General features: G+C 42.7%; 14 protein-coding genes and 3 pseudogenes across 32 annotated transcripts; 5 read left to right on the top strand and 12 right to left on the bottom strand.

Moving 5' to 3' along the window:
- The first annotated feature begins 9,772 nt into the window (after positions 1-9,772).
- On the top strand, positions 9,773-12,539 carry LOC117712032 (olfactory receptor 5AR1-like). The gene has a single exon (XM_076935245.1). It carries the CDS (start codon positions 9,919-9,921, stop codon positions 10,843-10,845), a length of 927 nt encoding a protein of 308 aa, XP_076791360.1. The 5' UTR covers positions 9,773-9,918; the 3' UTR covers positions 10,846-12,539.
- Positions 12,540-14,380: 1,841 nt separating this feature from the next.
- On the top strand, positions 14,381-23,462 carry Cfap144 (cilia and flagella associated protein 144). Its single transcript, XM_034507482.2, has 4 exons — positions 14,381-14,544; positions 16,859-16,918; positions 19,556-19,659; positions 23,266-23,462. The coding sequence occupies exons 1-4, from the start codon at positions 14,406-14,408 to the stop codon at positions 23,374-23,376; spliced, it is 414 nt and encodes a 137-aa protein (XP_034363373.1). The 5' UTR covers positions 14,381-14,405; the 3' UTR covers positions 23,377-23,462.
- A 3,883-nt stretch (positions 23,463-27,345) lies between these two features.
- Positions 27,346-34,455, bottom strand: LOC117711334 (olfactory receptor 2T8-like). Of its 4 annotated transcripts, none has more exons than XM_034506918.2 (3): positions 33,977-34,455; positions 30,011-30,821; positions 27,346-27,671 (listed from the first exon to the last, which is right to left on the bottom strand). In XM_034506918.2, exons 2-3 carry the CDS (start codon positions 30,799-30,801, stop codon positions 27,614-27,616), a joined length of 849 nt encoding a protein of 282 aa, XP_034362809.2. In that variant the 5' UTR covers positions 30,802-30,821; positions 33,977-34,455; the 3' UTR covers positions 27,346-27,613. The 4 variants fall into 4 exon arrangements, with proteins under 4 accessions (XP_034362809.2, XP_076792862.1, XP_076792864.1 ...); XM_076936747.1 differs by lacking the exon at positions 27,346-27,671 and adding an exon at positions 32,673-32,745 and having other exon boundaries at positions 28,204-30,821; positions 33,977-34,451; XM_076936749.1 differs by lacking the exon at positions 27,346-27,671 and having other exon boundaries at positions 28,204-30,821; positions 33,981-34,451.
- Positions 34,456-35,862: 1,407 nt separating this feature from the next.
- Positions 35,863-43,962, bottom strand: LOC117711655 (olfactory receptor 2T33-like). Of its 4 annotated transcripts, none has more exons than XM_076936752.1 (3): positions 43,779-43,960; positions 43,615-43,685; positions 35,863-38,957 (listed from the first exon to the last, which is right to left on the bottom strand). In XM_076936752.1, the coding sequence occupies exon 3, from the start codon at positions 38,941-38,943 to the stop codon at positions 38,014-38,016; it is 930 nt and encodes a 309-aa protein (XP_076792867.1). In that variant the 5' UTR covers positions 38,944-38,957; positions 43,615-43,685; positions 43,779-43,960; the 3' UTR covers positions 35,863-38,013. The 4 variants fall into 4 exon arrangements, with proteins under 4 accessions (XP_076792867.1, XP_076792868.1, XP_076792865.1 ...); XM_076936753.1 differs by having other exon boundaries at positions 43,888-43,920; XM_076936750.1 differs by lacking the exon at positions 43,615-43,685 and having other exon boundaries at positions 43,888-43,962.
- A 15,304-nt stretch (positions 43,963-59,266) lies between these two features.
- LOC117711528 (olfactory receptor 2AK2-like) lies at positions 59,267-66,497 on the bottom strand. Of its 2 annotated transcripts, XM_076936754.1 has the most exons (3): positions 65,908-66,497; positions 64,355-64,493; positions 59,267-61,134 (listed from the first exon to the last, which is right to left on the bottom strand). In XM_076936754.1, the coding sequence occupies exon 3, from the start codon at positions 61,069-61,071 to the stop codon at positions 60,151-60,153; it is 921 nt and encodes a 306-aa protein (XP_076792869.1). In that variant the 5' UTR covers positions 61,072-61,134; positions 64,355-64,493; positions 65,908-66,497; the 3' UTR covers positions 59,267-60,150. The 2 variants fall into 2 exon arrangements, with proteins under 2 accessions (XP_076792869.1, XP_034363141.1); XM_034507250.2 differs by lacking the exon at positions 64,355-64,493.
- Positions 66,498-80,960: 14,463 nt separating this feature from the next.
- LOC117710303 (olfactory receptor 2AK2-like) lies at positions 80,961-86,533 on the bottom strand. The gene is made up of 3 exons (XM_034505044.2): positions 86,467-86,533; positions 85,565-86,023; positions 80,961-81,922 (listed from the first exon to the last, which is right to left on the bottom strand). Exons 1-3 carry the CDS (start codon positions 86,531-86,533, stop codon positions 80,961-80,963), a joined length of 1,488 nt encoding a protein of 495 aa, XP_034360935.2.
- Positions 86,534-86,821: 288 nt separating this feature from the next.
- Positions 86,822-87,472, bottom strand: LOC117711175 (large ribosomal subunit protein eL14 pseudogene; annotated as a pseudogene).
- A 4,010-nt stretch (positions 87,473-91,482) lies between these two features.
- LOC117710304 (olfactory receptor 2AK2-like) lies at positions 91,483-95,608 on the top strand. 2 transcript variants are annotated; one of them, XM_076936755.1, is made up of 3 exons: positions 91,483-92,082; positions 92,877-92,962; positions 93,400-95,608. In XM_076936755.1, exon 3 carries the CDS (start codon positions 93,865-93,867, stop codon positions 94,717-94,719), a length of 855 nt encoding a protein of 284 aa, XP_076792870.1. In that variant the 5' UTR covers positions 91,483-92,082; positions 92,877-92,962; positions 93,400-93,864; the 3' UTR covers positions 94,720-95,608. The 2 variants fall into 2 exon arrangements, with proteins under 2 accessions (XP_076792870.1, XP_076792871.1); XM_076936756.1 differs by lacking the exon at positions 92,877-92,962.
- A 13,298-nt stretch (positions 95,609-108,906) lies between these two features.
- Positions 108,907-114,123, bottom strand: LOC117711357 (olfactory receptor 2AK2-like). Of its 3 annotated transcripts, none has more exons than XM_076936758.1 (4): positions 113,487-114,123; positions 111,832-111,933; positions 111,674-111,735; positions 108,907-111,472 (listed from the first exon to the last, which is right to left on the bottom strand). In XM_076936758.1, the coding sequence occupies exon 4, from the start codon at positions 111,438-111,440 to the stop codon at positions 110,520-110,522; it is 921 nt and encodes a 306-aa protein (XP_076792873.1). In that variant the 5' UTR covers positions 111,441-111,472; positions 111,674-111,735; positions 111,832-111,933; positions 113,487-114,123; the 3' UTR covers positions 108,907-110,519. The 3 variants fall into 3 exon arrangements, with proteins under 3 accessions (XP_076792873.1, XP_034362843.1, XP_076792872.1); XM_034506952.2 differs by having other exon boundaries at positions 108,907-111,498; XM_076936757.1 differs by having other exon boundaries at positions 108,907-111,503.
- A 15,068-nt stretch (positions 114,124-129,191) lies between these two features.
- LOC117711405 (olfactory receptor 2W3-like) lies at positions 129,192-135,612 on the bottom strand. 5 transcript variants are annotated; one of them, XM_076936759.1, is made up of 4 exons: positions 135,288-135,612; positions 134,454-134,691; positions 131,963-132,130; positions 129,192-130,884 (listed from the first exon to the last, which is right to left on the bottom strand). In XM_076936759.1, the coding sequence occupies exons 3-4, from the start codon at positions 131,970-131,972 to the stop codon at positions 129,890-129,892; spliced, it is 1,005 nt and encodes a 334-aa protein (XP_076792874.1). In that variant the 5' UTR covers positions 131,973-132,130; positions 134,454-134,691; positions 135,288-135,612; the 3' UTR covers positions 129,192-129,889. The 5 variants fall into 5 exon arrangements, with proteins under 5 accessions (XP_076792874.1, XP_076792875.1, XP_076792876.1 ...); XM_076936760.1 differs by lacking the exon at positions 134,454-134,691; XM_076936761.1 differs by lacking the exon at positions 134,454-134,691 and having other exon boundaries at positions 131,963-132,133.
- Positions 135,613-141,393: 5,781 nt separating this feature from the next.
- Positions 141,394-144,069, bottom strand: LOC117710305 (olfactory receptor 2W3-like; annotated as a pseudogene).
- A 13,832-nt stretch (positions 144,070-157,901) lies between these two features.
- On the bottom strand, positions 157,902-164,135 carry LOC117711508 (olfactory receptor 2W3-like). 3 transcript variants are annotated; one of them, XM_076936763.1, is made up of 4 exons: positions 163,822-164,135; positions 162,991-163,228; positions 160,666-160,830; positions 157,902-159,592 (listed from the first exon to the last, which is right to left on the bottom strand). In XM_076936763.1, the coding sequence occupies exons 3-4, from the start codon at positions 160,673-160,675 to the stop codon at positions 158,640-158,642; spliced, it is 963 nt and encodes a 320-aa protein (XP_076792878.1). In that variant the 5' UTR covers positions 160,676-160,830; positions 162,991-163,228; positions 163,822-164,135; the 3' UTR covers positions 157,902-158,639. The 3 variants fall into 3 exon arrangements, with proteins under 3 accessions (XP_076792878.1, XP_076792879.1, XP_034363113.1); XM_076936764.1 differs by lacking the exon at positions 162,991-163,228; XM_034507222.2 differs by lacking the exons at positions 160,666-160,830; positions 162,991-163,228.
- A 2,978-nt stretch (positions 164,136-167,113) lies between these two features.
- On the bottom strand, positions 167,114-188,206 carry Trim58 (tripartite motif containing 58). Its single transcript, XM_034507479.2, has 6 exons — positions 187,740-188,206; positions 185,716-185,811; positions 182,667-182,897; positions 181,860-181,882; positions 181,663-181,763; positions 167,114-171,727 (listed from the first exon to the last, which is right to left on the bottom strand). The coding sequence occupies exons 1-6, from the start codon at positions 188,154-188,156 to the stop codon at positions 171,138-171,140; spliced, it is 1,458 nt and encodes a 485-aa protein (XP_034363370.1). The 5' UTR covers positions 188,157-188,206; the 3' UTR covers positions 167,114-171,137.
- Positions 188,207-198,042: 9,836 nt separating this feature from the next.
- On the top strand, positions 198,043-206,677 carry Or11l1 (olfactory receptor family 11 subfamily L member 1). 2 transcript variants are annotated; one of them, XM_076936767.1, is made up of 3 exons: positions 198,043-198,281; positions 200,268-200,388; positions 202,266-206,677. In XM_076936767.1, exon 3 carries the CDS (start codon positions 202,269-202,271, stop codon positions 203,238-203,240), a length of 972 nt encoding a protein of 323 aa, XP_076792882.1. In that variant the 5' UTR covers positions 198,043-198,281; positions 200,268-200,388; positions 202,266-202,268; the 3' UTR covers positions 203,241-206,677. The 2 variants fall into 2 exon arrangements, with proteins under 2 accessions (XP_076792882.1, XP_076792881.1); XM_076936766.1 differs by lacking the exon at positions 200,268-200,388.
- Positions 206,678-217,530: 10,853 nt separating this feature from the next.
- LOC117709973 (protein RoBo-1-like) lies at positions 217,531-222,533 on the top strand. Of its 2 annotated transcripts, XM_034504433.2 has the most exons (6): positions 217,531-217,671; positions 218,189-218,278; positions 218,476-218,589; positions 218,967-219,122; positions 219,950-220,084; positions 222,238-222,533. In XM_034504433.2, the coding sequence occupies exons 2-6, from the start codon at positions 218,206-218,208 to the stop codon at positions 222,429-222,431; spliced, it is 672 nt and encodes a 223-aa protein (XP_034360324.1). In that variant the 5' UTR covers positions 217,531-217,671; positions 218,189-218,205; the 3' UTR covers positions 222,432-222,533. The 2 variants fall into 2 exon arrangements, with proteins under 2 accessions (XP_034360324.1, XP_076792883.1); XM_076936768.1 differs by lacking the exon at positions 217,531-217,671 and having other exon boundaries at positions 218,244-218,325.
- Positions 222,534-237,298: 14,765 nt separating this feature from the next.
- On the bottom strand, positions 237,299-240,814 carry LOC117712082 (olfactory receptor 10A7-like). The gene is made up of 2 exons (XM_034508102.2): positions 240,640-240,814; positions 237,299-239,429 (listed from the first exon to the last, which is right to left on the bottom strand). The coding sequence occupies exon 2, from the start codon at positions 239,408-239,410 to the stop codon at positions 238,463-238,465; it is 948 nt and encodes a 315-aa protein (XP_034363993.2). The 5' UTR covers positions 239,411-239,429; positions 240,640-240,814; the 3' UTR covers positions 237,299-238,462.
- A 10,218-nt stretch (positions 240,815-251,032) lies between these two features.
- Positions 251,033-253,283, bottom strand: LOC117711316 (olfactory receptor 2T29-like; annotated as a pseudogene).
- Positions 253,284-265,901: the final 12,618 nt, after the last annotated feature.

A 265,901-nucleotide genomic window follows, 5' to 3' on the forward strand; every position in this document is an offset into this window, starting at 1 on the left:
AGGATGACCTTGACTTCTTGAGTCTCCTGCTTCCCTTGTAAGTGCTGGAGAATTGGGAGCTCAAGGTCAAGGTCATTCTCAGCTACCTCTCTTAAACCTTTGGGCTTTGTCTCTCACTGAAAGTCCTGACACCCCCACACCCCCACCACTTTCTTCTTCTTCTTCTTCTTCTTCTTCTTCTTCTTCTTCTTCTTCTTCTTCTTCTTCTTCTTCCTCTTCCTCTTCCTCTTCCTCTTCCTCTTCCTCCTCCTCCTCCTCCTCCTCCTCCTCCTCCTCCTCCTCCTCCTCCTCCTCTTCTTCTTTCCTTTTTCTTTCTTCTTCTTTTCCTCCTCTTCCTCTTTCTCCACCTTCTCCTTCTGCTCTTATTCCTCCTCCTCCTTTGACACAAGGATATTATTTCCTTAGTGACAAATATTCCTTAGATTCAATTATTCATTAATTTAAAACTTGAGAAAATGAATGTCTTGAGAAAAAGAATACATGATATTTGACTACAAATTAGAACAGACCTTAAGAAAACAGCCCAGGGGCTGCTTACAAGGTTAAAAGGAAAGTTAGCATGTGATTTCTTATTGCACAGGACTGAAAACCATGACAAGTTATCTATCTGTGTACGTCAGTACACCAAAGAGAAATACCTGTACCTTGTATCCATTGCAGAATTATTCACAGTAGTGAAAACATAGGGCCAACCTCAGTTCCACTAACACATGAATGGGTAAAAAGTGCCACAAACAATAACTTCTATGGGATGCTTTACATCCTGACAAGGGAAAAGAAAACCAGTTGGAATGTCATGAATTATCATTAAGAATAGCACAAATGAAACTAAAGAACATTATTATTACAAGCAACACAAAAATGCCACATTTTCTTACTAACTGGGCATTTTAAAAAGTTGGATGTTGAATGCATAGAATAAGAAAAAAAAATATCTACCAAGGGCTAGAGAAGAAAGGGGCATGGGGAAATGTCTGCCGAAAGTATGATGTTTTAGTTAGTGGTTGGAGAAATGGCTCATCCTCAGTTACGAAGATGTACTGATACTACAGGAGACCAGATTTTGGGTCCCAAATTGATGCAGGAATTCACAACTGCCTGTAACTCAGTTCCAGGGCATCAGACACCTTCTTCTGGCCCCAGGGAAGTGTACTTGTGTGCACATACCTCACACAAACACACACAGACATATAACATAATGACTATAGTTATAGTCTATATTCTAAAGTGGTTGAGCAGGTCTTATTAGTTTTTTCCCAGAGAAATGAAAATTGAAGTAAAAATGCCCAAAGTTTGGGTCTAGCTATCCTAAAATGTGTGTGTTTTGAAGCCACAGATTATATGCCATATACACACATATGTATGTATCCAGAATATTTGATTTTTAAAAAGTCACATTTATCTTAAGCTTATGTGTATTTGTGTTTTGCCTGTGCACCATGTGCATGTAGTGCCCTAAAAGGCCAGAAGAGGGCGGAAGATCCCCCGGAACTGGAGTGAGCCACCATGTGTGAAGGCAAGAATTCCTGAGCTATCCAGCCTAATATAGTTTTTCTTTAAATCACTGAAAAACTATCAAATACTTAAGGTATAGAATAAAATAATGCCCTGATATTTTATAGACTATTAGAGTCTATTCATCTGACAAAAGATTATATATATATGAAAGTGTCATGAGAAGAATATATATGTATCTATATGTATGTATCTATGTATGTATCTCTATCTATCTATCTATCTATCTATCTATCTATCTATCTATCTATCTAATTTATTTATCTATCTTTTTATGCTTAGTCAGACCAAGTCTCACTACATAGTCCTGGCCAGCCTTGAAAGCAAGGTTCATGAACATGACATCATGAATGAATTTGACTCCACCAATGTGACAGCTGAGATTTCCATTTTTAGTCCTTCTTCTTAGAGCTGTCTTGTATCTCTGTAGTAGTGATTTTCCTGTGGGTGGTTTGGGGTGTGACCTCTGCTGTCTTAGATGTGATATCCGTGCCTGATATCCTCAGCTAGTGCATGAAAGATGTCACCTTTTGAACTGCCTTCATTATAGCCACACTTCTCTGTGTGTTTTAGTGAACACTGATTTTGAGCAGGCAAAAGTCAATGTGAAAATTCTAAGTAAAATCCATGAGGTCACTATGCCACTAACATTCTATTTTTTTGGGAAGATTTAGGAATACGTTTGGTAATGCTGTGTTATTCCAGCACTGGAATTGTGCAGAGGGCTTTCCTATAGACAGCCAGCTTGTGCTCCCCATTCTCCCTGCAGAGTCAAAGTACCACATAAGAATGTGACACAAAGAGAGAAAAGCCAGAGGCTTTAATGGCTGGAATAATGAGGTGAGGCTTTGGGATGTAGGAAAACTTTTTGTAAATGAAGTATTTGGACAATAGTCATGGGACTTATTAAGCTAACAAGAAGACAACCTCCTGGGACAAGTTTCCAGAGTTTCTTGGTGAGTCTTGTGAGTTACAGCTATAGGCAGACTTCTGATGAAAGTTGGGATCTCTGGGGAAATTAAGAGACTAAAGAGTGAGTGTCACCCTGGGGTTGAAAACTGTCATTGTCCCAGAGCGTCTTTGGGAGGGATACATCAAGAAAGGGAAGCCCCAGCAGATTTGATGTCTTTTGTAAAGCTAGAGTTAGAATACGCTGGCAGAACCCTGTTTCCTCAACTCTGCTTTCTTAGAATGAATTTGAGTGGAAAACTCTCTCCTTTAAAAGATAGAGGGAGGGAGGATTTGAGAGGGAGAGGGAGGAGGAGGGAGAAAGGGGACTGTGCAGGATCAGGTGTGGGATGAGACAGAAAAGGAGTACAGAGGGTCAGGAAATTGAACTGAGGTGTGCAGCAGTGGGTGATGGGGAACTGGGGTAGCCACTAGAAAGTCCTAGATGCCAGAAAAGCAAGAGGCTCCCAGAACCCAACAGAGATGGCATTAGCTGAAATACCCAACAAAGGGGAGAGAGAACCTGTAGTGAACATATCCAGAGGTTATTAACAAATAATTAATCAAAAATATTAACACAGAATTGTTCCTGTCTAAAGGAAATGCAGGGACAAAAAGTGGAGCAGAGATTGAAGGAAAGGCCATCCAGAGACTGCCCCACCTAGGAATCCATCCCATCTGCAGACACCAAACCCAGACTCTATTGCTGATGCCAAGAAGCACTTGCTGACAGAAGCCTGAGAGGCTCTGCCAGAGCCTGACCAACACAGATGTGGATGCTCACAGCCAACCACTGGACTGAGCATGGGGACCCCAATGGAGGAGTTAGGGGAAGGACTGAAGGAGCTGAAGGGGTAACCCCATAGGATGAACAACAATATCAACCAACCAGACACCCCTCCCCAGAGCTCCCAGGGACTAAACCACCAACCAAAGAATACATATGGAGGGACCCATGGCTTCAACTGCTTGTGTAGCAGAGGATGGCCTTATTGGGCATCAATGGGAGGGGAGGCCCTTGGTCCTGTGGAGACTGGATACTCCAATGTAGGGAAATGCTAGGGTGGTGAGGTGGGAGTGGGTGGGTGAGAACCCTCATAGAAGCAGGAGGAGGAGGGATGAGACAAGGGGTTTGTGGAGGGGAAACCAGGAAGGGGGATAACATTTAAAATGTAAATAAATAAAATAACCAATAAAAAAGGAAAAAATAATAAAAAAATATAAAAGATTTGAATAGGAACCATTTCCTCAGCACGGTTTTCATGCATAGACTTTCTGGACATCGGTTTTTAATCAGATTTCAAAATAGTGTGCTTTGGGGGCCACAACTATGCTTTTTCCTGCCTACTTTCAACAAACCCTCTGCCCTCATCCTTAACTCACTGCCAGGGCTGTTCAGGGCTGAAAGTGCACAATGGGCAGGAAGCTTTCCGTATACAGTTAGCTTTCCGTATACAGTTAGCTTTCCGTATACAGTTAGCTTTCCGTATACAGTTAGCTTTGACAGTTGCACACACACCAGATTCTAAAAACATAATTTCCCATCTACCTCCCACAAAAACAAATAAAGAAAAATAAATAAGCCTCCATGTCTACCTTAAGGCTTTTGTACCAAGCATATCTACAGATATAACAAAGAATAAAAAAAAGTAAGACAAAGGTATTAGAAATAAGGAATTACAGGGTAAGACACACCCTTGCAAGATACGAAAGAAACAGAATAGTTTATATAGAAGGAAACTGATCATTTAAGGAAGAGGTAAAAATATTTTTAAAAGAGAGAGAGAGAGAGAGAAAGAGAGAGAGAGAGAGAGAGAGAGAGAAGATACCAGAAATTATACTAAAATCAAGAGATAAACTGGCTTCTCAGGTGTTGGTTTGGCATGTCTACATGTCTTTTAGAAAGATTGTGTCTGGGTGAAACCAGGTCCTTTGAGCACCAACTTGTCAGTGGTTCTTGGTGGACATATTTCTCTAAAGAAACTTACTGTGTTCCGTTCATTCCAAGCTTTTCAAAACTTTGTCATTGACCAGCTTTGCACACTTTTGAATTTACAACAGCTGGTCACTCCCTGTAAACCTGATCACTTCTAAGGAAGCTGTCTCAGTTAAGGTTTCCATTGCTGTGAAGAGACACCATGACCATGACAACTCTTATAAGGGGACATTTAATTGCAGCTAGCTTACAGTTCAGAAGTTTAGTCCATTATTGCCATGGTGGGTAGCGTGGCAGCACTGGGGCAGGCATGGTGCTGAGAGCTCTACAGGTAGGTCAGCAGGCAGCAGGAAGACAGTGAGACACTGGGCCTGGCTCGAGCATCTGAGGCCTCAAAGCCCACTTCCTGTGACACACTTCCTCCAACAAGGTCACACCTTCTTATACTGCCATGAGTCTATGGGGGTATTTATTTATTTATTTACATTTTAGATATTATCCCCTTTCCCCACCTCCCCCCAGAAGCCCCCTTATCCCATCCCCCCTCCTGTTACTTCTATGAGGGTTCCCCCACCCATCAACCCACTCCCCCATCCCTGTCCTCAAATTCCTCCACACTGGGGCATCCAGCCTTCACTGGACCAAAAACCTCCTCTCCCACCAATGCCTGACAAGGCCATCCTCTACTACACATACAGCTGGAGCCATGGATCCCTCCAAGTGTGTTCCAAGACTGGTGGTTTAGACTCTGGGAGCCCTGGTTGGTTGATATTGTCACTCTTCCAACGGGGCTGCAAACCCCTTCAGCTCCTCCAGTCTTCTCTCTACCTCCTCCATTGGGGACCCCGTGCTCAGTTGGTTAGCTGCGAGTATCTGCCTCTGGCAGAGTCTTTCAGGAGACAGGTATTTCAGGATCTGGTCAACATGCACATCCTGGAATCCACAACAGTGTCTGCATTTGGTGACTGCACATGAGATAGATCCCCAGGTGGGGCAGTCTCTGGATGGCCTTTCCTTCAGTCTCTGCTTCACACTCCGTCTCTGTATTTGCTCCTGTGAGTATTTTGTTACTCCTTCTAAGAAGGACTGAAGCACCCCTATTTTGGTCTTCTTTCTTCATGAGCTTCATGTGGTCTGTGAGTTGCATCTTAGGTATTGTGAGCTTTTGGGCTAATATCCAATTATCAGTGAGTGCACACCATGTGTGTTCTTTTGTGATTGGGTTACCTCACTCATGATGATACTTTCTAGTTCCATCCATTTGCCTAAGAACTTTATGAATTCATTGTTTTTAATAGCTGAGTAGTACTCCACTGTGTAAATGTACCACATTTTCTATATTATGGGGCCATTTTTATTCAAACCACCAGAGCAGCTGTTTTGAGTCAGATGATCTGACCTGTTCTTTCAGTTGTTCTCATAATTATTTTCAATGATTTTAAAATGAGTTTGTGTGTATATGGGGAAGAAAACCCACGCAATATGAGTTTTTTGAATTAATCTTTAGTATATTGTTATATAAATTAATGGTGTTTACTGATATTTTCATCTGTGTATCATGAGTTGGTCAAGTCTATACACTCCTTGACACCTCTGCCATTGCCTCTTAGCGTCCTTCCTAGACCACAGAAGTGCTCTGGATTCATTTCTCTTCTCCTTCACTCCACATTCCCTTTCTAGCGACTTGTACTCCGTTGTGTACTTTTGTAAGACTGTCTTATCCTTTTCCATACGTATGTGAGAATGTGTGATATTTGTCTTGTGGTGTCTGGTTTGTTTCACTCAAGTGTATTCTGGAATCTTTTGAGGCATTTCGTTTGACCTGCAAAATAGTAAAATTAACATGTTTCATCTTTTACAAAAATTATCGTCTTAGGGTTTCATTGCTTTGAAGAGACACCATGACCAAGGCAACTCTTATAAGGACAATAGTAGTAGTCGTAGATGTAGAGGTTCGATAGGAGCCATTTGTCCCTTCCTTTCCTTTTCCCCTGCATAGAATGTCTTTACTTAGAAATTTTCCTTTGTTAGAATTTTTTTTCCTTTTCCCCACTTAGGACCTTTCCACTTTTCCCCTTAGATAGCTTTCATAGGAAACATTTTGCACTTAGTAATAAACTCTATAACAACTTCTCTAAGTGTCTTTTCTTCCTGGGACCTCAGGCTAGCAGGCATAAGTCAGGGCCCAGCAGTTCCTGCTGAGATAGTACAAAGGCTATTTGCCTAATCCTCTGCTGTTAGACTCCAGGTGTTAATCACCTAAGCCTGCAGACTTTTACCCTCAGAAGTTTTTAGTACTTTTTAGAAGTTATCATCAGCATTCCAGTACAGGTCAGAGAGCCAGAAAGTGTTGGGAGCCGACTTTAGCAGAAAGCGGCTAGATCAACTTTGCAGCCATCTGGAACCATATACCCTGATGAAAGATTTGGTTTTCAATAGCCTACAACAGCTGAAGCACACTCTGATATCCCACATATTGTGTGTTGCTGTTTACTGCCCCCAGCTGCAAGGCGAACGTGGTAGTCACGCCTGCAAGGTATTGCAGTTCACGTGCTATCTACGCCATACATGCTTATAAGGCGCACGTGGTATCCACGCCTGCAAGGCATTGCGGTGCACGTGCTGTCCACGCTATAGACGCCTGTAAGGCTTACGTCATATCAACACCTGCAAGGCACGTGGCAAAAGCCTATAAATAGCTCAGAATTCCCTTCAATAAATGAGACTTGATCAGAATTTCTGTCTTGTCTCCATTCTTCGCGTCTCTTCCCCTTTATTCCTCTCTCTCTCTCTCTCTCTCTCTCTCTCTCTCTCTCTCTCTCTCTCTCTCGACCCTGACCCTCGGACTGGAGCGGCAGCTTGGGCCAAGACACAGTTGCCGCCAAGCGTGGAGCAGAGCAGGCCGAAACATTTTGGCCCACAAAGCTGGGCAGTACGGGCCTCGACAGTTTGGCGTCTAACGTCGGGCTCTAGTAAGCGGGACAAGAAAGCACTGAGACCCTCAGACTTTAAAGCCATCACCAGAGTCCTACTCTAGTAGGACCCTGCCACTATCCTCTCCTGGCCGGAAGGCTCATGGCACCCAGACAAAGAGTGAGTGGAATGGACAGAGAGTAAAGTAGAAGAGGTTCTGGGAAAGGAATACTTTGCACGTTTTAATTGCACATAGAAAGTAATTTTCTTGTTAACTAGTTTTGAATCATGTACATAATTATGGTGAAGTTTTATATATTCAAGTTATTTTTTTTTCTGTCTCTTACAATGGTCTTATAGCCATCTTCACAACCTGTCCTGAGTTAAATCTCCCCATATTTTCTTTAGTGTTTGTGATGGTTGGTTTTAATGTCAAGTTGGCATGGGCTAACACCTGTGATTCCTCCACAATGGTGAACTATATCCTGGAACGTTGATCTTAAAAGAAAACTCTTTCTCCTGTGTTTTATCCCAGTAACAGGAACAAAATGAGGGCAAAGTTGGTTTGGAGAAGCAGGGCCATTGTTGTGATAACTCCGACTAGCTAGTTTCCTAAGCCTCTGGAAGGAATGTTTTGTGAAATGTAGAATTTAGAAGTTTGGGCTGAAAAAGCCCCTGAGTGTTATAGCCAGAATTTGCAACAGAAGAATCCTGGGAAATGACAGTAGAGACTCAGGTCATGGGATTTCCTAGGGGACAATGACTCTATCAGAAACTGGGATAGGGCCATTCCAGTGATTATTTGGCTTCTGTCTCAAGAACCCAAAGGAGGCTGAACTAAGAGACAATGGACTTGGGCTGTAATAGAGAGATTAGCATCACCACATAGAAGCCTTCAGCCCTGGGAGAACGGGAGAAGGGTCCTGGGGGGAAATCCTGATTAATCAGAGGCATCTTGTGAAAATCCAAATAATTTAAAGAGAGAAAGCTTAAGCCAACGAGATCCCTGCTCCTCCAAGCAACTTCATAGGTGCAAGTGTTTCCCCAGGGTCAGTGCACAGAGGCTGTTATACTGTGGACCAAGGGTCAAACTGCATCTTGAGCTGGCAGCAAAACATCGCAGTGCTGTAAGTCATAACCTAATGCACTGGCTCTGAAGGCAAAGGTGCAAGACTGAGGGCTCACGAGAGCAGTAGAGGCCGGGCACTGTGTCCATGCCCACCAGACATACAGAAGCTTTCTCAGTTCTGTGCTAGGTGAAGATAGCTGTGTTTTATTTTTGCGACATTTTCAAAACTGCAGGAAACTTGAAGTTTTCACCAGGACATCCATGCCTATTCCCTCTCATCCAGCTCCTTCAAGCATTTTCCTCACATTTGACAGGACATATCTGCTAAGCTGTATCAGGAATTCCAGATAAGACCTTCTCTCCCACCCAGAGTAGACCAGCAGTTGTACTTTCTGCAAACTTTGCCTTTTGTCAAGCACTGTGCACATACGCCTTTTCTAAGGGAAATCTCCACACTGCCCCCCCCCCCCCACCAGCTGCCCAGACATGGGTACAGCACCAGGCTGCAGCCAGTGCCTTCATCAGCCCCCATGACTGACATTGCCTGCTCCCAGCTGACATGGGAGTGATCAGGATGACTTCAGCCAAATAGGAGTGCAATCAAGGGTTGGCAATGCATGACAACAGTGGGAGCCTTGGTTCTCCTGTTAAGCCACCTGTGACTGATGTCTTCTCCGGAGCTGCTGATGAACCAGGAAAAGGGCAGGTCCCTCTCTCTTAGTTGATTCTGTAGAGAACTCTGGTTTAAAGCTAGGCTTCCAGGCTGATGTCTGACCACAGATAATTGCTTTGGTTTGTCTAATCTCTAATCGTCCAGTGAGGTCTCATCACCAGACACTGACCATCTCTGCATGCTGAGAAAGAGGACCTGCTTCGATTCATGCATTTGCAGAGGGGAAAAGAGCAGGAGAATAAAGAAATGAAGTCAAGGTCTCTAGGAACAGGGATTTGTACAAACCTGAAACTCAAGTGTTTTACATTAAATGTGCTTCCCAGTAGAGGACAATTGTCCAGTGGTGTTGGTAGAATTATTTTTCAACTTAAAAAAGGCTCTCAAAAAAAAAAAAAATAGAATCTATACTGAGAAAGTGTATCAGGTGAATTAGCAATAAAAAAGAGGAGACTCAGAATATCAGAACATGTGTTAATGATTAAAATTAAAAGAATAAAACCTATACCTTCTAAACACTGAAATGGCCATAAGAGTTGATTTGCTTCAATATATGGAAAGTGAGTACAGGGAACTGCTTCTCACTTGACTCCATGGAGAATTTACAAGCAAGAGAGCTTTGGCAGGTGTGTCTTTTTTCCCCCTTCTCTATTGCTTCTCTTCTCATTCTTCTTCCTCTCTCTTTCCTGTTCCTCGATTCTTTGAGTTGCCATTTAGATAGGCTGCTTCAATATCTTAGTTTTCTGACAAAAGCCATGCCTCCATAATCAACATGGAACTGCACACACAGGTTCTGAGCCTGCCTGTTATTTCTGTTCCCTCCCTCAGCTGCGTGTGGCACTGCATCTGAACACAATTTGAACAGACATGTCCAATCACACCAGAGTGACTCACTTCATCCTCAGGGGCTTCTCAGATGTCCCCCAGCTGAGATTGGTGGCCATCCTATTGTTCTTGCTCGTTTACACATTTGGCCTCCTGGGGAACCTCTCCATCATCATGGCTGTGGTGAGAGACAGTCGGCTCCACTCCCCCATGTACTTCTTCCTGAAGAATTTGTCTTTCCTGGACATGTGCTACACCTCAGCCACCATCCCCAAGGCAGTGGCTATATCCTGCACAGGCTCAGGGGTCATCTCCTACCTCGAGTGTGCAACACAGCTTTACATTTTTATTACACTCGCTGGTACTGAATGCTTTCTGCTCACAGCCATGGCTTATGACCGGTGCCTGGCCATCCTCAGACCACTGCTCTATGGAAGCATCATGAGCCAGAAATATTGTTCTGCACTGGTGGTCACTGCCTGGGTGAGTGGGGCCATCTACTCAGCCTTCCATACATTCAACACCTTCTCCCTCCTCTACTGTGGACCCAATGTCATTGAACACTTCTTCTGTGACATCCCTCCAGTCATGAGACTGTCCTGCACTGATTACCATGTCAATGAGGAGGTGGGCTTTGTTGTGAGCATCTGCACTGTCATGAGCTCCTTGGTCCTCACAGTGGTCTCCTATATTGGCATTGTGGTTACAGTTCTTCGCATCCCCTCGGTGGATGGCAGGTGGAAAGCCTTTTCTACCTGCTCCTCTCACCTGACCACGGTCATCCTGTTTTATGGAACTGGAAGCTTTGTGTACCTGAGACCTGCCTCTCAGTACTCGCCGATCCTGGGTCGCCTGGCATCTATTTTCTACTCTATAGTCACACCGTCTTTGAATCCAGTTGTCTATTGTCTAAGGAACAAAGATATGAAGTTTGCTCTACAGAAACTTTATTGTGGGAAGAAGTACTGAGTCCTAGAAGACTCAGTGTGTGGCTCTTAGGGTCTGGCAACTATTGATGGAGGTAGGTAATTTATCCCCTCAAACTTTCTTTCCCTTCCTGTGTCACTTAACATTGTTGATAAAACCAGAGGACCTGTAGGTGCCTCCCCAGTCCCTGCACTCAACACACGTAGGCAAAACACTCATACATACAAAAAATAAAAAACAAAGCAAACAAATTCTCCACCTAATATCACTGTGGAATTCTTTTTCCTGAGCAGTACTCATTACAGGAGACAGGACTCTCAGGATTTTCCCATCAGCCTTGTGTAAAGGCCACTAATATGAATTTCCATTGTTTTTAAAAACCTCATTTTCCTGGACTGGCACAGGTGTATCATCTGGAAAAGCCAAGAGTCCCAAGGCCAGCATAGTGGCCTGACACAGCTCCAGCAAAGCTGAGTGCATTGCTACACTCACTGTCCTATCTCCAACTTTTGGGTTTTGGTCCCTGTGTGTTGCATTCTTGGGGACCTTCTGCATTATGACTCGACTTATGTCTTTTCCTGAGAAAGATTGTGTCTGAGACTTTTTAGGAAAATCCTAAAATTAACTCTATCTGGCCAGGATTTGGAAGTCCTCCTTATGCCCTGGAGATCATTAAGCACAGATAAGCACACCAATGGATGAAGCCAGGACTCTCCTTAGGGTAGCAGCCCCCCCGAGCAAACTCAAACGCACAATTGGTACAGGGTAAACAAACACAACTGACAAACTCTGACTGGCCAGGAAAATAGGCTACAGACTCAAGGTCTCTTTTTATTATAGCTTAGAGCTCTCTGAAAATGTAGTTTAAAGAAAGCGGGTCACACAGGGTGTACCTCTGGAGGAATAAAACTCAGTAAGTAGGTTAGAGTGACTAAAATAACCTTCTTCTTCCTTATATCATAAATGGTGAAATACATAGTAAATGGAGTCAGTGTTAGTGTTTGCTGTTTGTAATGAAGACCAGTTCAGGTATTTTCTGTTTGTCTGGAGTTCTTTAAAACTACAAACACTCCCAGCCTAAAAGCAGGCTGTCCCATGATGTATGTGTTTGCTTTGGTGGAGGCATTCTTTAGATTCTTTAAACTGGAGTTATAGGACTCATAATAAAAACAAAATCTGTTCTGTTTGTGTTTTCTAATTGTAACTTAACTTGTGACCCTGGACATGTAATGGAAAAAAAATCAATGACATAATCTGTAGCACCTGGATAATCATTAGTCTTTGATCTGTGAAACCTGTAGAAATAAAGCACCTGTTGCTAGTCAGAGCTGGAGAGTCCCCTGAACACCATGGCCTGACTCACTCCCCTCTCCCCCCACTGACTCCTTCACACCTCTGCAGGCTGACTGCCCTGTAAGCTAGGACCCTTGGTGGGGAAGGCCCCTGGCACTGGATATCCCATAAGTAACACATTTTATCACTCAAATTGTTCCTCAGATGTCAAATTGTTCTGCTCGTCCCTACACTTGAACCATCCTCTGATTTTTCCCCAAGCTGACAAATTTTAAACATTCACTTCCTTTACTTTTATCTAAATAGCAATCTTCATTCCAATGCTCCAAACATCCCTTTAATTGCCATCTCTTCTTAGTCTAGGATTCCTTCCTCCAGCCCTGTATGGAGGGTCCCAGATGTTAGGCTAATAGTTCAGGCTGAAGGACACTACATGGACAGAGTGCAAGTGACATCTTATAAATTATCCTCCAACAAACCATGTGGCTCTGAAGGCGTGGCTTATTTCCTCTTACTTTCAGGAAGTCAGTGAAGACTCTAAGAGGCTGATTTTAGCCTTGCTTGGGACACAGGGGCCAGGTGTGGGTCACGCTGACAAGTCAAAAAGTATTGATCTACTTAAACCAGTGTGGCACGCTCATCTGAATGTTTTAAGGGACTATATAATGATGAAAGCAAACAAACTACAGACACCCAGTCAGGCACAAAACACCAGACACATACCTGCCTCTACTGTGCTAGAGAGAGAGAGAGAGAGAGAGAGAGAGAGAGAGAGAGAGAGAGAGAGAGAATATGACGTGTCTCACCTTAGGTAGCTTAGGCATAAAGTACATTTAGTGTAGTAACTGAGTTTGCTATAAAACATGAACAGAGAGGGACTCTACAGCTTGGTAAGGCTTTTGAAAGGCGATTGCATGTGAGCTCACACAAATGTGGGGTAGAAAGGTTCTGCAGACAAGAGACAAAGAACCCTGCAGGCTGAGGAGAAAAGCAGAGAGAGAAAAATATGAAGTCCTCAGTAGATGTGGGGGTCGGGGCAGCAATGGCCACACACCTAACAAGTGCAATGCTGTCTATCACACATGGAACATTCTGGGTCATGGATGTATGAATGAGTGAATGGACAAGAGATCACAGGCTTCAGCATCTGTGTGTAGCTGCCCACTAGAGCAGGGTGGTTGCTTTGCCTACTGTAGGTTACTTACGTCCATTTTAAAACAAACCATGTTACAGAAGGTGCTTAACCGTCGAATACAGGAATAAAAAGAAAGACAGTGGTTGCTGGGGGAAGGGGGGTGTCAGAGGACAGTTGCCTAAGGGGTGAGTTCAGGAGCTGGGCTTCACACTATGGCTTCACACTATGGCTTCACACTATGGCTTCACACTATGGCTTCACACTATGGCTTCACACTATGCCCCTACTTCATGCAGCTGGACTGGATACTTGAGAATGGTGAGGTCAGGAGCTCTTAGAAGATGCACATTTTATCACAACCAAAAACTGAAAGCAGTTAGGTCTGGTGGGGCAGGTCTATCATCCTGGCAACTCAGCAGGCTGAGGCAGGAGGATTGCAAGTTCAACCTCTGCCTGGGCAACTTATCGAGGTCCTGTCTTAACATAAAAAGGGAAGGGCTGGAGATAGAGCTCTGTGTTGGAGCAGCTCTCCAGCATGCAGAAGCTCTTGAGTTCAACCCCTAGCGTTGTAAAAATAACAAAATAAATTATTAAGATGTCAAATTACTTAGATTAGAAAGGGTAGTGGTCCTGTTTGTTTCCTTGCAGTAGTCAGATTATTTTACTCTGTTTCCCCACCCATCAGTGCACATGTGTATGTAACTATGTGTGTGTTAGAGGTAGGTGGTTTTTGTTTATTTTAATTCTGGGCACCTACTTTCAAACCCATCGGCTCTGGCTCCTCCCCAAATCATCTTTAGGAAGTGACCATCCCCGCTGAGGTGCACTTTTCAGTCTCTTCTTCCTGGGTGGTCCAAAAAACAGCAGCCCTTTCCTAGCAGTTGCCAGGGGCGGCTCTAGATCCAGAGGCTGAATCTGGGTCCAACGACACTCGTGGAGGCCTAATGAGACACTAGGAGCCTGCGAGCTGGGAGGGGTGGAGTAGACAGATTCGGGGGGGGGGGGAAAGGCTGCTAGGGAGGGGGGTGCTGCAGAGCCTGGGCGCTGTTGCCTAGAGACAGAAAGGACGCTGTGACCTGAACACAAGAGGAACACCGGTTGCCTGGAAACTGTAGAAGGCGACCTTTCTCCTGGCAAGGGCAGGTCAGATAACTTGACTTCTCAGAGCAAGAATATGGCCATGGCAGGACGTGTGGGGCAGATGAAGAATCAGGATGAGGTTCACCAGAATCAGATCTTGCGGGAACTATTTCTCAAAGAGCTACGGGCACAGAAGCTGTACACGCAGTATCACGTGAACCCCCTGCGCAAGGGTGAGCAGGCCCAAGAGGGTTGGGAGGAGTGGGAGAGCAAGCATCCTCTGCCTCTAGTCATCTCTAGAGTTCAGACAGTTGAGCTTTGAGGGGATCTCTCCCCATGTTACCCCAGGCACAATAGATTGCATTAAAATGCATCCAGAATGAAACATTTTAGATGTAGAATAAAGATAAATGCCTTATGGGGTATTGGGGTATTTTTGCTTCTCAAATAATTGTACAGGGTTTTTATGTCTGCTTTTTGTTAGCAGTTTGGTCTCTTTTTAATACACCCAGGGGTTTTTTCCTTGTATGATTTGCTATTATTGCTTTGACTTTTTGCAACAGACCTCCTTAAGACTTAGAAATGGTGGGCTACCAGGTGCAGAGCCAGATAGTCTCCCTCAACCCAACCCCAGTAAAGCCACTCCTCTTCCTGGCCTTCCACAGTCTCCCTCCCCTGTGACTTCACAGGGCTCTGTCGCTTCTGGGCCTGAAACAGACTCATGTGTCCCACCTCGCCCCCCAGAAGCCCTCCCTGGAGCAGTTCACGGGTGCTTGCTGAGTGAATGTTTCCCATCCTCTGCTGCTCTGCTGGCCGGGTTTAACCACCCTGCTCCACTAGCTAAGCAGTTATCCTCACATCACTCCACCTCATTGCACACACTGCATAGTTCTCCCAATTAACATCTGCGCAGCCCAGTGAAAGATCAGAATGCACACACAGCCCCTCCATCCATTTGGGCGGTTCACTTTCGAATAGTGTCCGAGTAGGTTGCTATGGTGTCTGAATCCCAGTGAGGGTTTGAGGTAGTCTGAGGGACTCCAAGTTACTCTCCAAGTAACAACCTCCCCTGCCCCACTTTTTTTTTTTTTTTTTGCTACATATGTTAAAAGACCAGAGCCCACTAATCCTTTTGTAAATGTTGCCTCCTGCAGTTTCTGAGCTGAAATTTCAACCCACCAGCCTCCAAGGTTCCACTGGATCTGGCTCTGATTCCTATCCAGCTCCATCCATTCTGAACCCCCACATGTGGCCCCGTCCACCCTATCCTACCCAAGATCTTCCCCAGTGCCGGATCTGCTCTGAAGATTAACACACACACACACACACACACACACACACACACACACACCTCTTCCTCCCTTCATTTCTGTTGAAATAGATTTCCTAAATGTGTCAGACCATCTCCTATACTTAAGTGTTCCTTGTCCCCAATGTCTGTCCTCCTTACCCATAGTGCACAGCAGCCTGGCTGTCTACAAAAAGTGTGGAGACTTCCATTTTGCCTGTTAGTAACCTAGTTTTCGCCAGCATCCCAGATCACTAAAGTCAGGAGGAAATGATTTTCCAGTTCTGTTTAAACATTGTCTATTCTAAGACTTAAAATGACTCCTGAAGGTCGCACACAGGCTTTCTCAGACACTGTTGTCTCCTGGCCCAGACTCCCTGTGTCCACTGGAATAAAATGGGAATTTACTACAATGTGTTGGTCCGTGCTTTCCTCCATAAAGACTTTGCTAATATACTGGTAACAGCAAAGAGAGTGACCCAAATGCATATCTTAGGTGTCTAGGTGTGTGACTGGGATGAAAATGGCCAATAAGGTCCGAGAAAAACTGGTTCCCATCCCCTGGCTCATTCCTGATGCTCTTCACCAGCTGCCTCTGCTTGAGCACCCCCTTTTGACGCTTCTGACTTCTGGCTGTCACTCATCATCTTCCCACAGGTTCTCACACAATGGACCCCAACTCCTTCATTCAGGACTCACAAGCATCTCCATGGGACACTCACCACACACCCATGCCATCACCTCTAGGCATGTGGCTTGCTCTCAGGCTCTCCCTCACGTGTTATCCCATGTTGGTGTGCTGTCAGTCAACACACACAGAAGGAAGGCTTTGAGAGCAGGCCTGTCTGCAGTGTTTGCATCAGTACCAAGAATTGGAGGATATGGACTCAGTTCCTTTTATCAATGGCCTTTTGTGTGTTCATCCCTATCTGGTTCTTGGGAATTGGTCTTCAGGCATATTTACTTCTCTGCTAACCAGCACTGGTCCAGAGAATGGTTTTCCAAGGTGGAAACCTGAAGCCAGTATCTACGCACTGACTTCCAGCTGTGCTTCATTTTGGTCATCTCATGTCCAACAGACACTCCTGTCTGTGGAGCCAGGATGCTTGCTGTAAGGCCTTGCTCCTTAGTGTCCAGCACAGTTACTGGCATATGTCAGACTCCTCAGTGAATGTTAAGCAGAGGGACCTGGTTGTGGGTGAGTTTAGGATAGGTGTCATCTGCTAATGTAAATTGTGCTGCTTTTTTTTTTCCCCTAGTTCACACAATCACCAGGAAGCCCATGTCTTGGCATGATAATTTGGAGGAGCCAGAAGATGGTAGGTGCTGGGCTTGAGAATACCGAGGTTCAGAGCACAGAGGGACAGACAGGCTAGTGACACCTCTCAGGGTTCTGCCACCTTGGGGGCAAGTATGGGGTCCTCTGAAACTGGATTTAACCAAGATTACAAGAGACTGACTTATTAAGCCACAATGCCATGTTATTAAGCTTGAAGCCAACAATGTTTCCAATCCCCTAACCATCCCTCCATCTATCCATCCCTCTATCTATCCATCCATCCATCCACCATCCATCTATCCACTCATCTATCTCTCTTCCTGTCTGTCCATCCATCCATCCATCCACCTACTCATCCAACACCCTGAAGTCACATTAACTGGTTTCAAATTTCAATCCCACCACCCACTAAGCAATTGACTTTGAGCAGTGCTCTAGTTTCACTCTGTTGCTGTGTAAAACACTCCGACCAAAAGCAATTTGGGGAGGAAAGGGCTTATTTCATCTTACATTTCCAGGTCTTGTTCCCCTGAGACAAATCAGGGAAGGGACTCGAAAGGAAGCTTGAAGCAGAAGTCATGGAAAAGGTTGCTTGCTAGTTCAGTTTCTGGCTCACTTGTTGACAAGCTTATGTTCATCTAGCTTTCTTATACAGCCCAGGACCGCCTGTGTAGTGTTGGTGCTGCCCACAGTGGGTCAAACCCACCTACATCAATTATTAGTCAAGACAGCCCCCATGGACATGCCCACAGGCCTACCTGATCCAGGCAATTCTTCAATCTAGGTTTTCCTCTCAAATGTTTCTAGGCTGTGTCAAATTGACAACCTATGACAATTAATTCTAGGGTTTTTTTTTTTTTTTTTTTTTTTTTTTTTGTAAACCTTTCTGAAACAATTTTTAGGGTTATGAAGTCTAGGCAAAAAAAAAAAGGAAGTACTTGGGATGAGGTGTGGTAGGTGGTGGTCAGTGAATGTTGGCTGTTCTTTTCATAATTATCATGTAAAAGACCATGGAATGGGACTAAGAGGAGGCCCTTGTTATGAAGGAGAAGGAAGTAGGTTTGTACATACCTGGAGAAGCCTTAGGGAGTGGGATGTGGGAGCCAATGTCAGAGACTGGTGCTTCTGTCAGGCAGAGGCATTCTGGGAAGAGTTCTCAGAGACTCCAGGTAGAAATAGCGCCCCCCAGGGTGTAAGGATTGTGTAAGGACCTGTCAGAAGTTTGTGAAAAGTACAGAAAGTAGAGGCACCAGCACGGTTTGCAAACTGCACAGTGTGGCTCTTGTCCTTGCTGCCTACAGTGGGCTTTCCATCTGCCATGTCCCAGGGCTGCTCTCTGCTCAACATCCAATGTCCCTCTCCTCTCACTAGGTGTGTGGCATCTTAGGTTACTAAGATGCTTTGTAACTTCGTTTCTTTGTATGAGATGGAGGCACTGCAGTGCACTTCTTCTTTTAAAGTGTGGCTCACGCCTCGGAAGGTTTGTGTGTATGCCTAAATATCGTATCCTTCACTCTTCATCTAGATCCCAAGCCAGAGGAGAACAGGGCTCATGTCTGCCTTGCCCAAGGCTCTGCTCCCAAGACCTAGAAACCAGCTTGACAGAGTAATTGAAAGATGGGCAGAAAGACAGATTCCCACATCTCGGGGCCCTGGCCAGCCTTGGGGGCCATTGTATTTTCTTTAGGGGAGCCCATGGCTAGATCAGTGACAGGGGGAACATATTTTGGTCTAAGGTGCTAACTTCTTTAAAATAATTTTAAAAGTTTGTTATCATATAACTTTGTTTCCTCCCTTGTTCCATCCACTGTCTCCTGAGTATCCCCTCCTTGTTTTCCTCAAATCCTTAAGCTTTTTCTTTAATTGTTGCTGCACACACACACACACACACACACACACACAGCTCAGTTGGAATCATGTTACTTGTATCATATGACTTCAGGGCTGCCCACTTGATACTGGGCTTGACCATTTCTCCTGATCTCACTATTCATTCCTTCATTACCTGTAGGGTTTTTTTTTTTTTTTTTTTTTTTTTTTGTCCAGCTTGGTTTAGGTCTCATGAGCTTCGCTTCCACTCTTCCATGTCAGCACGGGTATCGGAGCTGCTGTTTTTCAGGTCTCGCAACCATGTTGGTGGGACTTCAGTTCCGGGATACACAGTCTCCCAGCAAACTGCTTGGTTCTCTGGCTCTTACAAGCTTTCCTCCGCCCCTCTTTGATGATTTCTGAGCCTTAGGTGCAGGAATTCTGAGCCTTAGGTGCAGATGAATCAACTAGGAGTGAGTACAACACGCTCTTATTCTCAGCAGCTTGAGCAGTTATGTTTTTCCGTAATGGTCTCCCTCTGTTTCAAAGAAGAGTTTCCTTGATGAGGGCTGAGAACTCCACCTCTCTGTGGGCATACAGCTAAATAGTTACAATGTAGCTAGGGTTGGTGCTGCTTTAGTAAACTTGTGGTTGAAGGCGCTCCTCCACAATTCCAGACTGCACTAGCCCAGGGCGGTTGGCTTGTTTTCTAGTAGCAGGTCTGATTTCCTTCCTGCAGAGCAGGCCTTAGGACCAATGGTAGGGCTGTTGGTTATCACCAAAGGTATGCATGCCGCTCCTGCATCCTTAGGTTTATCATGGGTGGTTGGAGTTTCTGATTCCTTTTTAACTGTGCCTCATTTCCCAGCTAAGTTCCTGAACCTCATCCACCATGCTGCACAGGGGCCAAAAAAGAAATATTCAGAGACACAGACGGAAGCCCAAGAAATCGGATGGGACTCAGATCCCTTGGTGAGCATGGCTCCTTCACATAATGGTCATTGGGAGCATAATAGCAATGACAGTGGTGGCCAAGAGGACAGGTTGTGGAGGCAATTTCACCTGGATTTGAATTCTGGGTTACATTCCCTAGCTGTGTGACCTTAGGCAAGTCACTAAGATGCTTTGTGACTGCGTTTCATAGTTATGAGATGGAAAGCCTATAGAGTCTATCTCATAGGGCTTTTGTGCACAGGAAAGAAGGCAGTATTTGTAAAGTACCTGGGACCGTGCATGGCACATAGACACATTTCAATAAACCCAGGGTGGGCTACTGTAATGTGGATGGGGACAATCAGAAGAAGGGGCCCAGAGCACCACTGAGTCCCAAGTCAGGTGGTGACCCTGGTTTCTTGGCTTAGTATCCATTTTCTTCACCTACCACGAGACTTGCAAGCATCTCTCACTCCTATGAGTCCTCTGTTTTATGTGTATTCCTCCTATACAAGGGGCAAGGCTTCTCACCCACTAAACAGCTCTAGTTCTAGCAGCTGTGGCGCTGCTGAGAAGAGGATGGTTAGAGAGCTGGAGAAGCAAAGGCCACTCAGAGCAAAAAGGCAAGGGGTGGGAGAGCAAACTTACTGAATAAGGGAAGGATACAAAAGAAGATATTATTAATGACGTCACTGAAAACGGATCAAAGAATCAGCTTTTGAGGGGATGTTTTTAAAAATGCAAGGGAGGCATTATTTGGACGGGAAATGTTGCTGTGGATTCTACCCCAAGACTGGGATTTGCAGTGGACAGAAATGAGCTGGATCGTGAAGACAGTGTGGACAAGTGAGAGCCTGAGACTAAGGCGAGACACAGGGTCAACAGATGGAAATTGCTGACGGGAAGCTGGGGATGAGGGGAACTCAGGCTAATCTATGCTGAAGTCGGAAAAGGTGATCATATTTCACACGTGGGAGGATGGAGACAGTGGGTCCTGGTGGAACATGCCACTGAAGGTGGTGCCTCTTGTTAGTGGACTTAGCAAGACTTTTTGCCAGAACTGGACAAGACAGGGTTGGATATGGGAGTTCAAAGAGGCCTGCCTAATTAGAAAGAGCACGGGCCAGCGTAAGCAGTGTGATCACCGAGAGAGTTGTGGTCTCCAAATCAGAAGAAAAGTTTGAAGGAAAGAAAATTGTGGCAAAGGTATAGATTGGTTTAATTAGATAACATATTAATAAAGAGAATTATTACAAAGCACAAATTATTTAACCTAGCATTCATCCTCCCCCACTTTGAGTTTTAGAGAGAAGTTTATTATAGATTTTTTGATGGTTACTTGAGAGAGACAAAGATAGTCAGCCTATTTGCATAGTACAAGTAGCCTTGTGGTGCGGAGGGGAGCTTTTTGTTTTTTGTGGGGTGGAATTTTTTTATTTCATTTTGAGTCAACTGTGGCAGTTTAAATTATTCTTTTTTATTGGATATTATATTTACATTTCAGATTTTATCCCCTTACCTCATTCCCCTGACCACCCAGGAACCTCCTACCCTATCCCCTCTCCTCCTGCTTCTATGAGGATGTGTCCCCACCTACTCCCCTACTCCCAACTCCCCACCCTCGAATTCCCCCCAACTAGGTGTTCAGCCTTCATGGGACCAAGGATCTCCTCTCCCACCTATGCCCCACAAGGCCATCCTCCCCTACATATACAGCTGGGGTCATGGGTCCCTCCCTCTGTGCTCCCAGGCTGGTGGTTTAGACCCTGGGGAGCTCTGGTTGGTAAAGAAAGAGAAAAGGCCCAAAGTACCAGAGAAAGCAGGCTGAGGCTCTGGCCAGCATCTGAAAGATATAGGTGAAGAAAATGGGAAATTCATGCCTCTTCAGTCAGAAGGCAGATCCCACAGAGGTCCCTGGCAGCTCTAAAGCATTTTACCCTATTTTGTTATTTTTAAAGACTAAAGATACAGAGCCTTTGGATTCAACGTTTCTAGTTGAAATGTGTCTTTGACCTCTTGGTAGGCTGGCCAGCCAGTCATGCCCTGCTCAGACCTGTCTAGGCCTAGCAGATAAAACACCATTGCAAGACATCTGCAAATAGTCCTTTCTGTTCACCACCATGGCCTTGGGACAATGCTGTCAGATGGCATTGATGTATAAAGGAAGTGCACACTGTAAGATGGACTTCATCACCATGACAACACATGAGAAAACTTCACAGATTAAGGACATATTCTGGTCCAAGGTCTCAGAGGTTCAATCCATGGTGGCTTGTTTTCATTGATCCTGAGCCTGGGGTGAGGGAGGACACCATGGCAGAATGAGGCCTGATTCAGACTCAGTTCCACATCATGCAAACCTTGGCCTGCTCCCTCCCTAACAGACTTTTCTGATCCTCATGGCAGCCAGGAAGTACAAGCAGTATTACAGGAAGGCACCACAGCAAGCTCTAGGCCCCAAGGACACACTCCAGTGACCGATTCCCTCAGTCAGGCCTCAGTTTACCACTTCTCAGTGGTTTACTCAAGGTTTTGTATCCATCAGTTGATTAATGCAGATGGAGCCCCATGCTTTCTCCCATAGGCTCACCTCTGACAAATGTTTAGATGGGTGTCTTAGTTAGGGTTTTACTGCTGTGAACAGACACTGTGACCAAGGCAACTTTTATAAGAACAACATTTAATTGGGGCTGGCTTAGCAGTTTAGAGGTTCAGTCCATTATCATCAAGGTTAGAGCATGGCAGCATCCAGGCAGGCATGGTGTAGGAAAAGCTGAGAGTTCTACATCTACATCTGAAGGCCACTAAGAGAAGACTGGCTCTCATATACTTAGGAGAAGGGTCTCATTGCCCATATCCACAGTGACATACTTCCTCTAACAAGGCCACGCTTCCTAATAATGGCAATCCCTGGGCCAACCATATTCAAATCACAACAACGGGGTACCAACCATTAAATACATGAGCATTTCAGGGGGGACACTTCATATCAAACTGCAACCCCCACCCCAAACTTATTCAGTCCATGCCTGCAGCATCACAAAAGGCATTAGGCTGGTGTTCAGAGTGATGCATTTTGGGGCAGAAGAAGCTTGACTGGCCACTATTTAGAGCACTGAATGCCCTCTCAGGACCTCTTCCTGTTCAGACAGTGACCTCAACTTCATATGGAATCGTTTGGGAACTCATGCTTTCAGGTAAATGCTGAAAGTGTGTTCTTTAGTTGCACAGTGTAGTTCCTAGAAGATGTACATGTCAGAGTGCTCCCTTTAGCTCCAGACTCCTTCAACAAGCTCAGACTTTCGTTGAGTAGCCCGTGCTAGGTGCTGTCCTAGAAGGTTGGCTTCAGTGATCTATATGAGGCCTCTCCTCTCTGAGCTGCTGTTCAGTGATGGTGAATCCTTAGGCAGAGTCTCCTTCAGGTAGCAGTGAGGGGATTACCTCACTTTGATAGGTTACTGCTCTTCAGTGTTAGGGTCTTTGATGTGAGTGTTCAAATCTCCAGCCCACAATGCAGGGTTTAGCAAGGAAAAGCTTTATTTCACAGGAGGGTGGGCCTGATTCAGAACCAGCTCTCTATCATTTAAACCCTGGTCTGCTCCCTCTCTGATAGACTTCTTTCTGATCCTGCCTCCTCTCATGTAGATCGACCCAGATCGTCAGGACCACAGGTTGAACCACTTCAGAGTCTACCATGACATCACTCTGTACAAGGCTAAACTGTGGAGCTTGGGGGAAGATGATCACCAGAAGTAATGTTCTCTTGGTGGAGTGAACCTGCACACTAAATTCCCCATGTATGTGTTGCCTGGAGAAATAAATGCTGCTTCTGTTAAAAAAAATCACAGAAGAATATCTCACAGATCATAACATTATGATTAAGGGCCAGGCAGTGTCTGAGTAAAAATGATTCAGGAGGCCTTGCAACATCACATAGACAGAAGGAAGAGGAGGCTCCAGAGAGAAGTGAAGTGAAGTAAAGAGATAACCCGATTGGTTATAACCTGTGTCCATGTTATTTGTAATGGTTTGAATAGCTGACCACTGGTGATGGGCTGAAGCTCAGATACTTGTTGTGAGAGAAAGCCTCAAGCAAAATAAAACAAATTGAACAAGCAAACAAAATATTGGGTGGCGGTGGCAAACACCTTTAATCCCAGAACTCAGGATACAGAGGTAGACAAATCTCTGTGAGTTCCAGACCAGCCTGGTCTACAGAGTGAGTTCTAGGACAGCCAGGACTACATAGAGAAACTCTGTCTCAAAAAATGAAAGAGAGAGAGAGAGAGAGAGAGAGAGAGAGAGAGGATAGGATAGAGGAGAGAGAGAGAGAGAGAGAGAGAGAGAGAGAGAGAGAGAGAGAGAGAGAGAGAGATGATGGGGAGACAGAAACAGAGAGATATATAGAAGACATAGGTAGAGAGAGAGAGACAGAGAGACAGAGTGTTGCATACCAAGTTAGGTTGAAATTCATTACTGTGTTCCGATTTTGTTTCTGTTGTCATAATAACTACCTGACAGAAACTGGCATAGTAGAGGGTGGGTTTACTTGGACTACAGTCCCATAAGTTCAGGGAAGTCAAGGCAGGATCTCAAGCAGCACATCTGATCCCCAGTCAAGAGCAAAGAGAAACCTGCTAGAATCATTACAGCTCTGCCCAGGCAGGGAAGCTTTCCTCAATGCAAGTGTAACAGCTCTGCTCGGAGAGGTTTCCTGGCATTCAGGATCCAAGGTACACCATAAAGTCACACTGCAAACAAGCCTCACACAATAGATTTATTGGGAGGAAAAAACCCAAAAGGGTGACTGCTTCTGCTCCAGCAAGAGACAGCAGCTAACTCAGCAGAAGGCAAGGTTTATATAGGGTTTCTTGGGGATGTGGTGGAGGTCCACAGTGGCCTGGGATTGGAGGGATTCTGTGGCCTGATCTTGAAGCTCAAGGACATCAGGGTCAGGGTTTCTTTCTTGGCCCTGGTATCAGGGTCAAGTCAGGGCCAGGGTGTTTTTCCTTAGCCTTTTTACCTTACACATGCACCTCTGCTCCTGCTTGCTGCTCAGTATGGCCATGAAATGGTGCTGCCCCCCAAATTCAGGATGGGTCATCCCGCATTAACAATCAATGCAACAGACATGCCAACAGATCAACCTGATCCAAATAATCCATCATTGAGGCTCTCAGGAGACTCTAGATTGTGTCAGGTTGACAGGTAAACTCGCCAGCACACTACATATAGTGAACTGTCAGCAACTGGCAAATGGAAATTTCCAAAGCAAATGAATCAATTAACCGAAGAGCTTGTCCACATAATGATAGAGAATCGGTGTCATCTGTATATCTGGCAGATGATCAATATCTAGAATATACCAGTATTCCAGAAAACTAAGCAAAATATCAAATAATCTAGTTGACAAATAGTCCAAGAGAAATAGGTAGTTCTCAAAAAGACGGAACAAAATGGAACCAGCTATACCAATCCTGGGCATAGACTCAAAAGAGAGTCCAATATATAACAGGGACACATGATCCACCATGTTCATAGCAGTCTTATTTATAATAGTCAGAAGCTGGAAAGAACCCAGATGTCCTCCAACAGAGGAATGGATTCAGAAAATGTGGTACATTTACACAATGGAGTACTACTCAACTATCACAATGACTTCATGCAATTTTTAGGAAAATGGATGGAACTAAGAAATATCAACCCAAGTGAGGTAACCCAGTAACCAAAGAACACACATGGTATGCACTCACTGATAAGTGAATATTAACCCAAAAGCTCAGAATACCCAAGATACAATTCACAGACCACATGAAGCTCAAGAAGAAGGAAAACAAAAGTGTGGATCCTTTGGTCCCTCTTAGAAGGGGGAACAAAATACTCATGGGAGGAAATACATAGACAAAGTGTGGAGCAGAGACTGAAGGAAAGGCCATCCAGAGACTGCCCCACCTGGGGATCTATCCCATACACAGTCACCAAACCCAGTCACTATTGTGGATGCCAAGAAGTGCTTGCTGACAGGAGCCTGACATAGTTGTCTCCTGAGAGGCTCTGCCAGAGCCTGACAAGTACAGAGGAGGATGATGCTCGCAGTCAATCATTGAGTTGAACACGGGGTCCCCACTGTAGGAACTAGAGAAAAGACTGAAGGAGCTGAAGGGGTTTGCAACCCATAGGAAGAATAATATTGACCAACCAGACACCCCAGAGCTCCCAGGGACTAAACCACCAACCAAAGAGTACACATGGGGGGACCTGTGGCTCCAGCAGCATATGGAGCAGAGGATAGCCATGTTGGGGATCAATGGGAGAAGAGGCCCTTGGTCCTGTGCATTCTTGATACCCCAGTGTAGGGGAATGCCAGGGCAGGGAGGTGGGAGTGGGTGGGTGAGGGAGCACCCTTATAGAAGCAGGGCAAGACTGAATGGGTTAGGGGGTTCTGGGGTGAGAGGGGGAGAACTGGGAAAGGGGATAACATCTGAAATGTAAATAAAGAAAATATCCAATAAAAAAATAAAAAAAAAATGAAAAATTGCCAGTAATACATGAAGAATGTTCAGTGTCACTAGCCACTGGAGAAGAGCAAATCTGAACAACACAGGGATTCCATCTTACCCCAGCTGGAATGGTCACATTCAAGAAACAGGGAAATTCTGGTAAGGGTGTGTACTAGTCTTGGATGCTGTGGAAATCAAGATGGCAATGACTAAAGAAACTGAGAACAGAGCTGGTGCACAAAGGATTCCAAGTCAGCATCTCAATGCTTGCTGCAACACTTTTCATGATCAACAAACATTGGAACCAACCTCAGTGTCCACCATCAGAGCAATGGACAGGAGAAATGTGGTTCACATACACCAGAGTCTTTTACAGTCATAAAGAAAAATGAACGTATGTAGTTTCCAAGGAAATGAATAAAATTGGGAGTAATCACATTAGTGAGTTAAACCAGACTCAGAAAGACAAATATTATGTTTTTGTCATATAAAGTTTCCAGATTTTAAAGAGAGACATAAACTTGTATGTACAAGTGAATTTGTTCAGGGAAACAAGAGTGACTCACTGATGGGAGGAGAGGTGAGAAAGGGCAGGGTGGGGAATACGGAGGAGGAGTTGCTCAAAAGACAGCATATACTTGAATAAAAATGTCCTTGTGTAATACAATACCACATATAATGAGTATATACAGTGAAACTTCCTTCTTCTTCTTACTTTGAGATTGAGTCCTCTTGTGTATCTATGGCCAGCTTGAAACTTGATATATATAGACCAGGCAATGAGAAAGCGTGGTGAGGAAGAAAAGAAGTTGGCAAGATAGCTCACCTTCTGTGTATCACTACACAGGAGAGATGTTTATCCATGTGTGCTTCCTGCTTTGGTTTAGGGCTGGGTCTGCAGGGCATCCCAGAACACTTGGTATCTCTCTATGGGACTTGGCCTTTAACATTCAGCAGTCAGAGGCAGGCATATTAGGAGCTCAAGTTCAAAACAACAAACCAAAACAAGAAACAGACACAAGCAAAAAGAAAAAAAAAGGAAAAAGAAGAAAAAACAAATAAACAAAAAACAATGTACTTTGACTTAATATGCTGTCTTTGTTTTCACAGTGAGGATTGACGTCAAACCTGGCTAAGGATGTTACTCATCAGTAAAAGGGCAAATACGAACCCATGGCAAACATGCAGAGCAGAAGCCAGAAGCGAATGAAAGATTGTAATTATAAGTTTATTATTTATTTTATGACAGGTTAAAAAGTTCCTGTTCCATCCAGGTTAAGGGTACACTGACCTACTGAATGTATCTTAACGATAATGTAGAAACTAAGTATCGTGGTTACTATCTCAGCAAGTGTATCTCTGTCTCAGGAAGCACCAAGTTTACATCACAAATGGGTTGAGCTGCATCAGAGTCCTAGATTCATGTCCATGTCTGAGGCCTTTCCAAAACCACTGCAGGACCTGCAGAGCTGGATCACATCACGCCTTCTGCTTCATCCTGCGTTAGACGTGCTTGGGATGCTCTGTGGGATGTGCAGGACTTCATTAATGCTGTGGGAGAAAAGGGAGTGTGGGAGAGGGCTCCAGATGAAAACAGAATTTACAAAAGCAAAGGGATAAAAGGATTAATTGTTGTGTTATTATAAAGCATTACCTTAGACCTGCTTTTGTGTTTGTCTTGTCTTTGGGAAACAAAATGCGTTTATAAATATTTAGAATGTATTAGTATATTAATAATTGCTTGTTAAATTGATATTTTGAAAATGTACCAAATTTATGATCTGAAATTGCTGTAGGCTTATAACTAATCACGAAATGGAGTGATGTGTGCTCTGCCATCTAAAGCTTTATTTTTTTAAACACACTTTCATCCTTCACCTGAAATGCTGTACCTTCAGACACTATTCTTTATAGGAATGGTGTTAGGTTTTTCAGGGTCTGAATACCTCAATGGAATTAAAACGGGTGTTATAATACAGCTCAACTAACTGCAAAGGTTCATTGCTTCAAGTAAAGTGGAAGAGTTTAAAAGGAACCCCCAAGTACAAACTAAGTAAAAAACAAGTCTGTAACAGACATTGAATACCAACATTGTAACATACAGTTTTATTTTCAAATTGCAAATACTCTTTTGAATATGTGAGTGAACCACACGTTGTTGCCTGTGGTAACAGCAATAACTTTAATTTTTATGTTTTATTTTCCAAGGCTAAAATACAAAGTTAACAAAAGAAGATATCTCACCTAGCAGTAAATCAATATAAAAACACTGAGTACCACAGCCACCAGGAAACTACCCACAGGAAACAGAATGAGGGTCTGCCACACTCGGTAGACTTCCTGAGCAGAAAGGGTTGGAGAAGCTCAGGGCATCAGCACTCTGTGTGAATGGTGTGTAGGAATTGGAAATCAATCTGATAAAAGGTTCATCATCATCCATCAATCGAAAAGAAAGCATGTAATTCAAGAAAGGTTAAAGGTCATCCACATGTCCATCACAAAGGAGGGAACAAATGGTGGTTTTTGAAATACTAGCATATTATTGAATAAAAGGAAGAGCTACCGGAGTGTGTAAAAATACAGAGAATCTTCACAAAGGTATCAAACACACACACAAACCCCTAAAAAATGAGTGCCATTGGTGTCCAGCAATGGGTCAGGGTAGGGTGGAAATGGAATTACTCTGGTGTTTGAATTCATGGGTAGATTTTTATTAGAAATGGGCTCAAAGGAGCTCTGGGCAGTTTTGAAATTTGCATCTTTTGGTAATAGATACAAGGGGAGAGAGGTCTGTAGAATTGGCTGGAAGATAAGGCTTGCTGTGAGGACCCTCCAGCTTGAAAGCTGGGATTCAGTCACTCCAACTTGAAACAAAGTGTTGGTCAGTCCTCCAGGTTGCCCCTCCAGGTTGCCCCAGGTTGGTATAAACATTCTTGTGTGGTGAGGTGATGAGAACTTTTCACTGAGCATTTGTGATTTTTTTCAATTTTTTTTTTTTTTTTTGAGACTTCAGTTTGAAATGAGAGGTGGCTTCACTATCAGCTGCCAGTATGTAGTTTAAGCAAAACCTCAGCGTAAAGCATAAAATAACTGAGACACTGGCACAGGTGCACACACATCCCTTATTAGTGGCTTTGCTTTCCATGCTCACCTGCAGACAATTGACAACTGAAAAAAAATTCCAAAAATAGTCAACTAGGTCTTACAGTGCTGCCTACAGCAGGTTGAGATTTCTTATAGTCCTGGTACCTGCCTCTGGTCAGCGTAGCCTCCCAGTATATGCTACCCATCCACCTGTCACGCAGAAACTACCTCAGCTCCAATGATCTTAATTTCAGTCAGTAATGCCCCAAAGTGCAAAACTCATGATGCTGGAACTTCTATGTTAAAGACAAGTTGTAAAGCACTTACTAAGTTAAACTACAGGAGCTTTCCACTATTAATAAGGGGAAAATATTCTGCCGGGTTTTGCTAATTCCCACAGTAAGAATAAACACACCCATGAAACGGAGAGGAAGGACAAAGAAACATAATGCTACTTTTGCTGAGGCTCCCCCTGCTCCCCAAGTTCTAGCCACAGGATGAGGTGTTGTGTTGAGGTGGAAGAGAAAGTTAATAAGACTTTGGAATTCTCAGTGGCTTCAGGTATCCACTGGGCATTCTGAGACATAACCTCTGTTTTGAAGGCCTACTGTATACCTTTCCCCTTTGTACCACCATCAAGGTTCAAGTCAACGAAGGCATCCTTACTAGTTAGGGCAGTACAGCGGGCCACACACTTCCTCAGGCTGCCCTTGACTTCACTGTTCCGAAGACTGTAGATGAGGGGGTTCAGCATGGGGGTGACGATAGTATAGAATACTGACACCACCTTATCATGGTTTGCTGACCTGGAGGATGCGGGCCTCATGTAACTGAAAGTAGCAGCTCCGTAAAAGAGGCCCACTACCGCCAAGTGCGAGGAGCAGGTGGCAAAGGCCTTCTTGCGGGCTTCTGTGGACCGCATTCGGAGAACAGCGGCCAAGATGAGACCGTAGGACGTCAGGATGAGGGAGAAGGGGATCAGAAGCATCAGCACACAGCAAATGTACATGACAAACTCAAATGCTGATGTGTTTCCACAAGCCAAGCGCAACAACACAGGGGCCTCACAGAAGAAGTGATCTATTTCATTCCCCTTGCAAAACTGGAAGCTCAGCGTGGCAGCAGCCTGCATGGCTCCATCAGCTGCTCCCAGGAACCAAGACCCCAAGGTTAGTCTCAGACATAACTGCCAGCTCATGAGAACCGGATAGCGCAGTGGGTGGCATATAGCCACGTAGCGATCATAGGACATGGCTGCTAAGAGAAAGCACTCGCCCCCTTCCAGTGTGAGGAAGAAGAAGATCTGGAAGCCACAGCCAGTGGTAGAGATGAACTTCTTGCCCATTAAATAACCAGCTGCCATCTGAGGCACAATGGTGGAGACCAGCATCATGTCCATGAGGGAGAGTTGGCTCAGGAGAAAGTACATGGGTGTGTGGAGCCGGGGGTCCTGGTGAATCAGGAGAAGCAGCAGGGCGTTGCCTACCACAGAGTTGAAGGCCACAGTCAGAACCCCAATGAAGAGGAACAGGTGGGCTCTGGTATGATTAAAGAGTCCTAGGAGAATGAAGCCCGTTGTGGTGTTCCCTTTGTCCATGGCTTACAGCCTTAGCGACACTGAAAGAAGAAGCAAAGGGAGTCCTGTGACACTGTGTGAAGGACACATGCCCAGAAGGTTGCCTGTGAGAAATGGTGAAACCCACTTCAAATCCTTCATCCATGTTTGCAAAATGTTTGTTGGTCACAAAGCTAACCGATTATTTGCCCCATTTCCAAGGATTCCCTGACAAACATCTCACCAGAACAGTGAGTGAATTGATATAACAAATCCAAGTTCTCTTTAAGTTGCAAGTGACTCCTGGCTTTGCATTGCCTGATATCTACATAAATGGTTGAGAACAATTTGTCATGTATATTTTCTTTTACATTATATTTTGCATGACCAAATCTTAGGTGCTTAATTAAATTAATTAGATATTTGTTAATGCAACTTAGGGATTTTTAATGTAGGAGACACATTTATAGTATATCAATTTTTTTGTTTGTTTGTTTATTGAGACAATGTCTCCTGAATCCTAGGCAGGCCTCAATTTTCCTATGTAGTAGAGAATGACCTAGGGACTTCTGGCTCTTCCTCCTGAGTGCTGAGGTCTCAGGCATGCGTTACCATGTCTGGTTTATGTTATGCTGGGGACTGGACACAGGACTTTGTGCATGGCCTACTAAAGCTCTATCTAAACCACATTCTTGGTCCTGTCAAAGGTTCTTGAAAACAGCAAGTTCACATAATTCCCTCTAACACTGAATAACAAAGGTCTTGACGAACAAAAGGAGGTTTGCTCTTAGATCTAGAAACAGAAAAGACAGAATCTGTGGACAAGAGGCTAAACTCACACTGGGTGGGAGCTCCCTAGGTTCTGTTTACAGAAGCTGTCACTACAAAAAACAATACCCCTCTTGGATGTTTCTACATTGTGAAGCTGTAATGCTAAACACACACTTTAATGAACTATTCCAAAGTATTTTTTCCATATCAGACAGCCCCTCTCTCTTCACAATCACGAAATCTCACTATTTAGTGGATAACTCAGGGACCCTAGTTTTTGCCTAACTGCAGAGAAAAAAAAAATGATTCCTGCTTCTGAGACTTTAAATCTTTACTTTCACTTTAGTCTCTGACTTGCTATCACCCTGGCTGTTTGAGTTTATTGAATCAAAATGTCCACAGCTACAAAGATGTGGATACTAACTCATCCTCAAGGATGTTGTCTAGTTCAAAGGTCCTGAGGCAGTCTGTGGCCTCTGGGGTACTCCCTGTGTCTCTCCTTAGGTCAAATCTCTCCTATGATTGAAACAATGTCATCATGACACACTCAGTCCCAGGCTGAGTCCCTGAGCATTTCAGTTATGTGTTTGAAAGTTAAATATTTGGAAAATGATTTTGCATATTGAAAGTTACTTTGAAAGCATCTTCCCTGTGCTCACTGCATGGGTTGCCCACTTTCCAAGCTTTATCATATACTCTTCACTCCAGAAAGGATATGGAACCATGACCACGGGCTCAGTACATGACATGCTGAAGACCTAGATTTCCCCCTCTCCTGCTCTTCTTTTTTCCCATGGTTCCAACCTCTTGTTATTGACGATAGGATTGGAGAAATGTTAAGGTTGTGTTGTTTAGACACTGGAGAGCATGTAGCAATTTTGTTTAACTACTTTCTGCATCCACATAACTATTTTGTGAACATAGTCACTATGGTGTCCACAGACACCTTCTTTACAAGAATCTGTCTTCTAAACTCTCTTAATGCCTCCAAATGAGAAGTCAGCCTCACTCAGCAAATTTCCCATTGCACCCCAACCCCCACAGCTGCTGACAGGCACCATTCTCTCTTTCTCAGTCATATGTGACACTGGCAAGCTTGGAAGGACTCTGGAATCACTCCAGACCAGTGTCTTTGACTTTACCTGTCAATGGCCAGGGCAGCAGGCTTCTCCCTCCCTTTCTTGAGATGCTTGACAACAAATGTTGGAGTTTGTGCTTTGACAAAGAAATAAGATACCACACAAAACAACAATGATGAATATTTGTCTAGAACATGCAAGAAAGGTGCATGTGTTTTCAGAGAGCTGCTTTTACTGCTGCTCCACTGCTCTATTAAAAAAAAACCCAACACACTTTTCTGTTTTGTTCTGTTTATACAATGCTGGGGACTGAATACAGGCTCGCATACGCGCTTGGCACGCCATCTACCAGTGATTTACATACCCAGTCTTAGAAAATATATATTGTGAAATTCCTATTTACATCTAATTTTAAAATGTGTTCAGCTTTTTAGTGCAGACAGGAGACTGTGTATACATTTTAAACATGAAATAAATGATTAAAAGTGATCAGTCATTATGACTCTAATTGTATGGTCAACTTGTTATCATTAAAATTACTACCTATTTTTTTTATATACAAATGAGACAGGTTATGACTAGTTTAAGTTTATAAACCTCCACAGAGTAGGCTATTGGGATAAGTTCCTAAAAAAAATCTGATCATGGAAATGAATCATGGTTGAAATTAGTCCTGAAGCACTAGCTTGTTTGGGAAAGGTGCTAAACGCATTACTGAGACCTCCAGTCTGACTAGTGTGGGGAATGGGGAAATGTTTCACCCAGGAACCAATGGCTTCCTTCTACTCTCTGTGCTCTGTGTCCACAGAGTCAGAGCTCTCCTTCCTGCGTTCCCACGTTCTCTCTCAGAATGCTGTGAGTATTGAAGCATCTTCACTTACAACTGCACTCCCCTCTTTTGCATTTGGAGTCATGGGCAGACATCGCTGCCTGCCTTTTCTTCTGACAAAGGCCTCTTGAGAAACTACACACAAGTCAAGATACAGAATTTCCTTTCCACATCTCCCCAAATTAATTGTTAATATGTAAATTGTAAAGTCCAAACTTCTGGATACTGAAATGAAAATCGACCAGCATGAGAAAAATTAGGTAATAACAGAGAAAACTTTATGTACTGACAAATTTATAAGGTCTTTTAAAAAAGAATTCACCAAATGCCAGCACCCACTTGCACATATTTTAGTTCATCAGGTACCAAGATGTATAATAGGGGAATAGTCCTTTGTAAAGGGTATGGAGTGGTGGCACTAGATTCTATGTAGCCAAGGGCTCCTTGTTTCCCTGGCCACCTCCTCCTCCCAAGTTCTGGAATTTGGAATTGTATTTTCAAAGGAGTAATCAACTATGAAGAGGTTGGCCCGACCTACCTACAAGAGTCAAAACTGTTGCCCTGCAGCCCGGATCTGTGCCCTCAGTGATGCATCTGACATCCCCACCTAGAGAAAGCCGGTTCTATCCTGTTCCTCCACCTGCCTTATATCAGTGCCTGGGCTGAAGTGTCACAAAGATGGCCCACTGCCAGACTGGGCTGCAGACACTATCCTATCAATACCCAAGAGCTGCCAGGGTGACAGTTCAGTTGCCAGAAGTGCTTACTGTGCTGAGAAAAATTTTAATTTCCCAGGAGACTGTGAAGTTTCTACACATCTCATAATGCTGTGAATCATGGGAATGACAAGAAATCACTCATGAGAAAAAACTGTAAATAAAGGTCCTTGGAAGGGGATTGGGCTTTCAAGTGTTTGAACCATGAAGTTACAGGATTCCGGTGTCATGTGATTCTGGCATTTCCTGCACAAACATCAGCAGACAGGAAGGTTGAAATATCTGCCATTGAGACCAGCATAATTGTCAAACAGCCACTGAAATAAAATGAAGACTGTAAAAGGAGTTAGCTGTAGAGTTCATTTTGTTTTATTTTTGTGGGTTTTTTTTTTTTTTTTTTTGTTCATGGGCTCAATTTGAGACAATTAAGGTTGGATGGTCATATGCATGTGTTTGTGTGCATCTGCAAGAAGTTGTTTTGCTTTGTTTTTGTATTTGCATGTTTGTGTCTTCAGAGGATGATGATGATGAAGAAGAAGAAGAAGAAGAAGAAGAAGAAGAAGAAGAAGAAGAAGAAGAAGAAGAAGAAGAAGAAGATAGCAGTGACAGCATCTCCAGGCTGTATTCACATCGATGACACTTTGCAAGTCGAATGTATTATGAATGCATTTCACGATGTTTGGCCATCTGCTTTGAATGCTTCTATTACTGGGAATCCTGGGCACTTGGGTCCATGTCTTGCAATTTCTTAACTATCTTCTGCCATACAGATACCCCAAATCCTACAACTGGAAACAGATAACTGGAAAAAAAAAAACACAAAAATTTTGATAATGGATCATGTGTGAGAGAATCGGACCTGACTAAAAAATGTAAGATAATTTGGTAAACTGCAATCTACATTTAATTTTATTAAAAGGAAAGAACACATTTTAACACTATTTATTTATTTATTTATTTATTTATTTATTTATTTTTAACTGAGTGTTATGTAGCTCAGAGTTCCCTCAAACTAGCTTAGTAGCACAGGTTAGACTTGAACTCCTGGTCCTTCTACCTCCAGCTCCCAATTGTTGGGACTGTAGGTACATACATACAGTGGATTTATATCCTTATAGACCACTAAGAGAGAGTAGCAAGACCACCCATCCTGAAGATGGACTGTATCTTTCAAAAGGCACAGCCAAGAGGCCAGGCCACCCATATGGAACACAGGAGAGGTTCACACTCTGCTGCTGTGATCCTCACTCACAGGGCTCTCCTGGAATCCCTGGAGCATACCCAGGCAGGGATGGCCATCTAGGAAGTTGACTGAAGACCTTTGAGGATCACCACCTAATGCAGAGTTACCCAGAACTGAGCAAAGGGTGAAGAATGAAGAGTAATGCCCCAGGCTAAAGCCTCCAAGCTCCTGAGAGTTGTGGCATATGCTCTGAGAGCCATGCAGTGGCCATGCTCTTCTTCCTTAGGGTCACTGTGTGGATGCTGCCTGTGGTTTGCTTCCAGGGATGGACTGTAACCTTGATTTTATCAGGTTTTCCCAAGAAGAAAAAAATACCTTGAGAGAGAGATTCAGCTAAGCACTGCCAGATTCCAACATGCTGGGCAGCTCTGGAGCAGGACTTAAGTACTAAAGTTGGGGTGTGGGGGCAGGGGTGATATGCAGTACCCACTACAGAAACCCAGAGACTGCACACAAAGCCCTGCATAGGACAAGGAGATAGGTGCTTTATTAGTGCACCCAGAAGACAGATAACAAAAGTCAGCAGTCCACCAAAATAGAGGGGTTCCCGGGAGCATCAGCATCAGACAAAGATTGGAATCTTTTGGTATTCACACACTAAGTGCATGGCCTTATACATGGCAAGCCCTGAATTCAGTATTCACATGTTAAAGGTGCAGGAGAGAAAGGTTTTCCACTTTGGGGACAGGAAGGAAATATAAAAATGGTTAGTTAGGTCTATCTTTAGACAGAGTAGCCCCAGGTCAGCTCACACTCTGCTGCCAGTAGTTCTCCTGAGATCCAAGGATGTGGCTTGCCCAGTGTGCCTTTGTTTTGTTGAATGAAGTCCTTTGGTAGAAAAACTGGTACAAGCAAACACATATAAGAACTGCTGAGCCTCCCTTGTGGACTCACCCTCAAGGACACTTGTCTGTCTGTCCTATGTCAGGCTCTGAGGCTGAAAATTGACTTAGAGCAATCAACAAGTTGATGGACTGTGATGTTTGCCTCTGGGTGGGCCTGGGTTTCCTGTTTTCCTTCCTATCCTTACACTCTGTTGTGTCCATGAATCCACCTGCTCTTGGTGTCTCCCTCCATTCTGTAAGGTCATAGCAGAATACCATGCCCAGTGTACCAAATAAGGAAAGGTATTGTTCAGTGTTCTGTAATGGGGAAGTCAAACTCAAGGGTCCTAGGCCTGTCAGGGGCCTGCTTCTCTATCATATGACAGAAGGAGGAGGGCAAGGATCAGCAAGAGGGGGCTGGCAACAAAAATTCTTGGAATAGGCCGAGCTTTTGAGACTGTTGACTGGTGCTTCAGTGATTTTGGCAGGATTAGAATGTTGCAAGTCCAGGACCAAATTACGGTCAGCAATCGTTAGTCTTCATCTGAATGTGACCCAACATGTTAGTGACTGCTAAGCACATCCTTTGGGATATTCAGAGCACTAGCTTCCAACAGCCAAAGGCCAGAATCCTGTGAGAAAGCTCGGGAGCCTGTACCTGAGACGGGCGGCCTAACTCTAGCCTGCCTACTTGCCACTTCCCCCAAATGTGTTTGAAGAGTGTCTTCATCTCTGTATTTTTTTTTTATTGTATTATACAAAACCTCCTGAGGCTGGCACCATGTTGGAACATGGAATTTGGGGTAACCTAAATCTGAAAAGGCCATGGTCACTCATATTCTAGAATAAATTATCTGTTATTCCTTGTGAGGTGAGTTGGTTTTGGATGGTTGTTTTTTTTTTTTTTTTTTTTTTTTTTTTTTTTTTTTTTAATTTGGGTGTTTTGTTTGTTTTATTGGAAAAAGGGTCAGTCTCACTATTATTTTATTTTATTATTTGAGGCAAGGTCTTATGTAATCCAGGATGCAATTCTCCTGCATCAGCTTCCCAAGTGCTGAGTTCACAGGTGTTTGTTACCATGTTGAGCTAACTCACGTTTTATATTGGCATGAGTGCCACCGCCCCCATGATAGTGGAGAGCTTAGGCCTAACCACATCTTAAAGATACCATCTCTAAACACTTTTAAATGGAAATGTTATTAAGCTTGAATTACTTTTTAGGCAGTGGTATTTGTTTTGTTATTTAAAATGTTAAAATATAGCTATTTTAAGCGATAATTTTATGCTTGTCTCTGAGAGATTTTTTAAATTCTAAATAGTCTCATATAATTCCTCTTGAAACATTTTTTGACATATGGTTTGTACAATATTTTATGTTTAACAAGTCTTATTGATAACCCTCTTCATTTATAAGGTATTTCATAATAGCAATAAATTCAGCCCTATGTTTATAAAATTATTATCCATTCATTCCTCTTTCTCTTGATGTTGTTCATCCTATAACAAAAACTGAGTTACATGATTAAAATCTAGATAACCAGGCCCATGTCACTGGCTCAAGTCTCTAAGACCCTATTTAAAAACTAGCATAGTGGTTAACACAGGAGACACCAGCGGGACAAATTGATTTTGCAAAGGCTTTGTAAAAATTAGAATAGAAAACGGCAAAGGAGCGTCAAAGAAGTTAATACAATACAAAAGAATGTTCCATGGAAGAGAGAAGCTGAGTCTGTGAGTGAGGCAGGCCTAACCTGAGTGGAGCTGGTTTGTAGAACTTCTCTCTGCTCGTTTATCACACTGTCTTCTGCAGCCACCTCCTCAAGGCCCCCTTGACCTCCTTGTTTCTCACACTGTATATGAGAGGGTTCAGCACTGGCGTGAAGATGGTGTAGAAGGCAGACACCACTTTGTCGCTCTTTCCTGGCTGGTGGGACTTGGGTCTTATGTAGATGAAGATGATGGCCCCGTAGAACAACCCCACCACAGCCAGGTGTGAAGAACAGGTGGTGAAGGCTTTCTTTCGAGCAGCAGAGGATCTCATGCGGAGCACCGCGGCCAGGATGAGCGAGTAGGAAGCCAGGACAAGTGACAGAGGGATCAGGAGCATCAGGATGCAGCAGATGTACATGAAGAACTCAAAGGCTTTGGTGTCTGTGCAGGCGAGGCGCACGAGAGAAGGCGCCTCACAGAAGAAGTGGTTGATTGTCCGAGAGTGGCAGAAGGGGAAACTGAGGATGGTGCCTGCCTGCATCAGCCCATCGGAAGCTCCCAGGAGCCATGACCCCACTGTCAGGTATGCACACAGCTTGGGGCTCATGAGGACATGGTAGCGCAGGGGATAACATATGGCTATGTAGCGGTCATAGGACATGGCTGCCAGGAGGAAGCACTCGCCCCCTGCCAAGGTGAGGAAGAGGAAGATCTGGGAGCCACAGCCCACAGGGGAGATGGATCTCGTCCTCATCAAATAGTTGGCTGCCATCTTGGGGACGATGCTGGAGGCTAGCATCATGTCCATGAGGGAGAGCTGGCTGAGAAGGAAGTACATGGGCGTGTGAAGCCTGGAGTCCCTGTAGATGAGAAGGATCATGAGGGTGTTGCCCATGAGGGAGGTGGTGAAGATTACTAACACAGCAGAAAGCAGGAACAAGTGGGTCTGTGTGTAGCTGAAGAGCCCGAGAAGAATGAAGTCCACCTCTGTGCTGTTACTGGGAGTTTTCATAGCTCTGACCAAACCTGAAAGACAGAAGGATGCTTGTCTTTTTCTTTTCTGTTTTCTTTTCTCTCTCTCTCTCTCTCTCTCTCTCTCTCTCTCTCTCTCTCTCTCTCTCTCTCTCTCTCTCTCTCTCTCTCTCTCTCTGAGATACGCTATCCTGGAACTACTTCTGTAGATCAGCCTGGCCTTGAACTCACAGTGATCCACCTGCCTCTACCTCCCCAGTGGGATTAAAGGCATGTGACACCATACCTTGTCTGTGAATAATTTTTTTAAAAAGTAACTTGCAACCAAATGATGGAATATTTCGATTTAGTGGGATAATTAAAAATTTTCTACCACCTAACATTGAAGTTATTGATCAGTGAGTAAGAGCTCAAGTGTGAGTTTGGCTCTCAGATTCCACATAGTTCTCAGGTGTCTGTAGCCTTAGCTCTGTGAAGGGCAGAGACAGGAGGATTACTAGGGCTCCCTGGCTGCCAGCCTAGCCCCCAAATGCAAAAGCCTGGTTCAGGGAGAGACTCTGGCTAGAAGAAATAAGGTAGACACTGATAGAAGAGGACATCAACACCTGGCCTGTCAGTGAACCCATATCATGTGTGTGTGTGCGCGCGCACACACACACACACACACACACACACACACACACACCCTTCCACTGCCTAGCCTGCTTATCTTAACTGTTCACTGTCTACCTTTGTTGCAACATAGTATAATTTGCAACTGAATTAAATAAACTATGTAGAATAAACAGTCTAGTGCCTCAGAATGTGTTTACCCCATGCTTATCTTAATCATGGCATAAAGAAGCATTATTGTGTGATCTCAATTTCTGACAGTTCAGTATTTCTCAGTTGAAAGAACCTTACATTCTTGCAAAGTTGTGAATACTGCTATGGTCTGACTCATGGCCTTTGTACTCTCTTATATATCCATTTAAAGCAGTTCCATGTGAAAGTAAAGAACAACTCTTGTCATAATGGAACACATGTGGCTGAATTTCTCTATTCCATGTGTGAGGTGCTGCCATCCTATATAAAATGAAATGACCACAGATGTTCCACACTCAGTACAATGTCTCACACTGTCATGATTTCTTTCTGGATGAAAAGGGCCATTGGTCTGTGTAGATTCCTTTTTACACTGATTATTTACCTTTATCAAGTGCAGTCTGAAAAACCATACTAAATTTCATCAAAGAGTCCTGTAGAAAACTGAAAATTTCATGCAGACACAGAGGTCGGAAACATTAGTTGTTTTATAGACTTTCACACTTACAGCAGTCTGGGAGCCAGAGGCAGGTGGATCTGTATGAGTTTGAGGCCAGCCTGGTCTATAAAGAGAGTTCCAGGACAGCCAGAGCTACACAGTGAGATGATATTATGAAAAGAAAGAAAGAACAAAGAAAATCTTCTTTCTTCTGTTTTCTATTTAAATATTTCTTATATATTTTGTGACTATGTGTAGTAGTTTATCATAGTTATCCATTTGTGTATATCTTCAACCTATTTCATACATTTCAAGTTATTGTATTACATCATTTAAACCTGTTATATGTATTTAGAATTCTTGAATGTTACTGTTTTTTGGATGTTGGATTGTGTTTCACTGGTGCAGTCCTGGGAAGGCTAGTAGTAGTTAATACATGAACGGAATCTATGATCACTGTAAAATTGATATTACGGTGTTCTAGCATTGCAAACATATTGTGGCACACATGAAACCCCCTTTTAGACAGACAGACAGACAGACAGACACACACACACACGCACAGATAGAGAGGCACAGACACATACACAAATACATATATAGACACATATACACATATGCACTTACACACATAGACACAGACATACACACATAGACACAGATATACAGACACACAGAGACACACAGAGAGACATACACACACATGGATACACACATCCATAGACACAGTCACAGGTATATAGACAGAGACACAAACACAGACATACACACACACACATACGAGAGAGAGAACTATTTTATTTTATTTTATTTTATTTACATTTAAGATGCCATCCCCTTTCCCCATTTCCCCTCCCTAGAAAACCCCTGTCCCATGCCCCCCTTTCCTTTTTGCTTTTATACAATTTTTTTAAAATGTTAATCAAAGGATTTATAAGTTTGGTACTGCTCAATCAGAAGGGTAATCCAATACCCAACCTAGATATAAAGACTATCTTTGACTGGTGGAGACCTGTGAACATCTGCCTCCATGCCCCATCTCTCTTTCTCTCTCTCATCACCTAGCTTCTCCTCTCCTTCATCTTCTCTCCTTACTCTATCTCTTCCTCTCAGTACTCCTTCCCACTTAGCTCCTCCTACATATCACTCTTCCTGTTAAAGTAAAACTTTTCGAGAGAGAGAACTATTACAAGATAAGTTCAAATAAAAGTAACTTTTCAGGGCTGGCGGTGCAGCTCTGTGGTGGGGTGTCTGCCTTGCATGTGTTAAACCATGAGTTTGGTTCTCACGACCACAGAAAGCCATTACAATGATCTGAGAACATCTGGTTCCTACTCGGATATTTTAAGTAAGAGATGTATCTACTTCAGAACTAACTTACAATTGAACTTCCCATTGTTCTAATAAAATAAAAATATTTTCATTGTCTCTTTGGTCTCTGATGTCATTCTGTTTCATGAGTTATTTCTGAGTCTAGTACAATCCTACATGGCTGTAGCTAACATGGTCACACTGACCTTTGAGAGTCTGTAGTTAGTATTTATGAAAGTTTCTCCTATCCCTTCCCCAAAGTACTACCTTCTAAAAGTCAACAAGAGGTTTATACATCACAGAATGATAATTCCTGCTTCAAATGGAAAATTATTTCAAGTTCAGAAGCAATCAGGTAACAAAATCTTGTGACAGAGGTATTTACTCGGGCAAACATAATAATGTGAATTGGAAGAATAAAATGCAAGCTAAATTTGGAGGTCAGAAGAACTGCCATTTCTGTACCTCACCTGCCCTATATGCTGAAAACAGAATAAATTTCCTTTTTTATTTATTATCTTAATCAAAAAGAAAAATATAATAAACAATAGACTCTTGAATGCCTGGACTAGATGAAAGGATCAACTTTCACACAATTGATAAATTGAATTCAGATAGGTTATATCATCTGTCAGGTAGTAACACTGAGTAAGGGCAATATCAGACTGTTTTGTTACTAATAATATGGTTTTATAAAAATGGAAGCAAGGAATAATTGAATTTACGTATCTGATTTTTTAAGACAAGGTTTTGCTATGTAGCCCAGGGTATCCTGGACCTTGAAGTTCTCTTGCCTTGGCTTCCTGGGTGTTGAGATGGCAAATGCATGTCATTAGGTCAGTGTTGTTTTTAATTCATAAATAAATGAAATATATGATTGTTACAGTAGTGCTGTGTTGACCAAGGAAAACCAGTATACTTTTGTTTAAATGATATGAAAACCCAGTCGGTACATTCCAAGGACTCTACTATCCAGTCAGGAGTCAGTGAGGATCAACTGTCCTGTTCATGCACCTGCAGACTACACATCTGGAGTGTATTCATATGATCTCTGGAGTCAACCCCACTCTTAGATCAGCGGGTCTCAACCTTTGGGTTGCAGCCCCTCTGGGGGTCACATATCAGATATTCTGTATATCAGATGTATACAGTACAATTCCTAACAGTAGCAAAATTACAGCTATGAAGTAGCAAACACACACACACACACACACACACACACACACACACACAAGTTTCAAGTCAGTATTTTAAAATAGGGACTTATTATCTTACAGACTTGCTTTAAGGGAAAAAAAAGGTAGTTTTAATGGAACATTTAACCAGGTATTTTTCTCAAGGAAGCTATTTAAAAACATTGCTGGGTCCAGCAATTGAATAAGATTGAATGACATCACTAGTCCTGGAGGGAAGTGCAGGAAGTATTTAAATGAAAATAAAATGCACCTGTCTATGTCAGGTTAAAATATGCCTCACTCTCAATTCTCCTAAAAACTTCTTTGGTTTTGGTACTATTTGAATATTTCAAACTGCTCACACACACACACACATACACACACACACACACACACGATCTTATAAGTTTTTGCTTAAATATCTGGTACTGTTTGAATATTTCAAACTGCTCACACACACACACACACACACACACACACACACACACACACACACACACAATCTTATAAGTTTTTGATTAAGTACTGAAAATATATAATCTCAGTAGACACTAAGAACACAAGATAATTGCCATGCTTAGTCACTAAATTCAGTCCTGAGTTTTACTCTGTGTTTCACATTATAAATCAGACTGTGTTGAAGTCAACCTTAGGGCAGAGTGAAATAAAACAAAACCACTGAAACCTGTAGCCAACTGGTAGTGGAAAACATCGAGCTGACTCCATACCTGGGAAATATTGATATTTAACCTGCATTTCCTAAGAAATAAAAGAAAGGGGAAAACAACTTATATTCACAAAAGGTTTCAAAGTTTCTTCAAAATGTGTAATGAGAATAGCCGGGTAGACCCACTGGGCTGCTACAGTGGAACATAATATAACAACCCAATGACCTTTCATATATTTTGTCAGTAGAGAAGATCGTTATGCTTTGTGGATTTTTACCAATGGTGATGGCAGAGAATTAAGAGAGAATACTTACGAGGTTATGGGATGAGGCGTAGCTACACTGGTTTCTCTCTTTCAAAAGTGCTATGAATTATGGCATAGGTCCTAAAATTGTGGAAATGGAATATTCTGTGACAAAACATAGGGAGCCCACCACCTGCCATTCTAAGCACTCAGTCTCAGGAGCTAAGCATCCACCTGCATCAGGAGCAGCTGTGAGGGGCAGTCTGTGTCTGTAGCTCTGATCCCATGGATCTCCACAGAGAGCTCAGCACCACTCCTGCCAGCTGTGTCAGATGAAACCCACCTGCCCCAGTCCAGCTCATCCCTAAGCCAGGCTGCGGAATCTTCACTGAGGACCTCTTTTACTGACATTCAGCTAAAAATATGTTTTCAGCTTATTAGCTCCCTAAAGTTAATTTTCAGATTAATTAATTCCCAGGACATTTGATCCCTGAAGTAACTGACCCATGTTGGTAACATCAGGATACGACCATTTGAAAGTTGATCCACTTTTGAATATAGTTACATGTGACAGTAAACTTATGATCTCACTCCTGGAAATATGTCAGTCGTGCTAGCCTGTGCTTTTGTGACAATCAATGTGTTGAGAATGATCTGGTTGTTACACGGAGAAGGACACACAATGTGAGAATTATTTTGCTGTAAGGCTACTCTTTGAAAATGGGCGTGGCTCAACTGAAGCATTAAAGTTCGTAGCTGACTTGGCACAGTCACTTGAATGCCTTGAGACTTGGGCTTATTGTCTGAAATGAGGGCTAAAGTATCTGTCTGGCTCATTTACAGAGGTTACTGAACAGTTAGTGATAGACACAAGGCTTAGCCAAGAATTATCTGCTCCCACCTTGCCTTCTGCATTTACACACACACACACACACACACACACACACACACACACAATCCTGGTTCTGATGTACGTATAGATAAGGGGAGGTATTTATGTAATGCCTTAACTGGTTAAAAAAAAAACAATTAAATCTATACTATTCTACTTAAGTAAGTTGTAACTGAATGAACACACACCTCTGGGTGTCAACTGTCAGAGAAGTGAGAAATCTGCTTGAGTTGTGTTCTACTCAACTATGCAGGAATCTGTGAGCCAGCATCTAGAATTGAATTTTATGTTTAAATAGACTGGTAGCTATAGGCATGGGAAGATTCTGTTATAGAATAAGGTGACTAGTGTGAATAAAAACACACTATTTAGTTGAAAAAAACCTGAGAGAGAGAATTCCAAATGTTTTTACCACAAAGAGATGATGAATGTTCACCATAGGGCTGGAGAGATGGCTCAGCAGGTAAGAGCACTGGCTGCTCTGCAGAGGTCCTGATTTCAAGTCTTAGTAACCACATGGTGGCTCACAGCCATCTAGGAAAGGAACTGATGCTCTTCTCCGAAATGCAGGTGTACATGTAGACAGAGCACTCATACATAAGCTAATTACCCTCAAATGATCATCGTGCACTATATACATGTATCATGTTGCATTCCATAAAGAAGAACAGTTATTTTGTGCTCATTGTATAAAAAGCTTAACATGCAATTAATGAAGACATTCATAGACCAATAAATATATTTTATTTTCAACTCCAAATCAAGAAAACATTTTTTATTTTAATATTTATTTTCAATTGCGAGTGTGCATGTGTGTGCGTGTGTGCATGTGTGTGTGTGTGTGTGTGTGTTGTGGGGGCATGTGCACATGAGTGAAGTGTCTGTAGAGATCAGAAGATGGCCTTGTATACTTTCCAGCTGGAGTTACAGGCAGTTGTGAGTTCCCTGATGTGGGTGCTGCCAAGTAAACTCAGGTCCCCTGCAAGACCAACCCCTCCGCTCAAGTGCTGAGCCATCTCTCAAGCTCCAGGCAAAGTCTTATTATAGACAATAGATGTTGAAATACTGTTTCTGGATCTCTAAAGTGATTCCAGAAAATATACTCTTTCTTTGCTATCACTTGAGCTCCTCCAGTATTTTTATAATACATATAATGTAATCAATATAATATTATATTATACTCAACATTCAGTCTTAGCAGTACCAGAAAACTTCTTATTTACTTATGATTGACACTTAGACATGAGGAAATTGTCATATATTGGAATAAAAGATATTAATTTTTAATTTTATTACTTTTTAAGATAATATTTGAAAAAAATACCTGGTTGTCTCTATTAAAGGGATTTTTCCTTCTCTGTAGTCAAGCAGTTTTAATCCTGGGAAACTTTTACTGTATCTATATACCTAATAGAAAGGTTGCTCTAAGAACATAGCTGGCTATAAAGTATTCTTTATTTGCTTAATCTAATTGCTGTCTTGGCAGCTTACTGCTGAATAAGCTCATCCTTTTTACTTTCAGAAGGCTAGCTGGCTGGCTCAAACTACTCTCCTGACTGATTCAATCTGGCTTCTCTCAGATTCTCCCTGAATTGCTCTGTTTGGCCTCAAACTAACTTTGGCAATCAGTTCTAATCTTCTGGTTTCTTCTTATTCTCTGGCTTCAACTGCCTCCTATGACCTGAACTGACAGAAATGCATGAACTTATGAATAAACTCAGTTCTACTGCCCTGCACCCACTGCCCAGGCTCCTCACTGACTGACTCCACTGACTGACAAGAACTGACTGACACTCTCTCCCTGAACTGCTCTTAAATAGCTTTTCTTTCCTGTGCTGTTCTTGTGAGTGTTGGACATTGTTGTGATCTGGGAATTGCTACTCAAACCATATGTACACCATCTCAGTTGAGCAAGAATAGTTTATTGAATGCACAACTTAATGCCAGACATCCAGCCACAAGAAGGACTTGGGAGCCAAATTGCAGTACAGTCTGCTCTCAGAGTAGACTTTTTACAGGAAAAATCAAGTACAAAAGTTTAAAGGGCAAGGAGGAGAGTAGGTGGCTTACTAGGTAAAGTATTATCTGCTAACCTTTAAGGTGATTGGTCCTGAGTAAGGTGAGGGTGGTGGTGGATGGGAGGTGAACAGGGGAATTTCAGAACTTTGAGATAACAGAGCATGAGCATAACGTTTGGCTTATTAGTAGCATTCTTCAGTGTCAGGCACTAAAACCACAGTGAGCTCATACACAGGTGAAGGAAGGGCTGCCTGGTGGTCAGCTCTGACTCAAGATATTTTAGACATAACAGCTCATATTGACCTTTGATATGTAGACTTTCTTAAGGTTAGCAAACTTCATACAGAACATTCAGAACATAGAGAACAAAACAGGGTATGTGGTTAGTATGTCCCTGAGTCAAGGCACCTCTCTGTGTCAATGACTGGCAGGCATGTTACAGCAATACTATGAAATAGCTGGCAGGCATAGAACAAAATGGCTACAGCTAGCTATTATGGAGTTGGGATGGGTGGGTGTGATGTCAGATCATAACAGACATATCCTTGACTCATTCTGTCAAATCTTTCTCTGATTTGTCACTTTGTCTGCTCCTCAATTAGACTTTCAAGCATGGCTGCTTCCCTCTACAAACTAACCTTACCCACATTGGGCAGGATTAAAGATATGTACTAAGGTATATCTGAATTCCAGCCAGAGTAGCCATGGTGCTGGATTAAAATTCTTCTACAGGTGGCAGCATAAAGGTCATTTTTACCAACCTGGCTGTTCTGAGAGATGCTGAGATGAATGAGGCAAACCTCTGGTGTATCTCATTCAAAGGCTCTGACTGAATCAAAGGTTCAGTCCAGGGAAGGATTCATTGTTTGAGAATACTTTTAAGAACTGGTGGATATGTGGAAGATGGAACCTTCTTGGAACTGGTAGAAACTGTGGTGGATAGAACCTGGTTAGAAGAATTACATCACTGGGGGGGGGGGGGGGGGAGATGACTTTGAAGGTTGTACCTGATCCCTAGTCCCTTACTCTGGTTCCTGTCCTTTACTGTGAGTTGTCTCTGCTGCATATTCCTGTTACAGTGAGGTCTGCCTTATCATGGGCCTAGAACTAACATAACCAAGGACAGAATGTGCATGCCTAGACATGCATGTAGAAGTCAGAGGACAATGTGGGGGAGTAAGTTCTCTTCTACCATGGGGTTCCTGGCTATTGAACTCAGGCCACTGTGATTAACATCAGGTGTCTCTACATGCTGATTCATCTTGCTGACCCCTGCTCATCTATTTTTAACTAACCAGCCACAGCAATTTGAGAAGCTTGTCAAGCTGAATGTTTAAAACTTTGAAGTTGCCTGGTTGGGAATCTGCTTCCCTCTCAGTTCCCAGACTCTTTGATTACCCTAGCAATAAGATGTATTTAATATAATTCTAGCAGTTCTCTGTGTGTTTAAAAACCAAAGGCTAAATTGTTCTATACTAACTGCCTTTTAAATGAGCACAGTGATAATAGATAATTCTCCCATGGAACACATAGCTGTCTCTCTTATCTGCAATCAAAATGTTACATGAATTTAAAACCCGAATTTGGTGTCAAATGTAAGAACCAGGCAGCAGCAGTTGGTTTGGGAAAGGAAATGACATACAATGGCTTTTCAGGAACAAAGACATTAGGAGAAAGGTCCTGGTGACTTTGGTGAGGCCTTGAGTTGAGGGAGTGTTGTCATAATTATTTAATATCAACTGGGTGTTTCTACCCTGCCTTTGATCATTCAGGTCCCAGATAAAATACACAAAACATTTATATTTATAATGAGGCTTATGCACTAGAGTTGGGCAGACATCTACCCTCTAAGCTATTAGAATCTACACCCCCATCAATAACCCCAAGTTATAACTTGCCATGTTTCTTCTGGGCAGCTTGTAACTCCAATTGGCTAGCCCTCCAGGCCAAGTTTTTATGACTTACCTACTCCAAGGCTTCTTCTCCTGTTTCAATCTTCTCTCGTTGTTGTCCTGCCTCAGACAAAAGCTCCCTTCTGCCCAGCTATAGGTTGTCAGTATCTTTATTCAACCAATAGTTTTAAATTAAGGAGAAAGGTCACATAACATTACTTGATGTAAGTATGGATTCTCTAGTCTCTGGGGCAACCAGGCCTTATATTACAGTATATAGTAAAAGACCAAACCTCAACAGCAGAGAATTGAAAAAGGAACAGTGTATTTTTTTCAGAAGCAGTGTAGTAGGGTTCCAAAAAGGAAAGTGAGGTTTCTTTTCCAGTGAGGAGCTTTATTAAGAGAAACAGCTTGAAACACTAGTGAGACAGAGAGATAAAGCTGCCATGAGAATTGAGGACAGAGAAAGAGGAGAGCCTGCAGACAAATCACCTGAAAAAAGGAAAATCTGACTTCTATAGCTTTTCAGGGGCTGACGAGTGTTTTAAATCACATGAGTTAGTCTGGGAGATTGTATGTGGCTGAGAAGGGAGGAGCCAAGTTCTGGGAAGACCATAACTTAGAGTCGTAAAACCACATCACAGAGCAACTTTTAAATTCTAGGCTCCAGGAGCTCTGCAGGAGGGTGTGGCCTAATCTCTTTAGGCTATGGGCTATGACCATCAAAGTGACCAATATCATAAAGGGGCAGGCCTATGACAAAATTCACTGGTCATCAGACTTGGCACTAGGCTTAACTGCTCACTGGCAAAAAGAGACCATGATATAAAATATAGAAAAAAGTTTATTTATAGTTTTGCATAAAGCTAGAGAGAAGAGAAATTTTAATCTATTTCTGCCTTGCTTCCAGAATAGAACCTTTCATAGAAAACAAAAGGAACAATAGCCAGGAGAAGGCTACAGATATGGCTCAGCAGGGGAAAGACCTTGCTGTCTAAACCTGAGGACCTGAGTTCAATTCCCTAGAACCTAGAACTGACTCCCAAAGTTGTCCTTTGATCTCAGTGCACTGTGGCATGTGCACACACATATTTAAACACACAAACACACACACACACACACACACACACACACACAAACACACACCATACACACAACAATAATAATAGATTAAAAAGTTAAGCCAAGACTATATCCTAGAAGATGAGTCTTTCTCTCTCCTGAAGGCCCCTGTAGCAGCCCATCTCCATTTCCAGCTAGAATTTCCTAAATCCTGTGGCCCATCCTAACTATTCTGTGCATTGAAGATTTAATATAAGGGAATCTGAAGTCCCCAAAGTAACCTAATGTGTCTATTGATTCATATTTTTAGAAGATGAGAGTTAGTAGTCTAAGTTTTCCAGTCTTTAATACAGTAGAACTTTTTCTTCATTTGTAGGAATATGAAGTGAAGATTCCGAGGTTGGCTTCTTCAGTTTGGATAGATACACTTCTGATTAATCCCAGATAAAAACTGACCCTCTAAATCTTTTTAAATATCAGATTCACTGTGGTCTGAATTAAATAAAATAGTAGTGTGTTCCTCTTTTAAGGGTTCTTCTTTTAAAAACGACGTTATTTGATGCATGTAAGTGCATGCATGTGTATATGTGTGTATGGCTCTCTGTCTCCCCCCCTCCTCTCTCTCTGTGTATGTGTGTGTGTGTGTGTGTGTGTGTGTGTGTGTGTGTGCGCGCAAGCGCGCGTGTGTACACACAGGGTGCATGCAATGCCCTAGGAAGGCAGAAGAGGATATAAGACCACTTGGAGCTGAAGTTCCAGGTAGTTGTGAGCCACCCATCACGTGGGCTGGGAGCTAAGCTAAACACAGGATTTACTAGAAACCCAGTAGGGCCTGAGGCCCAGGAGCCTCCAGAGATTCCTGCAACTGAGCATTTTCACTGATTCACATCTATTCTGGCTGGAAAGGAGAGAGCAGCCACAGGGTTCTGTGAGCTGGCCACCACTGGCTTTATCCTGCACTGTTTAAGCATCTTACCTAGAGATCCTTATGTCCTGAGTTTTGTCTGATTCTGTCTCTTCGGTGGACTCTTGTATATCACGTCCCTTCTTTCCAGGTCACACAAGACTGAGCATATGAACAACATCTCATTCTTTGAGTGGTAGTTGTGGGGAGTAAAGGAAGCCCCCAACTTCCATCACAGAAGCTTGCACACAAGTGTTGGTGAGACTCTGTTATATAACCATTCTAGGGAGGGTCACATCCCCCATGGCTTATTGCTTTTGAACTAATTACAGGGAAGGCCATTGGTGGAGGCATAGCCTCAGTTGCAATTGACAGCCCAGGGATGAAGTGGGTTACGCAAAGAAATTGAGGCTTGGCATCATAAAGAGAGCCTTTGAGAGTCTCTTGGTGAAACCCAGTTTCTGTGGAAGACTCCAGTGAATTAGAGATACGAGTACTGTGGGATGATCACCGAGAACAACAGCAGCAGTGGAGAGTGGTCAACCAGAGCCTAGAGTGCTACGGAGGGCAGAGCTGGAGAAGTCACAAAAGCCCTTTTGGAAGAGCCAGATCCTGTGTGGATCCCAGACATTGGAACAAGAAGCTGTGAAATTGAAGTTGCCTTGGAGACCCCAAGATGTTAGAGATGTCACAGCCGTGGGATACCTGCCGAGGAAAGCTGCTGACAGGGAGTGGAAACAGCCAAAGAGGATGAGGTTTGCCAAATGCCAGACCTGGATAAGGATAGAACAAGGATACAAGGAGTTGGAGATCTGAAGAGCACTTGGACATCAGACATGGAGATGTGGAATTTGAAATCTGCCCAGCTGGTTTTCTGTCTTGCTTTGGTTCAGTATTCTGGCTTGATATGTCAAGAGAATGCATGAATCTCAGAAGAGACTTTGAACTTTGGACATTGATATTTTTGAGCCTGCTAGAGACAATGAAGACTTTTAAAGTTGGATTCAATGTGTTTTCATTATGCTATGTTTAGATTTGTCTCCCATAGACGCATGTGTCTGAACAAACCTGTCGGGGGCAGGGAGTGGAATGTGGTGCTGTGAACATGCTTGGCCCAGCCAGTAGCACTATTAGGAGGTGTGGCCTTGTTGGAGGAAGTGTGTCTTATGGGCTTGGGCTTTAAGACACTGCCTGGAAGCCAGTCTTCTCCTAGTGACCTTCTGATGAAAATGCAGAACTCTCAGCTCCTCCAGCCTCATGTTTGCCTGGATGATAATGTTCCTGCCTTGATGATAATGGACTGAACCTCTGAATTTGTAAGCCAGCACCAATGAAATGTTGTCCTTATAAGAGTTGCCTTGGTTATGGTGTCTGTTCATAGCAGTAAATCTTTGACTAAGACAGTTCCCTATTAAAATAAAATAAAATAAAATAAAATAAAATAAAATGTCAAAGTAATATCTTCAATATATCAAGGACTGCCCTGTCCCATCTGTGTTTCATTTTCCAGTCCACACTTCTACTTGCAATCCTGGATTTGCATTCCATTCCCTGGGCCACAGCTCTGTCTTTACCACAGGAGGCCTGCTACTACCTGGGACAACAAGGTGAGATCCCCCTATCCCAATCTTCTGACCCTTGTGTCCCCCAGCCATCTCAGAAGCCTTGAGGTATGCTCTATCCCCTCTGCACTCCAATGTCTGGTCCACAACTCTGCCTGCCATCCCAGAGCCCAATGGCCATCAGGGAATACCAGCTCTGTCTGCATCCCTGGAAGCCTAGTGCCACCCAGGACAACAATCTCTATGTGCAATCACAAAGGCCAGCTGCCAACAGGGACTACCAGCTCTATTTGCAGTTCCGGAGGCCTGCTGCCATCAGGGACTACCAGGCCTGCCAACACCGGGGGCAATCAGATGGCTAAAGGCCAATGTAAGACACAACCAACAAAAGCCATGGCAATAAGGCACCACCAGAACCCAGCTATCCTACTACAGCAAGCCTTAGATACCCTAACACACATACACCATGAGAAAATGACCTTAAATCTAATCTTATGAAGATGATAGAGGCCTTTAAAGAGGAAACAATAAAACTCCTAAAGAAATACAGGAAAATATAATCAAATAGAGGCTCTTAAAGGAAATGAATAAATATAAAGAAATACAGAAAAAAAGCTATCAAACAAGTGAAGGAAATGAACAAAATTGATAAGTCCTGAAAATAGAATAGTAAAGAAAACACAAATTGAGGCAATCCTAAAGATGGAAAACCTAAGAAAGAGAACACAAACTAGAGATGCAAGCCTCACTAAAGAATACAGAAAATGAAAGAGAGAATCTCAGACAGAGAAGCTATGATAGAAGAAATCAATACATCTGTCAAAGAAAATGCAAATCTAAACAGTTTCTAACATACAGCACCTAGGAATTTGTGACACTATGAAAATATCAAATGTAAGAATAACAGGAATAGAAGAAGGAGAAGATTCCCAGCTCAAAAGCCCAGACAATATCTTCAACAACATTATAAAAGAAAATTTCTCTAACTTACTGAAAGAGATGGCTATAAACATACAAGAGGCTTACCAAGCACCAGATAGACTGGACCACAAAGAAAATCCTCTCACCATATAATAATCAAAATGCTAAATGTACAGAACAAAGAAAGAATAGTAAAAGCTGCAAGGAAGAAAAGGCCAAGTAACATATAAAGGCAAACCTATCAGAATTACACCTGACTTCTCAACAGAGACTCTAAAAGCCAGAAGGTCCTGAGAAGATGTCTTGTAGACCCTTCTCACAGATGATCTCTCACAGAGATCACAGATGTCAGCTCAGACTACTATGCCCAACAAACTATAAATTACCATTGATGGAAAAAATAAGATATGCCATGACAGATTGAAATTGAAACAATATTTTTTTCATAAATTCAACTCTACAGAGGATAGTAGAGAAAATTCCAACACACAGAGGGTAACTACACCAAAGAAAACACAAGAAATGAATAATGTCACACCAACAGAAACAAATGAGTATCTCTCTCTCTCTCTCTCTCTCTCTCTCTCTCTCTCTCTCTATCTGTCTCTTTCTGTCACACACACACACACACACAAACACACACACACACAAACACAAACACACTACCACCTCCATTACCATCAAAATAACAGGAACTAACAATCATTGGTCATCAGTATCTCTCAACATCAATGGATTCAATTCCCCAGTAAAAAGACACAATAACAGAGTGTATGGGAGACAGGATCTATCACTCAAATGCCCCAAATGCAAGGACAGATCCACATTCATAAAAGAAACATTATTAAAGCTTAAATCACACATCAAACCCCATACATTAATAGTGGGAGACTTCAATACCCCACTCTCACCAATGGATAGATCATCGAGACAGTAGCTAAGCAGAGAAATAGTGAAACTACCTGATATTAGGAATCAAATGGACCTAACAGATATCTACAGAGTATTTCACTCAAACACAATAGGGTGTAAGTTTTTCTCAGACCCTTATGGAACCTTTTCCAAAATTGACCATATACTCAGTCACAAAGCAAGCTTCAATAGATACAGGAAGATTGAAATAGCCCCTTGTATGTTATCAGATCATTGTGAATTAAAACTGGCTCTCAACAAATACAGAAACAAGAGAAAGCCTAAAACTCATGCAGACTGAACAACTCTTTCCTCAATGGCCACTGTGTCGAAGGAGAAATAAAAAAGATATTAAAGACTTTCTAGAATTCAATGGAAATAAGGGAACAACATACCCAAACTTATGGGACACAGTAAAAGCAGTGCTAAGAGGAAAGTTTATAGGACTAAATGCCTTCATAAAGAAAGTGAGTAGACTCATACTAGCATCACCCCTAAAAGCTCTAGAACAAAAAGGAGAAATCACATATAAAAGGAGTAGATGACAGGAAATAATCACACTCAGGGCTGAAGTCAATCCATTAGAAGCAAAGAGAACCATACAAAGAATCAATAAAACCAACATCTGGTTCTCTGAGAAAATCAAGGAGATAGAAAAACCCTTAGCCAAACTAACTAAAAAGGATAAATGCAAATTAACAAACCAGAAGCAAAATGGGGACATAACAACAGACACTATGGAAATCCATTCATTAGCTGGTTTAAGCCACCCCCTACACTCCTTCACATATGTAGCAGATATGCAGATTCCCCAATAACTGGAATGGGTCTGTCCATGACTCTGTTGCTTGCCTGTGGATCAAACTCCCTTAACTGGGCTGCCTTACTGACCTCAGTGGGAGAGGATGCACCCAGTTCTGCAGTGACTTGATGTGTCAGGGAGGGTTGTTACTCAGGGAGGCTTACTCCTTCTCAGAGGAGAGTGAATTGGGGGAAGAGACTGTGTGAGGCGGGGTATGGTAGAAGAGGGTGGTTTTTGATTGGGACATAAAGTGAATAAGTAAATAAAATTTTAAGATCTCCAACATATAAAGGTATATAAAGCATTCCCCATCTAAAGAAGAAATAATAAGGAAGGCATAATAAGGAAAGATCAGACCACAGCAAGATCAAAACCCAGCAGAGGAAACAGCAAAATCTACAGTTCCATGTTTGGCATCTAGTTCTTGAAATCCTCTCTGTTCTAAAGGTTGAGGTGGCCCCACTGCTCCAGTGTGGCTGCCTGTAGCACACATAGCCTCTGCCTTGGCCTGCTCCTCACCATGTGCACAGTTATCCTTGATGTCCCACAGTTCTTCATCCCCAACATCCTCAGGTCTCCAAGTGTTGGGAGCCGACTTTAGTAGAAAGCGGCTAGATCAACTTTGCAGCCATCTTGAGCCATATACCATGACGTGAGACTTGTTTTTCAACAGCCTACAACAGCTGAAGCACACTCTGATATCCCACATATTTTGTGTTGCTGTTTACTGCCCCCAGCTGCAAGGCGCACGTGGTAGCCACGCCTGCAAGGCATGCAGGTCACGTGCTGTCCACGTGCTATCCAGGCCATACATGCCTATAAGGTGCACGTGGTATCCACACCTGTAAGGCTTACGTCATATCAACACCTGCAAGGCACGTGGTATCCACATGCCTACAAGGCACATGGCAAAAGCGTATAAATACCCCAGATTTCCCTTCAATGAGGAGACTAGAGACTTGATCAGAACCTCTGTCTTGTCTCCATTCTTCACGTCTCTTCCCCTTTATTCCCACTCTCTCTCTCTCTCTCTCTCTCTCTCTCTCTCTCTCTCTCTCTCTCTCTCTCTCGATAGACCCTGACCTGAAGATCCGGAGTGGCAGCTTGGGCCTGGAAACAGTGGCCGCCAAGTGTGGAGTGGAGAGGGCCTCAGCATTTTTGGCCGCCCAAAGCGGGGCAGCTCAGGCCTCAACATTTTTGGGGCAACATCCAAGGATACAATCTTGGCTTCACCTTCAGTGCTGCATGCAGGGACTTGGACCTTGCCACACATTGCCTGACCTCAGCTGCTCTCCAAGCCCCACCCTGAGTCCTTCATCTTTTTGCCTTCACACACAGCTCCATGTGTATAACTCTGCCAAGGTGTGCTGCCAGCTTGGCATGGAGCCTGCCCACACTGTCTCCCACCTGACCAGAGCTGCATCAGTTCTGACCCCAGGAAGCATCTCCCAGGAAGTGTCTTTCAAGAAGCAAGGACTCAGTTCAGGCTTTCTTGTTTCATGTAAACTTGCGTCTTTACACGTTGGAGCCTTTGATGGGTAGGGATTTGCTATCAAGATACTTTTTCCAATGCTGCTGTGCCAAACACCAAGTTTAATGGCACCAACCTCTTCCACAACTACAGCTTCTTCCCTGCGTGTACTCTGTCTAAACTCTAAGTTTGTTCCACACCTATCCTCTGTCAAGCCAATTAGTTAATTATCCTTTCATCTGACATCACCCAAGTTCTCCAGATACAGGCATAATGAAGCCAGATTCTCGCCCAAAATATGTGAATGACTGGGGTCTATCCACTTTCTGGTAGCATTTTCTTCTCCTCCGAAATGTCATAAACTAGGAATACACTGCCCACATTTCTCTCAACATTCGTGCCTCTGAGCTTCCACTAACTGTTACACTAAGTTCTGCTTCAGCACGCTGGGGCTTTTCTATCCTGAGGACCTAAATTCTTCACCCAAGCCAGAAGATGTTTCCAGAGTCCCAAGAACCACGTGGTCATGTTTTCCCCAGCAATGGCTCTGCCACTTGGTACCAATTTCTGTATTTGGTTCTTCTCCTGGTGTTGTGATAAACTACACCCAATGAGAGCAACTTGAGAAAGTTTAATTGGCTTGGAGTCCCAGAGGAATACAGCCATAAGGGTGGCAAGGACATGAGAGCAGGCAGGAATGGCATGGTGGTTTGGACAGGAGGCTGGTTTGTTACATTCTAGCTGCCCTCAGGAAGTAGACCACAGCACAGGAAGTAAGGGTAAGGTACACAACCTCAAGGCTCACCCTAGTGACCCACTTCACTGTGGCTCCATGTCATAAAGGTTCCAAATCTCCCAAACCATTGGCACTGGGGACTGAGGATTCAAATGCAGGATCTGTAGGGACAGATCACCCTCAAATCACAGCAATGGGGGACACATGAGGTCATGGTATTGAAAATACATAGCAACCTCTGTCCTTCAGTGAAGAGAGACTTCATGGATTACATTAACTACAAGAAAATAAAACAGCAATGTTGGGGGCCGACTTTTAGCAGAAAGCGGCTATCAGCTTTGCAGCCATCTTGAGCCATATACCCTGACATGAGATTTAAATTACAATAGCCTACAACAGCTGAGAACACTCGGATAATCTTGGTTTAGATATCTTGAGATTAAAGGTGTGTGAGATTAAAGGTGTGTGACTTAATAGTATACTTAGAAGTATAGAGATCAGAGTTAGAGACAAGACCTAAGGGCATGATTAAAGGTGTAACTTAGAGGCGTGGCTTAGAAGTGAGACATATAAAAGGCAGAGACAGAACAGATCAGAATTGAGACGATAGAAGAGAGAACCAGAGATCAGAGAATATAGACAGAGATCAGAGACTATAGAGGGATCATCAGAGACGAATCTCAGACATTAGGTAGAATCTGCCGTCACCCTCACTCTTGCTGAACCCCCGACCTAAAGACCGGAGCGGCAGCTTGGGCTGGGATACAGTGGCCGCCCAAACGTGGGTCGGCCCGGGCCTCAACATTTTGCTCAAGCTGAGACATTTTTTGGCCACCCCAACGTGGGACTAGTGCGGTCCCCAACATTATTTTGGCGCCCAACGTGGGGCTAGTGTGGACCCCAACACAGCAAAAGCGGGCTATTCATAGATGATGCAGTTCTTAGTTTTTAACTTTTATTTGTATTGGTGGGAGGGTGTCAGATACCCTCAAAATAAAGTTACAGGCAGTTGTGAGCTGTAATTTGGTGCCTGAAATTAAACTCTGATTCTTTGGAAGAACAGGAAATGCTTTTATCCACTGAGCAATCTCTCCAGTGACAGCCATGGTGTGTTGTCACAGAAATAGAAAACTAAGACAGTTTGAGGGAGGCATCCTGTGCCTGACACTTAGATTTCAATTAAATAACCCATGTCTTTTAGGAGCACTGTTTTCATCCTCTGTAGGGTATCTTTGTTTAAATTCCCTTTCACTTTAAAATTTTACTGTATTTTAAAGTGAGATGGAGTAATATTACTTTCCCTCTTCTCTTTCCTCCCTCAAACCTTATCCACATTCCCTATTTTCAATTCAATAGCCTCCTTTATTGATTATTATTGCTATAGATATGCTTGTATCCATATGTAATATATAAAATATTTATATAATAAATTACGTACACATGTAGATACATATACAACATGTGAAACACATTTCCTTTTCCCTATTTACTTATTAATTTTATATCCAAATCGCTCCTCCCTCCTGTTTTCTCTCCCAAGTCTCTCACTCATCCCTTTCCTCTTCTCTTCTGACAGGGTGGGAGCACCCTGGCTATCTGCCCACCATGGTGTGCCAACTCTCTGCAGGGCTAGGCATATCCTGTCCCACTGAGGCCAGAAAAGGCAGCTTAGTAAGGGGAATGGGATCCCACAGACAGTCACTATATGCAATCAAATTTTTATTAATGCTAGAACAGGTGTTTCTATGTGTCATTAAAATTATCAGTCTAATTATTGGCACCAATTACAAAGAAGCAACGATGAATCTCTAAGATATTTCACAACATTTATTATTATTATTATTATCATTATTTATAAGGGTAGGTGTGAACATGGATATGTGCACATAAGTGCTAGTTCCCCTGGAGGCCTCAGACACCCTAGAGTTGGAACTACAGACTATTGTGAGCTGCCTCACATGGGTGCTAGCAATTGAACTCAGGTCCTCTGGAAGATCAGTCAGTGAGTGTTATTAACAGCCGTATCACCTTTCTAGCCCCACGACATTTGTATTTTAATACTGAGAATTGCTCGTCATGTTACTTACACCAGTACTTAGGTGCATAGAACTTTTCATTCATTGGTTCTTGGACTAAATGACAATGACCTGTTTATTTTGAGAATGCAGGGGCCCTAGAAAGTGGCTCAACATTTAAGATACTGACTGCTCCTCCAGAGGACCTGTGTTTGATTCCCAGCATCCACATAGTAGCTCACAATCATCTGTGACTTCAAACTAAAACAAACAAAAAAAAGCCAGTGATTGTTTTTGAAAATCTGTGCATGCTGGCACACAACTGGGGAGGCAGAGGTAAGAGAGTCTTATTGACTTTGAGGCCATATGGAGTTCCAGTATAGCCGGGACTACACAGAAATACTGTATACATACATACAGACAGACAGACACACACACACACACACACACACACACATACACACACACACACACACACACACACACACACACACACGCACACACACATATAATCTTAAAAAGATATTCAGAAAGTTTCTTGAAATAACATTATTTCTCTCAACTTTTATTGTATACTAGCCATGGAAAAATACAGACATTGTCTATGGATTTCTAAAGCAGAAGCATTCTGGGTCTATTCTCTAAATGTCTTTATCCTAAGTTAGCGTAGGTGATCAACATTAATATAAACATGGGAGATTGACATAAAGGTGTTCATGGAGAGAGACAGAGTGCATACTGACAGACAGATCCATTGATGATGTTTATTGCAAAGTAATTAGTGAATTTTGGGAAATGGTGTTAATAAAGGGAGTAGGCAAGACATCATTAGACAGCTTAGGAGGGCTTGGAAATCTTATTCACGTGGTGATAGTCACACAAGCATCAAAGCAAACATTACATTGGCCCCATCCCTATTTCTTTCAGAATTGTCCTTAAAATATGTCACATTATTAAAACAGACACAACTTATTATTTAATAGGTGTATCTGCGAAGGAAAACCAAGAAAATATTCTAGATTTCTGCAAAATTTATGTCCACGTACAGCTGTACTCTGCAGAAGGAGCTTCTAGAGCAAGACAAGTGCACAGCAGGCAACTGTGCTGACTCCTACAGTCTGAGAGCTCTGTATCAGGGGAGAAGGTAAGAAAGTTCTCTGGAAAGCCAATCCAGGCTGACAGGCAACCAGCCATGCCCAGGGGCAAAGCCCTGCCATCTTCTTCAGAGCCAACATTCAAATTCAAATCATCAACTCAATGTGACACTATGCAGGCTTAGTTCTGTGCTCTTTTTCAGTCAGTGAGACAAGCTGGTGAGCTTCCACCAGGGTATCAATCCTGAAGTCATCCCAGGCAGTGTCTAAGACCAGCCTTTGGATCAGTCCACAGGGTGACCCCAAGTCCTGTGTCAAAATACATCATCCCATTTGTCTCATCAGGGCCCCCATGACCTCCTTGTTCCTCAGGCTGTAGATGAATGGGTTCAGAACAGGGGTGACAATTGAGTAGAGAACAGCCACCACTTTGTCCCTTCCAGGAGAATGCAAGGAGTGTGGCTGGGTGTAGGTAGAGAGGCCGGTGACATAGAATAGGCTGGCCACGGTCAGGTGGGAAGAGCAGGTGGACACAGCTCTGCTCTGTCCCTGCCCTGAACTCATCTGGAAAACAACAACCAACACCCGAGCATAGGAAGCTAGGATGGTGAGGAAGGGTAGCAATAGAAAAACAATGCCACTCATGAGGACTGTATGCTCATACTGGGACATGTCTTTACACACCAGTGGGAGGAGAGATGGAACCTCACAGAAAAAGTGGTTAACCATCCTAGATCCACAGAATGGGAGTTGAAATACATACAGTATGTGTATAAATGCAGTGACGGAGCTGCTGCTCCAGGCACCAGCGACCATGGAGCAGCAGATCTTCCTGCTCATGAGCACAGGGTAGTGCAAGGGCCGGCAGATGGCTACATACCTGTCATAGGACATGAAGCCCAGCAGGAGGGCTTCAGACGCACCCAGGGTCAGAAATACAAAGGCTTGTATTGCACAACCCAGAAAGGAAATGGCCTTGGTGTCTGACAGGAAGTTAGCTGCCATCTTGGGCACAGTGGTGGAGATGTACATCATGTCGATGATGGAGAGCTGGCTGAGGAGGAAGTACATGGGGGTGTGGAGTCTTCGGTCCAGCCTGATGAGATGGACCAGTGTGATGTTGCCTATGAGAGCCACTGCAAAGAGGATGATGATGACTGTGAAGAGGAAGGTATCTATGTGTCCATACTGGAAAAGACCAACCAAGGTGAAGTCTGTCCCACAGCTATAGTTTCCTGTCTCCATGGCTTAGACTGAACCATCAAAACAGATCCAATCTGGGAAGGGCATGGCCTGGTGAGGACTGTCCTTGAGGAGGAAATGACAATTTTTACTTGGGTTAGATTTCGAGACTAGCACTAGGACACTCTCTTATATCCTGTGTTTTATGGTTTCATCTATTGTAAAACAGCCTTTTTATTTATTTATATTTATTCTATTTTTACATAACAAGTAATAGTTAAACATTCTAATATTAAGACTTTTAAATTTCAATGGGACCATGTACATGCATTAAAGCAAGGTATCCCTTTCCTTCTCCTGGTTACTTTTCATGTTTGAAGTCTGCAAGCCCCTCCTTTTCAAGGTCTTTGTAAATTACAATATGGAAATGAAAACAAGATTTTTCAGGACAGCAAAATTAAATTGTAAATGAAAAATTACTTTGTTTATCAGCTCTCCTTTCAAAAATTGTATTTCCCCCAGTAGATTCTCTTCGTTGAAGAATTGGAGCTTAAGTCTTTGGCAGAGAAAATATTCTCTGGGTTCTCTCACATTTGTGATTAAGCAGAGTAGAGCTGATCCAATATAGTATAATTTTAATGATACTTTATTTTGCCTCTCAATTTTAATAATAAATAGGAATTGAGGGTCGTGTAGTATCATAATAGAAGTTTGCAGTCCTTATGAGTGTAACTTATCTTTATACAACTACCATTGAAGAAAAAGGTGCAGTCACATAAGAAATCAATTGGTTGGAGTTGGAAAGATGGCTCAGGGGTTAAGATCATCAGTTGTTCTTATAAAGGGCTCAGGTTCAAGTCTCTGCACAGACAGCTCACAACTGTCTGTAATTCCTGATCCAGAGCAATCTAACACTTTATTTTGACTTCCATAGGTACTAGATACACAAGTGTTGCACAGACATACATACCACGAAATGTCCACATACACAAAATAAAATAAAGCAAAATAAAATCAATTGGTTCAATTTGATTTAGTGCTTTTCATTTTTGAGTTACTGTGCAGAGATTTTTAAATGCAATCTATAGAACTGAAATGTTTGTTGTGTACTGACACCAAGCTGGGGTTCCACATGTTTGCAGGGGAATGTGTTACCAGATACCTGGTGAAATGGCCTGAAATTGTTTTATTTCTTGGCATGTATTTGACCTTGACTATCTGCCCATGGGCAGTAATCATTCCTGAAACACAAAGATAATGAAAGTATTACCATGCGATGGATATGTTCTACTGTTTTGAGAATTGAAAAGCGAGGAAAAAGACCTTGCAAGGACAAAACAGGCCAACTGAATGAATTAGAATTATTAAAACAGAAGAATTTTATCACACATTTTTTTTCTATTTTGTAGTAGCCTGAAACACTTCACATTGTTAATACATACCCAATTATATGTAGGCTATATTTTAAGATGATTGTTGTATGAACAACTTATGTATTACATTAACTAGACAATACAGCCTGGATCTCACATGGACAGACTCTGTGGCAGCAGGTGGTCCGGTTTGTAATGGACATCAACTTCAAGATTCCAAATCTCAAGCTGTGACTTATAAACTCATAAAAGTTCAGTAAGAAAAGGCAGAGCAAAGGATATTGGAAGTGTTGTCAAGAGGATATCTTAGTAAATTCTAGTATAGTATTTTATGGAAGAGATAAAATAGAATCAAATATCTGTGAGACAATTTCACCTTGAAATACACACACTATGTAGAATAGACCACATGAGTTATGAGGCCATTAGTATTGTTCCACACCGTTATATAAAGCAAAGACAACAGCCACTGCTTACAACTAACCAGGCAACACAAGCTGGACTCTGCTATTTCTGCAATTCTTTTGTTCTTTTGTTTGAATGGTTTTAGTTTGTTCTTTTTAATAGAAAGTACATTGTGTTGGGTAGGTTGGTCAATGCGGGTGGGTAGGGAGGTTGAAGAAGAAATGACAGGATTTGGGGGAGGTGAAAAAATTATAAAATTATATTGCATGAAATTCCAAACAGCAAATGAAAACATACAGAAAACTGCTCAACAACAAGAAAATAGGAAACATTTTCCTAATATTTGAAATGATCATGCCATCCATGTCTACTGTAATGTATTAGCATTTGTCCTTGAAGGATATACATACTGAAAAAAATTCTAGGGTGAATGAAGTAAAAATTAAAAAGAGTTATATGTGACTGTATGTGTGTGTGTGCACATATGTATGAGTACGTGCATACATGTGTGCAAGTGTATCTGTGTGTATGTGTGTGAGTGTGTGTATGTGCATGAGTGTGACAGCATTTGTGTGTGTATGTCCTGGTGTGTGTGCCTGTATACCTGCATGTCCACATGTGTGAGTCTCTCTCTCTCTCTCTCTCTCTCTCTCTCTCTCTCTCTCTCTCTCTCTCTCTCTGTGTGTGTGTGTGTGTGTGTGTGTGTGTGTGTGCACATGTGCACGCACACTTCTGCTGATGCAAACTGTTTTATCTTCAGAGGTGGAAAAACCTGATGAGGTAATATTCACAATACTCAGCAAACTTCTTTTTTTATTTGTGGTGAATGGAAGAGGATGGCAATTTTGATAATCTCATGAAATTACCAAGGACTAATTATGTGATAATATACTCCGTTGTATCCTGGGATATTTTTTTCTTCATGCACTTAGATTATTCATCTTAGCTTTTATCATTTAATGCCTTGGAGACTGACAGTTTCATGTTTCTAATAAGCACTTGGCAACATTTCCCAAGTCCATGATTTTAAGAAAAAAACAGCTCTGTGATATAGTGTGTGTGTGTGTGTGTGTGTGTGTGTGTGTGTGTGTGTGTGTGTGCATGTTTCTGGGGGTCTATGAACACTGGACATGCTAGCCAAGTGCTGTGCCACTTTCTACATAGGACCTGTTATTCTGATACAAGATTTTGTTCTGGAACCAGACTGGATAGGATCTTGAAACCTACACATGTCTTGAACCTGCGATCCTCCTGCCTCTGCTTTCTGAGTGCTGGGATGATTGTCCTGTACCATGATGCCATGTATTTTCTGACCTTGGATGATCAGAAATGTTAGTCACACTGAGACCTTCAGCTCTTGTGTGCTCTAAATCTCTGGAGCTAGACAGCCCACATTTGTAATTCTCTTTCCTTCACAAATGAGGGCAGAGGTTTGATGGGTGTGTTGAAAATTACCTAGTCAGGTGTCTCCACCTCTTAAAAAAACACAGACCACATAAGCAGCAGCAGCAGCAGCAGCAGCAGCAGCAGCAGCAGCAGCAGCAGCAGCAGCAGCAGCAGAAACAAACCCTGAAATGTCTTTTCCAGGTGCTGATGGCTTGAGCTTCCGGTCATCTCATGTACAATTTGTTTCAGAAGTGGGTCTTTCCCTTGTATAGGTGTGGTGTCTCGAGAAGCCCAGAGCAGCAGGGACACCTCAGGACCCACCTAAGGGATTCATGCCACAATCACTTTCTTTTTTTTTTTTTTTGTAACCAGATGAAGGTCTAAAGAAAGACTTATTTAAGTTTTGTTGGCCCCATTTTGAGTAGCTCATGCTGACTTTGAATACCATGTAACCAAGCAGAGGATCAGAATCTTGTTATCCTCCTGTCTTTGTCTCCCATGTGTTAGGATTACAAGTGTGTACTATCACACTCACATTATGAAATACTGGATCAAACAGGCTTGCTGCAGGGTAGGCGAACACTGTTCCAACTGAACTAAATTCCTGGTTTTACATGGATTACTTGAATTCAGCATAGAATAAATTAGCTACCTGAAGAATACCATGTAACAAGTCAACACACTCTACCTCAATGAGGAGTAAATTACAATCGAAGGGATTTAAAAAAAAACAACACTGAGCAACGGTGTCTAACAGCACAGTTACAATGGTGCTAAGCACATTGCAGGGTCTTGCCCACAGCTCTTGGGTGCTGATGCAGAACTACCTGCCTGTGAGGTCACAGCCAAGGCCAGCAGCATGAGTTCAGCCACACACAGGCCTGCATTGAACTGCATTGCCAGTCAATCCCAGAATTTATAGAGAAAGATGAGGTGATTTGGCATTTTTCCTAACGGTCACAGACTCAGCAAGGAGTCTCCTATCAACCAAATGAGCAGCTTGGAGATGTCTCCACTGGAGCGCTGCCTTTTCTCACAGCCTCACCAGGTGCACAGGTCTGCATCATTGGCCTGCATGTTTAGTATGAATTTGAACACAGATGTGTCAGGCTTCTACTATGGAATGGTTTTACCATGGACAATAATTTATCAAGTCCCCCAGGACCTGGACAAATGGTGGAACTAGAGACATGGAGATAGTAATTTTCTCACAGAGAAAGTTAAAAAAGTTTTCAGTCAACAGTAGAATTAAATGTACCATGTATTATACAAACATTTATTGTATGCAATGAATTGAATTCTTGCTATTTAAAAAATAGTTTTGAAATGTAATAGAACCTCTTGCATATCAGGAATATGGTGGGATATAATTTTATGATAAATTATAATTTTAGTTTTAAAAACTGGGGTCTCAACAAAACACAGATGTGTTTCCTTGTCACAAGAAGGAACCCTGTGACTCTCCCAGGTCCTGCTCCTTCAGGGGGAGAATTTGCTAGACTACCATACCTGTGCTCCTGTGCAGGAACACGGAGCCCCAGCTATCATCCTTAAAACTGTGAGATGGTTACACTCTTCAGAGCCTGGGTAACCTGGCTACACATGCTTTCACAATGCACATGTTTTTACAGCAAGACCTAGCAATGCTTCTAGCCTGGAACGAATCTAAATCAGAACATGAACCAACAAGAAAAGCATGCAGTGTGCTGTACAGGGTGATGACTGTCAGACATACCTGAACCACAGCGGAGGATGAGCTGTGTCTTCTCAACAATTCTTACTCAGTTCTGCTTCACTTTAGTACTTCACTGGCTGCAGGGCTTCTTGACAGCTGAAGGAATGAGCTGGGAACCAACTTTCTGGTCCCCACCCACCTGAGATTTGAACATGGCCCTCTCTTCCAGATTTCTAGGGATATGGGTTTTGTGCTGTATCCTAGGACAAGCCATTCAATAATAAGTGAACTGCGGTCTATACAGCCTCTTTGTTGCAGATAAATCTTCTCTCTAGAAAGTTTACAGGGAACAGACCTGCAAAGGCTAACTTCCTAACAGTTCACCCCCACTGAGACCCGGTTACCTGAAAATATAGCTATGTTTTCCATGATGACCTTTTAATTGAAATTATGATATTTGTGATACTTTTAAACCAAACAAACAGGAAAGGAAAGTGATGTGCTCGGAGGGATTTATCCACATGAGCCAAGTCTTCTGAAGTAGAAGTACGCCCATGGCCTCCAATCTCAACTGTATCTTAGGAACTATGCCTACTCTGAATTTGGAAGTGTTGCTTTTGCCTTATATAAATAGACCTTCAGTCAGCACTAAAAACTTGAGTGGACAGTCGAACTGAAATAAAATCATTGTCATTTCTCTCATCCTGGCAAATGCTTTGAATGTCTCCAAGGATCTGTCTACCTGATGAAGGTTGGGACTCACAGGGGTTCTGTCTCAGTCCTTCTGGGAAAACTCATCTCTCATACACAATTAAACACTCCATGTACAGAGCATGTGTTTCATTAAAGGTGATGTCTGCATTCCATATTAGAAAAGCATTTAAAATAGAGCTCACAATTAATGCTCAAACTTTTTGTTCAAATTTGTAACAGTAACAATTGGAATTTTGAAAACTCAAGTTTTAATGATCATGTGAGATACACACAATAGCTCATAAGCACTGAACTGAAAGGTGTAGATAATCCAAAGCAACCATATGATATTTTAGTTTTAGGCTGAGACAGGAGGATGACTGGTGCATGCAACTTCCAGTTTAGCTGAGAAAGTATGATCCCCAGGTGTAGGGAGAGTCTCTGCCTCAAAGGTGGTAGTAGAGAGTGAAAGAAGAGGAGACATGAATACATGTTCTGTCTTCCATGTGAATCTGTGTGTGTGTGTGTGTGTGTGTGTGTGTGTATCTCTGTGTGTGTGTGTCTGTTTGTGTCTTTATGTCTCTCTGTGTGTTTATGGTTCACACTCCTCCTCCCCAATATGTCTACATTCATGCATACAGAAACATACACAAATGCACACACACACACACACACACACACACACACACAATAATAGTAAAGTATTCCTCTTACAAACAATAGCCTATTGCGACAAAATGAAACTACTCGGAAAAATACAGTTCCCAAAGGAATGATGGATAGCATAAGTAGCTTGCAAATATTCAAAAGTAAAATTTCTAATTATTTATCACAATGTATTTGCTGATAATATAAATATACTAAGACTCCAAATTGAGAATCATATGTATGTTATTTCTTCTCCTGATGCTATGATAAAATATCCTGACAAAGCATCCTAAGGGAGGAAGGGTATATGTTGGCTCACAGCTCCAGAAGGATATAGACCATAAAGATGGAAAAGATAAGGCAGCAGAAAGAGAAAGCACAGTGGAATGGGCAAAAGATCGTACTCAGGAAGCAAATCAGAGAAAGGGAACTGTGGCCAAGCTACACAACACCAAAGGTCATTCCTATAGTACTGATTCTTTGAGGTTTTCTATACTCTTTTGCTCCCAAGTAATTGTTGGTGTTTCTACACTCTGCTCCAGTCAGTTATAGCTTCTTGTATTTTTAATAAAAGGCTGCAACCTTAAGCTGGGCATGTTCTGAGCTTTTCTAACCTACTAAGCTGCTAACACCCAGACAAATGCCCTTTAAATGCATCTGGTCCTGCCCTGGCTCCCTCTGGTCCATGTGTGTCCTCATAGCTGCTCTCACATCATTACTTCATGGCAAATCCTCTTGTTCTCTCCAGATGGTCTCTCCACAATTCTCCTCCTGATCCTTTTCTAGTCTGCCTCTGTCCTTGGTACCCTCCAACCTGGCATGGTTAGTCCTGCCATATTCTCTGCTGCACAGCTAACTGGTTGATCAGAAATTTATTAACCAATCAATGATGGTCAAAACAATTTTTACATTACATAGAGACTGGAGATGGTTGGCCGTATCATCAGCAGCACTGCAACCTGATGTCTGGGCATAGAAATCAGGGTCCAAATACACATTGCATGAAACCATCCCCCAACATATTCCCAATGAGCCACTTGTTCCAGTGAGAATCTTCTTCATGAAGATTCCACTATCTCTTGAAATAGCATCTCCATCTGGAGACCAGGTACTTAAACATGTTGGCCTTTGGGGGAACATTCCTCAATCAAAGCTTCACACTCCATTCCTGGTTCTCATAGGCCATCTCTTGATGCAAAGTGTATTTTTTTCTTCAGTATCAAAGTCCCCATAGTCTTTAACAGTCCCCAAACTGTTGAAAAGCCCAAAGTCCATCTTATGAAACCCAAGGCAATTTCTTAGTCATGGTTCCCTATTAAAAAACTAAAAACCCAATTTAATATCTCTAATGTATTGAGGACTGCCCTACCCCTCTGTGCCTCATCTTGTGGTCCACACCTATACCTGCAATCACATATCTGTTCTCCATTTCCTGGGCTACAGCTCTGTCTGCATCCCAGGATTACCGCTGTTAACCAAGACAACCAAGTAAAATCCACATACCCCAATCCCCTGATCACTGGGTTCCTCAGAAATCCCAGAATCCATGAGGTCTGCCTTGTCCTCTCTACAATCCAACTTCCAGTCCACACCCAAAGGCCTTCAGCCATCAGGGACCCATAGCTATGCCTACATCCCTAGAAGGCTGCAGCTACACAGAACAACCACCACTACCTGCAATCCCAGAGGCCTCCTGCTATCATCAACCTCCAGATTTCACTGCAATCCCTGAGGCCTGCTGTCAACAGGGACTCCGAGGCCTACAAACACCTGGGACAACAAAATGGTTAAAGGCCAATTTAAGAACACAATCAACAAAAGCCAGAGAAATATGGCACTACCAGCATCTAGCCAACCTACTACAGCAATCCCTGGATTTCCTAACACACATGAATCACAAGAAAATGACTTTACATCTATGGTTATGAAGAATAAAGATGATAGAGGCCTTTAAAGAGAAAACAAATAAATTCTGTAAAGAACTACAGAAAATCCTCCTGTCTGGGCCCAAGCACTGAACAGATCCCAGGTGGCAGCTCTGCCTCCAATCTCACAGAACCCAGAGGAAGCCGGCCTCCAAGAAGCTCTAACCCAGGCAGTATGTTAGGGAAGGAGACAGAAACACCTGCCCCAAACAGGGAATAACTGGGACAAACTAGGACCCAGGAAGTCACTCCTGGCCTAGAGCACTGATTCCTTCCTGTCTGCGCCTGAGCACCGAGCAGATCTTGGGCCCGAGCTCTAACCCCAGTGGTAACACCAACCCTACACAGTTCTGATACAACCAAGATAATAGGAAAGACAGGCTCCAGTCAGAGACAGGGTAGGTAGCACTAAGGTGATCCAGATGGTGAAAGGCAAGCGCAAGAACATAAGCATCAGCAACCCAGAGTACTTGGCATCATTAGAACCTAGTTCTCCCACACAAGAAAGTCCTGAATTCCCCATATCACTAAGAAAGCGAGATCCAGATTTAAAATCACTTCTAATGATGATGATAGAGGACTTTAAGTGACATAAATAACACTCTCAAAGAATTTGAGGAGAACACAGGTAAACGAGTAGAAGCCCTTAAAGAGGAAGCACAAAAATCCCTTAAAGAATTACAAGAGAACACAACTAAACAGGAGAAGGAATTGAACAAGACCATCCAGGACATAAAAATGGAAGTAGAAACAATAAAGAAATTACAAAGGAAGACTACCCTGGAGATAGAAAACCTAGGAAAGAAATCAGGAGTTGTAGATGCAAGCATCACCAACAGAATACAAGAGCTAGAAGAGAGAATCTCAGGTGCAAAAGATACCATAGAAAATATTGACAAAACTGTCAAAGAATATGCAAAATGCAAAAAGTCCTTGCAAAAAAATATCCAGGAAGTCCAGGATACAATGAGAAAACCAAGCCTAAGGATAATACATATAGATGAAAGTGAAGATTCCCAACTTAAAGGGCCAATAAATATCTTCAACAAAATTATAGAAGAAAACTTCCCTAATCTAAAGAATGAGATGCCCATAAACATACAAGAAGCCTATAGAATGCCAAATAGACTAGACCAGAAAAGAAATACCTACCGTCACATAATAATCAAAACACCAAACTCACAAAACAAAGAAAGAATATTAAATGCAGTAAGGGAAAAAGGCCAAGTAACCTATAAAGGCAGACCTATCAGAATTACAGCAGACTTGTCACCAGATACTATAAAAGCTAGAAGATGCTGGAAAGATGTCATACAGACCCTAAGAGAACACAAATGCCAGCCCAGGCTACTATACTCAGCAAAACTCTCAATTACCATAGATGGAGAAACCAAGATATTCCACGACAAAACCAAATTTGCACAGTATCTTTACACAAACCCAGCATTACCAAGGATAATAGCAGGAAAGCTCCAATACAAGGAGGGACATTATACTCTAGAAAGAGCAAGAAAGTAATCCTCTTCCAACAAATCCAAAAGAAGATAGCCACACAAAGATAATTCCACCTCTAATAACAAAAATAACAGGAAGCAACAATCACTGTTCCTTAATATCTCTTAACATCAATGGACTCAGTTCCCCAATTAAAAGACATAGGCTATTTGACAGGATACGTAAACAGGACCCAGCATTTTGCTGCATATAGGAAACCCACCTCAGTGACAAAGACAGACTTTACCTTAGAGTAAAAGGCTGTAAAACAATTTTTCAAGCAAATGGTCCTAAGAAACAAGCTGGAGTAGCCATTCTAAAACCTCCAGCCTGAGAACACAAAGGGAGGGACTCATGGTTCCACCTATATAGGTAGTTGAGGGTGGTCTTGTCAGGCATCAGTGGAAGTGGACGGCCTTGGTGCCTTAAAGTTTTGATTCCCTAGTGTTTGGGAATTTCGTGAACAAGGAGGCAGAAATGGGAGGATGGTGGGAGCACACCCTCATAGTAATTAGAGGAGGAGGGATGGGGTAAGGGGTTAGGCATCAATGGAAGTGGACAGCCTTGGTGCCTGAAAGTTTGGATTCCCTAGTGTTTGGGAATTTGAGAGCAGGAAGTTGGGAATAGGAGGCTGGTGGGAGCACACCCTCACAGAAACTCCCAGAATTATATGGATTACACATGACAGAGGCAGGCCAGGCTGCCAGAAGACTAGATTCCAGAATTCAAACAAAAAATTATCTTGATACTAAAATTTGTTTTGAGAATTGCATATTACAGAATACACAGCCTCGGTGTATCTACTCATCAAGCAAGCTGAGCAGACCTGCTCAAACCTCTGATGTCCTGGAATTCCAGCTGGATGCAGTGAAGACATATCATCAGAGGCTTATCAATTTACTCTTCCCCCTGCCCCTCTTCTAATATCTCAACACCCATAATCAGCTTGAAGAAGTTAATGAAGAGTTGGCACCCCTATTCCCTGGGCTTGGGGACTGAGGTGGTTAATATTGGGCTGTCTTTCTAGGGAAAAGTAATGGTTTTGTTGGAACAGGAAGGAGTAGCTAGGATTTATTGCATAGCCATAACCTATTGGTAGAAATAAGTATAATTGTTATTAAGATGAAATTATAATTTCTTAAATGGTACAAAATTTACTTTAATTTCAAATTTAAGGTTTTCATTGGTATGAGCTTCTTATTGATATAAAAGTGAGATAAATATTTTTACTCTCATAGGCATTGTGCCTATATAACACATTTAGAAATACAAGTCTTAGACCCAGTCCTTCTTTAACTTTTCTAACTGATTTGAGATGGTTAGCCTGTGAGTTAAGGGCCTATAGCAAATTCATGGGTGTGAGTTTATTGTTAGGGTGTTTTCTATATTTTAATTAGAAATATCTGAGAGGAGTTAACAAACAACAGTCCAGATTACCTTACATAGACAGTTGGTTTTCAAAATGTCAGAAGTTCACTGAATTGATGTTAAAAATATTTCTGTATTAATGTTCATTTTTTGTTGGAGACCTCTCTGCTCCTGACAGTTTCCTGTCTTGCATTCTAAGAAGAAATTGAGCATCTTTGTAGTTACTCCAGTTGTGGTGAGACAGCCACTAGGCAAGAATTGCCTCTTTTCATCTACAGACAAATTACTGTCCAGAAAAGGACACACTTGTGGAATAATCGTCTGATTAAGTACGCCAAGACAGAGTAATCAGCCCTTAATAATTCTGCATCACTAGGTCTGTCAGATGATCCTGGGCTAGAAGCCTGAAGATCGGATGCTCCAACGTTTTGTAGTATAGAGACTGTCCAGGTGCTCAGCAGTCTCTATAAATTGGCTAAGTTTTAGTGCTTCCCATAATTTCAGTTAACTCAGTCATTCTGGATTTCTGACAGGGTTGAAGACTTATAGTCTCATAGCCAATCCTACCTATTTACTTTGAGAGAAAAGATTTGAGAGGATGGTTTTCAGCTGACATTCATTCTAAAGCCAAGAAAAAGGTCAGGTTTAGAACTAAGTCTTTTAGTTAGGAGGGATGACAGAGGTTCTGGTTAGTCAATAAAATTATGGACTGGTTATTAAGTCTATCTTGTACCTTACTGACACAAATTGGCATAGTTATGCTCTCTTTGTAATTTAAGAGAAAAGTTTTATTTTAACAGGAATGGTGATATGTAGGAGGAGCTAAGGTTGAAGGAGTAAGGAGAGAAAGAAGAGGAGTAAGGAGAGGAGGAGGAGAAGGAGAGGAGAAGCTAGGTGATAAGAGAGAGAGGAGGGGGGAACATAGAGGCGGATGTTCAAGTGTCTTTACTAGTAAAAGATAGTTGATATATCTAGGTTGGGTATAGGGTTACACTTCTGATTGTATGGGCATCTTGTTATTGAGCATTACCAAACTTATAAAGCCTTTGATTAACATTTAAAAAATTGTATAAAAGCAAAGAGGAGAAGGGGGATGAGATAGGGGTTTTCTAGGGAGGGGAAATGGGGAAAGGGGATGGCATCTGAAATGTAAATAAAATATCCAATAAAAAAAAAGAAATACAGAAAATACAATCAAACAGATAGATACCCTAAAAATAGAAAAGAATATATTAAGAAAATCAGAAAATACAAGCAAACTGGTGAAGGAAAGGACCAAAACTGCTTCGTAATAAAAAATGGAAATAGAAGTAATAAAGAAAACAAAAACTGAGGGAACCCTGTAGATGGAAAACCTTGAAAAGTGAACAGGAAAAACAGCTGAAAGCATCATCAAGAGAATACAAGTGAGGAAAGAAAGAATTTTAGTTGTAAATGATATGATAGAAGAAGTTGAGAAATCTGTCAAAGAAAATGCCAAATCTGAACTTTTCTAATACAAAGTACCCAGGAAATTTGGGACACTATTAAAAGACCAAGCCTAAAAACAATAGGAATAGAAGAAGAAGAAAATATACAGCTCAAAGGCCCACAAAATATTGTCAACAAAATCATAGAAGAAAATTTTCCTAACATAAAGAAAGATGGGTTTAAATGTATAAGAAGGATACAGAACATTAAATGAATTGTGCTAGGAAAGAAAACCTTTCACCCTATAATAATAAAAACTCTAAATGTAGAATAAAAAGTGTTGCGGATGCTGTATCAATGTTGGAACCCTCACTGCCAAAAGCCTTTGGGGTTAAATTGTTAGAGCCCGCACTGCCCCAGGTTGCTCAAGTCCGCAGGTCGGGGTTCAGCAAGAGAGAGAGTGAGGACAGACGTGAAGAATGGAGACCAGACAGAGTGTGATTCAATCCCGTTTATTCTTCAGTCTCTCTTCTTCTCTCCAAGTTCCAAGTCCCTAGTTCCTAGTACTAAGTCTCTGGTCCTAATTCCTAATTCCAGCTGTAATAAGTCTCAAGTTCTTCTCCTGAGTTCCATGTTGCTAGTCTCTTTCCCAGTCACTAGTCTTTTTCCAAGTGCCAAGTGCCTAATAATTTCTTCTGTCTGCCTCTTGCCTTTTATATGTCTCACTTCTAAGCAACACCTTTTAGTCATGCCTTTAAGTCTTGTCTCTAAGTCACACCTCTAAGTCTCACACACCCAAGGGAAGATCCTGGGTATCTAAAACAAGATGTTATCAGAGTGTGCTCAGCTGTTGTAGGCTGTTGTAAACAAGTCTCTTGTCAGAGTATGTGGCTCAAGATGGCTGCAAGGATGATAGCCGCCTTCTGTCAGCTCCCCACAGGTCCTCCTTTTTAATTTTTTTCAAAAGGGAAGTCTGGGAAAACTTACAGAAACTGTGCCTGCCTTAGGTTGGAACAAAGGACCCCAGCCTCCCTTTCCCATCTTTGGATACTCAATAGCCATTGGTTGAGCTCCTGTCTTAGGATGGTGAGGCCTCCCTTTTTAGGGGCAAGGGTCTTGAAGTGTTCTCTTACCCATCATTGACTATCAGGCTTAGTGCGTTAGTTAGGGGTTAATCCTCATTAGTCTTGATGACAGAGGTTTAGAATCCTCCTACTTCCAGCCTGTAATAATGGACCTGTATGTATTCATTTGAATAGCATCTATCTGTTGTCGTACAAAAGCCATCAGTTTGTTGAATGGCATGGACCTGAGAGACAAGAGACTTAACCATGCCTGAATAGTCAGTATAACAGCAACACTCTTTTTAAGGGCAATACATAACTCCCTCTATCAGAGGAGTAAAAAGTATAAGCCTCTTCTATTCTGTTACAAATGTGTTATAGCAGAATCTACATCTATAGAAATACAGAATTGATAATAGTTTTGATCTTAACAAAACAAGTAGGGAAATTCTTGTTCCTGCTCCAGTCAATCCCAAACCCCAAAAACAACTATAGTAACTGTGGTAGTGGGTTTTCTCCTGGATCTAAACCATGTTCCCATTAAATCATACATTGGGGAACCAAGAGTCCAATAGAGCCACCCTGGAGGTACTGGTGGTGATGTCTCCTTCCACATTGAGAACTTCCCAAGTCAGGTTTGCTGCTTGATCTATTCAACTGAGAAGCATCTTCATGTTTCCTGTAAGGAAAAAATATGCTTCTCAGGGGATTTCTACTCTCTGGATTTTTTATAGTTGTCTATTTGTTTAATCAGTCTCTCTGGCAGCCAGCATGCGGCATCTGCAGTTTAGGAATATGCAGACAGAACCTCTTCCCCAGATAAGTACTGGATCTGGCCCAATCCAGATTCCAGTCAATGGGTCTTTCTAGAGGACTGTTGCAAAATTCTTTTTGGTATCAGGATGCCAGAATCTATTTGCAGCGGATTTTCCTTCAGAATCCAAAGTTAAAATATTTAAAACAAAGAGCGTGTAATGAAGGATATTTCTGGGGGATCCCTTGTTAGGGTACAATTCCCCCTTTTTAATTTTTTCAAATTGACATTTAATGGTTCGATGTGCCCTTTCTACCATACCTTGGCCCTGTAGATTATATGGAATACTCATTTTATGTAGTATTCCCAATTTTTCACAGAATTGGCAGAAACCGGAGCTTGTATAACCTCGGCCATTGTCAGTCTTTATCAGGCAGGACTCCCAAAGGAGGGATGTTGAGAACACCATCCCACCCACAAAACTTTTAATCCAGAATTTATATATGTGTGGGAGGCCTAGGTCCAGCCAATGAATGAGCTGGCCCACAGGAGATGCAGGGACAAAGATGAAGTGTAGTCTAAGAAAATGGTCTATCAATAACTGGCCCAACTTGAGACCCATCCCATGAATAAGAACCAATCCCTGACATACTCTGTTAATCATACTCTGTTATGCTGAAGACAGGAGCCTAGCATAATTTCCCTCTGAGAGGTTCCAACAAATATTAAAAGAAGCTTAGGAAGTCTTGTGGAAGAGTTGGGAGAAAATGGAGGGAACCAGAGGGCACAGGAACTCCACAGTAAGACCAACAGAGTCAACTAACCACGGCACTTAGGGATTCCCAGAGACTGAACCACCAACCAAAGCTCATTCATTGGCTGGACCTAGGCCTCCCACACATATATAGCAGTTGTACATCTTGATCTTTATGTGTCCCCTAAGAACTGGAGAGGGGGCTGTGCCTGACTCTGTTGCATGCTTGTGGATCCTATTCCCTTAAGTGGGCTGTCTTGTCTGAACTCAGTGGGAGAGGTTGTGCCCAGTCTGTCAGTGACTTGGTGTGTCAGGGTGGGTTTTTACCCAACGGGTGCTCCCCTTTAGAGAAATCAAGAGGGAATAGGAAAAAGGATTGTCTGAGGAGGGGAATGGGGGGGTTACTGTGGCTTTCATTGGGATATGAAGTGAATAAATAAATGTTTTTAAATCTCCAATATATAAAGGTTATAAAACATATTCTCCATCTAAAGGAGAGGAATGAGGGCATAGTAAGAAAAGATCAGACCTCAGCAAGATCAAAACCCAGCACAAAAACCAAAAACCCCTGGAATTCTATGTCTGGCATCTGGGACTTAAAATTCTTTCTGTTTCAAAGGCTGAGGTGGCTCCGCTGCTCCAGTGTGGCTGCCTGCAGCACACATAGCCTCTGCCTTGGCCTGCTCCTCACCATGTGCAGGTTATCCTTGGCAGATGTCCTACAGTCTGCATCTCTAACATCCTGGGGTCTCCATTGCAGTCTAGGTTTCACCTTCACAGCTGCATGAAGGGACTTGGACCCCACTACACACTCAGTTGCTCTCCATGCCCTGTAGCTTGTTGTTATTAAAAAATCAATCCATGCTATGTCCAGCTATGAGCTGACAATGACAGTCTCTCCACCCCTATGGGGAGCCACAAACTGTGGTCTTCCCAGATTTCCATAATTAGCTACTGCCAAACTGCTCATATCTTACTAGGTCACCTACCCTGCTTGCTGTAATCCCCTAGTCCCCTAAAATGAAACCTCCAGAGGCTTGTAATTTATCATCTAGATTTATAACAGTAAATCTTCAACCCCCAAAATGTCCAAAGAACAGTTGACAAAGAACAAAGAACTCAAAACTCAATTGATATTAATAAAAGCTGCACACCTAAATTGGCTAGATGTGCCCTATATTATTCAACCATCTATCTGTGAAATCCTCAATTACTTATGGCTCCTAGGACCATGTGGTTCTGGCTCATCATCCTCTCCTATAGGTTCCATCTTGTCTCCTCAGCTCTGGCTCTCTTTCTGTCCCCTCTCTAAAACGTTCAGCTCTGCCTTCCCTTCTACTGCCCAATCACAGGCTCTAGTCTTACATGAGTAATTAGGATTTCACCTGACTTCACCTGAGTATACCCTGTTTGAGAGGGCAGAATAAACAGACAGTAATTCACAACAATGCCCCACCCCCAGTCTTTCATCTTTTATGGCTTCAAATACAGCTCTATGTGTATAATTCTGCCAAGGTGTGCTGTCAGCTTGGCATGGAGTCTGCCCACATTATCTCCCACCTGACCACAGCTGCATCAGTTCTGATCCCAGGGAAGCATCTCCTAGGTAGTTGCTGTCAAGGAGCAAGGACTCAGTTCAGCCTTGCTTGTTCCATGTAAACTTTACACGTTGGAGCCTTTGATGGGTAGGGATTTGTTATCAGGATACTTTTTCCAATGCCACTGTGCCAAGCACCAAGTTTAATGGCACCAACCTCTTCAACTATAGCTGCTTCCCTACGTGTACTCGGTTTAAATTTTAAGCTTGCTCTCATGCCTATCCTCTGCCAAGCCAATTAGTCCATTTTCTGTATATCTGACATCAATCTTGTTCCCAGGACACAGGCATAATGAAGAGAGACTCTTGGCCAAAATATCATGTGAATGGCTGGGGTCTATCTATTTCTGGTAGAGATTTTTCTCCTCTGAAATGTCATAAGCTAGGTATCCACTGCCCACATTTCTCCAACTGTTCTTATCTTAGAGGTTCTAACAAATGGCGCACTAAGTTCTGCTTCCAACACACTGGGGGTTTTCTATCCTTAAGAACTAAAGTCTTCATTTGAGCCAGAAGTCACTTCCAGAGTTGCAAGAACAGCATTCATTTCACAACCACATGGTTAGGTTTTTCCCAGCAACGGCTCTGCCACTTGGTACCAATTTCTGTGCTAGGTTCTTTCCTTGGTGCTATAATAAACTACTTCGAAGAAAGCACTTTAAGAAAGTTTCTTGGTTTGCAGTTCCAGAGGAATATGGCCAGGAAGATGATGAAGAGGTAGCAGTAGGCATGGACTGCTTGGTGGTTTGGACAGGAGGCTGGTTGATCATATTGTGGCTGCACTCAGGAAGCAGAGCATAGGACAGGAAGTGGGGCCAGGGTCCACAACCTCAAGACCCACCTAGTGACACACTTCACTGTGGCTCCATATCATAAATGTTCTAAAACTCCCCCAAAATCATTGCCACTGGGGACTGAGGATTCAAATGCAGGATCTGTGGGGAGAGATCACCCTTGAATCACAGCAATGGGGGACACATGAGGTCAGGGTATTGAAGATACTTAGAAACCTCAGACTTTCAATTTAGAGTGAGTTCGTGGATTACATTAACTATAGGAAAATAAAATAGCAAAAGAAGCCATTCGTGGAGGATGCAATTCCTAGGTTTTTAACTTTTATTTTATTCTGCATTGGTGGAAAGGTGTAAATATCTTCCAAATAAAGTTACAGACAGTTGTGAACTTGAAATTGAACCCAGATCCTTTGGGAGGACAGGAAGTGCTCTTAATCACTGAGCCATCTCTCCAGTGACAGTCATGGTGTATTGTCACAGAAACAGAAAACTACCAAAGACAGGCTTAGGGAGGTATCCTGTGCTTGATACTTAGCCAGAGATACCCTACAGAGGAGAAAAATCATGCTTGCAAAAGACATGGGTTATTTAATAGAAATCTAAGTTCCCTTTCACTGTATTTTTAAGTGAAATAGAGTAATATAACTTTCCCTCTTCCCTCTACTCCCTGAAATTCCATCCCCATTTCCCATGTTCAATTTGCTAGATTCCTTTAATTATTATTGTTACAGTTATATATGTATTCATATATAGCATATAAAATATGTATATAATAAATTATGTACACATGTATATGCACACACACCTTGTGAAATACATTCCTTTTTTCATTCATTCATTTTATATCTACACCACTCCTGCCTCATGGTTCCCCCTCACAAATCCCTCCCTCATCCTTTCTTTTTCTCCTATGAGAAGGTGGGGCACCCAGCATATAATGAATCTCTAAATATTTCACAACATTATTTATTATTATTATTATTATTATTATTATTATTATTATTATTATTATTAATGTATAACTATAGGTATGGATGTGGATGTATGCACATAAGTGTCCCAGGAGGCCAGAGGCCTCAGCTACCCTAAAGTTGGAGCTACAGCCAGTTGTGAGCTACCTTACAACAGTGCTGGGATTTGAACTTAAGTCTTCTGGAAGAGAGCAGCAATGCTACTAATGGCTAAGCAACTGTTCTAGCCCCATAACGTTTATATTTTAATATTAAGAATTGTTCATCATGTTACTTATACCAGTACTTAGCCGTATAGAACATTTCATTTATTATTTCTTGGACTACATGACAGTGACTTGACTATTTTGAGAATGCAGGGTCCCTAGAAAGCTTGCACAACAGTTAAGAGCTCTGACTGTTCCTCCAGAGGACCAGTGTTTGTTTCCCAGCATCCACATGGTGGCTTAAAAGCATCTGTGACTTCAACTTACCACAAAAACAAAAGCCAGTGAGTGTTTTTAAAAATCTGTGCATGCTGACACACAACTTTAATCCCAACACTTGGGGGGCAGAGGGAAGAGAATACAGTGAGTTTGAGGCCATTCTGGTCCACATAGGGAGCTCCAGGATAGCCAGAACTATATAGAAATAACATATACATACATACATACATACATACATACATACATACATACTACATACACATACACACAGATATAACCTTGTTCTTTAAAAGATATCCAGAAATTTTCTTGAAATAACATTATTGTTCTCAGAATTTATTGTATATTAGCCATGGACAAAATACAGACATTGTCTATGGATTTCTAAAGCAGAAGCATTCTGGGTCTATTCTCTAAATGTCTTTATCCTAAGTTAGCGTAGGTGATCAACATAAATATAAACATGGGAGATTGACATAAAGGTGTTCATGGAGAGAGACAGAGTGCATACTGACAGACAGATCCATTGATGATGTTTATTGCAAAGTAATTAGTGAATTTTGGGGAATCGTATTAATAAAGGGAGTCAGCAAGACATCGTTAAACAGCTTATGGGAGCTTGGAAATCTTATTCAGGTGCTAACTGTCACACAAGCATCAAAGCAAGCATTAAGTTGGCTCCGTTCCTGTCTCTTTTAGAATGGTCCTTAAAATATATCACATTATAAAAGCAGACACACATTCTCATATAATTGTTGTGCCTACAAAGGAAAACCAGTGAAATATTCCAGTTTTATGTAAAATATCTGCAGAGGTAGAGTTGTACTCATGAACTGCAGAAAGAGCTTCCAGAGCAAGAGGTGGGCGAGTGTAGACCAGGCAACTGTACTGACTCCTAAAGTCTGAGAAGCCATGGTGCCTTGCATCAGGGGATAAGGTAAGAAAGTTCTGTGTAAAGCCAACCCAGGATGACAGGCAGCCAGAGATGCCACAGCCAGGGACAAAACTCTTCCATCTTGTTCAGAGCCAACATCCAGATTCAAACCATCAAGTTAGTGTGACACTGTGTGTATGAAGTTCTGTGTTCTTGTTCAGTCAGTGAGACAAGCTGGTGAGCTTCCACCAGAATATCAGTCCTAAAATCATCCCAGGCAGTGTCCAAGACCAGCCTTCAGATCAGTCCACAGGGTGACCCAAAGTCCTGAGTCACTATGCATCATCCCATTTGTCTCATCAGGGCCCCCATGACCTCCTTGTTCCTCAGGCTGTAGATGAATGGGTTCAGAACAGGGATGATGATTGAGTACAGAACAGCCAACACTTTGTCCCTTCCAGGAGAATGCAAGGAGTGTGGCTGGGTGTAGGTGCAGAGAGTGGGGACATAGAACAGGCTGGCCACAGTCAGGTGGGAGGAGCAGGTGGACACAGCTCTACTCTGTCCCTGCCCTGAACTCATCTGGAATACAACAACCAACACCCGAGCATAGGAAGCTAGGATGGTGAGGAAGGGTAGCAGCAGAATGACAAGCCCACTCATGAGGACTGTATGCTCATATTGGGGTGTGTCTTCACACACCAGTGGCAGGAGAGATAGAACCTCACAGAAAATGTGGTTGACAATCCTAGATCCACAGAACGGGAGTTGAAATATATACAGTATGTGTATAAATGCAGTGACGGAGCTGCTGATCCAGGCACCAGCGACCATGGAGCAGCAGATCTTCCTGCTCATGAGCACAGGGTAGTGCAAGGGCTGGCAGATGGCTACATACCTGTCATAGGACATGAAGCCCAGCAGGAGGGCTTCAGATGCACCCAGGGTCAGAAACATAAAGGCTTGGATCTCACAGCCCAGAAAGGAAATGGCCTTGGTATCTGACAAGAAATTATCTGCCATCTTGGGCACAGTGGTGGAGATGTACATCATGTCGATGATGGAGAGCTGGCTGAGGAGGAAGTACATGGGGGTGTGGAGTCTTCGGTCCAGCCTGATGAGATGGACCAGTGTGATGTTGCCTATGAGAGCCACTGCAAAGAGGATGGTGATGACTGTGAAGAGGAAGGTATCCATGTGTCCATACTGGAAAAGACCAACCAAGGTGAAGTCTGTCCCACAGCTGTGGGACAGCTGAACTATCAAAGCAGATCCAATCTGGCAAGGGAATGGCCTGGTGAGGACTGTCATAGAGGAGAAAACGACATTAATACATTGAATAGATTTCCCGAATAGCTTTAGTTCACTCTTCTACCCTGTACAATAAGCTTTCATATATACATTATTAAAAATAGTCCTTTTTAGTTATTTTCAATGTTTTTCATTTTGCTTAAGCTGCTGTGTCATATGCATTATTTCAAGACTTTGCTATTTCCATCCATGGCTGACACACTCAGCTTTGAAACAGGATTTTGGATTCTCTGTCCCTACCATTTCTACATAGATGGAGTCTTCCACCTCTCCTTTGATTCAAAGGTGTTTGCAAGTTGTAACTGAGGAAATAAGAATAAACATTGTTGAGATCAAGAATGAAATTTGAATAATCACAAAATTAGCAGAAATGTAATTCTTAGCAAATTTCCTATACCTGCTGCAGATCTTCTCCGGCTCTTTCTGTGACAGACAGCATTCCCACACTTATCCTTGTGAACAAAGTATTGACAGGAGAGTCTTTTTTTTTTTTATTAGATCTTTCATTTACACTTCAGATGCCATCCCCTTTCCCCATTCCCCCCCGACAGGAGAGTCTTAAGAAGTCATAACACAGAATGTGTACAGGAAATGAACAAAGTACTGACATCATCATGCAATCATGTAAAAATTAGAAAGATGTAGTCTGTCTACAAGGTGATTACATAACACAAGAAAGCATCATGTGAAATTATACCAAGCACTTGATTATATTATACATAATTCATTCATCTCTTGGATAGAGCAACAAGACTGTTTTCAAGGAGCAGAGGAGTAGGCAACATTTTCAAACTCTCAAAATTTGATTTATGAAAGAGAATTAAGCAGAAATTAATAGTGCAATGTAGGACAAGGTTATTACTTTTTACATAAAGACTTCAGTTATCCCTCACCTCCTCACTCTTACTTAAGTTAAGAAAATGCTAGACTGTCTACTGTTTGATTTTGCTCTTCAGTTATCCTGAGTGTCAGATGTTATCAGGACCCTGTCATTAGTCATTGCTGAAAGTGTGGTGTTACATGCCGATTGCCATGGTGCATGTGCTTGTGCCTGTGTGTCTTTGTGGGGTGTGTGTGTGCATGTGTGTGTGTGACCCTGAGTTACACCCTTAGTAATTGGCTTGTGAGGTTAGGTCTCACTCATCTTGCTCAGTAGCTCAGATTCAGCCTCAACTTCAATCCTTTGCAGACCTTCCTAAGTGCTGGGATAGAGGCTGTGCTGCCAAGACCAGCCCTTTCCTGGCTTCTCATCATTAGAAGCTTACGCACTGTCTGCTGAATGCTTACACATGTTAAAATGATTTTTAAATGCTGTGAAATTGGAAAAGATAAGTTTTTCTTTCCCTTCATTACAGTAAGAAGTTTTGCTTTTGTTCAATATATTGGAAATCACTTACCTGGTTTCTCATCTTTTAAAGACAAAACTTAAGTCTGTGACAGCAGCAGCAGCAGCAGCACAGAACTGAGGAGGTAAGAAAAAGCACAGAACTACTTTCTGAAATATGACAGCTTCCTTGATGGGATTGATTTTTAAAGCTAAATATAACTATAACTTGCTGTTTTGCAACACAGACTTGGTGCACTTCTGATCTATTTATCCATTATGGTGTCAGAAGCTACACACTTAAACCTTTCAATATTTTTTAAATGTATATGTATGTCTGTTTTGACTGCATATGGTCTGTGTTATCACTTTTATGTCTTATACCTACAGAGACCAGAAGAGGGCATCAAATGCCTTGGACTGGAGTTACACACCATTGTGAACCACTATATGGGTGCTGGGAATTGAACCCAAGACTTCTGCAAGAGCAGTAAGTGCTCTCAGCTGTTGAGATATCTCTCTATTCTCCCTCACCCTCTTTTTTGAGGGAGGGTCTCATGTCTGCTGTGCTTGATTTGAACTCATTAAGGAGCCAATTTTGACCTCCTGCCTCCACTTCTCCAGTGATAGGATGGCAGGCATTCATTACCACATTAGGTCTGTACATACTAACTGAGCTATGTATCTGGTCTCTGCATGTGCCTTTGTCACAAACATCAGTTCACCCTAGGATTTTTGAGTCCCCTGCTATGACTATGCCATTTGCAAACCACACCAACACAATCTCCTTTTTCCATGTCATAAATAAAGATATATATTTGTGTTCACACACATGCATTTGTAAATCTCATGCCTCCAAAGACTGCACTGTTCATACCTGCAGAGAGAAATTGGCAAAGCAAATAGAAAGATTTCATTTGAGTTCATTTCCCCAAATGCTGAAAGGACAGAGAAAAGTGGCAAAAAAAAAAAAAAAAAAAAAAAATCAGAACAAAACAAGGCCAAAAAAGTTTTGTTCTCAGTGAAGAATATGTTGGGTTTTCTTTTCACTGTCCACACCCCCAGTCTACCCCATGTCATGATCTGCATCTCCCACACTTCAGCTAGTAACCAGTTCCTACAATGTGGAAAGGAAAAAGAAGCTGCCGAGAAAACAAGACACAATCTCCACAAATGCAACGCTCTCTCACATCTCCTCCATCATTTTCCTTATGCCTTAAGTGTTTGTACGTGTAAATTCTGCATACCAAGCACATTCCCATAGGCCTCTCCTCTCCCCTTTCTCTCCCCTTCCTGAGTAACCTCTGTGTTTGTACCTTTGACCTGTAGCATCCATTGTATCCACTCACCAGAAGCAGAGATAGCTTTGGAAAACTGACACACATTATGAAAATTATTTTTCTCTTTAATGTCCTGTGTTTTGTACTCCCCACTCTCCAGCCTTCTGCACAAGACCCTCCTGTCTGGTAGTCGCTCCCTTCCCTCAGATTATTCCTATTTTCTCTGCCTTTTAAAGTGTCCAAGATCACTCTGGCATGAAGAAACATGAACTTCTCTGCCACAAGAGAGATGTCTGGAGGCTTTTTATCACACAGATGAAATGTCATCTCAAACCTGTCCCATGGATATTGCTGTCAAGCCTTCCCTATCCCACAGTGACCCCCTGATAAGTCTCTTTGTCATGTATTGTTGAGTGGCAGCTTTTTCCTTGACACTCATAGTTCCCAGCACACACAGCAACAAATACATTTCACAGATTCAGTAATCTGTAGTATGATTGGATATTTGATTCTACATGGAAAACACTTCCTGGAACAGAAAAGTCTCTCCATGGCTGGTGAGATGGCTCCATAAATACGTTGTTTTATGGCCATTTCTGATGATCTGAGTTCAATCCCGAGAACCGACAAGGTTGAAGGAAAGCACAAACTCCCACTCAAGCTGTCTTCTGATCTCCACACATGAGCCATAGCATGTGTACCCCAATAAATGAACAACTGTAATTAAAAGGAATTAAAGTTTAATTGCATGAGGAAGTGGGTGGGAAGGTCTAGCAGGCCCATCATGCTAAATTAAGATCTTGGTGTAGAGTATAGCTTCGGCTGAGTGACAGAAAGCTCTTGCTCATGTTGACTGCTTCTTGCCCGGATTGTACATCCCAGACCTACACACCGTGCTGTAGGTGAAGGCTAAATTCTCAGAGAGTCTGTGTCAAGGAAATCCCATTCCTCTCAGTCAGTGACTCAATCTCCTTCCCAGACTGACTTAAGAACACAGCACAGACCTCATTCCCAGCCTCCCTCAACACTACATGTTGGCTTTTGAGCATCAGGAATGGTCAGCAGACTGGACATCAATACCATGTAGTTCAGGGGCTTGCAGACCACTACAAAGTGGTCATAGGCCATGACAGCCAGCAGCAGGCACTCCACACCCCCCAGGCCAAGGAACAGGACCAGCTGCAGAGCACAGCCCACATAGCTGACGGTCTTGTCCGGCCCGCTGAGGTTATAGAGCAGCTGTGGGATGGAGCTGCTGGTGAAGCTGGGGTCCAGGAAGGACAGGTGTGTGAGAAAGTAGTATATGGGGGTGTGCAGGTGAGGGTCCAGCCTGGACACCATGATGCTGCTGCTGGTGCCCAGCAGGGTCAGGAGGTAGGCAGACAGGATGATGGCAAATTGAACCCTCTCCAGCTGGGGCCGGTCAGAGAAGCCTATAAGGATGAAATGGCTGAATGTGCTGTTGTTGGTTGTGTCAATCTCTACTCCACCTGAGGAAGATGGGAAAAATGAATTAAAAGAATAATAAATTCAGTATTACTAATGATACTTAAATTTCTGGTAAAAATGACCCATTTGTGGACAGTTTAGGGGTGATTTAAGAAGTGGATACAACACTTCTCACTAGACCGTCAGATATTCTGTCAAAACACAACACAAAACCTGAAAATAAGTTTTCAATGAATAAAAATGTTGGCCAAAGTTAAAAATAAAAGCATTTTATGGAGAAAAAGAGCAGACTAAGCCTGCAAACAATATACCTGGACCGTCTTCTGAAATAAAGGTTCTGCATATGGTTTTTGGACAAAGTCTCACGTTGTTCAGAAATATACTATCTATTCAAGTTTGGCTTCAACTTCATGGAAAACTATCTGCTCCTGCCATATCTTTTGAGTATGAAAACACATTTCCAAATTGGAGGAAATAACTGTACTTTTAACTCTTTGGGACAAGTTCTTGCTATTGTGATTGCTAAAGGTACTCCATTTCATGCCAGGCATCCGTCTTGGTGCCCACTAGCTATTTGTTTCTGACCCCAGTCCCTGGGAGATAAGGTCCCAGTAACCCTGACTCAGACCCCCACCCAAAAATGGAGAGCTGTTTCTTCTTAATTTGTTATCATATGTCTAACTGCTTCTTTGGTTTCTGTAACTTGCTTATTAGGATACCCAAAGATTGTCTGAGGGTCATTTCACTTGCTAGAACAAGGCAGTTTTGCTTGCACAGATGGTGAAGATCCTGCGGTTTCCTTTTTATTTTTTATTTATTTTTTTGTCAGTCAGAAAGAACCTTTATTCTTTCTTTGTGTAGCCTCATGCTTTCTTGCCAGCTGCCTTTGGAGCAGGTGCTTTCCGGGCTGGGGTCTTCTGACCCTTCGGACCTTTAGCAGGAGGTGCTGCAGTCTGACCTGCAGCCTTTTGTGCTGGAGCCTTCTTGCCTGGTCCTGTTGCCTTCTTGGCTGGGACTTTAGCTTTAGCAGCTGCCGCAGCAATGGCAGCTTTAGCAACAGCTGCCTTTTTGGGAGAAGCTTTCAGGATAGCAGCTCTTTGAAGTTTCTTTACTTCAGTCTTGATTATTCTGTTCCTCATTTTCTTTGCCTTCATAACTTTGAAACGATCAAAGTCTGTCATCTCGGCTTTCCTTTCTCGGGCATCAATTTTCTTGGCCCATCTCGTGGCTGCCCATTTCGTATTGATATCTGCATTCTCCCATGTCTTCCGTACATACTTCTGGCGGGCACTGTGCGGGAACTTGAGGATGAAGTCAGTGAGCTGCATGCATTTGAAAGGCATGGTCTGCCTCCTCACCTGAGTGCAGGGTCCATCCACTAAGGCCCTGTTCTGATCAATGACATCTACAATTGTGATCAGCTTTCCAGCATGGGGCCCAAAGGAAACGTAGGGCACCCGGCCTACCTCCATGTAACACCTGAATACCATGTGGCGGAGCTCAGAGAGAAGAGAGCGGGTTTTTCCTTTTTTTTTTTTTTTTTAATTTATTTATTATATGTAAGTACACAGTAGCTGTTTTCACACACACACACATGAGGGCATCAGATCTTATTAAGGATGGTATGAGCCAACATGTGGTTGCTGGGATTTGAAATCATGATCTCCAGAAGAGCAGTCAGTGCTCTTAACCGCTGAGCCATCTCACCAGCCCTGGTTTTTCCTTTTTAAAAATTCTTCCCTCACCTCATTTCTCTGGGCAAACTCAAATCTGGCTCAAAGATTATTCATCATGCTGGCAACTAATCAATAGATCCTTTTAGTAATTAATTAATTAACTAACTAATTAATTAATTAACTAGCATCCAAAGCACTGCCCCCTCCTCTTTCCTCCCTCACAGAGTTCCTCCCTCCTCCCCTTATCCTCTGAAAGGGTGGGGCAACTGTGGGAAAACCCCCACTCTGTCACATCAAGTCTCTGCTAGATTAGGCACATCCTCTCCCACTGAGGCCAGACAAGGCAGCCATGAAGATTGAGCTGCATATCTTCTACACATGTGCCAGGGGCCTAATTCTAGGCCATTTCTGTTCCTTGGCTGGTGGCTTTGACTCTGAAAGCTCCCAGGGGACCAGGTTTGTTGACTCTGTTGTTGTCCTGTGGGGTTCCCATCTACTTCAGGGCCTTCAGTCCTTCCAACTCTTCCATAAGTGTCCCTGACCTCCATCTAAATTTTGGTTATGGGTACCTGAATCTGTTTCAGTCTGCTGCCAGGTAGAGCCTCTCAGAGGACAGTTGTGCTAGGCTCCTCCATTCTGCAAGCATAACAGAATATCATTAATAATGTCAGGGATTGTGTTTGCCCATGGGATATGTTTCAAGTTGGCCAGTTACTTAATATCAGTATAATATTTCATTATGCAAATGAACCACATCTTCTGTAACCAATCATTGGTTGGGGGACATTTGGATCGTTTCCAGTTTCTGGCTATTATGAATAAAGCTGCTATGAACATGGTGAAGCGTGTGTCCTTGTGGTATGGTGGAGCATCTTTTGGGTGTATGCCTTGGAGCAGTATAGCTCAGTCTCCAAAAAAAAATTATTTCCAATTTTCTGAGAAAATGTCAGTTTGATTTTCAAAGTGGTTGTACAAGTTTGTAATCCCTCTAGTGACAGAGGAGTATTCCCCTTTCTCCACATCCTCACCAGCATGTGCTGCCCCTCGAGTTTTTGATCTTAGGCATTCTGGTTGGTGTAAGGTGGAATCTCAGGGCCATTTTGATTTGTATTTCTCTAATGACTGAGGTCTTTGAACATTTCTTTAAGTGCCTCTTGGCCATTTGAGATTCTTCTGTTGAGAATTCTCTGTTTAGCTCTGTACCCCATTTTTAAGTTGCATTATTTGAGTTTTTGGAATCTAACTTCTTGAGTTCTTTATATATTTTTCACATTAGTTCTCACCCAGATGTAGGGTTAGTGATGATCTTTTCCCAATCTCTGGGCTGCCGTTTGTCCTATTGACAGTGACCTTTGCCTTACAGAGCTTGTCAGTTTTAAGAGCTTCCATTTATCAACTCTTGATCTTAGAACAGGAGCCATTGGTGTTCTGTTCAGGAATATTTTCTCCTGTGCCAATTCATTCAAGGCTATTTCCCACTTTCTCTTCTATTATATTCCATGTGTCTGATTTTAAGCTGCGGTTCTTGATCCATTTGGACTTGAGCAGGGTGATACACATGGATCAAGTTGCATCTTGTACTTTCTGGCTGCCAGTCAGACCAGCATAGTTTATTGATGATGCTTTCTTTTTTCCACTGGATGGTTCAACTTCTTTGTCAAAGATCAAGTATCCATAGTGGAATATTCATAGTGTGGGTTTATTTCTGGGTCTTTGATTCTATCCCATTGATCAACCTCTTTGTCTCTTTGTCTCTGATGCAGTATTTATCACGATTATTTGTAGTACAGCTTGAGGTCAGGGATGGTGATTCTCCCCCCCCCCCAGAAGATCTTTTATTGTTGAGAATTGTTTTGGCTGTTTTAGGTTTTTGTTTTTTTCATATGAAATTGAGAATTGCTCTTTCAAGATCTGTAATAATTATGTATTGGAATTTTGATGAGGATTGGATTAATCTGTAGATTGGTTTTGGCAAGATGGCCATTTTCACTATGTTAATTCTACCAATGCATGAGCCTGGGAGATCTTTCCATCTTCTGATATCTTCTTCAATTTCTTTCTCTAGAAACTTAAAAGTTCTTGTCATACAGATCACTTACTTCCTTGGTTAGAGTCACACCAAGATAATGTATTTTATTTGTGGCTATTGTGAAGTATGTTGTTTCCCTAATTTCTTCCTCTGCTCATTTCTCATTTGAATAAAGGGGAGCTACTGATAACTTTGAATTAATCTTATATCCAGCCACTTTGCTGGATATAAGATTAGCAGTAGGATTTTTCTGGCAGAATTTTGGAGATCACTCATGTATAAAATTATAGCATCTATGAATAGTGATACCTTGACCACTTCTTTTCCAATTTGTATTCCCTTGATATCTTTTTGTTGTCTTATTGCTCTGGATAAAACTTCAAGAACTATATTAAAGAGAGAGAGAGAGAAAGAGAGAGAGTGGACAGACAGAGACACAGAGAGATGCAGAGACACACAGAGAGATACAGAGACACAGAGACACACAGAGAGATACAGAGATACAGAGACAGAGAGAGAGAATGGACACTTCCTCCTTTGAGGCAGAGACACTCCCTACTCCTGGGGATCATATTTTCTCAGGTATACTGAAACCTTGCAAGCACCAGTCATCCTTGTGTCTCTGCCCAGCTAGGAGCTGGGGCACAGGTACCAGCAAGATACTCGGTTTGGTACATGGGTGCTGAGATGCCACTGCTGGACCTCATGAGTGCTGTGATTCTGCTGAGCCACCTCACCAGTCCATGATTATGTTACTGACTGTTTTCTTCTGTAGCATTACCAAACCCTTCTGCAATCCCTAGGACTTTAACATGGTGCATTGGGGGACTCCTCCAAATACACTTGACTTTGTTTTCTGCTTCTTAAGGTAAGATCCCAAACTATGTATCTGTCTTTTCACATTTAAGAGATATCTTCAGCATAGATTTCCTACCCAAACCCTTGGTTAGCACTCACTGAATCCGAAGAATCCTGCCATGGCCACTGTTCTAAAGTGTGTAGTGCATGAGCTAGGGACCTAGGAGCCAGCTGCCTATGAGGCAGGTTGAACTCACATCAGCTTCCTCTGGATTCCAACTCCAGTTGTCACTCTGCTCAGGCCCTGCTTCTCTCTCATTTTACACCTGAGCAAGGGTCACAGATGTCACCTCAGTGTGCAAGGACATTCATTCCATTCCATCTTACTGAAATTCTCCTCAATTAAGTAACTTTGTTGCAGCAGGGAGAGATAAAGTGGACACTTAGAAACAGACCAATTCATTCTCCATGGGATGTAATGTAGTATCAGCACATTTGAGAGTACCCGAGACTCTGAAAAGTTGGAGTATACCATAGCTATCAAGATAGTTTTCATGAATAGATGCTACTGGAACATACCAAAGCCTGGGTTAATCAACTCCTAAAATAGCATATGGTTGCTTTGGATTATCCACACCTTTCAGTTCAGTGCTTATGAGCTATTGTGTGTGTTTCACATGAACATTAAAACTTTAGTTTTCAGAATTCCAACTGTGACTCTTACTAATTTGAACAAAAAGTTTGAGCATTAATTGTGAACTCTATTTTAAATGCTTTTCTGAAATGGAATGCAGACATCACCTTTAATGAAACACATGCTCTGTACATGGAGTGTTTAATTGTGGATGAGAGACGAGTTTTCCCAGAAGCATTGAGCCAAAACCCCTGTGAGTCCCAACCTTCATCAGGTAGCCAGATCCTCAGAGACATTCAAACCATTTGCCAGGATGAGAAAAATGACAGTGATTTTATTTCAACTCGACTTTCCACTCAAGATTTTAGTGCTGACTGAAGGTCTATATAAGGCAAACACAACAAATTCCAAGTTTATAGAGTAGTCATAGTTCCTAAAATACAGTTGAGATTGGAGGCCATGGTCATGTAGCCTTTCTACCTCAGAAGACTTTGCTTGGGTGAATTTATCCCTCATAGAACATCACTGTTCTTTCCTATGTCTGTTTGGTAAAAAGTGATCATAAATATCATAATTTCATATAAAAGGTCATTGAGGGAGGCATAAGTGTACTACCTAGTAACCATGTCTCAGTGGGAGTGAACTGTCTGGAAGTTAGCCTTTGCAGGTCTGTTCCCTGTAAACTTTCTAGAGAGAAGATTTATCTGCAACAAAGAGGCTGTATAGACCACAATTCACTTATTATTGAATGGGTTATCCTAGGATACAAGCACAAAACCCATATCCCTAGAAATCTGGAAGAGAGGGCCATGTTCAAATCTCAGGTGGGTGGGGACCAGAAGGTTGGTTCCCAGCTCATTCCTTCAGCTGTCAAGGAGCCCTGCAGCCAGTGAAGTACTGAAGTGAAGCAGAACTGAGTGAGAATTGTTGAGAAGACACAGCTCATCCTCCGCTGTGGTTCAGGTATGTCTGACAGTCATCACCCTGTACAGCACACTGCATGCTTTTCTTGTTAGTTCATGTTCTGATTTAGATTCGTTTCAGGCTAGAAGCATTGCTAGGTGTTGCTGTAAAAACATGTGCATTGTGAAAGCATGTGTATCCAGGTTACCCAGGCTCTGAAGAGTGTAACCATCTCACAGTTTTAAGGATGATGCCTGGGGCTCCATGTTCCTACACAGGAGCGCAGGTATGGTAGTCTAGCAAATTCTCCCCCTGAAGGAGCAGGACCTGGCAGAGTCATAGGGTTCCTTCTTGGGGTATGGAAACACATCTCTTTTTGTTTTGACCTCAATTTTTAAAACTAAAGTAATCCCATAGTTATATTCCACCATATTCCTGATATGCAGCAGATTCTATTGCATTTCTGAAACAGTTTTAAAATAGAAAGATTTAATTCACTGCATACAATAAATATTTGTCCAATACATGGTACATTTAATTCTACTGTTGACTGGGATTTTTTTTTTAACATTTTCTATGAGAGAATTGCTATTTCCATGTTCCTAGTTGCACCATTTGTCCATGTCCTTGGTGCTTTGATGAATTATGGTCCATGGTTAAATCATTCCACAGTAGAATCTGTGTTCAAATTCATACTAAACAAGCAAGACCTGTGCACCTGGCGAGGCTGTGAGACAAGGCAGCACTGTAGTGGAGACATCTTCAAGCTGCTGGCTCATTTTGTTGATAGTGGACTCCTTGCTGAATCTGTGATAGTCAGGAAAATGCAGAATCACCTTCTCTCTCTTTGTAAGGTTTGAGGCTGACTGACAACTCAGATAAATGGAGTTACGTATGCCTGAACTCATGCCACTGGCTGTAGCTGTGACCTCACAGGCAGGTAGGTCTGGGTCACCACCCGAGAGCTGTGGTGCAGGACATGGCATTGCACTTAGCATGACATTTATTGTGGTGTGAGAAGCTGCTTGTCGGTTCTTTAAAATTCATTTTGATTGTATTTTACTACACATTGAGGTAGATTGTGTTGACTTCTTGCATGGTAAACTTCACGTTGTTTTTTTCTATGTTGAGTTCAAGCAATACATACAGGACTAGAGATTACTTCATTGAAACAGTGTTCGCCTACCCTGCAGCAAGCCTTTGTTTGATCCAGTATTTCATAATGTGAGTGTGATGGTGCACACTTGTAATCCTAACACAAGGGAGACGGATGCAGGAGGATAACAAGTTTGTGATTTTATGCTTGACTACATGGTGTCCCAAACCAACATGAGCCACACAAAATTGTGTCAAAAATTTAATTGAGTCTTTTTTCAGACCTTCATCTGCTAAACGAGGTGATTGTGACATGAATCCCTTAGAAGGAGCTCGGGGTGTTTGTATTTAGGAAGACCTTGATCGGGAAGAGTTTGCAGACCTCAAACATGAGAAATGACCAGGAGGAATGAAGGAGACAGAGAAGAAGATCCTACAATTTTATGCATGCATTCTACATGCACCACCTGAAAAGGAAAACTCTTACATTAGAATACTTAAATATTACCTATTTTGCAAAAAAAATAGAATAAACAAAAATAACTAAAATAACTGTTTTTCAATAGATGAAAGTCTAAAACAAGAAAAGAAGAGAGTGCCCTACAGCAGAATGTGCAGAAATGTATAGTCAAGAACATGCCCTTTCCAGATTGTATCTGCTTTGATGGTTCAGTCTAAGCCATTGAGACAGGAAACCATAGCTATGGGATAGACTTCACCTTGGTTGGTATTTTCCAGTATGGACGCATGGATACCTTCCTCTTCACAGTCATCGCCATCTTCTTTGCAGTGGCTCTCATAGGCAACATCACACTGGTCCATCTCATCAGGCTGGACCGAAGACTCCACACCCCCATGTACTTCCTCCTCAGCCAGCTCTCCATCATTGACATGATGTACATCTCCACCACTGTGCCCAAGATGGCAGATAACTTCCTCTCAGACACCAAGGCCATTTCCTTTCTAGGATGTGAGATTCAAGTTTTTATGTTTTTGACCCTTGCTGGATGTGAAGCCCTCCTGCTGGGCTTCATGTCCTATGACAGGTATGTAGCCATCTGCCGGCCCTTACACTACCCTGTGCTCATGAGCAGGAAGATCTGCTGCTCCATGGTCGCCGGTGCCTGGAGCAGCAGCTCCGTCAATGCTTTAGTGCACACAGTGTATGTATTTCAACTCCCGTTCTGTGGATCTAGGATTGTCAACCACTTTTTCTGTGAGGTTCCATCTCTCCTGCCACTGGTGTGTGAAGACACATCCCAATATGAACATATGATTGTCATGAGTGTCCTTGTCCTTGTGCTGCTACCCTTCCTGGCCATCCTAGCTTCCTATGCTCGGGTGTTGGTTGTTGTATTCCAGATGGGTTCAGGGCAGGGACAGAGCAGAGCTGTATCCACCTGTTCTTCCCACCTAACCGTGGCCAGCCTCTTCTATGTCACCGGTCTCTGCACCTACACCCAGCCACACTCCTTGCATTCTCCTGGAAGGGACAAAATGGTGGCTGTTCTGTACTCAATTGTCACCCCTGTTCTGAACCCTTTCATCTATAGCCTGAGGAACAAGGAGGTCATGGGGGCCCTCAGGAGACAAATGGGATGATGCATAGTGACTCAGGACTTTGGGTCACTCTGTGGACTGATCTAAAGGCTGTTCTTAAATACTCTTTGTGACTATTTCAGGATAGATATTCTGGTAGAAGCTCACCAGCTTGTCTAACTGACTGAACAAGAGCACAGAACTTCATACACACAGTGTCACACTAACTTGATGGTTTGATCTGAATGTTGGCTCCTGGGGAGATGGAAGGGTTTTGTCTCTCCCTGTCATCTCTGGTTGCCCATCAGCATGGGTTGGCTTTCCATGGAACTTTCTTACCTTCTGCCTTGATGCAAGACACCATGGCTTCTCAGACTTTAGGAGTCCGTACAGTTGCCTGGTCTACACTCTCTTACCTGTCTCTGGAAGCTCTCGCTGCAGTTTATGAGTACAGCTGTACCTCTGCATATATTTTACATAAGTCTGGAATAGTTCATTGGTTTTCTTTTGTAGGCACAACCATTATACAAGAATATGTGTCTGTTTTTATACCATGCATAATTAAAGGACAATTCTGAAAGAAATATGGAGGGAGCCAATATAACACTTGCTTTGATGCTTGTGTGACTATCACCACGTGAATAAGATTTCCAAGCCCTCCTAAGCTGTCTAATGATGTCTTGCTGACTCCCTTTATTAACACCATTTCCTAAAATTCACTAATGACCTTGTAATAAACATCATTAATCAATCTGTCTGACATTAAGCACTCTGTATCTTTCCATGAACACCTATGTTCTCCCATGTTTATATTTATTTTGATCACACATATTAACTTAAGATAAGGACATTAGAGAAACAGACCCAGAATATTTCTGCTTTAGAAATCCATAGAAAATGTCTGTATTTGTCCATGGTTTATATACAATAAATTTTGAGAGCAATAATGTTATTTCAAGAAATTTTCTGAGTATCTTTTTATGAACAAGATTAGATATGTGTGTGCATGTGTATGTATGTATGTATTTGCTTATGTATGTATATAGTATTTCTATGTAGTCTCAGCTATCCTGAACTTCTCTGTGTGGACCAGAATGGTCTCAAACTCACTGCAACTCTCTTGCCTCTGCCTCCCCAGTGTTGGAGTTAAAGTTGTGTGCCAGCATGCACAGATTTTATAATACAGTCCCTGGCTTTTGTTTTTGTGGTAAGTTGAAGTCACAGATGCTTTTAAGCCACCATGTGAATGCTGGGAAACAAACACTGGTCCTCTGGAGAAACAGTCAGTGTTCTTAACTGTTGAGCCAGTTTTCTAGGACCCCTGCATTCTCAAAATATTGAACTCACTCTCATGTAGTCCAAGAAATAATAAATGAAAAGTTCTATGCACCTAAGTACTGGAATAAGTAACACAATGAGTAATTCCCAGTGTTAGTAGCCCTGCTGCTCTTTCAGAGGACTTGAGTTCAAATCCTAGCACGCTTGTAAGGTAGCTCACAGCTGTTTATAGCTCCAACTCCAGAGTATCTGAGGCCTCTGGCCTCCAGGAGCACTTACACGCATATATCCACATACACGCTCACACTTATATATAATAATAGTAATAATAATAATAATGATAACGATAATAATAATAATAATAATAATAATAATAATAATAATAATAATAAATGATGTGAAGTATTTTAGAGATTCCATGTTGCTTCTTTGTAATGGGTACCAATAATTAAAGTGATAATTTTAAAGGCAATAGAAACACCTGTTCTGGCACCAATAAAAATAAATTGCATCTGTTGCCCATCTGTGGGATTCCATTCTCCTAATTAGGTTGCCTTGTTTTGCCTCAGTGGGAGAGTTTACCACTAGCCCTGCACAGAGTTTATGCACCAGGGTGGGCAGATATCCTGGGTGCCCCACCCTCCCATAGGAGAAAAGGAAGGGATGAGGGAAGCATTTGTGGGGGAGAACCATGAGGCAAGAGTTGTCTGGATGTAGAATGAATGAATAAATGGGAAAAAAGAATGTATTTCACAAGTTGTATTTGCACATGTGTGTACATAATTTATTATATACCTATTTTATATATATCATATATGAATACATACATGTTTGTAACAGTTATAATGAAAGAAGGGTATCAAATTGAACATGGGAAATGCAGATGCAGGTTTTGGCAGTAGAGGGAAGAGGTAAAGGCATATTACTGTATTTGATTTAAAAATACAGTATACTTTTACAGTGAAAGGGAATGTAGCCAGAGATACCTACAGGGAAGAAAAATCATGCACTCAAAAGGTATGGGTTATTTAATAGTAATCTAAGTGTCAGGCACTGGATACCTTCCCCAAACAACCTTGGTTAAAAAGTATCTTTATGGCAAATCCCTACCCATCAAAGGCTCCAATGTGTAAAGTTTACATGAAACAAGAAAGGCTGAACTGAGTCCTTGCTCCTTGACAGCAACTACTTAGGAGATGCTTCCCTGGGGTCAGAACTGATGCAGCTCTGGTCAGGTGGGAGACATGGGGGCAGGCTCCATGCCAAGCTGGTAGAACAACTTGGCAGAATTGTTCACATGGAACTCTATGTGAAGGCATAAAAGATGAAGGACTGGGGGTGGGGCATGGAGAGCAGCTGAGGTCAGGCAATGTGTGGCAAGGTCCAAGTCCCTGAATGCAGCACTGAAGGTGAAGCTGAGATTGCAATGGAGACCCAAGGATGTTGGGGATGCAGACTGTGGGACATCTGCCTAGGATAACCTGCACATATGAGGAGCAGGCCAAGGCAGAGGCTATGTGTGCTACAGGCAGCCATGCTGGAGCAGTGGAGCTACCAAAGTCTTTGGAACAGAGAGGATTTCAAATCCTGGATGACAGACACTGAATTCCAGGGTTTGTTGTTTTCTCTGCTGGGTTTTGATCTTGCTGTGGTCTGACCTTTCCTTACTATGCCCTCATTCCTCTCCTTTAGTTGGGGAATTTGTTTTATAAACACACACACACACACACACACACACACACACACACTATATATATATATATATATATATATATATATATATATATCATCATCAGATCTTCACTATATATATATCAGATATATATCACATCAGATCTTCACTATATATATATATATATATATATATATATATATATATATATAGTGTGTGTGTGTGTGTGTGATTTAAAAACATTTATTTATTCACTTTACATCCCAATGGAAGCCCCCTACCCATTCCTTCTTCCCTTGTCCTCTGAGAAAAGGGAGTATCTCCTGGGTACCATTCCATTCTGACACATGAAGTCACTGACAGACTGGTCAAATCCTCTCCCACTGAGTTCAGACAAGACAGCCCAGTTAAGGGAATATGATTCACAGGCAGGCAACAGAATCAGGGACAGCCCTCTCTCCACTTGTTAGGGGACACACATGAAGACACAGCTATACATGTTCTACATATGTGTGGGAGGCCTAGTTCTAGCCCATGAATGCTCTATGGTTGGTTTTCAGCCTCTGGGAGTCCTCAAGTGCACAGGTTAATTGATATTGTTGTTATTACTGTGGAGTTCCTATGCCTTCTGGGTTCTTCCATCTTTCCCCCAACTCTTCACAAGGCTCCCCAATTTGTTTTATGGCGGCTATGGTTCTCAGGAAGTTGTTTCAGTAAGCTGCTGGATGGAGCCTTTCAGAGGGTTGTTATGCTAGTCTCCTGTCTTCAACATAAGAGTATGATTAATAGTGACAGGGATTTGATCTTGTTCATGGGATGGGTCTCAAGTTTGGCCAATTATTGGGGGACCATTTCCTCAGACTCCACTCCATCCTTGTCTCTGTACTTCCTGTAAGCCAGGCAAACTTTAGATTGAAGGTTTTGTGGGTAGAATGGTGTCCTCAATATCCCCCCACTGGGGGTCCTGCCTGGCTACAGGAGGTGGCATCTTCAGATTCCATGTCTGTACTGGATAATGCAGACGTGTTGGGGAGGAGTGTGGAACCATGAACACACAAGCGACGCAAAGATACACACAGACACTCAAAGACACACACACACACACACACAAACATACAAGTAAAGTATACCTCTCCCAAACAATAAGCTATTATAACAGTAAGCAACATTACTACAGTAACATAAAACCACTTGGGAAAAAAAACTGTTCCTGAATGAGAGACAGACATCATAAATAGCTTGTCTCTTAGTTGCAAATACTCCAAAATAAATTTTCTGTAACTTTCCATCACAGTGTATTTTCTGATAATATAAATATAGCAAGATAAACCCCACATAGCAAGATAGGCCCCACATTGAGAATACCATGTATGTTATTTCTTCTCTTGCTGCTGTGACAAAATATCCTGATGAAGCAGCCTAAGGGAGGAATTTTGGCTCACAGATCCAGAAGGACATAGACCATCAATGTGGAAAAGACATGGCAGCAGAAAGGAGAACATGACAGTATGTCCGAAAGGCTGTACTCAGGAAGCAAAGGAGAGAACAGGAACTGTGGCTAAGCTATACAACCCCAAAGATCACTTCTGTAGTTATAATTCTTTAGGGGTTTTCTATACTCTTTTAGCTCACAAATAATTGCTGGTTTTTCTGTGCTCTGATCCAGCTTGCTTTAGCTCCTGGTATTTTCAATAAAAACCTGCAAGTCTAAGATTGTCATATTCTGAGCTATTTTAACCTGAGTAGGCTGCTACTACCCAGACAAATGCCCCTTACTTGCATTGTTCCTGCCCTGGCTTCCTCTGGCCCACGTGTGTCCTCATGGCTGCTCTCTCATCATTTTCTCATAGCAAATCCTCTTGTTCTCTCCAGGTGGTCTGTCCACACCTCATGGTACTCATCTGCTCGGCCTCTGTCTTTGGTGTCCTCAAACCTGGATTTGAAGTCCTGCCATATTCTCTTCTCCACAGCTAATTGGCTGATCAGATTTTTATTAACCAATCAGTAGTGGTCAAAAGTATTTTAGATAACATAGATCCTGGAGAAGGCTAAGCATGTCAGTTTCTGGACTGCAATTAGATATCTGGGCACAGAAATCAGTATCTGAATACACAGTGCACAAAACCATCCCCCAACATATTCCCAGTGGACCTCTTGTTCCGGTGAGGGTCTTCTTCATGAAGATTCCACAATCTTTTGCAACACTCCCACCAGCTGGGGACCAGGTACTTAAACATATGAGTCTTTGGGGAACATTCTTCATTCAGACCTCCACATTTCAACCTGGTTCTCATACGTCATATCTTGATGTAAAGTATATTTTGTTCAGCTTCAAAAATCCCCATAGTCTTTAACAATCCCCAAACTGTTGAAAAGACTAAAGTCTAGACTCTCATAAAACCCAAGGCAACTTATTAGTTATGGTTCCCTATTAAAAAACCTAAAAAGCCATATTATCATCTATATTATTACAGATTGCCATAACCCTTCTGTGCTGCATCTTGTGGTCCACACTTCTACCTGCAAACCCAGATCTACACTCCATTCTCTGGACCACAACTCTGTCTGCATCCAAGGAGGCCTGCTGCTACTCAAGACAACCACATGAGATCCCCACAACTCAATCTCCTGCACATCGGATTCCCCAGCAATTCCAGAAGCCATGAGGTCTGTCCTTATGCTCCGTACTCCTACCAGTCCACACTTCTACCTGCAAGACTGGAGGCCTGCAGTCATCAGGGACCACCAGTTGTGCCTGCATCCCTCAAAGCCTGCTGCCATCTAGGACAACCAGAGCCCTGAAGCCATCAGGGAATACCAGCTCTGACTGCAGCCATGGAAGCCTGAGGCCACAAGGGACAACCAGCTCTACCTGTAATTACAGGGCCTGCTGGCATCAGGAAGACCAGCTCTACCTGTAGTCCCAGAGCACTGCTATCAGTAGGGACTACCAGGTAACACCTGCTAACACCAGGGACAACCAGACAACAATCAACAAAAGCCAGGGCATTATGGCCCCACCAGCATCTAGCTATCCTACTACAGTAAGCCGTGGATTTCCTAACACACACGAATCACAAAAAAATGACTTTAAGTCTATTATTATGAAGAATGAAGATGATAGAGGCCTTTAAAGAGGAAACAAATAAATCCCATATAGAAATACAGTAAAGTACAATCAAATAGGAAGATGTGGGGATGAAATCTCGCGGGCGGGGAGAGGGAGTCCGACGGCAGGGTCCCAGGGCGGTCCAGCATCAGGGTCCCGGGCGAGGGTCCCACATTCACGCAGCTATCAGTGGGCGGGCCGGCGGCTGCATTGGCAAGGTTCTAGGGTTCCAAAAGCTGGGAATCAGGTGGAGAGACCATGCGACACGTGGAGTCTGGTTTTCCAAACTTTATTGTTCATGACATGGTTAATGGACGTCAGTGGTACGGGCTTCCCCCGCCAAAAGCCAGGGGAGACCAATCTTATAGGGAAGGGAGAAAGGGGAGGGACTAACTTAATTAGGTACGCCCCTGGCCTTTTGATAATTCATTAATATTTAAATCTCTGGAGGTGGAGACTTGTTAATCAAGCCCTCTACCTGTGTCCTACGTGACTAAAGGTGGCAGGTTAAATGAAGTTACCTCATCCAAGGCCCAACAGGAAGAGGCCCTTAATGAGGAAAAAAATAAATTTAAAGAAATACAGAAAAATGCAATTAAACTGGTGAAGGAAATGACCAAAACTGTTCAAGACTTGAAAATTGAATTAGAAGTAATAATGGAAACAAAAACTGAAGTAATCTGGGAGATGAAAAACCTGGAAAGGGGAACAAGAAATACAGATGCATGCATCACCAATAGACTAAAAGAGATAGAAGAGAGAATCTCATGTGTAGATGATATGATACAAGAAATCAATATTTCTGTCAAAAATGCAAAATATAAAATTTTCTAACAGAAAATATCAATGAACTTTGGAACACTGTGAAAAAAACAAAACCTAAGAATAATAAGCATAGAAGAAGGAGAAGATTCCCAGCTTCAAAGCCCAGACAATATCTTCAACAAAATCATAGAAGGTAATTTCTATAACCTAAAGAAAGAGATCAGGTGTAAACATACAAGAATTTTACAGAATACAAAATAGATTGAACCACACAAGAAAATCTTCTCACTACATACTAATCAAAACACTAAATGTTCACAACTAAGAAAGACTATTAAAAGTCGCAGGGGAACAAGGCAAAGTAACATATAAAGACAGGCCTATCAGAATTACACCTAATTTCTCAGCAGAGACTCTAAAGCCCAGAAGGTCCTGGGAAGATGTCTTACAGACCCTAAGAGACCACAGATGTCAGCCCAGACTATTATATTCAACAAAACTTTCAATCACCATAGGTGGAGAAAATAAGATATCCCATGACAAAACCAAATTTAAACACTATCCTTCCACTAATCCAGCTCTATAGAAGATACTAGAGAAAAACTCCAACACAAAGAGGGTAACCACATCCAAGAGACACAAGAAATGAATAATTTCACAACAGCAAATCAAAACAAGAGAATCTCTCTCACACTCTCAAACACACACACACACACACACACACACGCACACGCACACGCACGCGCGCACACACACACACACACACACACACACGCACACGCACACGCACGCGCGCACACACACACACACACACACACACTATCACTACCAACTCAAAATAACAGGAACTAACAATCATAGGTTATTAATATTTCTCAGCATCAATGGACTCAATTCTTCAATAAAAAGACACAGGCTAACAGAGTAAATGTGCAAAGAAGTTCAGTCATTCTGCTGCATACAAGAAACACACCTCAGCAACAAAGATAAACATTAGCTCAAACTAAAGGTCTGGAAAATGGGTTTCCAAGCCAAAGGACCCAAGAAATCAGCTGGAGTAATCATTGTAATATCTAATAAAATAGACTTTCAACCAAAAGTAATCAAAGAGATAGGGAAAGACACTACATACTCATTATAAGAAAACCACCTATGCCCCAAATGCAAGGACATCCACATTCATAAATGAGACATTACTAAATATTAAATGACACATCAAACCCCACACATTAGTAGTGAGAAACTTCAACATCCTGCTTTCACCAATGCACATGTCATTGAGACAGAAACTAAACAGAGAAATAGTGAAAATACCTGATGTTATGAATCAAGTAGAACTAATAGATATCTACAGAACATTTCAACCAATCACAAAAGAATATACTTTCTTCTCAGCATCTCATAGAACCTTCTCCAACACTGACCATATAGTCATTCACAAGGCAAGCCTCCACGAATACAACAAGATAGTGATAATCTCTTCCATCTTATCAGATCACCATGGAGTAAAGCTGGACTTCAACAACAACAGAAACAAGAGAAAGCAGGCATACTCATGGAAACTGAACACTTTTGTATTCAGTGGCTACTAGGTCAAAGTAGAAATAAAGAAAGAAATTAAAATTTTTCTAAAATTTAATGAAAATGAAGGAACAGCACGCCCAAACTTATAAAACACAGTAAAAGCAGTGCTAAGAGGAAAGTTCATAGGGCTAAGTGCCTTTATAAGGAAATTAGATAGCTCTCAGGCTAGCTACTTAAAAAAAAAGCACCCCTAAAATTCTGAAGAAAGAAATCGAAGAAGATACAAAAGGTGGAAAGGTCTCCCATGCTCATGGATTAGTATGATTGACAGTAAAAATGGCCATCTTACCAAAAGCAATCTACCAAGTCAATGCAATTTCCATAAATATTCCAACACAATTCTTTACAGACTTTGAAAGAACAATTCTCAAATTTATATGAAAAAAAAACCCCACATGATAGCTAAAACAAGCCAAACAATAAAAGACCATCTGAAGATATCACTATCCCCAATTTCAAGCCTGTACTACCCAGCAATAGTAATAAAAACATGGATTGTACTGGTAAAGAAACAATGGATTCAAATTGAAGATTCAGAAACATACCCACACACCTAAGAACAAAAGAAGCCAAAACCCATACACTGGAAAAAGGAAGCATCTTCAACAAATAGTGCTGATCTAACTGGATTTCTGTTTGTAGAAGAATACAAATAGATATTTATTTATCACCCTGGGCAAAACTCACATCCCAAGTGAATCAAAGACCTCAAAGTAAAAACAGATACACTAAATATAAAAGAACATAGAGTATGGAATATCCTTGAACTCACTGTTACAAGAGACAAATTCCTGAACAGAATATTGATAGCTCAAGCTCTGAGATAAACAAAGAACAAATGGGATCTCCTGAAACTGGAAATTTCTGTAAGGCAAAGGACACCATCAATAGGACAAAATGGCAACCTACAGAATGGGGAAAGATCTTCACCATCCCTACATTCAACAGAGGACTAATATCCAAAATATATAAATAACTCAAGGATTTAGACACTAACAAACCAAATAACCTAATTTAAAAATGGGATACAGAAAATTCTCAACAGAGGAGTCTCTAGAGGATAAGAAACAATTAATGGCTCAGATCATGCAGATGAGGATGTGGAGCGAGGGAAACACTACTTCATTGCTGGAGATCAAACTTCTGCAACCAAAAAGGAAATTAAGCTGGCGGTTTCTCAAAAAATTAGACATAGTTCTACCTCATGACCCAGGTATAATACTCCTGTATATATACCCAAAAGATGCTCTGAAATACCTCAAGGACACCTTCTCCACTATTTTTATAGCAGTTTTATTGGTAACAGCCAGAAACTGGAAACAACCTCAATGTCCCTCAATTGAGGAATGGATAAAGAAAATGTGGTTCAATTACAGAATGAAATACTACTTAGCTATTAAGAGTGAGGACATCATAAAATTTTCAGGCAAATGGATGGAACTAGAAAACATCAAGCTGAGTGATGTAACTCAGACCCAAAAGAACATGCATGGTGTGTGCTCACTTACAAGTGGATATTAGCCATAAAGTGCAGGATCACCCTTCTACAATCCACAGACCAAAAGAAGCTAAATAGCATGGAGAGCCCAAGGGAGGATGCTAGAATCTTACACAAAAGGGGAAATAAAATAGTCATTGGAGGTGGATCCAAGGAGGGAACTTGTTGAGAAAGGAGAAGGGGATAGGAATGGGAAAGGGTCAGGTGTGGAGAGAGAGGGCCAGGAGAGTGAATAAAATTGTCAGCTGGGAGAGGCAGGACCATGTCTAGAACTTGTCAGAGATCTGGGATGGAAGAGGTTCCAGGGAATCTATGAGGGTGACTTTAGCTGACCTAGCATTGTGGTATATGGAGCCTGAAGTGATACCTCCTGTAGCCAGGCAGAACTCCCAGTGGAGGGATGTTCAGGATACAATCCCACCCAAAAAACCTTCTATTCAAAATTTGCCCTGCTTACAGGAGGTGCAGGGACAAAGGTGGAGTAGAGACTGAGGGAATGGTCTACTAATAATTGGGCCAGTTTGAGACCCATCCCATGAATAAGAACCAATCTGTGAGAATATTAATCATACTCTGTATGCTTGCAGACAGGAGCCTAGCATAACAAACCCCTGAAAGGCTCCACTCAGCAGTTTACTGAAACAGATGAAGAGGCCCACAGTCAAATATTAAAAGAAGCTCAGGACGTCTTATGGAAGAGTTGGGGGAAAGATGGAGGGACCAGGAGAGCATAGCAACTACACAGTAAGACCAACAGACTCAGCTAACCAGGACACTTAGGGACTCCCAGAGCCCGAATCACCAACCAAATAGCATTAACCTCTGCTCCTAGGCCCCCACGACATATGTAGCACATGTGCAGCTTGGTCTTCATGTGTGTTCCCTAACAAGTGGAGAGGGGGCTGTGTCTAACTGTTGCCTGTTTGTGGATTATGTTCGTCTAACTGGGCTGACTTCTCTGACCTCGGTAGGAGAGGATGTGCCCAGTCTATCAGTGACCTGATGTGTCATAAAAGGTTGATACCCAGGGGGTACTCTCCTTTCTCAGAGAAGACAGGGAGAGAGAAGGGGGGAAACTGTGTGAGAAAAGGAATGGGGGAGGGGAACTTTGATTGGGATGTAAAGTGAATATATAAATAATTTTTTTTAAATCTTCACTATATAAAAGTATGTTGTGGACTGCTCTGCCCCATGCTTGGGGGCCAAAATGTTGGTGATCACTCTGACATGTTGAAACCCACACTGCAAAAAGCCTTGGGGCTAAATTGTTAGAGCCCACACTGCCCCAAGCTGCTCCAGTCCATGGGTCAGGGTTCAGCAAGAGAGAGAGAGTGAGGACGGACTCGAAGAATGGAGACAAGACAGAGTGTGATTCAATCCCGTTTATTCTTCAGTCTCTCGTCTTCTCTCCAAATCCTTAGTTCCCAGTACCAAGTTCTTCCCAAGTTCCAAGTCTTAAGTCTCAAGTACTAATCCCAATTCTAAGTTGCTAGTCTCTCTCCCAGTTCCAAGTTTTTCTCTCCAAGTGCTCTTGTCCAAGTTCTAATCTCAAGTACTTTTTTCTGTCTGCCTCTTGGCTTTTATGTCTCACTTCTAAGTCACGCCTTTAAGTCACTCCTTAAGTCTTACACCTTTAAGTCTCACACACCCAAGGGAAGATCCTGGGTATCTAAAACAAGATGTTATCAGAGTGTGCTCAGCTGTTGTAGGCTGTTGTAAACAAGTCTCTTGTCAGGGTATATGGCTCAAGATGGCTGCAAGGATGATAGCCACCTTTTGTCGGTTCCCCACAAAGGTATGTAATACACACACAAATATGAGTGTGTGTGTATGTATATATATATATATATATATATATATATATATATATATATATATGTGTGTGTGTGTGTGTGTGTGTGTGTGTGTGTGTGTGTATACATATATATACACATACTCCATCTAAAGGACAGAACTGAAGGCATAGTAAGGAAAGACCAGGCCACAGCAAGATCAAAACCCTGCAGAGAAAAACAACAAACCCTATATTTTCATGTCTGCCATTGAGGACTTGAAATCCTCTCTGTTCCAAAGGCTGAGGTGGCCCCACTGCTCCAGCATGACTGCCTGTAGCACACATAGCCTCTGCCTTGGCCTGCTCCTCACCATGTGCAGGTTATCCTAGGCAGATGTCCCACAGTCTGCATCCCCAACATCCTTGGGTCTCCATTGCAATCTCAGCTTCACCTTCAGTGCTGCATTCAGGGACATGGACCTTGCCACACATTGCCTGACCTCAGCTGCTCTCCATGCCCCACCCCCAGTCCTTCATCTTTTATGCCTTCACACACAGCTCCATGTGGACAATTCTGCCAAGTTGTACTGCCAGCTTGGCATAGAGCCTGCCCCCATGTCTCCCACCTGACCAGAGCTGCATCAGTTCTGACCCCAGGGAAGCATCTCCTAGGTAGTTGCTGTCAAGGAGCAAGGACTCAGTTCAGCCTTTCTTGTTTCATGTAAACTTGCATCTTTGCACGTTGGAGCCTTTGATGGGTAGGGATTTGCCATCAAGATACTTTTTCCAATGCCACTGTGCCAAACACCAAGTTTAATGACACTAAACTCTTCCACAACTACAGCTGCTTCCCTGTGTGTACTCTGTCTAAACTTTTTTGTTCTCATACCTATCCTCTGTCAAGCCAATTAGTTAATTATTCTTTCATCTGACATCACTCAAGTTTGCAGGACATGGCCATAATGAAGTCAAACTCTTGTCCAAAATATCATGTGACTGGCTGGGTTCTATCTAATCCTTGGTGGATTTTTTTTATCTCCTCAGAAATATCATAAGCTACGTGTCCACTGCCCACATTTCTCTCAACTTTCTTGCCTCTAAGCTTAGAATACATGGTGTACTAAGTTCTGATTGCAACACACTGGGGCATTTCTATCCTAAAGATCTAAATTCTCTGTTCTAGACAGAAGTCACTTCCAGAGTCTCAAGAACCACATTTATTTCACAACTGCATGGTCAGATTTTTCTCAACAATGGCTCAGCCACTTGGTACCAATTTCTGTACTAATTTTTTTTCCTGGTGCTGGAATAAACTTCTCCAATGAAAGCAACTTGAGAAAATTTCTTTGGTTTTTAATCCCAGAGGAATTCCACCACCAGCATGGCAAGGACATGAAAGCAGGCAGGGATGCCATGGTGGTTTGGACAGGAGCCTAGCTGATCACATTGCAGCTGCACTGAGGAAGCAGAGCACAGGACAGGAAGTAGGGATAAGGTACACAATGTCAAGACCCACCCCAGTGACCGATTTCACTGAGGCTCCATACCATAAAGGTTCCAAATCTCCTCAAACACCACTGCCACTGGGGACTGAGGATTAAAATCCAGGACCTGTAGGGACAGATCACCCTCGAATCACAGCAATGGGGGACACATGAGGTGAGAGAATTGAAGATACTTAGCAACCTCCGTCCTTCAGTTTAGAGTGAGTTTATGGATTACATTAACGACAGGAAAATAAAACAGCAAATGTGAGCCATCCATGGAGGATGCAATTTCTAGGTTTTTTTTTTTTAACTTTTATTTTATCTGCATTAATGTGAAGGTGTCAAGTACCCTGAAAATAAAGTTTCAGGCAGTTGTGAGCTGTGATTTGGTGCTATAAATTGAACCCAGATCCATTGGAAGAAGAGAAAGTGCTCTTAACCTCTGAGCCATCTCTCCAGTGATGGTCATAGTGTTTTGTCACAGAAATAGAAAACTAAGACAGTTGGAGGGAGGCGTCCTGTGCCTGACACTTAGATTTCGATTAAATAACCCATGTCTTTTGGGAGCACTGTTTTCATTCTCTGTAGAATATCTCTGTTTAAATTCCCTTTCACTTTAAAATTTTACTTTATTTTTAAGTGAAATATAGTAATATTACTTTTTCTCTTCACTTTCTTCCCTCAAACTCTGTCCACCTTCACCATTTTCAATGTAATAGCTTCCTTTTATTGATAATTATTGTCACATACATGTATGTATCCATATATGGTATGTAATATACATATACACACATATATAAATTATGTACACACATGTATGCATATACAACTTATGGAATACATTCTTTATTTCCATTAATTAATTAATTTATTCAATTTACATTTGATTGCTGTCCTCTCCCATTTTCCGTTCACACAATTCCTTCACTATCCCTCATCCTGTTCTCCCCTGAGCAGGTGGGGGATCCCCTGGTTATCCCCCAACTTTGGCACATCAAGTCTCAGCAGAGCAGTTTGCATTGTCTTCCCTCCGAGACAGGACAAGTCAGCCCAGTTAGGAGAATGGAATCACACACACAGGCAACAGATGCAATTCATTTTTATTAGAGCCAAGAAGAGGTGTTCCGTGTGTCATTAAAATTATCACTTTTATTATTGGCACCAATTACAAAGAAGCAACAATGAATCTCTAGAATATTTGACATCATGTATTAGTAGTTGTATGCATGTATGTATGTACGTACGTACGTACGTATGTACGTATGTATGTATATATGTATGTATGTGTGGGTGTGGACATGGATCTATGCACATAAGTGCTCCTGGAGGCCTGAGGCATCAGATACTTTGGAGATGGAGCTACAGACAGTTGTGAGATACCTTACAATCATGCTGGGATTTGAACTCAAGTCCTCGAGAAGAGCAGCCAGTGCTATTAACGGCTACGCCACCACTCTAGCCCCACAACATATATATTTTAATACTGGAAATTACTTGCCATGTTACTTACACCAGTACTTAGGTGCATAGAACTTTTAATTCATTGGTTTTTGAACTACATGACAGTGACGCAGAGGTCCTAGAAAGCTGGCTCAAATATAAGAGCACCGACTGTTCCTCCAGAGGACCCAGGTTTGATTCCCACATGGTGGCTCATAAGCATCTGTTACTTCAAATTACAACAAAAACAAAAGCCAGTGATTGTTCTTTTAAAAGTCTGTGCATGCTGACATACAACTTTATTTCAAAAACTAGTTTGGGAATATTCTACTCTACATAGGGAGCTTCAGGATAGTATATGTACAGTATATGTACAGGACATTTTCTTGAAATAATATTATTGCTGTCAGCACTTATTGTATATTAGCCATAGACAAAATACAAAAATTGTATATGGATTTTTAAAGCAGAACCATTTTGGTTCTTTTTGTCTAAATGTCCTGATTATAAACTACCATGGCTGCTGAGAGAGCAACATAAAAGCGTTCATGGAGAGAGACAGAGTGCATACTGTCAGAAAGATCCATTGATGATGCTTATTACAAAGCCATTAGTGAAATTTGGGGAAGAGTATTAATAAAGGGAGTCAGCAAGACATCATTATACTGCTTAGGAGAGCTTAAAAATCTTACTCAGGTGGTAATAGTCACACAAGCATCAAAGCAAGCATTAACTTATCTCCTTCTGTATTTCTTTCAGAAGTTCCATTAAAACAAGTCACAGTATAAAACACACACTTTTATATAATACTTGTACCTGTAAAGAAAATCAGTAAAACATTCTAGATTTATGTAAAATGTCTAGAAATGTACAGCTGTACTCATAAACTGCAGAAAGAGCATCCAGAGAAAGAGATAGCAGGCAACTTTCTGACTCCCAAAGTCTGAGAAGCCACGGTTCCTTGCATCAGAGCATAAGGTTCTGTGGAAAGCCAACCCAGGCTGAAAGGAAGCCAGAGATGCCAGGGCCAAGGACAAAGGCCTTCCATCTCCTTCAGAGCTAACATTCAGATTCAAATGATCAACTCAGTGTGACACTGTGTGGGCAAAGGTTCCTGCTCTTGTTCAGTGAGTGAGACAAGCTGGTAAGCTTCCACCAGAATATCAATCCTGAAATCATCCCAGAGAGTGTCCAAGACCAGCCTTTATATCAGTCCACTGGATGACCCAAAGTTCTACTTTCTACATTAATATCTATCATCCCATTTGTCTCCTGAGGGCCCCCATGACCTCTTTATTCCTCAGGCTGTAGATAAATGGGTTCAAAACAGGGGTGACAATTGAGTAAAGAACAGCCAACACTTTGTCCCTTCCAGGAGAATGCAAGGAGTGTGGCTGGGTGTAGGTGCAGAGAGTAGTGACATAGAACAGGCTGGCCACGGTCAGGTGGGAAGAGCAGGTGGACACAGCTCTACTCTGTCCCTGCCCTGAACCCATGTGGAATACAACAACCAACACCTGAGCATAGGAAGCTAGGATGGCCAGGAAGGGTAGCAGCAGAATGACAAGCCCACTCATGAGGACTGTATGCTCATATTGGGATGTGTCTTCACACACCAGTGGCAGGAGAGATGGAACCTCACAGAAAAAGTGGTTGACAATCTTAGATCCACAGAATGGGAGTTGAAATACATACACTGTGTGCACTAAAGCATTGATGGAGCTGCTGCTCCAGGCACCGGCGACCATGGAGCAGCAGATCTTCCTGCTCATGAGCACAGGGTAGTGCAAGGGCCGGCAGATGGCTACATACCTGTCATAGGACATGAAGCCCAGCAGGAGAGCTTCAGACCCACCCAGGGTCAGAAACATAAAGGCTTGGATCTCACAGCCCAGAAAGGAAATGGCCTTGGTGTCTGACAGGAAGTTAGCTGCCATCTTGGGCACAGTGGTGGAGATGTACATCATGTCGATGATGGAGAGCTGGCTGAGGAGGAAGTACATGGGGGTATGGAGTTTTCGGTCCACCCTGATGAGATGGACCAGTGTGATGTTGCCTATGAGAGCCACTGCAAAGAGGATGGTGATGACTGTAAAGAGGAAGGTGTCCATGTGTCCATACTGGAAAAGACCAACCAAGGTGAAGTCTGTCCCATAGCTGTGGTTTCCTGTCTCCATGACTTAGACTGAACCATCAAAGCAGATCAAATCTGGAAAGGGCATGGCCTGGTGAGGACTGTCCTTGAGGAGGAAATGACTATTATTACACTGGATAGGTTTCCTGAATAACTTATGGTACTCTTAGTTTTGTTTAACCTGTTGTGTCATGCATTAATGCAAGACTGTGCTGTTTCCATTCATGCCTGACACAACTGAACTTTGAAAAGAGATTTTGGATTCTCTGTTCTTACCATTTCTACATGGATGGAGTCTTCCAACTCTCCTTTGATTCAGAGTTATTTATAAGCTATAACTGAGGAAATAAGAACAAACATTTTTGAGATAACAGAACAAAATTTAAATAATCACAAAACTACCAGTTATGTAATTCTCAGAAAATTTTCTTTACCTGCTGCGGATCCTCTCTGGTGAGAGACTATAGTCAGGTTTCCTTCTCTTACAGACAGCATTCCCGCACTTATCCTTATGAACAAAGTACTGACTGGAAAATCTTAGGAAATCACAACATAGAATGTGTACAGGAAATGAACAAAGTACTGACATCCTCATGCAATAATGTAAAAATTAGGAAGAGGTAGTCTGTCTACAAGGCGATTACATAACACAGGAAAGCATCATGTGCAGTTACACTAAGCATTTGATTGCATTATACATATTTCATTCATCTCTTGCATAGAGCAATGAGACTGCTTTCAAGGAGCAGAGGAGTAGACAACATTTTCAAACTCTCAAAATGTGATGTATGAAAGAGAATTAAGCAGAAATTAATAGTGCAATGTAGGTCAAGGTTATTATTTTTTATATAAAGCTTTCGGTTATTCCTTACCTCCCCACTCTTCCTTAAGACAATAAAATGCTAGACTGTGCACAGTTTAGGTTTGTTCCTCAATTACTGCGAGTGTCAGGTGTTATCCAGACCCTGACATTAGTCACTGCTGAAAGTGTGGCATAACTTGCTGATTTTTATGGTGTGCGTGCACATGCATGCATAGGTTGTGTGTACATGTGTGTTACTGGGATCAAATGCCTGGCCTTGGCAAACACTCTTATCCTAAGTTATACCCTTAGTAATTGATTTTCTAGGCTAAGTCTCATTCAGCTTGCTCAGTAGCTCAGATCCGGCCTCAACTTCAGTCCTTTCCTGATGTCATTTCCTGAGTGCTGAGATACATGTTGGGCCACCAAGACCAGCAATGTCTTGGCTTCTCATCATTAGAAGCTTAGTCACTGTCTGCTGAATGCTTACATATGTTAAAGTGATTTTTAAATACTGTGAGACTGGAAAGGGTAAATTTTCCTTTCACTTCATTACAGAAAGAGCTGTAATTTTTGGTTTTGTTCAATATGTTGGAAATCACTTAGTCTGGTTTCTCACTCTCTAAAAACAAAACTTAGTCTATAACAGCAGCAGCAGCAGCAGCAGCAGCAGCAGCAGCAGCAGCAGCAGCAGCAGCAGCAGCAGCAGCAGCAGCCCTAGTTCTGACAACCTCCCCAGGCCACCCCAAACACACTGTGATTTAGATGAGGCTGCTTCCCTTTGGAGGACAGTGTGCTGGGATAACCCAGAGCAGTGCACACATGTGAGCTATTTACCCCATGTGAACCCCTGTCACAACCATGTCTTTTACCCAGTGAGAGTCTGGATAAGGGTATTTGGAATCAGTGTAAAAGATGTCCACTAACCTGATGTTTATCCGTGCACACTGTATGCACTGTACATGTGTCAAATTAACACATTGCACCTCTGTAATGAATAAATTAAACTATAATTAATTCTGAACTCAGAAAATATTCTAAATATGCTCAGAAATGGCATATGTTATGGCAATCTTGTCCCCTGAAACTGGGAGAAGTCCCAGTCCCTTTCTCCTTGTGAGAGGGTTACAAGCTTGAAAATAACAATGGACAGTGCTCATACATGTTGATCTTGAGATGTTTGTCAAAGAGATAGCTGGAACGTGCATTCAGCCAGGAGTTGATTCAATTCAAGAGTATGTGTTACAGGTAAAACAATGCACTTTACCCAACAATCCCAATACATACCTTCACCAGCAAAGGCACCACTGCTATTGGATCACCAACAAGATCAATAGCAAATTCATCAGAGAACTCGCTTTACTTCAGTAATTCCTTGACTGGAAGGCTCCTTTGTCAGCTAAGAGGCTGTGCCGTGACCAAGCCCGAATTCTGTCTTTCATCACGCTGAGCTTCTTAATAAGAGGTTCATGGGAGATTTTCCTCCAGATGACGAGAAAGGTGGACTGCCTGTCTTTCTATAAATTTAACTCTAAATAATTTTAACTGTGTCATTAGCAGCTGAATATTGGAGATACATATCTCACTTTCCTAGGATTTCTCCTCAAAAATGGAATACTAAGTAAGAACTGAATATAGACCTGCCCAAAAATACATAAAAAGATAAGACAGCTAGAGATAACAGGTAGAAAGTCACAACTGTGCCTCCATGAATAACTTTAAATACAGTGTTAATATCCAGTGAATCAAGCTACTTAATCTCTGTATCAAAAAATAAACCCTGGCTTCTAAAACCTCTGATTCCCAGCACATTTTGGAGACTGTTAGCTCACTGTGAATTTATAAGGTGTTGGGTTTTGGCCTCAAAAAATTAAATCTCACCTAACACTGAAGACTTAAGTGAAAAAGAAATATCATTTTGGCGTCTATGGAAGACTTTTAAGGTCTTAAGAGCTCTGGCTGCCGGTGAAGGTTGGACCTCACAGGCATTCTTTCAGAATCCTTCTGGGAAAACCTGGTCTCTTGTCCACAATTAAATAAACACATCACATACAAGAGAGATATCATTTTATTAGAACTCAAGTTTGCACTGCACAGGAGAAGTTCAAAGAGGTCAGAATAAATTTTCAAAACACATTTTCATCATAACTGAAGCTGATAAGTTTTTAACAACTCCGTCCCTTACACACTCTCAACATGCACATCTGCACAGAAGCATAAGGAGTGAGCTGCAAAATGTAGATATGAGAAACATCATAAATACGGCGTTTCAAAGACTTACACAATCTAGGTTTTGGCTTGGGTCACATACTCCTGGAGACAATCTCCAAGTGGGCAGCATGATCACTGATGTAAGAGGGTCATGTTTGTGAAAGCCACAGCTCTGATTGAGGCTGGAGTAAAAACAGCTCACTGTGTCCCAGCTTGGACAAGAAATTGGATCAACGGCAAAGTGCAATCTCCTCCTGCTGCAAAAGTGTTTCAGTTAATCTAAAGCAGCTATAGTTTTTAATTAAAAGAGAAAATAAATGACTCTGTTTAATATTGACTGCATACTGAAGCCTTCCTATTTCTCAACAAGTAGCAACATCATATAAACACTGTAAAAACTAGATCTTTGAAATCATTTATCTCAAACAAATTCCAAGTTTGCTAGGTAGCATATTTAATTTGTAATCTATTGATACAAATGTCTGTTTTCTTTATTTTGCCCTTTTATCTGAAGACAATATAAATCTCCTAAGAAGAGGCTTCACTACAAATTTATCCTTGGATAATATTTACAGTGTTAATTGTAAAAATCTAACCCAATCAATTGTAGGTAAGACTTTACATGTTACACTGAGCCATCTTTAGTACTGATACCTTTTTCTATGAAATGTTTTTCTTGATAACATAGTAGATTCAAGAAAAATAATTATTATAATTTATTCTTCCTGTAGATTCCTTATTCCTATTTACCTTTATAGTAAGAGGTGAAAGTGACTTCATTAACTTTGAAATGAGTATTTTCTACAATTTAACAACACAACCTTTTCTTGTATCTTTCTGTTGTTTAACATTCTTATTAGACATGTTATTAGTGCTATCTCTTCCCATTAGTCCTGCATTTTGTGGTCTCTTCCACATTCAATGGGTTTTAAACCTTATTAACTAATGACCCATTGACGTACTAATGCCCATGAGCAAGCAGACTGCTACCACCAGCACACATTTGATGTTTGAATTTATGCAAATTTCACTCTGTAAACATAGCCTTATAAAACCTTTCACTTCCCTTTTCTTTATATTTTCTTTTAATTTTACTACTAGTTCCTTTACTTCGGTTTTTATATTAAATTTCCAAGTTTAGCCAATAACTAAGGTGTAATATTTATGTGTATAGATAGTCCTCATTTCTATGCTAACCAATGAACAGTCTTATCCCAGAAAACTGTTACACATGAAGTTCCCAAGTGTAGCTGGCTTACAGGGGCAATAAAAATAATTGCAGCACACAGTTTGTCACGAATACCAACTTTATCATTGTAGTCAGTGACTCAATCTTTTTCCCAGACTGACTTAAGACCACAGCACGGACCTCATTCCCAGCCTCCCTCAGCACTACATGTTGGCTTTTGAGCATCAGGAATGGTCAGCTGACTAGACATCAATATCATGTAGTTCAGGGGCTTGCAGACCACTACAAAGTGGTCATAGGCCATGACAGCCAGCAGCAGGCACTCCACACCCCCCAGGCCCAGGAACAGGACCAGCTGCAGAGCACAGCCCACATAGCTGATGGTCTTGTCCGGCCCGCTGAGGTTATAGAGCAGCTGTGGGATGGAGCTGCTGGTGAAGCTGAGGTCCAGGAAGGACAAGTGTGTGAGAAAGTAATATATGGGGGTGTCCAGCCTAGACACCAGGATGCTGGTGCTGTTGCCCATCAGGGTCAGGATGGTGGGCAGGATGACAGTGACGAGAACCCTCTCCAGCTGGGGCCAGTCAGAGAAGCCTATAAGGATGAAATGGCTGAATGTGCTGTTGTTAGCTGTGTCCATTTCTACTCCACCTGAGGAAGACGGTGAAAAATAAATAAAAGGAGAAAGAAAGAAAGAAAGAAAGAAAGAAAGAAAGAAAGAAAGAAAGAAAAATTATTAGTAATAATACTTAAATTTCTGGTAAAAATGACCAATTTGTGCACAGTTTAGGGGTGACTTAAGAAGTGGATACAACACTTCTCACTAGACCATCAGATATTCTGTCAAAACACAACACAAAACCTGAAAATAAGTTTTCAATGAATAAAAATGTTGGCCAAAATTAAGAGTAAAAACATTTTATGGAGAAAAAGAACAGACTAAGTCCACAAACAATATACTCAGACCATCTTCTGAAATAAGGGTTTTGCATACGTCTTTTGTACAAAGTCTAAGAGTGTTCAGTAATACACTGTATATTCAAGCAAAGTTGGCTTCATCTTCATGGAAAACTATCTGCTCCTGCCATATCTTTTGAATATGAAAACACATTTTCAAATTTGAGGAAATAACTGTACTTTTAACTCTTTGGGACAAGTTCTTGCCATTGTGATTGTTAAAGGTACTCCATTTCATGCCAGGCATCCGTCTTGGTGCCCACTAGCTATTTGTTTCTGACCCCAGTCCCTGGGAGATAAGGTCCCAGTAACCCTGACTCAGACCCCCACCCAAAAATGGAGAGCTGTGACTATTTAACTTGTTATCATATGACTAACTGCTTCTTTGGCTTTTGTAACTTGCTTATTAGGATGCCCAAAGATTGTCTGAGGGTCACTACACTGGGGGGAAAAGGGCAGTTGTGCTTGCACAGATGGTGAAGATCTTGTGGTTTCCCCTGTAAAAATTCTTCTCTTACCTCATTTCTCTTGCAATCTCAAATATGGGTCAAAGATTGTTCATCAGGCTGGCAGTTAATAGATCCTTTTTTATTAATTAATTAATTATTTAATATCTTAAACACTAACACCCTCCTGGTCCCTCCCTCACATAGTCTCCCTCCCCTTATCCTCTAAAAGGGTGGGGCAACTGTGGGTAAACCCCCACTCTGACACATCAAGTCTCTGCTAGATTAGGCAGATCCTCTCCCACTGAGGCCAGACAAGGCAGCCATGAAGATTGAGCTGCATGTCTGCTACACATGTGCCAGGGGCCTAATTCCAGACCATTTCTGTTTCTTGGCTGGTAGCTTAGACTCTGAGAGCTCCCAGGGGACCATGTTTGTTGACTCTGTTGGTTGTCCTGTGGGGTTCCCATCTACTTCAGGACCTTCAGTCCTCCCAACTCTTCCACAAGTGTCCCCGACCTCCATTAAAGTTTGCTTGTGGGTATCTGAATCTGTTTCAGTCTGCTGCTGGGTAGAGCCTCTCAGAGGACAGTTTTGCTAGGATCCATTCTGCAAGCATAACAGAATGTTATTAATAATGTCAGGGATTGGTGCTTGCCTATGGGATTGGTTTTGAGTTGTGCCAGTTATTAGTTGGTCATTTCCTTCAGTCTCTGCTCCAACTCTGCATTTTTAACAATTTGTTATTGGATATTTTACTTATTTACAATACAGATGTCATGCCCTTTCCCCATTTTCTTTCCCTAAAACTCCCTATCTCATCTCCCTCCTCCTTTTTGCTTTTATACCATTTTAATTACATGCATCTGGTAAGGTCAGTTCTAAGTTGAGGAACTAGCAATACAATAGATGCAAATAGTCAAGGAACAAACAAGACAATAAACACAAATTGTCAAAGAACAAGCAAGGCATTAAACCCAATTATGTGAACACTCCCATGATCACTGTTTCTAAGGGCTTATCAGGATGACCAAAGTATCTGAGCCTATTTCCCTGTCCTAGCCCAAAGTCTTTTCATGTCTGAAGCCTACTTGCTTGTTCTAGTTTAAAATTTAGTTTCTGGTCTGAAATTACTTCTTTATTCTAGCCTAATATTCAGATTCCTACCTGATATTACTTCTTTGTTCTAGCCTAATGTCCAATTCCTGCCTGAAGCCTACTTCCTTGTCCTTGGCCAATGTCATATTCCTGCCAAGCAGCCCATTTTCTTGTCCTTGGCCCATGTCAGCTTCTTGCCAAGCAGCCCCAAAGGCTCTCCACTTTTCCACCTTTTTTATTTCATTAACAAGACTGAGACTGTCTTAGGTCTTTCTGACAAGAATTCCTTCCTTACCCATCATGAAATATGCATTTTCCAAAGCAATGCACTTCTGTGTTAGGTTGGTAAGGCTCTGTGCAGAATCTTAACCACCCTTGAATTGCCAGACTGTTTACTTAATAACTTTGTCTGGGGTTTCATTTTCAGGTTCAATTCATGTACTTTGGCTGCCAACATGTTGATGTTGTTAAAGACAAGCTTTAACACAATGGACAGGAAGAAAAGTATTCCCAGAACAAAAAGGACTAGCATGATCAAGCTATCTATGCCATTGTTGAAGCTTGACCAAAATAGAAATACTGAACTCAGGCCATGGGTAATTTTATCAGCAGTATCTACCACATCATGCTCAGCAGAGCAGCATTCTTGAAATTCATAAGCTTCCCTATGTATCATTAAAACATCAAGAGAGGTGTTAGAATTATGCCAAATACACTGAAAGTGTCTTTAAACTTCTTTCTAATTATAATGACTACCACTGCAAATTTTAGGAGTAACATGACTCCAATGGTATTTGGCATGACACTTGAGATGGCTCCTTAGCCTTAAATTCTGCACCTCTTTCCAATAATTTGAATAGGATAAATAACATCAATCAGTTCTTTTAAATGACTATATAAATCCTCTTCTATATTCAACACATTATTAACATTTTTTTTTTGCTAAATGATTAACAAAATTAGCGGTCTTAACTTCTTGTGTCACAGCAATTGCAGAAGCAGTGGCACTAGCAATTAATGTAATTAAAGCTGTTATACCAGTAATAATCAAGCCAGCTACCCTATTGCTTCTGCTTAAAGCTTGACTCATTTCTTCCAGAACTTGCAAGCTATTTTTAGAATACCGAGGTTCTGTGATAAACAGGGCACTAAAACAAAACCTGGTTGATAGACCTCCATAAATGACATACCAGATTCCAAAACACAAACACAGCTAGAAGGTGTACAATCAATGAAACTTACATTAAATACTGTAGAGAAAACAAAAATATTTTTAACTTCACAATTAAAAGAGCCTTAACATATTTGCTAATAACTGTTCGAAATTCAGATCCTGTCCCAACTTTATCTCTTGCTAACATAACATCATAGGGAACTGCAGCTTATTTCCATATATGTCTCTGAAAATGTCCGGAACCAAACTTCCAAATTAAGACTGTTATTTCATGATTGAGTCTGAGTAACTGGTCACATTTAATAACAATACAAGAGTCATTATAACTTCTCTTTTTGATTCTTTGTTCCACAAGGTGTGAAATCTTAAGGCAAGGCAGCTTGTCTCATCAGGGGTATAGGTAAGCAATGGTGGGTCAGGAACATATGTCCAATACAACTTCCCAGTCACCATTGTCAGGGCACTCAGCAAGCTCACAGGTCAGCATCATTCTTTGTCCTGGCATTAGCATGACCTGTCTCACATGTTGCTCTGGTGGCCACCATGTTCCTTCAGCATCCTGCAGAAAAAACACAAACATGCCCTCGTCCCCATATTTAATACCTGATCGGGATCATGCCTTATGACAGTGAGTGGATCATTTCCTTTCACCTGTGCATAAGTGTGCCTAGTTGTAGAGTGTCATAGACACTCAGCAGAAAGTTCCTTGGCATCCAAATTTTCTTTAAAAAAATTAAAATAAAAAATAAAAAGAACATGATTTAAATAAATTTGTGGTGTATAGGGACATATTTCCCCCTTTTTTTTATATTATGAAGATATTGTTTTAAAGTTCCATGGGTCCATCCACAGTCTCTTGTCCTTGACAATTATAAGGAATCACTGCAATGTGGGTAATGTTAAATTGATGCTAAAAAGTCTCAAATGTTTGACTGACATAGACAGTTCCATTCTCTGGTTGTTGTTGTTGTTGTTATTTATTGGGAACTTTATTTATCTATATTTCAGATGTTATCACCTTTACCCATTTTCCACCACCAGAAACCCCTTAACACATCCTCCCTCCTCCTATTTCTATGAGGGTGCGCCCCCACCCATCCAGACACTCTGACCTCCCCACCCTCAAATTCCCCCTTTCTGGGGCATCCAGCCTTCAAGGGACCAAGGCCCTCCTCTCCCTTTGATACCCAACAAGTCCATCCTCTCTACAAATACAGCTGGAGACATGGGTCTCTCCATGTGTGTTTCCAGGCTACCTGTTTAGACACTGGAAGCTCTGGTTGGTTGGTATTGTCACTCTCCACACGGGGCCACAAGCCCCTTCAAATTTTTCAGACTTCTCTCAAACTCCTCCACTGGGGACCCTGTGATCCATCCCTGCATTTTTTTAGACAGGATAAATTTTGGGTTGAGAGTTTTGTGTGTGGGTTGGTGTCCTTATCCCTTCATTGGGGATCCTGCCTGGCTACAGCAGGTGGCCTCATCAGATTCTAATGTCCCACAGTTAGGCTAAGGTTACCAGCACTGATTCCTGGTAGCCTCCTGTATCCCAGGTCTCTAAGACTTCTTCTTAGGGATTCACACACACACACACACACACACACACACACACACACACACACACACACACACACAGAGCAAGCTGCAGATTTCCATTCACTCTCCAGGCCTTCTGGGTCTATCCCTTGTCTCTCCCTCCACCCAATTGATCCTGCCTTCCCATTCCTCTCCCACCACATCTCCCACCCAGTTCTCTTCCTCCCTCTGCCTCCTATGACTATTTTGTTTCTCCTTCAAAGAGTGATTAAAGCATCCTTGCGTATGCTTTTCTTCTTGCCTAACTTCTTTGGGTCAGTGGAGTGTATCATGAGTATTCTTTAATTCATGGTCAATATCTGCTTATCAGTGAGTACACAGCACGCATGTCCTTTTGGGTATGGGTTAACTCACTCAGGATAATATTTTCTAGTTCTATCCATTTGCCTGTGAATTTCATGATGTCCTGGTTTTTAATATATGAATAATACTTTATTATGTAAATGAACCATAATTTTTGTAACCAATCATTGGTTGAGGGACATCTGGGTTGTTTCCAGTTTCTGGCTGTTATGAATAAAGCTGCTATGAACATACTGAAGCACATGTCCTTAATGTGTGTTGGAGCATCTTTTGGGTATATGCCCAGGAGCGGTATAGCTCAGTTTTCAGATAGAACTATTTCCAATTTTCTGAGACACTGGCAGCTTGAATTCCAGAGTGGTTGTACAAGTTTTCAATCTCATTAGCAATGAAGAAATATTTCCTATTCTCCACATCCTTACCAGCATGTGCTATCCCTTGAATTTTTGATCTTAGGCATTCTAGTTGGTATAAGGTGGAACCTCAGGGCTGTTTTAATTTGCATGTCCCTGATGACAGTCCCTTGTTGAGAATTCTCTGTTTAGCTCTGTACCCCATTTTTAAGTTGCATTATTTGAGTTTTTGGAATCTAACTTCTTGAGTTCTTTATATATTTTGAATATTAGCTCTCAACCAGATGTAGGGTTAGTGATGATCCTTTCCCAATCTCTGGGCTGCCTTTTGTCCTATTGACAGTGACCTTTGCCTTACAGAGCTTGTCAGTTTCAAGAGCTTCCATTTATCAACTCTTGATCTTAGAATAGGAGCCATTAGTGTTCTGTTCAGGAATATTTTCTCCTGTGCCAATTCATTCAAGGCTATTTCCCACTTTCTCTTCTATTAGATTCCGTGTGTCTGATTTATGTTGAGGTTCTTGATCCGTTTGGACTTGAGCAGGGTGATACACATGGATCAAGTTGAGTCTTCTACATTTTTACTGCCAGTCAGACCAGCATTGTTTATTGATGATGCTTTCCTTTTCCACTGGATGGTTCGACTTCTTTGTCAATGATCAAGTATCCACAGTAGAATATCGCTAGTGTGGGTTTATTTCTGGGTCTTTGATTCTATCCCATTGATCAACCTCTCTGTCTCAGTACCACTTCCATGCTGTATTCCATGCAGATTGCTTTGTAGTACAGCTTGAGGTCAGGGATGGTGATTCCTCCAGAAGATCTTTTTTGTTGAGAATTGGTTTTGGCTATCCTGGATTTTTGTTTTTCCATATGAAGTTGATGATTGCTCTTTCAAGATCTGTAAAAAAAAATATGTATTGGAATTTTGATGAGCATTTCATTAATTCTGTAGGTTGCTTTTTGCAAGATAGCCATTTTCACTATGATTTAAGCTTTAGTATCATTACTGTTCCAAATGTAGATGCCCTTCCATTTGGGGCATAGATGTTTAGAACTGAGAAACTTTGTAGATTATTCCTATGATGTGTATGAAGTGTTCTTCCCTGTCTCTTTTGATTACTTTTGGTTGAAAGTCTATTTTATTAGATAATAGAATGGCTACTCCAGCTTGTTTCTTGGGTCCATTTGCTTGAAAAATCTTTTTCTAGAACTTTATACTGAGATAATGACTACTGCTGAGATTTGTTTCCTGTATACAGCAGAATTACCAATTTTGTTTATATATCCATTCTGTTAGCCTGTGCTTTTTTTATTAGGGAAGTGAGTCCATTAATGTTGAGAGATAGTAATGGCCAATTATTGTTATTTTGATGTTTGTGGTGGTTGAGAGAGGGAGAGAGGAAGAGAGAGAGAGAGAGAGAGAGAGAGAGAGAGAGAGAGAGAGAGAGAGAATTTTTCTTCTATTGGCTTTAATGGTATGAAATTATTTCTTGTGTTTGCTTGAGTGTAGTTAATCTCATTGTGTTGCAGTTTTCCTTCTAGTAGTCATTTTCTCTGACTGATGTATTGATTTGGTCTTCCTCTGTAGGACTGGGTTAGTGGAAAGGTATTGTTTGAATCTGGTTTTGTCATGGAATATCTTGGTTTCTCCATCTATGTTGATTGAAAGTTTTGCTGGGTATAGTAGCCTGGGTTGGCATTTGTGTTCTCTTAGGGTATCTAAGACCTCTGTCCAGGCTCTTCTAGCTTTTAGAGTCTCAGATGAGAAATTGGGTGTAATTCTGATAGGTCTGCCTTTATATGTTACTTGGCCTTTTTACATTGCAGCTTTTAAAATTCATTCTTTGTTCTATATATTTAGTGTTTTGATTATTATGTAGCAGGAAGATTTTCTTTTCTGGTCCAATCTGTTTGGTGTTCTGTAAGCTTCTTGTTCCATTGTATCTCTCTCTTTATGTTAGGGAAATTTTCTTCTTTTATTCAGTTGAAGATTTGGGGGGGGGGGTCTTTGTGCTGCTTCCTCCTGTTCCTCCTGCTGCTGCTTCTCCTCTTCCTCCTCTCCCTCCTCCTCTTTTTCATCTCCTTCTATTCCTATCATCCTTCAGTTTGGTCCTTTCATAGTGTCCCAGATTTCCTGGATGCTTTGTGTCATGAACTTTTTAGATTTTGCATTTTCTTTGACTGATGTATTGATTTCATCTATCATATCTTCTAACCCTGAGATTCTCACTTCCATCTGCTGTATATTTTATTAGTGATGTTTGTGTCTGTACTTCTTCTCTTCTGTAGGTTTTCTATCTTCAGGATTGCCTCCATTTGTGCTTTGTTTATTTTTTGGACAGTTTTATTCATATCGTTCACCTGTTTGATTGTGTTTTCCTGTATTTCTTTATATTGATTTGTTTCCTCTTTTAATACCTCTACCTGTTTGAATGTATTTTCCTATATTTCCTTAAGGTATTCATTTATGCCCTGTGTAGACCCTGTTTTGCAAGCTGTGTCCCAAAGAGACCCTGCTGGGGTGATGGGAAAATCTGACTAGGATGGGTCATCAGGCAGGGTTCTAAGCTGGTTAGTTTTGGGGCCCCCAAAGGTTTCCACAGGAAGGCAGGATACTCTTGGAGTCCGGCAAGTCTCCTCCAAACCTAGTAGCAAGGCCAGATCAAGACAATGTGATTTTTATTAAAAGACCCAAGATCACCAGTGATTCCTGCAAAACACAATCCTTTTTTCTAAATAGTATTTTTGTCATCTTAAGTCACAGAAATGTCACCATCTCATAACAGGAGTTTCATTGCACTTCATCAGTCTTCCCTACTCCCGAGACTCATCCACTCAGCATCTTATGGAAGAGCATGAGTCACAGAGCACATTAAGCAATGGGACTTGTGATGAGTGGTTTCTTTTGTACCTGGAAGTGTTGGCACATACACTAGCATTTTAATACATTGGTATTTTACCTTTGACATTATTCTGGGTAAATTTGAATGAGCAAACTAACTTTTGTTTAGTAAGTTGTTTATGCAAACATAGCTTAACTTTTAACAGTTAGTGATACCTAGAAATAATTAAATATCTTGACTACATTGACTAGCCTAATAACTTTATAAAAATGGATTCTTAAGCTAGATGGAAAAGTAGTTAAACCATCAGCTTACTGATCCTGTGCTTGAAAACTAAGAAATTTGTTCTTTTCTCCTAGTATGACAGACAGAAGTGGGGTACGCAGGAAGCGAAACACACTAGTTACCTGATAGAGACGAGGACGAAACATGCAGTGTAATGAGTCCTGCTGTGATCTCTCTCTCTCTCTCTCTCTCTCTCTCTCTCTCTCTCTCTCCTACTCTCTTTCTCTCTCTTTCTCTCTGCCTCTCTGAATGATGATGTCACCTTCCTGCATACCCACAGCATTTTCTTCTATCACCACCATCACACCACCATCCCCGCACAACCACCATCATCCCCTCCCCATGACCATCACCACCATTACCACCACCACCACCATCACCACCCTTATCATTATCTTCAGTATCACCGGCATCCCCTCCTCTACCACCACCATCCCCCCACCACTGCCATCACCATTACCATGGTCATCACCATCATCACCACTATTAACACTACTACTATCATCACAGCTACCACCTCTACCCTGGCACACCCACTCAGGTCTCTGCAGACTGGGCTTTGTGCACTGAACAACAGTTAATGAGTCAGTTATTTGAAACAATAAACAAAGAACTTTCATTTTATTTGCTGGTGTGTGTGTGCGTGTGTGTGTGAAAGAGAGAGACAGAGAGAGAGACAGAGAGAGAGACAGAGAGAGAGAGAGGTGTGATATAAGAGTGCACACAACTCTCTGTATTGCAGCTCTCAGAAAGGCTTTCTCTATTCAGCTCTGTTGAAGCCAGCTCTCTTGCTGCTTTCCTCACATTGCACACTTGCCTGTGATGGCCCATGAGTTTCTGGATGGCTCTTCTGTCTCTGCCTCCCATCTTGCTGTAGGAGTGCTGGGATTACAGATGTGTGCCACCATTCCGGATTCTTTTCTTTATGGGTTCTGGAAATTAAACTCGGGTCCTCAGGCTTGGACAGCAAGTGCTCTTACCCTCTGAGCCATCTTGTGAGCCCAAAAGCGAACTTATTTCTGCACTTTCCATTTGCATAATCCGTGTTCTCCTCTTCTCTTTGATCTATTTGGTAGCAGAGTTTAGGGACACCATGGTTTGTCCTCATTTCTCCTGATGTTACTGACAGCATTCTGGTAGGAGTGAAACTGTTCCAAAGAGAGACAGTGTGGCCCTCACTTTGGCTGTCATACTACTGGGACAATAAATGTAAAGAAATTGGAATTTCCACAGAAACCCTACACTTGGAGAAGGAAAAGGCTGAAGCTTGGTGCTGGCCAGAAGCTACACTTGTGTCCCAGAAAGGTATTTCATACATTTGCAACAATCATCAGACCACCTTGCAGGAGGGCTAGCATTGTGTCAATGATGGGCAAGCCATGGCAGGACCATAACCTGACCAGGACAGGTTGCCTATGCAGCCTCTTGTCTTCTCAAAGTCTAAACTTCCTGTCAGGACACTGAAGATGAGCCTTACTGGGCATCTTTGTGTCTGTTCACAATATGACCAGAATAAGTTTTCTGTCTATTTTTGCACTGATACTTGCCTCTTTCTCTACTTAACTAAGGACAGATGGCACTGATCCTGGCATGGCAGAGCTCTGGATTTGACCCCACAGCCAGAACTACACAGAAAGACTCTGTCTCTAAAAACAATACAAAAAAAACCAACCAAAACAAGCAAACTAAGAAACAAAAACCCAAGCAAAACAGAACAATAACAAAAAAAAAAATAGAAACAACAAACAAAAAACCACACACAAAACAAACAAACAAAGAGGCACTTGTTTGACAGCAACTCTCTCCTCATCTAGGTGACATGATGACAGTAATCACCATGTAAGGTTTCCACCCTGAACTGGTCTTGGTAGTCATTAGACACCTCCATCATGGAGGGGATGGTGCCTGTCTTCCAGCCTCCAGACCACTTTGGGGGGGGTGTGGAAAGACGCTGATGCTCCTGGGCAGCTGTAGTTATTGTCCATTTTGTGAAATAATAGCTTGAATGGGTTGAGTTTTTTCACATAAGGCTTCCCTGTCTGGGTCTGGGTCTATTGCAGACTCAAGGCACCTGCCTCCTTAAGACAGTGGAAATGAGACTGACCCAGAGAAAGCCTGACCTTCTTTTGTGGAGGTAACTTTGAACTTGCTACATAGTCAGGAGATGACCTTAAACACTGATCTTCCCATGAATTCTCCTCCCAAGTGCTAGAGTTACACATTCACAGACACACACACACACACATACACAGACACACAGACACACACACACACACACACACACACACACACACACACACTAATACACACTGCCTAAGGACTTTGTGCACATTAGGCAAACACTCCAGTAACTGAGCTACATCCTTGCCCAACTCATAATCTCTGAGGAATGAAAGTCAACTTCACACAGATGGGAGGCTGAGATTTAGAAAATATTGGTCAATTTAAAAAATATATTTATTTAATGTATGAGTGCTCTATCTGCATGCACACCTGCATGCCAGAAGAGGGCATTGGATCCCATTACAGATGGTTGTGAGCCACCATGTGGTTGCTGGGAAATGAACTCAGATCCTCTGGAAGAACAGGCAATGCTCTTAATCACCAAGCCATGTCTGCAGCCCCACAATGGACCATTTTGAAGTTATAAAAACAATCCATTAGCAGAATCAGAACAGGAGGCCTCTGTCATTCAGTCCAGACATGCTCTAGTTTTATTCTGTTCCTGTGCTAAAACACTCTGACCAAAAGCAACTCGGGGAGGAAAGGGTTCATTGACTTTTTTTTTTTGCAAGTCACAGCCAATCTTTGTGGGAAGTCAGGGCAGGAAATCAAGTAGGAACTGAATGTAGAATCCAGGAAGGAAAGCCAATCCCTGGATCACTCACAGGCTCACACTGAGCTTCTTCCTTATACAGCCCAGACCCACTTGTTCAAGGAATGGTGCTGGCAGCTGTAGGCTGGGTCCTCCTAAATCAATTAAAATCAAGGCAATGTCTCATAGACAAGCCCACAGGCCAAGCTATGTTAGTCCATGCTCTCTTCTCAGATGACTTTAGGCTGTGTCACAGTGACAATTAAAGCTGAGTAGGACACTTCTCACTTTGTGGCTTTCAAGAGTAAAGGACCCGTTCCCAAGCTGGTGCTGTCTCCTCTGTCAACTAAGCAGGAGTCAGCAGCTGCTGGCTTTCCTTCTTCTCATTATACCTGATTGGCCATTTCAAATTATCATAGCCAAACCTATTATTTAGAAGACATGGGGGGGGGTTGTGTGTCTTTTGTACACTTCCTTTGCTTATGTGTAGCCCATGAAGTTTCTGATAAAAGTAGAGTGTCTGCTGAGATGAGCCTGTGTTTCCTGTTCCCTGGAGTCACAGCCATGACTAGAGGATCTGTGTAGACAGAGTGTGTCCACACACTGCAAGGGCTCATGGTGAGGAGCTTGGCAGCAGAGACATCACAATGGATACTTTTCGAACCCTTCTCAGCTTTGTCCTGGAAAAAAAAAAGATACGCATGGTTTTCCTGTAAGGAAAGAAAGGATTCTCCTTTGCTTTTATTCCTGAGTTTTAGCAATAGAATCTTAGCTGTCTACAACAAGGGAAGACCTTACATATCTTGGATTGTGAGCAGATTCTAACTGGTTTTGTCTTCAGCTCTGAGTCTAGTGTAGGAATCACCATAGTTAGGACAGCCACAAACAAAAGCTGAGACTCAACAATAGGAGAGCCTGGCATAAACTTAGTGCACATGGAGGCTTTCTCAGAAAATGAAAGCAAGCCTAAGAAATAGTGAAGCTCAATGCCCCTCCCCCATGTTGTTCTCATAGGTCAGCTTTTCATTTATCCAGAATCTTACAGCAGATATGGCGTGGGGTGGGTCAAGTCAAAGTTTGGGTCTTAAGGACAAAGAACCAATATGATTCCTCAAAAGTCTTGGTGGGAGTATTGGAAACATAAAAACCATGCTATGCAGGAGTCAATGCTGAATGGTGGTCATGAAGAGACACTTTGTTCATCTGAATCAAACACCTAGCATGTGACTGAGAGAGAGAGAGAGAGAGAGAGAGAGAGAGAGAGAGAGAGAGAGAAAGAGAGAGGATAAATAAAAGTATTCAAAAAGAAATTTAAAAGAAGCAAATGACTGTCCTACTTTGGCACCAGGTTACAAGTTGGTAGGAACTTAGGTTTGCTGTTACGTTAGTTACCAACTCATGGTCCTGACTAAGTTACTTAGCTTTGATGAAGAAGTAACACCCAGAGGCTGAGTGGTTCAGATGATGGTTCTGTCCCTCTTGTCAAGAAGGCAAGGCCAGTTGAGCTGCTCCTCACCTCACAGCAGCCTGGAACCAGCAGGGAGATGTGGCTTCCTGCTTGTTCCCTCTTTCTTAGTCTTGTTAACCGTCTGGGGTGCAGAGCCACATTCAGGGTGGGTCTTCACCCTCAGTTAATGCTCTACAAGCACCCTCACTGCCCCACCCTGAGGAGCCCCTCCGTCTCCTGGATTCTAAACCTAGTCACACTGACAAGGGAGATGAGTGAGAATACTCTTTATTGATTTGTGGCTCATCATGGGGTAGAACAGTTGGGAAACATTCAGTGTTCAGTTCATTCACAAAGCACATGATTTGGGACCTTACACAGAATTATAGAAAGCCCAGAGGATGCAAATCAGTGGAGAGCTGTCCACTAGTGTTGGTAAGATCCAGTACTGCCAATGCTACCCAAGGCCTTACATAAAGTGGCATCCAGGCTATGGATGCCTGCTCTCCCAAACCCCTGATATCAACATAGGGACATGCGTGGGGAAAAGAGAGCATAGATGCTTATGCCTTAACTGTAAGGCCAGCTACCCACGGTCACTCTTCCCTAATGCCCCTAATGTAAAAAGTGCACAGAAGGTACCTGTTGTCCCCTTCCTTAGCTTACCAGGAAAACACATTTCACCAGGTACAGCATAACACTAGACAAGTCTAGGGACAAACTGTCAAATCTGCATTTTTCAGGGGAAAGTCTGATTTAACCACAGTGAAGAAATTTAAAACACACATTGTCCTCATGACTACTAAATCCCAGAACACTTTGGGAATCCAGTGACAAGCCTGTGTTTTCCTCTGTCTCAGGACAGCCTGAATTTCCCCCAAATCATTGTGGAACATTTTCTCTGCCTTCTTTCTTTCTCATTAAATTGTTTGCCTGAGAACTTGAATTCTCTCAGTATTCATTGCCATCCTCACCAGGGTAGCTTTTCTCTGGTCTGTCTGAAACCAGCCCTTACTTCCCCTGTCTCTCGGCTACCCAGCAGCAGTCTCCTGAGTGCCCCCTTCACTTCCTTGTTTCTCAGTGTGTAGATCAGAGGGTTGAGGAGAGGGGTGACAATGTTGTAGAAGAGGGTGAGGAACTTGCCCTGGTCCTGGGAGGAGCTGTTTCCCGGCTGCATGTACATGTAGATGATATTTCCATAGAAAAGTGAGACTACGGTGAGGTGCGAGCCACAAGTGTTGAAAGCCTTCTGCCGCCCTGAAGCCGAGCGGATTCGCAACACTGCTCTCACGATGTAGCCATAGGAGACCAAGATGAACACCAGGGGTGACAGCACGATGCCTATAGCCAGGATGAAGACAGTGCCTTCCACTGCAGCAGTGTTGACACAGGCCATCCTGATGAGAGCTGGCATCTCACAGAGGAAGTGGTCCACCCTGCGTTGCCCACAGCGGGGTAGGCTGAGGGTCACCGGAGACATAGCCAAGGAGTTGGCCACGCCGCAGCTCCAGGCCACTGAGACCAGGCCTATGCAGAGCCTGGGGCTCATGAGGACCATGTAGTGCAAGGGCTTGCAGACCGCCACAAAGCGGTCATAGGCCATGACAGCCAGCAGCAGGCACTCCACACCCCCCAGGCCCAGGAACAGGACCAGCTGCAGAGCACAGCCCACATAGCTGATGGTCTTGTCCGGCCCGCTGAGGTTATAGAGCAGCTGTGGGATGGAGCTGCTGGTGAAGCTGAGGTCCAGGAAGGACAGGTGTGTGAGGAAGAAGTACATGGGAGTGTGCAGGTGCGGGTCCAGCCTGGACACCAGGATGATGGTGCTGTTGCCCAGCAGGGTCAGGAGGTAGGCGGGCAGTATGATGGCAAAGAGGACCCTCTCTACCTGGGGTCGCTCAGAGAAGCCTATAAGGATGAAGTGGCTGAAGGCGCTGTCGTTGGCGATGCCCATCTCTACTGCACCTGAGGAAGACATCAATACTGACAGTAATCAGAGGACAGATCGTCAGTTATTTATTACTTGTTTAGTTCCAACAATGATGCAGTAACAGTGACAGACACGCAAACTGAGTTATGTATCTGTCAAGCCAGTTGTCATGTGTAGAAATGGGACATGCTTGGTTTGAACACAGCAATTGCTGTTTAGTGTGTCTGCCTAGTCTTGCCTCGAATTCCATGAAGCCAGAGATGAATTATGCTGTGGCCCAGATTTTGATTCTCTCCAGACTCACGATTCCAAGCTCCTGTCCAAAGACAAAGAGCATGAAATACATAGCCCCACATAATCAACCAAGAGGCTTTGAAGATGCCCAGCACAGCTGATGAGAAATGTGGACTTCACCCATGTGAACCCATGTGGGTTGACTCACACACAGATGTATTGAAAATAAATTTGCTGCCTTTTTTTTTTTTTTTTTAGAGATTTTTGAAAATTTGGTAATTCAAGGACAGGCTGTTGTTACCTAGAACTATCTTTAAATTTTTTTACAAATGTATAAACTGTGTATATATATTATGCATTTTATAATCTACTGAAAAATATAAAGAAATCTACTATAAACCATTTAAGTTTATCAAAATTGATACAAACAAAAACCATCTAGAGTATTGTTCCCAGCAGAGAGGAACGTAAATGCGCAGGTGAAGGACTGCACAGCCTCTGGACCAAAAAAAACTGTGGTTTGCTTGAGATGCATGAGACACACTCTGTTCTTTTGATTGTTATTTTCAGTGAATTCTGAATTTCTGGATAGGAGAATGTCACAAGAGTTAGTAAATTTTAGACTTCTGGATAGACCAATGGCTTAGGAGACAATGGGTTATCAGTGAAACCATGTGCTCGAAGACCTCTTCTGGGCCTGCTGCCTAAGCTGCATGGTGCTTGTTTTTCTCCCAAAGTACATAGGAAACATTTCTTACACAAACATTGAATCCCAGTTAAGGTTTTGTTTTAATTACATGTATGTGTGCATACATGTGTGTGTACATGTGTACATTTCTGTGTGTGTGTGTGTGTGTGTGTGTGTGTGTGTGAGCTCACCTTTGCACATATGAGGAAAACTTTCAGGAATCAGTTTTCCTCTTCCATCATGTGAGCTTAGGGGATCAGATTCAGGTCATCAGGCTTGGCAGCAAGGCCCTTTACCCACTGAGTCTTCTTGACAGTTAAAAGAAGAAATGGAGAAAGCCTGGAGTCCATGGTCAAATCCTGCTGGGAGAAGATTGGTTGACCCATCTCACAGCTAAGTAGCAAATGCACATTCCCTTGCCTCTGTAGAGAAAGGTTCTTTCTCTCCCAGGCTTGGTCAAAGTGTAAATAAATCCAATTTCTCTACCAGTTTCCATCCCCTAATCTCTTTGGCATAAAGGAAAGCTGAGGTGGTCTGCATACACTGCACCAATGCATCATGGATCCAAGAAAGGCATGAGACATTAACCCATTCATGCATGCTTGATGACAATGTAAGTTGACATCATAGTGCTTAAGAGTTCCCTACTTCTCTGTACACACACCTCAAGGCTGTACATGTTGTTTTAATAAAAGAAACATGTTTCTTTTACATAATTGAAAATTGAGTGTTTTCTCTTTGCTCCCACTAATCTCATGTGTAGGAGGAACCTGTCCTGCCTTCCTAATGTTCATTCTTCTGACTGACACAGAACGACCTTTCCTGGGGAAAATTCGGTGACTTTTTATGTTCATGTCTAAGAGGAGAGCTTACACTTCATGGCATCAGATCTTAAGAGGGTGCTTTGCTGATGCTCTTTTAAAAAAAAATCAGCTAGCTCTCATGTCCCATTGGGGTTTGTGTCTCTGTGAGGCCTGAAGAAGAGTGCCTAGATTTTTGCATAATGCACTATGTCAGATTTTATTCTACTGATCTGTTGATTTCTCTGAGAGATTTTTTTCTCTCTCCCTAAGACAAAAACAATATTAAAGCACAAACGAAGGTAAGACCTGAACTGAAGACAGAGTGCCATCTCTACCAGCAATTCCACAGGGCCTACCCACTAGCACTGGCCTTTCTCTGAGAAACCAGTATTTGACAGGTACAGGACATCTTTACTGTCTGAAAGGCTCCAGGAAGGGCACACCCCTTGCTCTTTCTGAACCAGACTCTGGAGGGACATCCTTTCCCCTGCTGTGCTTAGCCTTAGGTCCAGGATTTCAGCTCTCTGGGCAAGTACTTGTCCAGAGCAGGGGGACTGTTGTCCTACTGATAGATCTTGATAGAGAGAAAAAAGAAAATTAAAAAAGCCAGTCGAGTCCAGCTCCTCCCAGACCAATTAGAAGCATACTCCTGTCTGTGCCAGCTTTGTGATCAAAATGTTCTGAGCCATGGCTGACAAGATCCTTTCTTTTTTGTTTGTTTTTGTTGTTGTTGTTGTTGTTTGTTTGTTTGTTTTTCGAGACAGGGTTTCTCTGTATAGCCCTGGCTGTCCTGGAACTCACTCTGTAGACCAGGCTGGCCTCAAACTCAGAAATCCACCTGCCTCTGCCTCCCAAGTGCTGTGATTAAAGGCGAGTGCCACCACTGCCTGGCTGACGAGATCCTTTCTGATGAAGATTTGGGCGCCTCAGACATCTGGACACCTCCATGAGGTATATGAACACTGACACAGTGACCTCCTCTGACACAAATAGCATGCTCAGTCCGTAAGATCCTTTGCAAATGTCTTAGTTGATAACACCCTTTCCTGTAGACACCAGGGGCTTCACTTGTCTAGACAAAGCTGAGACCTCTGAAGACAAGGAGAAAACTCTTACTTCACCCCTAGGGAGACAAGCCTGAAGGTGGAAGGAAACAACAATCTCCAGAGGACAAGATAAGAGGATGCAGCAGTTGTCCCCTCAGTGAGAAATGCACTTCCAGATCCTAGAGCCCTCTCCCAGGACAGCTGCTTACCCATAGGCCCTCCCTGCTAGGCCTGCCTGCTCAGAAAGACTAGGGGTTTTTTTCTCTATTTTCTGTTTCCTGGTACTTGCCAAATTTCATTCTTGCTCATCACTGCTGAGCCTGCTGTTTTGATAAACTCTAATGCAAAAATCCTGTCTGCCTTTCCTTTTCTCTCTCCCTCTCTCTCCCTCCTTTACTCCTCCCTCCATTTCTCCCTTTCTCCTTCTTGTCTCTTCCAAGCAGCTTTCTGATATCTCTAGCTTTGCTGCCCTTTGGTTTCTTAAACTCCAATAAAACAAAATTGTCCTTGAGTTTTCTTCTGGTTCCATTTTTGAATTCCTTTATCTACAAGGCTAAGGATCTATAAAAGGGACCCTATGTGTCTCAGTGACATTAACCAAAACAGATACCTTTCCATGCATATCACAGTTTTCCTGGGCTGGGGTAGCCTGAGCCTGCACACAGAACAGGCAGTGGGTTAACTCGGCCTCACCACAGGATGGGTTTACTTATTTCTCTTCCTTGCTCCAAGGGAAACAGGATAGGACCAGATACTAAATTGGAAATGTGAGTTCTCCCTACATGGGTTGAGGTGTCAGAAAGGCCAAGCGGAGACTGAAGATGGTCACTCACAGACTGTGTTGAAAGCAGCAAAGCTGCTCGCCTGACAGAGGAGTCCTTTCCCTGTGATGCATCTCTGCAGCTTGTGTGTTTGGGAGCATGAGCAGACAGTGTGTCACACTGATGTCACCTGTGGGTGCTGATGGGTCAGACAGTGGAGGTCACCTGTCCCCATGTGTACTGCTTCATCTCAGAAATGTCTGCATTTGATTGGAGTTGAAGCTGTGGGATTTTGCCAGATCCTAGGGGGCTGCCAATATTCAGAAGGAAATATTTCAGTTTACTTGAACATTAAATTTTCTTAACAAAATTATTTTATCATTTAAAAGACTAAAGATCTTGCCCCCCCCACCCCCAAGATTGAGTATAATAACAGTGTGCAGGACACTGAATTACCCCTCAGAGCAGGGAAACCAGGTCATCCAACAAGGAGCCAATATATATTTTATTTCTGTTGTGGGGTTGAGAAACACAAATAAAATTCACACCTCAGATCTCATTTTCTTTCTTTTCCTGTTTTTAATCTGACAAAAGTCAGCTTTACTTTTCCTCACAAACTCTAGTTTCAATATTAAGACACGAGGAAACTTGTGTTTTCTGTGTCCATTCAGCACTTTTACACCTAATCCTATAAAAATGACAGATCACTTACAGCAACACAATGTGTGTCCCCTGCTGCTGCTGTCCTGTCTCAGCATCCCAGAGTTACCTCCCTACTCACCAGGAGCTGGGACAAGGAAGGTGAGCCCTCTACTGCTGAGCTAAGCCCCAGCTTGTCTTTGTTTAACAAGCCAGCTGAGAGATGCAGATCCCTGAGATCAGCTCCTGAGATCAGGACCTACTCACCATCACACCTGAGTGTGGCCAGTGCACTGTACTCCTCAGTGCAGAAGGAGTGGCCCCACAGAGGTCTGGATGTGCAGTGGCTTCCCCATTAGATACACATAGATGCTGCAGTTGGAGTCGCTATGGAGAAAATCAAGGTGCCTATTCCTGCCTTGGCATCACCCTCTGTCTGAAGGTCCCAGTGTTTGCACAGCAGAAAGCTACAGGTGCAAAGATGGTGCTCTCCAGTGAAGCCTGGAGAGAGTTCAGTGGGGGACTGAGTTCATCAGCGTCCACAAGGGAGGCAGATCCAGCATCCCTTCGGTATTCCTACACTCTGGGCAATCTTCTGAACCCACCAGGGTCATTAGCACATTCATTTTGTTGTTGTCCTGTGTCACCTTAATGTTCCAGTCCCCACAGATCCTACCAGGAAATGAGGGCCATGAGAATTTGTCCCTTGATAGAAAAATAATTTAATATGGCATGCAAGCAAAAAGTGGGCACTAAATCTGCTGCTCAAAAGACAGGAATACATAGAGACTGTTTTGCTTCTTTCTCTTGTTCACAAAAATTACTATGTGGCTTTAAAATAAAAAAAATCATTTGAAGAACAACTAGACCGATGTGACCCAGAAGAGGATCACACAGCTTTTAAAACCCAAGATCCACTGAAAATCAGTCTTGTAAAAAAAAATCTTTAATCAATCATTTTATGTCAAGAAAGAGCCTGGTTTTCTAGACATTAGAAGGATGTCACGAGTAAATAAATGGCTTAACAGGAAGATTCAGTTAATGAATTGATAGGTGATCTTCTATTTATCTATTTTTACTATTGAATTTGGGGGAAATGTTGACATATATGGACTTATATTTTGGCTTCAGAAACTGAACATTATCTTGAGCTCCCTGATTTTTTTTTTTTTTTTTTTTTTGTCAATCCTCATATATTTATTGTTTCTCTCTGGTATTGTGAATAGATATAGCCAGGCAAGTGTTAGCCACTGAATAACTCCACAGACCTGTGTCCTTGTTTTAATAGTACTGTGAAGGGAAATTAAATAGAAAAATTAATAGTCCTTCAAATCAGCAAGGCAATTCAGGAGACTAACAGATGGCATAGGGCCATTGGCTAAGGAATGCATCAAAATGGCAGTATAGGCCCTTTAGATAACATGTGGTTACTGCAACAGAGAATCTCTGCTAGCAACTGTGTGTCTAGGGGAGTCCCCAGGTGAGTATTTGCACACATGTGGGTTGTCTACACCCTTTCCTCCTTCATGTGCAGTAGAACAGAGTGAAAAAAAACCCAGTCACAAGCTGAGGGGCTGATGGGGGATAGAGGACTCTTACAGCCGAGTTGCCCCACACTTGGGGGCCAAAAATGTTGTGGACTGCTCTATCAATGTTAGATCCCGCACTGCCAAAAGCCTTGGGGGCTAAGTTGTTAGAGCCCGCTCTGCCCCAAGCTGCTCCGGTCTGCAGGTCGGGGTTCAGCAAGAGAGAGAGTGAGGATGGACTCGAAGAATAGAGACAAGACAGAGTGTGATTCAATCCCGTTTATTCTTCAGTCTCTCTTCCTAGTCCAAGTCCCAATTCTTGAGTTCCTAGTTCCTAGTTCCTCGTCCCTAGTGCCTCCAAGTTCCAGGTTACTTCTTCCAAGTGCCAAGTGCCTAATGTCTAGTGCTTAATTCTCTGTTCTTCCTCCAAGTGCCAAGTGCCTAATAACTAATAATTCTTCTTCCAAATTCTCTAGTCCAAGTGTCTTCTTCCTCAATGCCTAATTCCTACTTCAAATTGTACTGAACTCTTCTGTCTGCCTCTCGCCTTTTATATGTCTCACATCTAAGCCACGCCCTTAAGTCATGCCCTTAAGTCACACCCTTAGGTCTTATCTCTAAATCTGATCTCTAAGTCATGCCCTTAAGTCTGGCTCTAAATCACAGCTTTAAGTCTCACACACCCAAGGGAAGATGCTGGCACACTCTGATAACATCCTAAAACAAGATGTTATCAGAGTGTGCTCAGCTGTTATATGCTATTGTAATCAAATCTCTTGTCAGGGTATATGGCTCAAGATGGCTGCAAGGATGTCCACAGAGGACAAATTTATCAAATTCTACTGCCTCAAGTTTCTCTACCTGTGGGATGCTGTAAGTAGGAGCTGTCACTCCAAGTGACTCTAGTGGGTAGGCCAGTGCCACAAGCCATCTTCCCTAAAGTTATTGATTCTGGGCCTTTCCAATGTGCTAAGAAAACTGGTCTATTTAGGTAATTCAGGTATTAAAGTTGTGACTTGATTCAGGAGAGTGAGGCTGGAGGAGAGGAAAATATTTGTGAAATTATTTCTGTAAAGAACTCATCTAGTCTACTAGAAATACAGGCATTGATATTTATAGACACAACTTGAGATTTATAGCTCAGGACAAAGAAATCTAATGTTGGGGGTTTAAAGAGAATTTTGGTTTCTTTGAAAAACACAGAAATATTATGGGGATATGTTTTTTTTTTCAATCAGGTTTGGTGATATGGGGCTGTTTCCCAGCAGGTGACTATGATTTGCCTCATGCTCTAGCAGGGGCGTAGTTTTGCCACTGTAGAGTTTCTACATCTGTGCGACATTTAGAATTCTGGGAAATTTTCAGAGGATATATGTATGCTAGGGTCCCGATAGAAGGGGCCGGTTGGCCAGTTGGTGGTTGGTTGAAGTCTGTTGCAGTTTTTCAAGTAGTAGTCATGTACAAAGAGATGAAAAGAAGAAATTAGATATCCTGACAGTGAAGCTCAAACTTACCCCAAAGAACTCAACCTCCCTAATCATCAGGAAATCCTCTAATGATATTGTCACCCCTTCCCCTCTATCCTTTTCCCCTCCTATCTAGTGTTACAGGGTTGAAAGGGAGGAAGGAAGGGGTGGAGAAGAGTGAAAGAAAAAAAGAACTCACAAAGTAGCCAAAGTCTGGCTACATAGTGTAACTTTACAATTATTCTTTATAGATAAGAGAGTACCTAATTCTCAAAATAGTGTGAAGGCGATGTGACAGGAAGCAATAAAAATAGTTTCAACAGTCAAGTTTTTTATATGTTCTACTAGGTTTTATCACTTCCTGGTTATGTTTTGTTTATTTATTCTTTTATTTTACAAGTATGGTTGATGTGTTTCCATGTACTATGTACTTGCTTGGATTCTGAAGAGACCAGAAGAGGGTGTCAGATTCCCTAAATTCAACAGATTATTGTGAGCTTCCATGTGGGTGCTTGGAATTGAACCTGGGTCCTCTGGAAGAGTGATTAGTGACCTTAACTGCTGAATCCCTCTATTCATTCTTTAAATACTCTTGATGGCTTTATAATTTTATGAGAATTAGTATATGGAAAATAGATGTTATTCACATGAATAAAATTTTCCTGAGGAGATAAGAAACAGCACAGAATAACTTTCTGAAATATAATCACTTCCCTAAGAGCTGAGGCTCTTCATTCTTCTTTAAAAGTCCACAATTGTTATTTGCAATATTCAGAGTCTTCATTTTTAGCCAGGCATGATGACATACACCAGTAATCTCAGGACTTGGGAGGTAAAAGTGGAAAGATCAAAAGTTCAGGACCATTCTCCACTACAAATTGGGGTTGAATCCATCCTAAGTGACATGAGATCCTGCCTCAAAACAAATGAACTTGTAGGTAAACAAACACCAAACCAAACAAAAAACATATTTTTGGATTTTTATTTAAAGCTAAACATAACTATAACTTGCTGTCTTGCAGCACAGTCTGGCATCAGCTGGTGCACTTTGGCTCCATTTCTCCATTATGGTGTCAAAAACTACAAACATGTATACCTTTCAACATATTTTTAAATGTATATGTATGTCTGTTTTGTCTGCATGTGTGTCTGTGTATCATTTTTGTGTCTTATTCCTACAGAGGCCTTTGGACTGAAATTACACACCACTGTGAACCACTATATGGGTGCTGGGAATTGAACCCAAGTATTCTGCAAGAGCAATAAGTATTCTCAGCTGTTGAGATATCTCTCTATTGTTCCTCACTCTTTTTTTGAGGGAGAGTCTCATTGTTCTGTGCTGGGTTTGAACTCACTATGGAGCCAATTGTGACCTTCTGTCTCCACTCTTCAGAGATAGGATAACAGGCATTTATTACATTAGGTCTGCACATTCTAGGCAAGCAGTCTACTAACTAAACTATGTATCTGGCCTCTGCAAGTATCTTTGGCACAAACATCAGTCTGCCCTAGAATTTCTGAGTCCCTTGGTATGTCATTTGCAAACCACACTTACACAATCTCCTATTTCCAAGCCATAAATAGGGATATATATTTGTGTTCTCAAACATGCATTTGTAAATCTCTTGACTCCAAAGACTGCACTGTTTACACCTGCAGAGAGAAATTGGCAGAGCAAATAGAAAGGTTCCATTTGAGTTCATTTCCCCAAATGCTGAAAGGACAGAGAAAAGTAGCAAAAACAAAGAATAAAAATCAGAACAAAACAAGTCCAAAGAAAGTTTCGTTCTTAGTGAAGAATATGTTGGCCTTTCTTCAAACCCCCAATCTGCCCCATGTCATGATTGGCATCTCCCACACTTCAGCTAGTAACCAGTTCCTACAATGTAGAAAAGAAAAAGAGGCTGCTGAGCAAACAGGACACAATCTCCACAAATGCAACGCTCTCTCACATCTCCTCCATCATTTTCCTTATGCCTTAAGTGTTTGTACGTGTAAATACTGCATACCGAGCACATTCCCATAGGCCTCTCCTCTCCCCTTTCTCTCCCCTTCTTGAGTAACCTCTGTGTTTGTATCTTTGACCTGTAGCATCCATTGTATCCTCTTGCAAGCAGCAGGGAGAGCTCTGGAAAACAGACACACATTATGGAAATTATTTTTTGCTATAATATCCTGCACTTGTACTTGAAGAACCCACTCTCCAGCATTTTGCACATGACCCTCCTGTCCAGTAGCGGCTACTCTCTCTTAGAGTATTCCTATTTTCTCAGTCTTTAAAGTGTCCAAGATCACTCTGGCATTAAGAAATATGAACTTCCCTGCTACAAGAGAGATGTCCGGGGTCTTTGTTTTTATCACACAGATGAAATGTCACCTCAAAGATATTCTCTGGACATACCTGTCAAGTCTTCCCTGTCTCATGGCTATCCCCTGACATGTCTCTATTTGCCATGTATTGTTGAGTGGCAACTTTATCTTTGACATTCGTAGTCCCCAGAACACACTGAAGCAGATACCTTTCACAGATTCAGTAATCTGTAGTCTGATTGGATGTTTGATTCTACATTGAAAACACTTCCTGGAACAGAAAAGTCTCTCCATGGCTGGTGAGATGGCTCCATAAATACATTGTTTTATGGCCATTTCTGATGATCTGAGTTCAATCCCGAGAACCGACAAGGTTGAAGGAAAGCACAAACTCCCACTCAAGCTGTCTTCTGATCTCCACACATGAGCCATAGCATGTGTACCCCAATAAATGAACAACTGTAATTAAAAGGAATTAAAGTTTAATTGCATGAGGAAGTGGGTGGGAAGGTCTAGTAGGCCCATCATGCTAAATTAAGATCTTGGTGTAGAGTTTAGCTTAGGCTGAGTGACAGAAAGCTCTTGCTCATGTTGACTGTTTCTTGCCCGGATTGTACATCCCAGACCTACACACCGTGCTGTAGGTGAAAGCTAAATGCTCAGAGAGTCTGTGTCAAGGAAATCCCATTCCTCTCAGTCAGTGACTCAATCTCCTTCCCAGACTGACTTAAGAACACAGCACAGACCTCATTCCCAGCCTTCCTCAACACTAGCTGTTGGCTTTTGAGCATCAGGAATGGTCAGCTGACCTGAAATCTATACATGCGGCTTTGGCATCCTAGAACTCACACACTCCATTGCAATTCATTCTCACATAAGAAAACAAAATGGTCTAAAAGTCTGTAGTGAATTCTGCTCCCATTGTGACAGGAGCTAGTGGTATGGGACACAGCTAACCATCCTGAATTTCTGTAAGGTTTTAACCTTTTGAGAGGTTCCAACTTTGCCTTTGATTATAATTTCTTTATTAAACTTACATTTCCCCCAAATCAGCCACCTGAGCTCCCCCCTTCACCTCCTGTTCCTGAGTGTGTAGATCAGAGGGTTGAGGAGAGGGTGACAATGTTGTAGAAGAGGGTGAGGAACTTGTCCTGGTCCTGGGAGGAGCTGTTTCCCGGCTGCATGTACACGTAGATGATATTTCCATAGAAAAGAGAGACCACAGCGAAGTGCGAGACACTGGTATTAAAGATGTTGTGCCTTCCTGAGGATGACTGCATATGTAACATGATATAGAATTAAGAACCAGCTTGAACAGCAGAGTGGACAGCACAATACCTATTGCAAGATGAAGGCAATGTCTTCAATGACATCTGCGTTGGTACAGACCATCCTGATGAGTGCTGGCATTTCACAGAGAAAGTGGTCTACCATGCAATACCCACTGCAAGGTAACAACAAGGGTGTCCACATCCCCCAAGACCAGTTACAGGACCAGCTGCAGAGCACAGCCCACATAGCTGATGGTCTTGTCTGGCTCCCTAAGGTTATAGAGCAGCTGTGGGATGGAGCTGCTGGTGAAGCTGAGGTCCAGGAAACACAGGTGTATGAGAGAGTAGTATATGGGGTGTGCAGATGCAGGTCCAGCCTGGACACCAAAATGCTGCTGCTGGTGCCCAGCAGGGTCAGGAGGAGGGCGGGTAGGATGACAGTGAAGAGAACCCTCTCCATCTGGGGCCAGTCAGAGAAGCCTATAAGGATGAAATTGCTGAAGGTGCTGTCATTGGCTGTGTCCATTTCTACTGTACCTTAAGAAGATGGGAAACAATATATATATACATATATGAAAAAAACTTCGGCGGGGGTGGGGGTGGGGGTGGGGGAGTCCAGCGGCGGGGTTTCACGGCGGTCCAGCAGGGTCCCGGGCGGAGGGTCCCACATTCATGCAGCCACTGTGCGGGGGCGGGGGGGGGGGAGGGGAGAAGGGACGGCTGCCTCAAGAAGGTTCAGGGTTCCAAGGCTGGGAATCTGGCGGCAGGTGCAGGAAGGCCCAGGCGACACATGGAGTCTGGTTTTCCAAAGCTTTTATTGTTCATGGAGTGGTGAGTGGGTGTAGATGGTACACGCTTCCCCCAAAAGCCAGGGAAGCCTGACTTTCATAGAAGGGGGAAAAGGGGAGGGAATAACTTAATTAGCTACGCCCCCAGACCTTTAGATAACTCATTAATATTTTAATCTCTGGAGGTGGAGACCTGCTAATCACGCCCTCTACCTGTGTGTTACGTGACTGATGGTGCAGGTTAAATGGACTTACCTCGTCCAAGGCCATATATATGTATATATATATATATATATATATATATATATATATATATATATATATATATATATATGTGTGTGTGTGTGTGTGTGTGTGTGTGTGTGTGTGTGTGTGTGAGAGAGAGAGAGAGAGGTTAAATCAGTATTGGCTTTTTTTTTTTTTTTTTTTTTTGAGACAGGGTTTCTCTGTATAGCCCTGGCTGTCTTGGAACTCACTCTGTAGACCAGGCTGGCCTTGAACTCAGAAATCTGCCTGCCTCTGCCTCCCAAGTGCTAGGATTAAAGGGGTGTGCCACCACCGCCCAGCAGGTTAAATCAGTATTGCTAATGATACTTTGATACTTTCTGGTAAAAATGATCCATTTGTGCATAGTTTACAGGGTTAAAGAAGTGGATAAAATACTTCTCACTAGATTATCAGAAATTCTGTCAAAATACAGCAGAAAACCTGAAAATAAGTTTTCAATGAATAAAAATATTGGCCAAAAATAAAAATAAAAATATTTTATAAAGAAAAAGAACAGATGAAGTCCACAAACAATATGCTTGCACCATCTTCTGAAATAAGGGTTCTGCATATGGTTTTTGTACAAAGTCCAAAGGTGTTCAGTAATACACTGTATATTCAAGCAAGGTTGGCTTCAACTTCAAACAAAACTATCTGCTCCTGCCATATCTTTTGAATATGAAAACACATTTCCAAATTTGAGGAAATAAGTATACTTTTAACTCTTTGGGACAAGTTCTTGCCATTGTGATTGTTAAAGTTACTCCATTTCATGCCAGGCATCCGTCTTGGTGCCCACTAGCTATTTGTTTCTGACCCCAGTCCCTGGGAGATAAGGTCCCAATATCCCTGACTCAGACCCCCACCCAAAAATGGAGAGTTGTGACTACTTAACTTGTTATCATATGGCTAACTGCTTCTTTGGCTTCTGTAACTTGCTTATTAAGATACCCAAAGATTGTCTGGGGGTCACTTCACTTGTGAGAAAAGGGCAGTTTTGCTTGCACAGATAGTGGAGGTCTTTTGGTTTCCCTTGTAAAAATCCTTCTCTCTCCTCATTTCTCAGGGCAATCTCAAATCTGTCTCAAAGATTGTTCATCAGGCTGGCAGCTAATCAATAGATCTTTTTATTAATTAAGTAATTAATTAATTAACTTCTTAAACACTATTCCCCTCCTAGTCCAACCCTCACAGAGTCTCCCTCCCCTTATCCTCTGAAAGGGTGGGGCAACTGTGGGTAAACTCCCACTCTGACACATCAAGTCTCTGCTAGATTAGGCACATCCTCTCCCACTGAGGCCAGACAAGGCAGCCATAAAGATTGAGCTGCATGTCTGCTACACATGTGCCAAGGACCTACTTCCAGACCATTTCTGTTTCTTGGCTGGTAGCTTAGACTCTGAGAGCTCCCAGGGGACCATGTTTGTTGACTCTGTTGGTTGTCCTGTGGGTTCCCATCTACTTCAGGGCCTTCAGTCCTCCCAACTCTTCCATAAGTGTCCCTGACCTCCATTAAAGTTTGCTTGTGGGTATCTGAATCTGTTTCAGTCTGCTGCTGGGTAGAGCCTCTCGGAGGACAGTTTTGTTAAGTTCCATTTTGCAAGTATAACAGCATATTATTAATAATGTCAGGGATTGGTGCTTGCCTATGGGATTGGTTTTGAGTTGTGCCAGTTGGTAATTTCCTTCAGTCTCTGCTCCAACTCTGCCTTTTTAAAAATTTGTTATTGGATATTTTTTATTTACAATACAGATGTCATCCCCTTTCCCCATTTCCCAACCCTAAAACCCCCTACCCATCCCCCTCCTTCTTTTTTGCCTTTATACCATTTTAATTACATGCATGTAGTAAGGTCAGTTCTAGGTTGAGGGTCTAGCAATACAATAGATGCAAATAGTCAAGGAACAAACAAGACAATAAACACAAATTGTCAAAGAGCAAGCAAGGCATTAAACCCAATTATGTGAACACTCCCATGATCACTGTTTCTAAGGGCTTATCAGGATGATCAAAGTATCTGAGCCTACTTCCCTGGCTTAGCCCAAAGTAATTTTCATGTCTGAAGCCTACATCCTTGTTCTAGCCTAAAATTTAGTTTCTGGTCTGAAATTACTTCTTTGTTCCAGCCTAATATTCAGATTCCTACCTGACATTACTTCTTTGTTCTAGCCTAATGTCCAATTCTTGCCTGAAGCCTACTTCCTTGTCCTTGGCCAATGTCATATTCCTGCCAAGCAGCCCATTTTCTTGTCCTTGTCCCATGTCAGATTCTTACCAAGCAGCCCCAGAGGCTCTCCACCTTTTCTACTTTTTTTCATTAACAAGACTGAGACTGTCTTAGGTCTTTCTGACAAGAATGCCTTCCTTACCCATCATGGAATATGCATTATCCAAAGCAATATACTTGTGCCTAAGGTTGGTAAGGCTCTATGCAGACTCTTACTCATCCTTGGCTTGCCAGCCTGTTTATTTAATAACTCTGTCTGGGGTTCCATTTTCATGTTCAAGCCATATACTTTGGCTGCCAACATGTTGATGTTGTTAAAGACAAGCTTTAACATGATTGACAGGAAGAAAAGTATTCCCAGGACAAAAAGAGCTAGAAGGATCATGCCATCTATGCCATTCTTGAAGCTTGACCAAAATAGAAATACTGACCTCAGGCCATTGGTAATTTTATCAGCAGTATCTACCACATCAACACTCAGCAGAGCAGCATTCTTGAAATTCATAAGCTCACTATGTATCATTAAAACATCCAGAGAGTTGCTAGAATTATGCCAAATGCACTGAAAGTATCTTTAATCTTCTTTCTAATTATAATGACTACCACAGTAAATTTTAAAACTAACACGAATCCAATGGTATTTGGCATGACACTGGAGATGTCTCCTTAGCCTTAAAATCTGCACCTCCTTCCAATAATTTGAATAGGATAAAGAGCATCAATCAGTTCTTTTAAATGCCTATATAAATCCTCTTGCATATTCAACATTATTAACATTTTTGATAAATGATTAACAAAAGAGCTGTCTTAATTTCTTTTGTCACAGCAATTGCCGAAGCAGTGGTGCTAGCAATTAATGTAATCAAAGCTGTTATACCAGCAATAATCAAGCCCACTCCCCTCGTGCTTCTATTTGAAGCCTGACTCATTTCTTCTAGTACTTGCAAGCTATTTTTAGAATACCAAGGTTCTGTGATGCTCACAAAAGCTGGTTGATAGACTTCCATAAATGACTTGCCAGATTTCAAAACACAAACACAACTAGAAGGTGTACAATCAATGAAACTTACATTAAATACTGTGGGACCATGAAAGGATAGCTTGGTTTCTGGTAGAACACTGGCTAGAAATGGCCAGAGACCCTACAAGGGACAGCATACATTTCGCCCAGGCTCTCAGACTACAAGTTCCTGACAGGTGGTCAAGACCTCCATTGATCTGAGCCTTTCAGTCACATAGGGCAATGCCCCTACAGCTCCTCCACAGGTAGAGGGAGTGACTACAGGCCTCAGGCCCTAGAGAGATTTCCATATTATTGAGATACCTAAAGGCCAGAGCTCATAGCCAATTAAGCATTCCTTTCTTAATTCCTTTCTTAAGCGGAACCTCTTCCCTCCTCCCTCCCTATTTAGCTCAGGTCTGCTCTGAGGTCCAGTGGGATGCAGCCAGATTCATCCACTTTCTGCCATGACAATAAACTTTTTAAACCATGGACTTCCTCATGTTTTGGGGGCCTGCCATGGAGAACTGTGGAGGAGGCCTTCCATTACCAAGCTGTCGTTTAATCTCCCACTAGAAGACTTCTCTAGGTTCCCGCCACGAGGACCTGCCAACTCAACCAAGCTAGCCGAGCCAGCCAAGCCAGTACAGTAACCAAGAGTAACCCATGAGATGCTGTCAGGGTCTCTCTCTCTCTCTCTCTCTCTCTCTCTCTCTCTCTCTCTCTCTCTCATTTCTCTCTGCTGCAGGCAGGTCCAGCCCATATGCCCTCGTGTCTCAGTTCTTCCACAGCACCCCAATGGCAGCTAGGAGCCCAAGGACTAAGACCACCAGCTTCTGGGTCAACTGCCTTGGCTTGAAGACCCCCATTCAGGAGCCCTACCCCCACGGACTTCAGGCTGAGACCTCTCCATGCCTGGGCAGAGCCCCACAGTGTCTGCCCAGTGCAGCATGGAGTAAACTCAAATTACCACAACTCCACCTAAGAGGACACACGCCCGAGCGCAAGCTATCAGCTCTGCATCTATAGAAGAAACAAACATATTTTAACTTGACAATTAAAAGTGCCTTAACATATGTGCTAACACCTGTTTGAAATTCAGATCCTTTCCCAACTTTATCTCTTGCTAACATAACATCATAGAGAACTGCAGCTTATTTCCATATATGTCTCTGAAAATGTCCAGAACCAGGCTTCCAAATTAAGACTGTTATTTCCAATATTGAATTGATTTCTAGACCAGTTCATGATTGAGTCTGAGTAACTGGTCACATTTAATAACAGTACAAGAGGCATTATAACTTCTCCTTTTGATTCTCTGTTCCACAAGGTATAAAATCTTGAGGCAAGGCAGCTTGTCTCATCAGGGGTATAGGTAAGCAATGGTGGGTCAGGAACATATGTCCAATACAGCTTCCCAGTCACCATTGTCAGGGCACTCAGCAAGCTCACAGGTCAGCATCATTTTTTGTCCTGGCATTAGCATGTCTCACCTGTCCCTCTGGCAGTCACCAAGGGACATGCTCCTTCAGCATCCTGCAGAAACAAAACACAAACATGCCCTCTTCCCCATATTTAATACCTGATTGGGATCATTGCCTTATGCCACTAAGTGGATCCTTCCCTTTCACCTGTGCATAAGTGTGCCTAGTTGTAGAGTGCCATAGACACTCAGCAGAAAGTTCCTTGGCATCCAAATTTTCATTAAGATAATTTAAAATAAAAAATAAAAAGAACATAATTGAAATAAATTTATGCTGTACAGGGATATATCTCCCCCTTTTTTATATTATGAAGATACTGTTTTAAAGTTCCATGGGCCCGTTCCACAGTCTCTTGTCCTTGACAATTACAAAAAATCCCCAAAATATGGGCAATATTAAATTGCTGCTAAGAAGTCTCAAATGTTTGACTGCCATAGACAGTTCCATTCTCTGGTTGTTGTTGTTGTTGTTGTTGTTGTTGTTGTATTATTGGGCATTTTATTTATCTGCATTTCAGATGTTATCTCCTTTCCCCATTCCCCATGCCCAGAAACCCTGTAACACATCTCCCTCCTCCTATTTCTATGAGGGTATGCCCCCACCCATCCAGACACTCCGACCTCCCCACCCTCAAATTCCCCCTTTCTGGGGCATCCAGCCTTCAAGGGACCAAGGCCCTCCTCTCCCTTTGATGCCCAACAAGTCCATCCTCTCTACAAATACAGCTGGAGACATGGGTCTCTCCATGTGTGTTCCCAGGCTAGCTGTTTAGACACTGGAAGCTCTGGTTGGTTGGTATTGTCACTCTCCCCACGGGACCAGAAACCCCTTCAAACTCCTTCAGTCTTCTCTCAAACACCTCCACTGAAGACCCTGTGATCCATCCCTGAATTTTTTTAGACAGGTATATATTTTGGGTTTAGAGTTTTGTGTGTGGGTTGGTGTCCTTATCCCTCCACTGGGGATCCTGCCTGGCTACAGCAGGTGGCCTCTTCAGATTCCATGTCCCCACAGTTAGGCTAAGGTTATCAGCACTGATTCCTGGTAGCCTCCTCTATCCCAGGTCTCTAAGACTTCTTCTTAGGGATTCACACACACACACACACACACACACACACACACACACACACACACTTCAGATTTCCATTCATTCTCTAGACCCTCTGGGTCTATCTCCTGTCTCTCCCTGCACCCAATTGATCCTGCCTTCCCATTCCCCTCCCACCACATCTCCCACCTAGTTCTCTCCCTCCCTCTGCCTCCTATGACTATTTTGTTTCTCCTTCTAAGAGTGATTAAAGCATCCTTGCTTGCTTTTCTTCTTGCCTAACTTCTTTGGGTCAGTGGAGTGTATCATGGGTATTCTTTAATTCATGGTCAATATCTGCTTATCAGTGAGTACACAGCACGCATGTCCTTTTGGGTATGGGTTAACTCACTCAGGATAATATTTTCTAGTTCTATCCATTTGCCTGTGAATTTCATGATGTCCTGGTTTTTAATATATGAATAATACTTTATTATGTAAATGAACCATAATTTTTGTAACCAATCATTGGTTGAGGGACATCTGGGTTGTTTCCAGTTTCTGGCTGTTATGAATAAAGCTGCTATGAACATACTGAAGCACATGTCCTTATTGTGTGTTGGAGCATCTTTTGGGTATATGCCCAGGAGCGGTATAGCTCGGTTTTCAGATAGAACTATTTCCAATTTTCTGAGACACTGGCAGCTTGAATTCCAGAGTGGTTGTACAAGTTTTCAATCTCATTAGCAATGAAGAAATATTTCCTATTCTCCACATCCTTGCCAGCATGTGCTACCCCTTGAGTTTTTGATCTTAGGCATTCTAGTTGGTATAAGGTGGAACCTCAGGGCTGTTTTAATTTGCATGTCCCTGATGACAGTCCCTTGTTGAGAATTCTCTGTTCAGCTCTGTACCCCATTTTTAAGTTGCATTATTTGAGTTTTTGGAATCTAACTTCTTGAGTTCTTTATATATTTTGAATATTAGCTCTCAACCAGATGTAGGGTTAGTGGAGATCCTTTCCCAATCTCTGGGCTGCCGTTTTGTCCTATTGACAGTGACCTTTGCCTTACAGAGCTTGTCAGTTTTAAGAGCTTCCATTTATCAACTGTTGATCTTAGAACAGGAGCCATTAGTGTTCTGTTCAGGAATATTTTCTCCTGTGCCAATTCGTTCAAGGCTATTTCCCACTTTCTCTTCTATTAGATTCCGTGTGTCTGATTTATGTTGAGGTTCTTGATCCGTTTGGACTTGAGCAGGGTGATACACATGGATCAAGTTGCGTCTTCTACATTTTTACTGCCAGTCAGACCAGCATTGTTTATTGATGATGCTTTCTTTTTTCCACTGGATGGTTTGTCAATGGTCAAGTATCCATAATGGAATATCCATAGTGTGGGTTTAATTCTGGGTCTTTGATTCTATCCCATTGATCAACCTCTCTGTCTCAGTACCAATTCCATGCTGTATTCCATGCAGATTGCTTTGTAGAACAGCTTGAGGTCAGAGATGGTGATTCCTCCAGAAGATCTTTTATTGTTGAGAATTGTTTAGGCTATTCTGGATTTTTGTTTTCTTCATATGAAGTTGATGATTGCTCTTTCAAGATCTGTAAAAAAAATATGGAATGGAATTTTGATGAGTATTTTATTAAATCTGTAGTTTGCTTTTGGCAACATAGCTATTTTCATTATTATTTAAGCTTTAGTATCATTTCTTTTACAGATATGGGTGCCCATACATTTGGGGCATCCATGTTCAGAATTGAGAAACTTGGTAGATTATTCCTATGATGTGTATGAAGTGTCCTTCCCTGTCTTTTTTGATTACTTTTGGTTGAACGTCTTTTATTAGATAATAGAATGGCTACTCCAGCTTGTATCTTGGATCCATTTGCTTGAAAAATCTTTTTCTAGAACTTTACACTGAGATAATGACTACTACTGAGATGTGTTTCCTGTATACAGCAGAATTACCAATTTTGTTTATGTATCCATTCTGTTAGCCTGTGTCTTTTTATTGGGGAATTGAGTCCATTAATGTTGAGAGATAGTAATGACCTTATTGTTAGTTCCTGTTATTTTGATGTTGGTGGTGGTTGAGAGAGAGAGACAAAGAGAGTGAGGGAGGAAGAAGGAGAGAGAGAGAGAGAGAGAGAGAGAGAGAGAGAGAGAGAGAGAGAGAGAGAATTTTTCTTCTATTGGCTTTAATGGTATGAAATTTTTTCTTGTATTTTCTTGAGTGTAGTTAGTCTCATTGTGTTGCAGTTTTCCTTCTAGTAGTCATTTTCTCTGACTGATGTATTGATTTGGTCTTCCTCTGTAGGACTGGGTTAATGAAAAGGTATTGTTTGAATTTGGTTTTGTCATGGAATATCTTGGTTTCTCCATCTATGATAATTGAAAGTTTTGCTGGGTATAGTAGCCTGGGTTGGCATTTGTGTTCTCTTAGGGTATCTAAGACCTCTGTCCAGGCTCTTCTAGATTTTAGAGTCTCAGATGAGAAATTGGGTGTAATTCTGATAGGTCTGCCTTTATTTGTTACTTGGCCTTTTTACCTGGCTGCTTTTAAAATTCATTCTTTTTTCTGTATATTTAGTGTTTTGATTATTATGTGGCAGGAGAATTTTCTTTTCTGGTCTAATCTGTTTTGTGTTCTGTAAGCTTCTTGTTCCATTATATCTCTCTCTTTATATTGGGAAAATTTTCTTCTATAATTTTGTTGAAGATTTTTTGGGGTCTTGATGCTCCTTCCTCTCCTCTTTGTCCTCTTCCTCCTCTTCCTCCTCTTCCTCCTCTTCCTCCTCTTCCTCCTCTTCCTCCTCCTCTTCCTCCTCCTCTTCCTCCTCCTCCTCCTCCTCCTCCTCCTCCTCCTCCTCCTCCTCCTCTTCCTCCTCCTCCTCCTCCTCCTCCTCCTCCTCCTCCTCCTCCTCCTCCTCCTCCTCCTCCTCCTCCTCCTCCTCTTCTTCTTCTTCTTCTTCTTCTTCTTCTTCTTCTTCTTCTTCTTCTTCTTCTTCTTCTTCTCTTTCTATTACTATCATCATTAGGTTTTGTCTTTTCATAGCATCCCAGATTTCCTGGATGTTTTGTGTCGTGAACTTTTTAGATTTTGCATTTTCTTTGGCTGATGTATTGATTTCATCTATCATATCTTCTAACCCTGAGATTCTCACTTCCAACTCCTGATGCTGAAGATCTTGTGGTTTCCCCTGTAAAAATTCTTTTCTTACCTCATTTCTCTGGGAAATCTCAAATCTGGCTCAATGATTGTTCATCATGTTGGCAGCTAATCAATAGATCCTTTTTATTAATTAATTAATTAGTTAATTAACATCTCAAACACTATCTCCTCTTGGCCCCTCCCTCACAGATTCTCCCTCCCCTTATCCTCTGAAAGGGTGGGGCAACTTTGGGTAAACCCCCACTCTGACACATCAAGTCTCTGCTAGATTAGGTACATCCTCTCCCACTGAGGCCAGACAAGGCAGCCATGAAAATTGAGCTGTATGTCTGCTACACATGTGCCAGGGGCCTAATTCCAGGCCATTCTGTTCCTTGGCTGGTGGCTTAGACTCTGAGAGCTCCCAGGGAACCATGTTTGCTGACTCTGTTGGTTGTCCTGTGGGGTTCCCATCTACTTCAGGGCCTTCAGTCCTTCCAACTCTTCCATAAGTGTCCCCGACCTCCATTAAAGTTTGCTTGTGGGTATCTGAATCTGTTTCAGTCTGCTGCTGGGTAGAGCCTCTCAGAGGACAGTTGTGCTAGGCTCCATTCTGCAAGCATAACAGAATATTATTAATAATGTCAGGGAGCAGGGCCAGATCTAGACAATGTGATTTTTATTAAAAGACCCAAGATCACCAGTGATTCCTGAAAAACAGAATCCGTTTTCTAAGTAGTATTTTTTTCATGTTAAGTCACAGAAAGGTCACCATCTCATAACAGGGGTTTCATTGCACTTCATCACTCTTCCCTACTCCCGAGACTCATCCACTAAGCACCTTATAGAAGAGCATGAGTCACAGAGAACATTCAGCAATGGGACTTGTGATGAGTGGTTTCTTTTGTACCTGGAAGTGTTGGTACATACACTAGCATTTTAATACACTGATATTTTGCCTTTGAAATTTCTCTGGGTAAATTTGAATGAGCAAACTTACTTTTGTTTAGCAAGTTATTTATGCAAACATAGCTTAATTTTAACAGTTAGTGATATCTAGAAATAATTAAATATCTTGACTATTGACTAGCATAATAAGTTTATGAAAATGGAGTCTTAAGCTAGATTGAAAAATTAGTTAAAACCATCAGTTTACTGATCCTGTGCTTGCAAACTAAGAAATTTGTACTTTCCTCCTAGTATGACAGACAGAAGTGGGGTACACAGGAAGCAAAACACACTAATTACCTGATAGAGACAAGGAAGAAACATGCAGTGTAATGAGTCCCCATGGATATCACACTTTGATGTGCACACTTTGATGTGATCTCTCTCTCTCTCTTTCTCTCTGTCTCTCTGTCTCTGTCTCTCTCTCTCTCTCTGTCTCTCTCTCTCTCTCTCTCTCTGTCTCTCTCTGTCTCTCTCTCTCTCTTTGCCTCTCTGAAGGATGATGTCACCTTCCTACATACCCACAGCATTCTCTACCACCACCACCATCCATATCACCACCACCACCATCACCACCACCACCACCACTATCCCCTACAACCACCACCATGGCCACCACCACCACCATCACCACCCTTACCATTATCTCCAGTATCACCAACATCCCCACCACCATTACCACCATCATCACCATTATCACCACTATCATCACCACTGTAAGAAAGAATTTTTTAATGAGCCAGTATCTCAGAATAACATGGGACTATGAACTTGTGAACTCCCAGGGGAGGGCCCCAAGGCTGGGACATCCTGTCTCCTCAATTTCCCAGCTCTTGTGTATGTCCAATTGAGAGGCACTCAGGCCTGGCACATCCTGACTCCTTAGTTTCCCAGCTCTGTGTGTGTGTGTGTGTGTGTGTAGATATAGATATAGATATAGATATAGATATAGATATAGATATAGATATAGATATAGATATAGATATAGATATAGATAAGAGAGCACACTCCCACCTGGAACATCCTGACTCGCAGTTTCCCAGCTGTGTGCTGATAAGAAAAACAATCAAGAGCTTCCAGTCTAAGAAGCCCCCATTCCTCCTCCCAGCCTGTGGCTCTTGTCTTTATAAACCTGTGTATTTTGATATTTGGGGCTCTTCCTCTCTCCTTCCCTCTTGTGGAGGAGTGAGACGGAGTTCCAGCGCTGGATCTTAGTAAAAGCCTCTTGCTTTGATTGCATCAAGTACTGACTTCTGTGGTCGGTTTGGGGGAGTGCCAGTTCCTGAGTGTGGGTCTCAGCCACTTCGGGGTCCTTACATCACTACCACCTCTACCCTGGCACACCCAGTCATGTCTCTAAAGACTGGGCTTTGTACACTGAGAGACAGTAAATGAGTTAGTTATTTGAAACAATAAACAAAGAACTTTCATTTTATTTGCTGTTGCCTGTTTGTGTGTGTGTGTGTGTGAGAGAGAGAGAGAGAGAGAGAGAGAGAGAGAGAGGAAGAGAGAAAAAGAGGGAGAGAGAAAGATAGAGAGAGAGAGAGAGAGAGAGAGAGAGGATGATGTAAGAGTGCACACCACTCTTACATCATCTGTGTGGAGATGAGAAGGCAGCTCTCAGGAAGGCTTTCTCTCTTCAGCTCTGTTGAAGCCAGCTCTCTTGCTGATTTCCTCACATTGCACATTTGCCTGTGATGGCCCATGAGTTTCTGGATGGCTCTTCTGTCTCTGCCTCCCATCTTGCTGTAGGAGTGCTGGGATTACAGATGTGTGCCACCATTCCGGATTCTTTTCTTTATGGGTTCTGGAAATTAAACTCAAGTTCTCAGGCTTGGACAGCAAGTGCTCTTACCCTCTGAGCCATCTTGTGAAGCCCAAAAGTGGACTTATTTCTGCACTTTCCATTTGCATAATCCATGTTCTTCTATTCTCTTTGATTGATTTGGTAGCAGAGTTTAGGGACACCATGGTTTGTCCTCATTTCTCCTGATGTTACTGACAGCATTCTGGTAGGAGTGAAACAGTTCCAAAAAGAGACACTGTGGCCCTCACTTTGGCTGTCATACTACTGGGACAATAAATGTAAAGAAATTGGAATTTGCACAGGAACCCTACACTTGGAGAAGGGAAAGTCTGAAGCTTGGTGCTGGCCAGAAGCCACACTTGTGTCCCAGAAAGGTATTTCATACATTTGCAACAATCATCAGACCACCTTGCAGGAGGGCTAGCATTGTGTCAATGATGGGCAAGCCATGGCAGGACCATACCCTGACCAGGACAGGTTGCCTATGCAGCCTCTTGTCTTCTCAGAGTCTAAACTTCCTGTCAGGACACTGAAGATGAGCCTTACTGGGCATCTTTGTGTCTGTTCACAATATGACCATAATAAGTTTTCTATTTTTGCACTGGTACTCTCCTCTTTCTCTACTTAACTAAGGACAGATGGCACTGATCCTGGCATGGCAGAGCTCTGGATTTGACCCTACAGCCAGAACTACACAGAAAGACTCTGTCTCTAAAAACAATAAAAAAAAACCAACCAAAACAAGCAAACTAAGAAACAAAAACCCAAACAAAACAGAACAATAACAAACAAAAACAGAAACAACAAACAAAAAACCACACACAAAACAAACAAACAAAGAGGCACTTGTTTGACAGCAGCTCTCTCCTCATCTGGGTGACATGATGACAGTAATCACCATGTAAGGTTTCCACCCTGAACTGGTCTTGGTAGTCATTAGACACCTCCATCATAGAGGGGATGGTGCCTGTCTTCCATCCTCCAGACCACTTTGGGGGGTGGGTATGGAAAGACGCTGATGCTCCTGGGCAGCTGTAGTTATTGTCCATTTTTGTGAAATAACAGCTTGAATGGGTTGTGTTCTTTCACATAAGGCTTCCCTGTCTGGGTCTGGGTCTATTGCAGACTCAAGGCACCTGCCTCCTTAAGACAGTGGAAATGAGACTGACCCAGAGAAAGCCTGACCTTCTTTTGTGGAGGTAACTTTGAACTTGCTACATAGTCAGGAGATGACCTTAAACACTGATCTTCCCATGAATTCTCCTCCCAAGTGCTAGAGTTACACATTCACACACACACACACACACACACACACACACACACACACACACACACACACACTAATACACACTGCCTAAGGACTTTGTGCACATTAGGCAAACACTCCAGTAACTGAGCTACATCCTTGCCCAACTCATAATCTCTGAGGAATGAAAGTCACCTTCACACAGATGGGAGGCTAAGGTTTAAAAAATATTGGTCAATATTTTTTAAAAAAATAAATATTTATTTAATGTATGAGTGCTCTATCTGCATGCACACCTGCATGCCAGAAGAGGGCATTGGATCCCATAGCAGATGGTTGTGAGCCACCATGTGGTTGCTGGGAAATGAACTCAGGTCCTCTGGAAGAACAGGCAATGCTCTTAATCACCAAGCCATGTCTGCAGCCCCACAATGGACCATTTTGAAGTTATAAAAACAATCCATTAGCAGAATCAGAACAGGAGGCCTCTGTCATTCAGTCCAGACATGCTCTAGTTTTATTCTGTTCCTGTGCTAAAACACTCTGACCAAAAGCAACTCGGGGAGGAAAGGGTTCATTGACTTTTTTTTGCAAGTCACAGCCAATCTTTGTGGGAAGTCAGGGCAGGAAATCAAGTAGGAACTGAATGTAGAATCCAGGAAGGAAAGCCAATCCCTGGATCACTCACAGGCTCACACTGAGCTTCTTCCTTATACAGCCCAGACCCACTTGTTCAAGGGATGGTGCTGGCAGCTGTAGGCTGGGTCCTCCTAAATCAATTAAAATCAAGGCAATGTCTCGTAGACAGGCCCACAGGCCAAGCTATGTTAGTCCATGCTCTCTTCTCAGATGACTTTAGGCTGTGTCACACTGACAATTAAAACTGAGTAGGACACTTCTCACTTTGTGGCTTTCAAGAGTAAAGGACCCGTTCCCAAGCTGGTGCTGTCTCCTCTGTCAACTAAGCAGGAGTCAGCAGCTGCTGGCTTTCCTTCTTCTCATTATACCTGATTGGCCATTTCAAATTATCATAGCCAAACCTATTATTTAGAAGACATGGTGGTGGTGGTGGGGGGGGGGTCTTGTGTGTCTTTTGTACACTTCCTTTGCTTATGTGTAGCCTAAGAAGTTTCTGATAAAAGTAGAGTGTCTGCTGAGATGAGCCTGTGTTTCCTGTTCCCTGGAGTCACAGCCATGACTAGAGGATCTGTGTAGACAGAGTGTGTCCACACACTGCAAGGGCTCATGGTGAGGAGCTTGGCAGCAGAGACATCACAATGGATACTTTTCGAACCCTTCTCAGCTTTGTCCTGGAAAAAAAGATCTGCATGGTTTTCCTGTAAGGAAAGAAAGGATTCTCCTTTGCTTTTATTCCTGAGTTTTAGCAATAGAATCTTAGCTGTCTACAACAAGGGAAGACCTTACATATCTTGGATTGTGAGCAGATTCTGTCTGGTTTTGTCTTCAGCTCTGAGTCTAGTGTAGGAATCACCATAGTTAGGACAGCCACAAACAAAAGCTGAGACTCAACAATAGGAGAGCCTGGCATAAACTTAGCACACATGGAGGCTTTCTCAGAAAATGAAAGCAAGCCTAAGAAATAGTGAAGCTCAATGCCCCTCCCCCATGTTGTTCTCATAGGTCAGCTTTTCATTTATCCAGAATCTTACAGCAGATATGGCGTGGGGTGGATCAAGTCAAAGTTTGGGTCTTAAGGACAAAGAACCAATATGATTCCTCAAAAGTCTTGGTGGGAGTACTGGAAACATAAAAACCATGCTATGCAGGAGTCAACCTTGAATGGTCATGAAGAGACACTTTGTTCATCTGAATCAAACACCTAGCATGTGACTAAGAGAGAGAGAGAGACAGAGAGAGAGAGAGAGAGAGAGAGAGAGAGAGAGAGAGAGAGAGAGAGAGAATAAATAAAAGTAAATCAAAAAGAAATTTAAAAGAAGCAAATGACTGTCCTACTTTGGCACCAGGTTACAAGTTGGTAGGAACTTAGGTTTGCTGTTACGTTAGTTACCAACTCATGGTCCTGACTAAGTTACTTAGCTTTGATGAAGAAGTAACACCCAGAGGCTGAGTGGTTCAGATGATGGTTCTGTCCCTCTTGTCAAGAAGGCAAGGCCAGCTGAGCTGCTCCTCACTTCACAGCAGCCTGGAACCAGCAGGGAGATGTGGCTTCCTGCTTGTTTCCTCTTTCTCAGTCTTGTTAACCGTCTGGGGTGCAGAGCCACATTCAGGGTGGGTCTTCACCCTCAGTTAATGCTCTACAAACCCTCACTGCCCCACTCTGAGGAGCCCCTCCGTCTCCTGGATTCTAAACCTAGTCACACTGACAAGGGAGATGAGTGAGAATACTCTTTATTGATTTGTGGCTCATCATGGGGTAGAACAGTTGGGAAACATGCAGTGTTCAGTTCATTCACAAAGCACATGATTTGGGACCTTACACAGAATTATAGAAAGCCCAGAGGATGCAAATCAGTGGAGAGCTGTCCACTAGTGTTGGTAAGATCCAGTACTGCCAATGCTACCCAAGGCCTTACATGGAGTGACATCCAAGCCAGGGATGCCTGCTCTCCCAAACCCCTGATATCAACATAGGGACATGCGTGGGGAAAAGAGAGCATAGATGCTTATGCCTTAACTGTAAGGCCAGCTACCCACGGTCACTCTTCCCTAATGCCCCTAATGTAAAAAGTGCACAGAAGGTACCTGTTGTCCCCTTCCTTAGCTTACCAGGAAAACACATTTCACCAGGTACAGCATAACACTAGACAAGTCTAGGGACAAACTGTAAAATCTGCATTTTTCAGGGGAAAGTCTGCTTTAACCACAGTGAAGAAATTTAAAACACACATTGTCCTCATGACTACTAAATCCCAGAACACTTTGGGAATCCAGTGACAAGCCTGTGTTTTCCTCTGTCTCAGGACAGCCTGAATTTCCCCCAAATCATTGTGGAACATTTTCTCTGCCTTCTTTCTTTCTCATTAAATTGTTTGCCTGAGAACTTGAATTCTCTCAGTATTCATTGTCATCCTCACCAGGGTAGCTTCCCTCTGCTTTTTCTGCTTTTTCCCTTACTTCCCTATCGCTCGGCTACCCAGCAAAAGCCTCCTGAGTGCCCCCTTCACCTCCTTGTTTCTCAGTGTGTAGATCAGAGGGTTGAGGAGAGGGGTGACAATGTTGTAGAAGAGGGTGAGGAACTTGCCCTGGTCCTTGGAGGAACTGTTTCCCGGCTGCATGTATATGTAGATGATATTTCCATAGAAAAGTGAGACCACAGTGAGGTGGGAGCCACAAGTGTTGAAAGCCTTCTGCCGCCCTGCAGCCGAGCGGATTCGCAACACTGCTCTCACGATGTAGCCATAGGAGACCAAGATGAACACCAGGGGTGACAGCACGATGCCTATCGCCAGGATGAAGGCAATGCCTTCCACTGCAGCAGTGTTGACACAGGCCATCCTGATGAGAGCTGGCATCTCGCAGAGGAAGTGGTCCACCCTGCGTTGCCCACAGCGGGGTAGGCTGAGGGTCACCGGAGACATAGCCAAGGAGTTGGCCACGCCGCAGCTCCAGGCCACTGAGACCAGGCCTATGCAGAGCCTGGGGCTCATGAGGACCATGTAGTGCAAGGGCTTGCAGACCGCCACAAAGCGGTCATAGGCCATGACAGCCAGCAGCAGGCACTCCACACCCCCCAGGCCCAAGAACAGGACCAGCTGCAGAGCACAGCCCACATAGCTGATGGTCTTGTCCGGCCCGCTGAGGTTATAGAGCAGCTGTGGGATGGAGCTGCTGGTGAAGCTGAGGTCCAGGAAGGACAGGTGTGTGAGGAAGAAGTACATGGGGGTGTGCAGGTGCGGGTCCAGCCTGGACACCAGGATGATGGTGCTGTTGCCCAGCAGGGTCAGGAGGTAGGCGGGCAGGATGATGGCAAAGAGGACCCTCTCTACCTGGGGTCGCTCAGAGAAGCCTATAAGGATGAAGTGGCTGAAGGCGCTGTCGTTGGCGATGCCCATCTCTACTGCACCTGAGGAAGACATCAATACTGACAGTAATCAGAGGACAGATCGTCAGTTATTTATTACTTGTTTAGTTCCAACAATGATGCAGTAACACTGATAGACAGAGTTGTGTATCTGTCAAGCCAGTTGTCATGTGTAGAAATGGGCCACGGTTGGTTTGAATCCAGCAAACGCTGTTAAGTTTGTCCACTTTACTCTCTCTAGTCTTGCTTCGAATTCCATGAAGCCAGAGATGAATTATGCTGTGGCCCAGATTTTGATTCTCTCCAGACCCATGATTCCAAGCTCCTTTCCAAAAGCAAAGAGCATGAAATACATAGCCCCACATAATCAACCAAGAGGCTTTAAAGATGCCCAGCACAGCTGATGAGAAATGTGGACTTCACCCATGTGAACCCATGTGGGTTGACTCACACACAGATGTATTGAAAATAAATTTGCTGGCTTTTTTTTTCTAGAGATTTTTTGAAAATTTGGTAATTCAAGGACAGGCTGGTGTTACCTAGAACTATCTTTAAATTTTTTTACATATGTATAAACTGTATGTATATATATTATGCATTTTATAATCTACTGAAAAATATAAACAAATCTACTATAAAACATTTAAGTTTATCAAAATTGATAGGAACAAAAACCATCTAGGTTATTGTTCCCAGCAGAGAGGAACGTAAATGTGCAGGTGAAGGACTGCACAGCCTCTGGACCAAAAAAAACTGTGGTTTGCTTGAGATGCACGAGACACACTCTGTTCTTTTGATTGTTATTTTCAGTGAATTCTGAATTTCTGGATAGGAGAATGTCACAAGAGTTAGTAAATTTTAGACTTCTGGATAGACCAATGGTTTAGGAGACAATGGGTTATCAGTGAAACCATGTGCTCGAAGACCTCTTCTGGGCCTGCTATCTAAGCTGCATGGTGCTTGTTTTTCTCCCAAAGTACATAGGAAACATTTCTTACACAAACATTGAATCCCAGTTAAGGTTTTGTTTTAATTACATTTATTTGTGTGCATATATGTGCGTACATGTGTGCATTTGTGTGTGTGTGTGTGTGTGTGTGTGTGTGTGAGCTCACCTTTGCACATATGAGGAAAACTTTCAGGAATCAGTTTTCCTCTTCCATCATGTGAGCTTAGGGGATCAGATTCAGGTCATCAGGCTTGGCAGCAAGGCCCTTTACCCACTGAGTCTTCTTGACAGTTAAAAGAAGAAATGAAGGCCTGGAGTCCATGGTCAAATCCTGCTGGGAGAAGATTGGTTGACCCATCTCACAGCTAAATAGCACATGCACATTCCCTTGCTTCTGTAGAGAAAGGTTCTTTCTCTCCCAGGCTTGGTCAAAGTGTAAATAAACCCAATTTCTCTACCAATTTCCATCCCCTAATCTCTTTGGCATAAAGGAAAGCTGAGGTGGTCTGCATACACTGCACCAATGCATCATGGATCCGAGAAAGGCATGAGACATTAACCCATTCATGCATGCTTGATGACAATGTAAGTTGACATCATAGTGCTTAAGAGTTCCCTACTTCTCTGCACACACACCTCAAAGCTGTACGTGTTGTTTTAATAAAAGAAACATGTTTCTTTTACATAATTGAAAATTGAGTGTTTTCTCTTTGCTCCCACTAATCTCATGTATAGGAGGAACCTGTCCTGCCTTCCCAATGTTCATTCTTCTGATTGACACAGTCAAGAACAACCTTTCCTGGGGCAGATATGGTGACCTTTTTTATGTTCATGACTAAGGGGAATGCTTACACTAGTGGCCTTCATGGTATCAGATCTTAAGAGGGTGCTTTACTGATGCTCTTTTAAAAAGAAATCAGCTAGCTCTCATGTCCCATTGGGGTTTGTGTCTCTGTGAGGCCTGAAGAAGAGTGCCTAGATTTTTGCATAATGCACTATGTCAGATTTTATTCTACTGATCTGTTGATTTCTCTAAGAGATTTTTCTCTTTCCCCACCCCAAAAAAACAAAAACAAAACAAAACAAAAACAATATTAAAGCACAACGGAGGTAAGACCTGAACTGAAGACAGAGCGCCATCCCTGCCAGCAATTCCACAGGGCCTACCCACTAGCACTGGCCTTTCTCTGAGAAACCAGTATTTAACAGGTACAGGACACCTTTAATGTCTGAAAGGCTCCAGGAAGGGCACACCCCTTGCTCTTTCTGAACCAGACTCTGGAGGGACATCCTTTCCCCTGCTTAGCCTTAGGTCCAGGATTTCAGCTCTCTGGGCAAGTACTTGTCCAGAGCAGCGGGACTGTTGTCCTATTGATAGATCTTGATAGAGAGAAAAAAGAAAATTAAAAAAGCCAGTCGAATCCAGCTCCTCCCAGACCAATTAGAAGCATACTCCTGTCTGTGCCAGCTTTGTGGTCAAAATGTTCTGAGCCATGGCTGACAAGATCCTTTCTGGCGTAGACATGGGTGCCTCAGACATCTGGACACCTCCCTGAGGTGTATGAACACTGACACAGTGACCTCCTCTGACACAGATAGCATGCTCAGTCCGTAAGATCCTTTACAAATGTCTTAGTTGATAACACACTTTCGTGTAGACACCAGGGGCTTCACTTGTCTAGACAAAGCTGAGACCTCTGAAGACAAAGAGAAAACTCTACCCCTAGGGAGACAAGCCTGAAGGTGGAAGGAAACAACAATCTCCGGAGGACAAGATAAGAGGATGCAGCAGTTGTCCCCTCAGTGAGAAATGCACTTCCAGATCCTAGAGCCCTCTCCCAGGACAGCTGCTTACCCATAGGCCCTCCCTGCTAGGCCTGCCTGCTCAGAAAGACTAGGATTTTTTTTTTTTTTTTCTCTATTTTCTGTTTCCTGGTACTTGCCAAATTTCATTCTTGCTCATCACTGCTGTGCCTGCTGCTTTGATAAACAAATAATAATGCAAAAATCATGTCTGCCTTTCCTTTTCTCTCTCCCTCCCTCTCCCTCCTTTACTCCTCCCTCCCTCTCTCCCTTTCTCCTTCTTGTCTCTTCCAAGCAGCTTTCTGATATCTCCAGCTTTGCTGCCCTTTGGTTTCTTAAACTCCAATGAAACAAAATTGTCCTTGAGTTTTCTTCTGGTTCCATTTTTAAATTCCTTTATCTACAAGGCTAAGGATCTATAAAAGTGACCCTATGTGTCTCAGTGACATTAACCAAAACAGATACCTTTCCATGAATCTCACAGTTTTCCTGGGCTGGGGTAGCCTGAGCCTGCACACAGAACAGGCAGTGGGTTAACTCGGCCTCACCACAGGGTGGGTTTACTTATTTCTCTACCTTGCTCCAAGGGAAACAGGATAGGACCAGATACTAAATTGGAAATGTGAGTTCTCCCTACATGGGTTGAGGTGACAGAAAGGCCAAGCGGAGACTGAAGATGGTCACTCACAGACTGTGTTGGGAGCAGCAAAGCTGCTCATCTGACAGAGGTGTCCTTTCCCTGTGATGCATCTCTGCAGCTTGTGTGTTTGGGAGCATGAGCAGACAGTGTGTCACACTGATGTCACCTGTGGGTGCTGATGGGTCAGACAGTGGAGGTCACCTGTCCCCATGTGTACTGCTTCATCTCAGAAATGTCTGCATTTGATTGGAGTTGAAGCTGTGGGATTTTGCCAGATCCTAGGGGGCTGCCAATATTCAGAAGGAAATATTTCAGTTTACTTGAACATTAAATTTTCTTAACAAAATTATTTTATCATTTAAAAGACTAAAGATCTTACCCCCCACCCCCAAGTTTGAGTATAATAACAGTGTGCAGGACACTGAATTACCCCTCAGAGCAGGGAACCCAGGTCATCCAACAGGGAGCCAATATACATTTATTTCTGTTGTGGGGTTGAGAAACACAAATAAAATTCACACCTCAGATCTCATTTTCTTTCTTTTCCTGTTTTTAATCTGACAAAAGTCAGCTTTACTTTTCCTCACAAACTCTAGTTTCAATATTAAGACACGAGGAAACTTGTGTTTTCTGTGTCCATTCAGCACTTTTACACCTAATCCTATAAAAATGACAGATCACTTACAGCAACACAATGTGTGTCCCCTGCTGCTGCTGTCCTGTCTCAGCATCCCAGAGTTACCTCCCTACTCACCAGGAGCTGGGACAAGGAAGGTGAGCCCTCTACTGCTGAGCTAAGCCCCAGCTTGTCTTTGTTTAACAAGCCAGCTGAGAGATGCAGATCCCTGAGATCAGCTCCTGAGATCAGGACCTACTCACCATCACACCTGGGTGTGGCCAGTGCACTGTACTCCTCATTGCAGAAGGAGTGGCCCCACAGAGGTCTGGATGTGCAGTGGCTTCCCCATTAGATACACATAGATGCTGCAGTTGGAGTCGCTTTGGAGAAAATCAAGGTGCCCACTCCTGCCTTGGCATCACCCTCTGTCTGAAGGTCCCAATGTTTACACAACAGAAAGCTACAGGTTCAAAGATGGCGCTCTCCAGAGGAGCCTGTAGAGAGTTCTGTGTGGGTCTGAGTTCATCAGCGTCCACAGGGAAGACACATCCAGCATCCCTTCGGTATTCCTACACTCTGGGCAATCTTCTGAACCCACCAGGGTCATTAGCACATTCATTTTGTTGTTGTCTTGTGCCACCTCAGTGTTCCAGTCCCCACAGATCCTACCAGGAAATGAGGGCCATGAGAATTTGTCCCTTGATAGAAAAATAATTTAATATGGCATGCAAGCAAACTGTGGGCACTGCATCAAATCTGCTGCTCAAAAGACAGGAATACATAGAGACTGTTTTGCTTCTTTCTCTTGTTCACAAAAATTCTTATGTGGCTCTAAAATTTTAAAAAAATCACACGAAGAACAACTAGACCAATTCGACCCAGAACAGGATCACACACCTTTTAAAACCCAAGATCCACTGAAAATCAGTCTTGTAAAAAAATCTTTAATTAATCATTTTATGTCAAGAAAGAGCCTGGTTTTCTAGACATTAGAAGGGTGTCATGATAAATAAATGGCTTAACATGAAGGTTCAGTTAATGATTGACAGGTGATCTTCTATTTATCTATTTTTACTATTGAATTTGGGGGAAATGTTGACATATATGGACTTATATTTTAGCTTCAGAAACTGAACATTATCTTGAGCTCCCTGATTTTTTTTTTTGTCAATCTGCATATATTTATTGTTTCTCTCTGGTATTGTGAATAGATATAGCCAGGCAAGTGTTAGCCACTGAATAACTCCACAGACCTGTGTCCTTGTTTTAATAGTACTGTGAAGGGAAAAATAAATAGAAAAATTAATAGTCCTTCAAATCAGCAAGGCGATGCAGAAGACTAACAGATGGCATAGAGCCATTGGCTAAGGAATGCATCAAAATGGCAGTATAAGCTGTTTAGATTACATGTGGTTACTGTGACAGAGAATCTCTTCTAGCAACTGTGTGCCTGGGGGAGTCCCAGGTGAGTATTTGCACACATGTGGGTTGTCTACACCTTTTCCTCTCACGTGCAGTAGAACAGAGTGACAGAGACCCAGTCACAAACTGAGGGGCTGATGGGGGATAGAGGACAAATTTATCAAATTCTACTGCCTCAAGTTTTTCTACCTGTGGGATGCTGTAAGTAGGAGCTGTCACTCCAAGTGACTCTAGTAGGTAGTGCCAGTGCCACAAGCCATCTTTCCTAAAGTTCTTGATTCTGGGCCTTTCCAATGTGCTAAGAAAACTAGTCTATTTAGGTAATTCATGTATCAAACTTGTGATTTGATTCAGGAAAGTGGGGCTGAAGGAGAGGAAAATATTTGTGAAATTAGTTTTGTGAAGAACTCATCTAGTCTACTGGAAATACAGGTGTTGATATTTATAGATACAACTTAAGATTTATAGCTCAAGACAAAGAAATCTAATGTTGGGGGTTTAGAGAGAATTTTGGTTTCTTTGAAAAACACAGAAATATTATGGGGATATGGTTTTGTTTCAATCAGGTTTGGTGATATGGGGCTGTTTCCCAGAAGGTGACTATGATTTGCTTCATGCTCTAGCAGGGGCGTAGTTTTGCTTCTGCAGAGCGTTTCTACAACTGTGCGACATTTGGAATTCTGGGAATTTTTCAGAGGTTATATGTATGCTAGGGTCCCGATAGAAGGGGCCGGTTGGCCAGTTGGTGGTTGGTTGAAGTCTGTTGCAGTTTGTCAAGTAGTAGTCATGTACAAAGAGATGAAAAGAAGAAATTAGATATCATGACAGTGAAGCTCAAACTTACCCCAAAGAACTCAACCTCCCTAATCATCAGGAAATCCTCTAATGATATTGTCACCCCTTCCCCTCTATCCTTTCCCCCTCCTATCTAGTGTTACAGGGTTGAAAGGGAGGAAGGAAGGTGTGGAGAAGAGTGAAAGAAAAGAAGAACTCACAAAGTAGCCAAAGTCTGGCTACATAGGGTAACTTTATAATTATTCTTTATAGAGAAGAGAGTACCCTAATTCTCAAAATAGTGTGAAGGAGATGTGACAGGAAGCATTCATGAGCCCCAAAAGACCACCAAGGAGCCGATTCCTATGCAATCTCATTAGGGCCTCTTTATTTAAGATCGAGATTGGGCTCCCTGCCAGCCCTGGCACAGCAGGATGGGAAGGTGGAGCCCCCAGCTCAGTTTCAGGCAAGAATTTATAGAACCAAGAAATCGGTATCTTGCTTGGCACACAACTGATTTGGGGGCCATTATGACCTTTAACATAATTGGCTGCTGCTGGGAGTCAATCCATAAACTTATCTTCTAGGCTTGTAACCTAGAGGTGCAGATTTGTTAGAGAACAACCTAGAAATGTGTTAGACATAGGTCTTGGGAGGGGAGCATAACCTAGAAACTGGTGCTAGGTGACAATTCGTTAGTTAATTCAAGTTCAACCTTAGGTCTGTTTCTCTTAGGTCTAATACTGTGGACTAGAAAAAGTCCAGTCTGTCGTCAGAGGGATTGGCAATGGGATAGAAGTGATGGGGAGAGGAACAGATACCAGACATCCCATGAGGGAGCAATCCTGTCATATGACTCAGAAGAGAGGCCCATACACCATGATGAAATCCATTTCTTCCATTTATATGTGTGTGTGTGTGTGTGTGTTTGCATGTGCACACAAGAGAGGGGGGAGGAAGGGGAAGAGGGAGTGAGTGAGAGGGGTATGAATGGGTGTTCACATGAGTGTGGCCCCACATATGTGGAGGCTGGAAGGTGATGTAGGAAATCATCCTCAACTACTCTTCCACTTTATGAAGACAGGGTCTCTATATCAAACCCAGAGCTAACTGATATGAACAGTCTTGCTAGTCAGCTTACTCTGAGAATCCTGTCTGGAGTTACAAGAGGGCTCCATACCCACTTGTGTCCTAGGGACCCAAATTCTGGCCCTCCCACTTTCAAGACAAGCAATTAAGCACAGAGTCATCCCACTACTCCAGGTATCAATTTCTTTATAGAAACATCTTAATCTAAGTTCCTAGGCAATTCCCCACATTCCAAGCCAGTGAAACATTAGAAACATGGCCTACGTATCCCAAGGGAATGCACAATTTAATAGTGTCATTGTGACATTTTAAAGACCCCAAACCCCAGTATTGTTAGTGAAACCATGTCTGAGAATGCAGCACTATCCCATCTCTGGAATCCTGTATGTCTCCAAAGTTGGCTTTCTAGCTAAAATTTTCCTGTGTCTAAAATAGACTTGACACATTTAGCGCTTGGCATTAACCTTTATTGGATGGTGGCTGTCTAGTTACAAATAATATCCCTATATTGCATTTCGAAGACATTTCTAGTTACATCATTTAATTCTCATTCCAGGTACTTAATCACTTGCTCATTCAACAAATAAGCATTCAGCTGTAACCACAGCCAGACAGTGTTTGAGATCCTGGAATGTGCTTAGGGATATCCTGCTAATAAATATCTTGTTCCTCTTCGTGATGCTAACACCGCACCACGAAAGGACAGATAAGTTAGTAATTAAATAAGAGTTCAGTACCATGTTCTGGGAGCCGATACATACTGACGTATACCATGTGGGTAAGTGAGCCTCCATAAACCTGGTGAAGGAGACTGAGAAGGTGTGCTCTGGGGGTATGGAATGAAGATGTTCCAGTGAGAAGCCTTTGAGTGGGTTTATCAGAGAGAAGGAAACAGATGAAGAAGCACTGGGATCAAAAAGAATTGCAAGTAGAAATCATGGCTGGGGAGAATCCCTACAGTGGAAAGAACTTGGTTTGATATAGTTCTACCATGCAGGCAAGGTAGCTGGAGCAGAAAATGGGAGGTGAGGGAGGAAAACTGAATAGGAGGAGAGACTGGACTCAGGTCTTTGAGGGCCCGAGAGATCAGCATGAAGGGTGAAGTTTACATGAGACCCTAAGCCTAACGAGGGTCAGTACAGCAGCTCCATTGTCTGGGGCCTGAGTGGGTGTGTTGGAGATGAATGTGGGAAGGGCAGGGCCAGCTGAGATACTGTAGAGAAATGAGTGCAGTGATGCAGAAGAGCTGGGGGCAGTTGGGGAGGGTTGAAAGTGCAGGCTGGTACTGCAGCAGCTAGAGGTCAAGATGGTGGGACACTGCAGCCCTTTGAAAGCCGAGCCACACTGTCATTGCTGAGGGACTAGAGGTGGACAGTGGAATCAGAGACACAGCAAAGGAATTGCTTGGGCTGAGCAACAGAAGGGAAGACTCTGAAATGCACTGGATACAGAGACTCTTTTCCCCCTGTTTTTAAGGGAAATTAGAGGGAGATTACTGTGGTAGCTTCTGGGGCTAAGTTTTAGGCTGGGTTTTAAGTGTCTGTAGAGTTGAAGTTAACAGTTACATCTAAAAAGGTATTGTTTGGGAGAAAGGGTAGGGGAGGTAGGGAAACAGTTATTTAGAGGGCTTTATTCCAGAGGAACGGTGAGAACATATTGTGGATTGGAAAAGCAAGGATTCAAACAAGAGACGTGAGATATGAAACCTTAGAATACAGAGGATGAAGTCTTTAATAACTCATGTAGGGTTGGTGACTGACCTCTTGCTAGGAGGTGTGGTGAGATAGCAAGACTTGGGGATGTTCCTGAGATGGAAATGAGGGTTTCCATGACAGAAAGGATGGTCTTGGGACTCAGGTGTATCTGTTGTCTCCCTCTCAGAAAATGGCTTCCCTGTCCCTGTGGTTGGAGATTCCATGAGAGAGGTCACCTCAGGTCAGTCATGGTCCATTGGGGAGGAAGCTCTAGGATGGATGAAAAATCCTTTGCTCCACCAAGATCAAGAACAAAGATGGTTTGTGTGTTCTGTGAACTACCCATGGGGTCACATAAAGACCTGTCATTCCCTCTCTGCAAATAACAGAGCAGAGAAGTTCTTTGTATAACCAATTTAGAAAATCTAGAAAGAAAGCTGTGTCAATAACATGTTAGAAGTCACAATGTCAGCCATAACAATATCCATAGAAAAGAAAAAAAATCTTGAACTTTAAAGTAGAGTTAGAGAGGAAGATAAATTTTTGGTAAAATATCAAGATATAGATAACCAGATCTGTCAATAATTGCTATAGGGTTGGCATTTCAGAACTTGGTGTTTTAACATTTGTTTAACACTTATTTAGCAGACATAGATACAGAGAGGTGTGACAGGAAGTGGCTTTCAGTGACCTTTAAGGGTTTCACTAGAAAAACACAGAACACTTTACTGTAAAAATAAATCAAATATCATTATCATTTCAACACTATCTTTACATAGTATGTAAATAAGAGCTAAGTTCTGGCCACTCTTCAGTGATGACCTTGAATGTCTCCATTACACTACAAGGGGTCATCCTGCATGACCCCTTAGAATGCACATCCAGCCTGGGTGATTTGATTGAGGTCTTAACAACCAGTGTCATGTGCAGAGGCAGAAAGCAAACGTTATTCCCATACTAAGGAGGTTTATCACTGTGAGGGAATGGAGTGTAAATGGAAAGTCTGCTTTCAAGCTAGTTACTTAGTCATTAAATCCTTAAAAAAAAAAAAAAAAAACCAAGTTTAAAATAATGAGAAAATGTTTCCTGTTTAGATGTTGAGGATTCAATTCAGGATGTTGAATGAGATAACCAAATGCTTTTACAAATGAGCTACGTTCTTTGACTTCTTTGTTTCTTTCATTGTTTCTTTGTTTCTTTCTTTGTTTCTTTCTTTTTGTCTTTTGTTATTTTTTTTGTCTTGTTTTTCTTTTTGAGGTAGGATTTTTGCTATGGAGCCTACACCAGCCTCAAAGTCCTGTCTCTGTCTCCCTGATGCTAGGATGACTGGCATACACCACCACTGATGCCAGAGCACAGGCTTCCTTTAAAAAATTAACCCAGGGCTACAGAAATTGCTCAGTAGTGAAGAGCACTTGCTGCTCCTATAGAGGACCAGGGTTTGATTCCCAGCACCCACAGGTGACTTGCCACTCACTGCTCATAACTCCAGTTCAAGGGGAGCTGATACTCTCCTCTGACCTCCTCAGACACTGCACACACATGGTGCACCAACATACATGGGAGCAAAACACGTATACACATAAATCTTTTTTTAAAAATTATTTTAAAATAAACAATGATTCCAAAGACAAAAGAGGAGATCTAAGAATCGGTGATACTGGATTTAGAGAAATGGATTTCAAAAATCATTGAGAACTGGTCCAGAATAAAGGGGATTGGGGCTGCAGAGACGGCTCAGTGATTAAAACTGCTTTCTGTTCCGTTCTCAGCACATGTTGGGCAGTTCACAGATACCTGTAATTCCAGCTCCAGGGGAGCTCTCTTCTGGCCTCTGCTGGCACTTACATTGATTTAGCATGCACACAGAGACATGTACACTTAGATACATAAAAGGAATAAAATCTTTTTTAAAAAGCAAGAACAGAAAAGAGAAGTCATTGAACATAGTGCTAGAAAATACAAGCATATATTCGAAATGATTCCAAATATATTAATCTAGGACTGTAAGACTATGTAGGAAGAAACAATACAAAGTAGGAAGAAACAACACAAGTCAATGAGAGAGGCAGAGAGAGAGAGAGAGAGAGAGAGAGAGAGAGAGAGAGAGAGAATATGAATATGAGATGGACCTCACTAGAATAACCTCATTCCTAAGTCAAGCTTTGTGGCACACACCTGTGCCACTGAGTTATTGGGGGTTATTAGAGATAGCCTTGACAACAAGGGAAGCCCATGTCTCAAACAGAAATGAGTAGAATTAATACTCCCAAATCCAAATCACCCTGTATGGAGTGTTGAGAAGGAAAGAAGAGTAGCATTTATTTCTAGCTTTTCACCAAAGAAATTGCACCAAGGAAATTGAAACCTCTGGCAACAGTGTTGGATGAGCCTGCGGTCTTTCCTGAATCATCCACTCCACAGAGTTCCTCAGTATATGAACCACCCTGGATCCACTCATTAGTCCCAATGGGACAGTCTTCACTGCGCAGACCTGCAGAGAGGGTGATGATGTGGTTTTTGGAAGCAGGGCACAGCCATGCCCCCTGCCCCCAGTCTATCCAGAGCCTCTCTGAAAAGCAGCACTTCCGATGGGTTTAGTACTCCTCACTTCTGGCAGCAGCAGCAAGATCAAAGAGACCCCTGGGCGTCCAGTTTCCAGACCCTGCTTCTGTCATGGGCGGCAAGATAAGAGGAGTCGAGTCACAGACGAAGAAGTAGGGTCTGAGAACACCAGAGAAGAGATGATTGAATGTGTAGATATAAGACCCATTTGTGACATTGTAGAAGGAGATTTCGCCAGCTTCGTAGTTCAGAAAGATCCCAATGCGGCGAGGTCGCTCATATTGGAGCACAGGCACTGAGGGAGAGGACAGGACCATGTACTCGCTCCCCCTGAGCAGCCACATGGCCCAGACGCCGTTCTCTGGGGACGGTGTGGTCTCCCCTTTTCTCAGCACTGAGTCTTGGCAGACCCCTAGTCCCCACTCTGCTCTTTCCCCCACGATGACTTCCCAGTAATGCCTCCCAGAGGAGAAGCCCTGCAGGCCCAGGATGCAGGGCCAGGTGTCAAAGCGCTCAGGGTTGCTGGGGACATCCCTCCAGACCTCCGCATCTTGCACACTGCGCAAGTCTGCCGTTAAGAGCAAGCTTGGGTGGGCAGTGGCCGGATCCAGCTTCACATCCACTGTGGAAAGAGTTTTGCAGAGCATGAAAATAAGCAGAATGCATAGTAAAACCTTCCCTTTCCTCCCTCCTTCCCTCCCTCTCATCCTTCCTTTTTTCCTTCTTTCCTTCCTTCCTTCTTTCCTTCTTTCCTTCCTTCCTTCCTTCCTTCCTTCCTTCCTTCTTTCCTTTCTTCTTTCCTTCTACTACTGTATTGAAGATGGCCCTAGGGCCTTGTGTATCCCTGAGCTTCAGTTCTAGCCTTTGAAACCTGAGGAACCACTAAGAACCCTCATGGTTTCTCATTTTTCTCATCTAGAAAAGCTGAGCCTGGCAAACGCCTTGATTTTGGCCTCACAGAACTCTGCAGTACACAATGGGACTTCAATAGCCCCACCCCCACCCCCAAATGCCATAGTTAAACCTGTTACTTTGTGTGTGAACAAAAACCTAAATAAATAAAAAGGAAAACATCAGAATGTGTGTGGCCTCCAGACAGCTAACCTCACAGAAGTTCCGGGAAGGAGTAGACAGGGTTGGGTGTGAGTAGGAATGGGGGTGGGGCAGAAGCTGAACCTCCTCTCCTTGCTCCCTGATCACCTCTTCTGTCTGTCTGTCCCTCTGCATCCTCTGTGACGCCTTCATAATAAATGGACAAGTGGTGTCCTCCTGTGCTCTGTAAGCTGGCCTAGCAAATTAATTGTATACTTGACCCTGAGGAGAGGAGTCTTAAGAAACTCTATTGACAGCTGGTTGGTCAATCAGAAGAAGAGGACGGGGCCAGTCAACTGCACTGCTTTTTGCCAGCTATTTAGAGATGACTCAACATCTATACTCCTCAAACAGTTCTATAAAACGAAAGGGACAGGATGCTACCAAACTCACGCTGTGGAGCCAGGATCAGCCTGATGCCAAACCGAGAGAAAGGCACAACAGAAAATGACAAACTTCCCTGATGAAAATGGATGCAGAAAAATTTTAGTAAAATACCTCTAAACCAAATTCAAGAACTCATTAAGAATATTCCATTATAAAGTTGGTTTCATTCTAGCTATGAAAAGGTAGTTCAATAAACACAAATCAACATATGCAACCCAGCCATGCTAGCTGTTTTTATGTCAACTTGACACAAGCTGGAGTTATCTGAAAGGAGGAAATTTCAACTGAGACAATGCCTCTATAAGATCCAGCTGTAAGGAATTTTCATATATATTTGGTTGTGAGCCTAGCCTTTAGTGACTGAGCCATCTTTCCAGCCCAGGCATTTTCTTAATTAGTGGTTGATGGTGAGAGCCCAGTCCATTGTGGTTGGGGCTCCCCCTAAGCTGGGGGTCCTGGGTTTTATAAGAAAGCAGGTTGAGCAAGCCATATGAAGCAAGCCAATAACCAACACTCCTCCATGGCCTCTGCATCAACTCCTGCCTCCAGGTTCCTGCCCTGCTTGAGTTCCTGTCCTGTATTCCTTTGTTGGTGAACTGTGGTATGGAAGCATAAGCTGAATAACTGCCCTACCCTCAGCTTACTTTGGCCATGATGCTTCATCACAGCAACAGTAACCCTAACTAAGATACCAGCACATAAACAGACCTAAGGACAGAAATTACATCATCATCTCCATGGATACAGGAAAGACCTTTAAGGATGCTAAAAGTCCCCTCCTGAAAAAAAAAAAGCCATGAAGAAACTAGGAACAGAAGAGATATACCTCAATATAATAAAGGTTATAAGATAAGCATAGCATTTTTTCACCCAATCTCACAAAACCCAGAGGAAGCGGGCCTCCCAAGAGCTCTAACCTGGGCAGTATCTTCGGTAAGGAGACAGCAACACCTACCCCAAACAGAGAGTAACTGGGACACACTGGGACCCAGGAATTCACTCCTGGCACAAAGCACTGGTTCCTTCCTCTCTACGCCTGAGCACTGAGAAGATCTTGGTCCCCAACTCTAACCTCAGTAGTAACACCCACCCCACACAGTTCTGATACAACCAAGATAATAGGAAAGACAGGCTCCAGTCAGAGACAGTGAGTGCAGGTAGCACTAAGGAGATCCAGATGACAAAAGGCAAGCACAAGAATATAAGCATCAGTAACCCAGGGTACTTGGTATCATTAGAACCTAGTTCTCCCACACTAGAAAATCCTGAATTCCCCATATCACCAGGAAAGCAAGATTCAGATTTAAAATCACTTCTAATGATGATGACAGAGGACTTTAAGAAGGACATAAATAACACTCTCAAAGAATTTGAGGAGAACACAGGTAAACAGGTAGAAACCCTTAAAGAGGAAATACAAAAATCCCTTAAAGACTTGCAAGAGAACAGAACCAAACAGATGAAGGAATTGAACAAAACCATCCAGGACATAAAAATGGAAGTAGAAACCAATAAATCAGAAAGGGAGACTACCCTGGAGATAGAAAACTTAGGAAAAAGATCAGGAGTCGTAGATGCAAGCATCACCAACAGAATACAAGAGATAGAAGAGAGAATCTCAGGTGCAGAAGATACCATTGAAAATATTGACACAACTGTCAAAGAAAATGCAAAAAGTTCATGATACAAAACATCCAGAAAATCCAGGACACAATGAGAAAACCAAACCTAAGGATAATAGGCATAGATGAGAGTGAAGATTCCCAACTTAACGGGCCAATAAATATCCTCAACAAAATTATAGAAGAAAACTTCCCTAACCTAAAGAACAAGATGCCCATAAACATACAAGAAGCCTACAGAACGCCAAATAGACTAGACCAGAAAAGAAATACCTCCCATTACATAATAATCAAAACACCAAACTCACAAAACAAAGAAAGAATATTAAATGCAGTAAGGAAAAAAGGGGCAAGTAATATATAAAGGCAGACCTATCAGAATTACATCAGACTTCGCACCAGATACTATAAAAGCTAGAAGATGCTGGACAGATGTCATTCAGACCCTAAGAGAACACAAATGCCAGCCCAGGTTACTATACCCAGCAAAACTCTCAATTACCACAGATGGAGAAACCAAGATATTCCATGACAAAACCAAATTTACACAGTATCTTTCCACAAACCCAGCATTACAAAAGATAATAGCGGGAAAGCTCCAATACAAGAAGGGAAATTATACCCTAGAAAGAGCAAGAAAGTAATCCTCTTCCAACAAATCCAAAAGAAGATAGCCACACAAAGATAATTCCACCTCTAATAACAAAAATAACAGGAAGCAACAATCACTGTTCCTTAATATCTCTTAACATCAATGGACTCAATTCTCCAATAAAAAGACATAGGCTAAGGAACTGAATACGTAAACAGGACCCAGCATTTTGCTGCATACAGGAAACCCACCTCAGTGACAAAGACAGACACTACCTTAGAGTAAAAGGCTAGAAAACAATTTTTCAAGCAAATGGTTCTAAGAAATAAGCTGGAGTAGCCATTCTAAAACCTCTAGCCCGGAAACACAAAGGGAGGACTCATGGCTCCACCTGTATAGTTAATTGAGGGTGACCTTGCCAGGCATCAGTGGAAGTGGACGGCCTTGGTGCCTGAAAGTTTGGATTCCCTAGTAGTGGGGAAGTCGAGAGCAGGGAGGCAGGAATGGGAGGATGGTGGGAGCACACCCTCATAGAAATTCCCAGAATTATATGTTTTAGACATGACAGGCAGGCCACCGGAAGACTAGATTCCAGAATTCAAACAAAAAATTATCTTAATACTGAAAATTTTTTTGAGAATTGTATATTGCAGAATACACAGCCTTGGTGTATCTATTCATCAAGCAAGGTGAGCAGACCTGCTCGAAACTCCAGCTGGATGCAGTGAAGACACAGCCTCAGAGGCTTATCAATTTACTCTTACCCTGCCCCACTTCTAATATCTCAACTCCCATAATCAGCTTGAAGAAGTTAATGAAGAGCTGACTGCCCTATTCCCTGGGCTTGGGGACTGAGGTGGTTAATATTGGGCTGTCTTTCTAAGGAAAAGTAGTGGTTTCGTTGGAACAGGGAGGAATAGCTAGGATTTATTGCATAGCCATAACCTATTGGTAGAAATCCATATAATTGTTATTAAGATGAAGTTATAATTTCTTTTCTTTTTTTGGAAAATTTTATTAGATATTTTATTTACACTTCAGATGCCATCCCCTTTCCCCATTTCCCCTCCCCTTAGAAAACCCCTATCCCATGCCCCCTTTTCCTTTTTGCATTTATACATTTTTTAAAAAATGTTAATCATAGGCTTCATAAGTTTGGTATTGTTCAATCAGAGGTGTAACCCACTACCCAACCTAGATATAACAACTATCTTTGACTGGTGGAGATACATGAACATCTGCCTCCCTGTCTCCCCCCTCTTTCTCTCTTTCATCACCTAGCTTCTCCTATCCTTCTTCTTCTCCTCTTCTTACTCCTTTTCTTCCTCCCACCTTAGCTCCTCCTACATATCACCCTTCCTGTTAAAATGAAACTTTTCTCTCAAAATACAATTAGAGCATAATTATGCCAATTTGTACCAGTGAGGTACAAGATAGTCCTAATACCCAGTCCATCCTTTTGTTGACTAACCAGCACCTCTGTCATCTATCCTAACTAAAACATTTAGTTCTGAACCTGGCTTTAGGATGAATGTCAGCTGACGACCATCCACTCAAATCTTTTCTCTCAAGGTAAATAGCTATAAGTTTTCAACCCCGTCAGAAATCCAGAATGACTGAGTTAACTATAATTGTAGGAAGCACAAAGCATAGCTTCTAAAACTTAGCCAATTTAAAGAGACCTCTGAACACCTGGACACTCGGCTCTACTTCAAAATGTTGGAGCATCTGTTCTTCTGCCTTCTGTCCCAGGATCATCTGACAGACCTTAGTGCTGCAGAATTATTAAGGGCTGATTACTCTGTCTAGGCAGATATAATCAGTCGACTATTCTGCAAGTGTGTCCTTTTCTGGACAGTAATTTGTCTGTAGAAGGAAAGAGGCAATTCTTGCCTAGTGACTATCTCACCACAACTGGAGTAACTCCAAGGATGCTCAATTTCTTCTTAGAATTCAATATAGGAAGCTGTCAGGAGCAGACAGGTCTCTAATGAAAATGAACATTAATACAGAAATGTTTGTCATGTCAATTCTAAGGATTTCTGATGTTTTGAAAACCAACTATCCATGTAAGGTAATCTGGACTGTTGCCTGTTAACTCCACTCAGCTATTTCTAAATAAAACATAGAGAACACCCTTATAATAAACTCCAAGCCATGAATTTGCTATAGTCCCTTAACTCACAGGCTGACCATCTCAAATCAGTTAAAAAAGTTAAAGAAGGACTGGGTCTAAGCCTTGTATTCCTAAATGTGTTATACTGGTACAATGCCTATGAGAGTAACGATATTCTTCTCACTCCTATATCACTAAGAAGCTCATGCCAATGAAAACCTTAAAATTTGTAATCAAAGTAAATTGGTGCCATTTAAGAATTTATATCTTCATCTTGATACTAATTATACATATTTCTACTAATAGGTTATGGCTATGCAATTAACCCCTAGCTAATCCTCTCTATTCCCACAAAACCACTACTTTTCCCTAGAAAAACAGTCCAACATTTACCACCTTAGTCCCCAAGCCCAGGGAATAGGGGCGCTGACTCTTCATTAGCTTCTTCAAGCTGATTATGGGTGTTGAGATATTAGAAGATGAGTGGGGGGAAGAGCAAATTGACAAGCCTCTGATGCTGTGTCTTCACTGCATCCAGATGGAATTCCCGGACCTCAGAGGTTTGAGCAGGTCTGCCCAACTTGCTTGTTGAGTAGATACACCAAGGCTGATCATTCCGCAATATACAATTCTCAAAACAAATTTTAGTATCAAGATAGTTTTTTTTTTTAAAGCGGGCTGACATTTTATTAAGAATGTTGGTTCTAACAGCTTTTCTTTTTTTCCCCTCTAATGCTGGCTGTGGGATCTGTGGAGCCTCCAGAATGTCTCGGGCAGGATCCGGGGTCCACACACCAGCAGGCCAGGTAGAGGTCTGGTCCAGGCCTCAGATCCGGAAGAGGGGCGAGGGGCAGAAGGGGAGTGCTAGCCGGCAGGGGCGGGGAGTGTGGGTATCTGCTGGAATCTGAGCACTCACAGCACCCAGCTATGGGTTCAGGGCAGTATGTGTGTTTTCCTACCTAACACTAGCTGTGGGATCCATGGAGCCTCCAGAATGTCTCTGGCGGGATCCGGGGTGCACACACCAGCAGGCCGGGCAGAGCTATAATTTCTTAAATGGTACAAAATTTACTTTAATTTCAAATTTTGTGTTTTCATTGGTATGGGTTTCTTGTTGATATAAAAGTGAGATTAATATTGTTACTCTCATAGGCATTGTGCCTATATAACACATTTAGGAATACAAGGCTTAGACCCAGTCCTTCTTTAACTTTTGTAACTGATTTGAGATGGTTAGCCTGTGAGTTAAGGGCCTATCACAAATTCATGGCTCTGAGTTTATTATTAGGATGTTTTCTATATTTTAATTAGAAATAATTGAGAGGAGTTAACAGACAACAGTACAGATTGCCTTACATGGATAATTGGTTTTCAAAACATCAGAAGTCCACAGAATTGACGTTACAAACATTTCTGTATTAATGTTCATTTTGATTAGGGACATGTCTGCTCCTGACAGCTTCCTGTATTGGATTCTAAGAAGAAATTGAGCATCCTTGGAGTTACTCCAGTTGTGGTGAGACAGCCACTAGGCAAGAATTGCCTCTTTCCTTCTACAGACAAATTACTGTCCAGAAAAGGACACACTTGCAGAATAGTCGACTGATTATATCTGCCTAGACAGAGTAATCAGCCCTTAATAATTCTGCATCACTAGGTTTGTCAGATGATTCTGGCCCAGAAGACTGAAGATCAGATGCACCAACGTTTTGTAGTATAGGAACTGTCCAGGTGTTCAGCAGTTTCTATAAATTGGCTAAGTTTTGGAAGCTAAGCTTTGTGCTTTCCATAATTTCAGTTAATTTAGTCATTCTGGATTTCTGACGGGGTTGAAGTCTTATAGTCTCATAGCCAATCTCAGCTATTTACTTTGAGAGGATGGTTTTCAGCAGACATTCATTCTAAAGTCAAGAAAAAAGCCAGGTTCAGAACTAAGTCTTTTACTTAGGAGAGATGACAGAGGTTCTGGTTAGTCAACAAAATGATAGACTAGGTATTAGGTCTATCTTGTACCTTACTGATACAAATTGGTATAATTATGCTCTAATTGTATTTTGAGAGAAAAGTTTCATTTTAACAGGAAGGGTAATATGTAGGTGGAGCTAAGGTGGGAGGAGGAAGAAGAAGAAGAGGAGGAGGAAGGAGAGGAGGAAGAGAAGGGGAGGAAGAGGAGAAGGAGAGGAGGAGGAGAAGGAGAGGAGGAGGAGAAGGAGAGGAGGAGCTAGGAGAGGAGAGGAGAGAGAAAGAGAGAGAGAGAGAGAGAGAGAGAGAGAGAGAGAGAGAGAGAGAGAGAGAAACATGGAGGCAAATGTTCACGTGTCTCCGCCAGTCAAAGATAGTTGGTATATCTAGGTTGAGTATTGGATTATACTTCTGATTGTATGGGCATCTTGTTATTGAGCATTACTAAACTTATAAAGCCTTTGATTAACATTTTTTAAAAGTTACTAATAAAAAAAGAAAAGAAAAGAATGAGACAGGAATATATACAGTGTATTCTCTGTGTAGTACTTGAAATCTTAGCCAGAGTAATAAGGCAAGACCAAAAAAAGTTAGAAAACAAATTTGAAGAAAAAATAAATTATTCCTGCTTACACTCAGTACAATCATATACTTAAAAGGACTTTACTGGAAAACTTTAGATCTGATCAACACTTTCAACACAGCAGTGATCCCACACAACTCACATACAAACATCAGTATCTTTTCTGTCTATAAACTGATCTTGATGAGGAAGAAAAATGCTATTTATGATAGCTCCTAAAAGGCCAAAATAAGATAAAGAATAACAATAAAAGTCCTCCTCAAAATGCTGGGAATGAACCTATCTAAGGAATGGGAAAGTGTCTACAAAGAAAACTCTGAAGCATGGAGGGAAGAAACTGAAGGCGCCAGTAGACAGTGGAAAGCCCACCCTGCCCACAGACTGGCAGAATCATTATGATAATGATCAGGTTACTTAAAACAACCTACAGATTACAATGATCCCAATCAAAATTCCAGTGGAAATCTTAGAAATAGGAAAAACAACCCTAAAATTTACAGGAAAGCACACAGGACAGAGAACTCAAAACAATCCTGAACAGAAAGAGCAAGGCTGAAGGCATCGCAATACCTGATCTCAAATTATACCACAGAGCCATAGCGACAAAGGCGGTGTGATGTTAATACAAAAGCAGATACGTGGAACAGTGAAATGCAAGAGAGGACCCAGCTGTAAAATCACATAGCTACAACCAAACGAGTCTCAGCAAAAAATGCCAGTGTCATGCATTGGGGAACATAGTCTCTTCAAATGGTGCTGGGGACAGTGGATATCCACATGCAGGAGAATACAGCTACTACATCTTTACCTTTCGCCTGACACAAATCAACTCAATATAAATAAGACCTGAGCTGAAGACCTGGAGCTCTGAAGCTGGTAGTGGGAAATATCTGTCCTTCATGCAGATTTAAGATATGAAAGCAGAAGGGAGATATTTAAATGCAGGACAAAGACCAACAGGAGGTAAGGGGGCCACAGCAGGTGATGGGGTTGAGAATGAGCAAAGTACAATGTCACAGATACATGAAAATGTCATAAAGAATTCATTTCTGGACATTGGAAGGTGGCTCTGGGGTTTTATTCCCAACACCCACATAGTGGCTAACAGCCGTCTGTAACTCCAGTTTCAGAAGAGTCCTCTTCTGGCCCTAGAAGGCACTGTGCATACATAGTGAGGCAAAACACACTGTGGCATAGGTGGGAGAGGAGATTCTTGGTCCCATGAAGGATGAACACTGAGTGGGGGTGAATTCGAGGGTGGGGAGGTGGGAGTGGGGGGGTAGGTGGGGGCACATCCTCATAGAAGCATGAGGAAGGGGGATGGGATAGGAGGCTCCTGGGTGGTGGGGGGAAGGGGAGTTAGGGGATAAAATCTGAAATGTAAATATAATATCCAATAAAAATAAATTTAAAAAAACACACTGGTGTATAAAATAAAAATAAAGAAAAAATTTTAAAGAAAGAAATTCATTATTTTGCATGCTTATAAAAAAATTAAATGGAGCTCCCCCTGCCCCCTGCCTAGCAACACAGGCCACAGCCTGCGTTGCTGTTGGCATGGGGAAGGGTGTCAGTCCTGTAGGGTGGTCTGTCAGCCTGATTCCATTTCTGGGCTGATCTTGTTAGAAAATGAACTGAGTTAGAGTCACAACTGGAGAACCCACTGGAGCATCAGTCAGCTGTTGCAGGAAAGACTCTAACACATTTTGGTGACCAAAGGCACTGGAGTCTTTGAGAGATGGAAGAGGGGGGATAGTTTTTGTTTTATTTGTTTTATTTGATGATGCACCAAGGCAGAGGTCAAGCACTGGATCCCACAGTCTACTCATGCCAGCATGCTCTCAAGTAAGCCTTTGCTGACTTTCGCCTCTAGAATTTAGGGCTCTGTCTATAACCACTGCCTGACATCCACAGTCAGCTACACTCACAGCCTGGCCCAGGTATCAAGGCTCTGTCTACAAAGGCAGTCCTGCTGTGGGTAAGAATAGGACAGAAGCTTGGGGGCCAGAGAGGAAGAAGCGAATCGCACAGCTTAGTCTGGTCTTAGTTTACCTTTTAAACACATTGTGAGACTTAAGGGCAACATGGAGAGGTATTGAGAGTTTATCTTTCTCCAGTTCTGACCCAAACTAATTTCCTATGACCTATTCTTGTCTCCTATTTTTTTTGTAAAGTGAACCCTGCAGTGGGCCTGGTTGCCTACCTTGGAACTTCCTCAGCATCTCCCTCATCCCAGGGATGTGGCACACAGTCTTTAGCTCCATAGGGACAGCCTCTGGTTCCACCCTTGTGATAGCTTCGCTTCTGGAAACATGTAGCACCCACAGGTGTCAGTGTGGTCTCCAGGGGTCTCCCTCCCCTGCACCAGCCGCCCCACACTGATTCAGAAATGAAACTTACCGCATCAAGACTCCTCTCACTCCCTGGAAACGAAAGACATACCAGGATGAGTTGGATCTCTGACTTCCTTCTGAAGTCAGGCCGGACACATAGTAAAGACGTCATTAGAAATATTTGAAAGTTGCTAACATCTAAGATGAAACTTCAGGGTACTTTAATGAACTTTAGTGTAAATGCTATTCACAGTAAATAACTAAGACTTTACATAATCAATCAGTCAGAGTCAGAACAGAATCCTACTGCATGTAGTTTGCGTCCATTCCCTATAAATCCATCACCACAGCTACTTCCTGAATTAATAACAACTGACAACTGGCTGTTTTGATAGTTAGAGCTTCCACCTAATGAAGTTAGAATTGGGAAGGGGCATCAAATATTTAAAGGATTTATTTCAGGTAAACACACACACACACACACACACGTTACCCTTACTGCCTTTGTAAGAGAATACGAAATGTCTTTGAACCATCACACCAAAGCTGATCGTTTGATCTACACTGATAAGAAAGGAAACCATTACTATCTAGCAGCATTTTCTCTTTTAAAAGATATGCATATGTGTACAAGTCACCTGTAATCTAAAGATAGTCAACATCTAAATTCCTGTAAGCATTCATAATATATGCCATTTAAGTTTTTGTATTAGTGTGAGCACTCTAGGGTCCCCTCTGATCGCATGGCTTCTGCACCAGTTTCTATACTCTTTTACTAAGAGTGAGCATGCCTAGGTGTCGGCATCTGAGTGACAAGATCCCACCCCTATCCCTTAGCTTCACACCTCCCTCCCATCATTTGAGTTTGTCTCACCTCCAGTAGCCCTAGAGCTGGCTGCTTGCTCCTCTCCTCCAGCTCTTCAGCCAGTTCCTTCAGGGCCTTATTCTGTTGGGCCAGCCTGTTCCTACTGTCACGCAGTCTCTGCAGGGTTGCTCGCTCCTCCTCTTCCAGGCGCCTCAGCTGCAGCTGCTCCTCCTGGGCCAGAAAACCCCTGTGTTTCTCAAACTCCAGCCTGAAACGTTGTCTCTGCATCTCCACTTTCTCCTGTGGAGACACAGCAGGCAGGGTCATGGAGATGATGTGAGGTGCAGCTGGGGCCTCCTGCTCTCCTGTGTGGAGCAGTGGAGCTGGGGGTGACAGGCCCAGAACCCTCTCTGCTCTGCCGCCCATGAACTGTGAACTGACTGTTGGCTGTGTTCTAACAGCATGCAGAAGCCGGAAACCGTTTGTATGAGGGGAGTCTGGCAAAGCAGCAGTTTGAAAAAGGATGCTGGTCCCAGGATCCCAATTTGGCATAGCTTTGAAGCATTTCTAGATCCAAGATTTAGTATCATTTGCAAAATAGGAGAGAAGTGTAGCAAGGGGAAGTCAGTGACCATCTGTCTGTCTGTGAACAATATCCAGCATAGGGTCACTACACAATTCTAGTTACTATTTATTCTACTAGGATTAGCTACTATGTCTACTAGAAACAACAGAGACATTAAAGAGATTTGTAACAGAAAAGCTTGAGATTGAGAAAAGGTGTTCTTTTTAATGCTCCTGTGTGATGTGTGTGCACGTGTGTGTGTGTGCACGTGTGTGTGTGTGTGTGTGTGTGTGTGTGTGTGTGTGTGTGTGTACATATGTAGAGGACATCCAGAGATTTGCTTTAGGTGTCTTCCTGTATTGATCTCTACTTAATGACAGGGTTTCCCCTCAAACCTGGTACTCACTGTTTAAGCTAGGCTGGACAGCAATCCCCAGGAATCTGCCTGTCTTTGCACCCCCAACCCCAGCACAAGCACCGAGGTTTAGGTTTCAGACATGCACTGCCACACCAAGCTTTTGATGTGAATGCTGGAGATATGAGTTCCAGTCCTCATGGCTGCAGGACAAGCACTTTATACACCGAGCTGCCTCCCCAGCCTTGACTGTTCTTTACTACATGGTAATGGTGGTTAGCATTTTCTGCAGAGCCAAGGAAGAGCTAAGTAAGTGTCCCTCAGGCACTGGCTCGCACCTTAGCTTCACATTTTTGTCCTGGTCTTCACCTGAAGATCTCATGTCTACAACTCCTAAAGTGATCCAAGGAATAGCTTTTACTACAGGTTACTGTATCTCAATTTGATTCTCATGAAATTAGTATTTTTTGGAAACCAGTTGTAAACTGAGTGTAAGAGGCAAATTATCCCCCAGAGCATCTACCTTCTGCTTCTAATATTTATAATTTCCTGGTTTCACTGAAAATCAGGATGCCATTTTCCCCTTAGAAGCAGCTGTATTAATGGTCCTTTAAGACATGCCTTCCTCCAGTTTTTCATCCCCTTTCACCATCTTCTAAATCACTCCATTCATATGGTCATGGCCACCTTCTAAAATAGATTGGAATTTCATGCCCTTATTTTGAAAAGGTGAAGCTCCATTTACATATACATAACACTCCGCACTGTGGTCACATGAGTACTGTTGAGCCAGACTGAAGGCATAGTTGTAGGGTTACAGTGGGTCTGGGGGGGACTGAGGGGTGATGGTGAGGAGAGGCTTCTGCCATCCATCTGCCTTTGCTTCTTCCTTCTGCATGTGAATGTTATGAGTGCTGAGACAGGAAGATAACAATGGTATTTATCAAACTTTACTTGTTTCCTGTGTCTCCTATGGTCGAGTTACTGACTGTAAACCATGCAGAAGCACTTGTCTTCAAACAGGAATCTTAGCATCAAATCTATGTTCGCATAAGCTAGAGCGTCTGGATGTGAGGACCCAGGTCTTGCTCCTTATCTTTGCCTGATTGTCTAGGTCCACAGACAGGTCAAGAGCAAGTGATTTGGATTATAAGCCTGAATGTCATTAATTTGAGAACCAATGTTTAACTTCACTAACATTGGACACTGTGGTTGGAATGGAATGAGACTTATCCCAGAAGAAAAATGTAGGGGGAAAACAAACACAAACAAACAAACAAAAACAAAACCCGTTCCTATGGGGTAGGGGAACTATCTTTATATAAAGGACTTTCAACAAAAACAAGAAGGGAAGATTCAGAAAAATATAGAAATGGTTATTTGTAGAAGGATGAAAATAATATATCTTGGAATATACCTTGGATATCATACAACACGTTGCATATATAATATGCCCATGATTTCTAAGTTGCATAGTCTGACACCACTGAGTGTTCGATCAGGTGGCTCTCTCAGATGTGGGTGAATCTTGAACATTGTATTGGGTGTGTCCAGCCCACAGCCATAGGCCATCTGCTAGTGTGCTAGGGCAGCTGTAAGTGCCACCCAACACATTTGTAGATGACAGTGTTATGTCTTGATGACAAAGGGTGGGAACATTGTCTGGTACCATTCCTGGCTCTGTCCAGTAGGTGGCGGCAACATGCTCCAAGTTGTGACTCATCCTGAGATACCCCAGGTTAAGAAACACCATGTCAGCTGGTATGCAAATGAGATGCATAAGAAATAAACTTGGCTGGTGAGGTGCAGAAGAGGAATGCGTGGGTGAATGACAGCAGGCAGCTGGTTGTCCTGTGTACAGGATGGTTGCTGTTCTCTGCACTCTGTTATACATGTCGTGTAGCGTTGATTTTCCATTCATCTTACAAATCTGCTTATGTATTGTGGGCTAAGGTGACTGGGTGCCAGTAGTGTGTTTGACAGTAAGAGTCGGATAGCAAGACCACTTACTTACTTAAGTCAGGGCATATGAAGAGGATTTTAAAAGGGACAGGTTGGCCCAGGAAGGCACTACGGTGCTTTCCTTGAGGAAATAATGAGTTGGAATACTCATAATGTGTGGGAAAGAGTTGAATGTAATGGAAGAACAGCTCGCATCATCGGCCTGCAAGTTCCCTGAAGCCACAGTTCTGTCTCACCTTCCAGATGATGGTCTTCTTTCCCACGTTGGCCTCCTGGGTCAGAGCCTCTTCCATTTCCTTCTTCACAAGCTCCAAAGCGGCTCTGAGCATCCTCTGTGTGGGAAGACAAGACCACTGTAGATGCACTCTCTCAGGTCTTAGAGTTTGCTTAGATGTAAAGTACAAAGATCAGCCAGGGAGTCACCAACTGGCCTCTGGACTCACGAAATTTAGCAGATACCTGCCTCATCCGGTGCCAGACACCAAGATGTGCCTAAAGATTTGTCATTATGTCACTCTTTTCAATAATTAAATATTAAATAATTAAAATGTTAAAATGTGAGGTAAAAAGAAAAAGTAACAATAAGAGTATAATAAGGGGTTGTAGCATATTTAGTGTTCAGAAATACAATTATAATGACAAATAGTGTTTTATAAAATATAATGCTAATTTTGAAAAAATGTTTACAGTGAATATATAAAAACTGTGTTGCAGCAAAGGAAATGCTGGCTGCTATTGACAGACTACAGGGTTATTTATCATTTAATATAAGGACTTTAAAACATTTATTTAGTGTGTGTGCGTGTGTGTGTGTGTGTGTGTGTATCCTCAAGAGTGCCAGAGACACATATGGAGGATAGACACGATTTGCAGGAGTCAGTTATCCTCCCATCATGTGGGTTTGGCGATCAATCTCAGATTGCCAGGCTGGCTGGCGGGAGAGTGCCCTACCCAAGGAGTGGAGAGGATGCAGCAGAAATCTGTCTGTCTCCTTTCAGCACCAGGACCCTGCGGGAGGCACATGTGAATACTTGATTGCAGAGAACACATGCACAAATATGCTTTGGGAAGAAAACTATATGAACCCTACCATAAAAGCTACTCAATAAACCCTACGTACACAGGATTCACACTTGAAAGGTGGGCATTGGAGGGCTGTGCAGAGTGTGCACATGAATGGCCTTTGAGCTCACGGTAGCGTGTGACGAGACTGGGTGGGATTTGCTTTGCTGTTAGAAAGCAAATTTAGCTTAGCAGACAGAGTAAAGCTCCACCAGCCCAAAGAAACTGGTGAGCCACACCAAGGGGACAACAGTGACAGGGCAGATTCTGCTGGGTCTGTGTGGTTAGGATAAGAGCTGCACATGCACTGTTAGCACATGAACTTAAGCAGCTACAGCTGATTGGCTGAGAGGTCTAGATGATGTTTATTTGGCATTTAATGAAGACAAAAAAAAAAAAAAAAAAACCCAACAACCATACAGAATATTTGTAGAAAACAGTATCAGAAATGTATCCCTAGTCAAGCTCTGTGTGACATTTTCAGGACTTAAGCAGGTGGGATCACAATTTTTAAATCTGACTAGAAAATAACTCGTGCCTAATTTTTTTTTTTTTTTTTTTTTTTTTTTACAAAGTTGAGGAAAGCAAGCAGTAAAATCAAGAGAGAAATTCCCAACGAGTTGAGGAAAGTACCCTAATTTTTAATTTTAGAGAAAAACAACCCAGCAAACATCTTAAGAAAGCTAGTGCTCGCAGCAACTTGGTGGTCAAGCTTGTCAAGGAAGGAAAACCACGTTGGCTTCCCTTGTGCTGGTTGTTCAGGAAGTTGGAAACGTAAATGTTCTTAAAATGTGTCCAGCAGCTTCGGAGGAAGACTGAGCAAGCAGCCTTCTGCCCTTGCCCAGATAAGGTACACAGAGGCAAGAAGCAGTAGGTAACCCCTCCTTAGAGATTGGCGGCTGTGCTCAGCAGGGGGAGAGCCGCAGGGGGAGAGCCGCAGGGGACGCCCATTATAATAGGAGGCTGGATTTAGCATATGCCCAACCCCGGGTTCCCAGGGGCAAAAGCCACTCCACTTCAGTGAAAGTGAGCTTGTAAGAATGGGGAAGAGACCAGGGAAGGAAGAAGCTTGGGAGTTAATAGTTACTACTTGTGAGTAGCACCGTTTGGCTTTGTCCGGGATGTGTCCGTTCACATTCTAAGATATCTGCCCCATTGTCATCCCAATTTCCACATGGGAACCTGAGCTGAGGCTCACCTGGTAGCGGCTGGCTGCCTCCTGCAGTGACTCCGTGCGGTGGCTCCGGTGCTCAAGGCTGGTATCGCAAACCCAGCACAGCATCGCCTGGTCTTCTTCACAGAAGCGGCTCAGGTCCTCACCGTGCCTCGCACACTGACGCGACCCCGCGTGTCCCGTGCCCAGCCCCAGCTGCCGCACGCTGTCCACCAGGCTGGCCAGCTGCCGGTTGGGTCTGAAGTTGGCGGGCCTGAAGGGACCCCTGCACTGGGGACAGGCATAGACGCCCTGAGCGCTGTCTGACTTCTCACAGAACTCCGAGATGCACCGCAGACAGAAGCTGTGGCCGCAGTCCACGCTGATGGGCTCCTGCAGGAAGTCCAGGCACACGGAGCACCGCGCCTCCTCCTGCAGCCGCTCCCCGGGTGCCGCGGCCATGGCCTTAGCTTGTGACAGCAGCTCCTATTGCCCCAGCGGTCTGCATAGAAGGGAGGAAACCCCAAAGGAGAGGAGCAGGCCCTGAGGGTGTTATCGCCTCTGTTGGACAGGATCCAGCAGCCCAAAAGAGCCACTCCTGGTGACAGCAACAAGTCCAGTGGCTGTCACCTCAGACAGCCAGCAGCTCCTCCTCCGTTTTTTCCATTCCTTTCTTTAGCTTTATTTTGAGTTTAATATAATGCAGCATTTACACCACTCTAACTCACATTTAGAGGCGATTGAAGCTTGCAACGTTTTGTAGAATGGATGGAACCCAGGGCTTTACACAAGCCTAGCAAATTCTACCACTGAGGAACACCCCCAGTCTCTTCTTAGCTCTTATTTTGAGACGGGAGAGCTACCAAATTTGCCTAGACTGGCCTCGCATTCACTTGTAGTCCAGATTGTCTTTGCACTCTCTCTGTCACCTAGTCTGACTTTGAACATCCTATTCCTGGCTCAGCCTCCCAAATAGCTGGAAAGATGGGACAATACCATCAAGGCCAACAAAGCTGCTCCCCCCCAGGAAAATTTTTTTTTAATTTAAAGCCCATAAGATGGCTTAATAGGCAAAGATGCTTGCCATTAAACCTGACTTGAATTTGAGTCTCCAGACTCACTGGTTGAAAAGAGACTTCATGAGTTCATGGCAAAAGTTGTCTTCTGGCCTCCATGTTAGTGTGGCAGCGCACACACACACACACACACACACACACACCACATGCACAAACAAACTCAAATGTAAGATAAACAAAAATTTACAGAATTTCCTGAAGCATGCGGACTTAGGGTTAGCTCTTGAGTCTATCTGCACACGTTACACATGAAGTTGGCTTGCAGTGGTCTTCCTGCTAGTAGGGCAAAATCAGAAATAAACCCACCTCTTAGGAGTCCGTCATACCACATCAGTCAATGCGGGGCACTGTTGGGAACCGACTTTAGTAGAAAGCGGCTAGATCAACTTTGCAGCCATCTGGAACCATATACCCTGATGAAAGACTTGGTTGTCAGAAGCCTATAACAGCTGAAGCACACTCTGACAAATATATTGTTTATCCCACATAGCTTGTTTTGCTGTTTAGTGACCTCAGCTGTATGGTACATGTGGTAAAGTGTTTTCACCTGTGTTCTCCTGCTTGTGTATATAAATACCTCAGAATTCCCTTCAATAAGAGAGACTTGATAAAATAGAAGAGACTTGATCACACCCTGTCTTGTCTCCATTCTTCGTGTCTCCTGCCCCAGCAGCCCCACGCTGTCTCTTGACCAGAGCACTTAGCACCAAAGCGTTGAGGCAGAGCACGGGTCTCAACAGGGCACACCTGCCTTCTTCCCCTCACACTTACTGAATGGTACCATGGACTTCTGCTGTAATCACTATTTAAAAAAAAAAAAAAAAACTTGTAAAAAAATACTCATTTTTTTCTCAATCTTTCTTCAAACTTGAGGTTTTCTACTTTCAGAAGTTAACTACCACTTGAAGGACAGATGCAAGGGATGACATGTGGTAATGGCAGATGGGCAGCCCAGCATGGATGAGAACAGTATAACAGATGCCCTCCTGTCCCAGGAGGCCAGAGAAGGCCCAGGATCCCCTGGAGTTACAGGTGCTTGGGATCCACCTGCCATGGGTGTCAGGATTGGAACCCAGGTCCTCTGCAAAAGCAGCAAGCTCTCTTTGGCCACTGAGCCACCTCTCCAGCCTCTGAAAGGAACAATTTCGAGTCAGCCCATGAAAACTGCACTTGGTTCAGGGAGGCTGATGTGATCATGGAGGAGTAAGTAGATTTCACAGAAGATGTTTTGTGACTTGGTCCCATGAGGAGGCAGGACTGGGTTGAGCATGGTGGCTGGCACCCTTCTGACACATTCATCCATCCATCACTAGCATATATGTGCTTGTTGGGAGTCTTGAGTCTTGGGGGGCAGTATTGGATACTAAGGTACAAGGAAAACTCTGGAGGTTAGGCCTCATCCCTCCAGGAGCCTTGTGCTTAGCTGGTGCAAACCATCTCCGAATCAGGCAAACATAATGACAAGTACGAATTAGGAGAAATGCTCCTTACTAGTCCCATAGGAGCACAGCACAGGACTCTAGCAGGCAGCCGCAGAGATTGGACCTCAAAGGCCTCTGAGCTAACAGAAGAATGAGGTCAAGCTGGCAAGGAGGAAGCGTCTGTTCCAGGCTGCATGGCCTCAGTGTCCTGGGCAGAGGGACTGGCTACATCCAGATGGTTAAGAAGCCACCAGGAAGGCTGGCCCTGACCCACAATAGCGGATAAGCTTGCAAGGAGTGGCCAGGCTGGTGACTCGGGACCTGGCAAGCTCCTCCCAGGTATGCAGAGCTTTACTATGAGGCAATTCTTGGCTTGGCGCTTTGACAGGGCGCAGGGTCAAGTGTGCTTGAGGCCATCTGTCTCAGGGTTAAGTGGATAACTGAAATAGAGTCTTCAGAACTAAATGCAGAAAACGTTAAAGATGTGACATCAGAGAAGAAAGCAGGGCAGAAGGCTTAGAGAGAGCAAAGCAAAGCCTAGCCACAGACTGAGGGTGGAACTCGCTGAGTGCCTCAGACGGACCGTGTCTGTGTCTGCTGCTGCACTTCATCTCATATATAAGGATGACACAAGTCATTCTAAGGTTCCTCAGAGTATTAAACAGGTACCATGCACTTAGAGGTTTGCCACATAGCAACTGTATGCAGCTGAAGAAAGATAAAAGAAATTGGAACACGAACAGAAGGATGAATCAGAGTCTAGCTGTGTTACTACTTAGGGGCTTCCCTCAATTCTGTTTACCTCTGTACCTCCCCTCCCCAAACATAGGAGCATATACCCACTTAACAAATATGAGCAGAATAAGGAAGAAAGTGAACAAACAGAATCAACACAGGCTATTCCAGTCAGCCTGCACGGATAGTTCAAGGGTGACCGTCTGTACTTCTCCACAGGGTACACCAACATTCTTGCTCTGTGTCTCCATCACTTGGACAGATGCTGTAGCATGTATATGACCAATCTGGAGACAGAAAAACGTATCAGGCAAATGTCTGGACCCACAGCTCTCTGTCCTTGGGGCTCACCTGAAGCCAGACTTCTCTACCTAGGAGGCTAACGAGAAGTGTGAGGGACAGCATGCTTCCAGGGCAGGGGGCATTGGGATGGGTGAGCGCACTGATAGTTTTTCAGTTGCTGGACTTAAACTGTTTCCCCTCCAGACTTGTAGTCTAGGGTGAGGGCTGTAGCATTACTCTTTTAAAAACAAAATGCAAGCTATATTTGTGTGTGTGTGTGTGTGTGTGTGTGTGTGTGTAGCATGGCACACATATCACATGGAGGTAAGAGGACAACTTGTTAAGAGTGCTCACTCCTTCTGGCATATGTGTTTAGGGGCTCAAACCCAGGTTGTCAGGCCGGGAAGAAAGTATCTTTACCCACTAAGCCATCTGACTGGCCCCACTGTTCTTGAAATTATATGAAATTCTCTTATGGGACATGCATCCAAGTCCGTGATCGACAGAAATGAGAAGAGCTGCATGCAATACAAGCGTGAGGGAATACATCCCTGGCATCTTCTAGCTTTCTAGGGAGAGGAGGGCCTAATTGAGATTTACACTTTCTCTCTGGTGGTGTGCTTGCACCCATGTAGCCCAGCTGGGCCTGGGCACCCATTCTGCTGCCCACCCACCCCCCACCCCACCCCAGCTCCACAAGGGCAGGCTGCATTGGGTTTAAGTCTTTTCCTAAGATGTCTCACTTTTTACCCCTCCTTTCCACCTCTGCACTGTCTTCTCTGACCTTGCATTAGTTCACTGACACCTGTACCCCAAGTACCTTCGCTCCTGACTGGGGCCTTGGTCTGGGTTCCACTGCTTTAGAACTTCAGCGTGTTCTTTCCAATGAGCACACTAGCACCCAATGCTTCTTCATTCCACCTCTGCGTCACTAGGGGGAGCCACAGCCCCGTGCTCAACAGCCTGGTGCTTAGTCCAGTTCTAGTTCTGGGTGTGTTCCTGAGCAGCTTGTATATTTCTCTCTCTCTCTCTCTCTCTCTCTCTCTCTCTCTCTCTCTCTCTCTCTCTCTCTCCTTTCTTTTTCTCCCTCCCTCCCTTCTTCTCCCTCTCCCCCTCCCTCTCATCTCTCACAACCAAACTCAGCAAGTCCCTTCCTTCCTGTTTTATTTTTAGGACCTCGGTATTCATTTAAGCAACTGTACCCCCATACTGTTCTCTTAATTTAAAAAATAGTGATAGATGTACCTTACAAAATTCAAAACTTCAGATGTACTTAACATTTTAATCTTTAAAATCTAAAAGGAGTACAGTTTAAAGTTTAAGTGTGCAGTTCAGCGGCATTGAAGGTCTTGAGAATGGATTGGTTTTCTCTAAAGCTCTTTCCCTCTTATCCTGTGGCAGCTCTATGCCCACTAGACAGTAAACTTCTCTCCGCACCCCACTCTTCCTGTGCTTATGATGACACTAACTTACTTTGTATAAAGGGATTCAGACAGCAGTTGTCATTTTGTGGCCAGATTATTTCACTTAGCTCAGGCCCTCAGCACTCATTCACAAAGTGACCTACTGGAGACTGTCCTTCCCACCCTCCACCAACTAGTCCAAATAGTGAGCCCTTTATAACACTCTATCAAACCCTTCTGCTTTACAGAAACCAGGAAAAGAAAGTCCTTCCCTACAACACACATATAAGAGTGAAAGTGAAATTGAGAGAAACCTTGGAGGATGTTTGAAGGTGGTCTCTCTAACAAGACTCAGGCATTCTCAGAGAAACAAGACAAAATCCAGCCCCACAACACACTACAGAGTATAATTTTTTTTCTTTTAGAAGTAAAATTGCCTCAAATATTTTTTGAAATTTTTTCAGAAAAGCAGATATTCTCCAATGAATATGTTGATAGAAAGTACCAGACCAAGGAGCTATACCCCAAATCTCCCCAGCTCTCTACCACTCAGCCTCACCCACACAATTCACCACTCTGATTCGGGGAGGGTGTCTGGTCTCTTAGTGTGTAGTTCTTACTAGCTCTGGACTCCATAGCTGGGCCAGAAACCTGGTATCTTAAGGCAACATTCACTTTTGTTGGTGAGCAAGTTTGAGACCACTATTGCAGCACCTACAGATCCCCGAATTTTCCTCAGAATTCTTAGCTTTGAAGCGGAGATAGACCTGGGTTCACATCCAGTGCTCTGTCAATCCCCTTCAGGTTCTCTGGTGAGTTATACAAGCCTGTCTGCCTCCATCCTCTGACCTAAACCGGGTCTTTTAGGAGGCTTGCTCATATATATTGTGGATTGATATGTGAATCTCGGGTACAAACAGCTGAGGTGCCTATTTAACATATTAAAGGGGACCTGGCCTCCAGGTTCTCCCAGCATCCCTCAGTCCCTCTTGTTACAGGGTAGGGTTGGCATAGCCTGTACCCTAAACTCTCCAGCGCCGGTGCTGGGTTGGGCTGCCCTTCCCTGTATTTTGTTTACCATCCTTTTGTATCTTTGACCTCCTGACTGCTGTGCCTGGGTTCCCTCTTTCCTCTCTCCATTCCCCTCCCGGTTCCCCACATGGCCCAGCTCAACCTGGTCATATTTATTCTGGACTCTCCCAGATGTCCCTGGCTCTGATTATGTCTCACTTTTATCTACAGTAAACTTTCATTCCACTGTACCTAGGACCAGTCATGGCTTTTTTTTTTTTCCTTTTTTATTTATTTATTTATTTATTTATTTATTTATTTATTATCCAGATTCTAAACTATACTGGCTGCTGCTCCTCCAGATCTGGCTCTACAGTCAGATAACCCACTGGGGAGAAGAAGAGGAAGCATAGACCTTTGGGGAACACATTCAATTTGTCTGCAGGGTCTAATTGTTCAGAAGTTCTCTCCCCTCTATTGTGAATTCAACATGGGATATTCAAAAATGAGACTTTTTAATTAGGCACCAAGTGGCTCATGAACACAATAACAAATCACTGCTGATTTCATGATGTGACTGTCTGGAACGGGATAACTGTTGACCCTTACACCGGGCATTTTTCTTCGATGGCTCTGTTTTAATTTAATCAGTGGTTTGATTCATTTGCTTGATTTCAGAGAATGGTCCTAAATCAGTATAGAGCTGGTGCCCAAATCTGACAGGATTTCAGTGTTATCAATTGCTCTCCCAGGAAGATGCTGCCAGGCGGTGCTCACACCATCGTGTCCACACTACAGATACACACCCACGATGCAGATTCGGCACTCACCGCATTCCTTATAGACAAAACAAGGAGGTGATGCCTGAAGATAATTCTCCCAACAACCAAGACTCTAGGTTTTCCAGACCAAGTAAGAATAAGAACAGTGTTGATTAATATGGGTTCTGAGACAGGTGGGCCTTTTAGGAAAGAATTTGATTTTTAGAATAACCTCCTCCTCTGTCCTCACACTGGCAAAGCTGTACTAAGATTTGGTCAACAGTGTGCACCCAATTAGTACAAATAAGTAAATAAGTAGATAGATAGATAGATAGATAGATAGATAGATAGATAGATAGATAGATAAAATACCTTTTGTCTATGAGATCATAGAATTACATTCTAGAAAACACATGGCTATATCTCCTGCCTGTCAAATCACTATTTCTTGTATGATGCCTAAGTAGAGCAGTCTTCTGAACAACTGAAAGCCCGAGCTTTAGGACATCCTTCCATTTAAACCCAAGTGTATGTATCTAAAGTCTCCAGATGCTAATGACATTTATGAATGTGTGAGTAGCTCTGTGTGGTGACATGCAACTTTGACTCAGATCTCTGTGTGTTGGAGGCCAGCCTGGTCTACATAGAAAGTTCCAAGTCAATCTGGGATCTGTATTTAGAGTGTCAAAAATGTATTGTAAATTGCAGTAAGTTAGCAAATCAACTGCTTTTGTAAACCCATTTAATTCAGTTTTTCTTTCTTTTCCTTTTGGGGCAGGGTGCTGGGGGGTGAGACGAGGTTTCTCTGTGTAACAGCCTTGACTGTCCTGCCCTAGAACTCACTTTGTAGACTAGGCTAGCCTCAAACTCACAGAAATCTGCCTCCCTAGTGCTGGAATTAAAGATGTGTGTCCCTGCCCCACCGCTAGCGCCACCACCAGCGCCTTTGCCACCACCACCAAGCTTCAAGACCTCTTTCTAAGTGATCTGTTTATCCTATTTTTCTGCATTCGATGAAACACTTCTTCTTCTTTCCCTTCTCATGTAGTTCCAAAGCCTCAGACCATTCTCCCTTTACCATAAACTAATGATCTAGAAGCTTCCAGAGCACAGAGATTTGAGAAGTGAGAAACAGCAGCAGGAGAGCCGATGTACCCCCAGCTAGTGCATGACACTCTGAGCTACAGCAAGGACTTCATTCTCAGTGTTTGCTGACTATATCAGACATGAGTCTCCCACTTCCTGCATGTAGAGAAGGGAGGAAAAGTTGCATTTACAAATGTGGCGTCCATATTCTGGATGGAACTATGCTACTGGAGGGAGCCTGCCTGTCTATGATCGAGTGAGTAAGCTTTTCAGTATTGTGATAAAATGCCCAAGATTAGTAACTTAGTAAGATGTTTATTTTAGCTCCTGGTTTCAAAGGCCTTGCCCATTGGTACTGTTGCTTTGGATCTGTGATGGTGAAATGGATTAGAGGAACCCCAGGGCAGTAGAACAGTTGTTATGCATTGTTAGATCAAGGTTTGATATTGAGTTACTACTCATGGCAACCACTCTTTTTAATGTACATCTTTCTTTCACATGAACTTAAGATGTGGGGACCAGAATGACTTGATTCTCTGACTGACAACTTATGGTGTTTTGTTTTGTTTTTTTTTAATTGTGAATTAAACTCCTTCTTTGTCTCTGTCTCTCTCTGTCTCTCTGTCTCTCTGTCTCTCTGTCTCTCTGTCTCTCTGTCTCTCTCTCTGTCTCTCTGTGTGTGTGTGTGTGTGTGTGTGTGTGTGTGTGTGTGTGTTTCTGTGCACATACATGTGCTGTGGTGGCCAGGTGGACACCTTGTGGGAGTTACCTCTTTCCTTTAATACCACCGGACACAATAATTGAATTCAGGTCATTAGTAAGTCCCTGCTGAGCCATCTCACCAGACTTCATGGCTCCCCACCCCCACTCAAAACCATCTACTTCCTTCTAAGAGATGATGTGTGACCATCTAATCTCCCCTTCTTGCCCCAGGAAAGAGAAGCTCTGTGGTGACCTGGCTGAACATTGACCATCAGCACCTTGACACCCTCTCTCCGTGTCACACCTCTGTCTGGGAGGCCTGATGTCTGAGCACTCTGCCTACACACTGCCAAGTTCTAGGTCCCTTTGTCTGGCTCTGGCTCAGGGCTGAACTTTGTAAACCCTAGGACCCTCCCATCTCTGCTTCTCCAGCTGCTGTTGACCTAAACAGAAGCTCTATTGATTTGTTTCTGCAGCTGACAAGAGAAAAGAGTACATGGCCAGCTTCGCAGGCTTCTTTACATCCCTCTGCCAGGACGCAGATCTTAGGCCTGGATGGCATCAGACATGAGAAGCTCCCCCCGCCCAGTGTGAACAACTACACGAGCCATAACTGCATCTAGAGCAGTCACACTAACACCCACCCACAATGTCATGGCAGTAAATAATTACAAGATTTCAGCATGTTAGGGTTTTTCTTACAAAAAAACAAAACAAAACAAAAAAACCCTATGGTAAACATTAACTGTGAAAGTGGTCACAAAAGAACCAAGATGAATGTTATATTATAAGCCAACTGACAACCTCATATGTTGAACACAGGTGCTCGGCTTTGGAGCACAGAACTATGTATATTTCAAAAATGTAGATTTGTCAACATTTTACTTCCTCCTCTAAATTTTATGAAGGCTATACACACAGATCAAAATATCTTGAAAATATCAGTTTAATGAAGCACGAATCAACTAGAAAGGCAGCCTACACCACCACACTAATCAATAAGAAAGGCAGCCTATACTGTCACAGGGTGCTGATGCACCTAATGTCTGAAAGAGCCCCAGGCATTCATAAGTGTCAAATGTATTCTCGTTGATTGAATGAATGAATGGATGGATGGATGGATGGATGGATGGATGGTTTTAAATCTTCAGAAGTAGCTGGAGATGGCAGCATGTACCTGTCATCTTATCTTTAGGGAGTTAGGGGCAGGAGGAAGAGTTCAGGGTCAGCCTAAGAACTTGTCTCAATAAAACCTCTTAATATTTTCTTTTAAATTAAAATGTATTTATTTTAACTAGAAATTTTAATAAATTAGCTCTTCTCGGTGATACAGTTCTTCATCCAGTTGGTTTTTATTTCAAGTCCTGCTATGTTACAGATGATACAGATGAGTTTAAGACCATCCCTCTTCCAATTCTTCTTCCAAAACGTCAGTGAGTACCAGCTCCCAGGCCAGGTTCTTCCACTGCATCAGCCTAGTTAAACTGAGCGTTCACAGACATCGTGATTTCTAGCACAGACCTGTTTAACTGATGAGCTAATTCATTTATAGTTGTATAAATATTTAACCTCATTTACAATTATAGTGAAACAGTGAGATACCTCTCTACAGAATGCAGAAGTTACGTTGCCTTCAGAAAGTTCATCACACTCATACGACCACTGGGATTAAATGAAACACCTTTTTGGTTGAAATTAGTAGGATCTACCCTAATTTCAAAATTTGAAAAAGTTCGTTCCATAGAGAATGTAACAGTGGCATCTCTCCCCTGAGCTTTGTCATTGAGGGCTCCTGGGCAGAGCTGGATCTTAGTAGGAGAGTCTTATTGTTTACCTTCTTCATTGGGAAATTATGCGAGACTGTCTTGGGAACAAGGGCCTCAGAAGGGCCATGTCTCCAGGAAACCCAGGTCTATTGAAAGGAGAAGTCTGGTTCCCTCAGCATCCAACAGCAGCACGAGATGGCAGATCCCAGATCTCACTATAGAAGCCCAGCACTCATCCTGGCAAGGGCACACTTAGCCCTCAGGCCTCTGGGCTCTGCTCAGAGGAGCAGGTATGGGGGAGCCACATGGGCATGGAAATGAAATTGCCTTCTAGAGATAACACGGTATGTGTCTGTTCAGTGCATATACTATTATTGTGGGTGAGGGGGTGAATGTTAGATTTTAAAGTGACACGGACTCCAGTGTGTTATTCCTCATGACCGTGACAGTTCCAGCCCAGACACATTCTCCATTTATCTGAAAGAACAGATCATTGTGCCTCAACTGACCAGAAAATTAAACCATAATAGCAGAAAAGTAACTCCAGTAGAGGACTTGGGAAGTTAAGAGGCCACTTATTTTACTACAGGTAGGGCTGCAAATACTAGTAACATTCTTGATTGTGTTGACTTTATATAAAGGGAGCTACATCATAATTAAGCTGAGGTTACACTGTTGGCTCCAAGGCTTCAGAACACAGCACTTTGGAGGGCAGGAGCATTTCTCCAGCTCAGTGTAAATAAAGTCCATTTGGAAGCAGCCGCCTTCCAAGAGACCTGTATTTTAATAGGCAGTGAGCAGGTCGTATCTGAAGCATGCTGTGCACTGGTGTGTGTATTGTAGAGGGACTCCGGCGAATGAGAACCCACGCTGACCTTCTGGCAGCCTCAGTGTATCTTAGTGCAATGTCACTATGGTCTCATTAGCCTGCAGACCATCTATTCTTTTAAAATGTGTTTACTGCTCATTTGAATGAGCCCAGTAGTGACACACTTACTGGAAAGCAAGAGATGCTAAGGTGAGAAAGGATCATTCATTTTAGAGATGACATAATTGATTATAAGAGAATTTCTAAGTATAGCCGTGACTCAGCAGCTCTTCGGTCACATCCCCCTGCTGGGGAACAGTGCCACCCGTGTGGATCGAAGGTCTTGGTTCATCACATGCAAAACCAGGGAGAACACTCCTGATAACAGATGTGAAGATTTAAAGATATTGAAAAAATGCAGGACCCACTTGAACGTGGTGTTTCCAATGAGTGACCCAAACATGTAAGGAGAAAACAGAACCAACTAAACATAAACTGTATCCGAGATGAAGAACCACTGTGGCCAATTAGCAGAAGAACTCGTGGGGTGACTAAGCTGACTGGTGGCCGTGGCATCTTTATGCTCTCTGTATGCCTGGGGTTTAAATGTTTAGCTCATTTACCTTTTGGGGTACTGTGGATTGGACATGAGGACTACAAAAGACAGCATTGCAAAGATACAGGACAGAGGGTGTGGCACTTTGTTCACGGGGGGGGGGGGGAATGAAGGACATAGAGTAGATGGGAATTAGGAATGTTTGCATCTGGAGTTAGCTGATATAAGAAAAAAAAATCTAGTACCAAGTCTGAGATACACAACATCACAAATCCTACCCTGAATCAGAAGGCAGAGGGAGGAGATGTACTCTTCAGTGAGGTGGAAAATATTGGGCACTGAGGGAGACATGTGTGCTGCCAAAGGTACTGAGGAGAGTCACTTTATGTGGAGGCTTAGATGCTAACGCTATGAGACTAGTGTGTGTTTCAAACAGAGCAATTGTCAACACAAACCCCATGGTTTGCCTCATGCAGGAACCTGAGAGTCAGGAGCCAAGGCAGAATTTAGAGTCGAGAGGAAAGGAGCTCCAGCTTCCATCCCTAGAACCACATCTAAGTAAATAGTTAAAGGTTGCAAACAGCAGAAAGATGGGTGGACTGGGAGGCGCTCAGCTCAGATCTATGGCTATGCAGATGCAAATGCAGAGTCTGATCTGGAGCATGTGGGGTGGATGCTGAGTCACCAGTGGGTCAGAAAGAGGCAAGATCAGTGAGCTGTGAGATGGTAATGACAGAAGAGGATTGGGAATGAGGACAGTTTGGGGGAGGCCAGGAGAGACATGGCAGGGTCCTTGAGGAGCAAAGATGACAGAAAAGCCCTGACAGCTGTGGATAACGGAATAGGCCCAGCTGGAGAAGGCCACACCCTCCAGAAAGGCATTTGGGGAAATGAGTTAGCATTAAGTAGTGTTTGGAAAACATTAAGTTCAAGACCCTTCTTCGTTGTGTTGCCGTTTTGGAAAAGGGAAACAAACAGTGGCTTTTTGGTCAACAAGAAGAAATGCAGCAGAGAGGTGGCCAGTGCTGAGTCCAAGGAGGACAGTGGGAGGGCTGCCTGACCTTTCAGAGTCTAAGAGACTGCAGAGGTGAGCAGAAGGGGAGAACAAAAGCACTGGGTTCCTGTTTGTGAATTTTAAAGATGTATTTTATTGCTAATTATGTGTATATTCTCTCCTCCCCCCCCTTTCTGTGTGTGTGTGTGTGTGTGTGTGTGTGTGTGTGTGTGTGTGTGTGTAGAGGTGCCTGCAGAGGCCAAAAAAAGCATCCTGGAGCTGGAGTTATAGGCAATTGTGAGCTGTTTGACTTGGTGCTGGGAACTAAACTCCAGTCTTCTCCCCAGCCCCTCCTCCTGCACGGGTTTTAAGGAGGCGAATGCTTTTTGTTGGTTCCCACCACTTTAACACTTTTGCTGGATCCCACTCCGTTAGAGGCACAGAGCTCAGGTCTGGCAGGTGGGTGTGGACTTTTTGCTGCGTTTGACAATGAATTTAAATAAAAGTACAAGGTGTCTGTCATGTTGGATATTGATACAGAAGAAGGGTCAGAGTAGGGAGTGTGTTACCTAATAGGTAAGAAAGGCTTTTGTGGGAGTGAGAAATAAGTGAGCTGATCACTAAGCCACACACACACATTCATACACTCACACGTGCTCACACATACACACACTCATACATATATACACTCACTCATACACATATACACACACACATAAACTCACACATATACACACATACAATCATACATACTTACCACATGCTCACACATATACACACATCCACACATACTCATACACACATACATACATTCACATATGCTCACCACTTGCTCACACCTACACACACACATACATACACATGCTCACACATAATACACATGTATACATACTCATATTCACAAACACACAGAGACAGGCACACAAACACACACAGTAGACTTTCAGTAAAATGTTATTTAAGGAAGAGCGAACCGACTTTCCCAGGACCTCAGAGAGTGCATTATCTCTCTCTTTTTTTCTACATGGTTTTAATCAAATTTTGTTGTGTTTGTCAGTTTCTGAGTTTTTTTCCAATGATATTATTTTTGATATGTTGCTATAAAGCAGAGCTCCCACTTTGCCTACCTCACCCATCATGTCAGGAGACTGCAGTTGCCTCCTTCTGTCCTTCTGTGTGTGGGCTACTATGTATATGTCTTCTTATGTTTTTGGATCTGAGGCTTCAGTATTTCAAAAATTCCAAAGAAACAGAACTTGATAAACTTCTTTCTAGGATTTACTATCTACATTCAACTTGTTACTTTAAATACACCTGTAAGTGTTGGGTATGGTGGTGGGCACCTTTGATTTCAGCTCATGACTGGTTGAGACAGGCAGACTGTGAGTTTCAGGCCATCCTGGGTATCTAGTGATACTCTGTGCCCCCCAAATTAAAAACAACAACAACAACAAATAAACAAAATGTATTTGTGTAAAAGAAAGCTGGAATTAACACAACTGTTCCTCTGAAAACCTGCGTGCAATTTGATTGTCGATTTGACATCTAGCTCATCAAACAGACAAGTCTGTGGGCGTGTCTGGGAGGGAGTTTCTAGATTAGGTCAACTTTGCTGAGAAGACTCCCTGACTGACAGCACCATGCACTGATCTGGAGTCTTGGATAAATGAAAAGGAGAAAGCTGAGCATTGCCCCCCACCCCCAAACACACACCTTCCCATCCCAGACTGTGGAGACAGTACCTCCCCCTCCTACTCTCACACCCTCCCTACCTGGATAAACTACCTGCCAACTGTGAGCCCTAACAATCCCTTCCTCCTAGAAGTTGCATTTTGTCAAACAAGTATCCAACACTCTATACAATAGTTTCAAACTACTAGAGGACTGACCCCTGGACCCTAAACACCAAATGTTGCAAACATCTTATGCCTTGTACATACTGTTTTTCACAATGTGTTCTGCCTTCACAGAAAATGGAGCCCCAAAACCTATCCAAAGTCACTGAGTTTCATCTCTTAGGATTCCAGAACCTTCTTGAGTGGCAGTCCCTCCTCTTTGCCATTTTCCTGTGCTTTTATCTCCTCACCATCATAGGCAACGTGGTGATCATTGCTGTGGTGAGTGAGGATCCGCGCCTGCGCGCTCCCATGTACACTTTTCTCCAACATCTGTCCTTTCTGGAGATCTGGTACACCTCCACCACGGTGCCTCTGCTGCTGTCCAACCTGGCCTCCTGGGGACATATGCTTTCCTTCCCCGCCTGCATGGCCCAGCTGTACTTCTTTGTGTTTTTTGGTGCTACCGAGTGTTTTCTCCTTGCCGCAATGGCTTATGACCGGTACCTGGCCATCTGCTACCCGCTCCACTATTCTCTTCTCATGAGCCCTGACAACTGCGCTGCTCTGGTAACAGTCTCCTGGGTGACAGGGGTGGGCACGGGCTTCCTGCCTTCCCTCCTGATTTCTAAGTTGGACTTCTGTGGGCCCAACCGCATCAATCATTTCTTCTGCGACCTCCCTCCGTTAATCCAGCTGTCCTGCTCCAGCGTCTACGTGACAGAAATGGCCATCTTTGTCCTGTCCATCGCTGTGCTATGCATCTGTTTCCTCCTAACCCTCGTGTCCTACATTTTCATAGTGTCCTCAATTCTGAGAATCCCTTCTACTTCCGGCAGGATGAAGACGTTTTCTACATGTGGTTCCCACCTGGCCGTGGTCACCATCTACTACGGGACCATGATCTCCATGTATGTGCGCCCAAATGCACATCTGTCACCGGAACTCAACAAGGTCATTTCTGTCTTTTACACCGTGATCACTCCACTGCTAAACCCAGTAATCTACAGCCTGAGGAACAAAGACTTCAAAGAGGCCGTCAGAAAAATCATGAGAACCAAGTGTGGTGTCTACAGAGCCAGAGTGAAAGGAAGTGTAGTCACTAAATAGGGACCCTTCACACACAGTGCTTCAAGCACTAGGATTTGTTTCTGCCCCATGGAGTTTGGACACAGAAATTTCTCTAAACCACAGTTAGCCTGGCCTTAGAGACCGAAAGCCTGATTCTCTTCAATAGCCACACAAGGAATGAGTGAAAAAATAAAATAAAACTTTGAAATGCTCTCACGGTAAGAAAGAATAAGTAGAAGCTTCTGCAGTGCCAAGAATTTCTTCTTTTATAACCTAGAATTTTAAGGTATTTTAATTAGTGACTTTCTAGGAAAGAAAGAAAGAAAGAAAGAAAGAAAGAGAAAGAGAGAGAGACAGGGAGAGACAGGGAGGAAAAGGAAGATCCAGAGATCTTTATGTCTTGGAATTCAAGGCTTCGCTTACTGTCCTATTTGCTTATTTGTTTGCTTTCCTTCCTTCCTTCCTTCCTTCCTTCCTTCCTTCCCTCCTCCTCCTCTTCCTCTACCCCTTCTTCATTTGTTTTGTTTTGTTTTGTTTTGTTTTATATGAGACAGGGTTATCTGTATAGCTCTGGCTGTCCTGGAGCTCCCTCTGTAGACAGGCTGGCCTCAAACTCAGAGATCCACCTGCCTCTGCCTCCTGAGTGCTGAGATTAAAGGAGTGCACCACCATTGTCCAGCAATATGTATGTATGTTTGTTTGTTTGTTTGTCTGTCTGTTTAGAGAAAGAGTATATATGTAGCCTTGCCTAGCCTGGAACTCACTAGGTAGACAAGGATTGCCTTGAACTCAAGGAGTTCTACCTGCCCATTTCCTGGGTGCTGGGATTAAAGGTATGAGCTATTTTCTTTTTCTTTTTATTTTTTTTTTTTTTTTCTTTTTTTTTTTTTTTTTTTTTTTTTTTTTTTTTTTTTTTTCGAGACAGGGTTTCTCTGTGTAGCCCTGGCTGTCCTGGAACTCACTCTGTAGACCAGGCTGGGCTCGAACTCAGAAATCCACCTGCCTCTGCCTCCCAAGTGCTGGGATTAAAGGCGTGTGCCACCACTGCCCGGTGAGCTATTTTCTTAATTCAGATGATATTTAGGAGGTCTGGACTAGTCTTGTCCACTGATCTAGTCATTAGGCCTGCAGATAATTTTGATCCCTTGACCTGTACCAGGTCAGTGCTACAGTCTGACAGGGTACACAAAAAGCCAGGGAAGAAAGACTTTAGATTAATGGATGCTCTGGTCTGAAAGGGAAGAGAAATACTGGAGTGGGGTGGAGACAAAGCAACTTCTGGCTTGAGCTCCAAGAGGTGACACTGTGAAACAGTCAGACAAGCTGGGGCTGAGACTTGGAAAAGGAATCAGCACATGAACTTACCACAGTGGATCACGCCGGGCTTTAGCCTCCACTTCTCAGTGAGAAGACTGAGTAGAGCAGCCAGACGGAAGACAGACACCGAGGACAGAAGAAGACATGGAGGCACCAGGCAAGTACCTAGGAGAGTTTGGTGAGAAGCAGGGACAGATGGTACAGGTTAAAAGCCCTGCAGGATTTTAAAATTCTGTGTGAATGATCACCAAAGGGTAATAGTATATAGACAACTGAGTGAGAAACTCTATGTTTAAAAATCTCAGTGACGTGTCGAAAACAAGACAGTGACTCCCACAATCCACCAGAGGAAGTGTGCTGGTGGAGAACGTGGACCAGAGAACCGAGTGGAGAAAAGGTCATGGAGGAGCTTCAAGATGTGAGGCATAAAGGAAAAGGAAACCCAGCCTTCGAGCATCATGGTGGTGGTGGCAGGGGTGAGAGTCATGGGGATTCCTGCTAAGGATGAAGAGGCCGTCGGCAGGCAAGACAAGGATGGAGAAGTTTTCATCAAGCATCTCAGAACAGACACTGCTACCGGCCCTCTGCAGGGTGGGAAACCAAAGCAAGGGTGTAAGAATACAGCTGTCCAGAGAAATGCACTTTTGAGAGGTGAGGGAAAAATTCTTACTGGAGGGACAATTGTATTTTTGTAAACCGGAAGGTTTTAAGCACCAGGGTACATTGAAACAGTTGTGGGAAAGATCAATTAGTATATTAAAAATATAAATGATTATTGGAAGTGCTAACCAGTGCCCAAGATATGGCAGGAAGGAACTGTGAGCAAATGTGGGCACACCAGCACACAAGTGCTTTATTTACTAGAAGAAGTGGGGGTGGGGGGAGGGGAGGTATTTCCATGCCATTTTATGGAGATGAGGATGAAATTTGCTTATTTGTCTAAAAAGAGATCAGTAAAAAGTAGTAGTCTGAATTTGAAGAATGTGGTGATGTCAGGTAAGAGAAAGAGACCAGTAGATGGTCACTTAATTCTCCTGAGGGTAAAGAGAGCTATGTGTGAGGACAGACTCAGCTGAGAGAAACGGTTTTGAAGGGCCTGGGGTTAGTGAAGGAAGATATTCTAAACAAAGCACTAAGCAGTGTGGAATGTAATCTGAAGCAATGGTAGAAGACACAGGTTCACAGGGCAGAGTTTATACTCAGCTTCTGCTAGGCAGAGCAGGGGTGTGTGTGATTGTGAAGTCAGGCCACTGAGTAGGGAGCCTTGAGCTCCAGCAGGCTCTGGAGACTTCCAATGCCAGCTCTCTAAGGAGGCTTCCCACACCAAGAAGAATACCAGTGCCCCAAATTTACAGAGATGAACTTAAAGGGACTGAAATTTAAGACAAATCTCAATTATCTTCATCATCCAACTGGGTTATCAGGTTAAATCAGCCAATATCACACTTTAAATCTTTTTAGATTTTTTTTTTATGTGTATGAATATTTTGGCCATGCACATGTATGTGTGCTGCATGGGAGCCTGGTACCCATAGAGGTCAGAAGAGGTCATCAGATCCCCCTAGAACTGGAGTAGTGGATGGTTGTGAGCCACCATGTAAATACCAGGAACCTTTGTAAGAACAACAAATGTTCTTAAGTACTGAGTCATCTCTCCAGCACTCCACTATCACATTTTTAAAAGAATAATATTTGTTTTCATTCTACATGTATTGCCCTTTTTTGGATGTTTTTCTTTTTGAGACAGTGCAATCTTACTCACTATGCAATCTTAGCTGGAACAAGACCAGGCTGGCCTTGAACTCACAGAGATATGCCTTCCTCTATCTCTGAGTGCTGAAATTAAAGGTATGCCTTGTGTCCTTTTTAAAGGAATGATTTCAGAGATCTAAAAGTGGTTTTTTTGGTCATAGAAATGTTGGGGAAGCCAGGTGGTGCTGGCACACACCTTTAATCTCAACACTCAGGAGGCAGAGGTCATCCTGGTCTCTCGTCTCAAGAAAGAAAGAAAAATTGGGAGGGGACAAGTTCAGAACCTTGAACAAAACCTATTCACTACCATGAAGGACTCCTGTGTATCTCAAAAAGCATCTGTTGTCTAAACTAAACCGTGGAAACTATTGATCGTGTTTTAAAATAAAAGAGTAAATTTGTTACTATGGGATTGTCCATGAGTTTTGGTTAATACTGCATCTCACCAACAGTTAAATGATGGATAGGGAAACAGGCTTTGAACTGCCAACCAATCAACCTTTCAAGTTTGCATAAAAACCACAGAAAACAGGCCTGATCAACATCATTTCACTACTTATTGATTGATTAATTTTGATTGACAAGATCTCATGTTGCATTGCAAAGTCTGGAACTTACCATGTATCCCATGCTGGCCTTAAACTTGAATCAATTCTGCCCCCATCTCTAGGGTGCTGGGATTACATGTGTGAGCCACCACGCTGGCTGTGTGACTACTTCTATGAAGATGTCAACCTGAAGCTGGCAATCAACTTTTTCTATGGTTAAGAGAAAACATTATAATAATCAAAATTAATGAAAAAAAAATCCACAACCTTAAATCTTATCAGAGGAAAACAGCTACTGTAGAGGATTTTAGAAGTCATGCAGAGCCTCTTATTCTCTTGTTTCTTCATGTAAAATCTGTATGCATGATAGACATGTCCACAGTCTGTGTTGACCTGCATCTTTATCCAGGTTCCATACGGTTCAGCTCTGCTGTGAGAAATGTAGTCTCAGCGGATGAGGGTAAACGTGACCGTTCACACTCCCCACATGAGAGCAATCCAGGACTCTCTGCTGAGGATGACTATTTGTAGCTTTGTATTTATTACTGAAACAAAATGATCACACCCAAAGTTACAATATTTTGCTTGTGTGTGTGTGTGTGTGTGTGTGTGTGTGTGTTCACGTGTATAGAGGCCAGAAGGAAATCTCAAATGATGTTCCTCAGATTCCATCTATCTTTTCTCTTTCTTTCTTCCTTCTTCATCTTAATTTAATTAGTCATGCAAGAATTTGGTCCAATGTTTTTGGATCATGAGCGCCTTCTCTCCTCCAACTCTTCCCAGATCTACCTCCTTTCTTCCCCATTCTATACTGTGCCCACTACCCACATCAATACCAATTTGTACTACCCACATATTCTTGGATGCATGTCTTGAGTTATCAGTGGCTACACTTTTATAGAAAACTGACCCTTCGTCTCTCAGCAGCTAACAATAGCTCCTTGGCTAGGGGTGGCACTTTATGCCTGCCTCCCTTTTCCATGAGAGATTATGTCTTGTGTAGGCTCTCACAGACCTTGCGAATGACATCTAGTAATGTAAGTTCATTATGTGTGACTGTCCTGCCATGTATGGATATGCGGTTTCCCTGTGGTCATCCGCCACCTTTGGCTGTTATACTCTCTCCACCCCTACCCCCTCTTCTACAGTGATCTCTGAATAGCTCTCTCACCAGTCCAGAACTCACCAATTCATCTAGGCAGTCTAGCCAGTAATCCTGAGATCTTTTATCTCTGCCTTTCCAGTGTTGAGGTTTCAGATTCACCATCAGCCTTTTTATGTGGGTTCTGGGGATCAAACTCAGATTCCTCATGCTTCTGAGTCAAGTTCTTTATTAACTGACCATCGCTTTCCATCTCTTAATGGGAAAAAAAGATGCTGAGTTTTGCAATCTTAGGCAAAGAGATATCTAGCAATTTATCTGAGTGCACAACTTTTCAGACTGTCTTTGTAAACTTTTAGAGTCTTTTAGACCGCCCCGGTAATCCAGAATTTTTTTTATAGCTTGGGCAATATATTAAGGATAAACCAGAGAGGCTGGAGAGGTGACTTAGCAGTTAAAATCACTTGTTGCTCTTCCAGAGGACTAGGGTTAGATTCCCAGCACCCATATGGAGACTCACAAGCCTCCTATAACTCAGACCAGTGAAAATGCTCGAGGATATAGTAAGGCGTGGCCCCCACTTGGTCATTACTGACATGTAAACACATCCAGTTCTTACACGCCTCCTCAGGAAGGTGCACAGTTCTTACGTAGTGGAGCCTGGACTGCAGAGTGAGTTCCAGGTCAGCCAAGGCTACCTGGTGAGACCCAGTGTCAAAAGAAACATTTTTAATGTTTTCTTTCCCCACAGAGTTCTTTTGTTTTTGCTTCATATCAATATCTCACTACCTCTAAATGAACGTTTGCTGTCCACATAACTTTAGGTTGTGCCGTCATCTCTGCCTTGCTTACTCTTCTGGACCCACAGGCATGGGAAAAAAAACAAAAAAACAAAACCCCCTGTTATCTCTGTTGAAATCTTTGAGAAACAGCCTGGTTTTTATTAAAATTTCCACTTGATCTTGTAAATATCAACTTGTGCTCGCTCTTACATGAAAGTCTAGCCACACATCTTGAGTATGTTTTGTCCTGACCATTGACAACATGCAGATACAGAAAGTGTAGCACTTTAACAGCTACTGTTACTGGAACCATCTAAAAACATACTTATGTCCAAGGTACTGGAATTATGAAAGAGATGGAGGGGAGCCAATGTCTGAGATGTCTTCAGGAGGAACATTCAAGGAGGAACTACATGGTCCTCTCAGAAATCTCAGTGAGATCATGACAGGGAAAGAAGTTCCTTAATTTTTGGCTCCATATTCCTATAAGTAAATGAAGGCATTTTATAAAGATTTAAACACAGTCAGTTTGGATGGTTGGGATGAGCTAGCTGATCAAATAATAAATTAGGGCTCTACTAAACATTTCCCCTCTAGCTTAGAAAGAAGATAGGCTATGATGTTGTGTGTATGTGTGTTTGTTTGCATGTGTTTGCATGTGTGCATGTGTGCACACACACATACACACACAGAGAGAGACAGAGAGAGAGAGAGAGAGAGACAGACAGACAGACAGACAGAGAGACAGAGAGAGACAGAGAGAGACAGAGACAGAGACAGAGACAGAGAGAAAGCAATCTGCCTCTTGTGATCCTTTGTGCTTCTTAAGGTGCAAGATGCATGCACTGGAGAGGCTCTGCCAGGCAGTGGGCAGAATGGAGAACCAGCAGGACGTATTGTGTGCTTGTTAGAGAGATTTTAAACAGAAAAGACTTTTTTGCAAACCACATAATAGATATCCTAAAAGACTGATGCCATTGTACTGAGAAAGTAGATGTTCCCATAGCTTTATAAACAAAGAGAGCTCATATCTCTTATTCACATGCATGACTGGCATAAATTGTTTTAATTCTTTTATTTTATTTGACAAGACTACTTAAGGCATCCATCGTACTTTGAGCATCTGCCTCCCACCCCACCTCCTACCGTGTCACTGTCCCACCACTCCTGTTAATCCCCTTTGTTCCTCACAAGTTTCAATTCTACTTTCTTGTCATTTCCACATATATCATTTTATGTGCCTATAAAGATTAGGACCAATAAATGAGAGAAAAGGTGAAACCTGTCTGATAGTGCCTTGATTTGCTGTGTACCGTGATCTCTACTCTCGTCTGTTTTCCTACAAGCAGCATAACTTCATTGGTCTTTATGGTTGGAAACATTGTACATATGTGGATGTCATTTTCTTTATCCTTGAACTCAAGGCTTTCAGAGAATCTACCGTTAATGAGCAAAACTAACGCCTTCCGGAGTATAACTGCACCCTGCCTGGCTTACCTTTTGGTTTCTGAAAGCAAAGGGCGGTTCAGTGGGAATCTATAGATAAATGTGCCTGGTCTGCATCAATGCTGATATGAAGAGAGATGGAAGACAGAGTAGCAGGTGATTCCTACAGCTGGCCTTTACCCCAGGGCTCCCACTTGGCCTGGTCTCTTGTGCCCAGCTGGCCAGCTCTATATCTGCCCCATGCCCTCCTTCCTCAGTGTACCCACCAATCTCATGCCAGGTACAGAAGCCACCTCCCTCACTGGTGGTGGTGAAAGACACCCTCCCTTTCCTTTTGTTTAGCTCTGGTGGGCCAGAGACGCTTATGAACACTTGTTATGTGACGGTCCTCTCTCTGCCTGGCTCAGGGACTTCCCAAGGGTGATGGGCATGGTTTTCTTCTTGGGAAGGATAAGCTGTGTCTTCCGGGCCTTGGAGTGGTCTACTGGCTCCTCCTCCAGGGAGGTTTTAGTCCAGAGGTCCCATGTCCCAGCCTTCTCTGTACTTTCTGGCAGTCTTGCTGCATGGAACATTCTAGGCTCCCTACCTGGCCTCCAAGGACTTGTATCCACTGGTGCAGTAAGATCCTTCTTAATTGGGAGCTTAGTTAATGATGGCCAGTGGCAGGGACTCCTGGGTTTCCTCTCCTGTCCTTGGATAACTGTTGGCCCTGGGTGAATAAGGCTTGCCTCCTGGTAAGCCCGTTCATCAGGAGACTTCCTACTCAAGTCCATGCCTCTGTCTTCTCACTTCTGTTCTTTGAAATGAAGGTTCATCCACTTCACTGTTGCCTAATAGGAAAGGCAAAAAGTAGAGGCTAAATTATCTTTTTTTTAAAAAGTTTTATTAATCATTCCATTAGTTTACATCTCAAATGATATCCCACTTCCCGGTTACCCCTCCACCACCACCCCATCTCACATCTGCCCTCCCTCTCCCTTTTGCCTATTTGAGAGTGCTCCCCACCCACACTCTCCCACACCACCACTCCAACATTCCCCTACTCTGGGGCATCAAACCTCCCCAGGACCAAAGGCCTCCCCTCTCATTGCTGTTGGGCAAGGCCATCCTCTGCTACATATGTATCTGGAGCCAAAGATCCATTTTGGTACACTCCTTGGTTGATGGTCTAGTCTCTGGGAGAACTGGGTGCTTAGGCCAGCCAATGCTGTTCTTCTAATGGGGTTGCAATCCCCCTCTGCTCCTCCAGTCCTTCTGCCAGCTCCCCCACCAGGTTCCCTGAGTTCAGTCTGATGGTTTGCTCCAAGCATCTTAATCTGCATTGGTCAGTTGCTGGCTGGACCTTTCCAGGAACTGCCACACTTGGTTCCTCTCTGTGAGCTCCTCTTGAGCATGGCAACAGTGTTGGGTTTGGTGTCTGAGATATGATGTATCCCTAGGTGGGGCCATTCCCTGGTTGGCCCTTTCTTCAGTCTCTGTTCATTTATTGTCCCTGTTTTTCCTTGGGACAGAAACATTTCTGGGTTTACAAACAAACAAACAAACAAAAACTTTGAGATGGGTGGGTAGCTCCATCCCTCTACCAGGGGCCTATCTACTGGAGGTAGTCTCCACAGGTTCTGTCTCCCCCTTCTCTGTGCATTATGGCTAAAGTCATTCCCATTGGGTCCTGGGAGCCTCACATTTCTCTGGTGTCTGGGACCCTCCAGTGGCTATAATCCTAATGAGGGCAGCCAATACTCTGAGAGTTTCAGGGAACCAGGCATCTTTTGCTGTGTTTCCCCTATAACTGTGTAAGCCTCATAAATACCCATGAAAGGCTCTCAGCTCTTGAGGAAACTGAGGCACAGAGAATCTGAGTCACTGTGTGAAGGTCACACAACAGGTCTAGGAGACTAACCCAGGTTGTCTGAGTCAAAAGATCTTCATGCTGGGAAGCCAAGTGTTTTCTGAAGCCTTAAGACCATGTGTTCAGGGAGTTGTCAGCAAGACTTTCTCACACTCAAGCTTTCTTCCTGTCAGCTAAGAGCACACAGAGAACTCTTATGAACAAATCTCTAAGCCCTTCAAGGTATCCTGGATGATTCCAGGAAAGGCAAAGCCAAACTAACATGGAGAGGCCACCTCAGGTGCTTCAGCCTTCTTGTCTGATCACATAAATCCCCAGCCAGCTTGGACCTCCATGCTGAAAACCTGGCAGGACCTGTTGTCATTTCTGCTTTCCCAAAAAAATATGCCTCTCAAGAGTCTGTTCTCATCAAAGGAGTTGCAGGGGGGCAGGGGACCATCGATGAAAGGGAAGGAGTGAGGGCTGAAGCAAAGAAGAGAATTACAGAGGCTCTGTTCTAGGGCCTAAGGCCTAATTTATGACATGGCTTTAATCATTTTATGCTAGGCATCCATCTTGGTACCCACCAGCTGTTTGTCTCTGACTCCAGTCCCTGGAAGATAAGTTCCCAGCAACCCTGATTCAGTGACCCCCTGCTCAAAAATATACTGCCATGACTGTCTATTTGTTATGATGATGTGACGAACTGCTTTTTTTGCTTCTGTGACTTTCTTACAGATACCCAAAGAGTGTTTTTGAGCTGCCTTAATCACTTAACGTGGCAGAACAGAACAGTTTTTACCTGCTCACATAGATGCTGAAGATCTTCCCGTGGTTTTCTCCTTTAAAGGACCTTCCTCATATCCCTCCTTCACGACAATCTCAAAATTATCTCAGAGATAATTGTGTTGTTCTCCTAGCAATTAATAAACCTTTTAATTATAACTGGATTGAGTCTGTGTGTTTTTCCCAGGGGTCACAAACTCCATAACACTTCATCTTGCTTGATGGCAGCCATGGCTTCCCATGCATACAGTAACATCATGCCTAGCACCACAGGGAACTGACGCATGAGTTCCCAAGGTCAGGGGAACATCCTAGAGCCCCTTACTTTCCTGGCTGTGCGTTCATGTGTTGCACAGCCAGGCATGAAGGTGATCAGGCAGGACCTAGGGGTATTTCTTCTAAGAAAGTTTGCCTACTGCAGCCAGCACGTCACCAAGATACCAGACACAAAAACATCGTCAAGAAGGAAGGAAAGTAAGATCACGAGATCACAGAGCTTTCAACAATGGACTCCATCCAGCTTGGCAGTGCACAGTAACCATCTGGGCAACATGGTACTGGGTGGAGATGTTTATACCAATGTGAACCTGTCATTACTAACCCCTTCAACTGTTTGCACTTAGTGCTGTTAGAAGCCCTACCCTTATGCTGGGTTTGTTCTCCCTGTGCTGGAAATGTCCTCAAAGGGACAGGAGTTGGACTCCTACTGAATCCAAAGGATGGAGTCAGGTCAGGGTGGAGATGGAGGATTCTACTGTCTTTGCTGCTCACTCTGACTGGGCTGGGTCACCAACACTGTGCCTTCCCCGACTCCATCCCTCAGGATACAGTGTCTACTAGGAACTAGTGAGTACTAGATAGGGAGCAGACTCTAGACACACACAGAAAAAGAATATCTGCAATGCACTTCAGTCTTCAACAGGCTTCGCTTCTGTGTCCTAACCTCCTCTCTTCCTGCTCAATCGGCTGTAGACTCATGGCCTAGATTACTCTATCCAGAAAGGACCATTGGAGAGGAGAGCCCTGCTCCAGCATGCCATTCTTTGGGGCCTACATCTGACAGAGCTCTCCCTGCAATTTAAAGCTCCCAGGTCACAAGAGGATACCACAACAGGTCTTAATAAAAGGATTGACATTTCTACATGGCTGGGTCTCTGCAGCAACTGCCCTGTGGGGTTGCTGTTGGTGTAGTGAGCAGCCTGCATCTGACCCATAGAATATGTCCCAGGGATCTATCAGGAAGTTCTACCTGGTCTTTCAGAGAAGAGAACTTACAGGAAAGCAGTCAGCAATAGATCTGTGAGTCCTTGGTGAGCTCAGGGTTCACTGTTATCCACATACTGACCTAAGAGTCGAGTCGGGTCTTCTCCCCACTTTACAGATGGGAGAGTGGGGATACAGAGTTGTGAGTGATGTTAAAGGGAAAAGATTATTTGGTGTAGCTGGAGACAATGAGACTCCATTCAAGGGAGACAAAGTGGCATCAAGTGTCTTGTTGTAGCTGAAAGAGACTCAGTGTGTTCTAAATCCAGCATGGCCAAGTGAAAATTTACAGCAGGAAGGCGGGGTCAAAGGATGGAAACTCTAGTGGGTTGCCAGCTCAATAGGACCCTTGCTAAACCACTGTTACTATCTAGGTGGCTTCATTTGGGTTTATTTTCTCCTCCAATTAAAGAATTACAAGGTGGGGAAAGTCTCAGATAAGTAGGCAGCAACAGGCATCAAGCTTTGTTAAAAGTGAAGACGTTCATACAGCAAGGCACATGGAGAGAAAGATGCCCTGCAGAGAGGGAAGTCCACACACCCACACGTGGAGGACTAGGGATTTTAAGTGTTTTGAGTGGCCTGGGATGAGTCTCCTTCCCTTAATTTTTGGTTGGTTGGCTTAAACCAGGAAAGAGGAGCTGAAAGGCCCCCAGCTCAAGGACCAGCAGCTGGAAGGGACCCTGATATGAGAGAAAAGCCTGCTAGGCATTGGTCTCAGGACAGGGGGGTGAAGAAAAAGCCAGTTTGCCATCTTTATTATCTGTCCTGGTCCTTCTCCCTTCCTGTCTATCAGGGGTCTGGCTGGCTCCTGATCCTTCAAAACCTCTCCGTGGATGTTGTAGAGAACAAAAATCCCATCAGCAACGGTGAACTGTGGGATCTGTTAAAGTGACCAAACCGGATTATTGATGAGGCAGATGGCTTGTTTCATTTCTGTTGCTGTGACATGTACCCTGAAATCAGCAGAGGAGAAGACCTGGCTTTTTGTTTTGTTTCCCTTCCTTATAATTCCAGGTGATAGCCCATCTCTGTGGGGAAGCCACAGCGGGAACTCGAGCAGCTAGTCAGATCGCATCCACAGCCATAGAAAAGAGAAAATAAACTCACCCTGACTTGCTTCTGTTCATCTGGATTCCTCAATGTTTAGACTGTTCAGGATCCCATGGCTGGGAAATGGTACCTCCTACACTGGGCTGGGTCTTTCCATATCAATTAATAATCAAGACCAATCCCCTCACAGACATGCCAACAGGCTAATCTGATGTTGCTAATTCCTCATTAAAACTCGCTTCCCAGGTGATTCTAGGTGTATGGTGTTGATATTTAAAGCTAAGCAGTATAATTGGGCTACATACTAACAAATGTGTAACTGAAAGATTCTTACTGACAAGGGAGCTTTGGGGAACTGGAGTTGTATGACCAAGGACAGCACAGTAGTCTGGAGAACAGGCAGCTTGGGTCCCCTCTCAGGACTGCTCCTAGGATTCAGACCACAAGAGGACATCTTTCTCCTGAGAAATGTCTTTATCTAGGATATCAGGCAGACTGTCATTTATGATCCCAAGAATGAACACAGAACTGAGCTCTTGATGGAGTAGGTGGGACCTATCTGAAGCTAAATGTGTATTGATGCACATCAAAAAGACTGAGGCCTCTAGGTTTTTTTCCATGCCTCATCTCTACTCTTCTTTCTGTAAGTGTTATAGATCTGAGGGGAAAGGTATCCTGGCAGTCAGGAGCCAAAGAATATCACAAAGTCACACTGCACAACAAGCCTCACACAAGAGATTTATTAGGAAAGACACAAGAGGATAGCTACCTCTGCTCTGGCAAGAAGCAGGAAGAAACTGAACAGAAGGCAGAGTTTATGTAAGGTTTTGGGGGAAAAGGACAGAGATTTCCAGGGTGGCCTGGGATTTGGTGGGATTCTGTGAACTAATCCTGGGGCAAGGTTAGGGATCGGCAGAATTTTCTTCTCAGGGATTGGAGGTGTTTTTTTCCTTGGCCCTAGACTTGGAACAAGTCAGGGTTAGGGTGTTACTTTCTTGGCCCATTTATCCTAAGTACCCATCCAACTTCTGCTGTTTTATGTCCAAATTCTGCCATATGGAAGCAATCTCTCTGAGACCTTGCTCTGAGAGAAGAAAGTTGGCAGAGTTTCTGTAGATGGCGGCCATGCTCCATTCCCCATGGATGAATGACAGTGGCCTCAGCTTGCTGCTGTTCTGCTCAGCACTGGCCAGGCCAGTGCATAAATAAGACATGGCCATTAACCTGCAAGTCTGGCCTCTTGGCTCAGAGCCAACATGCAGTCACCATTCTTATCTCCATTCTCAGATAATTGGGAGCTCACAGTCCAGTACTGGTTGCACAACTTGAAGTCTATTAAGCTGAATCAATAGGAAACCATAAAATACAGTCTCCAGTAATGACTTTGACCCTGGGAGAAGATGTGAGGGCAGGTGTGTGATAGGATGGGAGTGGGGGTGGGGGAGCACATTATGAAATGCCACAAGGTGGTGATGCCAAATTTCTTCTTTGGAAGGCAAGACTCAAGCTGACTCTTTGAAAAGGCTTTCATTGTGGTTTTTTTTTTTTTGGGGGGGGGGAGTGTACAGCATGTCTTGGCTGCTGTCTCATCATCTTGAGCAATGGAACAAGAACTGCGATTGGCTTCATCATTAGGGAGCCATGATATTTTGACTCAGCATCCCCTGCCAGTATGGCAAGTCTCCTCCCAGTTCATGTTTCTGTGTTCCATGAAATGTTTTGTCAACTTACTTTGAACACTGGAAGTTCCAGCTAAGTCTCTGCTAGTCTTTGTCACTATGGATGTCCTTTCTCAGTCCTTCATCTCAGTGACTAGTGGGAATCCCTCCTCATTTCTTCCACACTCCAGCCTCTGAGGCACATGTACAACCCTATTCCTTTCCTGTAACCCACACCTTCTTTAAAACTCTGCATACTGACTTCCCAGGGAGGAGAAATTTGTCACCTGAATTTTGAGAGAATGTGTCTAAAATATGAATGTCTAGAGGAAGTATGAGTCTTTCTAGTTTAACCTTTCTCTCCATTGTAAATAAGTAGGCTGGTGAGCTATGCCCTAACAAGAGGCTGGCATAAAAATAGTCGTGTGTGTGTGTGTGTGTGTGTGTGTGTGTGTGTGTATCTGTGTGTGTGTGTGTGTGTGTGTGTGGAGGGGGCGTGAAATTACAGAGAGACACACCTAGACTTTTCTAAGCAGAGAAGTAAATAGACTCTAGGAAGAAAGAAAAGGATGGAAGAGAGAATGCTGGAGATTTGCCCCAGGAAAGATGGAGGCAATTTCTATACTTTGTAACTTTCAAGTACTCCAAACTTTTCTGAAGCTCACCTCAGGGACATTATAAACTGTTTCCTCTCCTTTTCCTATCAACCAGAAGTTCAGGAAGAACTGTTCTCACAGTATCTCTCTCTAAAAGATCAGGGAGTTTAGTGCACTTGGCTTCCTGCCAAGACACTATTTTAGTGCCTTAATTGCCGTACAGTGGTCCTCTGGACTATAAAAATCACAAGGAGGCAGAGAAAGATCTCCTTTCTCTAGGTGAGATCGCTTCCTCTCCAGCTCAAGGTGGTCCTTTCAGAAGAGCAGACATCCTTCTTGGTGAGCCTTTCCAGCGTGGGCTGTGACATCTGGTGATGGAGGACATCCATTAGGGGGAGGGTGACTTAGGAAGTGGTGAAACCATGTCGTTAGCTAAGGGTTTGATTGTTCTTGAGCACCATGGCCCAGAACTTTGTAGCAAACAAACAGCCTCCACCTGTTCTCCAGAGGAGTCATTTCTTGACTTAGCCATTTCAACTGTGGAAGGAGATCTAGCACCTTCCAGACCCATGAAAGAAGAGTTCCTCCTGAGTGAAGGTCCTTTCCCAGAACCCATCCCCATGCCCCATGGCTTGAAGGATATGTTACCTTTTTAGTTTTGTATCCTTCTAAATGGCCACATCTAGCATAAAGCCAGTGCTTGATAAATTTGGGCTTTCAGAAAGAATGACTGGAGGGTGAATGAATGAATGAATGAATACATGGACAAACAACACAGTCTAGTATGTGGATTGCTGGGTTACAGGAATGATCATTATTGCTCTGATCCCATTGTCCTTTCTTGCATCTCATACAGTGTTCACAAGCGTCACCATGGGCTGGTCCTCCATCCTGAAGAGCCTCCTCACAGTTTTTGTCTTTAGCATCTTAGCTGTCATATCTGTAGGTAAAAGTAAACAAAGCATTACCTTTTCCTAAAAATGCAAAGGAAAGGTAAGCAGTCAAGTGCCTGTGGGGGGAGGCAGCCAACCACAGGAGATTCCAGTAGTCTGTCTAGCCCCCCCAGGTTTCTTGACTCCTTAAGCAACATCAACTACAAGGCTTTGGGGTTACCTTTAAATGGTGTGCATTTCCTTCTTACAGAGAGTTACCGCTGTACACAAGTTGTATGTGAAAATGAAAAGTGTCCTGGGAGTACAGCTACTTGTGAAACTTCTGTTAGCTGCTTCAGCCAAATACAGAACTTGGAAACACTACGTAAGCCAATCCTCACTACCTTGAGCATCCTCCACTTTATCTTTGCCTCCTTTCCAGGGTGAGACGAGGAGCTGGGTGGAGATGAAGCATGTGCTTGTTGTAGGCCCTCGGTTCTACACGATCAGGACCATTTGGGAGTGACTCCTCTCTTTGACAGTGTCAGGGATCAAACTCCAGGCCTCATGCTTGCTAAACAAGTACCTTACCACCAGTCACTCCCTTTGTGGCAAGTGGTCCATGCTCTGTTAGTTTGTTCTCAATAGACTAGTGCAGAGAGACTCTTGGAGAAGTGCAACACTCGAGATAAGGGATGAAGGAACACTTTATTTACCATTAGCTCAGGAGGAAAATTTACTTGGTGGTTCAATTTTCTGCAGCTCCGAATATAAACCGAGTACTTGAGCAAAAAGGGTGTACTTCAGATAGAAACACTTGTGGCATGGAATTCTCAATAACGCTGGGGGATCAACAGAAATTTAAACACAAGAACCTTTGCTGCGCCGGTGATCAGTGCAACAGAGAGAACATAACTTGTGAGTATTCCTCTTGTCTGTGCCCCAACACATGCATACAGCTCATGTCTATGCCCCACTACCTACTCATGGTTCCTCTACCTTTCCATGGGTCTATCTCTGTGCTTATGGGCTGCAGGGATGATGTCTGCTCTTCCCCTTTTGCTTGAAGCCTTTATTTGTAAGGGTCTGAGTTGGATACAAGCCCCTCTCTTGAGGAGGTATGTGTGTACACACTTGCATACACAGACTGAGACGGCTAGGCAGCTGTAGTTGGTTCAGGCTCTACTCTCTAAGTAAGTTCAATGAATCTATAGGTTCAAATGCTCTGCTCTGCTCTGCTCTGCTCCGCTCCTCCGGCAGAGAGACTTTCTCACCAATTTCATTACTCATCTTGGATTTTTGTATTGTCGAGATGGAGTCTTGCTATGTATCCAGGCTTGCATTGTATTACTGGGATGAAGTAATCCTCCTGCCTCAGCCTCCAAAGTTGGAGTAGCTGGGAGTACAGGTGTGTGTGTACCACACCTGGGTCATCCCTCAACCCTTTGAACAGCATCCTTTTAGAAAACAGATCCTCTCCCATTATCTAGGACTTTCCCCCCAAGGCGGAGAGCAGAGTAACTGATGAAGGTGAGGATGGCTCTGAGTTCCCATGAGGTCCTCCATGGTGCTCACACCCAGTGCCTTCCTCCTGCGTCTCCTTCCACCTCATCCCTCACTGCAATGCTTTTTGGTAGAGTTGTGGGGGGTGGGGGGACCTGTATTAGATGAGCACTGGATAGACATGTCCTCAGCTGCTTCTTCCTTCTATTTCCCAAGACAAAAACCTTTTTCTCTCCATTCAGTGTCTCCATTATCTTTAGAAGTCAATGGTGTTGAATGTCCTGCCTGCTACAATGTAATCAATAAGACATGCCCCACAACAACTACCCTAAAGTGCACAGGAGCAGAAAAAAAGTGTGTTGAGGTTACTCTCACAGGTATGAGTGTTTTCTTCTTATTTTTATTTGTTACTTTAAGATGTGGATGGTCTTCAAGGGTATAGTGTACTCCCCATTTATTTCTGTGTATCCAAAGCTTAGCAGCTAAAAATTAGCAAATATGAAGCCCAGTTTCTACAGGTCTAGAATCTGAGCACGTCACTCGTACTGGTTCTGGCTCAGGGTGTCTCCCAGGGCTCTGTTAGTTGTCAGCAGGGGCTGGGGTCCTTCAGATGCTCAGGGTGTCTCCTGGGGCTGTGTGAGTTGTCATCAGGGGCTGGGGTCCTTCAGATGCTCAGAGTGTCTCCTGGGGCTGTGTGAGTTGTCAGCAGGGGCTGGGGTCCTTCAGATGCTCAGGGTGTCTCCTGGGGCTGTGTGAGTTGTCAGTAGGGGCTGGAGTTTTTCAGATGGAGGGTCTGCTTTCTATTTCACTCATGATTTGGTTAGTGTCAAATCCTTTTCATGAAGTAGCCTCATGGTCTATCAGCTGACTTCTTTCAGCACTAATGATCAGATAGAGAAGGGCAGACTAACAAGGGGAGCTATAGGCTTTATAGTTTAATCTCAGAAGTGACATATCATTTCTGCTCCTATTTTTTGTATTTTTTTTAAATTAAAACTTCAAAGAACTTACAAATTAAAAACATCATGTAGTGAGATTGTCCAGATCCAAAGATCATACATCTCCATGACCTTCTATACAGTTAAAGTTGCAATTCTGAAGATGAGGAGGTTGGGATTGAAGTTTACACTTTCATTGTCAACTATAGTTTTATGCACTTATCCTCCTTATACACACACATGCGCACACACAAACACAACAAGCAAGCAAACAACAATGAGAACAACAAAATCCAGGGCAGAATCAAAACTAAAAATGCAATTAGTTCCATATCCTCTCATGACTCAAGTGTTCATTACTTCCACCCCATCCTTCCTCATCACCTAATGTGACAGACACCTCTCAAGATACAAATCTTTCCCCTCATCTCTACTTCCACCTCAATACAGCCCTTACACAGAGAATCCTGATACAACATGAATGGGGCCTACAGAAAGCCCCTCTGCCAGTAGTTGGAGAGAGTGGGGGAGGGGTCCTCTTAGAAGGTAGTTTCCTCACAGAGCGAAGGGCAATGTAGGGTCAAGCAAGCTCTTGGTTATCTCTCCAAGATCTGAAGGGAGTCATTTGCTGGCAGTTGAAGAGGTGTGTGTGGAGGGGGTGGGGCTAGGGGTGGTAAGGGAAAGAAATACAAATGCTTGCACCTGCCTTGCTGTGATATCCTGCAATGGGGCCTTGGCTCACTGGCAACACAATAGGTGACTTCATTTCTGGACATCACATAAGTGAACACTTGAGTTTTTCATAGAACCACTGTGAATTTAGTAAAAGTCTTATGATTTTTCCTGAGTGTGCAGAACTATGTGCTTGTTATGTAGAGTGCATACATCACTCAGGTAGGAGCTAGGAAAGCAACTGTGAGAGCTTTCTCTATGCACTATATAGTGGGAGGGAGGCAATGGCAGTTCTTTGCTGATCAAGACGTGAAATATTTCATGGAATTGTGGAACTGAGACCTTAATGAGTTGACGACATGTCAGGCCTTATATCTGGAATAATCTTGGAGGGTCTAGGGTAAGTAGGGAAAGGACCTTTGTGGAGAAGAGTTGAGATGAACAGGGATAATGAGATGTCACACAAGATACAGAGGGTGGGTGAAGCCATTCATGGCAGGACAGCCTTCTAGTTCTATTTCCATGGGAAGTGGAGACATATGTTTCCACGGTATTGGTCTCCCATGGAGCTCAGAGGTCTTGAAAGAAAGATTTGAGCTCCAGGGTATCTACAACAGTTCCCTCCATTTTCTACAGCTAAGTTAGGATGGAATACAGACACAATTTACACTTGAGGTCCTTCAGCTAGTGTCCTTCTTGTGTATATTAAGTTCATCCCTTATGATGAAAGAGTTCTGAACCCCAGTGTTGGTAATCATGCCTTAAACAGAGGCCCAGCCTATCCATGGAGCTGTTTGCATATTTATCACCCAGAGACAGAGGTTACCTATTTAAGATTATTCTGGGCACAGTTCTTTCCCCCAGAGAACATGGGTGAGGAGGAGAGGAGAGAACTAACTGCTGGCTCTTTCTTTCAACAGATAGATCTTCTAATTTTATACTGTATGGGAAAGGCTGTGCAACAGACAGTGCTTGCACCCTGGATGTACTATTCTTAAATTCCGGACAAATTAAAGCCTCGTGCATCCCAGCTGTTTCGACCAATGGAAGCCCCACCCTCAAATCCATTGCATCCCTCCCAATTGTTCTGTTTCTCCTGAAAATCTCGCTTTGATCACACAGGCACCAACAATCCCACAATTCTGTGCACATAGGCCTGTCGGTATACTTGGATGGCTATTTCCAAAACATGGAACAAATAAAAACTGGCGATTACTTCTCTGTTCTTTATGTGAAAACTTAAGTGCATTTTTATGTAATATCAGGAAACATACAGAGATGACTATTTCTGCATGTCCCCCGTCCTCCTTAATATAGTACTAGAAGTCCTGCCTAGAGTAATTAGACCAATCAAAGCAGCAAGCAAATACAATTAAATCTGAAAGCAAGAATAAAGAAAAGCAAAATAAAAAAAGAAAGGGAAGAAAAGAAAATGTATTCATATTGAAAAGAAATTTGTAAAACTACTAGAAGAAAACATGTGTGTGTAGTGTGTGTGTTTGTGTGTGTCTGTGTGTGTCTGTGTGTGTGCACATATATACACATAGGTATTTGGTGCTGGAGAGAACTTTTGGGCATTAACCTAAGTATTATTTCTGCCTTAGTTGTTGTTTCTAACAATGTGGTGAGGAAACGGTTTATTTCAGCTTACAACTCTCAAATCACACACCATTGCTTTTTCATAATTTGTATTGAAAATTTGGTTAACCGAAATGTGCTGGTTGTTTTGGGTTTTGTTTCGTTTTTCAACTTGACACAAACCTAGACATACATGGAGAAAGAGAGTTTCAAAGAGGAATTGCATCCTTCAGATTGGCCTGTAGACAGGTCTGTGGGGTCATTTTTCTTGAATAATGATTGATGATGAGGAGGAAAGCCTTGGCTTGCTGAGGACAGTGCCAGCCCTGGCAGGTGGTCATGGGTGATGTAAGAAAGCAGGCTGAGCAAACTGCAGAGAGAACGTCTGTAGCAGTGTTCTGCTTCAGTTCTTGCCTCTAGGTTTCTGCTAAGGTTCTGACCTGACTTCCTTCGGTGGACTGTGGTACTGAAGAGCCAAGTGTTCTCTGAACTCTTAAAACCATGCCCTGGTGCTAGCCTTCCAGCTGGTTCAGCATCATTCTATGACCCAGTGTCACAGTCAGGAGGCAGACATGCAGCTTCTAAGAATAAGTTTCTATGCCTGAAAAGCACCCTAGATCATTCCAGAAAGGACCAAGTCAAACTGACCCAAAGAGGCCACCTCTGGTTCCCTGGCCCTCCTCTTGGCCTTTTCACATGAATGCCTCTGTGCTCTTAGGACCTAGCAATCCTCTTTGCTGCCTCTAACACTTCTCAGCCTTTTCCTCTCCAAAAGAGCAGAAGGGACCTTTGACCAAGATGACTAGAGAGCAGACGCCTGGGAGCAAAGCACAAGAGCAGGGGTCACAGTAAAGCACAGGAGTGAGGAGGAGGCTCTACACTAGGGACTTGATGGCAGCCATGGACTCCTGGCATAGAGTGACACAATGTTTGGTGCTGTGTACCTGCTGGTCCCATGGGGGGCGGGGCAGATGAGCTCCCAAGAGCAACAGAACCTCCCATAGCCCCTCACCTTCACACTGTGTGACTGATAGCCAGGAGTAGAGGAGATAGATCAGGCATGGCTCAGGAGTGCTTTTCCTGAGAAATTGGCCAGTTGTCCAAGTGCCCCTCTGAGGCATCCAATACCAAATGTGACCAAGAAGGAAGAACTTGAGGGGACCATGTATCATAGAGTCCTTATCTGTGACCACAACACAGTTCAGCCATGTACAGTAACCATCCAGATGGGAGGTATTGGATGAAAATGTTTTTTACTCCAGAGTTAGCCTGACATCATTGGCCTGCACCTGCCTGCACCTGCTCTTGCCAGAAGCCCCACCTTTATGTTGGGTTTGTTCCCTTTGCTCTGAGGATCCTCAAGATCTGCTTATCAGCCTCTTACTGATACATCATTACATAGATGATGGGGCCAGGTAAGGCAGTGTGGTCTACTGTCTCTGCTGTGTACTCTGACTGGGCTGGGCTTCATTGGTCTGCTTTCTCTCTGCTTTCACCCTCATTCTTTGTGAAGTGACCAAGATGGATCCTTCAGAAAATGGAGAAACATACAAGTAAACATGGCGGAGCAGTTCGAGATCCTCACTGAGCAGCTCTGGGGAACTCGAGTTGTGCGAGAGGAGACTACTTTGGCAGTATCCCGAGGAACAGGCAGTGAGTGCGTTCCTCCAAGAAATGATCCCATGTGGAAGGCTAACAGGAAAATGGTCACTCTGCCCTGAAGAAGTGACTTTATGGAACATGTAGTAGAACATTGTTTCTGTCCCAAGAATGAGAAGAGAGTGGAATGCTCTCAAGGGGTCTTGTGGAAGCAATGTAAAGACAGATGTGTATGAGATACACATTAAGGAGCAGGAACCGCTGACATCACCCAAGTATTCTGAGCATCCTTCTTTGACATCAAAAGGGTGTTCCCCCAATAGGGTCAGCCAGCTTCCCCACAGTGACCCCAGGCTACCACAAATCTAAAGAGTTGTTCCCATGGAGCTTTGGCTAAGGCCTTGCCCCAGGAGCAGGAAGTTGGCACAGAGATGAGTGGCTTCTGTTCACCTGGGGCCACCCTCTGTCCTCTAGAGATAAGTGACAGCAGCTTTCGTTTTCTTCCTAAAGTGACATAGCCAGCTCATTGTGACTCTGACCTGTTCTGCAGGCTCTAGGCCAGTGTCATCTGAGGGAAGAGCGTCTGAGGTAATCCTGTGTTGAGGCCCACACTCTGCCTCAACACTTTGGTGCTAAGTGCTCTGGTCAAGAGAGAGAGTGGGGAATCTTGGGGCAAGGGACTCAAAGAATGGAGACAAGACAGGGTGTGATTCAGTCTCTTCTATTTTCTCAAGTCTCTCTTATTGAAGGGAATTCTGAGGTATTTATATACACAAGCAGGAGAACACAGGTGAAAACACTTTACCACGTGCACCATACAGCTGAGGTCACTAAACAGCAAAACAAGCTATGTGGGATAAACAATATATTTATCAGAGTGTGCTTCAGCTGTTATAGGCTTTTGACAACCAAGTCTTTCATCAGGGTATATGGTTCCAGATGGCTGCAAAGTTGATCTAGCCGCTTTCTGCTTAAGTCAGCTCCCAACAATCCTGCCCCAGACGCTGCTATAAATATGGCCTCTTGGCTCTTGCACCTTCTTTGCCAGGAACTATCCTTATCTCCAACTCATTAGCCACCTTGGAATTCCTGGTCCAGTATCAGTAGTACAAGGCAAGACGGGTTAGTTAGCTGAGAAGATAAGAGAACTGTGAAATGCACAGCCGTGGACTGTGACTTTGAACCTTGGGAGAAGACATGAAGGAAAGTGAGGTGGGATTGGGGTGCTGAGGGAACTCCCACAGGGTGGGAAGGCTGGCTCCCTTCCACTGTAAAGAGAAGTGTCTCTGACCATGGTTGGGAGCAGCCCAGGTCTATCTGCTCCAGGAACTGAGTTTTAAAATTTCTTGTTTGTTTTTTACTTTGACTGAAAAAAAAAAAAAAAAAGCAGAGGTAACAACAAAAAGCAGAAACAGATAAGGGGAGTTTTTGCAGGTCAGATGTCCCACCCAGAAGAGGAAGCAGTGAACAGGCTAAGGCACACTCTAGGCAGTAAGTAGATCTGTGAAGTGGGTCAGGGCTCAAGTACCTCAGTGCAAAGGAGACACTCTCCCCTTAAGACAGGGACAAAAGACCTGGACAGCTTTCACCACAACAAGCAGACAGGTGGGACAAAGTACAGGAACACAGACTAACCAAGATCGCCAGTGTGAATGGAAACTGTAGACAAATCCCTGTGAGAGTCCAGCCCAGGTCTCCACATGTGATTATCATGAGGAGAAAATAGCAGGCAGGTTATCACCAAGAACACTCAAAAAAAAAAAAGGGGGGGGGGGGACTTGGGCAAACTGTTGGTAGGAAAGCAAATAACTGAGCTCTTATGAAAAGAACAGGAGCTCCTCAAGCACTAAAAGGAAAGCAATGGGTTTGGGCTACTGGGGCTACCCTCGTGTCTCCTCTGTCCCTTCACTAGAGAGAAATGGTAGGACCCTAGGAATACAGTCTGCCCGTGAGTCTAACTCTCATGTCCCCAAAGGAGGCTTACCATAAGTGACCAGGAGCTTTCAGTGGTTCACCCACCATGATGTTACACACAGTAACTAAAGGGCTGAAACATTGTCCCTCCCTCTGCCATTCAGGAGTCAGGGAAAACCTGACTGCCAGTGTTGGATCTGAAGATCCAAACCAGTGGACACGCTCCCCCAGAAACACTCACGGACAGCAGATTTGATGCAATAACATAAGGTGTATTGATGATAAGATGATAACCGGTGCACTGGGGCTCCCTTACACACAGGTAAGAGGAAATCTGAGCTGAAGCTAAAAGCATCTTATATACCATTTTTACAGAGTTCACAAGGACAGTTAATAACCGTAAACGATTTCAAACAGCTGTTCCCAGGCCCGGTTTCTAGTAACTCAAATTTGCACCTTATCTTTACAACAAAGAGGGTCAGCTTAAGTGGCTTCTGTTTACCCAGGTGTACTGTGTTAAGGGCTCATCTCCCTGATAAACTCTTACCTTGGGCCCTTCTTCCTGGAACTTTTGTTTGAGTCTTTGGAATGTGCTTCTCCCGCCTCGGGGGCAGCCAATATTTGAGTGTAAACCAAAACTCAAACTTAAGGATCTTCTAATTTTAAGTTCAAGCTGAGACCTGAAATTCTTACATTCAAGCTGAGACCTGAAATTACATTCTTACACCAGCTCATCGTGTTGATAATGGACTGAGCCTCAGAACCAATTAAATGCTGTTCTTTCTAAGAGTTGCCTTGGCCATGGTGTCTCTTCACAGCAATGGAAACCCTAACTAAGACACCTGTCAAATCTAACTTTTAAAACTAGGAAAATAAAAATCATAAAATATTTTTAAGATGAAAGAGGAAATATAAAAAAACATATTTTTGTGTGTGACTGAACATTCATGATAAACCTAACAATTGTGAGGAGAAAGACCAAACCCACAATTGTCTAACTGAAGCAAGCTTTATTTTAGAGGTGCACCTGGGGCTAGCTAGCCATCTGTGGCAGTCTTACCCTAAATTGAGAGTTTAGAGAGTGGTCCTCATTGGCTTTTCAAGATCCCTTTTGTTAGGTCTCAAACCTAACAAATGGCTGAGGCACCTATGCAACATAGCAAAGTGAACCTAGCCCTAGAATTTCCCAGCATCCCTCAGTCTCTATCTGTTACAGGGTCCTTCTGGCTAGCATACCGCACTGGCTACCTTAACCTTCTCTAGCCCAGGGGCTAGGCTGCCCTTCCCCATATAATCCAGACATTAAGATTGTCTACCCTTTACCCTTCTTGGCCAGTTTCTAGGCCTCGGCCACCCCTCGTAGCTGGTGGCTTCCCTCCCCCTCCACTTCCTACCTCTCTTCACATGGCCCAGCTCAGAGTCATGTCCACTCTGGACCCTCCCAGAAGTCTCTTTCTCTGGCTATGTTTCTGCATACGTCAGAGCAGTCATGTTCTTCCCTTTTTATTTCTTTTTACATTTACATTTTAATGGGGAGAAATCAAGGATTAGCAAGCTGTAAGCATGTTTGCAGGGGCAAGAGAATGTTAAAGACAGAGAACACAATGAAGAAGGAAGACAAGGATATATGTTAAGTAAACATTATCCCAACCTCCTGAAGAAAAGGCATGGCTGCCATTTCCTCGAACAGACAATGCAGGACCATTGTTAAGGTTACAGGGGTGTGGGGGTGGGTGGGGAGGCAGGAATGAACCTAGTTTGTCTTTACTATAAAATGGCTTTTAAGCAGGCTGGTTCTTCACTTTGGGATTGAGACTGGCATGCCTTCAAGAAGCAGGGACGTTTCTTTAATTGTAAGCTCCATATATTTTTGTTTAAAGGATTTCGCATGTGATTCTCTCTTTGACCATTAAAGTCACTGAAGTTCAACATTTCTTTCTTTCTTTCTGTTTTTTTTTTTTTTTTTTTTTTTTTTTTTTTTTTTTTTTTTTTTTTTTCTTAAGACAGATCATGAACCAGCTTGCCTTAACTGGAAATGGCTCAGTACTGCCTATTCCAGGAAATGCAACCTGGCCTTTGCCTGGAAAAGTTACTATGCTCACCTGTTGTCATGATTACCTAACAATCATGTCTGTTTCAGAAAGTTTTTATGGTCACCTGTTGTTATGTCTATCTTACAATCATGGCTTTGTTTCAAGAAGTTGTAATGGCCGTCTTGCAACCCTACCTTTGTCTCAAAATGTTGCTATGACTACCTTGTTTTGACCACCTTGTTATGTTCTGCTCCTTTAACCTTGCCTATTTTGCCCTACAAATTCTCCATTTAAAAATCCCTTACCCCTGAGCTATAAAAACCTTGTCTCCCTCACATCCAATGCTGACCTTGAATCCTGCGTTAGGAAGAGGCAGCCCACATATAGGTTAAGGGAACAAAAGCTTTCTTTAATTGATTGCTTGCTTTGATTAATTTGGCTGTCATGATTTTTCATGTATAATTTGGCTGTATGGTCTTTCTCCTCCCATCTTTGGCACTAACAGCAGGATATCTCTACATACACCCGACTATTCTGAAACTCTGTCGACCAAGCCAGCCTCACAGAAATCCACCAGCCTCTGCCTCCTGAAGCTGGGGTTAAAGGCTTACATCGCTACACTCTGCTGAAGTTCAAGATTTCTAAAGACAGTACCTTCTCAAAGAACTGATGTTTAATCCAAATCCAGTTGTTCTATCTGCTCAGAAGTCTTTGCTATCAAATTTCTTCAAACAATTTACTTGGAGAATTCGTGAGTCCTGATAGTTTCCTGCTAAAAGACTACATTTCCAAGATTCCCCTCGTGGATCACACAAATCATCACTCCCAATAAGAGACAGCATTCCACCTTCCCCTGTAATCATTTTTGGCCAGTTTGCATCTGTCAGTAACAAAATGCTGCTACCTTAAGTAAACAGTGATCCCACCTAGGGTCAGACAGAGATCTCTTTCTTCTCCCTTCTGTCTCTCTCTACCGCTACTTTTAAGAAACAGGTTCAGCTCGTTTTCGTTCCTGACACACCCAGCATAGTGAGGTTTGATATGGAAGAAATGCTAGTGTTACATTGAAACAAGAGGGATCAACATCCCCTTGAGCTGTCTTGTGAACCATGTTTTTCTTGTTGTATCAAAACTCACACTGAACAGTGAGTTCTACTTGCCTTTGTTCACCAGCTGAACAAAAACCCATACAGCTGCCAGTTTGTTTTTTGAGACAGGATCTTGCTATGTATCCCTGGCTGGCCTAGAACTTACTATGTAGACTAAGCTAGATTCAAAGACACAGAGCTCTCCCTGGCTCTGCCTCCTCAGTACTGTAATTAAAGGTGTGCACCACCCAGAGTGGGGACATTCTTAAATACTGTCTCTCTCTGGCTATCTGTTAAAACAAGATAACCTCAACGGCAAGGTCCTCATGTCTGACTTAGTCTTGGAAACAGCCTTTTGCAACATTGAGATTGGGGACAGTGCTCCAGGCTGGAAAGATGGTTCAGTGGATAATAGCATTTTCTTTCAAGACTGACCACTTGAATTTGATTCCTAGGGCCCACATGGTGGAAGAAGAGAACTGAGTCCTGCAAGTTGCCCTCTGACCTCCATAGGTATGCTATAGCACTTGCGCTCTCTCTCTCTCTCTCTCTCTCTCTCTCTCTCTCTCTCTCAAAAATAATAAAAATAAGTCTTTAAAAAACCTTACTGCTTTTCTTGTGTAATTCCATTAAGATTCTGGGAAGACCACGCAATCATTACTTGAGCAGAAACTTTCTCCTAATTAATCCTCAGGAGACTAAGTTTGCTCTGTGCTTCTCCCATCAAGATTCTCCTCGGTTTCTATTCTGGTCCTTATTTTCCATTATCAACCTGTCTGTTAAACTGATTACGAATTTGTCTCCACATTGCGTCTCTAGTTAAATCCAAAACTTATTTTTGACATGAAGGTACACTATTTGGTCTAAACAAAAGTGATGATGAGTTAATTTTTACAGAATGAAGTACAAATTCCAGTACCTTCTCCAATGCATTTAGCAGTCAATATAAGAATATGAATTGATTTAGGGGCTGGAGAGGTGGCTCAGTGGTTCAGAGCACTGGCTGCTCCTGCAGAGGACCTGGGTTCAATTCTCAACACCCACACTGTGGCTCACAACCATCTGTAACTCCAGTCCCAGGAGATCTGATGTCTTCTTCTAGTCTCCATGGGCACCAGGCATACACATGGTATATAACTTACATGCAGGTAAAACACCCATACCCATAAAATAAAAATAAATAAACCTTTTAGAAAAAAGAAAATTGAATTGGATATATGAATTGTTCTTTATGTGAGGTTAGGAAACTAAGAGACACCGAGAACTGGAAAGTAGAAGAATCTGTGCTTTGGGACTTTTATTTTGCAGCAGCTAAACGTTTAGCTCCATTGGAATTGAAACAAAACAGGGGGAACCTAGAAGAACTCCACAAAAGAATCAAGTGTGCTGAGCTCAGGCTGTGCCCTATTCTAAATTGCTTCACATTATGTAAAACAGTGGTCTTTCCAGCTGTGCATTGCCCTGGGAGACTCCACCCTTTCCAGGTGTGTCTGGCCTCATACCAACCTATCATCTTATACCTGTTGTGTGTCAGGAGCAGGGGACTCCACAAATGTCCCTGGATCTTCCGGTTGGTTTGGTGCCCTGCTGTTGATGAGGCCTGTTTGAACTGCCTGCCAGTCTACCTGTTTGTCTACCTGGATCTGACCCACTGTTCCCTGCTCCCGACATGTTTCCTGGTATGACCAACTTTGGTATTTGGCTTCAAGCTGAACTCTTCAGATTCTCTCTCAAGTCTGACTCCAGCAGCAGCCCCCTCTCAGCACTGATCTGATTCATTATCTTATGAACACAGACTCTGTGCCAACTTCTGAAATCCCTTGAACTCTCACCCTCTTTACACTGTATTTATTCTGTAACCTATAGATCTACATGTTGATATAAATATATTTGATTGCTCCTTTGCTTGCTTGCTTCTCCAGTTTGTAATGTTGCATAGATGAAACCACTGTATGTGTCTACACATACATGTATATATTTTTGCTTGCCAAATTCATTATAATGAGTAACATCCATTTGCCAGATACTGTTTGGTATCAGTCCCTTTGGATTTACACCCAAATGAGGAACTGGTAAAAATTTAACATATGATTGACATTGTTTAACAATTTGTCTAGCTTGTTCTCTGGTAATTTTAAACATACCTTTTAAAGTTTTAGAATTAAGGTGATGTAACTCATGAGCCTTTATGGCCTGATCCAAATTAGATTGCTGATCTGATAAAGTCACTGCAGCTATACAAGTAGCTAGGTCTGCCTTGGTATTTCCTTCAGAGAGGACCTGGTAGCCCAGTGTGGGCTCTCAGGTGTCCTATAAAGAATTTACACTTTCTCCTCAAAATTAATTGTTGGCACTGTAAAAACAAATCAGCTGCTTCTGAGGAATGCTTTATTTGCGCAGCAGTTTCTAGCAGAGGGATAGACTGAGCTATATATGAGCTATCTGTATAAATATTAATAGTTTGATTTGGAAATGCTTGAAACACTGCAATAACAACATGTAATTCAACCAATTGAGCTGACACAGATGATGTAGCAAGAGAGATTACTTGATCCTTAAAGGCATAAGCAGCTGTTCCTGATGAGGAACCATCAGTGAAAACTAGCAATGCTTCCTTGATAGGTTCATGTGCAGTACTAGATGGAAAAACAAATTCATGATGATTACAAAACTGAACCAATTTATCTGGTGGATAATGATTATCTATCTGACCAGCAAATGAGGCACATGCAGACTACAGAATTCTGCATAAGCCAATCAACCTGATGCCTTGTATAGGGTTGTACTATGATATCAGGATCTTTTCCAGAATATTTTTGACTGTTATCTCTGCCTAACATAATCATATCTGCTACAGCTGCATAGTATGGATTAAGAACCTTCTTGGGGGATGAGGGAAGATGAACCCATAATATGGGTGCAGTTTGCCAAAAAACTGCAGTAGGAGTTAGTTTAGTGTTAAAAATAAGAAAATATAAAGGCTTAGAATAATTAATATGAGTTACAAATTGGGATGAAATAGCATTTTCTACCTTCTGTAAGGCTTTTCTACCCTCCTCTGTTAGAGCCCTGTCAGACTTAGGGTCAGGATCTCCCTTGAGAATATCAAACAGAGGCTTCAGTTCTCCTGTTGTAAGTTTCAAATATGGTCTTAGCCAATTAATATCTCCCAATAGTTTTTGAAAATCATTAAGTGTCTTAAGGGAATCAGTCCTCAGTGTGGCTTTACTATTAATAATACGTGGACCATTAATCTGAAATCCTAAATAGGTATATGGGTCTTGTAATTGCACCTTTTCTGGTGCTATTTGTAACCCTGCAGTCTGTAAAGCTGTTCTAAGATCATCAAAGCACTGGAGTACCTGTTTTCCATCTTTTCCAGCTATCAAAATATCATCCATTAAATGAATCATGTAGATTTGCTTCCACATAGTTCTAACACCCTCTATGGCAGAAGCCACAAACTTTTGGCACAAGGTAGGACTGTTAGCCATACTCTGAGGCAACACCTTCCATTGATATCTTTTCATAGGTTCCCTAAAGTTTATAGAGGGAACACTGAAAGCAAAACGTTTTCTATCATTAAGATGCAAAGGGATAGTAAAAAAAACAGTCGTTTAAATCTATAACTATTTTATAATAACCTAAAGGTATGGCCACCGGTGTGGGCAGCCCAGGTTGTAAGGCTCCCATTTTAATCATGGTTGCATTAACAGCCCTCAAGTCTTGCAACAATCTCCACTTTCCTGACTTTTCCTAATGACAAATATTGGGGGTGTTCCAGAAAGAGTTACTCTCTTCTAAATGTCCTGCCTGTAATTGCTCCTGCACTAGCAACTGGGCAGCTTGTAATTTTTTGGTGGTTAGGGACCACTGATCCACCCAGATGGGCGAGTCCCCTTTCCAGGTGATGGGATCCACACAACGTCCTAGGGGTGCAGCTGAATCAGTAGCCCCCATCAAAAATACCCCAAGCCTTTTCTTTCATTGTTACCATAAACTTCAGTAGGATGAGTGATCCCATCTTCACTTTTTCCTAATCCTTTCCCTGGGGAAAATCCAGAGTTTATCATTTGAGCTGTGATTACTTCATTAGGGCTGCACATAATCAATCCCAACTAGGATAACAGATCTCTGCCCCAGAGATTAATGGGAAGGCCTGAGATGACATAGGGTTGTATATTTCCTGTATTTCCTTCTTTATCTTTCCACATCAGCACCTTAGAGCTTTGTAGTGGGTTTTGACTTTGGCCAGTACCCCTTAAATTGGTTAAGGTTGGGGTAAGAGGCCAGGTGGCAGGCCAATCACTTTGTTTTAGGATAGTCACATCAGCTCCTGTGTCAACCAAGCCTTGGAATACCTTTCCGTTCAGCCATAGTGTCATCATAGGCTTTTGTTTAACTATGGGCTGTACCCAATATACATCAGAGGAACCAAAGCCTTGATCCCCTCTTTTAGGATTCTTATATTTGTGATTAGTGGGGTATAATGGAAGTAACAATAGTTGAGCTATCCTCCTTCCTGTAGGAATGGTGACTATATTCTGAATTGCCTGTGCCATTACCTTAATCTCACCCTGATAATCATTATCTATAACTCCAGGAAAAAGTTGTAGTCCCTGCATAGTAGCACTGCTTCTTCCCACTATCAGGCCAAACACATTTGGATAGAGCAGTCCAAACACTCCAGTGGGTAAGGCTTGAGGTCCCATTTCTGGGGTTAGTACTGTGTGGGTGGCAGAACTGAGGTCCAGTCCTGCGCTTCCTGGTATTGCTCGACTAAGTTCAGAAAGGGATTGGTGTTTGCTGGTAGGACACTGACTGCTCCATAAGCCTGTTTTGGATTGCGTCAGTTCGGGGACTGGAGTTGGCCCCTGTTCCTGTTTCCCTGATTATGGGAAAGGGTGTTACCTTGTGCATCTTGTTTAGACCTACAATCACTAGCCCAATGCCTTCCACGTTTGCAACGTGGGCAGAGCCCAGGCTGTTTTCTGGGCTGTCTCTGGCTTAACTCATTTTCTACCTTGCAATCTCTTGCAAAGTGTCCAGGCTTACCACATTTAAAATGTGCCTTTCTGTCTTTACTTGCCAAAAAATCCCTTACTGACTGTCCTTGCATGGCAGCCGCCATAGCTAAGCCCTGTTGGTAAGACGGACCTATGTCAGAACAGAGTCTGATATACCCCGTAAGGTCTGTCTTTTTCCTATAAGGTCTAATGGCCGCTTGGCAGGCAGGATTAGCATTTTCATATGCAAGTTGTTTCACATAATCTACACCTGCCTCTGCATTACCAAAAATCCTCCCTGCTGTTGTCATTAATCGATGAACAAAGTCAGAAAATCGCTCATCAGGCCCTTGCCTGACTGTTGTTAAAGATGCACCAGGGTCTCCTTTTACTGGAAGTTTATGCCAAGCCTTCATAGCTGCATTTTGAATTTGAGCATATAAACCTGGGTCATATTGCATTTGGTTATCACTAGAAGCAAATTGCCCTTCTCCTACTAAGGCATCAAAGGACCAACCACTGCCTGCCTGAATGTTTCTCCTAGCTGTCTCTTTACAATTCTCATGATACTCTGATTTCCAAATAAGATAGTCTCCACCGCTAAGAACTGCTCTCACTAACGTATTCCAATCACTAGGAGTCAGCCACTGGTCTGCAACAAACTCTCAAATTGCAAGAGTAGAAGAAGCAGTGGCACCATATTGAGATACTGCATTTTTTAATTCCTTAATAATTTGAAAATTAAACCCTGTGTGATGTCTCCAAGCAACCCCTTGAGTGTCTCTGCTCTCTGATACAGGAAAAGCCTCAGCATCTCCCTCCTGTGGCTGATCTGTAGCTGAACTAAGGCTAGAGGATAGGGACTGCCTTTGGACACCGGGTTGAGGAACATGAAAATCCGGGGGATTTTCGCAGTTGGCCTCTCGAGACATCTTTCCTGTCCTTAATTTTTGTAGCTGATTAATTAAGTCCTGATACTCTTTTTCTGACTCTATTTGTTGTTTAAGAACAGATATTTTTTCCTGTAATTCCCTTATGGGATCTATAACCATCATCTCCATTTTGGTAGCATTTGGAGGTGGAGGTGCATAGGGAGGGGGCAGTTCAGCATCATAAAATTTGACTTCCTCTTCCTCTTGGTCAGCACAATCTGGCTCTGACAAATTGTCATCAACCTTTGGTTGTATTTTGGATTCTAACTTACGCTTTTTATTTTGAACAAAAAAGACAGCATTCAAGAACAAAGGCAGAAAATTAACACATGTGAGCAGCAAACAACAAAACCAAAACAGAGAGCTGAATTCAGGCTGACTAATTTCTTGTCCCATTTTTATTACCTTTCTTGAAGCAAACCAAAACAGAGAGTTGGATTCAGGTTGACTGATTTCTTGTCCCATTTTCCTTACCTTTCTCGACGCAGCAGATTCCTGCAACAATCAACAGATCCTTCTTCTGGTAACGTCCCTCACTGGATCTCTCGTTCTCGATGCCCCACATTCAGGCACCAAAAAATGTTGAGGCCAGGGCTGCCCTGCATTTGGCGGCCACTGTATCCCAGCCCAAGCTGCCACTCCTGTCCGCGGGTCGGGGTTCAGCAAGAGAGAGAGTGAGGACGGACTCAAAGAATGGAGACTAGACAGAGTGTGATTCAATCCCATTTATTCTTCAGTCTCTCTTCCTAGTCCAAGTCCCAAGTCTTGAGTTCCTAGTTCTTAGTTCCTAGTTGTACTCCTTCTAGTTCCTAGATGCATTCCTCTTAGTTGTACTCTTCTGAGTGTCTAATGTCTACTCCTACTCCTAGTGTCTGAATCTCTGTTACTCCAAATTGTTCTGTCTAAAGTGTCTGATTCTCTCCTCTCTCTTCTGTCTGCCTCTCGCCTTTATATGTCTCACTTCTAAGCCATGCCTTTTGGTCACACCTTTAATCATACCCTTAGGTCTTATCTCTAAATCTGATCTCTACACTTCTAAGTCACTCTTAAGTTACACACCTTTAATCTCACACACCCAAGGTATCTAAACCAAGATTATCGGAGTGTGCTCAGCTGTTGTAGGCTATTGTAATCCAAGTCTCATGTCAGGGTATATGGCTCAAGATGGCTGCAAAGCTGATAGCCGCTTTCTGCTAAAAGTCGGCCCCCAACATATATTTACTGTGGAATTTTTTAAAAGATAAACATAAATATCTCTCTGTCTTGCTCTCTCTCTCTCTCTCTCTCTCTCTCTCTCTCTCTCTGTGTGTGTGTGTGTGTGTGTGTGTGTGTGTGTGTGTGTGTGTTTGTATTCTCTTGAGATAGGATCTTACTGTATAGCCCTGGTTCTGCTGGAAGTCCCTATGTAGACTAGGCTAGCCTTAAGCTCACGTAAGTCCACCTGCCTCTGTCTCCAAGTTCTGGGAAGTGTGCCTACCTCACTCCACTGTCACCTTCTGTCTCTGTTTTTCTGTCACTGTACATAAAAGTATAACAAATGCCCTCACATAGAAACAAAGCAAGACTTTTGAATATTTTAGCCCTTGATCTCTTCCTAGAAAATCAAAGTCCATCAAGAAGGGAGGTGCTTCCAGTTAACTACTGGTGCAGACATACAGTAGTCTCACTGGAGATATCAAGTTCCTTGGGCTTTTATTTAACTACCGTGTGATAAGATAGAAGCACACTTTGTGAGGACTAACGGAAAGGAGCCTGAGCTGCTGGAGCCCATGCCATCCGAATTCACAGCGTAGTGTACAATAGAGAAATAAAGGACCTGGACTGCAGAGTGTTTTCCTTAGTTTTTTTTTTAATTCTCATTAATGCACTTCCAGCCCGTGAAAAGGACTATTCACTAGTTTGGAAGCCTCAACAGCCAACAGCAATTAGTAATATGGTAGACAGGGAACAAGGTGACTTTAGAATGATGACATCACATCTCATGTTTACCTTTAAAATGATATGCTCATCTGCATGGGTGCCAGCTTGCCTGGTTTTTTTCAAATAGAAATCTTTGCATGAAGAGTGGTTGAGCCTCCAATTAAATGTATACTTTGTCTCCAAAATTAACACTATTACAATGCCTTTATATGGCCTTCTAAAACATGAATTTGTTAATGTAAGTATATAGAAGTAAATTAATAAAATTACTGTTATTTGTTTTTGTTGGGCTGCCTGTCTACTGGGAGTGTTATGGCTGCTCAGAGGAGGCAGAACACAGAAAGTGATAGGGATCTCTTGGTCTCGTCATCCCTGTAACCAGAACAGAAGATTTCTGGTATAGCCAGAATGTCCAAAGTATTAGAGCTCTGCAGAGGGGAAGCCTGTGAAGTGTAGGTAGCCATGTTCCAGGTATCTCCCAATACCATGGCAACGCCAAGGCGAGTGGCAGTGTTCATTGCCTTTAATTCTCATAGAGCTGGGGTTTGCCTTTACTTTGAGTTCCTCGAGGAAGTGCAGCTGATTAGGAACCAGGAGCCCAGCATTTGTCACAATCTGAGGTCTTATGAATGGAAAGAAAGCTGAGACATCCCCAAGTGTGGTGGCACACATCAGCAGTTGGTCCTCAACACCAACCTGAGCTACAAAACCAAAGTATGAGAGAGAGAGAGAGAGAGAGAGAGAGAGAGAGAGAGAGAGAGAGAGAGAGAGAGAGAGAGAGAGAGAGAAGCATTCAGTAACAACATTCTTGACAGGAAGTCCATGTGTTCATACACATTCTTGTTTCTATTATTCCCATTTGATTGAGCTGACAGATGACACATTGACTCCTAATTACTAACATCAGTATTTACTCATAAAGATGACAAACATGAAAAAAAGTATCTGTGTGTTGGGGGCTGGAGGAGGAGTTCTGGTCAGTTGAAATTGTGACCAGTGAGGTTGAGTCTCACAGACTCTGGGCTTGAACCTGTTAAAATGTTGGTAAACAAACACTGCTTAGCTCCTGAAGATTCTAGAAGGCGATTCTTGTGCTTTTCTTGTATTTCTCGACCACTCTCCTCATGGCACCCTGCACTTCCTTGTTCCGAAGGCTGTAGATGAACGGGTTCAGTGCGGGGCCGATGACGGCATAGAACACAGAGATCAGTTTGTCTCCCTCAGCAGAGTAAAGGGACTTGGGCCTCAAGTACCTGATCAGCCCCGTTCCATAATAGATGCTCACCACAGCCAAGTGCGAAGCACAGGTTGAAAGGGCTTTTTTTCTGCCCTCAGCCGAGTCTATTCTTATCACAGCCAGCAGGATGCGAAGGTAGGAGAGGACAATCAGGAGGAAGGGGAACAGCACAGTGCCAGCCCCTCCAATGGCCATCATGGCCTCCAGCAGAGACGTATCTGCACAGAACAGGTGCAGAAGGATGGGCAGCTCACAGAAAAGATAATCAACAACGTAAGGACCACAGAGTGGGAGGATCGTGAAGCAGAGAGGTATAACCGAGGCACAAAAGCCTGTGACCCAGACTGCCACTGCCAGTGCTGTGCACACCGCCCAGCTCATGATCAGAAGATACCTCAGTGGGTAGCAGATGGCTATGTATCGATCAATGGCCATCACTGCAAGGAGAAAGCACTCGGTCGACTCCAAGAACAGGGTGAGATAGGTCTGAGCCAGGCAGAATGGGTAAGATATGACCTTTCTGCTTGCAAGGAAATTGAAGAGCATCTTTGGAGCCACCACCATGCTGAAGAATACGTTGAGGACAGCCAGGTGGCAGAGGAAGAAATACATGGGTGTCTGCAGAGAGACATCTAGAGCCACTAATGTGACAACAGCTGTATTCCCCAAGCAGTTGGCTAGGTAGACCAGAGAGAAGAAGAAGAAGAGGGGAACCTCAGTCTGGGGTTGATCAGAAAACCCAACAAGGACCAGCTCAGTGATGATGCTGGAATTCTGCGGTCTCATGCCTGCTACTGAGCCATACCTGTCCAAATGAGAAGAAATCAAAGGACCCCACATGAAAAATCTTAGGTCAGATCAGCCCCTCTTCACATTTGTTTTAATGCTGATGGTAACTGTATCCTAAATTTAAAGGATGGTCTCTTCATGAAGCCTTTTCAGATATAAATTTAGCTCACCACACTCCTAACTCTGGGTGACTATTTTTGGCTAATGACACCAGGTCTCATACTTTCACAGGGATAATTTTGCTATTGCTACAACATGTGAAACAGATTAACGCACTCCTCTGTGTTTTGCTAACTGCATGTTTTAATTATCTGACTCTTAAAAGTGAGTTGGAACTCCGGTTTGTTTAAAAAAAAATTTGTCTGACATAATGAGTGAAAATACGAAAGTTGAATTGTTTTTGAGAATGCTGACTTGTTTAAGCAGTTTAAATACTACCTGTCCCATTCCATCTGTAGAGACCAATAGTCTATTTCCTGTAGGATCTGGGAAGGTTAGGTAATTTGTTCAGTTAGATGAACCCAGTGATATCAATTACCAGCCGAATCGAAGCAGAACGAAATTATTTCAACTTCCGTATTTTCATACTAGCTTTTGTTGGCATAGCAACACAACAATAAACAAAACCAAATGATGCTTTTGAGGATGTTTTCCACAAAGAGGTCTGTGAGTCATAAGACATGGATCCCAGTCTTCACTCAGCTACATCCTCCTACCTTAACACAGCTCCAGCCTCTACTAACTCCTGTAACTCCTGGGCGCTGTTGTCAGAGTGTCTCTGTTTTCTCATTTCCTAGTTTAATTCCACATAAAATGCTTTTCTAGATGTTTTTTTTAAAAAAAAAAACCTACTCTCCTCAATCATTTTTTTCTGTTTGAACAGTTTATATCAGTATATCAGAGTGCATGTCACATAACAATAGTAAGAGACAGAGAGAGGAGGAGGGAGAGGGAGGGGAAGAGAGACAGACAGACAGACAGACACACACACACACAGAGAGAGAGAGAGAGAGAGAGCCCTCTGAATGAGGGAGGAAATGAGTTTGGCAGACAAAGTTGGCAAACCTGCCCATCTTCCTGATGCTGGGAAACATGTCAGCTTGTGCTCAGTACTGGAAAACTATAAATGGATTTTTCTGAAAAGAAAGTGTCTTGGCTCCATGTATAAAAGAGGCAGCATCAGGACCACAGCCACTTGCCAGCATGAGAGCGCACAGGTAACATACCCAGACTCTGTTTTCTCTTTGTGATGTACTGCTCATCTGTGAACACAAATACACGAATCTTGTTCCAAAGCTCCCATGACTTTATCATGCTGGTTCTCCACCTTCTCCTTAAACATTTCGTACTCATCTCAACTTCGTGTTTACCAGGATTTTCCTGAGATGAAAATAAATAATGGTACTGTCTAGACATAAATCCAGACTGGAGACTTTACTGAGTTTTAAAAATCCCCATTAAGGAAGCAAAGTTTTAGGTGGGTCCCTTGGGACCCAGTTAACTTCATGCATGAAAAACAAAAGTCAAAAATTAATTGTTTTCCCACTTACTGTCAGTGTCAAACAGTTCATTAATACAATGTATAATTTCCATTCGTGGTGACATAATGAAGCTGCATTTCTTCTGTGAGAAAAGCATCTCAACTTGGATGTTTAAGTGGAAAACAACTGAAAGCCATGTGTTCATGACACCCTATTTTGCTTATTTATAGTTTTGTTTTTATTATACTTATTCAATTGTATTTCCTGCAGGGAATCTATGATCAGCCCTGGTGTACATACACTGCTGTGAACACACACCTCCTCTCCTGTGCTCTCTTTCTCCTCCCCTTCCCTTCATCCCTCTGGTCCCCTTTCATTTACTAACGGTCCATCTTCTATATTCAATGGGTCCACATTTTCTAAGTCTAGCTCCCTTCACTCAAGGTTAACAACTTCAATTAAATCAAAATGTCTACATATAAGATTTGACTCCTGGTGGATGAATGCTCCATGGAGTATCTATACCACATGCCATGATCCATTCATCTGCTGACAGGCATCTAGTCTGGTTCCAAATATCTATTGTGAGTAGTGCTGCAGTGATCACGGATGTGTGCACCTTCATGCCTGCAACTATGTCCCCAGGAGAGCTACAACTGGATCAGATGGTAATGCCAGTTTCCATGTTTAGAGGAACCTTTCCTTTACTGCTCGCTATAATGTCTGCACTGGTTCCTTCCACCTCATGGATTCTTATGTTTGGGCATTTCATGGTTGCTAGGCATCTGGAAGAGCAGCAGGTGTCTCAGTAACTGGACCATCTCTCCACCCACCTCGTCCTTTATTGACTTTTCAATGTACTATTTCCATCCCTTTCCCTCTATCCTTGACACTCCTTCTGGTTGGTCTCAGCGAATAGTGATACCTCCCGTTATGTTTTATTTAACTCATTAACTCATTTGATTTATTTAATTTTCCTATATATCTATATTTTTTCTGAGTTTCTAGTCATGGTGCTGACTTCACCATCCGCAGTGTTGACTTCTCCATCCATGGTGCTGACTTCATCATCCGTCATCCGTCATCCATCATCCGCGGTGCTAACTTCATTATCTGTGGTGCTGACTTCATCATCCACTGTGCTAACTTCATCTTCCGTGATGACGACTCTCATCATCTATGTTAAGGCTTTTTCATGCATTTCTATCTTTCTTCTCTAGACCCTGAACTAGTTTCCTTATTCCATGTTGCTGCTGCTTCCTCCTCCTCCTCCTCCTCCTCCTCCTCCTCCTCCTCCTCCTCCTCCTCTTCTTCCTCTTCCTCTTCCTCTTCTTCTTTGTCTTCTTCTCCTTCTCCTCCTCCTTCTCCTCCTTCTCCTTCTTCATCATCATCACCTTCTTCTTCTTCTCCTCCTCCTCCTTCTCCTTCTTCATCATCATCACCTTCTTCTTCTTCTTCTTCTTCTTCTTCTTCTTCTTCTTCTTCTTCTTCTTCTTCTTCTTCTTCTTCTTCTTCTTCTTCTTCTTCTTCATCATCACCTTCTTCTTCTTCTTTTTCTTCTTCTTCTCCTCCTCCTCCTCCTTCTTCATCATCATCACCTTCTTCTTCTTCTTCTTCTTCTTCTTCTTCTTCTTCTCCTTCTCCTCCTCCTCCTCCTCCTCCTCCTCCCCCTCCCCTCCTCTCCCCCTCCCCCTCCCCCTCCCCCTCCCCTCCCCCTCTCCCTCCCTCTCCCTCTCCCTCTCCCTCTCCTTCTCCTCCTCTTCTTACTCCTCCTTCTCCTTCTTCTTCTTCTTTGTATCCTCTTTAAAATAACAGGCTAGGGTTTTTTTTCATGTAACTTTTTGGATTCTTCACCTGTTATTTTACACATGTCAGTAATGGAGGAGTGCTGATCTTTTTGAGAACCCCTGTTGTCTTGGTTTTGTGTTTTGTCTTGTTTGGTTTTTGTTTGTTTGTTTGTTTGTTTGTTTTCTATTTTTCTATGTGATGGTTTGCATATATATTGGCTTTGTTATTTACAGACTTTGAGTACTTTTTTTTTTTAAATCAGGGAGTTTCCTCTTAAGGACTCAACTCTCAGGACCAACCAGAAAGGAGAAAGCAAACTGCTACAACAATAACAATGTCAAGCTGGACCACATATAAAAATACATATACAATTAATTCCATCCCAGTAACATTATAGAATCCAATAACTATAAAACTCAAATGGTAGACACTAATGAACATGGGTCTATGATGCTAGAAGTCATTTAGGGTAAATGTAGAACCAGATGTGTGGCTGAGATTGAGGTGTGGAGAAAGCACAGGGGACACAAGGAAAAGGACAGAGGTGGGGGGCTTTTATTTTTATGTCTTATTTTATTATAATAATTTTATGTTTTATTTTCTCCTTCCTTCAAGGAAGGAAAGAAAAAGAAAATAATCATCAAAGAATAAAAATGAACAAAATCCCCAATAATAAAACAAGAGCATAAGCAAAGTTAGATACATGTAAGGAAGAGAATAAAATTAAAAATTAATAATTTTTAAAAAGCTATTTTTCATAGATTAAAATGGGGCCAGCAAAATTGCTGACCATGTAAATGCATTTGCAGCCAAGCCTGATTTCATGTGTTTAATCCCTCGGACCCACCAGTGGAAAGAGAGGACTGACTTCCACACATGTACTATGGCACATATATACACCATCCCAACACACATAAATAATTGCAAAGCATTTAGAAATAAGATAAAATAAATATACTAGCAGAAGTATGACTGTGTATGGACATCCATAGCCAATATGTTCCTCAATGGTGGAAGAGATTGAAAACTTTCCTGGTAAGATCAGAAGGAAGACAAGAATCCAAATGGAAAAAAATAAGAAATATCTCTGTTATCAGCCAACTAAAATGAGACTCTGAACTAGCTATTTTTCTTGTTGCTTTACTCTGAAGTGAGAAAAACATCTGAAAAAAGCCACTGAAAAAGGAAGGATTTACTTTGACTTAAAGTCCAATGTGATGCTGTCTCTCATGGTAGACAGAGTACAGTCACAGGAACACTAAGAAGTTGATCATACTGTGTCCCAAATCAGGAAGCAGCAAATTGACAGGAAGTGAGTCAACTGAATTATCCAACTTCAAGGCCTGCCCCCAATGACCCATTCCTCCCGCAAGGTTCCACAATAGCTGTTTAGAATCTCGTAAGATGTCTGTCTTAGTCAGGGTTCCTATTGTTGCAAAACACCACAGTCAAAATACAAGTTGGGAAGCAAATGGTTTATTTAGTTTATACTTCCATATCACTGTTCATCATTGAAGGAAAGAAGTCAGCATAGGAACTCAAACAAGGCAGGAACCTGAAGGCAGGAACTGGTGCAGAGGCCATGCAGTGGTGCTGCTTACTGGCTTGCTTCCTTTGGTTTGTTCAGCCTGTTCTCTTATAGAACCTAGGACTACCATCCCAGGGATGGCACCACCCACTGATCTGGGCTTTCTCGTATTGATCATTAATTGAGAAAATGCCTGACAACCAGGCATTCTGGAGTCAGTTTCCCAATTGACATTCCCTCCTTTCAGATAACTCTAGTTCATGTGTCAAGCTGGCCTAAGACAAGCTAGCACAATATATATATATATATATATATATATATATATATATATATATATATGCATACATTTTTCTACTTCTGATAAACTCCACTGAGATTCTTATCGGGGATTTCATTATATGTTAGATAGCACTGAGATTTTAAAAATATCAACTCTTTCATGAATAAATACGGGTGTTCCTATTTGTCCATTCTCTTTAACTTACATCAACAGTGTCATGTAGTTTTTGATGCAGAGGTCTTCCATTTCTTTAAGCAAATTGATCCCTAAGCATTTTATTTCTGCATTGTAAATGGCATTGTTTGCTTATTTATTTTTGCATTATCCATTGACAGAGTATGAAAACCTACTAATTACAGTGTACTGACTTTGTATCCTGTAATTTTTTTCTGAATTTAATGTGATTTCTAGTATACTCTAGGACACACAGAAGCCCTTATGCTTTGACTGTGAAGTGTATCCCATGGGCTCACACTGGATCCTCGGCTAGTGGCTCTGTTTTGAGAAGTTGTGTAACCTTTAGGATGCAGGAAATTGTGTTTTCTTTACTAAGGTTTGTTTTGCTGCCTATAATGCCATTAATTTTACAGAAGGTTCTATGTGCCATTGATAAGAATGTATGTTCCCTATCTCCTGATAGAAAGTTCTGCAGGTATCCGTGTGAACTCTGTTCCCTTTCCTGATATGTAGTAGCCCTCTTATGATTAGTTTTAAAACCTTCTTTATCATATATAAGAACAGCTAGCTACCCCAGCATGACTGTGGCCTCCATTTGCTTGTCTTAATTTCTAACCTTTGATTCTTGGTTTATAGATGTCATTCCTACCCATGTGTGGTTTTTCTTATTAATTAATTTATCTTCTTTATACTCTGATTTAAGCTTCTCCTCCATCTCCTTCCTCCCAGTCCCTTTCTCTCACCTTCTTGCCCCCTCCCCCTCCCTTTCTCCTCAGAGAAAGGGAGCCTTCCCGTGATTATCAACCTACCTTGGTGTATCAAGTTGGATATCCCAACCTAAATAGAACTAGGCACATCTTTTCCTATTGAGGTTAGACAAGGCAGCCTACTTAGGGGAAAGGGGTCCAAAAGCAGGCAACAGAGTCAGAGGCATCCCCTGCTTCAATTGTTAGGAGTCCCACATGAAAACCAAGTTGCAAACCTGTTACATATATGTAGAGGGCCTAGGTCCGTCCCAGGCATGCTCTTTGGTTTGTGGTTCAATCTCTGTGAGCCCCTGTGGGTCCAGGTTAGCTGACTCTGTAGGGTTTTTTTTGTGTGTGCCCTTAATCCTTCTGGCTCCTAAAATCTTCCCTCCCATCTTCAACAGGATTCCCCAAGCTCTTCCTAGTGTTTGGATGTAAGATATCTGCATCTGTTTCCATCGGCTACTGGGTGGAGACTCTCAGGAGACAGTTATGCCAGGCTCCTGTCTGCCAGCATAGTAGAGTGTCATTAATACTCATAGTAGACTGTCTGGGGTGGGCTCTCTCTCATGGCATCGGTCTCAAGTTGGGCCAGTCATTGCCACATGTGTTTCTTGACCATACTTTTGGGGGTGGTTTATAGAAATTTTTATTTGTTATTTTCACAGAGAAGTTGATTGTTGATTTCACAGAGAAGTTGATTATCACCATGGAAAATGAATCAAGGGGAAGGATGGGATCACACACTTGTATGTTGTAGGTTAAATTAAAGGGACAACAAACCTCGTTGAGATGGAAATGAACCCAAATGTGATGCAGCCAAGATCCAGTCGCTGTTAAACATGATAAATTCTGAACAAGTTACAGAGTGTTAGCTATACAGCTATTTTAGATATACAGTTTTCAGTGTCTCCAGACCACTTCCTGTGCAGATCAGTCTAGTATAGACAATGCATGGTCAAGTGCTCAGTTGTGACTTCAACCCAAGGGCCCTGTATGGCCAACTCAAATGGTAAGAAACAAGAGGGCAAAGAGATTCAGTTTCTTGTGGATGGCAGCCCGATTCTCACTAAGCTTATTCAGATTTATGTTACATCCTAGATACCTGAGTTGGTGCTTATTTTTTTTTTAAGTTTTAAAATATTTTATCTTCTTAGCTATCAATGTATTTTCTTTTCGCTCCACTAATTTACTTATTCACTTTATATTCCAATTGCAGCCCCCATCTCCTGCCAGTTCCCCCTTATGCATCTTCTCCCCATAACCCCTTCCCTGTCACATGACCCCTCCTCCCCTCTCCTTCTCCTCTGAGAAAAAGGAGGGCTCTCATTGGACACCAACCCACCTTGGCACATTAAGTCACTGCAGGACTAGGCATATTCTCTCCCACTGAGGCCAGACAGTGCAATCCAGTTAGGAGAACAGGATCCATAGGCAGGCAACAGAGTCAGGGACAGCCCCTGCTTTAGTTGTTGGGACCAATGAAAACCCGAATGAAAACCAAGCTGCACATCTGCTACATATGTGCAGGGGGCCTAGGTCCAGCCCATGTATGTTCTTTGGTTGGTGGTTCAGTTTCTGAGAGCCCCTAAGTTGACCACATTTTTTAAATCCAACTAGTCTGCATCTTTTCATTGATGTGTTAACTCTATTTGCATTCAAGTTTGTAATTGAGAATGGTTTGCAAATGCTGGGATTTTACTGTTTGCTGTTCTGATTAATGGTTATTACTTTTCTCCCATCCCCGGTAATTAATGTTGGCTGCAGTGTCAGACATAATTGGCTATTTTCCCATCTGCTCTTCTACTGCTGCCATGGGTTGTGTTCTTCCCTGTGTTCTTGTGTGAGACACTATCTCCCTTCTTCCTCTATGGTCAGTAGTCTTGGAAGAATAATCTGCAGTGCTAGCTTGCTTCTCAGGAGCTCCCTTAACTTCTGTTTGTCTTAAACTAATTTTTCCTTCTTCTTCTATTTTAATGCGTCGTTTTACTGGATAAGCTTTTCATGATGGAAGTGTGATTTAATCTGAACAGATACAGCATACACAAATTAAGCCTAAAGGTGTTTGCTAAAAGACTTTAAAGATAAATCCCATGTCTGGCTCCAATGACAATAGAACACTGTGCCTTTATCATTAGAATTACAATTGTTGTCTTCTTGCTATTGTTACACATAATAACTTTGGTATCCCTGTGTCTCCTTTTTATATTTTAATGTGGAATAAAGTGTGAAGACCCAGGCAAAAAGACCCTGCCACTGGGTCAGCACTGGCATCCCACTGCTGTGATTCCAGGTATGGCCAGTAGAGGGAAGAAATCCCAGAAAAGATGTCCGGCAAACCGACGATTTGTTGCTCACCTGCAACAGAAAGACAAGCAAAGAATGAACGCACGGAGGACTTGGGTGGTTAGGGAAGAAGTCGATCAGGAGGGGCCCTTGGTGGAGGAACACACTTAGGACGGGGTAGCAGGGCTGGGGCTCTAAGACATGCACTATGCACAGGGAGCAAAGCAGATTTGCTCTGCTCCTGGGTGTTCAGGCATGTCACTCGCTAGTCTGCTGCTCTGCCCTGGAGGAGTTGAGGTTGGTGAGACTGCCAGGAGTGAGAAAACCAGATAAGGACTACGTCAGGGCGTGGACTTAATCAGAGGTTTGTTCAAGGAAACAGCCCTACCCCTAGGCAAGTTTTTAAGCCGGTCTGAACAGCACATTAAAAAAAAAAAAAATGTAGAGTGGGTAGTATGGAAACCCATACTCACCCATTTCATCCCCTCACCTCCACCTTGGTTTCTCCACGGGCCCCATACTTCAGTCAACCTTGCCTTGTAACTGTCCCAGTCGTCCATATAGTAGTCTAACAGAAAATGTGAGGGAACGGCCAACCAGTGACTGGCCCAACTTGAGAGAGCCTACTCCTGACACTAGTGATGATCCTCTGCTATGCTTGCAGACTGGTAACTGTCTCCTGAGAAACTTCATCCAGCAGGGGATGGAAACAGATGCAGAGACCCACAGCCAAACATCAGGTGGAGCTCAGGGAGACTTGTGTAGGAGTGGGGGAGAAAATTGAGGGAGCCAGGGGGTCAACACCACAAGATGATCTATAGAGCCAACTAACCTGGGCCCATGGGGGGCTCACAGAGACTGAACTACCAACCAAAGAGCATGCAGGGGCTGGACCCAGAAGCCCTACACATTTGTAGCAGATGTGCAGCTGGGGTCCCCTAACAATTGGAACTGGGATGGTCCTAACTCTGATGCCTGTCATTGGATCCCCTTCCCCTGTCTGGACTGCCTTGTTGGGCCTCAGTGGGAGAGGTTGTACCTAGTCCTACTCTGACTTGATGTCCCAGGCAAGATGGTACTGAGGGGGTCCCCTTCTCTGAGGAGAAGGGGGGAGTAATGGAAGGAGGGGTTGGTGAGAATGGGAGGCAGCAACAGACACAGTAGGAAGAAGGGCTTGCAGGGCACATAACTCTGTGCTTTCTACTTCCTCCCTCAAGGACCTCCAGCCCATGGTGGGCTGCTGCCCACATTCCCAGGATTGTCCCCCTCAGTCCCCAAGCTACCATCTGTCATGTCAGCCTTTTCTGGAAGCATCTCCACTGACCAAAAGAGCTGTTTTCAGCATCTCTTATTCCAGTCAGGTCCACAACCAAGACCTGCCATCACTCTCATGGTCAACATCTCAGCCTTTCACGTTCTGAGAGTCAGTGAGTAACGAATTGTGCATGTGTGAACAAATGTCACACTGCCGGTGACACTAGACACAGAGAAGTGCATGGCTCAAAGAAAGAGATTTCCCAAGGTTCCCACATCTCACAATAGACCTGGAGGAGTATAAATTCCAAATGCACTGGCTCATGGGGACACCGTGTGCATGTATACTACAATACTGGCTATGAAGAGGGAGGTGATAGCAACGGAGGCCTCACACACTGAGACACTGATCACTCAAATCACCTCATGCTGACAGGACAGTCTCCACATGGTTACTCCATGGGATTGCCCAGAGTCTCTGCAAAGGCTTTGGGCCCCTGTGGCTGCCAACACAGATCTGTCACTTCCACCACCTGCTGGTTCAGCCTGGGACTGCTATGAGCTTCTCCAGGTGCTCACAGTGGGGATGCCAAGACTTGTGGATGGACAAACAGATCTTCTGCATCTGAAGGAAGAAAGAGAAGGTTGCGGTGAACTCTGGTGAGCAGTGGCAAGCTACCTATGCAGCTGTTTTTTTGGTCACTATGGTAAATGGACGGAAGTTCATCGCTGATTTCATGGGCCCACTTCAAAACTATTATGACTCTCAAGCACATCCCTAGAGTGAGCAGACTGACACATCAATAGTGGGTCTTGAAGGCATCACACCGTGGATTCCCACCTCCCTTCTGTATTCCCCTGGCCTTCCCTCCATCCTCTGAGATCAGTGTCTCTCCCTACAAAGCCTGGATGAACCCCTGTGTCTGCACCTGAGCTCTTCCTTTCAGGCACACCACACTGAGGTCCGGTGTCTAGCACAGTGTTTGCTGTGGCAACAACTTAGTGAGATCCTAGTTTCCAACATCTGGTTCCCACCCTACACCGCAGTCTGAAAGCATTATTGAAATTATAGTTGGTTTTGAGAATGTTTACTGTAGTAATTTCTGACCCCCATAAGCCCATATAAAAAACACACAACCCAGTTATTATAATTATCAGCTATATGCTTAGATTGAGCAGATCTGGTGCTGTATTAACTTATTCCCCAGCTATAAGACCCTTTGCTCCTTGCAGTTTCTCCCGGCCATGTGGTTTTGTTCCATCATGGTTTCCTCCTCCTCTTCTTCCATCTTCTCCCCTCCCTTCTTGTCCTCCTCTTCCCTCTACCTGCCCCCTCTCTCAAAGACCTTCCATCCCACCTTTCCCCTTCACTGCCCAATCACAGGCTCTAGCCTTGATTAACCAGTTAGAATGGGAACAAAATTCACATGAGATCACCTGAATACCTGGTCATGGGGGTAACCCCTCTTGAGAAAGTGGAATTAACATCAGAATACAAACAGCATCAGGACAACTCACAACAGTTCATAATTTGAAATGCATTTATTTGCTAAATACCTATTAATCTCATGAAGCTGCTGCCCATTTCCCTGCCCCCGTTGGTAGGAGGCTTTGATGACTCATTGTAACCACTTTCTTGTTGCTCTTAGGGTCATGTTTCTAGTCCTCCCAGACTCCACTTCAGCAGTTAAACCCATCTAGAAATTTACCAAGTCCTACTTGCCACCAAGGAGCTTTGAGTCTCATTTCTCACTCTGAAAGCAGTGAATGATAAAGAGGGGCTGGAGACATAATCCAGTGCTCCTCTCCAGTTAGTAATCTTTAAAGGTCACAACTAAAAAAGTTATCAAGAGATAACAAACATAAAAAGATGGAAATTATGATGTCAAAATTGAAAATGTAGAGTAAGAGTTAACATTACATTTTGCCTTTTTGGTTTGTGACTAAAATTATTCTCTTTAGAGTAATTATTTTATGAGAAGATTATTTCTTAGTCTCACAATAACTACAAATTAAAATTTTGTACAGAAACTAAAAACAAAAAGAAAAAGCTTTCAGTAATGTTACTAGAGATAAGTCACCTAAGCACAAAAGCAGACAGTGAGAAAAGAGGAGAGGAGGGATGTACAAACATCGGAAGCAGGAGCTGGTGCAAGCCTGTGCTCTTGCTCACAATGGTTACCATGGCTGACTGTGGACATTTATACCACTGGAACACACAGAGCCATGGATACATAAAAGATAAGGCCCAATGTGATGCCCAGATGGAATCCATTTCAGCAGTATTGACATAGTTCAGTTCCCAGCACTCACGCTGGGCAGCTCATAACCACCTGTAAATCAAGCTCCAGAGGATTTGGTAACCTCCTTTGGCCTCTTTGCCACTGCACTCACACACTCACGTGTGCACACACTCTCTCACACACAGACATACATATACTCACACTCCACATACTCACACACATGCTCATACAGTCACATTCACTCAGGCACAGACACATCACACACACACACAAACATACACAAAAACATACACAGAGAGACACATAGGAAACACTCATACACACTCACATACATGCATAAATACACACCAACAACTCACATACAAATATGTACACACAGACACACATGTACACACTAATACACATCCACATACAAACGCAAAAACTCACACAGACACACAGAGACACAAAACAGACACACACAAACAGGTACACACCCGAACTCAAACACATATAAACACAAACATTCACACAAATACCCCACATACACACACACAAAACACGCATATACTTCAAGATAAAAATCTTTGTTTTAAAGCCCAGGAAAATAGTTTAATTGCTGAATTCTAGTGTTATAAGAGTTATGACAATTCTCCCACTGTTCTAGAATATTAAAAAAGAGGAAGGCATTACAATTCCTCACAAGAGGCGGATGTTGTTAGGATACACATAGAGCAAAGAAGCAAATAGTGAAAATCATGGAACAATCTCCAAGATATACATTTATGCCAACTTCTTCACAGAATACTGGCAAATGATATTTAATATTCCATTATTGCTGTGAACAAATGGGACATATTCCAGGAATATCAGCTTATACAATACACATAAAGAAGAAAGTAATGAAACCCATACAATCCTGTCAATACACATAGTAAGCCCATTTTACTGAGTCAGCATCCGTTTCTGATGAAATGTCCTGGTAAACTAGATACAGACAGTCCATATTGCTACAAAATAGAGGTCCTTGATGACAGACAGAAAGCACCATGCTCTCAGGCATATCATGTGAGCAGCCTGCAAATAACATCAGCATGACACCTGGAAAAACAGATGTGTAGAGACACAGAAAAAAAAAACTTCTTTATAAATTACTTACTTTAAAGATTCTTGAAAGAAGAGTTTAATACCCAACAATTTCCTCATAGCCTCTGTGACATTCTTATCCCTAAAACTATAGATTAGTGGATTCAACAGAGGGGTGACTATGGTGTAGAACACAGACATCACCATGTCCTTCTCAGGGGTGTGGAGGGAGGCAGGGAGCATGTAGGTATAGACAGCAGCTCCATAGAAGAGGAGGACCACAGTCATGTGGGAGGAGCAGGTGGCAAGGGCCTTCTTCCTGCCCTCTGCTGAGTTCATCCTGAGAACAGTGAGGAGGATGCATGAATAGGAGGCTGAAATGACTGTCACGGGGATGAGAAGCACACATACATGAGGGTCTCATAGAGCCGTGTGTCTGAGCAAGAGAGCTTTGTCACAGCAGGGACCTCACAGAAGAAGTGATGAATGTCTCTGGAGCCACAGAAAGGGAAGTTCATGGTGATTGGAGTGAGTATGAAGCCATCCAAAGATTCCAGGAGCCAACAGTCAGACAACAGGAGGAGAGACATCCTGTGGTTCATGAGGACAGGATACCGGAGTGGATGGCAGATGGCCACATAGCGGTCATAAGACATGGCAGCCAGAATGGAAAATTCCGAGCCTGCTAGTGTCACATAGAGGAACATCTGCATCCCACAGGCAGCAGCTGAGATCTTGTGGCTCTCCAGGACCTGGTCCATGAGCATCTTGGGCACAGTGACAGAAACGTACATCATGTCCATGAGGGACAGCTGGCTGATAAAAAAGTACATGGGTGTGTGGAGGTGGGTGTCAGAGAGTATCAGCAGGATCAGGAGGGCATTCCCAGAACAGGCCATCAGGAAAATCACAAATATGACCACAACAAGCAGGGCAGGGTGTTTGGATTGACTGAAGAATCCCAGCAGGGTGAAATCTGACTCTCCAGTGTAGTTGCTCATCCAGGTGGTGAGGTCCATGGGTGTCTCCTAGGCAACCAAGAATGCTTTGGAGTTAGTGTCATAAGAATAAGTGCTCAGTGATCTGTGCCTCGACCTGCCTATGCTAAGTTCTCTGGGCCTGAGGATCTAAGGATTGCAAATTACATGTAATTCAACATAATGTGCTACCTGGAAGAAGCCTCACCTTCACACAAGAAGGACTCAGAACTCTAAGAAGCTTGGGCAAGGAACCCACTAAGCTGCTAAATACTGCCACCAGTCCTGCAATCACTCAACCTAGCAATCCTCCATCTGCTCTACCTAAAATAATGTTACTGAAGATGATGGTGGTAGTGATGACGACGATGATGATGGTGATAACCTTGCCTTTTGATTTTGCCAAGGTTAAATAAAGCAAGTTAATAAATGTTTCTTGCAATATCCCAAAATGAAAATGGAGGAGCACAACACAAACACAAACACACACACACACACACACACACACTCTTAGAGAGTTAAGAACTCACTATCTTGGATAGCTATCTCAGAGATGGGTAATAGTATTGTCTTATTTTTGTTCTCCAATTAAATATTAAGGATTTAGTTTTCAAAGAAATAAGGGAAAATCTTCAAATAAGAAATATATAAGCCAAATTAAGAATTAGTATTTGAAATTTTTATGAGTTTATAGGTATGCTTATTTTTTATAAATGTATAAAATCTTAAATCTTAAATATGTGTTTAGATAAGCATTTCTATGAACATTGGAATTTACAAGTATATATATATATATATATATATATATATATATATATATATATATGTAAAAATATTTACACATTTAGCCCTGATTAGCAGAAAAGTTTACCTGTGTAAGTCTGGGCCTCTACAAGTTCATCTCTTCACATCTCCACTGTGTGCTCTAAATCTGAAGGATTAGAGGTGACTGTGGTCACCAGGCCAGGCTCTTCTTACAGAGCATCACCTGCTTTGTTGCCCATCACAATCTCTATCTCTTGGAATCCAAGACACAGAAAAAAGGCTGTGTACCACTGAGATGCCTCTGGCATGAGCTGCTGGCTTCCTGTGCTCCATGGTGATAGCTGGAGTCTGGGTTAGACTTCAAAATCATGCCAAGGAGACTTTAAACTTGACAGTGTTTAAAGAGGCTTCTGCCAGTCTATTCAAGACAATAAATAAAAATGACAAAATCAAATGTTTAAAGGGCTGCAGAACAGAAAAGCAATAGGTACAAGGTACACCTAGCCTTTCTGAAATCAAATAAAGCTTATGCCATGATTCCTTAAACACATTGAATTTTCAACATAAAAATTCTCTGATTTTTTTTTTAATTTTAGTATGTGTGTTTGTTTTGCTTGCTTGTGTGTATGCGCACTATATGTGTCTCTGCTGCCCAAGGAGGAGAAGAAGGTGCCAGATCCTCGAGAAGAGGAGTTACAGGTGGCTGTGAGCTGCCATGTGGGTGCTGAGAGAGGAACCTGGGTCTGCTGAAAAAGCAACAAATGCTCTTAACCACGTAACCATCCCACCAGCTCCCTCTGTCAACCTGTTAGTATCTAAAATGGTAAATGTTAGGTTATGGCTGCTCTCACCAACACAGAAGAAATAGCTCCTCTTCCGAGAAGCATTTAGCTGATTACAGGGCAGAGAAAAATTAGAAAAAACTGCCAACTGCAGAGATAATTACACCACTGTGAGAGTTTCCTAAACTAATCCTGATACTTGGCTGCCAAAAAAAAATTAGTGTCGCCCACTGTTAAATTAGAGTTTCTCACATTAAGACACCCAGGACAAAAGGACTAGGAACGCGATCTCTGGGGCACACATGGTAATTACAGCCTATTCAATCCTGCCCCTGATCTCTAGTTTGCATCTCCTGTGGATAGCCAGACGCAACTTCACACTGGAACTTACTAACCTGGACTAGCTGGTACAGTCACCCCAAGCTACTGGAGCCAGCAGCATCCAAGTCCATTCTGACTCCTTCCTACAGCACATTGCCCCAGGAGCCTGAGTCACCTACTGACCTTATTTTCTTCATTTACAGAGGGAAAACTCAGATTTCAGAGTGTGTGCCTAACAGGAAAAAACCAACTGACCAACAGATGTGCATTTCATCCTTTGGGAGGACACAGGGCATGCTCCTGCCTCGGTTCTTTTGGAAATCCCACTTCCCCCTGTAGTCTACTGCTCAGTCTAGACAAGGTCCTGCACCTTTCATCACTGAAAAGACAGGATGAGAATGTAATTCTTAGTGTCACTGTGACCCTCTGTAAGCTACTAGTCCCAAGACAGCTAATGCATGCCAATAAGATAAGAAAGTAGCATACGTCTTCTTCTGTTTTTAAATGGTTATAAATAAAACATGTTAAATCTGTTTTGTTTAATAAGTGATATTTGAAGTTTTTGGAAGTAAATGTTTCTCTGCAGAAAAAAGTAGAGGAAAATCAAAGAAATACTCTCAAGAACTAATAGAAGATTCTGAAAGCAGATGTTAAGTCAAGAGTAGTGACTCCTGGAGAGTCTCCTGTCAGATATAACTCACCCCAGATGCTGCTGGCAGACTTGTCCATGTGGACCAAGGGAAGTGGCTGCTTAAGTACACACAGAATAGGAGGAGTGATGTTATCCCTGAATGGATTCTGCTCATTAAAGAATGGTGTGGTGGGAGTTTGTAAATAATGTTCCTTTGAGACTTTGAAGATGTAATTAATAGAGCTAACAAAAACTAATAGATATCTCCATTACACAGCTGCAGTTTTATCTTTGTGTCTTTTTTCTTCTAGATTTGTAAAAATGGAATTGTAACCAGAGTTAACAATGATCTGAAATTTCAACATTGTCAACAGATTTCAAGCATGAAACACACAAATTAGCTAATGCATGGCCATAGGCTTGGCCACTTGTATAGTTCGTTATTGTTCTCTCTCTCAGTCTCTGTCACTCTCTGTCTCTCTATCTCTCTATTAGTGTGTGTGTGTGTGTGTGTGTGTGTGTGTGTGTGTGTTCATATAAACTTCCAGTAGTTTTCACAAGTGGGGATGCCAAAGTTCAGAGTTGAGCTGCTCTGTCATAGGTGCTGCCTCTTGGCCCCTCCATAATGTGCTATCTTATCTTCTCCCCACCCCATGATCCCTGTGCTCTGAGGTCAGTCACAAACCATATTTTTAAGCTATTTGTTTCACTTTAAATTATGACATGCAAATTATATAACACTTTACAAGCACTAAAGGCTTCAATAAAAATGTAAATATTTATATTACTGTCACCTGGCTAAATCCATAGTCTGAAGACACCACACACTTTGGTCACAGGATATGGAGAAGCCAGGCAGTACTCACCAGGAGTCTTGCTCACTGATAACTAGCTTTCATGGCACCATGAGAGGTTGTATAGGCTTTGGGTACAGATAAACAGAAGCATCAACAAGTTCCTGATACTCTGAACTGAAATTTCCAGGTCATTGCCAACATGATTTCTTGTGAGCAATGTGTGTGGTTTCTTCAGCACTGGGGTCTTACCATCAAGTTCTAGAGGAAAACCAAGAGCAACAGCAATAGCCCATGTTGCTTTGGAAGTCTGCAGGACCTTGTCTACCAGCAAACAACTCAAGATAAGATAACCCATACCTGGCTCTAGGTTATTTGGCAGTCCATAGCTTCTGGCAGTTATGACCCCTGAGTAGAGCACATGTATCTATATAAATCCATAGAGAAGAAGGGCAGGATTCTACTTGGCCTTTTGAAACAACCTTAGTATTGGGGGTTCCCATCTCTGTTCTCACACTCATCCTCTCTCCACTTCAAACTCCTTCCCAGTTATTCTTTTGTCCTTCATGTCACTATACCCTACTGTCCCCATCCCTTAAGATCTTTTACTCCCTTCCCACCAATCAGTACTTCCCAGTTTCTAGAATTTGGCAGATTCTCCAAATAAAACACACACATTGAAAGATTCAACAATAAGATCTACAGATGAAGGCTTCAGCTCTGCAGCCAGTCCCCACAAATCTAGAGAAGGCTATACTCCCAGGAGGTCTAACAGGCCCAAGAGTGTAGGTGAGTCGACCATAACCCACTTCCCCCAAGCAGGGAGTAATTTGGGACCCACGAAGACCCAGGAACTTCATTAAGGCCAGTGTCATGAGACCCTTCTGGTCTGCGCCTGCACCTAAAGCAGCCCTAAGGCTTCATCTCTGTACCTAATCCCCCAAAAGCCAGAGGAGGCTGGATCCCAGGAGATCTAACACATAGGAACATAGGATAATAGAATCACAGGACCTCAGGAGCTTGGGCACACCAGGATTTCAGGATCCCAGAAGCAGCCTGGCTTCCAGGAGCTATCACAACCAGGGTCTCAGGATCACGGGAACACAGAGACAGCTGGACTCTGAGGAGTTCCGGCACAATCAAGATACAGGACAGACAGGCTTTAGAGACAGTGAGTGAAGGTAGCACTAGAAATAACCAGATGGAGAAAGGCAAGTGCAAGAACATACACAACAGAAACCAAGGTTACTTGGCATCATCAGAACCTAGTTCTCCCACCATAGCAAGTCCTGAATACCCCATGACACCAGAAGAAGCAAGATTCAGATTTAAAATCACTTCTCATGATGATGGTAGAAGACAATAAGAAGTACATAAATAACTCCCTCAAAGAAATACAGGAGAACACATGTAAACAAGTAGAAGCCCTTAAAGAGGAAATACAAAATCCCTTAAAGATTTACAAGGAAACACAACCAAACAGGTGAAAGAACTGAACAAAACAAATCAGGACATAAAAATGGAAGTAGAAACAATAAAGAAATCAAAAAGGGAGACTACCCTGGAGATAGAAAACCTAGGAAAGATAACAGGAGTCATAGACGCAAGCATCACCAACAGAATACAAAAGATAGAAGAAAGAATCAGAGGTCCAGCAGATACCATAGAAAACATTGACACAACTGTCAAAGAAAATAAAAAACGCAAAAAACTCTTAACTCAAAACATCCAGGAAATACAGAACACAATGAGAAGACCAAACCTAAGGATAATAGGTATAGAAGAAAGCAAAGATTACCAACTTAAAGAACCAATAAATATCTTCAACAAAATTATAGAAGAAAACTTCCCTAACCTAAAGAACGAGATGCCTATGAACATACAAGAAGCCTACAAAACTCCAAATAGACTAGACCAGAAAAGAAATACCTCCTGTCACATAATAATCAAAACAACAAATGCCCCAAACAAAGAAAGACTATTAAAAGCAGTAAGGGGAAAAGGTCAAGTAACTTAAAAAGGCAGACCTATCAAAATCACACCAGACTTCTCACCAGAGACTATAAAAGCCAAAAGATTCTGGACAGATGTCAAACAAATTCTAAGAAAACACAAAAACCAGCCAAGGCTACTATACCCAGCAAAACTTTCAATTACCATGGATGGAGAAACCAAGATATTCCATGACAAACCCAAATTTACACAGTATCTTTCTACAAACACAGCCCTACAAAGAATAATAGAGAAAAACCACTAACACAAGAAGGGAAATTTTTCCTTTTTCCTAGTAAAAGGAAGAAAGTAATCTTCTTCCAACAAACCCAAAAGAAGATAGCCACACAAACATAACCCCACCTCTAATAACAAAAATAACAGGAAGCAACAATCACTTTTCCTTAATATCTCATAACATCAATGGACTCAGTTCTCCAATAAAAAGACATAGACTAACAGACTGGATACGTAAACAAGACACAGAATTTTGCTGCATACAAGAAACACACCTCAGTGACAAAGACAGACACTACATCAGAATAAAAGGCTGGAAAACAATTTTTCAAGCAAATGGTCCCAAGAAACAAGCTGGAGTAGCCATTTTAATATCAAATAAAATCGACTTTCAGACAGAAGTTATCAAGAAAGATAAGAATGGATGAACACTTCATACTCGTCAAAGGCAAAATCTACCAAGATGAAATCTCAATTCTGAAAATATATACACCAAATGCAGAGGCACTCACATTCATAGAAGAAACTTCACTAAAGCTCAAAGCACACATTGCTCCTAACACAATAATAGTGGGAGACTTCAATGCCTCACTCTAATCAATGGACAGATCATGGAAACAGAAACTAAACAAAGACACATGAAACTAAGAGAAGTTATAAACCAAACAGATTTAGCAAATATTTATAGAACATTTCATCCAAAAACAAAAGAATATACCTTTTCTCAGCACCTCACAGTACCTTCTCCAAAATAGACCATATAATTGGTCACAAAACAGGCCTCAACAGATATAAGATAATTGAAATAATCCCATGCATACTATCAGATCAACATGGACTAAGGCAGGTCTTCAAAAATGATAAAATCAATGAAAAGCCCACATCCATGTGGAAACTGAACAATGCTCTACTCAGTGATAACTTGCTCAGGGAAGAAATAAAGAAAAAAATTGAAAACTTTTTAGAATTTAATGAAAATAAAGACACATCCTACCAAAATTTGTGGGACACAATGAAAGCAGTGTTAAAAGGAAAACTCATAGCTTTAAGTGCCTACAAAAGGTACCGGAGAGAGCATACAATAGCAGTTTGACAACACACCTGAAAGCTCTGAAACAACAAAAAAAAAGCAAATGCACCCAAGAGGAGTAGAAGGCAAACTCAGGGCTGAAATAAAAACGTAGAAACAAAAAGAACTATACAAAGAATCAACATAACCAGGAGCTGGTTCTTTGAGAAAATCAACAAGATAGATAAACCCTTAGCCAGACTAACCAGACAGAGGGTACAGAGATAGTATCCAAATTAATAAAGTCAGGAAAGGGAGACATAACAACAGAAACTAAGAAAATTCAAAAAATCATCAGATCCTACTACAAAAGCCTATACTCAACAAAACTGGAAAATCTGGATGAAATGGAGAATTTCTTAGACTGATACCAGACACCAAAGTTAAATCAGGATCAGATAAACCATCTAAATAGTCCTATAACCCCTATAGAAATAACAGCAGTCATTAAAAGTCTCCCTACCAAAAAAAGCCCAGAACAAGATGGTTTTAGTGCAGAAGTCTATCAGACCTTCTAACAAGACCCAATATCAATTCTCTATAAAGTATTCCACAAAATAGAAACAGAAGAAACACTGCCCAATTCGTTCTATGAAACCACAATTACGCTCATACCTAAACCACACAAAGACCCAACAATGTAAGAGAACTTCAGACCAATTTTCCTTATAAATATCAATGCAAAAATACTCAAAGAAAATTCTTGAAAATCAAATCCAAGAACACAGCAAAACAACCACCCATCATGATCAAATAGGCTTTATCCCAGGAATGCAGGGATGGTTCAATATTTGGAAATCCATCAACATAATCCACTATATAAACAAACTCAATGAAAAAAAAACACACACGATCATCTCACTAGATGCTGAGAAAACATTTGACAAAATTCAACACCCCTTCATGGTAAAAATCTTGGAAAGAACAGGAATTCAAGGGCCATACCTAAACATAGTAAAAGCAATATGCAGCAAACCAGTAGCCAATATTAAACTAAATGGAGAGAAACTTGAAGCAAGCCACTAAAATCAGGCACTAGACAAATCTGCCGGCTCTCTCCCTATCTATGCAATATAGTACTCAAAGTCCTAGCCAGAGCAATTAGACAACAAAAGGAGACCGAAGGGATACAAATAGGAAAGGAAGAAGTAAAAATATCACTATTTGCACATAATATGATAGTATACTTAAGTGACCCCAAAACTTCCATCGGAGAACTCTTCTAACCCTTATAAACAACTTCATCAAAGTGGCTGTATATAATATTAACTCAAACAAATCAGTAGCCTTACTCTACTTGAAGGATAAGCAGGCTGAGAAAAAAAATTAGGGAAATAATACCTTTCACAAAAGTCACAAATGATATAAAATACCTCGGTGTGAATCTAGGAAGTGACAGATTTGTATAACAAGAACTTCAAGTCCCTGAAGAAAGAAATCAAAGATCTCAGAAGATGGAAAGATCTCCCATGCTCATGGATTGGCAGGATTAATATAGTAAAAATGGCCATCTTGCCAAAAGCAATCTACAGATTTAATTTAATCCCCATCAAAATTCTAACTCAGTACTTCACAGAGATAGAAAGAACAATTCTCAAATTCATTTGGAATAACAAAAACCCAGGATAGTGAAAACTATTCTCAACAATAAAAGAATTTCTGGGGAAATCATCATCCCTTACCTCAAGCTGTACTACAGAGCAGTAGTGTTTAAAACTCCACAGTATTGGTACAGAGATACGTAAGAAGATCAATGGAATAGAATTGAAGACCCAGAAATGAACCCACATACCTATAGTCACTTGATTTTTGACAAAGGTGCTAAAACCATTCAGTGGAAAAAAGACAGCATTTTCAACAGGTGGTGCTGGTTGAATTGGAGGTCAGCAGGTAGGAAAATGCAAATCAATCCATTCTTATCTCCTCATACAAAACTCAACTCCAAGTGGATCAAGGACCTCCATATAAAATCAGACACACTGAAACTAATAGAAGAGAAAGTGGGGAAGAGCTTTGAACACATGGGCACAAGAGAAAAGTTCCTGAACAGGATACCAGTGGCTTATGCTCTAAGATCAAAAATTGACAAATGGGACCTCATAAAATTGCAAAATTTCTGTAAGACAAGGGACACTGTCAATAGGACAAAACAGCAACCATCAGATTGGGAAAAGATCTTTACCAATCCTACATCTGATAGAGGGCTAATATCCAAAATTTAAAAAGAACTCAAGAAATTAGACTCCAGACAACCAAATAACCCTATAAAAAAAATCTCATAGCCAATCCTGGCTATTTACTTTGGGAGAACAGATCTGAGTGGACGGTTTTCAGCTGACATTCATTCTAAAGCCAAGAAAAAAAAGCCAGGTTCAAAACTAAGTGCTTTAGTTAGGGCAGATGACAGAGGTTCTGGTTAGTCAACAAAATAATGGATTGGGTATTAGGACTATCTTGTACCTCACTGATACAATTAGGAATAACTATGCTCTAATTGCATTTTGAGAGAAAAGCTTTATTTTAACAGGAAGGGTGAAGCTAGGTGATGAGAGAGAGAAAGACAGAGAAAGGGGGGGGGGGTGCATGGAGGCATATGTTCACGTGTCTCCACCAGTCAAAGATAGTTTATATATCTAGGTTGGGTATTGGGTTACACTTCTTATTGAGCATTACCAAACGTATAAAGAAAGCCTTTGATTAACATTTTTTAAAAAATGTATAAAAGCAAAAAAGGAGGAGGGGGAATGGGATAGGGCTTTCTAAGGAGGGGAAATGGGGAAAGGGGATGGCATCTGAAATGTAAATAAAATATAAAATAAATAAATAAATAAATAAATAAATAAATATAGGGTACAGAGCTAAACAAAGAATTCTCAACTGAGGAAACTCGAATGGCTGAGAAGCACCTAAAGAAACGTTCAACATCTTTAGTCATCAGAGAAATGCAAATCAAAACAACCCTGAGATTCTACCTCACACCAGTCAGAATGGCTAAGATCAAAAACTCAGGTAATAGTAGATGCTGGCGAGGATGTGGAGAAAGAGGAACACTCCTCCATTGTTGGTGGGATTGTAAGATGGTACAACCACTCTGGAAATCAGTATGGTGGTTCCTCTGAAAATTAGACATAGTATTACCTGTGGATCCAGCGATATCTTTTGTGCATATACCCAAAAGATGCTCTAACGTATAACAAAGACATATGCTTCACTATGTTCATAGCAGACTTATTTGTAATAGCCCAGAAACTGGAAAGAATCCAGATGTCTTTCAACAGAGGAATGGATACAGAAAATGTAGTACATTTACACAATGAAGTACTACTCAGCTATTAAAAACAATGAATTCATGAAATTCTGAGGCAAATGGATGGAACTAGAAAATATCATCCTGAGTGAGGTAACCCAATCACAAAAGAACACACATGGCATGCATTCATTAGTAAGTGGATATTATCCCAAAATCCCACAATACCCAAGACATAACTCACAGACCAAATGAAGCCCACGAAAAAGAAAGACCAAAGTGTGGGGGCTTCGGTCCTTCTTAGAAGGAGTAACAAAATACTCACAGGAGCAAATATGAGACAATGTGTGGGGCAGAAACTGGAGGAGGGACCATCCAGAGACTGCCCCACCTGGAGATCCCTCCCAGATGCAATCACCATATGCAAACACTGTTGAGTATGTCTGGAAGTGCATGCTGACAGGAGCCTGATATACCTGTCTCCTGTGAAGCACTGCCAGAGCCTGACATATACAAAGGCAGATGCTCACAGCTAACCATCAAACTGATCACAGGGTCCCCAGTGGAGGAGTTATAGAGAAGACTGAAGGAGTTGAAGGGGCTTGCATCCCCTTGGGAAGAACGACAATACCAACCAACCACAGCTCCCAGGGCCTAAACACCTAGCCTGGGAACTCACATGGAGGGACCCATAACTCCAGCTGTGTATGTAAGAGGAGGAAGGACTTGTCAGACATCAGTGGGAGAGGAGAGCCTTCGTCCCTTGAAGGCTGGATGCCCCAGAAAGGGCAAATTTGAGAGCCGGAAAGTGGGAGTGGGTAGATGGGTGGGGGCACACCCTCATAGAAATAGGAGGAGGGAGGATGGGCTAAGGGGTTTCTGGGGGTGGAGGGAATGGGGAAAGAGGATAACATCTGAAATTTAGATAAAGTATCCAATAATTTAAAAAATGAAACCAAAAAACAAACAAACACAGATAATGAACTGGCTACCACAGTCAAACATTTGAGACTTTTTAGCAGCAATTTAGCACTACCCATATTACTGGGATTCCTTATAACTGTCAAGGACAAGAGACTGTGAAAGGGGCCCATGGAACTTTAAAACAGTATCTTTATAAAATAAAAAAGGGGGAGATATATATCCCCATACATCACAAATTTATTTAGATCATGTTTTTTTATTTTTTATTTTAATTTTTTTTCAAAAAAATTGGATGCCAAGGAGCTTTCTGCTGAGTTTCTATGGCACTCTACAACTAGGCACACTTATGCATATGTGAAAGGGAAGGATCCACTTACTGGCATAAGGCATGATCCCACTCAGGTATTAAATACGGGGAAGATGGCATGTTTGTGTTTTTTTCTGCAGGATTTTGAAGAATCATGGTGGCTGCCAGAGCTACGGGTAAGACATGCTGATTCCAGGACAAAGAATGATGCGGACCTGTGAGCTTGCTGAGTGCCCTGACAATAGTGACTGGGAAGCTGTATTGGACATATGTTCCTGACCCACCATTGCTAACCTATACCCCTGATGAGACAAGTTACCTTGCCTTAAGTATTTAGACATTGTGGAACAGAGAATCAAAAAGAGAAGTTATAATGACTCTTGTATTGTTATTAAATGTGACCAGTTATTCAGAGTCAACCATGGACTGATCTAGAAATCAGTTCAATATTGGAAATAGCAGTCTTCATTTGGAAGTCTAGTTCTGGACATTTCCAGAGACATATATGGAAATTAGCTGCAGTTCTCTATGATGTTAAGTTAGCAAGAGATAAAGTTGCGGTAGGATCTGAATTTCATACAGGTGTTAGCACATGTGTTAAGGCTCTTTTAGTTGTAAAGTTAAAATTACTTTTGTTTCTTCTACAGTATTTAATGTAAGTTTCATTGATTGTACACCTTCTAATTGTGATAGTATGTTGAAATCTGGCATGTCAGTTACAGAGGTCTATCAACCAGCTGTTGTGTTAGTGCCCTGAGTATCACAGAACCTTGGTATTCTAAAAATAGCTTACAAGTACTTAAATAAATGAGTCAGGCTTTAAGCAGAAGTGAGAGGATAGTGGGCTTGATTATTGCTGGTATAACAGCTTTAATTACATTAATTGCTAGCACCACTGCTTCTGCAATTGCTGTGACACAAGAAGTTAAGACAGCTACTTTTGTTAATCGTTTAGCAAAAAATGTTACTAATGTGTTGAATATACAAAAGGATTTAGATAGGCATTTGGAAGAATAGATTGATGCTCTTTATCTTATTCAAATTATTGGAAGTAGGTGCAGAATTTAAGTGTAAGGAGCCATCTCAAATGTCATGCCAAATACCATTGGATTCATGTTAGTTTAAAATTTACAGTGGTGGTCATTATAATTAGGAAAAAGTTTAAAGACACTTTCAGTGTATTTGGCATAATTCTAACACCTCTCTGGGTGTTTTAACTTTACAGAGTGAGCTTATGAATTTCAAGAATGCTGCTCTGCTGAGCGTTGATGTGGTAGATACTACTGATAAAATTACCCATGGCCTGAGGTCAGTATTTCTATTTTGGTCAAGCTTCAAGAATGGCATAGGTAGCTTGATCATGCTAGTCCTTTTTGTCCTGGGAATATTTTTATTTCTGCCCATCATGTTAAAGCTTGTTTTTAACAACATCAACATGTTGGCAGCTAAAGTACATGGTTTGAACCTGAAAATGGATCCCTAGACAGAGTTATTAAATTAACAGGCTGGCAAGCCAAGGACAGTTAAGATTCTGCACAGAGCCTTACCAACCTAAGACAGAAGTGCATTGCTTTGGATAATGCATATTCCATGA

The sequence above is a fragment of the Arvicanthis niloticus genome, chromosome 6, assembly GCF_011762505.2.
Source record: "Arvicanthis niloticus isolate mArvNil1 chromosome 6, mArvNil1.pat.X, whole genome shotgun sequence".
In the NCBI taxonomy this organism is placed as follows: domain Eukaryota; kingdom Metazoa; phylum Chordata; class Mammalia; order Rodentia; family Muridae; genus Arvicanthis; species Arvicanthis niloticus.

Coding starts and splice junctions, on each gene's coding strand:
- LOC117712032 (XM_076935245.1), top strand. CDS start 9,919: ATGTCCAATCACACCAGAGTGACTCACTTCATCCTCAGGGGCTTCTCA.
- Cfap144 (XM_034507482.2), top strand. CDS start 14,406: ATGGCCATGGCAGGACGTGTGGGGCAGATGAAGAATCAGGATGAGGTT. Junction 16,919..19,555: donor TTTGGAGGAGCCAGAAGATG/GTAGGTGCTGGG, acceptor CTCATTTCCCAG/CTAAGTTCCTGAACCTCATC. Junction 19,660..23,265: donor GATGGGACTCAGATCCCTTG/GTGAGCATGGCT, acceptor CCTCTCATGTAG/ATCGACCCAGATCGTCAGGA.
- LOC117711334 (XM_076936749.1), bottom strand. CDS start 30,801: ATGGACAAAGGGAACACCACAACGGGCTTCATTCTCCTAGGACTCTTT.
- LOC117711528 (XM_034507250.2), bottom strand. CDS start 61,071: ATGGAGACAGGAAACTATAGCTGTGGGACAGACTTCACCTTGGTTGGT.
- LOC117710303 (XM_034505044.2), bottom strand. CDS start 86,533: ATGCCTGGCATGAAATGGAGTACCTTTAGCAATCACAATAGCAAGAAC. Junction 86,024..86,466: donor CTTGTCCCAAAGAGTTAAAA/GTACAGTTATTT, acceptor CATCTTCCTCAG/GTGGAGTAGAGATTGACACA. Junction 81,923..85,564: donor TGATGCTCAAAAGCCAACAT/GTAGTGTTGAGG, acceptor CCTCTATGACAG/TCCTCACCAGGCCATTCCCT.
- LOC117710304 (XM_076936755.1), top strand. CDS start 93,865: ATGGATACCTTCCTCTTCACAGTCATCGCCATCTTCTTTGCAGTGGCT.
- LOC117711357 (XM_076936758.1), bottom strand. CDS start 111,440: ATGGAGACAGGAAACCACAGCTATGGGACAGACTTCACCTTGGTTGGT.
- Trim58 (XM_034507479.2), bottom strand. CDS start 188,156: ATGGCCGCGGCACCCGGGGAGCGGCTGCAGGAGGAGGCGCGGTGCTCC. Junction 185,812..187,739: donor AGGCAGCCAGCCGCTACCAG/GTGAGCCTCAGC, acceptor CTTCCCACACAG/AGGATGCTCAGAGCCGCTTT. Junction 171,728..181,662: donor GATGCTGAGGAAGTTCCAAG/GTAGGCAACCAG, acceptor CTCTTTCCACAG/TGGATGTGAAGCTGGATCCG.
- Or11l1 (XM_076936766.1), top strand. CDS start 198,243: ATGGGCATGGAAATGAAATTGCCTTCTAGAGATAACACG. Junction 198,282..202,265: donor TGCCTTCTAGAGATAACACG/GTATGTGTCTGT, acceptor CTGCCTTCACAG/AAAATGGAGCCCCAAAACCT.
- LOC117709973 (XM_034504433.2), top strand. CDS start 218,206: ATGGGCTGGTCCTCCATCCTGAAGAGCCTCCTCACAGTTTTTGTCTTT. Junction 219,123..219,949: donor CAACAGAGAGAACATAACTT/GTGAGTATTCCT, acceptor CTCTCCATTCAG/TGTCTCCATTATCTTTAGAA. Junction 220,085..222,237: donor TGTTGAGGTTACTCTCACAG/GTATGAGTGTTT, acceptor TTCTTTCAACAG/ATAGATCTTCTAATTTTATA.
- LOC117712082 (XM_034508102.2), bottom strand. CDS start 239,410: ATGAGACCGCAGAATTCCAGCATCATCACTGAGCTGGTCCTTGTTGGG.